General features: G+C 42.6%; 4 protein-coding genes across 8 annotated transcripts; 2 read left to right on the top strand and 2 right to left on the bottom strand.

Moving 5' to 3' along the window:
• The first annotated feature begins 15,499 nt into the window (after positions 1 to 15,499).
• WDR86 (WD repeat domain 86) lies at positions 15,500 to 37,459 on the top strand. The gene is made up of 7 exons (XM_064638653.1): positions 15,500 to 15,629; positions 15,999 to 16,299; positions 19,037 to 19,178; positions 20,687 to 21,116; positions 29,879 to 30,014; positions 34,017 to 34,120; positions 35,979 to 37,459. The coding sequence occupies exons 2-7, from the start codon at positions 16,137 to 16,139 to the stop codon at positions 36,195 to 36,197; spliced, it is 1,194 nt and encodes a 397-aa protein (XP_064494723.1). The 5' UTR covers positions 15,500 to 15,629; positions 15,999 to 16,136; the 3' UTR covers positions 36,198 to 37,459.
• A 2,128-nt stretch (positions 37,460 to 39,587) lies between these two features.
• Positions 39,588 to 52,735, bottom strand: NUB1 (negative regulator of ubiquitin like proteins 1). The gene is made up of 15 exons (XM_064638640.1): positions 52,581 to 52,735; positions 50,905 to 51,022; positions 50,659 to 50,820; positions 49,217 to 49,275; positions 48,580 to 48,650; positions 47,967 to 48,149; positions 46,334 to 46,422; positions 44,843 to 44,949; positions 43,809 to 43,995; positions 43,351 to 43,458; positions 43,035 to 43,187; positions 42,020 to 42,166; positions 41,626 to 41,721; positions 40,697 to 40,889; positions 39,588 to 40,275 (listed from the first exon to the last, which is right to left on the bottom strand). Exons 2-15 carry the CDS (start codon positions 51,019 to 51,021, stop codon positions 40,112 to 40,114), a joined length of 1,836 nt encoding a protein of 611 aa, XP_064494710.1. The 5' UTR covers position 51,022; positions 52,581 to 52,735; the 3' UTR covers positions 39,588 to 40,111.
• A 3,424-nt stretch (positions 52,736 to 56,159) lies between these two features.
• LOC135404122 (uncharacterized) lies at positions 56,160 to 63,309 on the bottom strand. Its single transcript, XM_064638702.1, is given in 4 exon segments — positions 56,160 to 56,470; positions 56,472 to 56,980; positions 61,618 to 62,007; positions 63,135 to 63,309. Coding segments are annotated over 4 exon segments (1,164 nt in total). The 5' UTR covers positions 63,295 to 63,309; the 3' UTR covers positions 56,160 to 56,365.
• A 6,874-nt stretch (positions 63,310 to 70,183) lies between these two features.
• XYLB (xylulokinase) lies at positions 70,184 to 163,701 on the top strand. Of its 5 annotated transcripts, XM_064638674.1 has the most exons (20): positions 74,319 to 74,488; positions 77,129 to 77,211; positions 78,088 to 78,157; positions 79,533 to 79,613; positions 80,922 to 81,008; positions 82,242 to 82,370; positions 83,465 to 83,530; positions 87,276 to 87,348; positions 92,525 to 92,643; positions 93,804 to 93,885; positions 94,900 to 94,940; positions 95,352 to 95,467; positions 97,530 to 97,645; positions 99,838 to 99,911; positions 105,597 to 105,693; positions 149,551 to 149,609; positions 153,302 to 153,389; positions 155,638 to 155,732; positions 156,200 to 156,277; positions 163,417 to 163,701. In XM_064638674.1, exons 1-19 carry the CDS (start codon positions 74,444 to 74,446, stop codon positions 156,257 to 156,259), a joined length of 1,581 nt encoding a protein of 526 aa, XP_064494744.1. In that variant the 5' UTR covers positions 74,319 to 74,443; the 3' UTR covers positions 156,260 to 156,277; positions 163,417 to 163,701. The 5 variants fall into 5 exon arrangements, with proteins under 5 accessions (XP_064494759.1, XP_064494764.1, XP_064494744.1 ...); XM_064638689.1 differs by lacking the exons at positions 74,319 to 74,488; positions 156,200 to 156,277 and adding an exon at positions 70,184 to 70,464; XM_064638694.1 differs by lacking the exons at positions 74,319 to 74,488; positions 156,200 to 156,277 and adding an exon at positions 71,949 to 72,029.
• Positions 163,702 to 288,358: the final 124,657 nt, after the last annotated feature.

Below are 288,358 nucleotides of genomic sequence, written 5' to 3' on the forward strand. Positions count from 1 at the left end.
TTATTCCTTTCACTCCGTTACTCTATTAGTTGTTAAGGCTTGGCTGTCTGATGGATCCTGACAGGCACGGGCATGGTGCCGGCAGAGCTGCAAAGCTCTGTGTTAATCCAGTGGGAAGGCTGCTGATCTAACCCCAGCCCCAGCCCTTGGAGGGATGTGAGTGAGGCTGACAGGTCCCCAGCACGCTGGAGGAGCATGAGGCGCCTGTGCCTTCAGGGCTGCTCTGCTCCGTGGGTGTGCAGTGGGAATCTGCCCTTTGCTGAGCGATGGGGAGGAGCAGGGTCTGTGCTCTGTGCCAGGGCAGGTGGCTGGTTGGTCCCATACTGCATCCCAGTAGGATCTGACTGCCATTTGATCAACTCACAATCATCCACCTTGTCGTTCATCTTTCCAGTTAGAGGTTCTTGGCTCCCTGTTGCTCTCTACCAGTAGCAGGACTGGGGCAACTGGTAAGAACAGGGCCTGTGTGAGAAAGATGTGCTTTTCCCGTGATGAAGTGGTACCATTGCTAGAGCTCCATTGATTGAGATTTGTCCCAGATGCACATATGCTGTATATGTATTATGGAGGGTCTGAAAATACAAACAAATTTCTATCTTGTGAATGTAACAACAGTTTGGGTGATGTTTGCCTTAGCAGTGATACAGGCAATCATGTCCTCTTGTAGACAGGCTGTGGTCTGGATGTTATCCTCTACGCAAACCATTGCAGAAGCACTATAGTCACACCAGCTCAGCTCTGGACTTCAATGGCCTTGGCCTGGGTGGCTTGTGGTGACGTGGTCCACTGGAGCTGTAAGAATATTTAATATCTTTAATGGGTTGCAAGGTATTTCTGTGTCAGAGAAGGCAGGGAAATGATTCATTCATTGAGTGGGATGCACAAATGCACAACTTGTGCATCAACTCTCGCGTATTTCATTTTCTTTTAATTAAATGCAGCTTACGAAAGATTTTAGGAGTCCTTCCAGGATTAGCGTTGCTCTTGCCTCATGAAGGCTCTAATCGGCTCCTGAGCTCAATGCACTCTATTAAAAGTTAATATTCAGTCATATGCAGTGCTCTTTGTTGTGACCCTCTGGCCATTAATCTGTTAAAAAACCCCAAATGTGGTCCCACAGAAGGACAGGCACTGAATTGTGACGAGATTTAGAGGGGGCTTTTCATTCATTTGAAGCATGTTCAATGTCACGGTTCAGCACAAAGGATAAAGGAACAAAGGCTTTAAAATATACAGTAACTGGAGTCCCATGTGCTCCAAGTATTTGGAGGACAAAAGAAAAGAAAATAGAGAACAGCCATGAGCCCACATTCCCCTGGGAACAGCAGTATAAGCCCAGAAACCCCCACACCTGGGTTTCTCGACACTTGGTGCATCCAGCCTGAGGAGTGACTGTCCCACTACTGCTGGGATCAGATACCACAGATATCCTGCTCTTTGGTTTCCAGTGTTCAGTGACTCAACTTCCCTCCATGCAGACCAGCATTGGAGGGACCCACTGACATCCCTTCCTGTCCTTGATGGGATGCGTGGGACTGTGCACGTACACACAGACGTACAGGCTGGCTCCAACATCCAGCTACTGGGTGCAAGCCCACTTCATCTGCACACTTCAAACTAATTGTTTGTTTATATGTTCTGTTAGATTACTATTTGCCATTTAAATTGTGGAAGTGCTTAGGACCCCAGTCCTGGAGTGAGCTGTGCTGTGTACTGGGAGTTAAAGCACAAAAAAGGCAGTCTGGTTAATCTGTGCTGTTGTGTCTAAGCCTGTTTGTAACCAGCGAGTGTTTAGCCTCCTATAGCACATTTTACACATGTCTGTAATATGCCTACAGAGTAAATACTCGTCATTTATTAACATCTGATATCCCATTTATGAACACACTCTCAATGCAAAGAGCTGGTCTCATGTGAAGGCTATTTAAAAAAATCCTCTGTATGCTGAAGTCTAATCTTACCAAAAATTGGCAGCGAGGAATTGAATTCCGTCTATTTTTTTCCTGATTTGAAACCTAAGTAGGGTGGCCATGGGCCTAATCCAAACACTGATGCTGCAGGAACACGCATTGCGTTGGCAGTGGGGGGACGTGGCTCTCGTTCTCTTCCTTTTCCCTCCCCCTCCTTGCTAAATCTGCACTTGTTTAAAGGACAGAATGTACAGATCCCATATGTTTGCTAGTGGTTAGGGTGTTTCTCTTTAAAAAAAAAAAAAAAAAGAAGATTATTGACATTGCTCTAGTATGAAATGGTATGATTTATGAGTTTATAGCGTATGAAATATAAATGACAAAAGTGCCAGCTCGATGTGAAGTGGATGTGAGATTGTGCAGCAGAGATTTGAGCTTCACATCACTAAACTGTGTATGGCTGAATGAGTTCAGCTACGTGCACCAAGGAGGCAAGAAATGGATTAAGTAAATTGGAAACTATTCCACAAAATGCCAAAGATAAAACTAAGATTCAACATGAACAAAAGGGACAAGTTATTAATTACCAGAGAGAGAACTAAATGAAATCAGATCCATCTGGAAAACCAGGAAAACCCTAATAATCAGCATTACTGTGCTTGGCCAGGCTGCTGCAGTGTAATATTCAGAATAACTTTGAATTACATCTGGCCCCAAAGCAAATAGCTCCTGCCAGAATGCCTGCATACACGAATGTCCTTTCTTTGTAGCTGGATAATGCGCAAATTTGATGGAATATCTCTTTCAAATGAATCCTTGGAAGATTTTTGAGCAACTGCAGTGCTTTTGCATGGCTATATTACCTGGTACATGTACATATAGTGAAGGTAAGGAGGAAACTGCCTACTGATCCTCTGCTGGCATGTGTGATATTGTCACAGCTCAGATGTATCTCTATTAACTGCTTTCACAGGCGAAAGGGCTGCACAGCCACCTCCCTTCCCTGGGGAATTCAAGAGGTGTTATCCTGCTATTGAGGCTGCCCCACGCTCACACCTTCCTGTGATTTCTTCTCTCCTCCTCCAGAGACACCTCTCTGGACCTGGTGAAAATGAATCCACTCCTCAGTGTCTGCTAGAGCTGTTTTATTACTTCCTTAAGTAGAAAGTCTGGCTCAACAGTGACCTCTTTGACTGACTGCAGAAAGGAAATGAAGAACCTGAAAAGGTCTCTCTGAACTCTGGCACCAGAAGGAGAGCCCTGGTCACTCTTAAAGTATAAGCAATGACAGGGTAAAAGTGTTGAGAGGACACATCTCAGTGAATGAGCACTGGAACAGGTTGCCCAGAGAGGTCGTGGAGCCTCCTTCCCTGGAGATATTTAGAAGCTGTTTAGACACAGTCCTGAGTAATGTTCTCAAGGGGACCCTGCTTGAGCTGGGAGGTTGGACCAGACGACTTCCAGTGATTCCTTCCAACCTTACCCATTCTGTGCTTCTGTGATATTCTGGGAGCGTTGACAGATAACCTGGCTCCCATGCTTTGCCTAGCTCACTTGTCACTTTCTTTTCCCTGTTGTATTGAAGTCAAAGGAAAATTGGGTGAAAACAGGTTTGACCTTGAATTTTTTATTATCCATGGGCTCAAACTCTTGTCCAGGAGTAAATCTGATATAGCTAACAAGTCCCCAGTCAGATAATATCTGCATAATGTAGTCAGCATCATCAACATTGCAAATGGTGATTTGTTTTGGTTTGTCATTTTAAATAATCTGGTTTATTGGCGAGGTGAAATTCAGTTAAATGAACTTGCAGTGGTTGGGACTCATAGCTAAGTGTCCTCTTGTTCCAAGAGTCACCTTTCAGTAGCAGAGGAGGTGCAATAACATCCCACACAGCATGAGCTGTTCCCATATTTACTGGTGATGGAAAGCAAACACACATTGGAAAAGAGTGGAAAAGGACAGAAATAAAATGTATATTAATTTTCCATGGAGCAACAGAAGCACTGAAGAAAGAGCAAGTGGCTGCACCATGTTTTTCATGGACTGCTGACCATCTTTACGTGGTTCAGGATAAGACAGTTTGTAATCAAGTCAAGCTGTCCTGCTTCAAGCATATAAACATATGGAGGAATGTACCAGTGTATTCAGTCAAATTGTGCGTGAAGTAAACATGAAATCATATTGAAATTGTTAACGCAAATTCCTTCTTTGAGTATGATGATCTCTAGTGGATTATGGTAAATCCACATGTCCTCTAGGCATTCACACCTGCACTCACACAGTCCAAAAAGCACTGAATGCTCCCTCTCAGTCAGAACATTTTCATGTGCTCCTGCAAGGATACTCCAACGTCTGGGACAGTGAAGGATCAGTCCCTGCTATTTCATGGGAAAAAATCAATTTTAAAAAATATTTGTTTGGTTCATTGCAGCAGTTCTGGTACGTCACCACTCAGTTTGTTTAGCCTGATGTAAACTAAGACAGACCTTTTCTCATGTGAGTATTTCGTGGTGGTTACCAGCATTGCTCATCATCTGCAATGGGGTAAGAGAGCAGGGCAGCTCCTTCCCTGCAAGACACCACACCAGGCAAGGCAACCTGCTCATGGTCAGCACAGGTTTATTCATGTTTTGGAAGAGGTGCTTTCAAGGTTTGACGTTGCTGCCCCATGATGATGGTGAATGATCCTGACTCACGGACAGGTAAGACTCTGTGGTTTCAGCTGACCTTCCCCATTTTTTGTGCTGTTGGAGGAGAAACAGTAAAGAGTGTCCATAGGATGGATGTCTTGCATACTTTACTGGAGGTGGCCAACACTGAAATCAGTCTCTTTCCTGTACAGGAACTAGTGCTATAAAAGCCATAACGTACCAGCACATAACTGAGCCTGCTCCGACACCACAACGTGCCTAATACTATAAGCTCTCTTTAGTTCTGCAGGGTAGGCTGTACATAAATCCTGCTCTTAAATCAAGTTTTCAAGAAGACAAAGCACAGTGTGGGCCAGTCCACACGCAGAGCCGACCTGCTAAACTCTGCGAGTGCAACAGCTGCTCCAGTAATGTGAGTGGGAATCAAAACTGCTGAGATTTGCAAAACTTTATGTGGTTGTCTTTGGTTTTCTTGGCTGGTAATGGAAGAAGAAAACAATAGCATTTGAGTCATCTGAAACAATAATAATAGTAATAATAATAGTAATAATACAAATACAATTTCAAAGGTTTTATTTTGTATGTGTCCTGCTATTATTGACTTGCCCTCTGAAATGATTTTTCTGAAAATGATAGAGCTTCTTTTTTCACTGGGGGTTGGGGCCAGATTCATTTGCCATTTGCCTTCTAAGAAGAGAGAAAAAAGCGCAGGCGAACACCATTTTGACTTCTGGAATTTATCATTTCTGTACAGGTCCAACTGCAGAGCTGACACTCAGCATTTCAAATATTTCAGACTTCTCTTCTTTAAACTTATAAATAAATTATATGCAATAGCCAGGTCCCTTGATAATTAAGGACTGCACATCTCATCAGAACCAGGGACTTCCATGACACTGGAAAAACTTCTGATTATACAGAATGATTCTTCTTTTCAGCTGCATTCAGACAATACAGGTTTGGATACACAAAAAAAAAAATAATTCTGGTAGGAATCCAAAACCTCTGTAACACCCCCTAGGCCTGGGATTTGTCTAATAGTTTGCTATTAAAGAGTTCTTTGGCTGGAAAGAAGTACCAGACAGAGTTTCCCTTGTTCTAGTTCTTTGTTTATTTTTTTTTCTTTTGCTTTTAATTTGGTATTTGACTCCTCAGCATTAACTTACTGTCAAGATGATGGAAGCTCCAGGGGAGGACACAGGTTACCAGCTTTTTAAAGCTTGAACTGATTTATTTCAGAAGGTTCTCCTTCCCCAACACCTCCCCAGCAAGACAGAAGAACAATAGTATGAATAATAGTAAAAACAATAATAATAATAATAAAAAACATTCAAATCAGTGTGTTTTCCATTTGTGTCCAAATCACCTCTTGAAAAACGCAGCGGAACATTTCAGCTCGTATGGAAAAGACCCAAAACTGTGTCAAGAGACATCAGTCTCAGTCCTTTGCTGCTCTTGACTTCTGCTGGGTGCAGCAGTGACAGGGACACTCTCATTTCCCAGATGCACAGGGTGATTACCCAGAGTTGGAGGTAGTTGGTGCAATTAGTGTGAATTAGGGCAGGCCCAGAGCTGTGCCTTGGCTACTGCGGCCCATCCCACAGGGACACCCGCTGGATCAGGAGCCTGGTGCAGAGCTGGCTCATCAAGCAAGCCAGATAGTTCAATCAAGTTTATTTAGCCTGACTGCACCAATTTAGCACAGCTGAATAGCTGGCCCACAGCATGTGCGTGTTCCTAGATGGTTAAAAGTCACTCTTCACATTTCCATTCCTGTTAAGGAGCTCCAAGCCTGCATGTTTCAGTAGTGCCTCTGCAAAGTAGCTGTTCTTTTTATCATTTTAGTGCTTTAGTTGTGCAATTCAGGCTTGGGGGGGGGGGGGTAGTGGTGATGGGTGGGAAGCCCCAAAGCAGCCGACTAAGGTAAATAGCATTTCTTCTGTCCTAATTCTTTTCTCCTGTCACTTCTGTGCCATTGTAACTCCCTGAGAATTAAACATTAGATATTCGCTGACACCCTTGTAGACTGCTGATTAGAGGAAACTGTTATATCAGATTTAAGGCTGGAAGTGAATCAAGGCCATTGGTTTGATCAGCTTCTCCTTTCCTTCAGCAACACAGAAATCAGGAGAATGAGCATCTTCCTCATAATAAATGGTAATGGAGACCAAAGCCTAATTCAGAGAGGAGAGAGGAAAAGTATATTCCCTAACTTAATAACCTTAGCTAATGCAATTTCTTTATCAAAGTCATTTGTAGTAAAACAAGGCTCTGAATCTTTTCCTCACTGTATGGCTCAGCCTAATGGGAATCTCAAGGGTTAACAGCACAACTGCTAGTCTCCTTTGTATATATCTGTATGACCATAAGTAATGCATATTTTGAGCAATTGCATCCAAAATGAACAGCTCTGTGAGAGGAGATGGATCACTTACAGAGCAGAACAGGAAGAGCCTTCAGCTGTCTTCCAAAAGCATGGGGTGGTTATTTTCTAGGTCCTAGTGCCGTTCCCAGAGTATCCCGAGGCTCAAACACTTAATCAGCATGATTATCATCACACAAATGCTGCCAGAGAGTTCGATTTGCACAGTTACTTCTTCACTAAATGAATAACCTTTCCAAAACCCCGTGATGCTGGAGCCTCTGTCATAATTCTTCTGCATTTTGGATGGCTTTCCTGCCTGCTTGGGGTTTGGCGCTTGTGTAAAGAGGTGTAATAAGAAAAGTTACTCACAGGAGAGTGTAAGATAAAGCAGGCAGCTCGGCCTGATTTAGTGAAGGCCTCATTCTCCTGGGGCTGAAGCCTGGCCATGGTGTGAGCAGATGCAGCAGCTCCTATTGCTGTTTCAGGGGGGAACTGATGTGCTTAGAACAGGGGAAGGATTTTATTCCAGGTGACCAGATGTTTTGTCGAAGTGGTGTAAGCTGCAGGGAACGGTGCTGGGTCTGGATATTTTCTTTGTCCTTGGATCTCAGTGGGTGCATCGCCGCTGCCTTGTCACAGCTTCCCCTGTTGGCATGATCAAGGCCAAACTCTGTGTGAGTCCGCCCTGCCTTGGCCCCAGAAGGTCCCTGCTGGTGTGACAACAGTCCAGGCTGAGATTTATGGGGGTTTCTCAGAAGAGACCTCCCAGAGCAGCTCTTTGGGCACAGCGAACAACAAACAACCCATGAGTGACTTGGCTGAGCCTCCTGGTCTTGGTTTTGTAGCACAGGCTCTCTTTGCCCCTCTTTGGAGTTGGGAGGGGGAAGCTCAGCTCCCCTACACCTCCAGAACCAGAGTCAAACCCCAGGTCACTCTGGTGCTTTTTGCTCACCCTTTCTAGAGCTCCACCTCTGCAGTAAGGGCTCCACAACCCACATGTAAGTGTCTGTGCCTTTTCTCTGTACCTCAGCTTTCAAATTATGCTTGAATGCCACCAGAATATAGCACCGAGCCTCCTAAGGAGCCCAGGGTCCTCTCTCTCCCTTTACAGCCTTGGTTCTTGGCTTCTCCTCTGAATCACAAAACGTCCCTTTCCCTGCAGCCAACTCACTGCTCTTTCTCCTTTTTCTTCCCCATTTCTCTCCCTCTTTCTCTTAAATAGTTGGCAGGAGGCCCTTTCTTTCATAACTTCCAGTCATTTTTGCCAGGTGACCCTGTGAGTAATCTCCCCCAACAAATAAGCAAAGGCCTGGTTAAACGACCACTTCTGGCAGGAAGAATATTCCTGTTTTGAACCCCCTTATTATTCTCTCCAGTGGGTCCCTCAGGCAAACAACCCGAAATCTGGATCACCACATACCCACACCAGACACAGCTCTGTGGCACACGGTTCTTATTTCCCACCCCAGTGAATGGCTCTGGGAAGGAGTTAACCTCTTGAGGCCAGGAAAAAGGCAGCAGAAGACTTAATAGCTTCAGTGATTCACACACAACATTCCATGAAGTGGCACAGCAATTGCCTTTATACCCCAGAGTCACGCACACCAACTATTTTTTTTTCTTTTGGTCAAGTTTCACCCAACAGGCATTTTAAATGTCACGGTTTATATCCTAGATGAATTTCACTTGTGAGTGTTGTTGCTAAGACAGACCATATTGTGGCATCAATGTTTAATCAGGCTGTTCCCTCAAACTCAACAGGGAGTTCTGCCTGAGAGCTGCTGGTGGTATAAATCAAGAAGTTTTACTGTTAGCAATTTTTATTACTCATTTTATGCCTCTCCATGAAAAGGAAAAAAAGATAAAAGGAAGGGAGAGAGCTTAACGAAAAAATTAAATAAATATTACAACCTTTCTGATTAAATATGTCTACTCTACATCAGTGAAAGTGCATCAGCCCTGCTTGGAATTCAGTTTGTTTTTCCTCCCAGCTCTTAGATGCTTGAATTTGGTATTTGTGACACTTGCCCAGTAAGGATCTGGATGCTTGACCCTGAAGTCTGCTGAGTGGACCATGTGTGGGTTGGGATATCAGCAGGCTGCTCCTTACCATCTTTTTTCTGACCAGTCATGCCAGTATCCACTCAATTTTCCAGGACAAAGAAAACTCTCTGAATCTCCCAGCCCCACCTAACCCTTTGTTCTGGATGTGGTTCAAGTCTGCACAGAGTGTATCGGTGCATTGTTTTCGTGGGCAGCTGGAAAACCTCAGGAATGAATGGAAACAGACGGTTACAGACCAGCTAAATTGCAATCTCTCCTCTCAACAGAAAAGGATTTGAGTCAGGGTGCCTTCCCAAAACAAGAGTGGGATGAACACTGCTGGGAACTCGTGGGGGAAGTAAAAAGAAGAACAGAATCCAGGACAGACTTATTCAGCAGACAAACTGTGGGGTATCCTCATCCTGTCACCTTACCTGTAGTGCTGGTATCAGTGCACAGCATCAGGCTTCCTCACACTTCTTTTCTGTCCCTCCCCCACAGAACATCAGTCACCACCTGTCCTTTGCACTTTGATTGTGCCATTGACTTCAGCAGCATTTTGCCAGGCACTGGCACTGTGGGCCCAGTGATTCTGCTCCTGTCCCAGTTCTGTTCAGCCCAAAAGCAACACGACGGACAGACCACGCCCAGCGGTGAGCCCAAACACACACAAACAGAGGTGTAGGTTGTTACAGTTTCCCCGAGCAAATTTGTGTTAGATCAGGTAGAAGTAAAATCCAGTCCTGGATGAGAGTATTTGAGAAGGCAGAGCCACATATCTAGTGAGGTGCATGAGAAATGCACCTTATGAATAACATGAAGTGCCAAAAAGAAGAAAAGAATAGGTGCATCATGGGAATATTTTCTCCATGAATCCAACTTGAGATACTACATTTGAGCAGCTCAAGCTTCAGAGGTGCTTGTAACCCTCGTGGTGGGCTGAATGTTCACCCTGGTGTCCGCTTCACCAAGGATTGCTGCAGTATTTGCTGGAGAAAATGATGAAGAACAGCTCTGGCAGAGGCACAGAGGAGGGCAAAAGCTTTGATGTCCCTTGGGATGGCACTATTTACTTCCACCACCACCTACACCTGCCTTTTTCAGACTCCTGAAAATGGTGGTAGCTGTGTCAGGAGCAGGGACAGTGTGGCCCTGAAAGCCTAGTACAAGGCTCAGTCAAGAGATTATTCTGTTTTGGTCAGTGGGTACCAGTTGCTCCCCAGCTCTCTTAGCAGCAGTGAGGTGTAAGAGACCGTGAATGCTTCACCCTTACCCAAGGTAATACAGTGATTTGGCTCTGCTAACAACGAGGCAGAAAAACAACTGAGAAATCTTCCAGAGGCCAGATGTGAATGCAATTGTTAAAATACTGCCTGGGTCACTGGCTGCAACTTCAGCATTTTTAGAAATTTGTTTTTGTACCAGTGTCAAAGGCACTGGGGCTCTCTGCTTGCATCAGTACAAATCTGGATTAATGCAGTTAAAGCCAGCGGAGTTGTGTCCGTGAAAAGCAGTTAAAACAGGCTCAGAATCAGACCCAGAAAGTTACCCTTGTGTCACTTAGTAAGACATATTTCTTTTGGCTTCCATTTAGATTTGGTCCTTAAGGAGCCTGTCATAAGAGATATATGGTCTGGGCAAGAGGCCAACTTACCGTCTGGAAGAAACAGCAGGGCTCCCATCGAAACAGGGAACAGGGTAAAATGAGCTTTTGACTATTATTTTGTAATTTTGTAAATATTTGTGATTTTGAATTACGCAGTAAAGTTCCCACTATGCCATGACATGATGGAACTGCCTTGTCATCTGCAGACTAGGGGGGAGGAAACCTATTTACAGTGATCTTTGGAACAGCTGCAGTGAGATCTTACACTTCCTGGCATGTCAAAGCTTAAAAATTTCTAGGAAATTGCATCTGCTTTCTTAGCCAGAGAGATAAGATGCCTTCCTAGCAGTGCTTTTAAGCCATCATTTCATCAGAGCAAAAAGTTTAACGCAATCCTCTCCCCTCCTACTCCAAGTTCTCAGCTAAATTCCCATTGCTACCAGGGACTGACATTGGGGTTAGCTACTAAGACCCCATTTATATCACCCAGCAACATTACCGTCACCCATCCATTCATTAGGTCATTGGAAACCAGCTGATTTTCCAGATCCCAGGCTTTCAGACTCCTGATATTGACTGGGAGCAGTCCATCCACCTGGGTGAAGCAGCAGTGGACAGCAGAGATGTGGATGGGTTTTGCAGATGGGTATTCTTGTTACAGCAGTGTAGGAAACTCAGGAAACCAAATATTTTCAGAAATAGCTGTTTTGGAAATACTGCTTCAGAACTGATTAAAACCAAAAAGAATGTTACGTATAATTACAGGAAAATCTAGTGTGAGTGACAGTTTCTGACCATCTTTCATCCTTAAGGGGAATTTGCTAATTGTTTGTGCCCAAACTAGACTCCCGATCACTCCAGGGCTTTTTAAGCTGCAAAGGATTCACATGGAAATGAGGGAAGGAAGAACTCTGTTGCCTGTAAAAGAGACCAGTTGCAGAGGGGTCAGAAACAGCTGCAATGCTGAGTTCAGTCGTGCAGCTTGGGTCTGCAGCCTGAAAGGATAGCTTCAGATGGTGTGCAGTGCTGTCCAGAGCTTTTGGATGACCCTGGGACAATGCATAAAACTCCAAGGTAGGTGGATGGGGAGGGTCTACACACCTCCCAAAACAGATTTTGTTTTTTTCTAGTACCATTGCCAATACTACAGTTGTCTGTGTACCTGCACATGTGCTTGTCCAGTTCTGCTTCCAGTGGTGGATCAAACAAACCCTTGCTTTCAAACACTTCTGCTCCTCCATTTTCACTTCAAAGTAAGGCTGCATGCGGTTGAGTTTTGATAATTAAACCCATGTGAACTTAATTTGCCTTCAACAATGCCAACTCTCAATGCAAGTGAAGCCACTTAGATGCTGACCATTTTTTGAATTAAATCAAACCAGCAGAAGATACATTTAAATCTATTTAAGGTTAAATTTTATTTATGTGGTACCAGCGTGACTGGATTGATTTTAAAATCAAATTTAAGCTTACCAGGAAAATTTTCTTAGGTTTGCTCAGTGAAGGACCTTGGCTCTGGAGACACCACTGTAACATGCTTTTGAGTCTAACAGTTCTCACTGGCTATAATGATGTGGTTAAATCAAAAAACCCCAGCCAAGGCTGGATGTCCACGCCACTATTGATCTTCCAGGCCCTTTACAGTAATTTAAAGAGAGTTAGTTGGCTTTTACAATTTTCTGAGGTGAAGAAGGAGGTAATACTTAATTATCAGCAATTTTGACAGTGATTGAGCTTGACAGCCCGAAGCAGAGCTATAGGATGAAAGTGAACAGACGCTGGCAGCTGGAAAGGCCCTTCTGTAGGGAATGCGGAGGGGCTGGGATGGTGGAAGGGGTTAATTCTCTAAGAAAGATCATTTGCATTGCTGCACACTTTATTCTTTTGTTTTTGGTCCAGCTCTCTGGCTCTCTGCTTCTTTGACAGAACAAAGAGCCTTTGTTGTCCATCAAAGACCATTGCAATCCATCCAGATACCCAAGGGCCCAGGAGGGGGAGGTGAACATGGAGGAGCTGCCTGGGTTCCTTCCTCCACAAACAACATCAGTAAAATTATTGGAAGCATTTGCATCATTACTGAAATATTTTCAAGGAAAGTGTTCTTCAGCATTTGTATCAGTGCAGATGGTGACGTAAAGGCTTAGTATTTTCTCAGGCCTGGGAGCCTATGCTGTGTGTCTGAAGGTCTTGCAGGTGAGTCGAAAAACAGATAATTTGGGATGAAGTTGCTCATAGGGGCTTTTGCACCTGACCACTATTGTCTTGTGGGGAGGACTTAAAGAATCTCCCTGCACTATGTTGTCTCTGGATCAGCGATATGAGAGCAGGTTGAACCTCTGCTGGAATGAAGGTATGTTTTAAAGATAAGGTCTCAATTTGTTCTACTTAATTGAAGAGAATTAGGAGCCTCCTGATGCTGGACTCCTGGCATAGTCCATGGTGAAGGACAGAGGCACCTCTCTCCCCTTCCAAAGGACAATGTAGCTCATCTAAACCCTACATCCTTCGTTTACTTCTGCTGCCTGCCAAAAGAGTTTAAACTTGACTCCAAACTTAGCAATAGCCACTGTGTACTGTGAATCCAGCCCTAGATATCTAGAAGCTTTCTTAAGGTTTTATAATTATCTAGATGTTACAGGAGCAGCTCATCCATCTGTGTATGTACATATCTGTAGTTATCTACACAGCTAATAGAAAATTGTTGTAGAATGACAATTGAAATGTATATCAGCAATGCTGAGTTTCATACTTGCACATCCTTGGGTGTCTGGATGAAGGAGGATTCATTACAGGATTTGGGCCCTGAGGAGCAAAATCAAATAGCAGATAATTTTCTTTTACTTTCCTCATTGTCCCACAAGTAAAAAAAAAAACCCACAAGAATACAAATGTAATAAAGAAAACTTATCTAAAATTCAGGCAGATAAAACTGACGGAAAAAAGGAATTAAAAAAACCCTCAAGAAAATGAATAAATATTCATGAAAATATTCAAAAGCTTAGATGTTTTCATTAGTCACCACAGGAGGGAAATATTAAATAGAAATAATAATAAAAAACCTTGAAAAGGCTTTAAGAAGGGGGTGTGTGGGGGGAGGACCAGCACACCCTCTGCTCCCACAGCTGATGCATGACTGAGCTGTGGCCAAGGGTTTCCCCTCTAGCTCTGCCTCCCCTTGAGATTTAAACTGTGCGTGTTTAAAATGTGCAGACCTGCCTCGAAACTAACAAAATATCCCTTCCATCTGATTTTTTCCTTGCATTCACATCATAGCAGCACAGGAAAATAAAAAGGAGTGCTAATCTATCCTACAGTTTCCCGAGCAAGGACTCTGGGCAGGGGTTTTGTGAGTGGATTTGACAGATGTACGAGCAGATGGTGAGGGACACTCCCTGAGAGCAGCCGATTCCCAGGCCTCCATGTCCAAAAAAAAAAAATCTTTTCACGGATAATGTGATTTTCAGAGGGAAGAAACACAGTAATCAGATCTCACACTAAAACTTTTCGGCCATTTCTCGAATGCACGAGGGCTGTGTGGAAGTGCCTGCCTTCAGAAAAGAGCTGGCTGGGGATGATAAGCCACGGGGCTCGACCTGACCCTTGCAAAACCCGAATCTGCAGCTCCGTCTTGCAAGCTCCTCCACCGGGCAGCTGAGTCGGGATCACCTCGTGTTTGCACTGGGTGTGACATATTAGTCCTGTTTGGCCTCTGCCAGAACGTGCTGTGCAAAATAACACATCCCGTGCAGCGCCCGCTTAACGCGTGTGTTTCTGCACGGCCCACGCGCTGAGGGGCATCGTGCCAGAGCAGGGCTGGTGTCTTGTTAAATCGCTGCCAGTGCCTGGTGGACCCCGATTATGGAGCCAGTGGGCTCCTTTGGAGGCTGGTGACTTGACACAAAAAGGTGCTTTTCTGATCCAAGGGGATATGAGCCAGGAGAACGGGGTTTTGTGATTTATCCTACGACTGCTGGCATGTTTTTAGCAGCAAATGAGCTGCAGCTCCCTCATTTCTTAGGGGAGGAAACCACATCAGACCCTGCTGCTGCCTTTCTGGGAGATCTTGTCCCCTCCACATTAGTTTGCCCGGTGGATTTATCCTTCGTTCCTTTAGTTACACGGTGGACAGGACCCTTCAGCCCATGTTTCGGATCAGTCCCAAGGCAGCAGAGTCCCACTTTGGAGCAGCTGTCGGAACCCTCGTACAGGCAGTTTGAGGCAGCACAAAGGCCCCCCAGCAGCCCTGCCCCTGGGATGGATGGGTGAGGGGCCGCATTAACAAGAAACAGCCGCGAAAGCTTCGAGGTAGGGGCAGAGCGAGAGAGGGGGCTAGGGGCTCCCGTGGAGAAACGGGGCGGGAGCTCGTCCAGGGAGGGGGGAGAGAGGAGAAACAAAAGGCGATGGTTTCCCTCACCATAGCCCCCAGCACAAGACTCGGTCTCTCCCTGGGAGTCACCGGCCATGGAGGAAAACGCGACGCCTCCGGTGCCCCCCGAGGCAGCGGGGCCGGAGCCCGGGGGAGCGAACGTGCGGCAGGAAGCGATGCCTCCCTCGGGACGAGCCCGGGGGCTCCGCCGGGGATGGGGAGGTGCTGCGGGACCCCTCCGGCCGTGGAGTGGTTGTCAGGGGGACTCCAGCCGGGACAGACCCTCCCGCCCCTCCGCTCCCCCGTGACCGAACCGCGGCAGGAGCGGTGATGCCGCTTCCCCCGGGAAGGGGGGTCGGTGCGGGGGGAGGCCGTCCCGGAGGGCAGCGCTGCGGGGCACCTCCGGATGAGGGGAACGCGGCAGCACCGAGGAGGCAGCGCGGGCGGGGGGGAGTCGGCTGGAACATGGAGCGGGAGGTAATGGAGGCAGGGCCGGGGCGGGGGGTGAGGGCCCGCCCCGGGGTGGGCTGAGGGGGCACGGCGGGAGCCCTGCCCGCCTCCCCGCGGGGCGGAGGCGGCGGCGGAGGGGGGACCCCGCGCTCGGCCCGGCGGCGGCTCCGGCGCCCCGGCCAGAGGAGGTTCCCCCTCCCCGTAGGGCGAGCGCGGGATCGCCGCGTCCGGGGCGGTGAGTGCCGGGGCGGGGGTGCCGGGGCGGGGGTGCCGGGGGGCCGTGCGGGAGGGATGGCGGCAGCCCTGGGGCGCTGGGGGGGCCGCCTGAGCGTGCCCCAAGTCAGCCCTGAGGTCGCTGGAGGAGCAGCAGCCTCAGCGAGGGCACCAGGTAGCGGTACTGCCCGGGATCGATCCCCCCCGAGGGGCTGGACGTGCCTCGGTGCCCATGCAGAGGGTACCCCGGCCCGTCTGCCGCCTCAGGGCTTCGGATCCTGCGGGGAAACAGGCTCTCAGTGGCTTCAACACACCCCGAGGAAGCGATGCATCCACGGGGGATGAGATGATTTAACTTACCCTCCCATTCCCCCTTTGTGTCCTTGTGTAGGAGTCCGGACTACCCTGCTGATGTTTGGGAGCTGAGGTGATGGCAGAAGTCGGTCGGTGGGACGCGGCTGGAGGTCCCGGGGCTGCGGAGCGCCCGTGATCCGACCCCGCGGGCTCGGCCAGCGCCGGGAGCGCCGGGATGGGGAACAGCGGCTCGGCCGTGAAGGTCTGCACGGATCACCAAGGGGGCATCAACTGGCTGAGCCTGAGCCCCGACGGGCAGCGGCTGCTCACGGGCAGCGAGGACGGCACCGCTCGGCTCTGGAGCACCGCCGACAGCCAGTGCCACGGACACTTCCAAGGTACGGGAGCTTCTCTTCTTAACCCTGGGATCTGAGCCCAAAGCGTGTCACAGGCCACACAGCACGTCCCGGTCGCTTTCAGTCCTTGCAGCCTGCCGGGCAGCCAAAATCATGCTTGTTTTGTTTTGTGGGTTTTTTTGGGGGTATTTGTTACAGTAACGTTTAAGCAGAAGCTGTTTCAACCCCAAGCAGGTTACCGGCGCTACTGAAGGCACGGATCCTTTTATCTCAGGGTGTGGAATGTAGCAGTCATTTAAGTTTTGTCTCTTTCTGGGAGCTCTCTGTTTTACACCCTGAAGAAATATGGACTTTTTGTTGTTCACTTTCTCTTTTTTTTTCTTTTTTTTTTTTTGTCCTTTTAATCATCTCATTTTCCAGACAGTCTTTATTTAGAACCTCTTGATCCAGAAGTCTGGAAAGAAACCTTACTAAATAGATTATTCCTCCCCTCCCCCCAGTTGACACACAGAAATGTTAATTGCTGGGTTTCTTTTTAATTGACATTTTTTTGCATCTTAAACAAAATTTATTACCCTTAGACTAGCATATCAACAATTAAAAAGAAAAGAAAAACTCTGTGGAAAGTACAGTCATGCAGGAGTCAGATGTGCACTGAAGATGTTTGTTTTCTCACTCATGTTCTTTTAGTACAGAAAAAAATAAAGCTGTTAAGTTTGGAATTTCTGATTGTTTTTGCTGTGATTTTCTTGTTGTTTGTTTGCTTGGTTCCTTGTTTTTCACTATGGAGTATTGTCTTTTTCCCCACATCCTGCCATGGTTCTAACTTCTGGAAAACTCGCTGCATTTGATTTAGGTTTAGAAATCCTTTTTAACCACTAATTAGCTTTTAACTAGAAAGAGAAATGTATTGGATAATGTTCATTATTATGGAATCTGGCCTATGTGCTGCCAGTGTTTGGGGTAAACTCTAAAGAAGGTTGGCTGCGTGGTTTGTGAACTGTCATTTGAATCAGATAATTGTATGTATTTTATATTTGTGCACAGACACAGTTGATGTGTAAATTTGCATTTTACAAGCTATAATTACTGATAAACCTGTGTCTATCACACAATTTCAAGCTGCACCACAGCACAACCAACAGACATGTGTGGTGGCTGCTCTTGGCCAGACCAGCACCAGACCTTGTCTGCCACAGGGGGTTTTGGCATCCTCTGTGTGGGTCGAGTATTACTGAGTTAAAATCTGACTGGCAGACTTTAGTGCAGTAACCAAGATGCTTTTTTGATCTCAGAGCAGGATTACATGATGCTGTGAGAAAAAAAATCCAGTGGTTGAAACCTGTCCCATTTAGGCTGCTTTGCAAAAAGTTTCACAACTATGAGTATAGTTTTGCTTATAGCCCTGGTGATCTGTTTAATTTTTGGCATCTGATGAATTTGCTGTAGCGGAAACCAGCCACATGTTTCTAACGTGGATTCTGGTCTGCTTTTGAACTGCAACAAGGCTTTTCAACTACAGCAGTTGTAGTGAAATCTGCCTTTCACAGTCAGTGAAACTGTTTTACTGGGCAGTCTGCTTTCCCTTTTTTTTTTTACCATCTCTTTATTTTACAACATGGTTCTGTTGTTCTAATACCTTTGTCCATCTGTCTCTCTTTAAGCACATTTGTCCTTCTTAGATTGTTTTTTCTTTTTTTCCTCAAAGAATAGTATTTAAATCACAGTAGGGCCCATCAGCTTCAACCATAACTATCACTTTTTTGATAGTGACTTAGGAGGAAGCAGTTTTGGTCCTAAAAGCTTACAGTCTAAATGTTAGAACAGAAGAATGCAAAGTAATGCCAGCAGAGTGATTAGATAGGTGACAGTAATTTCACACAAGAGATCTTGAGCAAAGCTGGGACTTGAATCCTAAGGTGATTTTCAAATGCAGTGCATTTAATGTTACAATAGAAAAATTACACATCTTGCTAAGCAACAACAAAAGCTTGAGGTTGTAATATTGATTCCTCTTTGCTGGCATTACCCTGTTTGTCAGCATGACATCTTTAGAGCAGTGCTTATGTCTATTTTTATTGTAACTGCAGAATCCCAGTGTACTCAGAATATTTTATAAACAACTGTGCTCTTATTCTGTCTTTCTGTGTCATCTCCTTAAAGGTATACTGATACTTTGAAAAGTTTGAGGTTTATTCATGTTGTTAGTCATGATGGAGAAAGTATTGGCTAACTATTTAGCAGACATATTTTTTTGCTTGCATTTCATTCTGCCTGGACAATGAAATTAAACTTGCTGGTAAGTCTCATGTTGCTTCCTTTTTTCAGAGTTTCATGCTTTAATTTTTGGCTGTTTGTATCCTGAAAATCAATGGGCTGGGTTTTTTACCCCTTATTTCACAAGAAGAAAGCAAAAACATTTCTTTATTAAAAAAATAAGCCAATTTTTTATTGGTTTTAAACTTCAGTAGTCTGAGTTTTATTATTGATATTAATTTAGCTCATAACGTTTCTATAATGCTGCTTGATTTACCTGATTGGTGGAACTGTACTGTTTTACTCTTTCACTTAATCCTGATTTCAGTGCATTTTTCTGCTGTTGCTTGAAATTGTTTTGTTTTATAGAAATCCTCAAGTGTGAAGAACACGGTGCTGCATCCAAAACCGGAGTTTCATTCCTTTGTTTGTTTTACTTTTCTTTTAGTCGCGGTGAAGGGCTCTACTAGTCAGCCCTGCTCGCGTGCAGAGTGATCAGATCTATTTCCTTTGTTATTCACAGGACACGAAAGTTACATCACCTTTTGCCACTTGGAAAACGAGGCTGCCTTCACGTGCAGTGCAGATCACACCATTCGGAAGTGGGATGTGCTGACGGGGCAGTGCCTGGCCATTTACCGAGGCCACACGTCAATTGTGAACAGGTCGGTTCCCTGGAGCTCTCCCCCTGCGTCCCTGTAATCTGTTTTCACACCTATATTGTCATTTTGCTGCAGTTCTCCATTTACTTCACTAATAAAACGGGTTGTGTGAACCTTTGAGTTCGTGCTACGTGTGTTCTGTGCTGCAGTGATTAGTTTTCCTAACAGCAGTGCTGACACAGACATACACAGCAGATAGGAGAGAAATGAAAGGCAAACAGCAGGGGGATTGGATCCAGGGCTAGGAATGAAATTCCAGAAGAAATTATCCAATTGATAACAGATGCTTCTGATAAATAGATTTTAAAAACATTGTGTCAAGTCTTTGTGTTGGCAAGAGGGATAAAGTCAGGGCTTTTTCTTTTATTACTGTTTGTGCAAATTAAGTTTAATATGAAACTATTAAATTAATTGTGGGTGGCTGATCGGCCTGTCTATTTAAAGTGCCTCTTAATAGTTGGACTGGATTTAATTAATGGCAAATAGAGCAGTAAAAGATTGGTATTTTTTTAACATTTCTTTTCTGGTGGGTGAGTGGGTTTTTTTGTTCCTTGCTAAACTCAAAACACATATGATGTGTAGCAAGATTCTGTAAATAGTTAGGAAGGCTGGCTCTGTGTTTTGGCACTGGCCTGATTTTTGCTCGAATCAGCAAATGGGAAATGTGTTCCCTATTCATATGACTTTGTTGCCTGTTTGAAAGGTTCCAGAGGACCAAACTCAGCTGACAAAGAAGGCAGGTTATGGATGTTCCCTGTCTCTGGTTTGGAAATATGAACTCTAGAGATTTTTCTGTTATTTTATGTTTGTGCTGCTACAACTCAGTGTTTTGGAGGCCCAGCAAATTGAATTCCTGAGCTGTAATCTCTGATTTGCTCTTCAATTATGTAATAAATGGGATACTCTTTCTTTACCTTTTTTGAGATCCTGAGCTAAGTGAAATTAGGGGTATATTATTTTTTCTTGTGGTCTCTTTATTTGACGATGGAAAGGTGGTTATCTTTGCACATGGTCAGTTGCAATTCAGGTTCCTGGAATGTTTTTGCGGTGTTTTGGGTTTTTTTCTGTTTTTACTTCCAAGCTATTGTCATAGGTTAGTTTATAAATAATTTTTTTATAAAGGAAGACTAAAGAGTAATTGCCAAGAATGAGTTATTTAAAAAAAAAATAACCAAACCAAACAACACATCAAACTTGTAGCTAGTATGTGTAACTTATGAAAGTTCATAATCCCTGCTGGAAGGAATTTTACCAAAACACAAATGCCCAAAGTTATAATGCTATAGTGTAAAAACATAAGTAGCAATATATGTACCTGAATAAGGGGTCTCAGTTTTAAAATGAGAAACAGGGAAGTGTTCAGTTTCTAAAACCACTGAATTGGGGTTATGTATGTGGTGTTCATGCTACTCTTTCATGCTTCAGGGTGCTTGGCATTGAAATTGTGACAAAAGATGGTTATATAAAAAGAATGATGCTGTTCATGCACAAAACCTTTTATTTTTTTGCAGGATCCTGGTTGCCAAAGACTATCTCTTCAGCGGCTCCTACGACAGGACGGCCCGCTGCTGGAGCGTGGACAAGGAGAAACAAATCCAGGAATTCCGGGGCCATCGGAACTGTGTCCTGACTCTAGCTCACTATTCCTCCAGGGATGTTCTCGAGGAAGAGGAGGAGGAAGAGGAGGAGGAGAGGGTGAGCAGAGACCTGCTGGTGACAGGGAGCACCGACTGCACTGTGAAGGTCTGGTGGGTGTCCAGCGGGCGCTGCTACCAGACCCTGCTGGGACACACCGGGGCCGTCCTGTGCCTTATACTTGATGCACCAAACAGGGAGCTGTTCTCTGGCAGCACGGATTACACCATTCGGACCTGGAATATTGTCACTGGTGAGCAGCTCAAAGTGTTCAAAGAGCACCAAGGATCAGTAATCTGCCTGGAGGTAAGAGCTCTCTGCAAGAGCCTTTGGAAAGGGTTGTCCATATCTTAACTCATGTGAGTCTCCGTTGTCTTTTCATTCATAAAGAAGCTCTTCCAAGACAGGTTATAAATGGTAAGGTTAAATATTCATGTAATAGCAAAATAATAGTGCTCTCTGATCTTGAGACAAATCCTCTTTCCTAAAAGACTTTCTGATCTCTTGGCTCCTAGTGGCTGTCCTGGTCTAACTTCTAGCTCAGTATCTGTTTAAATCCTCCTAGGTCTTGGAACTCATGAGTAGGTTTTCTGGGTGCAGTGTTCATCTGAGTAGGATTGTGTAGGCAGGATCACCACACTGAAGAAAATTACCTGACCAAGTAAACAGTCATGGGGTCCGATAACTTAAAAAGAGGAGGGGGAAAAAAATTCAGAGTAAACCTGAAAACTTAAAAAAACCCAAACAATCGAAAACCCAACACCAAGTTGTGGGCAAAAGATAATAGGAAGCATAAAGGTGAAAGAAATCCTACATTAAAAGCCACACAGACATAATGTGAGAAAAGAAAGGGAGAAAGAGATGGTCAAGACAAGAAAATGGGCAAGGAAAATGGAAAAGTAGAGCATGGGGAAGACAAATCAGGAAATGATGAAGGAAAGAGGGGAAAAAATGCAATGTGACCTGAAAAACCATACTCTGTTTTCCCGTTTGCAGTATTTTTCAGGTGAATGCTGCCAGATTTGTTAATGATGCAGGGAAGAGGAGGAGGTTAGGCAGATGAAGCAAAATGGGAACTATCGCACAAGCACTTACCCTGTGCACTCATTATCCACCAGAAAATGCTCATAGTGTATTTAAAGAGAGTATAGGATGGTCTGTAACTTAGTTTCAGGTCAGCGTGAATGTTCATAAATGTGTGTGTCTGACTGAAGTTAATGACAGCAGTTTTTCTTGCTGCTCTCCTTGTTTGTGTTTGTTGTCCTTAAGTGTTTTTCCTTTACAGAGGCTACAGGATGTATTTTTTATAGCTGTTTAATAAATGTTGCCTTTGTTCCTAGAGAAGGTAGTCACAGCTGACACTAGCAGAGTAAAAACCTGAGAGTACCAAAGGAATACTGGTTTTCTTCAGCTTTAGAAAGGGAAAAAAACCCCACAGAAGATCATGTTGCCCTGGAGTAATGTTTGTCTCGCTTGGGTAAATTCTTGGTGTTAAAGCTTGTTTTTATGATATTGTGGTAATGTATCTGAAGGATGCTGAAGTAAATCCGTGGCTGTTCTTAGTGTCATGCTATGTTTTGTTGTTTAATTGTAGCCCTTCTCCAAGGCACAGATTGGCAACAACAGAGCTTGCTTTAATTTAATTGGGTTCTTGCTAAAATTGTTACACAAAACTGGCTTGACCCTCTCCCAGAAGCCTGGGAAATTCAATTACGCTCTTTGAGTGCTCAGGAATGAGCAATGCTTCTCTGCTTGTGAGCACGGAATTAAACAATGGTTTTAAACAAACAGAACTTCTTGCAGGGGAGAAGAAAAGCAAAACCAATATATCTATTTGGAAAACCTGAACAATTCAGAGTACACAAGACTGCTGCTGCCAAGACCGTGTTGGCAACAATCCTGGCCAAATCCTCTTCTAGCTGTGAGTAACTGGTAGCCCCTCACTTCTCTCATCACCAGCTGGTGTTTGAGGCTGGGAGAGTCCAGCTGAGGTACATATAGGCCCCCACAGAGAGCATTTAGTGTCTAGGCCTCTCAAACTTATCCCAGCTTAAACAGTCACTGCACTGCTGTTGAATAGCTTTAGGCTGTTGATCTTTCCTAATTCCTCCCTCTGCCTAACTGGGTTCAACACTGTCCCTTCTGTTCCACTTGGCAGCCTCTCAGCACAGCCCACATGGTATTTTCATTCTTTTAGGAAGGGGTCAATCACCAGAATCCATACAAAGATGTTACAACAGAAAGGAAACTTCCTGGAAAGAGGTGTTTATTTTTTAATTATTTTTGATTTCTTCTCAAAAAGCTCTTGGAGCCTTTTTTGCCATGGGCATCTTAGTGGCAGTGTTGTAATCTGTGGCAGTGAGTTGGGATGGTATTTTTCAAACTCCAAGTCAGGAAGGACTTGGAGGTAGTTGTGAGTTGCTCACAGTAGCCAGCAGACAGTTTTAATTGTTGACAGCAATTAATTTTCTTCAGGGCAGAAGTGAGCTACTAATTACAGCAGATTTTCACTCCCCTGTCCTGGAGGAGCTGAACTGGTACCAGGAATTAAAGGCATTTACCTGTTCTCTGGGTGGTATAATGCTTGTGTGGCGAAAATAAAGGAAAAGGAAAAATAAAGACTTATTTTCATTTTATTTATTCAAATAAAGATCCCTAAGGGAGAATGACCTTTCAAAAAGTTTGAGAAATGCTCAGTATGATCTTTCATCCTGGACACAGATCAGGAAAAATTTGGATACTGAGACCGTATTTTCCCCAACTTTAGAAAGCTGTTATTAATGGGAATGCCCTGGGATGTTCTGAACTGCTGCAAATTAGGTCCAGCCTGTTCCAGTCCTCTCCCATTACTTTCCAGTAAATACCAATAGTGTTGCTGTAGCTGTGAATGGAAACTCCTGGAGCTTCTTGAAGGAGTTTTCTGGGTGGATAGCCATAAAGCACACCCATGTTATCCACCTTGTTTCCTGCAGAGCTGGATTGTGGAAAGCAGAGGGCTGATGCCACAGGCATGTTTGGATTTTGAACGTTCCCCAGTTTCTCTGAGATTCTTTAGGTGTTGTTACTGGCTAGTGTAAGTTAGGGGAGCCTGGGAACAACTCTAATCTAGCATGGCAGAAAAGAAAAGCATTGGTGAGCTTTAGGTTTTCCCTTTTCCCCTGTCCTTGATGGTTCTGGACAGGGGAGTGAAGAGAGTGAGTTGTTCATATTCCCCAAGGCTGGTCCTGCTGTCCCAGCTGGGGTCAGTCTGTTGAAGGTGAGTTACCAACCAAACTGACTGTGGGTGTTCTGCTGCCAAAGGAGCTCTGCTGCAGGTACCAGCTTGTTCTAACGCCGCTTTTGTCTTCCATCCACTATTTAAATTGGACAGAGAGTGGAAAGTCTCCTGGCAAAACCTATCTGCAGTGGGAACTGTGTCCATGGTAGGTGCTTTGGCAGCACTGATTACTTGATTTTCACAGTCAGGCAAGGTAACTCACGGTGGAGCAGCCAGAACTCTTCACTCTCTTCCTCCTGCAGTGTGTTGATCACTTGGCAGATGAAGTAGAGCAGCTGTTCTGAGTGCTCCCTCTTCATGTAAGAGCCAATAATGAAATTTTATAGGAAGTGATGGGGAAAAAGCAAGGGTGGGCTGAGTGTAATCACAGCTCATGCTCGTCCTTCCACTTAAAAATTTCAGACCTGGCTAAAGACCAGTATTTGCAATTAATAATCAAACACCCATTTTCATTAATGTGACTCCCTGCAAAAGGCTGAATAACCCTGATTTAAATATTTACTTGTGTATGTTTTCCTAAATGCCTCGGAAGTAGCTTTGCAAACTGTTTACAAGGATTGCTTTGTCCTTCGCTGATTGTTCTGCCTCTGAGTATTTATCAAAATTTTGCTGCCAAAAGCTGGCAGAGAGAAATGTTCCAGCTTGGAATTTAGCTTGGATCCTACAGCAAACATTCTTACAGGGAAACTTCTTTTTGAAGAACATGAACATGAGTGGGCAAGGACTTGTTTCTGGTTTTCCCGCAAAAGATCCTTTGTTTGGACCATTCCCTTCAGTTGCCTTTTAAAGCTGACTAGAAGAAAAGAATGCTTTGAACAAAGCCACTGCCTGGACTCTGTTTATGTTGTGATCACGGGGACAGAAATGTTTTCTTGCCACATCAGTTAAATTAAGTGCACACATTTTTTGTAATCTGTGGTTGCATTTGTTGCATCAGAGGATGAAGATGTGAGTTAGAGGAATGTGAATGTGTACAACACCTGTAGAAACTAAACATGTTTCTAGGGCCCTTGCTTTGCACTGCAGTAAAAAAGGCTGAAAAATGTTCTCTAACAGCCAGACCAGAGAACTCGTTCTAGATGGATTCTCAGGAAAAAAAAAAAAAACAATTTCTTGCCCACAGGGAGTTTGTTTACTCGTTAAAATGAATGTGGTTTGAATGGGATCTTGAAAGTCTTACATAGTTGTAACTGGAGATTGGTCCAAGTTGGTGATTTTTAGCTTAGAAGTGGCTGTGAATAGGAGACCCAGCTGGCAGACTGTAGGAACACTGACCTCCATGAGGAGAACAGGCTGGTGGTGGGACACGTGGTTGCTGATGTGAACTTATCCTGAAGTTCCTGGGGTCAAGTCTGAGTGTAGTGACCTTCAGAAAGAGGATGTGCCCAAATCTCCCTGGGGAGCCAATTGCCTCTCCTTGGCTGAGGATTAAATTGTTTCTTACAGCAAAGGTTAATTGAGATGGCGAAGTCCATTCCTATAAGGTTGAAATACCTGTTAAACAGCTCTTTGCAGATATTTTTGGCATTCTTACCGGTAAAAATTGTCTTAAGCTGCTGCATATATTCAGTTCATCTGAGCTTGTGGAGCAGTAGGGTTGTGATTGCCTTGGGAGACCAACCCTGGATATGATAATCTTTTTTTTTAATTAAAATTCTGTTGTGTTTGGGGGATACAACCATTTCTTCTTAATGAAATCTGTAACTACTTCAGCATTTACAGCTAGAGTTTTGCTACTGCTATTACTTTACCACTCACAAGCAGTCTGACTGAACATCTCCAATACTTTGGTCTGAGGATTAAGACAAATTTGCTCCATTCATGTGTCTCAGTGTTTCATCAGATTCAAAGCAAAATGTCTCAGAGTGATGAGAAAAATTAGCAGTCCAGAATTACAAATATCAATGCAGTGATTTTTTTTTTCTGCTTTAGAACTGGGCATCTGACTGTCACCAGGATTTAAAATTTTTGGAAGCTACTTGGGTTTGAAATGTCCGCTCAGCCCATTAGTATCTGAGCTGCAAATCTGTTCTGTGCTGTCCACTCTGCCCCAGGTGCCCTTGCCTGGCCATGCTTTTCCATGTCAGGAGCTTTGTCGGGCAGTTAGTCAAAGTGAACAAAGGGCTCAAAAGCCAGCCAGAGAAAATACAGCTTTGGAAACATCACTGCTTCTCCAGGCAGTCGCAGGTTGGAATACTGTAACCATTTCTACTGATCACATTTAAACCACAGAGTGTGCTTGTAATTATTGCCAGCTTGTAAGTATTGCCAGTTTGTAAGTATTTTGGCTAAGGAAACAGTAAGTGACGATTATTAATTTGATTAAATACAGATATCTGAAGTGTTGTAGCTTAGGCTGGAGTTGTAAGCTAGGCACACCTTTAGTCAAGTGAAGGAGGAGTGATCTCGCCTAAATTGATTTGGATACAGCTGAGGAGGTTGTCCTTGTTGAGGGAAGAAATAGTGAGTTTTAAGGTGTGGTCTGTTTCAGATGTGCTTCAGGGTGACATGAATTGTGCCCCAGACTGCAGTGACTGTAAAGGTCTATCTTAGCTACACAGATCTGCACCAATTTAGATGAGATTATGCCTTTCACATCACTTTAGGCAGATCTGATTTGCAGCTTCAGCCTGAGCTGATAGCTCTTGATGGCTTTCTCCACTAATAGCCATTTCGTGCTCTGTTTTATAAAAATACCCTGGAAATGAGAGGCTGTGTGACAGTCAGAGCCTGTGCTGGGTTTTGCTGTTGGCTGTGCTGCAGGCTCAGTCTGTGGCATGTGGTAGATTGTTTAACCTGTTAATGTTTCTCTTTCCATGCAAGGCTGAGAATCTCTTGCTGTTGTGCTCACCTGCTTGAACTGATGAGGGGGAGGAAGGTGCATAGATCTGTATAATGGGGCAGCCTGGGCAGCGCAGAGGCTTTGAATGAAGATGGTTGGTGTGCTGGCCATCTCACCAGATCCCTGGCTGGGCATCAGAAAGCCAACCATGTCTTGGGTTGCATCAACAGCAGTGTGGGCAGCAGGTCGAGGAGGGGATTCTCCCCCTCTGCTCTGCTCTCGTGAGAGCCCACCTGGAGTGCTGCATCCAGCTCTGGGGTCTCCAACATAGGAAGGATGTGGACCTGTTGGAGGGGTTCCAGAGGAGGCCATGAAGATGCTCAGAGGGCTGGAGCATTTCTGCTATGAAGACAAGCAGAGAGAATTGGGGTTGTTCAGCCTGGAGAAGGGGGGGGCTTTGGGGAGACCTTATAGCACCTTCCAGTGCCTAAAGGGGCTTCAAGAGAGCTGGAGAGGGGCTTCTTACAAGGGCATGGAGTGGTGGGACAAGGGGCAGCGGCTTTAAACTAAAAGAAAATAGGTTTAGTTTAGATATTAGGAAGAAATTCTTTCCAGTGAGAGTGGTGAGGCACTAGCATAGGTTGTCCACTTCCATCCCTGGAAATGTTCAAGGCCAGGTTGGATGGCTCTCTGAGCAACCGGCTCTAGTGGAAGGTGTTCCTGCCTATGGAAGGAGGATTGGAACTAGGTGATCTTTTAGGTCCCTTCCAACCCAAACCATTCTATGATTGTAAGGCTCTTACAATTCTGGTGCTATAAATTATCTAAGTAAGCCCACATCATTTGATACATTTTATATCTAGCAAATTAGCAAATCTAGGCAAGTTGCAGCTCTTTTGTTTCACTTTGGCATTCATACACCCACTGAAATGTAGAAACAAAGCAGCATAACCTAATGTACTGTTAATGCAGAGTGGCATTTACCTGCAGGAAGTTATAATTTAGTAATTTAGTGTTTTCCCTTGTTCAGTGGGTGGGTTGATGCTTGCTAGTAAGATGTTAAAAAAAAAAAAAAAGTGCAAAGACTTGGTCAAGAACCACACAGCAGGATCTCAACACAAAGAATCCTCTTCCATTTAGCAGGTTCAGCATGAAAATCTCTTCATGCCCATTCGGGCCGAGCTTAGAATTTAAAAATCAGGTTACCTTCCTCAGGCTGAGTGGCTCTTGGTTTTTCTTAGTGCTGCTGGCCATTTGTTCTCTTTCCTCACTGAGATACAACATTAATGCTGTTGTTAAAACAGCTTGAAAGTAATTGGAAGTGACATTTCAAAGTACTGCTGGCCTTTAACAGTGGGTTGTGTTTCACAAGCTCCTGGCATTTAGCTATGAATTCTGTTCCGTGGGTCAGGTTCTGCTGGTAGGAAGTGTGGCATTCCCTGCTCGGGCTGGACTGGTGGGAGCTGTGACCAGCTCTTGCTCTGCCTGCATATGTTTCTTGTGCAGGTTAGCCCAGTCCCATCACTGTAGTGCTTTGTATCTTAAAATACCTTTTGTTTCATGTAACACAGCACAGAGTTGTTCTGTACAAAGCTCACTTTGATGCCTTTTGGGAACAGGGTCATTCCTTTTTGGATTGGGAGTGGAGATGGAAGAGCATGAAAAACATTCCAGCCTTACAGATACAGAGCATGCAAAAAGTGGGGACTGAAGGTTTATAATTTTCTGAGGTGGCAGAATAACCGGACCCTTAGAAGTGCCCTAAGATCAAGACCTAGGACAAGTGGGTTTGTCATTTGTTGTGCACTTGGTTTCCTGGAGATACCTGAGAAGTGTCAGGGGTTAGTGCACTGCTGGTCATTTGAACCTTCTGATCTGTGTGTCTGGGGGACAAACCAGGTATCATTACTCCTTATGCAAATTCCATCTCTTGGAGGGGGAGTGGGTGAGGGTTCTCCCTGCAGTCTCTCCATCTCTTTGATACAGAGGTTGCTGCAAGTCCATGTAACTTGGAGGAGTGTGCAGTCAGAGCTCTACATAACAATGGCTGTGAAAACCCTTAGTTTGATTTCATTAGGCAGACAGAGGATGCCAGATTTTTCTCTGCAACTGTGGAGTTTTTCCTTGGTGAGCTTCCAGGCTTTATACAGTTTGTTTACTGTGTACTGGTTGGTTTTATAGTCTTGCACAGGTTAGTTATTTTCTCTCTGTCTCAGTTTCCCAACCACAGTCCTTCCTTTTGTCATTCTCTGTCATGGAATAAAACCCACCCTCTCCACCAGTGAGTTCTCACAGGATACAGGATGACTGGTGGAATGAGGCACCAATCTTCTTTGGGATTTACAGTCAGAATTACTTTAAATACACAGCAGAAGAAATCTGATTGAAGATGTTTAAAAGTCTGTGTAAAGGGTGGTTAATTATTTCATCATTCAATAACACAGTCTAAAAAGACTTGTGTAAATGAACATACAGAACAGCTTCAAGGAAGAGTTAGCGTTTCCAAATGCTAACCTTGTGCAGTATGATCCTACTAAATATAAACCCTGGTTTATGGTGTGTAGGATTTTAATTTTAATGTACCATTTTTCTGTTACTCAGAATTGTTCTGAAATTTCTGTTGTAATTAAAACTTACAATCTGATAAGAGTTCCTGTCAAATATGCTTTGCAGAAGCTACACTGCTGGGTTTTTTTTGAGGCTGTAATAATGTAGCTAATTATGGAAGCGAGGTTAGCATTGTTAAGCTCACTGGAATCCTGCCTGCTTGAGCCAGCAGATGGGCTAAGTTTTTATGTTCTGAAAGCTGTGAGCTGTTTTTAAGGCCCAGAAGTGAATGGGAGATGCAGTTGTGAAGAACACAAGGTTGGTTTGCTCACCACCCCTCTGTTTCAAGGTGCAGCCGTTGCTGTCGAGTTGGAAGCTGACTTTGGATGAGTCACTTCAGTGCAGTTCTCTCGAGAACCTGCCTGAGGGACCATTGCTGATGTCTTCTTCTCTTCCCTTCAGCTGGTGAACCGGCACTTGTATTCGGGGAGCGCGGACAGGACAGTGAAGTGCTGGTTAGTTGACACTGGGGAGCGAATCCAAACGTACAAGGCTCACAAACACAGCGTTAGCACTTTGAAATACCACGCTGGGATCTGTAAGTTGCCTTCCCTCTGTTCAGCAACCCCCTGTCTCCTTTTCGGTGTTTCTCTCTGATCAAAGGTTGTTAATGGAGAGTAATTCTGAAGCCTTGTGAAATTGTCACTTTTTTTTTCAACTCCAGCATGTTTATGTTCAGTATCGAACTTTGCTGCACCGCTCCATGTGGGAAGCTTAGATCTTCCCTCCATTTTTCCACCTCTCTCTTCTCGAAAGTGAAGAGGCAGTTTCTTAAAGAGAAGTAGCTTAAATCCTGAGCTGTCTGGGGGTTGTTTGTGTAGCCATGGTTTAACCTCACAGGTCTGTCACCTGCTTCTTCTGTGTGCTCAGGGACAGCAAGTGCTGCCGCTGGATACACAGCCCTGTGCCTGCCTCTGCTGCCTTGTAGGTACTGTGCAAGGGACTGTCCTAAACCAGAATCTCAGATGCTCACTGGTTCTTTCTAACAGTTGGGCTTCCTGTTCAGACTCTGACTATCTCCTTTTCCACAAGTTCTTTTCCTCTTACCTGTCATGGTTTGTGTATTTGTTCCCCAAACCACCTTTCTGCAGTAGCCAAGCAGTGCTTGCCTTACTAATGTTCTCAGCTCCACTGCTTTCAGTCCTCCTGTTAATAGTGGTTTCTGTACATGAGTGCCTATTGCTGACTTTACAGTTTATTCTGACCATCAGATTTCCCTCTTTAATTCCTCTGTGCTGACTTTCCTTCTGCATGTCACCTCTCCATTTCTGGTTTTGGGTTGCACGACAGCACCTCTGTTCTTATCAGTGAAGCTCTCTCTGTGTCATCCTGGTCTTACCATGCCACTGTTGTTAGACCTGAGGTGCCTTCATTTGCTTCCCAAAACCAAGAACTTATCTCCTTTAGGGGTGGCCATGGCTGTCTTAAGCTAATCTAGACCTTCAAACCACTTTGCTGGTTTTGGTTTCTGTACTTCAGCTATGAAGTGAACATACAACACTGAATGAGTGGTTGCTATCTGGGCCTCGATCTGTCTTTTGGCAGAATGTCAGTGTGATGGTGATAACTGGCTGACAGATGCAAGATGGTGCATGTTAGCAGAGACTTGTACCTGCACTTGTCTAGCACCACACTTGCCATGGCTGGCTGACTACATTTATAACCCAGTAACTGAACTGATTTCTAAATTGTGTTTGGAAACTTAACAAGTAACCAAGCCCAGAGGTAGAATTTTATTTCTGTCAGGAAACCTTTTTTTGGTCTTCCTTTCAACCTGAGACCCACAGCACTACTTTTCTCCATTAAAATAGTTAATTGTGATTTATGGTTATTTCTGCTCCCCTCACCTACACTGCAGAACTACCCCATCCTCCCCTACCTGCAGATTGTAATTTCTGCTGGTTTCATCTTATGCTGTTGGCTAAAATGCGAAGGGGAAAGGGTCTAAGCCTAAGCTGCACCCTGAAGTTATTACTGGTCCAAGAACCAGGCAGGAAGCAAAGGAAATGAACCAGAAATTGTAAAATTGTAATCCAGGATGAACACTGGCAGACAAAATATTAATGATTTTGTGAGAGTGTGTGTGTGTGTGTGTGTATTTACCCCCTTTTAATTATAAAGACACAAACCAAAACATTGAATTAATCAAGACTAGCCAAAGGTGGGATAACTGTGCTGAGCTGATGTTGGCCTGACCCAGTGAGGAGTATCCACATCTCTGGGTGGGAGATGGAGACACTGTCTCCTTCATTAATAAGACCTCCAGAGCTGCATTTTTTCAGTTTTGATCCTACTTTTCACACAACCAGTATAGACTTGACCACACCCTAAAGAATAAAGAAAGTTTAGGCTCAAACAAAAGTTTCGTTACCTGATGCCACCCCCATCAGCTCTGCAGCTTTCTCTCTTCCCCCTCATCCTGCCACCCTGCCCCTGCCACACACCACATTATTTTTTTCATAACACTCTTTTTTTCCCCCCTTAAAATACAGGCAATATTGCTGCATTTAGTCAGACCTGCGAAGAACATCCTGGCAGTGTGATAGAAGTGTTCACAGAGTTATTTAAGATCTCATTTTAAATCAAATGCAAAAATACTAAAAGTGTCAAACAGGGAGAATTGAATTGTTCCACTTGAAGGGTAGAAAAAATGCCCTGGAAAAATATTAGGAACTTGTTTGAATGCATTAGATGCATTTTAATTCTTGAAAGAGGAAGTTTCCCCTAAAAAATTAATTTATATACTATGCTTGCTTGCATTATTGTGTGTTTCCAAGAAGGCTTTATAGTGTACAGGGAGCCCAGACAGATCTGAGAACTAAGATTTAAATCCTCAGAATGTGTTTCCAGTGGCTTTCCTCAGCCTACTTGTATAATTAATAGCATGGTGAACATTGCAGCTGGTTTTCAATCTAATTTACTTAATGATATGTTGATTATTTCTCCCTTACAGTGTGTGCACAGGCCTTTAAAATTTAATGGGGTTTATATCTTTTCATGTTGCAAAAACTCCAAGGGGACGTTTAAAAACTGTTCTCCCTCCCAATTGTCTATGAATTTCAAGTAAAAAACTAAAATTAATTGTTAATTTTTTTGTTGTTGTTTATTTCACAGGTGGCATATATAAATATATCTTTAAATGCTAAATCTGGGGTAGATCAACAGGTCTTCTTTTGAAAGTCAGAAGTGCAAAGAGACTTCCTAAATCTAGAGTGACAGTTCAAAAGGCATAAAGGGTGCCTGTCAAAAGCAAAAAATCCTGATAGCAACAGCTGAGGTAAACTGACAGCTGCATAGTGAAAACAGCTCTTAATTGGTTCCTACTCTCTGCATGTGTGTGACAGAACTAAGGGATTTCCTTTCACTGGAAAAAAAATGTACCTGTACCCTGCTTTACTTCGTTGTTACTCGTTTGCAGAATGGGACACTCTGCAACTTGGGATTGTGTTGGCAGTTGAATTCATAGCGGCCCATATAAAATGACATCGGTTTTCCACATCCAGATGTTTCTTGGAGGTGTACCCGGGAGCTTCCTGCTGTTTCATTCGAAGTGGGACAGCTGATGGCAGTTTGTAGCCTGTCCTCCAGTCTCGCTGGAGTCCTGAATTTACTGCCGTGATAGTTTTTTCGCCTCTCTTTGTAGATTCGGTCCTGACATCCCCCAAAAGATAAGGAATCTTGGTCTTCAGGCACTCTGGTTTTGTGAAAATCTTTCCATGCTAGTGGCCTTTGCAAAGACATGAAAGGCAGGGAGCAGTGAATATATTGCTTTTTGCTGCTCTGAAATATTTATATCTAGATAAACTTGAGGGGTTTGGGTTAACTGAGGGAAAGTGAGTGTTTGTAAAGGGACTTTGTGACCTTTAAAGCACAGAAATGGGCTCCTTTTTGGGCATATTGTTAAATACAAAATTTAAATATTCAGCACTGCCTTACAGTTGCTGAATGCAGCAATTCTGGGGATCTGATGTGAAGATCCTGAAGTGTTGAGAAGTCATTCTTTGTACATCTAGTTAAGATCCTCTAAGGAAACCTGATGAACAGACAAAATTCATGGTCATGCCTAATTTATTTACCCGTGCCCTGCCCCTCTTGGAGCAGCAGAGGTGATGGAGATACTGTACTACTGAATGTAAACTCGTAAATAACTGTGGTAAAACAAATGGAAGGCTTAGTGGAAATCCTTAAAGCCAAAGTTGAAATAAATTGCCTGCTTAGGATTACTGAGGCATGTTTAGGCAGGGAAATAAACATGGCAGAGAGGAGCAGAAATAGATACATGAAGCGTGTGTGGAGTGAAATGCTGGAGTGTGTAGGAACTTCAGGCTTAAGACAGTTCAGTGTTTTGAGAAATACAACTGAAAACAAACACAAAATGAAAATAATCTGAACTGCTTTATCTGAGGAGAGAATCAACCCCCAAAAATGGAATGTCGTGCTTCTTTGTGAGCATGTTTCAGGTGCATTTTTGAACTTGCATGAACTGACCTGGCGTTGCTGCTCACGTCTGGCCGTGCTGGGCTGTGTGGTTGTGTTGCAGTGTTCACAGGAAGTGGCGATGCCTGTGCAAGAGCTTTCAATTCCAGGAGTGGAGTCCTGCAGAAGATATTCCGAGGACACAAGTTCATCATCAACTGTATCCAGGTCAGGAAGGGGTTTCTTTGTGTGATTTCTCCCTTCTCGTTGCCTCCTCGTTTGCTTTGTGGGAACTGGTGTGTGGCTGGCTGTTCTGTGTGTCTTGGACTGGATGTTGTTCCAGGATAAGACTTGAATATTCCGTATGTAATTTTAGAAAAGCTTGTTAATAATAAGGATAAGTGAAACCATGGAACGAGTCCCCAGGGACAGCCCTGTATCTGTGATTGGGGTTTTTTCAGGTCAGGTTAAACAAGGAGCCACAAAAAATGAGACAGATGTAACTGATGCTGTATGGGGCATGGAATGGACTTCAGCCTCCTGAGACCCTTTCCATTACAAAACACTAATGATAAGTGTTTGCAGTGGTCTAGGAGGAAAAGAAGTTTCTGCCTTATCCAGGCAGGATAATATATACCATCATCCCCAAAACCATCCTGGGACATGGCATCCCTAAAAAGTCTGAGGCAGCTCTGTGGTGATATCTGACCCACACCCTGCTAGACAAATGGAGGAGTCTCTGCCACTGGCTCAAAAATTTTCTAAAAGCTCATTAGGTGCCTGAAAACTTGCTTTCATGTTGTCTAGGCATTTAAAAGGGGAGGAATTAGTTATCCTTGGTGGCCACACAAAGATCACAGAATCACAGAATGTTTTGGGTTGAAAGGGACCTTAAAGATCATCTCGTTCCAAGAGGGAACACCTAGGGATGCCTTCCACTAGACCAGGTTGCTCCAAGCCCCCATCCAACCTGGTCTTGAACACTTCCAGGGATGGGGTGTCCACTCGAAGAATCTGCATCTCTCTGCATCAGCATCTCAGTGAAAGCTGCCTGCAGGTTGAGGATTTTGATTAACAATGTGAGACATCATCAGTATTTCTGGGAGGCTGACAGTCCAAAGTAAAAAGAGAGGAGACAAAATTCCTTTTGGTGCTGATCTCAAGCACACAAAGTTGTAACTACGGTTGTCTTTTTATGTTCTTCTGAATTAGCAAGTGGCTGGTTGGTCTTAAATTGCAAACTCCTGGGTACTGAGCAACTGGTTGTGTAGCAGATGGTCACCTGGGGGTGCATTTGGGTGGTAACAGATAGAATCCCTCTGGGCGGCCCTAAGTATTGACAAAGCTTGGCTTTGTATTTTATTTTGTAACTTAATTTCCAACTGTACAAGGCAAAAAATCCTGATAAGAGAGAGGAGTGAGAAGCGGTAGCCTCAATATGATCTTAAGTGTATTAATGAGGGGTGAGGAGGCTGTGGTTGGGTGGTGCTTCATGTAAGCCAGAGTGCTGGTAGGGTGCTCACTGTCATGACCCACCTCTGGTGACTGAGAGCACCTGTGGTGGACAGACTGATGGTTCATTAATGAAATTAAACCACAGGAGGGAGTGAAGGTCAAATTACTGCAAGTTTGGAAGAACAACAGAGTTTGAAGGAGGACTTGTAACTGTAACTTACTGCAAAGGAAGAAGGGAAGCGAAAAGGAAAGCATTCCTGATCACCCCACTGCCCACTGATGCTGATTTTGGTGCCTCCTTAAGCTCAACATCAAAACCAGGACAGAAATCCCCAGCTACATCCCACTCTGACATCGAGTTTAGCTCCCCATTGCTTTTCTAGTGGGGCTGGGTCATAAATAACTCTTGCTGTTTATATTTTATGGCTCTGTGAAGTAGCTGAGAAATGAGCCCTGACTTGGTAATGTCTCAGCCCACTTCAGCAGCTTTGTGATAATTTATACTGGCTCTTGCCAGGAGCTCAGGCCTTAAGTGTTGGGATCAAGCTGTGTTTGCTCTGATTTCTCATGGTTTGATGGTGCTGATTCTGAGCTGTACAGTTTGGTATTAAGTGTGACCCTGTTGTTCCAGATCCACAATGAGTTGCTCTACACAGCTTCCCATGACGGCACACTAAGGATTTGGGACATCCGGGGAATCTGCAAGAGAAATAAGCGGCGTTTGAAGAAGGAGAGGTCTGTCCAGGGCAGGAGCTCGCAGAAGGGGAGCCTGTCTCGCCTCTTCAACAACAAAGTGGGCTGTATGGTACAGCAGGAGAACGGGGAACACGAGGCTGTTGAACTAATGTGACTGCCCAGAACGGCCTTTCTGTCAGTGACCAAAGCTGAACCTTTTGTTTTCTGCACCACTGTGTCCATGTAAACCAGAACTTGGAAAGAGACGGGAAATGGCTTTGCTTGAACCTCAGTGTCATGAGCCAGGGTTCTCTGTGACTGCCAGATGGACTCCAGTCAGATCCTGTCACTGCAGATGACTCAGCTGAGCAGGTGTGGGGCCAGGAGGGACAGCAGTGTGGCTCAGGTGTGGTACCTCTGTGTGTGCAATTAGGAACTTCCCTTGTTTCAGTTCCCTCGGGCACAGAAGTGCTGCACATCTCTGCCTGCCCAGTGTCTAATGAGAGATGTTTTCCCCTGTTCCTGTTGCCCACTCACATGGCCCCTGTTCAGCCCAGTGTGGCAGTGGAAGGTGCCCTGCAAGTACAGCTACAAATTCCACCTTCACAGCTGACCTTTGTGTCAGTCGTTGGCTGACTGGACACCTCTCTGGGAAGCTGAAAGTAGTAGGACAGCAATTAATTTAATTGCCTTTTTTTTTACAAAACATAAGCCAGAGACCAAGCTAAACCTCAGCCCTTTTGTACCAAGGTCAGCTGTTTGCCAAGACACAGCAGTTCCCCTCCTCCCAACAATCCAGTGGGGTCTTTTTTTTACCTTTTAAAATCTCACACTTCAGCAGAGGAAGCACCAATGACTTCACATGTGTCTTCTGTGAACTGCCAGGGTTGTGAGCTTCCAGCCACCCATGTACCTTGGGCACAGTTCCTGATGAGCTCCTCTGAAGGGCCTCCTCTTGGCATAGCAGGAGTTGGAAGGTGGTGACTATACCACCTCTGTGGGTAGCCTGGCCCTCTGCTTGGCTGGCTTTACAGGGGGGAAGGTTTTCCTTACATCCACTAGGAATGCCAAATTGTAATTTTCATGGAAGAGGAGAGCAAACCAGGATTTATTGGGTGTTCTGTATGTATTGTCTTTCCTCCTCTCGAGGCTGTGTCTTGCTGGGTTGTGAGTAGCATTGGATAAGCTGTCAAACTCAAGAGAAGGTCTCCCAGTCTTTTTTCAGGTTCATCCCTCTCTGATAACCACTGAGCCATGAATTAACAAGGGTTCTTATATTTTTCTATTTGCAGATATAGCTCTTTGTAGAACCAGTCCAAAAATACCTAACCACATGTTTTTATTTTTATGGCTTTATTTATTCTGTACTACAGCAAGATAAAAATGCTGTATTCTTTTTTTAGAATGGATTAATAAACATGTGGCATCTACAGACAAGCGATTGTCTAGTTTTTATTTTTGTCTCATTTAGAGGGGGGTTGGCTGGCTGCAGATGCTCAGCAGTTAAGGATGGATGGAATATGGAATATGGGGAAAAAAAACCCCAAATATACTTTTGGAAACATTTCTTGCCTTCCCCTCACTGCTGGGGCTGGAATCAGGTGTGTGTGGAGCTGTCCTGCCTCCTTCCAGTCACCAGAGTGCCAGAGCTCAGATCCCCTATCAGGGGAAGGAGTGACCAGCCATAAAACAAAGCAGACACTTAAGGGAAAGCAGGTATGACAGGGGCACGTGCTGTGACTCAGCTCTTGCCCTGGTGGCACCAAAGCCCCCCCCTCTGACATGGTCACACTATGTCAGTGGGTCGGGCTGGTCACCTACCTGCTCACCTCTCCTGCTGAGCAGCTTTGGTGGTTCTTCAGTGGCAGGTTCCTGCATCTAGTAGGAATCAGCATTTAAATTATGTGAAATGCCTACCAAGAGACTAATATGGGAGGTCACCTGCATCGTGCAGACCTAATTCCACTGTAAAGCTCTCAGTCTGGTGGTTGTGGCTCAGTACTGGCCCTGTGAGAGATGTTTATGAGCTGGTGGCTGCTGGGTGATGTTTGCCATGCAGCTGACTTCGTATTTTGTTTCTGAGGGCAACACTAAGTAGGTGGCCTTTATGAGATGGACAGAGTTCCCCAGATCCCCTGGGCTGTAGTACTTTCCCTTTAAAACTTCACACACAGTACGTTAGACTTGAGAGCCTATCTGGGCATACAGCAGCTGCACAGGCAATCAGCACAGATCTCACAGAGTGGAATTAATGAGTCATTACCACTTCTGCCTGTTGCTAAACATATCACAGTGCCTCCAAATGCACGGTCAAATGAACTTATAACTTTCAGCCAGTGCCTCCTGCCCTGCTGATCACTTACAACTGCATATGCAGTTACCGGGGGGCAGCAGCGCTGGCAGAGTTACATCATTGATGAATGCCTTCTCTGACAAGCACTGCATGTTATGATGCTAATTTTAAATTCCCCAAGGACAAACCTTCCCTTCTGAAGTTGTCCCTGCCAGTTTGCTGTGCAAGCCACTTCAGAGAGGAGAAGTACTGCCCCTTCAGCCCAATATGGTGCATGCCCAGGGGCTGCAGGCAGTAGGTTCAGGAAGGAAAGAGCCAATTTGTGTGTTTTCACCTGCTTCTTGTTAAAACTACATCCATGACCTTGTATGTTTTCAGTTTTAAATTATTTTCTACGTTCTGGTTTTGCTCTGCATTTTGTCCAGTGGTTCCTCAGGGCTGGCTGGCAGAGAAGCAGGATAGAATGGGTGCTGGGGCTGGTTTCCCCTCAGAAGCTTGTATTGCTGGCTTTAGAAATGCTTCAGCCTTCTTGGAGGAGATAGAAAACTACTCAGTTTTTATAACACCTGCCTTGATAAAGAAGCATGAAATACAAATAATTCCTTAACAGTGCAATCACTGCCTGCCTTTTGCCGAGCTTGGCTGAGGGAGTCAGAAAATAAAACAATCCACTACTGCAGCCTGTTCTGGTCCCTCCGCTGGCATTGAGTGGTTATTCCACAGGCCAAAGCTCTGCTCCCTCCAAGTATCCCAACAGTTCAAGCTCCCATCTCCCCACCAATAAGTGCCGGGTAAGGATACACTGTCACCAGACTGAAGGTTCACCACAGCAGGTTCCTTGTTCCCACCGGCTCCAGACGGGGCCTGGGCTCCCTCTACCGAGAGCGTCGAGTCATGGAAAGCAAATAAACCACATCCAAAAAAAGCTGCCAGGCAGAGGAACTCCTGTTCCCGGCACAGAGGAGCGTTCACAGGGCAGAAAACGGGATGTGGTAAAACCACAGAAACCCCCAAACACTTCTTCAGAATGCTGAAGCTGGAGACAACTACCGAGACAGCGCCTGGACCACGTTCTGTTCAGCAGCTGATTACAGAAAGTCTTGTAATCCCCAGGAAATCCATCAGCCACACACCTGCAGAGGCTAAGAGGAGCTGCTTGGGGACACTGGTTATTTAGTTATAAAAGGAAATACCAGTACATCACTACACCAGCCCCAGGACAGGGCCCTGCTGTTTTAACACTGGTTTTAACAAAGCACAGAGGTCTCTCACTGAAAGCAGAAACAGCACTGAGTTACCTTTATTGCCTGTGTAACACCTGCAGGAAGGGACAAGAGGAACACGGTAAAAAACCCATGCACAACAGATACATAAATGTCTCTTAGAAATCTTTCAGAAGAAAAGGAAAGCAGCTGGAAAGCTGATACCTCTACAGCATCATGAGCTAAGGTTTCTGATTTACAAAGTCATGTTTTTCTTTTAAAGCTGGTATTTTAAAATGGTATAGAAATGCTTCTTTGCTAAGTGAATTAACTTGTTTCACAATAAAAATATAGTTTAGTTCTATTAAATTTCCTTCTGAAAATAAATGTTTCTATTTTTCTGCTATGACAATAAATTACAATGTATCACAAATGTAGGCTTTAAGCAGAGTTACAAATAAGCAGGAATTAATATTCCATCTATAGTTTAACTGAATTCAAGGCCCTTAATAAGAGATAAGCTGAAGGTGCATTTATAATCCAAACTCAATTTGACAAGGTAAATACACATAACTGAAGTAGATTTAATGGGATTTAGTGCTGTGGTACTTGTATATAGGATAAGTATTCATGAATGATCTGTTCTTCTTCCTCCAGTGTTAAATCCAGATAATCCTCTTCATGTTCAGGAATATCCTCTAGAATTTCATTGACCACATCAATCTCCATGTCTTCATCTGTTGGTGAACTAGAAGAACCTTTCAATAAAAAGCAGCAGCAAATTCACCTCTGAAAGAAGTTGGTACTTTCCCTCTTCCACGAGCATGGCTGCTCTGCCAGTCTGCTCCTGCACAACTACCTCTCGCAACTACTCTGCAAAGGATAGGGCAGGATGGCCAATTTTTCCTACAATTTCCTGTTATTTAAAGGTGTAGGAAAGCCTTTAGTTATACAACAGGGATCACTACAGCTCTGACAAATAATTTGAGAAAAAAAATATACGTGCAAGTATCGATTATCAAAGGCTGCCTTGCCTGTAACAGTGTTTCCAAGAAAAGCAGCCTGGGGCATTACTCGAGCCCCTCTATCACTATTTAAGCAGAAATCACTTAATTATTCCATACGAAAGCCAGAAGAAGAGCCTTCCCCTTCCCCACCTACTGCATGCAACATTCTTACCTGCAGACTCTGTAAGCAAGTCCTTTGATGAAGCTGATTCCTCAGATGGGCTGGACCCTTCTGAGGACAGCAGCAGTGAAGCAGGAAGAACTCCCCCATAATGAGCAAGGGTTTGGGAAGCCAGGTGGATGTTGCCTTTAAAGACCTTTAAAGCCTGTTCTGCCGACTCACGGCTGAAGCCCATATACATCAGCTGCAGGAGGGGGGAAAAACCAAAATAAAGAAAATCTGGAGAAATCCAAGCTCATCTGGCATCAGGGTCTGACAGGAATATGACTCTGCATCCCACAGTCATTCCTTTCACACACAGAGGAAAGCGCTGCATGCCAGGAATTCCAGGACACTGACTCTGGCTTAGTGAACAGTTAACAACAGGGCAGTGACCTATTAAAGGCATGGGGATGTTGAGCAGGATCAAAAAGCCTCTTGTCTAGTATCAGACCAATTTTTTTTCTGTTTTCAAAAGGAAACTTCAAAGCACTCCAGTGTGTCAGGAGGTTGCACGTGCTATTTACTTTCTCTAGGCAATACAGTTTTCTTGCCTACCTGACATTAATTACTCAGCCACACTAACAACTGCCGAGCCTGTCATGAGAAAGACATTCCAACTCTTTCCCTTGAGCACTACAGACTTGAATAAATTTCTCATTTGCTGTCTTTTTTGGGATAGAGCATTGCAGTGCACATACTTCTCTGCACCTGTGCATGGCAGGTTGGTGCAATGGGCAGGAAGTATACACAAATTACATTGTAGCTTGAGAATGACTTCACTGTGAGGAGTGAGCCAGAGAGTGGAACTGTGACAGCCTGAGTGACATGGGTCAAGGAATATTTGTAGAGCTTTGCTTAAGGAAGATCTGCCTTATGTTTGAAGGCATAATTCAGAAACAGGACAACCAACTCCCAAGAAAGCAAGTGGTCTAACTTACTTGCTCAATACTTTCTGGAGAAACCTGGAACTGCTCTGTGGCCACAGAATCATCGTCATCACAGTCCAACAGTAACTCTGGATTGTCAAGAAGAAACTACAATAAAACAGAGAGGGACCAGAATAGAGCAGCAGAGACACAACAGTCCTTGACATGGATGTGTATGTAGCCCCAGAGTTGATAGAAGCAAACCTCAGCCAACTTAAGTGATATCTGATTCATGGGGTCAGGAAGTGCAAGTTAAGTCGCTGCAATTCGATACCCAGAAAAGGTAGCTATGAACTAACAAATATAGTCTACAGAAAATAAGAATCTACTAAACATTAACACCCCCCCTCCCCAAGAAAAAACAAGGTTTTTTGTACGGCACTACTACTCCTGAAAAATCACTTACCTTAAAGGCTTGGTCCAGGTTTCCCTGTGTATTTTGAAGAGCTATTTGAGCAGCTCGCTCTGAATAGCCCATACTTTTCAAGGTATTTAAGTCTTCCAGTCGCTGCCGCCTTTTAGCTCTCTCCTCCCTCCTTATCTGTGCCTTTTCCTGCAAGAACAGACATTGCAAAGCTCACTGCACATGGGAAAGCTTTAGCACACTGTGCACGTAGGGTTTCTCGGATCTTTTACTTCAAATTTGAATCTCTTGAGGAAAAGGCCTTTTTTTTTTTTTTTTTTTTGTAAATACAGACTGTGCTGCCAGACACCCGTTACTAAATAAAGCTGCATTTCCATGAGGTAGCACTGTCTCCATACTTCCGCTCTGCAGATCGGATCTGGTGCCATCACAGCTATTCTGGGCCCTGTGTGGTAAGTGACAAACCCGTTTGGCAGATGGGCCCACAGACAAGACTTGCCAAGGACATACAGTCAGAACTGGGCAGGGAGCCAAGGAGTTCTGTTCAGCCTTCCCTTTGGCTTTTCTGTCCATGTTTCACTGTCTGAAGTCTAGAAGCACCCCCTCAAGCTTACCAAGCATCACTTCAGATCTGGACAGCACTGTCTTCACTTTAGCACAAAAAAATCCCTCTCCCCTCCTGTATCTTCCAAGTGCAAAGCCACAGTACGGGGTAGCCAAGCCCGGGAGTGACAGCTTGATCCTGGTTTTATTCCCATATGGAGCACTGCTGAGCAGCAAATGCTGGTGCAAAGTCTTTGCAAGTGCCTCTGTGGTACAACCACAGGTCTTTGGTGCTTTCATCCCATCTGTTTTGGGACAGAGCTTCCCTTGCTAATGCATTAAGTTTTGATTTCAAACTTGTGGCAACATGTCAAACTGTCAGTTACACCAACAGTGCCAAAGCAGGATAATCCAAGTCCTTAATTTAGCACCACTCTGCACCAGTCACACAACACACAACCTCCCGGACAGCCCAACCAAGGCGATCTGTGATTTAATACTTCCCTGCCCATACCTCTCTCCTGTTGGTGATAAGGTTGGCAGCATGCTCCACATTCCCGTGGCACGCTCGCAGGGCAAGGCGAGCTTCCTGCTCAGAGAATCCCAGGAGGGACAGGCGATCGACTTTATCAGGATCTATGGACAGCTCTTCATATAAAGAAGATGCCTGGATACAGCAAGAACACAATGACAGTACGTACACCATCACTGAGCTAAAAACAAAAAAAGCCTCCCCATTTCTCTGAGTAAGCAAAGAACAGATGCAAGACGAAGCCCAGTCACAGGGGCTGGAGTGAATAACTCCAAAGTTTTCCCTAATGGTGTCTTACCTTCTGGATGTACTCTGCAGCCTCCTTCTCCCTGCCACTGTGATAGTGCCCGATCCCTTGAAGGAGGTAAAGCCGCAGAAATAAAACCTTCTCACGACCATAGCTTCCCTAAGGAATTGTTTAAAGAAGGAGGGGGAAGCATGTGGTAGAACATGACTTCTTCATCAACAGAACACTTTACACACTTAAAGAAGACACAAGTCAGTGCTATGAGACACTTGGTGTGCAGATGAAGTACCACACCTAAAACACTGATGATGTCTGTGCCTATAAATACGTTTGCCACAACCTTTTTGTCAGGTCCAATGTTTTCCCTGTGTGACAATCACACAACTAGATGACAGGCTAATGACACACAAGAAAACTCTACACTTCTAAACTCAGTCTTGTAGTATTTGAACAGTAACCGAACACACGCAGGAAAAAAATCCACCAAAATTAAATCAAACCCAGCATACTTTGATGTCAATAAGCCTTTCGTGGTTCTCCCCATAGCACCTCTGGAAGCATCTGTGTGCTGTGGACAGCTTTTTCTCTGCATCATCCAGGCAGTCCAGCTGCTCCAGGCGGAAGTAGCACCACACTATATCCAGCTGCAGCACTGCATAATTATCAACAGTGTTCAGCAGTTCTGTGCTGCACTCACTGGAAAATAAAACAATTACTCTGTTGTTTTCTTTTTTCTGGGAGGGGGTTGTTTTTTTCCCCCCCACGCACTTTTTAACACTCATAAAACAACGTGCTAGAAGTGTGCACACTCACATGTTTGAGAAACCACACTCTTCATAGTTGGGAGTTATATTTTGAGTTATGGCATCATAACTGATGTCAGGGGAACTTGACTAAGCACTGATCTGCCATCCCATTCACTAACATGCAGTGTCAGCATGTAAGCTGACATCTCTAAAAGCAGAACAGAATTAAACCCTGTGCATTCTTTGGGAGGACAGAAAAACTGTCTTAGTGCACACAAACATGCTGAGTTCTGTGCCAGCCTCCTTGCACATACACACAGATGAGAAACAGACAGGGACAGTATTACTTTTGGGATCTCAAAAGAGCAATTTAGGGCTCTGACTGCTGACAGGAAACTAATTTACTTGCAGAAACCCTGGTATGGTTACTGACCTGAGCTATCTGCTTCACCTTTTACAAGAAATGATTACTTCACAGGAGCAATTGCAAACGAGTATCTGTAACTGTCTCTCAAGCTAATGCAATTTATAACCCAGTACATGAATATTGACAGTTTCTGTTTATGTTGTTATGAAAGATTAACTTGCCCAGTGGCAGTATCTGTTTCAGCTGTTCTACATGAAGCCACCTGTCACTACAAGTCAGAGCCTTTATCTGTTGTCTCCCATCTGCAGAGGGGGTGTGAAGCAACCCCAGAGAAAATTGGCCCTGATTTATATGCACAGGTAGAGCTAGTGCTGTTCCTGTATTTGACTGACAGTAAAGCAGAGACACAAGGACTCAGGAATGTTCTTACCAGAAGTGTTTATCAGCATCCAGCAAATATGGCAGTGCTATTTCATATTCTTTCTTCTTCATTAATGCTCTGCCCTTCTCATGATAACCCATTGCCAGCACAAGTGCCTAGAAAAAAAAACAACATTGAGACTTTTTGTGCCACCTCCCCAACTCAAAGAACTAAAAGAAAATATCAGAGCCCTTGTTCCTCCTAGAAAAAACACCACTGTATCAGTTCTGTAAGACCAGTACTATTTCACACTGCTTCATACTTTTCTCCCATCTGTTAATGCCAGACATTGTCTAATTAAAAGCAATGAACGTTACCGACACATGAAATGCTGCATCAAGCTGATTTTAAGAATGCAACCCTAGAGAGATTTTCAATGGTGAGTAATACAAAGCTCAGCATTTTTCCGGGTGCTACACTTTTTAACAGCACCAAATTTGTTTCACTTCCGCTATCACAACTATCTTTGTAAAACCTAAAAAAAATTCACCTCCTGAAAAACCTCACAACTGAAAAATCAAATTTTGAATGTGTCAGGAGAACACTCCCGTTCCTGAGGTTTGACAAATGGAAATGTAAATAATAATTCTGGACAGGAACAACCCGCAATATTTCCTCTCATCCTTGATCAACGCTGATGAAATCTCATGCACTTGAGCATTTGATGCTTTAACTCTTGAGGTGAATTACTACTTTCAGCACTTCATCAGAACAGCATGCACTGGGAGACAGCCGAAACTCCAATCATCCAGGTGATGCAGAAAACAGCCTCAGAAAAGGCTAAAGCAGCAGATGGAACACATTAGGCCTGCTCATTTCTGCACATTTTTATTACTCGGTGTAATTCCAAGTATTTGTAGAGATCTTATTTATCTTCAGAAAATCTAGCACTAATCTTGAAAGACAGCACCTATCACTATTCTCCTGCTTCAGCAGCCAACATTAGGTATGTCAGTCCTTCTGTAACTCAGTGCATGCACCCAACCAAAGATATTTTCAATTGAGAACGGGGAACTTCCCTGAATGGTGAACAAATTTAAGTTTGAAAGGGGACACAGTGCAAAAGATCTCAAAACTATTTTAAAATAGCCTACTTTAGAGAGACTCATCAATTTTCCAACTGGAACTAAGGCCTAACAAACAAGTTATTTTCATGCCATTCTAGGGCACCCCAAAATTAAAGTAGGTGCTAAGATATAAAACAATTAAAGCCCATCTTAAACCACAAAAGTAAGATATGGACCACACAGGGGTCAGTGCAAGACTAGACCTGCAATGAGACCTCAGAAATCAGAGGTTGCCTCCAGATGACTGAAGTACTACCAATTACAGAGTTCTACTTGAATTTTATTCCAAGTTATTTGTATTAACCAGACATCTAGTGGGCCCAGGGTTACATCCCTGTAAGTCTGTCTGTGTTTCAAGCCCATATTTTAAATGCTTCACCAACCAAGCTTTAAAGAGCCATCTTAGTGACTTTATAAGATACTTCCAACCTACTTTCTTAGCTTGAGGAGGAATCTTGATTGACCTTCCAGTTTGATTAGCTATATCTAGGTATGGAGCAGAGTCTGGATCCAAGTACTCCTCTGAAAGAGACAAAAAAGCAGTTTATATTTTAAGTACCACCTTCAACAGAGCAATGCTGCTGCCATATTATTATGCCAGTACATACATCACTAAACAGAACAGCAAACAAAGCCAAAAAATATCAGAACTACATATAAAAGCTTGCATGCGTGTTTTTCTGGACATAGCAACAAACAGCGACCCTGATCAGATAAACATGAAGAACTTCTAGAAAGGTCACTAAGGAAAAGGCCTTGTGCATCCAGAAATTTAGACACAGCATCAAAAGTTACATGAATTGTGAAGGATTTTTTCAAGAAAGACAAAACACCCACATTTTATACAACATAGCACTTGAAAAGATTTATCAACTAATGCATAGACTATTAAAAAAAAAAATACAACTGAGCACAGTTGATAGAGATGAAAAAAAATATAGCTCAGTATTTTCCTTCCCCACATCCTTAGTGCTTATAACCAAATTATCAGTCTTGTTTTCACTTCCATCTGATTTTCAACGAAAAGATAACTGTTTACAATAAAAGTAAGGATGAGCTTGTTGAGATTAAAAGCTTCTGCCCCGGAATTTTTCTCAGGTGAAACAAAAGGGTTGTTAAAGTCCCTCCTACACTTCACACAGAACATTCAGCCTGTGAGCCTGTTACAGACTCCACTCCCTTCTCAGGCATTGGCTGTACCTGACAGTCATTGGCAAAAAGCTGAAAGAGGCCCTATAGACTATTCAAAGCTTAGGGTCTAAACCACCCCTTAAATCCATAAAAGGAATCACTTCTTTCATTTGTTTAAAATCTGGTATTACAGTAAAAAACTGTCTGTCACTGACTGTTAAAAGCAGCTTTGCTCAGGTGTTTGTGCATTTGGCTGAGCATTGCTTGCTCAGCTCCACAGTTCCTTGTTTGTGGATTTTTGAAACAATATAAAACAGAGAAGTGATTTAAACCCACTGTGTAGCCACGCAACTCACAAACACAACCTCATTCTGAGAAAGTACTGCTGTTAAATTAACTGTGTCCCTTTAACTGAACCCACAGTTGCCAGCAATCAACCTCCAGGGCAATGAGAACAGAACAGCCACGCTGCAGATGACAGTGACAAAGGAGCTGCTCTGCACAATGAAAGCAGGGCTACACACAGCCATAGCCGAGGTAAACCACCAAAAAATAAAAGTTTTTAATTACTTCTAATACACTATTACACTGTGCTTATGTCTACAATAAATTTAAAGCCTGTTCTACAAGTCATCAGTCCCTTAACTGTCAAATGCCAGTTAAATAACTGATTCATGCCATATCCATTCCAAAGTGACAAAAGTTTTGTAGCATTCTAGTTGTGATAAGAAGGATTAGACTAGAAAAGGAAGTTTTAGTCAACTTAAAATCCAGTTTTCAAGTGGGCAGAAACCTAGAAATCTACAGACTGAAGTCCAGCCACAGTACAAGCACTCTCCCATGCTGAAAGGCCACTGAAAGATAATTTTTGATGCACAAGAATTAATAAACACCCATCTCCCCCTGACCCCACAGACCCCAACAAGCCCACTTACCTCTCTGTGCTAGAATTTCCAAACCCTTCTTAGTTCTTTGCATCTTGTCATTTATTTCTTTTTCTTTCTTGCACTGAAGTTCTTCCTCCTGAACTTTTCTTTTGGTTTCCTCATCACTCTGTTCCAGTTGAAGTACCATCACTTTTGCATTGTGTGTTACACCCTGGTCTTCAAGGGTTTTGCCTGAAAATAGAGCGTGATCTTCTAAAGAAAAAAATTTTTCAGATGCTTGGGCCATCAATGAAAAGAAAGCTGTTGTCATCACCTCTCACAACACATCTGACAGGCTGAACATGTGCAAAGCACTACAGAAAGTTTTTGAAAGTGCTGTTATACAATATGCTTTTAAAAAAAAATAGGATTTCTCTTAAGGGTGCATTTTCAGTATTTCAACATTTTCAACATTTACTACAGGATTCCTATAATTGATCTAATTGTATCTAAGAATTTTGTTCATAATAATTCACTACATTTCCTGTAGAGCAGGACCTGACAAATTTAACTGCTCTTCCTTGGGAATTTCTGAAATTAACAGAGTTGCAAGAAACTTTTCTCCTGAGAATCAGTAAACTAGAAAATGATCATAAAAGCATCCTCAGCTAGAGATACATACCCAAGTCAAGCTGCTTCTTATTTATGATTATTTTGACAGCATTTTCTTGTAATGCATATTCCTGTGCTATCCTGTGGAATAAATAATTTCATCCATGAATATAAATTTATAAGGCTACACAATATTACTGTTACAATAGCAATAAAACTTAAAAACTAGTATGTTCATAAGTTGCTTAAAACTTTTGCCATAAAAGGCAGCTGCTAGAAGTAAAATATCAACATGAAAAAGCTTTATGTACCACACAGGGAAAATCTGAGATAAAGAGAGGGGGAAAAGCAAAACAGACAAAAAAGAATCTGATTTCTTTTTAGGTTTAAAAACACAACAGAAAGAGAAGCTAATGTTCACTGTTCAGAAGACCTGCCTAGTTGCAGATGTGGAACAGTGATCACTGGTGCCTTCTCAGGTACTTGGTGGGGATTTACACAGCTGCAACTTTCCCATTTTCCATCTGTTAAACCACAGCTGCTTACAGGAAGAACTGCCTTACAGGGATACTGGACATCCTGTTCAGACATACATGCTAAGAAAAAGCCTAAATCAAACAACAAGTCCTTTGTTTGCATTTTTTTATTTAATATTTGATGACAGGGCACTACCCCATTAGAGAAGAGCCAAGGGTGATTACACTTACTGTGATCTGAGCTCCTTGCCTGTGATGAACAGGCTGGTTTCCAGTGGGATTTTTCTGCTCTGTAGGAATTGAATTGGGTGAGGGAAAAAGAGAGAAGGGAAAAAAGCATGGTATCAAAATACTTCGGACATTTTCTTAATTAATTGTTTTACAAGTAAAATTTCTTTTTCACATAATAACCATGTTAAGAGGATTTTGCCTGGATATACACACATTACTTTCCAGGCAGAGAGTCCTATATTTGCTATGTAGTGCTAAAAATAAGCATTATAAAAGGAAAATATTTAGATAAATTAGAATTAGATAAATCTAAATTCAGAACAGAACAATTTTAACTAATTTAATTATGTACTTCCAATCTTAACTCTGCTTTTAATTATACCACTCACCTGTGACTGGCTAAGTTATGATTAATTCCTACTAGTGTCTCTGGTCCCAGATTAGATAAACTGGAATTTTACATTAATTAATTCCCCTATATGCCCAGCAGCATGATAAAGTAAAATTATGAAATTATTTGATTGTTTTAACTGCATGGCAATCATTTAAAACCCTCTACCCTTTAAGTCCAGGTAATTACTTTGCACTACAGGGGTATTTTACGTGTGAAACTAGAGGTTGAAACCTGACTTTAAAAAAGCAAAACTTAATTCAGTTCTGTCTTAGTGAAGCTTTTAGGAGCCTGCCATGGAAGGTTGAGCATTGGAAAGGGCTGCCCAGGGAGATGGTGGAGTCACCATCCCTGGAAGTGTTTAAGGAGTGACTGGATGTGGCACTGAGTGCCATGGTCTGGTTGACAAGGTGGTGATCAAAGGTTGGACTTGATCATCTGGGAGGTCTTTTCCAACCTAACTGATTCTGTGATTCTACAGGTGTGTGATCCTATGAAGGGAACAGATGAGTGTGATCACAACAGAAAATTCTGCTTCCCATTTCCAAGTTCAAACACTAGATATGCCCATTTTAAAGTATGGCCTAAGATGACACCATTTAAACAAAAGCTGCCATTTAAACAAAAGCTGTGGTAATACAGTGATATTAATATGCTGATTCAACTTTAGGTATTCTACAGCTGAAAAAAATGCATCTGTTCCTTGCTGCTAATATGAAGAGTGATGTCAGAAGGAATCAAACTGAAATAGACACTTAAATCTAATTTATTTTTCTTAATTGAAAGACAACTTGTCATTAAATCTTAAAGGGAAGGCAATTACTGATCTCCCAATATTATAGTTCCTTACCATGATATTCCCACATACCTGGGAAACTAAAAATATATCTATATAATTCCCCTCTCCCTGTTTTTTATACCTAACACAGATCTTTCATACAAAACACCTGAAAAAGTCAAAGAATTGAAAATATCTGCATCAGACACATATCTAGAACCCAAAAGGACAAAGCAAAGCTACTTATCCTGACTTTTCTGCAACATTACTTACTTTTCTACGAGGCAGATAGATATCAAGTCTTGCAATCCCAGTCACTTTAAAATTCTCATTTCCAGTTCCACGCTCAATTGCTTTACACCGTATTTCTTCAAGCATATTCTCTGTGTCATTCTCATTGATATTCAGCTTGGCTGAATATTTTTGTACAAGCTCCTAAGAAAACAGCAAGAAAAAAGCTGGGAAAATGCACCAGCAGTATGACATAGAAGATGTATGACAACAACTCAGAATATTTACCTTCATCTCTTTACCAGCTTCTTTTTTGTCATTTGTATATGGTGGCTTCCATAGCTGAATTTTGTCCTCTCTTAGGCAGCTTGTCAGTTTTGCTATCAAATATTTCTTTTGTGCCATCCTTTTAAAATGAAAACACAATTGGAAGGGAAAAGAAAGAAAAATGAACAATCCTTTCATACAGTTTTCTCGTAGCAAGATATTCTACTTTTCATGAAGTCTAAGTGACATTTTGGAATTCTGCAATAGAAGATGAGCACTAAAGGCATTTCATGCATTTTGGTGGGGAGGGGAACCTGAGGGGCACAAGCAACAAAGAGCAGAGGCCGAGATGAGAGATGAAGTGTGCTGTAAACCTGCACTGGGCACTAAAGCACTCATCAGTGGGGAGAAGATGATGGTGAGCTGAACAGAGCAGCTCCCTGGCTCACAGGTGAGAGTTCAGCCTGAATTCATCACTACAAGTTATTCTCATTCAGCTCAGGGAAAGCAGCAACTTCTGAGTCAATCAGCATGTCCCTGGGGAAAAAAAAAACACCTCAAGAAACAGGGAAGGTACACAGAGGGCAAAGAAAGGTGGGTGCAGTGACCTCAACAGATGGGAAAAAAAAATCTAGGTGCACGTTAAAGCAGGGGAGACTTTTGCTTCTTGGACACTGGGAATCATATGGAAAATGTCCTTTTAAAAGCATTTAAAATGTGCATATATGCAGTAAGCTCAGCATGAAATTTGATTCCTCAGTTTCACTTTTCTTTCAGAGGGGTTTCCATCTCTCTTTCTCGTTTATTAGCACACAGCTCTCAGGAGAAAACGGGACAGAAAAGCAGAATCAAACATTTCTACCAGTTTCCTCAGTTTTAAAGACTGCTCCAGGCTCAGGAAAAGACCATTTTATAGCTATAATTCTACAGCTATATAATTAACAAAAAAAATTAAACTTATTCCTGCAAAACCTCTGCTACGAAAATTAAAATTCTGCTTTCGCAAACACAAACCCTATCATTTTATACGCAATATTTCTAATATTTATCATAAATTCCTACCACATCATCACTACATTGCACAAGAATCCTGCACAAAAACTCTTGTGACTCACTTTTCCACCAGCCAACAAACACCACAAGCACTCCTGGCACAATTTCACTTTCAGTATGAGTTTAAAGGGGACTTTCTCAAAACCCGCTTGAGTAAGCAATCAGGGGAATTTCTGAATGCAAGACTGAGCTTTTGAAAGTAAAATGTCATCCTCCAAAGCCAGTTTGCCTTAGAGGTGACATGAAACAAGTACAGAAATACGACGGGTGACAAAAGATGCAGAAACAAGGTTCGAGAGCCAAATTGTTGACGGAAGGAACAGGAGACTGTCAAAACAGCTGAGTAATAAAGCAGAACGCGTTAATTTTCCCAAAGAAAAGGAGGAAAGCCGCCTGGCACAGCTCTGACACATTCCTCCGCGGCTAAAGGCGGGGAAGGACTGAAGCAGCGCAACGAGCAAACCCGCCAGGGCGGATCCCCCAGCCCCGCCGGCCCGGGGTGCTGGAGCATCCTCATCCCTGCCCTGGAGCACATCCCAACCCTCCCCTCCCTGCCAGGGCAGCGCCGCCACCGCCAAGTCACCGCTGTCAGCGCTGTCACCGCGGCGGCCCCAGCCCCGCCGCCCCGGCCCCCGGGCACCCACCTGCTGCCCCTGGTGGGGGGAGCTCGGGCGCTCCGGCAGCTGCTCCCGGGGCTCCTTCCCAGGAGGACGGCGGGGGCCGCTGTCCCTGAGGGGAAGGGACCGGGAACGGTTCCTACGGCGGCCCGGAAGGCCCGGGGAAAACGGGCACCATCACGTGGGTGAAGCCGCGCCCCGCCCACCATGGCGGAGCTCTGCCCTCAGCCCGGGCCGGCCGAGGGTGCGGGGTGCGGAGCACGCCGGGATTTTCACTAAGTCGGCATGTTCTTTGATGTTCGGTGCTTGTACGCTTTCGAGCCTAATTAAAAGGAAAGCAATCACAGAATCGCAGAGTCGGTTGGGTTGGAAAAGAGCTCGGAGATCGGCGAGTCCGACCTCTGGCCGACCACCACCGTGTCAACCAGGCCGTGCCGCTCGGTGCCACTTCCAGTCTGTCCTTAAACACCTCCGGGGATGGCGACCTCACCGCCTCCCCGGGCAGGGTGGTGACTCCACCACCTCCCTGGGCAGCCTGTTCCAATGTCTAATTACCCTTTTTGTGAAGAAATTCTTCCTAATGTCCAACCTAAACCCTCCCTGGCGCAGCTTAAGGCCGTTCTCTCGTCCTGTCACTGAGGAGACTCACCTCACCAATTATATAAGTACCTAAAGGGGAGTGCCAAGACAATGGAGCCAAACTCTTCTTAGTGGTGCCAAGCAAGAGGGAAAGAGGCAACGGGCAGAAAGTGAGGCACAAGAAGTCCCACCTAAACATGGGGAAGAACTTCTTCACTGTGTGAGTGGTTGCACACTGGAACAGATTGACCAGAGAGAGTGTGGAGTCTCCCTCACTGGAGATATTCCAGAGCTGCCTGCATTCAATCCTGTGCCATGTGCTCTGGGACCAGATGACCTACCCTTCCTACCTGACCATGATTTTGTGATTCTGTGAGACATAATCTGTGAAACAGGTAGCAGTTTACAAGCTCTAAGTGATGTCCTATTGTTAGAAAGATAAATTACTTGAAAGTAGAATCGCCTTGTTAAGGTTTAGGTCTCGACATGTTTCAGTAATCTCAGACCAAGAGGGATGGTGGACCTGGGGGAGCTTAACAAAGCTTGGGAAGAAGGACATACTACTGATAGTGGGCACAAAGAATGCCAAATTTATGAGCCACAAGGACCTTTGGCAGAATTCCCAAGGAAAGGAGGAAGCTGATAAAGCCACCTTGGCAACTGTGCTGAATCAGCTCCAGCTGGGTAAAAGGTAATGGCAGGGGCACATCACTCAAGAAACCACCAACTCAAGAAACCCACCGAGTCAAAAGAAGAGAAAGACTGAGCATTTGGACTAATTACCATAAAAAGCAAGAGAATCATTAAACAATAGAAGATAGAATACTAATTAATAAGAGAACTATCTAACTTGTAGCCAACAAACATTAATGTCTTTGTTTGCTAAAATGCATTAATGGTAAAAAGTTTTGATACTTGGTGTGCTTGATTTGTGGAATATCAGTGAGCACCCAGGCTTGCACAATCTGAAATAAATAATGAATGTCTCTCTTGAAGGTGTAATTATTGGCTTGTTGCACACCAGGTGATGAATCCAATTTTGTGGACAACAGTGGGAGCTGCTGGCCCCGGGGTGTCTGATGGCTCGTCCCTGGGATGTGTTGAGGGGTCTCCAAGGCTGCCCTGAGGCACTGTCCCTTCCAGGGGAGTTGGGGTTGGGCAGGTGCTGAGTGCTCTGCAGCCACCCCTCAGCTGCCACCTCTCTGTGTGTGGGGCAGAGGGGGTTGAGAGGGAGCACTTCCCCAAAAGGCCAAGGTTCTGTGAAGTGTGCCAGGAAGGATCAATGTGAGTTTGTTTTGGTTTGTTTTGGTTTGTTTTGTTTTTTGTTTTGGTTTTTTGTTTTGTTTTTGTTATTGTTTTGTTTTTTTTCCTCTGTATTCTTTGAAATCAGCAGTACTGAGGTGAGATTTAGTGTGGGAGCTTTTATTTCCCCTTCGCTGAGGATTGGCATGATCTTGCCTGCTTATGGAGCTGTCAAAAGTTGACCTGGGTTCAGAGAGAGGGCTGGAAGAACACATGGGGTGCGTGGAAAACCTGGTGCTAAACACCACCTCATGCTGAGGCCGTGCTCTTGTGTCACTTCTAGTCCCCATAATGTCCTGGAGTGGGAGCAGGGTATGACTACAAGCATTTGGCTGTACAATGTGGGCTGCTCAATGTTGTGTTTGCATCGGAGGCCCTCAAAGGCCTGGGGCTTGTTCCTGGAATGTTTTTGGCGCCTGTTATGATTAACTCATGTAGGCTAATTCTTTCATGTGACCAGCTGTCCCAGCAGCAAAGGGATTTTATTCTAACTGCCCCAATGTGTGACTGAAATCATTGCACAGCAGTGTTATTCATTCTATAATGGATGGACCTGCAGGAGTCCTAACATTTTCCTTGGGAAGTCATACAGACTATGTGAGGGTCCCATTTCCAGCTTTGGAAATGGGAACCTTGCAGGGATTACAGGGTTGTGAAGAAGACGCTGAACTAGAACTTCAGAGTTCCAGGCTCCCCCGTGTGCGTAAATCAGTCAATTTTGCCTACTCATAAACTCAGAGTAAACTTGCTTTTATGGCAGTCTTGAGTTCAGTGCTTGAAACTCAGCTAAAGCTATGGTAATAGTGATGGAAGTTCCTGTCCCATTTCATTTTCACCACAGCTGCTTTAGGAAAAAGCCCATAATTTTCTCATTAGGCAATTGTGCGTGTGTAATATTCCAGTCTCTTGAAATGTGAGTATAGCAACTTTTCTCATAACTAAAACTACTCCATGTATAAATGAAGATTTACTGAAATTACTCTTCCATAATGTCCTTGGAAATTAAATTGAAAGACTTATCCAAAGGCAAAATGCCTTTTCTAAATAAGTTCCAGTCAGTACAAAGCACAGTAATATGCTAGAGAAGCCTGAAGAAAGGAAAGGACAAAGTGGTTTTATGGAAGGGTTTACAAAGGAGTTAGTTACTTAGTCCACGCATAAAACTGCATGGAGTTTAAAACCAAGGTTTTCAAGGTCCGTGTTTAATTAAGATAACTAATTCAATCAAAGGACAATGAAGTTATTGAAGTATTTCCTTCCAGGCAATTTCTTGTTTCATGTGGACTAATTGTTATCTAGTATTTTTTCCCTGTTATACCCATACCTATTATGCATATCTGTGTTTTATCTTTTTTGTTGTTGTTTCTAATAATTCTTTAAATACTGAACTACTGTGAAGGAAAAAAAATAGTAGCTATTATGTCTCATACCTCCCATTTTGAAATGGGGAGACATTTCGCTTATCCAGTTTCTCTGAAGCCTATGTTTGAGAAAGAGAGTTGTCTGAACACTTGCTGCCAGAAGTGGGTGATATGTAGCTCCTGTTTTTGTCATTGAAAAGTACCTGCAAGAGAGGGTCTTCTTCCTCTAAAAGATTTTGCAGGAGGGGAGACCTCATTAGTTTCCTAGTGAAATACTGGGTATAGATGGGAACCAACAATATGTTATTATAAAATTTATATGTAAGAAAAAAAATTTCGCTTAGTAAGTCCCATTGGAACAATAGAAGTGAGCAGAGGTTTTATTAGTTAATTTTAAAAATACATCAGAAAGCATCTTGAATGTCTTGAAAGTGAATGACGAAATCATATGTTAAAAATTATAAAGATATTAAAGATTATATAGTAAGAATTTCCCTTGGCTAATAAAAGTAGTAGACTTGCAGCAGGTTGATCTATGTAACTAGAAAGACTACTTTGCTATTTTAAGTTTTAGTCAAGTTTTTGACTGAGTTTTAGGTATGACTGAGTGTCTTCACGGTGAGACATATAATCCAAGCTTCCTTGCTGCTTCAGAAATTCTGGGCCCTTTCTTATTAGGGAAAGGGTAAAAGTTCAGTTTGTTGCAGGCTGGCATGCATTTTGTAGAAGAAACATGCTGATGTGTCCAAACTGCTGAAGTGGCTGGTTTCAGAGGAGGCTTTTGGCAGGAGCTTGAAATGTTGCAGCCGTTCTCCTCACTGAAACTGCTCAACAGGCTTGAACTTCCCAGTTGACTGAGTGCAGATAATTCACTTTCTCCTCCTAATTCCTTGGGTTGGGATGTACCGCTTCCCTTTGAAATCAGTCTCTGGTTGTCAAAACTCCACGGTCTGTTCCTGCGGTGCGAAAGGTCCCAGGAGACTCCTCGTCCTGGGGTTTGTCCCAGGCGGTGAGTTCCCAGGTGGATGTGCCATAGCAGGTCGCCTTCTAACTTGCCACCGTTGGTTGTCTCCATTGTGACCTTTCTGACAGGAGCGTCTCCTGTGCATGACTTTGATCTTCTAACTTTTTTATTAATTAGGACGGCGTTCACCATCGATTCTGGGAGAACAGATTCCTGTTCACCTATGAGAGAAATAAATTTGTGTACGTTACCATGGTGGAAAAAAAGCACCAAGGGTATGATTTCTGTGGCAGAGACTCATCTGAAGAGCTTTAACACATGAGTTTATCTGTGCTCTTTCTGTCTGTGGCTGAGAGTAGTGCAAATTCTTTTGAGGCTAGGTTAAAGAGTACAACTATTTCATGCTTGGTTTTACAGTCCTGAGGACACAAAAGGTATTCTAGCTTTAGTCAAATGAAAATTTAAATTTATCAAGTCAATATTGATCTAACCAGTACTCTAAGACTCATTAACAGCACAGATTGAGAATTGACTTTCAGTAATTAATTGTTTGCAAGCAAAACTTCTTGAAGGTGAGTAGAGACTTGCTCAGTGTGGTAGATGCTGTAATTTGAGAAGCAAAAAGTTTGTTTGATACTGTTTCAAGTTTGTATTCACAACTTAATAACATTGTGCCCATTTGTAGATGAAATAAGTTGTGAATGTCTTCTTTTTCATAATAAGGAATCATTAACATATAGGCTTGCATTTTAATATTTTACTGCAATTTTACTATTACAGTCAGTATAAAGGGGGTGAATAGCTTATCACACTAGTGTTGCCTGAATGATTGCTTAGAGAAATCTTGGTCCATGTAGAGTAGAGAGTAGCTGTAACAGTGGGAGAGAATTTGGTCTCCTTTTTATTCTTGTATCCCTGTAGCTTAATTTTTAAAGTGGTATGAAAGAAATGTATAAGATATTAGGAATAGAATTGCTAATGCTACTTTAATTACATGTAGCAGTCATCAAATTACTGGACAGAACTGGTTTTTTGTGTCTTGAAAATGAATAGAAGCTGAACCATTGCACTAAAGATAATCAGTTGATGCTGCAACTACTAATGAAATATACCTTAGTTGGGATAAATATAGTTTAAAGTAGGAGCTGTGCAGAATGCTGGCCTTATTTACAGGGCTGAGTTATAGGTGCTGTGTCTGTTGCAGTATCAGTTATGAAGCATAGTAAAGGGAAAAAAGTAGACATAGAAGAGTGCTGATTATATTCTGAAAGCATGTCTCTGAACAGCTGTTTTAAAAGTCTTGTAACTCTGAATTTGAAATGAAGTTAGTTTGAATAGGATGCTGCCTTTACAAAAACCCAACAGCACAACCTCTCCTTTACAGCGGCCTTTCGTGCCATCTTTACAAAGAGGTATTTGAAGATGTCAGACCCAGCTGATTTACTGGCAGTAAATGAACCTGTACAACAGTGCTTTGGCTAAGGAGAGGCTTTCACTGCTGCCTTTGGTTATTGCTGAAGCAACAACCCCAGCATAACATCACAGAACTTTTTATGCTCTGTGGGTTGGCCACGTAGGATTGATCTGATAAGAGCTGCTTTGCAGCATGGCTGGGAGGGAGAACTGTGTGAGCCCACACCTTCTGCTCTCCTGCTGTGTTACTGGGAGAATGGAGACTAAAGCACTGGCAGAGCTTTGAGATGCAGGTGTGTTTGTGCATCTGTCTGTACAGTAAAGTGTGCTAACAGACTTTTTTAGGGTGACACCACTCAGAGAGATAAGAACACACAGTTCTGCATCACGAGACAGTGAGAATCAAAGTTATGACTGGACTTTATCCAAGAAATAATGCTGACTTCGAGTGGCTACACAAAGGTCCACTTGCAAAACAGAGCCCTGTGTGTTCTGCAGAACAGCACAGTAGAGCACCAAGCTATGAAAACCAGTAATTGTTCTCCGTGTGTGAGAGAAAAAAGCAAGAGAGAAGGGAACCGAGAGACTGAGGTGAAACACCTTATCATGTTCTTGTGAATGTTAACTGTGCTCTTGGCTGAATTGGCATTGATAGGCAATATCATGTATTACCTAGAACCTTATGAACTGGTCATCAGAAGAATTATGATCTGGCTTGAGCTGATCAAAGAGTTCAAAGTAATGAGTCTAGTCAAATTTCAATAGTCTGCACTGGTTTTGAGTTCGAGTTTGATTTGATTCCTTGCTTGGCTACAGGTGCAGCACACAAAATTGAGCACTGACCTTGGATAGAAATGCAAGAGTCCTGAGCCACTGTGTATTTAATTGACACACATTCAGCTCTCTCCAAACTTCTTAAAAAGCTGCAATTAGACAGACCTTTCTGTCTTTTTTTTTTTTTTTTAATTAAATTGTGTATTATAGCCTTGTTGCAGAGTTGTTTACCCTCTGGACTTTTTCATATGCTCCCATCATCAATAGATACTTTTAAGGTTCCGGAGTGGCAGAAGTTAATCTTATTTTGAATTAGCTTGGGAAATACTTGGAAGAGATTTCTGCAGTCAGTGCCCCAGTGTTTATTCTGTTGTGACTGCATGTGCTGAATGCTCCCATTTAATTCCTAAAGTAAATACTGTTTTTCAGCTTCTTAGCCAATAAATAATGAATACACTGCTGTATTATCTCCTAGCTGGTGACTTTCAAATCTTATCGTGCTCTTTGTTCTCAAATAATCAGGAATGGGCAGAAACGTGAACGTGGCTGTGTGTACTGGGGAGGAAACAAAGTCATTTTCAGGTGACTTCTTGGTTACTGACACGTGCATCAAAAAACTGGGGAAGTTAGAGGGTCTTAAGTTCTGTTTAAAGGTCTATGATTTCTGGCAAACAGATACTGACATACAGAGCTAAAACTCCTCAAGGAAACTTGGAGTTACCATTCCAACTGTCGTGCAATAAACCTGCAGTGCTCAAAATCCCTGTGGTATCATAAAAAGAAAACTGACCCGTGAGGCTGGAAAGGTGCAGGGCACCTTAGTTGGAACAAAGACCTTTGGCGAGGATTTTTAAGACCACGAGTTACTGAAGGTGCTTGTTCCATGAGGGTTTTTTTGTCAGGCCTCTGAGGTTTGTGTGTATGTGTGGGGTTGTGGTGGTGCTATTGTTGTCGTGTCTTTCCCAGCCTAGCCACGATCTTACCCTCTAGGTAGGGAAACAATTTATTGTCAGTACAAAACACTGATACACACATGGACTGCCTTTTGGTACTAGCTGGAATTTTAGGATAGTGTAGGGCATTAGGCTCTCCTGATATGGCAGTGTTCATCTCTGCTTGACATATTCTTGAAAACTGATGCATGTAACAGGTTCCAAGTGCTTCCAAACCATAGGAACTGAGCATAACAACCCCCTCCCCCCAAACTTCAACTGCTTCTAACAGTGACATAAATTCTTTCCACACAGGGTGTTTAAAGATAGAAGTTCAGTGCTGTGGGTTATGTGGTTTTGTGAATGTTTTGGGGTTTGTGTTTAAAAATACTTGTATGTGGATTTTCAACACTATTAAATTTTAAACTTCCCAGAAACTGTGCAGTCCTACTTTTTTACATCTTTTAATCTTCAAATGGCCTTGAAAAAAATCTGCTCTGATTACATTCATTATATTTGAAGCTTCATTTGAATTAATCTGAATAAAGCTTCTGCTTCCTTTCTTTAACTAACTTATATTTTTGCTACAGCTGATTAGTTGGGCTGTTTTGTCTTCAAGTTAACTGCGTTTTCATATCTGATAAAATAAGCTTGTATATATTTTTTTCTTCCTCACAGAGATTTTAATTCTTTTAACATGAGAATTTCAAAACATACGGATGAAAGAATATTTAAGAAGTGAATTTGTTGTATAGTTCATAATTATGTGTTTTTTCAATTGTTTTGATCGCAAAGTCTGACACAGCCAAATTCTAGAACTGCTGAAAAATCTAGAAGAAAATGTAAAGAATGAAATAACCTAAGTTTTGTACTTGTTAAGATAAATACTAATGTGAGAGGTGAATGAAGCATGTTTTTCATATTGCAATTAAATTCAGAACATAACTTCATTAATTGGCTTAGTATTCTGAATATCAATTTAACTTTGAAACCTAATGAAAATATATCAATGTAGTATTGTAAGCAGTAGTCTAACTAAACGTTAAAACATTTGAAAGTTTCTTACATAAAATCTGTCTAACATAGCAGGTAGATGAGTGATACATGTTGTTACTTGTTTTTCTATTTGTGCACTGTCCAAGTAATATGCACTGAAGATACTTTCAAAACAGGACCTTTTGTTCAAAGCTTGTATTTTAGTTACCCACTGTAACCTTTAGTATAACTTTTTTTTAACAAAAACCCAACTTGTGCTCGTTACTTGGTATTTGCTGTTGCTTCCTGCAGTCTTTCTTTACACAGATAGAGAAGGGAAAAGGAGACAGATGACACAGAATTGCAGGTTCTGATGGAAACATTGAAGAGAGCAGAAATGTTACAGAATACATTGCACAAATACACTGAGTACAGACATGAAGTACGTGGCTTCTGTAAGAGATACCATCTATGTTTAGAATTTTACTTTACTGATATAAAACCTGTAACACCTTACCTCAGATATGTTCATCTGTTTCAAATACAAGTTAATGTTTCACTGACATGAAGATAATAGATATAAATTGACATAAACATAAAAAAACCTTGAGAGAAATGAATAAAACCCCAAAATGACAGAAAAAGACTTCACTTTTACCTCTCTTGAAGCTGAACATCAAAAGAACAAAGCCAGAAGTTATTAAATCTTTAAAGAAGTAGTCTTTACATTACATATGCATTTTTTCCTATCAGTAAAAGCATACCTGTTTTATATACAATAATGTCTGGCTGCAGTTTTTGCTTCTGTTTTATATGGTCATACTGCTCCTCAAGTTTGCCTACATCCATCTCGGTGAGCTGCTTGCCACGGTCTGAAACCTGTGGCTCTGAGGTGTGAGTCACTGAAAAAATACCAGTCATGTATTTGTAAACCTTCACCATCTGTTCCAACAAGGAAGAAAAAGTTGTGCAGAAGCAGGACACTTCCTTCATTGCGTTGGCAAGAAAGCAAATCAAGTTTGAAGCATCTGAAATCTTCCTAAGTGAACGAGTGACTTTCTTCCAAGCAGGGAGACTTGTGTCAGAAGTTGCCTGGTCTGCGCTGAAGTCGTGGCTGTCAGTCAGCTTGTTTTCATGCGGCGTGTCTGGAGCTCCTGCACACAGAGTTCATGATCAGGACTGGATAGATGGATTTAATGTTTACCTAAGGTTGTAAGCATGTGAACCTTTGCCAAGAAAAACAGTGAAATACGAAACCTCCTTGAACACAGTCAAGTGCAGAAAGGGCTGGGTAATACTGGTTTATGTAGCAATCATCTCTTAAAGAGATGATATTGAGGATGCATCCCCAGGATAGCAGTTCCACCTGGGAAATATTTTTCCATGTTTCTTTCCATGTGTTTTGTGTCTTTTTCCCTCCACTGTCCCTTCCTTAACTTTCACCCAGTTTCATTCTTGCTGACACTTCTTGGGGCAATGGGGTGGGAGGAGACAATTTGTTATGCCTTAATACTTTTGTGCTTATTGCTTTCTTTTAAAGAATGTGTTAAAAGTGTTCAGGCCTCAGTGCAGAGTCAGAATAGTATGTGCCAATGACACTTGGAATTGGGAGGCTGGAGACAGGAACACCTTACTCTGACTCATTCAGGATTTCCGCTGTTCTATAAGATGAAATAAATTACAGAAATAATAATTTTGTTACTGAGAGCTGAGCAAACCCTTCCAATACATGGTAAGCCACATTTTAAGACTTACTGTACATGTAACAGTATTATCTAAAGTGAGGCAAAAATTTAAAAAGTACATGGCTTTTGTTTATATTGGATAAAGTGTGAAACTATGCCTGGACTAGGTACTGGAAGTTTTTGTCCCTGAAATAGGTTCATCAAGGGCCTATGTGAAAAAATGATGCAGTTAAACTGTAGTTTTAACACAATTGTTATCTGCTCAGTTTCATGCACTGACACACTTTTGGTCAGAGTTTAAAGGGACTTTCTCAGAACTAATTTGAGCAAACAGTCAGGGGTATGTCCCACGAGCCACTTTGAATGCAAGACCGAGCTTTTGTAACTAAAATGCCCGTTTGCCTTATATGTGACATAAAACAAGCAGAGAAATAAGTCTCAAAAGCTGATGTGTTGATGGAAGTGACGGTATTGTCAGAACAGTTGGCTAATAAGGCAGGACACGTTAATTTTTCCTAAAGAAAAGTAGGAATGCCACCTGGCACAGCTCTGACACACCAGGGGCAGCAGCCTCCAGGTGAACCTTGGGCACTCACGCAGCTGATCCCGGAGCTCCTTCCCGGGAGGAAGGCGAGGTCCGCTGTCCCTGAGAGAAGGATCCGGGAACAGCCGGGCGGTGGCTGTGGCATCACAGCAGCGGCGGGTTCCGATGGAATGTGGCGGGCGGGGGGGACACGGGAGCCAGGCGGGGCTCATCACAATAGACAATGTGATGTGTGCTCAGAGGAAGCGAAATAACATTGTATTCCATGGTATTTTTTCTTTTTTTTTTTTTTTTTTTTTTTTTTTTTGTTTGTTTGGTTTTTTTTTTGGTTTTTTGGGTTTATTTTTGTTGTTGTTGTTTTTGTTTTTGTTTTTGTTTTTTTTTGTGGATAGCTCTATGCAAGCACCTGGAGGATATGTAGTATCCTCCGTCAAGCACAACAAAATTCAGTGGAACTGTAGGAAAGATTAATGGTTTGAAGTTGCCTTGGGTGCAAAGAAAATGGTAATTTCTCTTAGAAATGGATAACATTCCTATCACTTTGACAGTAGGCTTTTATTTATCCATTGGTTATTTATTTATACATTGGTCTGTTTCCAAGATATCTTGTGAGGGCATGGTTCATTTTTCTGTCTGAGAAGGGTTTTTGTTTAGGTGGATATAAACCACAGGTGTGAGACTGGAAATAACCACTCACCTGTGAGAACCTGCACAGGTTTGTGGTGCAGTTGTGGCACAAGAGCAGATCATAGAATCATGGAATGTTAAGGGTTTGGAAGGATCATCTAGTGCCAACCCCTCCTGCCATGGGCAGGGACACTTCCCATGAGACCAGGTTGCTCAAGGCCTTATCCAACCTGGCCTTGAACACTGCCAGGTTTGGGGCATCCACAGCCTCCCTGGGCATCCTGTTCCAGTGCCTAACCACTCTCACAGTAAAGAATTTCTTCCTAATATCCAGCCTAGACTTCCCCTCTTTCAATTTGTACCCATTACTCTTTGTCCTGTCACTACAGTTCCTGGCAAAGAGTCCCTCTCTGGCTTCCCTGTAGGCCCCCTTCAGATACTGGAAGGTTGCTATGAGGTCTCTATGCAATGTTCTCTTCTCTGAGCAAAATGTTAAACCCTCTAGAAAAAACCAGTTGTACTACTACAGTTATATCTGTGTAGTTGAAATGATTATGTCCCCTTTGTGCACACACTGTTGTAACAGCAGAAAGATGTGTAACACTGCTGGTAAGGATGGTGTGTTGTTAGATGGTATCAGGGAGCTGAGTAATTAATTCAGACTTTTGTTTTTTTAATGAAATACTGAGGATAGATGGGAACCAACAATACGTTATTATAAAATTTATATATAAGTAGGATATAGCATGCACTAAGACCAATTACAACAACAACAGAAATGAGCAGAGGTTTTATTCATTGATTTAAAAAATTATAAAGATATTAAAGACTATATAGTAATGATCTTCCTTGTGTAATAAGAGTAGTAGACCCACAGCAGGTTGATCTGTGTAACTAGAAAGACTACTTTGCTATTTTGTTTTAGTTAGGTTTTTGGCTAAGTTTTAGATATGACTGAATGTCTTCATGGTGAGACATAATCCAAACATTCTTGCTGCTTCAGAAATTCTGGGCCCTTTCTTACTAGAGAAAAAGTAAAAGTTCAGTTTGCTGCAGTCTGGCATGCTTTTTGTAGAAGAAATAAATATGCTGATGTGTCCAAACTGCTGAAATGGCTGATTTCAGAGGAGGCTTTTGGCAGGAGCTTGAAATGTTGCAGCCGTTCTCCTCACTGAACCTATTCAACACACTTGAGCTTCCCAGGTGACTGAGCATAGATAGTTCACTTGTTCCTTCTTATTCCTCAGGTTGCATCATAAATGATTGATGGAATCAGGGGGTGACAACACACTGTGCATAGAGTTCTGGTGAGGCTCAGCAGGCTCTCAATGTGTAAATCTGCAGTAACTGACTTTTTAATAATTACTCTTGCCTTCCCACTATGCTTGTGTCGTGCAAATTGTGTTGCCTACCTCAACTGCAGCCTTTTCCTGCCTCAACCAGGGAAAAAACAGTAAACAAAATACTTTGTCAGACACTGTAGATACTTTTCAAGTTGCCTTCTCTCTACTGTAGAAAAAGCATGTTTGAGTTTTGCTGATGTATCATGGCTTTAGTAGATCTACTTTGATACTCTGCCTGCAGTTGAGACAAACATCTGGTGCTCTGTAGCAAGCAGTACCTCAGGAATTGCCTTGTTTGTCCAGAGTTCTGAGTTGCTGTCACATGGAGTCTGCCTTTGGACCTTCAGGCAGCCGATTTATACATTGGGACAGGAGATTTAATTAACTTCATTACAGTTTGAGCTGGCATTCAATACAAACATTATTAATGGTCTTAAAAGTTACCCAACCTTTTTAAAATTCCAGTCACACTTTTTGACTCTCTGACCTCCTGTGAAAGTGACTTGTGCAACCTGACTATGTGTGGCAGAAGGAATTACCAGCATAGCACCCTTGACCCTGAAATGTAGGCTCTGTTCTTCGAATATGTGCACTTCACTTCTCATTGGAAGAGCATTTAATGTATAATGAGTTTGTATTTGATCGGAAATTATTGTTAATTATTTGTACTGTACAATTCCCTCGGGATCATGGAAAAGCCATCACACGTAGTTACACAAATGGTTTATACAAGGCAGCCCCTTCCCAAGCAGTTGCATGGGTAGGCAACAAAACCAGAAATGGGCTAAAGGAACCAAATGCCCAGTGAAATGGAGGGAATGAATCCAGGTGGTACAGCAGAGCTGGAACGGGGAACAGAATTAGTTTTTATTTTGCTGAGCCAATCCTGTATACATGGCAGTTTGCTTCCTTTTCACCGAAAGCTTGTGAACAAAGCATCTTCACAGAATCATTAGGGTTGGCAAATACCTTTAAGATCACTAAGTCCAACTGTCAACCCAGCACTACCATGTTCACCATTAAATCACATCCTCAAGTGCCATATCCACACATTTTTTTAACACTTCCAGGGATCACTTCCCTGTGAAGTCTGTTCCAATGCTTTACAACCATTTAAGTGAAAATTTTTTTTCCTAATATTTAATCTAAACCTGCCCTGGTGCAACTCAAGGCCATTTCCTCTCATCATGTCACTGGGAGAAGAGACCGTGACCTCTTTTCAGGGAGTTGTAGAGAGCAATAAGGTCCCTCCTGAACCTCCTTTTCTCCAGGCTAAACATCCCCAGCTGCTGCAGCTGCTCCTCATTAGACTTGTGCTCCAGACCCTTCCCCAGCTCTGTTTTCCTTCTCTGGACACACTCCAGAACCTCAATGTCTTTCTTGTAGTGAGGGACCCAAAACTGAACACAGGACTTGAGGTGCAGTTGACTGAGTCTCTGCAGGTGTGTATATGGGTTTGTCAGCATGTGTGTTCGTGTGTGTACACTTTTTATCAAGGCATGAGTGCGTATGTATATGTACACACACACACACACGTATACTTGTGTGTGTTTTGTGAATAATTTGCAACCACAATATAATTAATGAAATGAATTGCGGGTCTAATGTATGTGACATTGCAAAGAGCATGAGGTTAATCGTGGTTTTGATGTATAGTGAGCTGATGTAGCTAAGCCTTGTTATGCCACTGACATAAACTTGAAAATGCATTGTCCATGGCTTATGTTCTTATACCATAGTGGGACAACTTCCTTTGTGCCCCTAGCCCTTTTAGGTGTTGCTAATAAATAAAAATAAATTTGTATTGTCGTATCTGCACACCAAATTATGATTTCTCTTTAAATCAGTCTTTAAACCGAGTTACTTGGATCTACAGACCCCTGTACACTTTTACAGTGCACAGCAGGTGGCACTATTGGAGTGGCGTGAATGTGTATTTGCCTGAGCCTGAAATGTTAGAGGCTTCCATTTGGGTTGTAGATTCCTGAGGAATATAAGCAGACAAGCCATGTCCTAGCACTGGCACACGTATCTCCTAACAGCACTACAGGTTCTGAAAATTTATTGCTGTGATTGGGTTTGTGTCAAAACTTGCCTTTCCTTAATTGAACAAACTCCTGATCAAAACATCATCTGAATGGTTTTTGTTTGATTATCCACTGGAGTCTGAAGTGCCCTATTTCCCTTAAGTCTGTTCTTCCATCACAATGGAACCAATTCTTCATTTCCTTGAGGCAAAATAAATTTGAGAATATTTCATAGTCCAAAAGCAGTGGCTTTTAGAACTTGAAGTAGATGTTTACTGCTCTTGACCTTGGCTGCAAAATCTCATTTAAAAAGATGCAACTAATTTTATCTTATACTAATTAATTTGTGAGTAGTAAATTAGTTTTTTATTAAAAAGTGTTTGGAGGACCTTATAGGAATAATTGTTGATTTAAAGATAATTAAAAATGCTCATAATGGTTAACTGACTGAATGCATTTCCTGTAACACTGGGTTTTACTGCACACCTGAGACCAAAGGTATATTATTCATGATATTCATGTGCTGAGTTTAGACATGTCCAACACTGTTCATGGAGGTTAAAAAGATACAATACAAATATCTGTAGATTTTAACTGGCACTGAGAAGATAAAAGTTACTGTGATAATCCCCTTTTTCTAGCTTTCTGTTAGTGCTTTTTAAATTTTTATTTAAATGCAGTCTTGCAGTGTTAGAAAGTGACTATTTTATTCTTAGAAAATGTAACAACAAAAAGAAAGGTAGGAACAAGATGGCTGCTATTGTTTCGGCTCCAGACATTATTAGTAAAATCAACAATAATTGTTTACTTTTTAAATGAGATTTTTGATAAGAGCACGTGTGTTTCTATTGTTTGAAAGCACAACCTTAAGGCATGCCCCAGTTACAGAGTGCTGTGAGTAGAGCACAGGACTTTCTGATGGTGCAAGATCATTTTTTGGTGCTCTCTGCATGCCCACACTAATGGGATGAAGAAGTCTATGACAGAAGTTTTCTGGATGATCTCAAGGTGTTTCCTCTCATCTGATCTTTCATGGGCTTTCAGACATAAAGAGTTCAAGTGTGTCAAAAGGAAGGAGGGTGGCCCAGCTCTCCTTCAAGCCCCTCTGAAGGTTTTTTGAGCGTGGGTCATATGTAGTCCATCTTCACGTTTCTTTGATAAGGCTTCTACTTTCCCTTTTTATTTCTCGTGTCTTTAGGCAAATATAACTAGGTAGTGTGTGTGTATGTAGGTATATATCAAATATCTCTGATCCTGCACTCTGCCTGGGTGTCTCTAAAGGCTTAAATCAAACACACCAAAAAATCAGCCTCCAAAATTTAGCGTCAGGAGTTGTTCATTTTGGAGTTCTGCTGTTCTTGCCCACCAAGAACTTCTGAGATTCTCTATTGGAAGTGACAATGTGCAGAGGCAAGTCTAAGAAGAAACTGAAGGTATTTATCAGTTAGAGATTTTAAACAAATGAATTCTAACATCTTCCCTTACAGTTTCCCTGACTTCTTTCTTAGTTCCCAGATTTCTTAAATTGGTGTGACAAACAAGATGGTTAGATTTACTGCATTTTGATGTCATAAAACTGTCCATGAAGAGAGGGTGAGCGGGAACTGAATGGCCTTCAGTAAATCTCTTCAGAGGATTCTGGAAATACATGAGGGTTCTTGGACCCAACAGATGCCTTAAATTCCAGTTACTGATAAATGAACTTCATATTTCTGGTACTGCTACCTACACATCTTTCCTATGCCAACTATCTCCAACTGTTTCCTATCCATAGAGTTATGAAGGCTACAGCTCTGGGAGGTGACAGCAGCCTGTGGTTATTCCTTCTCCCAATAGATGTGATAAGTATATAGGAACTCCGTGACAATTTCAAGCAGGGTCTAAACCAAACTGGATAGGCTATTTAGCTTCTCTGCCTTGATTTTTCCATCTGAAAACGACAGGATTTTGATTCTTTCTTGATTCCAAAAAGATTTTTAATCCTTACAGGATGCTGCTGAAAAGTGCGAAGTTTTTCCCTTATTTGTTTCCACTTCAGGCATTGTTTGAATAGGAATGAGTTTATCTTTGATTGCTTTTAATCTGTAAAATGTACTTATCTGTAAGCAGAGTTTGATAAGAATCAAGTACAGCATGAAAGAACTGGTTAATCTGTTGTTAATGAAAAGTTTTATCTGGATGACAACATCTTGCTCCTGAGATATTTGCTTTTGAGCATTGGGACACAAACCTCTTCAGTATTCATCTTCAAGAAAATCTGCTGGGTGTATAAGGTAACTTTAATAAGGCTTGCAAATGGCTGTAGTTAAGATAGTCCTCCAAAGATGGTGGTTAAGTACTAGTACTATTGTGAAAATGAATATGGACTTGGAATCTGTGCAGAGAAGGAAAGTCTCCTAAAAATAATTTGTTATTCAGAAACATCCTTCACTTCACTTCCATGCAGAAATCTCATGAGGAATTTGTACTGCACTTCATAATCACTGGTAGCTTAATTGAGTCAAGGAAATTACATCTGTAAAACTAAAGTATGTAAAACCAGATACAATTCCACAGTGCCTGATTCAGTACCCACTGAAGTCAACACATGTTCTACTGAATTCAATAGAAGTGAAATTGGAGGATTTTATGTACATGATTAAATAAAAGCTGCAAATTGACCAGTACCTATGAAACTGATGGTATAATTGAGATTGTGTAGTTGAGCCTTCATTTAAATTCTTTTCTTGTACCCATTGTTCCGTGTGCTGGTAAATGCTTTTATATGGAATCCTGCACCAATTCTTCACTCTCTGTAAAGGGCCATAATTTGCTAATGCAGTACCACACATGGGACTTTGAATATGCACAAGTCAAAAAATTAAATCAGCCAACAAGTTTGTGGAATAATCACTGTACTTAAATAATCTACATTTTCAGTCTCCGAGTAACAACTGTGCTCTGGGTTCCTCTTGTGGAACTCATGCCCAGGGATTTTGCTGGATCTTTGTACGTGATTTCATCGAATCACAAAACGGGGGAGGTTGGAAGGGACCCCAGTGGGTCACCTGGTCCAACCTCCCTGCTCAAGCAGGGTTGTCCTAGAGCATGTTGCACAGAATTGTGTCCAGATGGTTCTGAAATATCTCCAGTGAGGGAGACTCCACAACCACTCAGGGCAATCTGTTCCAGTGCTCGGTCACCCACACGGTAAAGTTCTTCCTCATGTTCAGGCGTTCCCAGCACAGTCAGTGAAATTACCGTGGATAACAGCACCTCGATCCACTGCTTTGAAACATCAAGTACTTATTCTTGCTGAGGGAATAACAAGACTCTCCACAGTGTTTGGAGGTATGGACAATCACAATGGTTACCCCAAGATCATGTGCAAAAGTAACTTCAGCAGGTAAGTGCATGTTTAGGAAAGGAAAACATTTTTGGTGTTATAATGCCATCTCAATAAAAAGATCAGAAATGTCATCTTTTAATTTATGGTACTGTGGTACTTTTTATTCTCTTGGTTAAACATTGCTGGAGATTTTGTGATAAGAGCACTTGCAATGCTAAGTAGAAAGGGAATGACCTTTAGAGCATTGCTGTTGTTCAGGTATCGTTCCAGCTGGCAGGTCTAGTGCTCAGGCTGGGATTTTTTTCTGTTTTTAAGGTGATATGTTAATATGTTGTTGTTGTTACTTGGAGCTTAACATTGTAAACATATCCCACCTCATTAGCAGCAGTGCATGTGACGCTAAGGCTACTTGGCAAAAAGGTTGGCATGTATCTGCCCCAGCTTACTGTGTTTGATGTTTGTGAGGCTAATTAAAGAGCTACAAGATTTCTTATTAGGAAAAAGGATAATTGTGCCAGCAGACCTAATGATGCTTGGTCTAACATGGGCTGCTGTGGCTTATTGCACGTTCATAACTGATGTCTGTATGTGCAACAACTCTTACTTGTTCCATTGCTTCTGCTGTGCTAACCTATGCTGCTGTACAAGTGTAAAGTACTTGTTGGGGGCTTAGAAATACTTGGCTGCCCTGCTACTTAAAACAGCTAGTTAGGTGCCCAAAGTATACTGCTGGAAGCAGAAAGACTGGTAGCTTTGTAGTTGCCCATGGACTTCTGTTACTTCTTGTGAAGGTGTGAGTACTTCCACATCCCATTAAATTATGTAGCCAGTATAAATCAGGATAGCTGGACTGCTGTCAATATAGTCATCCTAATTTATATCAAAGGTCTGGGCTAGCTGCTCTCTAGCTTATTGGCATGTCTCAGATGATGTGATGATAATGAAGCCTGGAAGCTGGGCTATCACTGTTTCTCAAGGAGTTCCCCTGTGCAAAGCAGAAGAATGCAGTGAAACCTAAGTTCATATCAGGGTGCAGCTGAGATCAGAGACAGGTTTTGATACTGGAAGTGAGAATAAAAAATGAAAAAATCTCAGTACGTAGGAATGTGGAATACAGTTAATTTATATTTTGCAAAGAATTGAAATAAATGTGCAATTGCAGTTAACTTGACAGTGGGGGAAGAAAAAAAAAGCACTAATTGGCATACTAGTTATAATTTATCTAGATAGCCAAGGGCCTGGGAGAGCATGGAAGTATTGCTTCTCCATCAGGTCAGAAACTAGTTAATAGGAAAAGGGGAATAAACTCACTTTTCCCTTTACTCTGCTCTGTGTGTCTTGAGTGATTAATCTGTGCTTTGCCTCAAGCTGTTAATCTGCAGTGGTGACATTTCAATTATAAACGGCATTTTGTCCGTCCCCTCTGGAAATTGTGGATTTGTCAGTGCTAAAACATTAGTAGTACATGAATGCAACTTCACTGATAAATGCAGAGCTAAACCTTGTTTGCTTTCAAGAAACTTGAATGCAGAAAGAACAGCAGCAATGCACATTTTCCATACACCAATAATAAATCTGAGAGAACGCTGCCTTGATGGGAGGATGGGCAACAGAGTGACTGGGTAAGGTGTTGATTCTCCAAACATCCTTATTTTCTTTTGAAAAACATGAAAAGTGAAAGCAGCAACAATGACATTCCCAATTTGTCCTCTGGTGAATTTTCCTACCAAATTGTCTTGTCGCCCTTGTTCCTAATTAAAGGAGATCTAATAACACGAGAGTGGTTATTCCCCAACTTTTCTCTGCTGTTTAAGTTAAATGATTTCTTGTTAATTGGGACTATTCTTCTGATCTGATTGCTGAAGAATATAACTGATTCTTACATCCTCATAAGATTGCTTTATTTATAAAGTCTTGTTTCTTTTCTACTAGCCAATATCTCCTTAAAAAAAAATTGCAATCCACTAATCTCTTTTTCTGAAGTAATTTATCATTCTTACAGCTTTCTTCAGAACTGACTTCAGTTTCTCTTCATTTTTGCAAGTAGTTACCTTCTGAAAATTGCAGCATTTCAAGCCTCAGCCTCTGAACCTGTTAATTGTTTATAGGGAGTATGCAGCCAGTGAAAGGACCGAGCAAGCCTTTCCTCCCTGGCTCACCAGTTACATTGTGCGTTAATAAAACCCCCAGCCTCTGTGTGTTATTTGATCCTTTGTTTTCTGGTATAAGTTACACTAAGGAAACCGTTCTTGGTAACATTTTGAAAACATTATTTCCTTCACAGCCTCTGGTTAAGTGAGACCTTTGTTCGGAACAGGTTCATCCAGCATGAGCTCCTTCCCCTTAGGAGAAGGGAAATTCCACCACTACCTGGTGGCCATTAATATTTTAAAGGTTTTTCTTTGCGATAATAACAAGAAATCTTAAAAGTATAAACCTATGGGAGTTAGGGCTTTGAGAAATCAGTGGGACTATTTAAAATGTTCAGTATATGAGAAAATTTTTTATTACAACTTTAAAGGCATTTCAAATTAAGTATTTGTACTGTTAAAACAGTTTATGATCCTGGGCATGCAAAACCTATTTGACTTCATTAAAGCTCTGCTGAGATACTGCCTTGATTGCAGAATGGAAGTGAATTTTACATGACCCTTCTTTTGATTAAGCAATTCCACTTTGCTCGTCACATACTATGAAAGGTAACACAAAAACCTAAAACCTCCCCAACCCTCCCAGCTGAAAAAAGGCAAACTAGAAAACAAAGCTTCAGCCAAAGAAACAATTTGGTGTTTTTTAATGGAATACTGTGTAAGTGTGTTTGCGCTGATCAGAGTGTGATACCACAACACGGCTGGTACACAGTGATGGGATATTAAAATTTCATTAATTCCTTTGGACTGTGGTTTGAGGTTGTTGTGGTTCTGGTTCCTGGGTGGTCTCTGCACTGGCCCAGGTGCTGCCACTGGGGATCCCCACGTTATGGGCACTGGTTACTGGTGCTCAGCAGCCCCGTGCATAGCCCTGGCACAGGGTAACCCACCATCACATCATCCCACCATCATATTACCCCACCATCACATCATCCCACCATCACATCATCCTGATACTGAGCCCCTCAAGATTGAATAAGGGTTTGAGTCAAACTTTGCAATTTCTTTTTCTTTTTAGTTGTTAATCAGTAGCTGTAGCTGGACAGTTATGATTAAGCAGTTGCACTGTGAATTTCGTATGCTTGGTTAATCTGTTGTTTTAAGGAAAAGGGAAGACAATCCAAAGGTGAACAAGAGGCACTAAGAGTGAAGTCAGCAGGACTGAGCAGAAACTGAGGGATAGGTAATTCAGGCAGTGGGTGATCACGACCACTGACTAATTGACCACCCACTCAAAGCACACCCCAGACTGAAACGCAGGGAAGAACTGTGCTTGTGGACTAATTAGTATGAGAAGCGAGAGAGACAACAAGCAAATACGGGGTCGAGTACTAATTAATAGAAAACTTATGTAAATTGTAACCAATGAAAGCTGATGCCTCGGTTTGTTAAAATGTATTAATAGTGTAAAGTTTTGATGACTGGTGAGCCAGACTTTTGTGTGTTACCGCCTAGAGCCCTACTTTGTGCAAATTAGAGTAAAATACAGAAATACTTCGCCTCAGTGTGTGAATTGGTGCTGTGAACCGAGGAACAAGCCTGCGTTTGGGACAACGATCCCCCCATCGCATCACCTCCCCATCTCATCACCCCCCATCTCATTACCCCCCCATTTCATCACCCCACCATCGCCTCACCCCACATCACCTCAACCTCACCATCGCCTCACCCCCAGCCCGAGCTGTTCCCAGCCCCTCCGTGCGGGGTTGGGAGCGGGCTGGTCCCGCTCCCAGCGCTCCCAGCACTCATTAACCGCGGTGCTGCCGCTCCGCGGGGCCGGGCTGGCGGCTCCTGCCCGGGGAGGCCGGGCCAGCAGAGCCACCCCCTTCCCGCTCCCTGCCCCGGATCCCGGGTGAGGGCCGTGCTGGGCCGTGCCGGGCCATACCATGGCCTCTCCCTGCTACCTGGGCTGGGATTTCAGCACGCAGCAGGTACCGCGCCGCCTCCCCCGCCCTGCTCTCCCCTCCCTCGGCCGGCCCCCTGCATGCAGGGCGGCGGGGCTGGGGCCGCCCCGGCTTCCCCGGGCCCTGCCCCGAGCGGGACTGGGCCGGCCGGGAGGGTCCGACCGCGGCGGGAGCGGGGGCTGCCCCTGGGGGATGCGGGGGATGCGGGGGATGCAGGGGATGCGGTCCGGGCGGCACCGCCGCCACCGCGGCCGCTGCGCTGCCCCCAGCACAGAGCGGGGACAGGCCTTCCTCTTCTCTGCTCCTTCCTCCTCGGGCGGCTTCCGTCCCATCTCAGAGCCTTCCGTTCTCCTTTTCCTCCTCCCAGCGGCGGGTTTGCTTTGCAGGGCTGCTCACGGTCCCCGGGCCCGGCCGGGGCTGCAGGGAGCGGAGCGCTGGTCCATACCCAGGGCTCAGACAGGATGCAGGAAGGGGAGCGGTGTTCCATACCCAGGGCTCACCCAGGATGCAGGGAGCGGAGCGGTGTTCCATACCCAGGGCTCAGACAGGATGCAGGGAGCGGAGCGCTGGTCCATACCCAGGGCTCACCCAGGATGCAGGGAGCGGAGCGATGTTCCATACCCAGGGCTCACCCAGGATGCAGGGAGCGGAGCGATGTTCCATGCCCAGGGTTCACCCAGGATGCAGGGAGCGGTGCGATGCTCCGTGCTCGGGGCTCGCACACGCTCCGTCTTGCCACAGCTGATGCCAGATAATCCACAGTCACACAGTCCTTATGGTTGGATTGCCCAGAGAGGTTGTGGAATCTCCCTCACTGGAGATATTCCAGAACAATCCAGACGCAATCCTATGCCACGTCCTCTAGGACGACCCTGCCTGAGCAGGGAGGTTGGACCAGATGATCCACCGTGGTCCCTTCCAACCTGACTGATTTTGTCATTCTGTGGAAGGGACTTCTGGAGATCAGCCCAGTCCAACTGCCCTTCCAAGGCAGAGTTACCTGGAACAGGTGACACAGGAATGTGTCCAGGTGGGTTTGGAATGTCTCCAGAGAGGGAGAATCCATGACCTCCCTGGGCAGCCTGTTCCAGTGCTCTGCCATCCCCAATGTAAAGAAGTTCTTCCTCGGGCTGAAGTGGAATTTCTTGTGGTTTGTTTTATGGCCATAATAATTCCCAGTGCCTCGTGCTGTAAGATGTTTATGTGCCATGGGCACTGCATGTCCCTGGTTGTTCTCATGTCCTCTTTACCTACATAAGTGCATCCTTTGTCCCTTTCTGTTTGCCCCATATCGTGTCTGAAACTGTGGGTTGCATGTCCTAATGTGTCCTGCTTCCCCATCCTGCTAGGGATGTGTTAAATATCCTGAAAAGGAGTGCTGGGACACTTCTCTACACTCAGACCACATGGACACCCCTCTACCTGCTCTTATAGGAGCTGTGATTTGCACCCAAATCCAGCTTTTCAGTGTCCTCATGGGAATCAAGACTAGTAGGATTGTGAACATGGATGCTCAGATTTCTGCTTGAAATTCTGATTTGTCAACACATTTGGGTATTGCCACACTTGAATAGAAACGGCTGAAGTTGTGCAGAGGCCTGAATATGTTAAAAACAGGTGTTTGAGCATAAATCACTATTATGGTGCTGAAGTTTGGGAGCTTGAAGACACATCCAGGTTAGGTTGATCAAGTGCTTTCAAGGGGATGTGCTGCAAGCAGAGAGCCAATTAGGCTGCAGTGGGTCAGAGACATTTTTTGAGCTAGTGCACTGTGCCAGTGCATAGGTAATGGCCCTACTTTAGTATGGCAAAAACAGGGATGGCCTTGTGATTTGAATACAACTCCTTAAGATGAACTTAGTTTTTGCAGGTTTTTTTTGGTTTTTCTTTATTTTTTTTTTAATCTGTTCCTTTAACAGCACTTTGCACTCTCTCCCTTGTTGAAATAGGCGTGGAACATGAGCTACTTTCTCACTTTTCTTCTCGATTGTTACTATTTTCCTTCTGAACTAGGTGAACTTAAGTGAATACAGAGAAGGGAAGGTTGTGGTACTCTCCTAATTTGTGCTGGCAAGAAGGCTCAGCTTTATGGAGTTACCCTTTTGGATGTTGCTTTCTGTGTGTTGCATAAATTCAGAATACACTTGTGTAGAGCCCTCTGAGCTTTGCCAGACTGGGAGAGTTTCATTTACTCACCATCTGGGGAGCAGGGAAGGTCCTCAAGGTACCCTAAGGGTCTGTTAAGTTCCTTGGTAAAATGAGGCCAAAAAAAGGAGGGGGGAAAAAAAAGGCATATGGCATCTTTAATCTCAGATACTGTATTCTTTGGAGAAATTGCAAAACTGGTTACTATGATGCAAGCTACAAACCTGGTAATTTGTTTGCTGTTTCTTAGCAAATGCCTGCAGCTCGATCTTGTTCATTAGAGGAGAAAAAAAATGAGGAGACAGAATACACACAAATAAAAATACATGTTGCTGAATAGGTGGCATATTATTCACATAACTTGTTTAATGTAAAATTGTACCCATACTTTCAGCAAGGTGTATGGATTGGGGTGATCTTTTTTTTCCATTTTGTCTGTGGGAATTGAATTATTACAAATGAGTTATCGGTGCTATTTAATTATTGCTAGGTTTTGTTAACTTCCTGTTTTATATCTTCTAGCTGAAAGTCATTGCTATTGATGAACAGCTGAGAGTCATTTACGAGGATAATGTTCATTTTGATAAGGACCTTCCGGAATTTAAGTAAGGCTTTTTGTACTTCACCTGGATAATGTAATTTAAAACTTTGGAGATTGGGGTGAGGGGACTGTTTGATCTCATTGGCATGTATAGAGGCATGGAAAAAGGTCATGCCATGTTCATGTTTCATACTTGGCAAGGGTAGTATATGCTCTTGCCTTCCTTGTATGTAAATATGGCAAGAGCTTCCGAAAGGAAATAAATTAAGAAAATACACCCCAAAGTATTACATATAAATAAACCATTTTTTTTTTCTTTTTTTTGGGAACTTCAGACTCATGGACGACTTGATTTTTTTGGGACATGAAAGTAAGCACTGCCTTTGTGTCAGGGCAGAGTGCTCTCCTAACAACAAGAAAATTACATGAGGAGAATATCTGAAAGACATTTGGAGACAAATTCAGTTGTTCCAAATCCCACAATAAGATGTAGGATGACAGTATTTGTTTACTTCAGCAATAGACTAGAATTGACAAGTCATCCTTCAGTCACAAGTTTCAATAAAGTACATTTATTTACTTGGTGGTTTAACAGCAAAAGTTAAACTTCCTTTTTGAGGTTCAATTCTCAAATGGTGACAGTCAGAAATAACCATGAATTACAAAGAGGCAATGAGTAGTATCAGCACTGGACTCTATATCAGACCTTACTTCAGGATCAGGGCCTTTCCTTGAAAATTATTTACTTTGCAATTGGGTCAAACATGTCACCTCCTAGGAGCTGGCTTTTACTTTTTCATGTTTCAAACACCGATCCTTTCTCATAACATAAAAAAATATAAATTGCAAATTCTCTTTGGTCATTAATAATCTTGAAGAACTTTGCTTGTCAGGGAATAAAATACAGAATTTACCAAGAGAAAATCCTGTTTTTCTGTAGGACTCAAGGTGGAGTCTATATTCACAGTGACAGACTGACAGTCACTTCTCCTGTGCTCATGTGGGTCAAGGTATGAAAAAGCTTTATATAGTTCACCTTCTTTGCTGTTACAGAAATGGAAATTTATTCTGAGCAGAAGTAAAATTCATCACTCAAATAAACATAGTTCTTTTCCTTATATTCTGTTTCTTTTAAGTGTTATTCTCTTGTCTTTGGTATGCAAATAGTAATGCTATCAGCAAAAAGTGGAAGTTGCTAACAGTTTGATGGTTTTTTTTGTTTGTTTCTTCACTCTCTACTGTTACAGCACTCTGTGTATGAGAAATGCCTTCCTGCCTGTCCCTCATTTTCCCTCTTTTTTCTTTGTACAGTAAAGGGGCAGCTGTTACTTTGCCTGGCTTAAATCTATGTTTTCGTAGCATCCAGGTTACCTAAACTGTTTTTTTTAGAATAAACTCTGCTAACCAATTGATGTCGCAACTGGTAGGTGGTGAAAGTGCACTTTGTTCAGTGCTTGATTCCCAGTCACTTTGACTGATGTTTATTTTTGAAGTACAGCATTCTTTTCTACTTTAAAACAGGGCCTTCCTTGCTTCTGTGCAGATTCTGCAACACTTGCTCTCACATGGTACTATGTAAATCTGTCTTACTAAAGGCATTTCAATAGCTAAAATATTTGAAAGGTCACAGAACTACTGTGATCCACAGTATTTGACAAAGGTTTGGTAAATTTGCTTGTAGCTGGTCTTTCGAGGCACAATGAAGAGGAGCAGTTGAAGTTATAAAATTAAAAGTATGATGATACAGGTATATGATGTTTCTTTGGAAGTCTTGCAGTGCCCTGTTTGTCCAGACAGTCTGGGAAATGGTGATCTAAGTGAAACTATGTAACTATAAATTAATTTTTGATTTTAAACTTCAGAAAAATGAGGTTCTTCAGGCAGGAATGAAATTCACTTGATTTGGCCTTATATTAAAGAATCTGTGAGTTAGCTGATACTGGAGGCAGTGGTATTGAGGTTACTCATGTCTTGTAGGATGGAGTGCAGGATGCACCCTGTTAAGATTTCAGAGGTTTCCAAAAGTAAGAACAGAAAAAGATAATCCTGCTTCGTGTCTGGCACTCTTGAAAGTGCTTTTTAATGAATTGGAATTCTTTAACTCTTGCCTCTTATTTAGGTTTCAAAGAATGGATCTTTGTGATTCAGCTTCTTTAAAGATCTTATTTTTCCTCTGTGTGACTCAATTTTTCCGTTATGGACTCTTGCTTAATAAATAAATTTATGCAACTTCTTGAGAAGTCTATAGTCATTAGCTAATTTTTCATTATCTACCAATGAACTCTTATCAGTGATGACATGAATTTATTGTTTAATTCCAGATTGTGAGTATGCATAATTTGATAGCTCGTTACAATCATTCTTGATTCTATTTTTTTGTTTTAGGCTCTGGATATGATCTTGGAAAGGATGAAATCTTCAGGCTTTAACTTTTCTCAAGTCAGAGCTTTGTCTGGTGCTGGCCAGGTTAGTTTATAAATTAAAAATCAGTCTTACTGTATTTCTTCAGTAGAGTATAAGATACAGTGATAAATTTAGTTTAAATAATTGTATTGCAGAAGACCATAATGGCATGAAATAAGATAAAAGCTTCTATGTAAGTGTTCATAGACACATTTCTCAGGGCAGCTTGACACCTGAAGCACACAAAGCAATCATTACAAGATAGTGGGAGTGGAGGATGAAGTTTACAGTGCAGTTGTTTAGATCAGTGTAGTGCATAAGTACTTGGTTTCCTGTTGTTTTAATTCTTTGTGCATACAGATTCTGAAATGACAGGGATCATTTTGAACTTCAGCAGATCCAGGTGCTTGTGGAAAATGGGGTAGAAAAAACAGTGAGGAACACAGTTTGCTGAAAGCGTATTAACATCCTATCGAGTACAGTTTTTCATTGTCTAGGAAGGAGATCTTACTGGGAACAACAAAACCCAAATGATATGAGTCTTTGATGCAGAAATGGCAAAGATGCTGCCATGATTTAGCCTGTAGTGCATAATGCCTTTTCTTGGGATTTATAAAACCCACCCTGACATTTAGTCAGTGAGCCAGTCTCCTGGTTCTCTGGTGAAACAGCATTTCACAGATGATATCCAGGGTGAGAACAGCACCAAAGTGATAGTTAATTCTGACATGTGAGGTACAGGCTATTCATCTTGGTTTATCTGGCACTAATTAATCAAAACTATTGCTTTGATCTCCACGTTTCATAGATGGCAGCTAAAAGTCTGAGCAAAGTGTCTGAAAATCATAGCTGGTATGAAGGTCTCTGTTGTGAATTCTTCAGTGGAACAGAAGTGAGGGACTGACAAGTAACCTCAGCTTACTCAAGTGAAAAAAGGAAGTGTATTTCCAGATTGCCTGTATTCCCTTTGTTTTAGCCAGCCTCCAACAAGGTGGGCAGGCCTGTCACTGGTGAATCAGGGAGCTGTGCTGAAGTAGCACAGAACTAAGTCTTGACTGTGGAGTCCTGGCTACAACCTGGAGCCTTCAAAGAAGTATCTAATGCCATTAGCAGTATAGTAACAGTTCCCACTAGAGTTTTCAGTAGTTCAAAATAATTTTCTGGTTTAGTACGTGGTTTACTCAATCTTAGAGTTTCTTAATGACACACTTGATTTGAAAAGGTGCATTTTTTGGTCCTAGTTTGAAGAGAGTTCTCTTGTCCCTTAAAGTTCAAAATTCAGATCAGGATATGAACTTTGCAACTTGGGAGAGCATCTCCAGCTTCTGTTTGGGAGGGCATCTCCAACATCTGTTTTTGTATTTCCTACAGCAACATGGGAGTGTGTACTGGAAAAAAGGCAGCATCCAAATTTTAAAGAATGCATCATCTGAATTGCCTTTACATCAGTCACTAAAGGTAATGTGCCCAAAATCTCTGAAGGGAAAGCTACACTGTCCTTTTTCTGATGCTTGCACATTGCTTTTCTCCTTGCAAACCTTTCCTCTTATTTGGCTGAGTCTCATGCCCCTGCAGCATAAATGAAATGTAGTAGTTATTCCTTCAGCTCCAGGGCTTTTGACATTTTATTTTCTTCTGTATGACAATACATTCTTCTTTAAATGCTTACAGGTGCCAGTGGGTGTCCCAGAATGTTTCTGCATCAGAGTAACAGCCTGTTTGTTCTTTTAGGAAACGTAATCTTTTTATAAACAACCTGTGAATACTTAACTTTTTGTTTATATATATATATATATACACATATACATATACATATATGTATATGTTTGTATTGACCAAAAATTTTTATGAAAAAGACTATTGTACCTGAGTTTACTTTCAGTGCTTGTGATTTCATTAGTTTATATATATAAATAATATATAATTATTATATATATATAATATATATGTATTTTATATATACATACATATATATATATAAAATAAATAGCCCAGTTTACACTTACTCTGAAAGGATGAAGTGTAATGCTCTGTGGACACAAACTCCTAACAAGTACATTGTTGAACCTCAACATTTTGTATGTGTGTGATCTGTAAACTTTTATTAAAAAAGAATAATAGGGAGGAGTCAAATTTCTTCTAAAAGACCCTTACCTTCCTTGCTTCATGGTCAGAAAGGTCATTTGTATGTTGAAAGGGAGATTTTGTGTAACCAGTGTATTAAATGATTAGTTCTGGAACTATCTCATCCATTTCTCATGGAAATGGGATTAAAATGCTCTCTGGTGATGTACTAAGTCTCAGTTGTATTTCCAAATGATTTTGCCAACCATTAAAGAGAAATTTGTTAGTGGAGCTGTGGAAAGACAATCTAATTGTTTGGAGAGGAGTCCAAAAAGGGGCTGGGGTTTTGGCTGCTGGGGGAATGTACTGAGACATCGTGCTGCAGGGTCTGTGAAGTAACAGCACAAAAAGCCTGTTGCTTCCCTCTGATGCAAAGTTTGGGTTGAACTTTTCACCACTGACTAACGTGCTGCCCAATATCTGCTTTTTGTAATTATTGAGAGGAAACCAGAAGTGTCTCAGAGAACTGAGCAGTGAGCTGATAACGTATGGCTGCTCTATTTTTATTACTCTAGCGGGGATTTCTCAGAGATCAGACTTACTAATAAAGGGCATTGTTCTTTACAGGGGTGTTTTTCTGTCAGTAACAGTCCCATATGGATGGATTCCAGCACAGCTTCCCAGTGCAATGCCCTGGAGGAAGCCGTGGGGGGAGCCCAGCACCTGGCGAGGATCACCGGCTCCCGGGCCTATGAGGTGAGGAATGGGTGGGGAGAAAGTCCCCAGCAGAACCTTGTGATGGGAACAATTCTGCCATCACAGGGCAGCAGGTAACCATCAACCATTAACTGTGAAAGAGGGAGTTTTTGCAGTAATCTCACAAAGGAAGATGTGGAAATTTTACAGTGAAATTAACCAAACACTGGAAATTTTGCTGCAGGAGGCAGTTGGAGTGAGCATTTGCCTGGTGGTTCCCAAATGCGCTGGTTGGTGGCCATGCTTGCAGTCTCAGGGCCTGGTTGTCCCCTCGGAGCATCTTGTGCAGCCACATTTCCATTGGGATGGCAATCCAGTTTGTGTTACAGGTTTATTTGGGGTAAATCCATCCACCTGTTTGTGGATCACTGCTCTAGGTTACTTCTGCAATTTAAAGACTGGCCTTTTAATGTTCCCTGGAGGCATCTCAGCACCTGGCTACTCATACTGTTGGTTCAACAGAATAAGGCTTTAAGCTCCCAAATGGATGATTCTGTTTTTGAATTGTCATGCAAGGTTTATGGCTGGTGTTGAAATTAGACTTCACATACCACTAGCAATTTATTTTTAACTTGTTAAATGTTAGGTTTCAATGTTACAAGTTTTTTTATTATTTGATATAATATTTGGATGAAAAAAAATATATTCTTACACCTATTTTTAGCCTATGCTGGAGTTGTTGCTTTGAGTATGAAACCTCCTACTTTGCTCCCAATTCACCTGCCTCACAGGCAGGTACATAGATCATATAGCTTAAAGCTTTTCAGGGATTTGAAGGCAGCATTTGAACTGTGCTTGTTCCTGTGCACAGAATAAGTCTGATTCATTCCATTGAACTGTCATTTCTGAAATGTAAACTGGGGGTAGTAATGCTTTTTCTCTTGCCTTTTTTTTCAAAAGGTGAACAAAATTCTCATAATGAGACTATGTGTTATACCCTGTTTAGTGCAGATTGCCTGCTGTGCACTGACTTTCATCATGCATCAGGCAAATTAAATATCCAAAGTGCAATGTACTGAACTCATTACACAGAGTTAATGATTATTGACTCCATTTAGGGTTTGTGTTTCTAAGCGTTTGCATTTCTTTCTCAGCGTTTTACAGGAAACCAGATAGCAAAGATTTACAGCCAGAATCCTGAGGTCTACAAGCAAACTGAGGTTGGCTTAACTTCAATACCTTTATTGGCAAACACAGTTGAAAAGCTTTTAAAATTAATTTTGTGGGGATGTTTTTACAGACCTTTTTACTAAAGAGTATTTTGATTCTTGTGTTTGAATGTAAGCCTGAAATTGAAAATTTTATTATTTTATTTATTTTTTTTTGTTTTGTTAAATTATTAGTAGCTGGGCAGATTAAAACCAGACATCAGTTCTGTTTTGAATGTTATATTTGTCAAGCTGGTGAACACAGCTTTAAACTGAAGTTGCTGGGGGAGGGGAACTTCAATCCATCCCTGTTCTACCAGTTTGATGCCAGTGCTGAAAATAGATACCCAGAGCCTGGAGAGGGATGGCAGGAGAGCACTTGAAGGGCATCATCAGCCAGTAAGTCTCCTTCACTGGGGGCCCAGCTTTAGTGCCTGTGCAAACACATGGGATTTAAACAAGAGGAGTTAGAGATGTGCACACACCTGCAGAGTTATGATCCTATTGGCATCATGGAGACACGGCAGGATGGCTCCTGTGATTGGAGTGTTGGAATGGAAGGATATAAGCTCTTGTAAGCTGGTTAATATTCAAGAATCACCTCCTCCAAGCTCCCAAGGGATACATCCCAACAAAGAGTAAGTCAGGCAAAAACACTAGAAAACCTGTGTGGATGAACAAGGAGCTCCTGGACAAACTCAAACACAGAAAGTAAGCCTATAGAGGGTGAAGGCAAGGGTAGGTGACCTGGAAGGATTGCAGAGAGATTGTCTGAGCAGTCAGGGATCAGGTTAGGAAAGCTAAAGCCCTGAAAAAATTAAATCTGGCCAGGGACATCAAGGGCAACAAGAAAAACTTCTATTGGTATGTTCATGATGAAAGGAAGAGTTGGAAAAATGTTGGCCCTCTCTGAAGGGAAGTGGGAGACCTGGTTACCCAGGCTATGAAGAAGGCCTGGTACTCAATGACTTTTTTGCCTTGGTCTTCACTGGCAAGAGCTCCAGGCACACCACCTGAATCACAGAAGGCAAAGGCAGGGCCTGGGACAATGAAGAACCACCCAGGGTAGGAGATGATCAGATTCAAGACCATCTAAGGAACCTGAAGGTGCACAAGTCCATGAGACTTGATGAGATATGCCCATGGGTCCTGAGGGAACTGGCGGATGAAATGGCTAAGCCACTATCCATCATATTTGGGAAGTTGTGGTAGTCTGGTGAAGTTCCCACTGACTGGAAAAGGGGAAACATAGCCCCTATTTTTACAAAGAGAAATAAGGAAGAGCCAGGAAGGCCGGTCAGCCTCACCTCTGTGCCTGACAAGGAGCAGATCCTCCTGCAAACTATGCTGAGGCACACGGAAAATGAGGTGGTTGGTGACAGCCAACATGGCTTTACCAAGGGCAAATCATGCCTGACAAATTTGGTGCCTTCTGTGGTGGGATTACAGCACTGGTGGATGAGAGAAGAGCAACTGATGTCACCTGTCTGAATTTGTGCAAAATACTTGACACAACATCCTTGTCTCTAAACTGGAGAGACATGGATTTGATGAATGGACCACTTGGTGGGTAAGGAATTAGCTGGATGGCTGCACTCAAAGAGCTGGGGTCAAGGGATTGATGTCCAAGTGGAGACCAGTGATGCGTGTGTTTCCTTGGGAGTTGGTATTGACACTGGTGCTGTTCAGTGTCTGTATCACAACACGGACAGTGGGATTGAGGCACCCTCAGCAAGTTTGCAGTCAACACACTGGTGGGAAGGAATGCCATCCAGAGGGACCTGGACAGACTGGAGAGGTGGGCCTGTGCAAACCTCATGAAGTCCAAAAAGGCCAAGTGCCTTCCATTTTCCACTGAGGAGTTACTTTGATTCTATTAGTACAAATTAATTGTATCATTTTGTTGGTTTCCTTCTAATTTTTAATTTTCAGAAATCAACTTGCAGTTCCATTACTGTTTCAGTTTGACGTCTCTGTATCTAGCTGGGACTGAAATGCCATGGCTTGTAGCAAGTAAAAACTCCATGGAAAAATGATGTAAATGAGAGAAAGACTCCTGTCCTATGATTAGAATATGCCAAACATCGAGATCCGTGAAGCCAGGCCACTCCTGATTTTGTATTACTGCAGTTTTTGATAGCATTAATCATATTTTTTTTGTGTTTTTTAAGATCTCACCCCTGCATGAAACAGTTAATTTCATGAGAAAGTGAGTTGCAAAGTTGATCTATATTTTGTGTGAGAATGCTTAATTTTTAATTTTTTTTTCTTCTTCTTACCCATTCTCATTGTATAAGCTTTATATTAGTGAGGTATGAGATGAAACAGAACATTAATACAGTCTGAGCATAAGCTTCAGACTAAATTTAGAGAAACATACATTAATGGGGGGAAATGGGTCTGTGGAACCAAGAACTAGTCAGGCCAGTTTCAGTCTTTGAAGGCTGGTTGCATTGATAGCACCTTTTAGCAATAAAGCTTATGCAAGATGTTGTGTTCAAGTCCAAAATATCTCCCTGCCAGCATTGCTCTCGGGGACCCTCAAGAAGAAGCATTTGAGCTGTTAGCAGCTTGGCAATCTCAATGGCATGTGGAAGGTGGATGTTTTTCCTCCTGTAGGTCAGCTTGCTAAACTGGCTGATTCACAGTTTAACTTCATCCTTTTCCCTTCCATTTCAGGCAGCTAGTGCCCGCTGGGGCACCACAGAAGGTAGGCCTTTTTTATCTAAGCAAAATGTGATATATTCTTGGGGAGAGAAGCATGAAGAGCATCATTAAATTTCCTGGCCATTATAACCACCTCTCAGAGCTCTGGCTGTGGACTGTCCCTGAATGCTGTGTGAAGCAGTGGGTTTGTGATCATTAATAAAACACCTGTCACTGCTGACTCACTGGACCAGTGGAGACTGGATTCTGTTCAGTTATTGGGTGACAATCATATTTCTTCTGAACTAGTCACAGCACAGAATAAGGAATTTGTCAGCTTCTGTGCCAGCTTCTTGGGAACAGACAATGCTGGATCATGTAGAAAACTTGATGGCAGCTGATTAACTTGAGAGTTCACATGGCAGATGTGAAGTGGAAGCAAGTTCATGTTGGATCATTGTGTTGTGTCATATGGCTGGGGCATTTTTTGGCCAGTATTAGAAGCCCTACAGCTGGATTTAATGCAGTTGGAACATACCCTGAGGCAGAGCTGCATGTAGCAGTTCAGTTTAAAGCCTATTGTTACATCTCCTGGGAGTAATTCTTGGGAGGTCTGGGGTCTCAGCTGGGAGGAAGGCAAGGAGTCACATAAAGGTGCTGGCAGAACTTTGCCAGGGCTTCTAAAAAGCTTACAGACCTGCGCTTGGAGTGGACCAGAGCATGGTTTCTGGGCATTTCCCCTGTCATCAGCACACAGGTGGTTTTGTGATTTAGTTTTTCTTTTTCCTTAGAAAGTGTTTTCCCTTGAAATGAGATTCTGTAATACACCAATGTTGTGAATTAATTAACGATAACACAGAGTATGCTAATATACTAGGTGTGTTTTGCATGTTCAGAATGCAAAGCTATTAACAGCTCTTATAGTGCAGTTACTTCTGGATTGATATCTGCTGTATTACTGAGACAGTCAGAAGTGAATAATCCTTCTAGGTGTATTTTTGTGTGCTTTCTGTGCCTAGCATTAAACATCTATTAACATTTTCTGCTTTCAATTACTTAATTATTTACTTTCTTTGAAGTGAATACTGATGGGACTCACTTTTTCTTGCAGAGAATCTCTTTGGTTAGTAGTTTTGCAGCCTCCCTTTTCCTGGGAACTTATGCACCCATTGATTACAGTGATGGTAAGTATGTGGGCTTTCCTCGTAGTAACAATTTAACTAGGAAATTTTCCTCTCCATCCCCACCTTACATAAAAGGGGGACAAGGTTTCTGCTGTTTGTTTTCAGCCTTTAAGCATCAATGACAAGTATATTAGATTTTAAGCTAAGTTACTCCTTTCAGTTTGTTGCTTCTTTTGGCAATGCTGTCAGCTGTGCTCACCTATCCCCATCATACTGTGATTACCACTTCTATAAAATGGATCCACAGAAAAGATTCTTAAATGCAACCGTAGCTTTATTTACTGTTTTTTGATGTATAAAGGGATGTTGAAATATCTTTTAAAGACATCAAAAAGTTGTGGGTTTTTTAAGCTAGATTTCAGAGTTCTGATATTAGTTCTTGCTTTTGCTGGTTTAGCTCAGAGTTGCACAGGATGTGGACATGAAGTTTATTGTGATTATTTTTTCCTTGCCTAACTGGAGTGTGGCTCTTCAACAGAAGGATATTTTCAAAATGAACTAGAAAAAAAAAGCATAAATGAAGCAAAAAAGTACTAAACCCAGTTAAAAAAAAAAAATCTTCCATATCTCTCTATTCATCATAACAAAGACAAAAAAGTGACAAGGCTACTGTCTCTCTTTTCTATTGTGTGATATCTCAGTTACCCAGCTTTTAAACGGCAATTTTAAATGGCAATTACAAAGGAAACCACTTTCCTGGGAGCTGTGGTGTTATTTCTAAATAGCATTTTTGATTCCTTCTCTGAAACTAGAAGAAGATATATTTCAGAGCTGAAAGGTTAGATAACAAGGCTCTCTAAGGAATTTTTGCATTATAGAGATGTAGTTGACACCCATGTGTTAAGACCAACTCATTTTTTCTCCTTTGTTGTTCCATCAAAGCTCATAGGAAAAGACAGGACACCTCAATTTTAGCTAATGGACAACTTTCTCAATATCAGATCTTCCAGTTATACTTGAGACCTTAAAAATTGCAAAGCAATCCATGCTTATTTTGCAGCACTTGTGAGATTATTACATCTGTCTTCTGGTTCTGCTCCGTTGCCAGGTATTTTCACAGGTGAATTTTATTTTTTTTGGTGTATTATTGGCAACAATAACTCCTAAGAGATTTGCACTTTGCTCCTCAGCAGGCCCAAATACCGAGCACTTCAGCTGCTCAACCACCCACAGAATACCTCCATGTCCTGTATTTCAAGAAGATGTGGTGAGATCTTCAAGGTGCTTTTTCTCGTGAAGAAATATTTGCTTTTAATTTTTCAGTGAGAGCGAAGTGTTAATTTTGATTCAAATGTTTAAAATTATACGCATTAAAAATATCTTGGGTCTGAGGTGACTTTTTTAAAATAATGTTACTTTTCCATTTGGAAGCAAGTGGAGGAAAATTGTACTTCTTCAATTTCGGAACATGAAAATTTGAACCAAGAATATTTTAAACTACAGACACTTAAAATTTGCTTAATTGGAAAATTTTCTTAGAAAACTTATCACGTTTTTCAAAGAGCTCTGGGGCAACCTGCTCTGTTACACCTCTGGATATTTACAGAACTTGAATAAATGTTATCTCCTGTTTAGAGCATGTAAGATTATTAATTGTGTGAAAAAAGACAAGAGAACTGAGCAGTTACAGTTCTCTTTACAAGACAAAAGATTTTCTGGCATTGTAATTTTGCCTCATTCATTCCTTTTTTCTATTGACATAATGAGAGAGAATTCTAATTCCAGTAATAAAATAGAAGTATAGTGTGTGCAGTAGTTATTTGGATGCAGCTGAAAACCTTGTTTTCTTGTCATCTAGAATTTCTTGCCATTCACTTGATCTTTTAAGTTGCACCTGTGTATTGTAGTTTAAAATGCATCTCTCAAAATAATGTTCAGATAATAGACCTATTCTTCATTTCTGTAGGTTTAACTTCGGGTCATATCATCTTTAAAAGACCTTGTCAAATTGTTTAGCTCTGCACAATAACTTATCCCTGTAAATTTGCAGGTTATTGTAGGAAATGTGCTATTCAGTTTCAGGATTTTTTCCTTTTCTTCTTAAAGGTCCAATCTCTTAAGGTTCAAATCACTCCTTGTGAATGGCTGAGCACTCTGGGTGATTTATTTAAAAAAAATGAAATTACCTTCTAGTGGAATGAAGAATTATTTTCATTTATATTGTGCAGATGTTAAAACTAAGATACATTTGGGAACACTTGGGGCATTGTTTCTTTTAGAAGACACCTTAAAGAACAGCAATTCAGCTCTTGACCTAGAGAAGCTTTATCTTTTGAAATGCTTTTCTAAGAGCCTTAGGCAAATCATAGCTTAGCATACTTCTATCAAAAAATGATGTGTTGGACCGAGGCCTTTTCAAAAGGAGTGTGGTGGCCTGAATTTACTCCTAATGTAGCATGTGAGGTGTCAGCAGTTACACTGCTCATGGTTTTAGCTCACTGAGAAAGCAATCCAGAGGGGTGTAATACAGAGGCACTTACCTGCTTATAAACATGTGCAAATATTGATCTTTACTTTGTTGATTAATGAAACCAGTCAGCCTGCATCCTTCCATCCTTGTAATGAAAGTGTTTGTATTCTCCCCCATCTCCCCAAGTGTTCAAGCACTCACACTTTTGTATATGTAATAAATATTAGCAAGTCCCGATTGTGCTCCTGGTCATTTTATGCTAAAAGTATGCATTGAAATACAGAATCCTATTCATCCACATATTGACCTTTTCCTCAGTCCTTACTAGACCATGGTCTTGGCTTTTGACCTTCACTGCTGATGAGGTATCCATTTGGAGTGACGAGTGGAAGGGCTGCCTTTGATTTTTGTTTTCTTCCCTTAGTTCTCAGATTATTACTAATTTTATATGTTAAACTTTGTGGTGTAGATTGTGACTAGGGGTCCTAAATTTAGGAGCTCAGTGTGCATCACTCCTCATATAATCAAAGGGGTATTCAACTCTGGTTTTTACTTTCCACTGACTAGAGATTCTCATGCCCTCAGTTGGATAGGATGAATCCAGGCCAACAGATTAACAGTTCTTCTAAAATAGTTGTTTCACATCTTTTAAATGAGTTTCTGAGGTTGGGGGAAATTAGCTCATCTCTCTTTTCTCAGGGCCCATTAAAGTCTTTGTGCCACTATATCTACCAGTCAATAAACTGAAGTGGTTTTTTCGGTATAATATAAACCTTCAGTTATAAAGGTTAGTGATTTTCCTGTTTTATGCAGGAAAGATTGGAGGCTGCCCTTATGTCTTGCAAAATTGCATTGGAGGATACTGGTTAAATGTTTCTCAAGGCTTGCAGGGTGTGGAGCAGGAAGATTTTTTTCAAAAAAAATCCAGAGAAAACAACAAGTAACCTTTCCCTAGTAAAATTCCTATTTATTTAAAGATTTTGTTCCTTACTAATTATTGTAATTGAGTGAAGGGGTTCCTGACCTTTTAAATTAGGGATTTTTCCGGGAAAAGTTATAGATTTATGTATTTCCTCGTAGAAAGCCTTCTTGTGCCTGAGAACATTGAACATGCAGCTGCTTACACCCTCTGCCTCTGAGAAGTGCAGACGGTGACTCTGGTCTGAGTTTAACTTGGCAAGACTCAGTTTACCCTTGGAAGAAGGGGATGGCTGGGTTTAAATCTAGCTCTTTACAGTGATCCTCCTCAGAGAACTGAGAGAAGCTTGGATTATTCCTGTGTCTCAGCTGGAGAGCTCAACACTTTCTGTTTACAACACTGTGTGGAGCAATAGGTCCAGACCTGGCTGGTAGAGTTTAGGATTGGACTGCACAAATGTGTAATCCCTTTATAAATGTTACTAAACTCATTATTAAGCCTATGTAAAAAAGGCTGCTGGGAGTTGATAGGGTGGGCTCATTTGTGGCTGTGTGACCAGCAGTAGTGTATGTGTGGAGTGTGTTGCAGGCATGTGCCCTTCTGCAGAATATAAGCACTGCTGGAACCTTGTGATGTGCTGGCTGAGATGTGGGCTGCATCCTTTTTTTCCTCTACCAGCATAACAAGCATAGTTTTGTCCCACAGGCACTGCATATGGCATCAACTTCACCATCTTTGTGATTTTAAAGATGTACTGAATGGAAAGAAATTTCAGGTTTTCCATTGTGCTCAACCAAGAATGTGTCTGTGTTTCTGAGATAAATAAGTTATGGGCTAAATGGTCTTTAAAATGAAAATGCTGTTAATCTGGAATAAGACTACCATGTCCCTGAGCAGCACTAACCAGAAACACATACAGATTTTCAAGTCTAATGAAATGTGCAATTAAACGCATCCTAGAAACCTAAGCAAGGGCTGTGGAGTGCTCAGGATGTTATGTAGATATGGCCACTAACTAACTTCAATTAACTTTTAAACCAGCAATAAAACAGTGAGGAAAAAGCAGTGAGAAACCAAACCAAAACTGCACAGCCCTTCCTTAGATCTAGTGATAGTTCTGCTGAGGAAATAGGTGACCAAACCAGTTATTTAGGTTGTAAGGTTGCCCTCTTGCAGGTGTTGCAGTTTTCAGCTGGGCCGTTCAGCATTTCTGAAAATCATGACTTTGGTATTCAAAACTGGACTTTCCAAACTAGTCTCAAAATTAGAGGCTACGCTTGAAAATTTGTCCTCATGCATATTTTTGACTTCTAAGCTTTTTTTTTTTTTGTCATCTCTGAAGAGGGAAACATCAATATGGAGGAAGCTTAGTTAGCCTGGATTTAGATGCTTACAGGCTTCTCTGCTCAAAGGTAGGAGTAGTGTAAAGCCATCCCAACCAGGGAGGGACTTCTTCACTGTTAGGTCTCAGGTGAGCACAACATGCCTTCAAGTCACAGTGCTGCATCATCTTTAGTTAATTGCAGTGAAGTCTTTATCTAAGGTGGATGATTTGAGGAGCAGTTGACGAGGAGACATAATTATTATTCTTTTTTTTTTTTACTCTTAATTTGGGAATAACTGAATTGTCTAGTGCATTGTGCATCAGGGAAGCATTTTCTGCTGCTTTTCCAGGTGAAAGCTCTCCTGAGGCTGAATTATCAGTATCCTTTATGCTTAGAAGAGCTGAAACCATTCTCTTTGAATGTAAAATATAAATCTGTAAATTTTCTGCTGGTGGAGTTTTCTGATACAGTGCTGTCTTTTTGTTTAATCCTGTACACTTCCTGTTTTGGTCTGTCTTGTAGGTTCTGGTATGAACTTGCTGCAGATTTGGGAAAAGGTGTGGTCAAAGTCCTGCCTTGATGCTTGTGCACCTGGATTAGAGGAGAGACTAGGATGCCCTGTACCATCCCATTCAGTCCTGGTATGTGCCTGTCTAGAGGACTTAGAAGCAACACCTGAGAGCTGTGCTAAAAGCATTTCTTGGAGTGTATTTGTGTGTGCACACAGACACAATGCATGCACAGCTATCCTCAGAGCAAAGCTTCTTGATTTAATATTTCCAGGTGTGTTGTGAATGTGTCTGCCAGAGCATACATGGAAATCATTAGCTGGCATCCACCACAGCTTTGATGTCTTTGGATTCTTGCATGCCCTGGGCTATGATGAGAGAATTTTTGGTTTATGCTGCAATTATTGGAATCTTTGGGGTTCCCTCCCATGCCCACAAGCACCTGGTCACTGCAGAACTGTGCATGGGTGTTTATTACTGCAGAAACAGAACCCCATATTTGCATTTCTTTACAGAGACCTTGTTTTAAACAGTTTGTAGAGTTAATGAGGTAATCTTTGTGAATAATTTGGGGTATTTAAAGCTCCTCAGTTTGTGTAGCATAATGGTGAAATCAAATCAAGCCTCACATCTCCTAGACTAAATGAGTTTAGTCTTACTACCCAGCACATGTAAAACAGCATAGATACCCATCACCTGATCCCTCTGCATTCAGTGCTGATCTGTAAAGGAGAGGAAGATATAAGAAATCGTTACAGATGTCCTTGTACATATAGTTTTCTTCTCCTAATTTTTCTCTATGGCTTTTATGGCTATCAAATATGGCTTAAAAGAACACAGTTCTTGACCTCTAAAATAATAGGGGTCATATTCCAGCATTTTATGTTGTGATGTGATGTTGTGTTTCCTCTTATGTTTGCATTGAATTTCTAATTTCTATGTATTAATATTCATGTATATGTGCAAAACAGATAGGTGTGTTTATGTTACTTGATGTGAATAACTGGAGAAAACCCCAAGCTAAAATGCTGCTATTTACTAGCCTGTTTCAATATCTAATCTGGGAGTATTTCTGTATGGTTCTCAACAGCAACAAAAAAAGTGAGATAAATTTTTTAAAAATATTCATTTATACCTGAAATGCACAAAATCCTTATTGTAGCTGCTCATTTGTGTTTTTTTTTTTTTTTTTTTTCCAGTTCTATGTTGTAACACATTATGTCATACATTCCAAGATTACATTCCAATTTTTTTGAGCTTTTTCTGCTCTCTTTCTTTCTTTCTTTCCTTAGGGGACCATTTCTCCATATTATAGTCAGCGTTATGGGTTTAGCCCAGACTGTAAAATAGTAGCATTTACAGGAGACAATCCAGGTGAGATGATTAACTGTGTAAAATTCAGTGAATATGGTTATGTATGTACTAAAATTCTAAATCAATGTCACTGATTCTTAGATGCTCCCTATACAATGAAAGAATATTGTGTTTATCAGCATTAATTCTTCTTTCCAACACCCTTCCATCACTGTTTTTTCTGAGATGGAGACGTCTTGGATGAGCTGTGTATGACAAATTAAGTCTCTTTTACCAAGTAATCAGGGATGAATTCATTTACCTCTTGATAGCTTCAGTTTTTGTTTGCCTGCCCCTAAGAAACTATCCTTACTATGAACTGCCAACATTTTAGCTTAGAAAATATGAATTAAATCCATTGTATCTTTTCCAACTAAAAGGTGGAGATGGATCTCATTGTCTTTCTCTGAGAGTTAAAGCTGTCCTTTTGTCAGACTGATAGATCTCAGTACAAGGGAAGGTGATAATTTAGGGTCAGTTTTTTTAATCCTGGAGATTGTTTCAGTGTAGAGCAAATTTTTCTGTTTCTCAAGACTGTGAAAATAAGATACCCATATTACAGCAACATATGCAGGTCTGAATCATGATGGAGGCTTCATCATGATATATTTTACATTCATATTCTGGGAGTTGGGTAAACTGCATTTTCCAAAAGTCCAGTTTTTTCTTCTAGAGATTCAAATCCAGCTTAGTCCAATAAATATGTGAGTAGTCTGATGGAAGTGGGAGTGTTTCTTCTTTAAAGTGTGTTGTTAATCAAGGGTCCACTCTATTTTAAACCTGAATACATAAACCATTAGATAATGATGCAGTTCTGTAGTCTGTTGTCTTGAGCATTTTGATTTTGTTAAAAGTCCCTCTCTCACCCAAATGCTTTGCCCATCTTTTATGATGTATAGGCCAAGGCTATCGGGAGCATATTTGCCATTTATATTGAACTTTGGGATGGTGAATCCAATGTATTACAACCTCTCATATCATGGGATTAATTGAGTCAAAGAACTACCTTTTTATCTGGTTTTTTTTTGCTTTCAGCATCATTGGCAGGCATGAGACTTCATGAAGGAGATATTGCAGTAAGTGAAAACATACTCCTGAAAGCTGCCCATATCCTCTAATACTTGAAATACATAAAAATGTAAATAGTTGTAGGTTATCAGTTAAATATACCTGCTAGTGTTGATTTTCTGTTTATTGGATTTGCACTTGTTTTATTTCTGTCAATCTGTAAGCTGCCTGAAAGATTTTAAGTAAACTCTTGTGACTGTTTTTAACTAATGCTCCATTAAAACCTAAGTCTCCATCTAGTAGGTATTTCACTGGCATGACAGCCTAAGTCAGAGCTAGCTTCGTCACGAATCCAATTGACTTAATGTGTAATTTAAAAACAATTAGTGGTAATAACAAATGGTTTTAATTTAATTTCTGTATTGCTTTCCATGCACATTGTGATAACGCTTCAATTACTTTTTTTTTTTCCCCTCCAGATTAGCCTTGGCACAAGTGACACACTGTTTCTGTGGATCCAAGAGCCAACTCCTGCCTTAGAAGGCCATATCCTCTGCAATCCTGTTGATTCTCAAACATATATGGCACTTTTATGGTAATACCGTTTATTTTTTTGTACATCTGGGATCAATAGCACATATTTCCTTCTCTGTGTTAGTGTTTTTTATTTCTTTTGCAAAATGATAATGAATAGAACATTCAGCATTCTCTACGGTGTATTGCAATCTACCGCTGAAACATTTCCATCAACGTTATAGCATCCCTATTGTTTAATTTGAGTAACTGAAACTGCAGAGTTGTGGAGGATGAATTCTCATGGCAATAAAAAGCTGAAATTATTTTTGCGTATACGTAGAGCCAGTTCACCCTGAATCTCAGGTACTACATTTAATGTGCAGGAATAACAAATCTTCCGAAATAGAATGTGAAATGTGTGAATCCTGACCAGGCTGTGTAACTTCTGTGCTCTTCTAGTGGTCCAGGTGGGACATAAATGGAGCAGGTGAAGGTTCCCCTTCCAGAGAGGAGTATGATCATTGCTGTTCAGGGATGTGTTAGGCTGTGCATGAGGAAAATAGTGAGATCTCAAGAAACCCAGCTGAGAGAATGATCCTCGTGGCAGCTCTTGGCTGCTGTGATCTGGGAGTTGTTTGGCCCCTCTCCAGTCAAGTAGGTGGAAAGGTGGCCTGAAGGTATGTTTGCCCTCACTGAGTCACTGTATTCCGGACTAAAACTTCCAAACCAGGTCATAGTGTTTAGGCAAATATTTTCCAGTAATACGCAGGTAAATTTTGTGTCTAAATCCCCTGGACTGTAGATGCTTGTAGCTCAAAACTTCAACAAAGATCAAGTCTGCCTTTGAACTGTTACTGTTGAGTCTTACCTGTGCAGTAGTAGATGAGAGTGGGAACAGTGTCCATGAAATTGAGTTCAAAAGCATGATGTTGATTGCAAGTTACTCACTTTCATAGTGTGATTTCCTAGCAGGTTTTTTTTGTTTTGTTTTGTCTTGGATTTTTGTTTGTTTGTCTGTTTTTTAATTTACATTTGAGTTTCTCTTTTACCCAATATGTTCCCTACTTTTCCTGTGTAGAAGAGCTATATAAACAACATGCTTGTAACAGGAAAGGAGATATTGAAGCATTTTTCTGAATAATTGTTACACTGCTGTTCTTTACTGCAGCTTAACATGTGGTTTGGTGTAGTTGGCAGTGCTGAGTTAATGGCTTCTGTTCCTCCTGTCTACTAATTTCTGACCTGACAGTTTCCTTTTTGCACCAATGCCCCTTTATTTCTAGAATATTTGAGTTAATGGGGGAACCTCAGTAAAAGAAGAGTGCCTGAGCTACCAGGCAGAGTATTTATATAGAAAACTCAAGTAACTTCAGCTGGTGCTACTGAGCAAGTTCAAAAATTTCCTTGCTCTCATTTTGGATATTTCTGTGCCTCTCCTACTGAGTTTGTCTGATAACTCTGTGTTGGAGAGTATTCAAACTGCTTTCCCCTGGGTATGAGTCCAATGCTGCAGTGTTTTGCAGGAGTACGATATTCACAAGGAAAGTGACTGTACAAAGGGTGCAAAGACCATAAACACTGAAGAGATGCATATTTTACCACATGTTTTGTTTACTGGCTCTGGACCACAGGCTGCAGATGCAGCTGTTGTGCCCTTCCTTTGCCAGATCCTGGCACAGAGCTAGACCTCATAAGTCTTGTTGGATCCAAGCTGGTTCCATACTGGTACCATGTTCCTGAAACAATAAATGCAATGTAGAGACACTCTTTCTGCTCCTTGCAGAGCCATCTCAGAGTGACCTTTTGAGCATGGTGTCAGAGTACTTCTCCGAGGAGATGTCTCAGCTGTTCAGAGCTAGGCTGGGTTTAGCATGACCTGCCAGACTGGATCTAAGCTCATTCAGTGGAGATGTGTATACCAGCATCTCTGCACTGTGTTCCTCAACGTCTCATAATATTTGTTTTCTCTCTTATCTCATTTTCTCCCTCTCTTTCCATAATGAAGTGATTGCATCTTTTAACTTGGCCACCTTTATTCAGGTGATAATCTGAACACCAATATCGAGTAAAGGAACAAAATGCTTTAAAAATCTGGAGCCAAATGTTTTGGAAAATACATATGGTATGTTTGTGTGTTTCAGTTTTAAGAATGGTTCTCTGATGAGAGAGAGGATCAGAGATGACTGTGCTTCAGGCTCCTGGGATGAATTCTCCAAAGCCTTATCATCAACTGTTGCTGGAAACAATGGAAACTTGGGTAGGAGCCTTATCAGGGCTGGGAGTTTGAGGGTTTGCTTAGACACCTACTTGAGTGGTGTTGTACCTATTTTTTACTTATGATAAAGGCCAAGAATTAAGCTGACTAGAGCAAGGGAAATTTGTAATGTGTACTTAGAAATGCCGTATTGACAGCCTAAATGTCATAATAGTGTTTTCCTTCAATATTTACTAAATAAGAAAATTGTATTTATGGAATTTTTTTGGTCATTGAAAGGGTGTTAGTAACATCTTAGCTGTAGAATGTTTAAAACTAGTAATTTCTGAATGAGGCTTTCTTAAAAGTTAGTTTCTTTTTTTCTGAAGACTCAAACCAAGAATTAAGTAGCTCCATGTTATTTCTTTCTCAGTCATAACTCTAGAATTTTGTTTGTGCATATTGACAAAGCAGTGATGTCAAGGGATACCCAGATTTCCTGCATTTTCCCCAGTGTATGTCACAGAGTCATTTTATCCCTGTTTTTCCCCTTGTTTTGGTAAGGGAATGAAATGAAACAAAATTATGATAATGGAAATATTTTTAAAATACTAATAAACCCATGGATTTGAAGTTATACATTATTTTCTTTCCTACAGTTTAACATTTTACAAGTCTATTATATAGCTCTGGAATAAGCTATTGAAAGGTGAGCATATGTGTAATCAAGATTAAAATTAACCATTGCAGAGCAGGATTTGAAATCAATGCCATCATCCTAGGTGTGAATTAATATGAGTAAAATTAATGTAAAAATTGTAGGTAGTGAAGTTTTTAAATGTAGATGTTTAAGCTATAGAAGACTTTCACTCCTTAGAAGAGTGAATTTATGGTACAACCTCTTGACGCTGTGTGATTAGATTTTTCATTTTTAGAAGCTCTGTTATGTTGTCTGTCAAATCCAATCTCTGTGGGGTTTTAAAATGACCAGGAATCTCTTTTCACTAGAAGACAAATCAATTCAGGTGTTTTAGAAAATGGGAAGAAATTATTCTAAAATCCCAAAGTCAGCCAATTTAGACAGTATTAAAAAAAATTGCAAGTTGATGAAAATATTGTTGCTGATATCAAGGATACCAGGACAGGGCCTTAAAGTTTTAAAATATATGTGTTATAGTATTTTCACTTGGATCCTCTCTAAATCCTCTATAGAATGGATGTTTCATGGAAGTCATCCCCAATAACCTGTATGATAGAATAACCCCTGAGTATATATGCAAAAGTTCAGCAATCTCCATAATTTGAGTGCCTGGGGGAATCAGAGCTAAGGTGTAACTGGTTATGCACTCACCCTTTTATCCCTTGTTCCCCATGCTCCCTGCTTGGTGAGGAGATGCTTCTGCAGAGGTTTGGGGGTCAGAAAGGAAACTTTGGGATATACATCCCTTGACAGGGCCTGCAGATCTTTAACACACAGTGTTGCTTACTGGCAAGTTTTCAGAATGTTTAGACAAAAAGGTTATGTGTGCTAAGGCACAGAATTATTTTTGGTGGTTTTTTTTGCCTCATAATCAGAGAGCTCGTAGGGCAGCACAGTCTTGTTCCAAGGTTTGCATCTTAGAAACTCTCTTTAGTTTCTTAGCTATTCTCTTCAGTTTTTCTGTCCTCATTTTTTTTTGTGTCCTCTCTTGAACATCTTTTCTTATCAACCCTTCTTGCCATTAACACAAAAGAAATCTCTCTCACAGTTTTTTCTACAAAACATTGCTGCATTTTTTCAGATCTCATCAAAACTATTCAGAGACCAGCTCTGCTTCATGACTTAAAGTATCTGATGTTCTCTAATAAGCTCATGAAATCTAATCCAGTGTATGAAGTGTTCTAACATTCCTGTACTCTTCTTATTAACTTGTCATTTTTTCTGTGTGTTTTTTTCCCTTCTTTCACCCTTGCATGTGACCTACTCAGACTATTTCTAGTATGTGTGATGTGTTATCTGTGTTACTTGCATGTGTGCATGTTCTGGTGGATGTGTCCTCTTTTGTGGGCTTGGTGTTTATTACACTTTTGGGATGCCTAGAGACAGACATGTTGAAGACCCATGTTTTGTAAACTGAAAGAATCACAGATTCTGTGGTGATTCAAATGTCCAAATCCATGATAAACACTTACTTTCACTTTAGCTGTGTGCAGAAATAATATTCCAGCTTTGGGCTGGGAGCAAACACGACACTCTTTCATGTTCCTTGGTGCAGGTTTCTACTTTGACGTGATGGAAATTACTCCTGAAGCAGTTGGGATTCACAGATTCAACAGAGACAACCAAAAGGTAGTAATAATCTATTTAATGTCTCAAACCTTGAAGGAGTGATGTCAAGGCTACAAATCTTCACCATTATCTTTCCTCCCCCCTTCTGTCTGAGATACTTGTTGCCAGTTATTGATGCAAGTCCCTGGGATGATTTTTATAAGGAAGTATTTGGTCTGTAGCTTAAGAGTATCTACAGTGCAATGTCTGAACTAGAACTTAAATGGTATTCTTTTTATGAAATATTTTCTTTACTGGAAAACATGGATTTACTGAAACCAACACTGTCTTTGAAACAGGATTAACTTTAAGCTTACTGAGAGCTTAGTACACGTACATGACTTGGTCCTTGTCTTCTAAATTTCATGAAGCACAGATAAGAATGTGTTGAAACTTTGGGCTATAATATTTTCTCTTTTATCTTGCTCTAAATGTGTATGTAAACTAAAGACATCATTTTGCTGTCCTGCGTGTCTTGGAGTAACCTACAAGCTACACAGTGGTATGCAAGTAAACACAGGCTCAAATCCAAGTGGAATAAAAAAGAAATTCAGTTATGGAAAATTCTTGGGTGTTTGTTTTGTTTTGTTTTGTTTTGTGTTTTTTTTTTTTTTCTTTTGTGGAATGGGTGTTGTTTAATGTCTGGCTTTCTGGGTGATATGCAACTCAAGAGATGTCTTTGATCAGTTATTACTCCCAGTTGATTAGACCTCACGTAGGTGAACAGAGATTGATACAATCTTGTGTTTGCAGTGTAACATTAGTCTCATAAGTGTTTGCCATTAAATGAATGCTTAATCACTTCTAGCTGTTATACAGATGTAGGCACTTACTGTAGTGCATGGAAAACCTCAACTTCTTGTTTGCTGCCCAGGCTTGGCTCCTCCTCGGAACCGATTAAGGTGAGTGGGAGGGGTCAGGCTCATTAGCAGGTGATAGGGAGGCATAATAAGAGCCTCCAAGAGAGCGTGAGCGACCTTCGCTCACGCACCCCACACAGGAGTGGGCAAACAGGGGCGTGGCACATCAGTGAGGGCGTGGCACGGAAGTTTGCACGGCAGTTCCCATAGGCAGGGCAAACAGGTAGGGCAGAAGCCTAAGGTATTTCTGTGGCTTTTTTCTCACAGCTCAAGGCAGTCATGCCTCCCAAAAAAATGAAAGCTGTTGCTCCTATTACCAGTAGAGGGGTGTCAATACAGACAGAACCCTCTAAAAAGGATGCAGCCACTCAGGCCTCTGGCTGCATAGACTGTTTGAGCCTACAACTGCTACCAGAGGACAGCGTGAGAAACACCTGCTTACGATGTGAGCAGGTGGATGATTTGCTATGTCTGGTGGCAGAGCTAAAGGAAGAGGTGGAAAGACTAAGGAGTATAAGGGAGAGTGAAAGGGAAATTGACTGGTGGAGTCACACCCTTTCGATTCCTAAAGAAGCCCAGCAGGAAGTGGTGAAGCCCAGCCCCCCCTGCCATCAGGCAGACAGAATGGACAATATGGATGGAGAGGAATGGAAACAGGTGCCTGCTCGTAGAGGCAAAACCACCCCCTCTCGACCCCTTTCACCTGCCAGGGTGCCCTTAAAAAACAGGTATATGGCCCTGGTTTCAGAAAGTCTGATGGAGGACAGTCAGGAGGAAGATCTGTCTACAAGGTCTTCTGGTTACACCCGGTCTACTGGATCTGTTACAACTACAGGTAAAAGGAAAAAGAGAAGGGTTATTGTAGTTGGTGACTCCATTTTGAGGGGAACTGAGGGCCCTATATGTCGGCCAGACCCATCCCACAGGGAAGTTTGCTGTCTTCCTGGGGCCAGGGTGAGGGATATTACAAAAACACTTCCTAAGCTTATTCAACCCTCAGACTATTACCCGCTGTTGGTTGTCCAGGTTGGAAGTGAAGACATCAATAATAGGAGTACCAGGGTAATTAAAAAAGATTTTAAGGCTCTGACCCGATCACTTCATGGGACAGGAGCACAGGTAGTAATTGGCTCAGTTCCTGTGCTAGCTGGGATGAATGAAGAGATAAATGAGGAGAGGTTTAGGAAAGCACAGCTTACCAATAGGTGGCTTAGAGGATGGTGCTATCGTCAAAATTTTGGGTTTTTTGATCATGGGGCAAACTCCATGTTGCCTAGTCTCGTCAAACCAGATGGGCTTCATCTATCTGGGAAGGGCAAAAGAACTGTAGCCCGTAAGTTGGCAGGGTTAGTTAGGAGGGCTTTAAACTAGGTCTGAAGGGGGAAGGGGCAGCAACTGGGCTCTCCAGAAAAAAGCCTAAGGGTGTAGAGCCTGAGTTGAGAATAAAATCAATGGCCCAGCTGAAGTGCATGTACACCAATGCACGCAGTATGGGAAACAAACAAGAGGAGCTGGAAGCCATAGTGCAGCAGCAAAACTATGACATAGTTGCTGTCACAGAAACGTGGTGGGATGACGCACACGACTGGAGTGCTGCTATGGGGGGCTACAAGCTCTTCAGAAAGGACAGGCAGGGAAGGAGAGGTGGAGGGGTGGCTTTATATGTTAGAGAGTCTCTTGACTCTGTTGAAGTTGAGGTCAGCAGTGACAAGGTTGAGTGCCTGTGGACCAGAATCAGGGGGAAGGCCAACAAGGCTGACATCCTTGTGGGTGTCTGTTACAGACCGCCCAACCAGGATGATGAAGGAGATGAATTATTCTACAAGCAGCTGGCAGATGTCTCAAAATCTCCAGCCCTTGTGCTTGTGGGTGACTTTAACCTGCCGGATATCTGCTGGGAGCTTCATACTGCAGAGAAGAGGCAGTCAAGGAGGTTCCTGGAGTGTATAGAGGATAATTTCCTTCATCAACTGGTAAATGAGCCTACCAGGGGTAAGGCCCCACTAGACCTACTGTTTACGAACAGAGAGGGGCTGGTGGATGATGTAGTGGTTGGAGGCCGCCTGGGGCATAGTGACCACGAACTAATTGAATTTTCAATCCTCAGGGATGTAAGGAGAGCCATCATTAAAACCTCTACTCTGGACTTCCAGAGGGCAGATTTTGGCCTATTCAAAAAACTAATTCAAGGCATACCCTGGGAAACAACCCTTAAAGGCAAGGGGGTCCAGGAGGGATGGACATGCTTCAAGCAGGCAATTTTGAGCGCACAGGAACAGGCTATACCAGTGTGCCGAAAGGCCAGCCGGAGGGGAAGACGGCCGGCTTGGTTAAATAGGGAGGTTCTAAAAGAAATCAGGGATAAAAAGAAAGTTTACAGACTGTGGAAAAAAGGGCTGGTTACTTATGAAGAATTTACGAAGAGAGCTAGGTCATGCAGGAAAAAAATTAGGGAAAGAAAAGTGGAATTTGAAGTTAATTTGGCTAATTCAGTTAGGGATAACAAAAAGTCCTTTTATAAATACATTAATAGCAAAAGGAGAGGCAAGGAAAACCTCAGTTCTCTGTTGGACTTTGAGGGAAATATAGTTAACAAAGATGAGGAGAAGGCTGAGGTACTTAACACCTACTTTGCCTCAGTTTTTAGCAGTAAGACAGGTGGCCCTCAGGACAACTGGCCTCTAGAGCAGATAGACAGAGACAGAGACCTGAATAGCCCTCCTGTATTCCAGGAGGATGTAGTTAGCGACTTACTGAGCCAGCTGAATCCCAACAAGTCTATGGGACCAGACGGGATCCATCCCAGGGTGATGAGAGAGCTGGCAGAAGAGCTTGCCAAACCGCTCTCCATCATCTTCCAACAGTCCTGGCTCTCTGGGAAGGTCCCAAATGATTGGAGGTTGGCGAATGTCACCCCAATCCACAAAAAAGGCTGCAAGCAGGACCCTGGCAACTATAGGCCTGTCAGCCTGACCTCGGTGCCTGGCAGGGTTATGGAACAGATCATCCTGAGTGCAATCACACAGCACCTTCAGGATGGACAAGGGATTAGACCCAGCCAGCATGGGTTTAGGAGGGGCAGGTCCTGTCTGACCAACCTGATCTCTTTTTACGATCAGGTGACCCACCTAGTGGATGAGGGGAAGGCTGTGGATGTGGTCTATCTAGACTTCAGCAAGGCCTTTGACACTGTCTCCCATAATATACTCCTGGAAAAGCTGGTAGCCCATGGCTTGGACAAGTATACCCTCTCCTGGATTAGGAGCTGGCTGGAGGGTCGGGCCCAGAGAGTGCTGGTGAATGGAGCTGCATCCAGCTGGCGGCCGGTCACCAGTGGTGTTCCCCAGGGATCAGTGTTGGGCCCAGTCCTGTTTAACATCTTTATAGATGATTTAGATGAGGGGATTGAGTGTATCATCAGCAAATTTGCTGATGACGCTAAATTGGGAGGGAGTGTCGACCTGCTGGAAGGCAGGAGGGCTCTGCAGAGGGATCTGGATAGACTTGAGAGATGGGCTGATTCCAATGGGATGAAGTTCAATAAAGCCAAGTGCCGGGTCCTGCACTTTGGCCACAACAACCCCATGCAGTGCTACAGGCTGGGCACAGAGTGGCTGAAGAGCAGCCAGGCAGAAAGGGACCTGGGGGTACTAATTGACAGGAAGCTCAACATGAGCCAACAGTGTGCCCAGGTGGCCAAGAAGGCCAATGGGATCTTGTCCTGTATCAAAAATAGCGTGGCCAGCAGGAGCAGGGAAGTGATCCTACCCCTGTACTCTGCGTTGGTGAGGCCACACCTTGAGTATTGTGTTCAGTTCTGGGCCCCTCAGTTCAGAAAGGATATTGAGGTGCTGGAGCGGGTCCAGAGAAGAGCAACAAGGCTGGTGAAGGGACTGGAGCATAAGTCCTATGGGGAGAGGCTGAGGGAGCTGGGGTTGTTTAGCCTGGAGAAGAGGAGGCTCAGAGGTGACCTCATCACCGTCTATAACTACCTGAAGGGAAGTTCTAGCCAGGTGGGGGTTGGTCTCTTCTCTCAGGCACTCAGCAATAGGACAAGGGGGCACGGGCTTAAGCTCCGCCAGGGGAAATTTAAGTTGGATATCAGGAGAAAATTCTTTACAGAGAGAGTGATCAGGCATTGGAATGGGCTGCCCAGAGAGGTGGTGGATTCACCATCCCTGGAGATTTTTAAACGCAGATTGGACGTGGCACTGAGTGCCATGATCTAGTAAATGGACTGGATTTGGACCAAGGGTTGGACTCGATGATCTCGGAGGTCTTTTCCAACCCAATCGATTCTATGATTCTAAATATTCCTTGCATTTGTTTGTAGTTCAATATTTTCCTGCTTCTGTTGCCTTTCTCATATTCTGGTTTACAAAAGGACAGGAAAAATGTTATATATAGAAACTAACTAAATTAATGAAAAGATTACATGGTTTCACTTCAGTGCAGGCAGAAATATGTTTAAACTTCTGTGACATTGCTTAATGCATCCGAATTTTATCTACTTGCTTTAATTTTATATTTTTGAGATATTGATTCTTAAGGAGCCCTTGGTGCTGGGAAATGCACAGAGAAGGGTTTACAACTTGCCATAGAACCTCTTCCTGTTGTGCATCGATTTCAAATTTAATGGATTTACCAACAGCACCAAGGATGTGGGTTGGGTTCTCTGTTGTGAGTCTTTAGGTCCATCTTGTGTGTATGGGTGAAGAACTGGGGCCTAGATGGAAGAAGACCTCTGGGTGAAGACAAGGATAATCAACTTTAAATCTGTCTTATGTTTTTAACCACTCTCCAGCTTGGCAAGGTGTTAACTTGATGCATTCCCTCTTTGATACAGGTTTCGGGCTTTCCAAAGGAAGTGGAAATACGAGCGTTGATTGAAGGGCAGTTCATGGCCAAGAGGATTCACGCTGAAAAGCTGGGGTATAAAGTCTGTAAGTATGATGAGCAGCTGCAGAACTAATGACACTGGAGACAAAACACAAAGGTGGGAGCCCCCTACAGTAATGTCAGTGTTGTGACTCTTGTCCTGCCTGATGGATACAGAAACTGGTATGGATCCTCAATTAGTCTCTTGGAAAAATTATTGATGGTATGTTGGGTGCAAGGTTTTGCAGATGTTAACTTTGGCAGAACTGGTGGTTTAACTTTGAGATGACTTCTTTTTCAAGTATTCTTGCTGTCTCATTGTTTCTAAGCTGCATTGGGAATTTTTAAATAAGAGTTTGGGCTTTGGTAGCTTGTTAAGGGAAAGGAAGACCAGCCTTCTGTCTAAAGCACAAGACTGTAGCTCAGAAAATCTGAAATCCGTGTTCAGTTCCTGGATCTTCCATAAACTGGTCACTTACCTCATTACCTCAGTTTTCTGTTAATAAAGCAGAAGCCCTTTCCTTGTCTTGTGATTTAGAAAAGAATAGACCCTGCTTCCTAGAATTTATTATATGAATAGGTTTTAGCACATTGGAACAACAAAATCAGCCGGTGTTTTACCTATAGAAGTGGGACCAGATCATTACTAGGTGTACAGTTCTGCAAAAAGAATACAGTCAAGTCTGTAAGATGTTTTATTGGTGTTTCCTGTCAGTCTGTCAGCCAGTGGCATCTTAAAATTACTGAGTTAATTCATCTGGAGGGTTTTTAATCAATGTTTCATTTTTAAAAATCATATTATTTTTATTTACATCCTGACCTCCTCCTTCACAAGCCATTGCTTGACTCCTACCTCCAGGCTTTTATCAATAATCATGAAGGATAGAATTTTTTATTGTTTATTTTTAAGAGAGAACTCCAGGAGCTGGAAGTTGAGAAAATATAGAGATACTGGAACAAATCACAAGGCTTGACAACACCACCTCATAAATTTACGCTGTAAAGGTTTTCCTGTTATATATTTTCTTATATACTTGAAACTGTATTTATTTGGGGAGGTTATTTATGGAGACAGGCAGAGTTTCAAATAGATTGTGTTTAAAATGCCTGTTTATCCTTCATTCTTAGATTCTGCTGCGCCAAAATCTTGGCTTATATAGCTTAGAAAGCTCATGGCTGAAGAGGACACCTCTGCACTCTGTAAATGTCAGGGGTTGGACAAGCACTAGAGTGTAAGAAGAGCTATTTAAGATATCAGACAACTCTGACACGGAAACAAATGGGGAGAAATTATCTGTAAATACGTTTAGGCTGAGAAGGACAGCCAAAAGTCTAACTAGTTTTAGGATGTGGCTTAATAAGCTTTAAGAACTCTTCATTAATACCTCTTTAAAATGCTGTAGATGCCTACAGTAAAAAGGAGATAAGTGTGATTGGATTATGTTCCTGTAGATTTGTTGGAATAGTTTATACTTTTGTTTTGCTGCATCCCTAGGGTTTTTTAGCTATTTGGTAACTTAACAGATGAGTTGCTTTAAAAAAGAACTGCTGTACATAGTGTAGGCTGTGTGCATCTCCCACTTCTCCTTAGTGGTATTATTTAAATGTCATACTCTGTTATTTGTGTAGTGATGGCAGGCTCACATCTGCATTTGTTGTGTGACAGCTCTGAAAACAGGGTGTGTTCAGAATGTGTTTCAGGGTATGGATGAGCATTGTGGGAATTACTCCGGCATTGCCAGACTTTCTCTTGTTTAATAGCTGCTGTTTTTCAGGCTGTTTTTTTTTCCCTTTTAATGTGATTTAAAAGCTTATTTACTTTTTGGATGAAATACACAGTCAGGACCCTTGTGTTTGTTCAATTCCTTTTAGGCCTTTTCTACATGGGGAATTTACTTTGATATTTCCCGGAATCAAGCTGATTTACATTCAGAAATATAATCACAGAAGTGTAAATCTTGGATTATTTTTTTTTTGTTACTCTTGTTTAGACCAGTAAGAGAACACAATAATAACTTCTCACAAGATCTGGAAAGTTATATGATGACACCTATTAAAGTGATCTGTAGCAGACATGTGCGTGACATGGTCAGTCACAACAAATGCCTTGCTGTGGTGCCTTGAGATTTGTGTGGTGCATATGAGTCAGAAACCTGGCTAAGAATTTCCCCAGCTCTGGCACCAAGATGATGGAAAAATGATTTTGGCAGCTGTGAACCTGCCTCTCTGTTCTTGGGCCAAATGCAGTTTGGATGACTGTAATCAGAAAAGCAACAGCGTACGTGAGAGAGAATTTTTGTAAAAATAAATAAATAAAAATCTGACGTGTAGAGTTCTTGGTTATGCACCGTGAGCAGGACAAACATTAGATAATCCCTTAGAATTTGCTTTCAGTTAATGAATGTATTATCTTGCCAGGAGCAGTGTTTTGAATCCTCAGTCTCACTAGTGCTGTAGGAAGAAGAGCAATGATGCTGAAAGAGCCTTTCATAGGTGAGGTTTTGGTCCCAGTTGGATGGGTCCGGTACATTATAGATCTTATGTAAATTACAAATAATAGTTTAAAATACCCCTTGAAACAGCTCTTCAGGTGCTGTTTGTGCTGCCTGCAGGCCTGAACTCAGGTTTCAGTGTGGCCCTGGTGCCAGTAGAGGGCAGGGGATTCTGTCTGATGAATTTTGTCTTTGAGGCTGGGATGTGTGTGTCAGCCTTGTTTTGAAAATGGCACAGAGTCACCAGATGATCCTTAGTAGAAAGGTTAAACCTTACATTAATTGTGATTTAAGGCTTTTAAAAGTGTGTGTCACTCTGTTCTAATTGCTCTAATCTTTCTCAATCAGATTCCAGGGGAAATCATTCAGTAACACCCTGTATCCTGTTTTGCTTATGTGCTTAAGAGGCGGACCGAGTGTTGAATCTAGAAACAAACAAGTGAAGTTTGGTCTGTCCCTGTTGTTTACATCCTCCCATTCAGAGATTCATGCAGATAAGGTGAAGTTTTGCTGTTCTGCCTTTATTTTCCTGAATTTTGGTGGTATCACAAACACCTTCTGTTTTGTCACTTCCTTTTACTCTTGCAGCCATCCCCCTTTGAAAGCTGAACTGTCAACAGGAGTTTAGAGGCTGGACATACAGCCATGCTTGCTGCATGGTTTGGGGACTCTCTGAAGTCAAAACCATGGTAACTTTGTAGAGAAATGACAGTGTCTGCAGCTCAGTGACACAGGTGATCACAGCAGCCATAAAGCTGTCAGTGGTATAGACTGATCTGGCAGTATATACTTTAATAATCTTGACAATCACTTCAGAGTTGCTTCTATTCCTGACCAAGCAATCCTAAAGTTCACCCTAAAATTGACTGACTAGAGAATGTTGCAGTGGTCCTTGCTTGGACCTTGTGAATCTGTCCTGGTGAAGACTAAAAACCTGATTATTTCTGGGAGCAAAATCTATTCCCCTGCCTACTAACAGGTGAAGTAACTACTGTCATGATGTATGCTATGTATGTGGAAGGAAAAGAGCACACATGTAGGGGTTCTGGTGTTGATCACACATGTAATGTATAGATATTTAAATTATATGCTGGCATACAGTGTAGAAACCTTCATGTCATTGGTAATCTGAGCCCTAAATCCATACATACTGAGTCAGGTGTGTGTTAGAATTGTGTTAAATAAGCCTTTGTGGGGCTGCAACAGCAAATAATAAATTCTGCCTTGTAGGAAGATGGATTATCTGGGATGGAGCCTCTGCTGAAGCTGTAAACTTTGGACAGGGCTTTCTGCCTTCATGTAGTTGTGCCTGTCAGTGATTTCATAGTACTCCAGTTGCCCAATGTGTTGTTCTGTCACATTTATACCTTTAGGAATCTTATTCTGCCACGTAACTGTCATCAGCACGGGCAGGTGGATAGAAGGTGCTGCATTTTACAAGTCGGGCTTTGCCCATAAAACCCTGTGTCTGTGATTATTGTGTAATTTATAGTTTCTTATGTACATAAATCCATCACTAGCAAATAACGTTGGTGCCCTGAATTCTACTGACCGTACTTGGGGCTTAAGTACTGGCTGGGGTGACACAGACATGCCTTGGCTTTGCGCTGGTGTAAGAATGAGCCAATTTTTTTCAGTGAGGTGCATTCTTGAACAAAACAGCAATCCTGCAGTGCTTGGAAAAAAAAAGGGGAATACCAGTGCGTGCTGGGTCTGATTTCTCAGTGATTAGAGGGGGGACTTCTGTTTCTGAAGAATTCAGTCTAAGATTACATGAGGGCAAACTCCAAAGTGAAAAATGTCCCTTTTCTTCAGGTGGTGTTTTCTTCCGATGCTCTTTTCAGCAGCCTGAAGTTAGCAGTAATGTGTGGCTGGGAAGGCAGTGTGATGGTGTGAGGAGAGTTCAGAAAATAGAATCATGGAATTACTGAGGTTGGAAAAGACCTCCAAGATCACCAAGTCCAAAATTTGACCTAATACCCCCATGCCCACTAAACGTGTCACGAAGTGCCACGTCTACTTGTTTTTTGAACACTTCCAGGAATGGTGACTCCACGGCTTCCCTGAGTGGCCTGTTCCAGAATATTAATTAGTACAACATGGAGCAGTTGTGTTTCATCCTTCATGTTGTCACGTGGAGGCACAGAAACCTGAAGGCAAGATGTGAGACTGTCACTTCACAGCAAAGTGTGGGCACATCAGAGGATGAAGTGTCTCTCCAGTTTGGCAAGTCTGGATGCCACTGGTCCTCAGGATGATCCAGGGATGCTTTTGTGTCAGGCTATGAGACAGGCTTTTTTGTTGGTGGTTGTCTTTGACTGACTGGATTTTATGATTGTAGTCTCCAAAACTCTTAGGAATTATTGGGAACATGGGAATACTTGTTCTGTCAGTCGCTTTTGCCTTCCCTGCTAAGCATGTTTCTTCTCCAGTTGTTTTGGCTGAAATGAGGAACATTGGGAGTGAGGCCATTTTGTAGCTGCATACAGATTAAATTGATGTTTATGCCCTGCGGGATTTAAATTTCTTAGAGAAATCAATACTAAAATGTTGTGTTGGCTTCGTGCTTGTCTCTTGCTGTTTGCTGCCAAGAGTGCTGATGGTGTTTCAGCAGCATGAGGGCGACGGCTTTGTTAGGGGCCTTTTGCTTCAGCAAGTGAGTGAAAACAGTTTAAAAATGATTAGAGGACAGTGCCCCTGATGGGAGGTTGAAGTTTTTTGTTTGAAACAATAGTGAATAGTGGTAACAGTCGGATTGGAATGTGAATAGATGTGAGGCAGAGTGTACTGTTTGGTGTGCAGTGCAAACAGACCATAGATATGCCTTGCCATCAGATCTTAAATCTATATTTTTGAGGGAGGAGTGTTGGCTCGAGAAGTACTTTGAAATTCATCAGAAGCAGGATCTTCCTCCCAGATAAGCCAGTCATTCTGCTGCAGAGGATATTTGTATTTTCTGATGAAACTTCTGGCTGATAAGAGTGCCAGTGTGAGACGGGCAATACCTTGCCAAGAACTTGACTGTGTGCCCTCTTATTTTCCACAGAGCATCAGACTTTTATCACGTAGCTGAGCCTTCTAGGCACGATCAAGCAAGGCTTGGTTTTAAGCCAGTGATCTGGAGTAAAAGGTTGGTTAACTCATTACCAATTCCCTGACCAAGTATTTTACAAAAAAGGGCTTTTTTATTATTACTTGGCTCAGGAGGATAAAGTATTAGTTTAACTAATTTTTTAAAGGATTAGATAAAATGCCTCTGAAGGAAATGACCTCATGTGCTATAAGGAAGCTGCTTACGTGCTCTAGAATTTTTCATGCAGTGGCTATTGTCTTGCTTTTATTTTGTTTTATTGTTGTCATACATATACAGGAAACACAATGAAGACAGAAAATCTGAAGAGTTAATAAAAAGATTGGAAAGGGTACTATCTGTCTTTCTTTTCTGACACAATGATAAAATGTTGTCATTGCTTGAACAATTGCTTTTAATGTTTGGTCAGCAAAAGACCAAGTATGTAAATGGTTCAATTCCTGTGCCCTGATGTTAGGAGAGATTGTTTATGACTGTGTCAGTGGATATACTGTTGAAGCAGAATTCAGAAACATAGTCAAGCTGTCAATTTGCAGGTTTTGTTAGAGCTTTGTGGATCTCTGGAAGCTGGGGACTTGGAGATCAGTTGGGCTATCTACTAAATCTCCTTTTATTGCTTGTTTTTTGAGACTGATCTACAGTTTTAAATCCAATTAGATTAGCAAGGGAATGACATGACTGCAGTCTATAAGTACCTTCTTGGGGAAAGGAAACTTGATAGTATAGGACTCCTGAGCCTTACAGACAGAAACATTATGGTTCAATAACTGGAAGCTGAAGGCAGGCAAGCCTCAAATGACAAGCAAGGTGCAGATTTTTAACAGAAACTGAAATCAAACAGTGCAGCAATTGACAGTGGTGTAGTGAATTCTTTAGCACTGGCTGTTTTAAGAACGAGATTTATTTTTTTTTTCCCCTGAAACCAGGTGCTCTGGTCTAAAGAGATCTATTTATGTAATAGAAAGGTGAGTTCAAAAGATGAGAGTGGTCCATTCTGTCTTGGACACATGGGAATCCTTAAGAAATGCCATTGCTAGGAAGTTCATCTGATTCACAGCTACATACACATTGCTGTGTATTAATCATTTATCCCCATAGCAGCTGTTGTATCACTGTAGGTGATGACCTGTTTTCACTATGATTCTGCTTGTAAAATACTACATTTACCTTAGTTGACACTTAGTGAAATGCTGCATATTTAGTACTTTATATCTTTCTTTCTGTGTCTTTCTGTATTTTCATTTTAGTTGTTCAAATTTGACAAGCCTGTTAGTGAACTCTAATGAGCTCTCCCAAGATTCCCTAGTCCCTCCAGCTGTCTTTCCTTTTCTCTGGTTTAAGGTAATACAGCTTCTTGTACGCATCTCAGGTTATGCATCACTTCTGAGCACTGTCTCAATGCTTTCACTTGCATCAATCCACACTTGAGGATGTGAATGTTAACAGGGGTTCTACTTGAGAGGTCATTCTTTCCCTACCTACTCTACTTCCTGCAAATACAGTGATTTTTAGCTGTGATTCTCTGTGGCATGAAATTAGGCAAGGCAATTTTGCCTTACTTTAAAAAAGATTATTGCTTAAACTTAAAAACAATTTTAAATATCTAAAGCTTTGCTTCCATCCAGGCTTTGACTTCCAGAGGACATCTACTCAGTGCTTACTCAAATTATCTCAAGAAAAAAATTACCAACCACCTCCCACATTTCTTGTTTAAGTAAAACCCAAGTAAAAGTTCACACAACTGTGGACAAGGGTGATTTTCAAGAACACACACGAAGGATATTCTTTAAACTATAATGTTATTTAACCAGTTCATGGTGTCTAATTTATGCACTAGCAAAGGTGTGCACGGTGCATGTAAAATGACAGGTCTCAGCCCCAAGGCTTTCACAATGTCAGTTTAGTCCAAGTGTAAAGGGTGGGGAAGGATGGGAGTTCATGAAAAATAAGCTTCAAGTGCAGTGTGTGCTTCTCAAGTTCTCTCTCTGAGGTGAGTAAGAACAGAAATGTGTTTGCTTTGTGCTTGTAGGCTGGAGTTTGGGATCAGCGTCAGGACTGACCCAAAGAAGAAAAATCGGATGTGTGGAAGAGTGAGATTAGAGCATCTGTAGAATTAAGTCCCTTAATGATATAGTAGGTGACATGAAATTCCCGATCCCAGCTTCTGGACACTGATATAATTTTTCTCTTTGATGTTCAAAAGGCTGGACTTGACAGAGTCTTGCAGTGACCTTCAGCTTGTCAGTGCTGTAACTTTCCTAGCTGGAAAATATAGAGAATGGATGAAAGAACACAAAGAAAGTTTGCTTGAATCTGAAGTTGTCTTTTTCTGACTGCAGTTAGAGTGATTGTACAGCATCAGACAAAGTAAAACTAAACTCAGGAGTACCTGCTGAGCATTGTACATCAATTACTATTCAAGTAGAAAGTGAGTTTAAAAATGGCCACTTCTCTACCACTTCTGTTGGTTTTAAAGTATTTGTATTCCTTTTGACAATATCTGAAGCTTAATACAAAATGTCAAGAAATCCCTGAAAGCTGGCAATTTGAAATTAAAAATAGAAGTATGTATATACATACAAGCAAAGGGTGGGCTCGTGATGGTTTTATTTTTCATAGTGTCTCAAAGTGAATTAGCTCTTTAGAGGATACCTTTACTGCAGATAACTGCACTTGTCAATCTTTGTCTGAAATGTTCCTAAAGTGTGGCTTAGCTCTTAATGTTTCACCTCTGGTTGTGCCTATCTCGGTGGAGTCTTCTGAAATGCATATTTATGATACATTTTCAGAAGTTCTGGTGGATGAAAGTTCAATTAGCTCCCATTTGTAGAAATCAACTGCATCTTTATCAAATATAAATCTGTGGGCTTTTCTATTTCCACTTTTGCAGTAACACCAAGTGAAAGGAAAGACTGCATAGGAATTTGAGTGAGCTGCCAGACTCTTTTATGAAGAGTTGGGCCTGTTCAGCCTTGAGAAGAGAAAAATGAGAGGAGACCTCGTCAATGTGTGCAAGTGTCTGAAGGGAGGGTGTCAGAGGATGGAACCAGGTTCTTCTGCGACAGGCTGAAGATGATGTACAGGAAGTTCCACCTGAATTTGCTTACTGTGAGGGTGACTGAGCACTGGAACAGGTTGTCCAGAGAGGCTGTGGAGTCTCCCTTACTGGAGATATTCAAAATCCATCCGGATACAATCCTGAGTAACGTGCTTGACAGAAGGGTTGGACTGGATGACCTCCAGTGGTTCCTTCCAACTTTATGTGTTCTGTGATTCTGTGAATGCTCTGTCGGAAAAAATCCCACCAGAAGGTGTTCAGTGTGCACAGACACAAAATTTTGGATTCTTTCTTTGTAGAAATCAGCAATACTACCAAAGGTAACGATACTAAACAATGTGTATTCATTATAGAAGTAGGATCAAATATCAGTATTATTTTGGACAACAAACGAAGTGACTTGTAAATATGTTCAATTTTGCTAGCCTAAAGTTGGTAGCCAAAGTTTCAGTGTGCTTGCCTATCTAGCCAATGTACTCCATCATTTAGCAGCTTTCTTCAGAGTGTTCTTATGTCTTGTTTTCAACAGGCTGATATCACTTTAATTACATTTCAAATATGGGCTTTGTTGGTAGAGGGCTTTGTATCCTAGAGGTATCCATGTGCTGAAGGGAAGGCTCCTGGGGGTTCTATTCCAGCACATCATTGGCTGCCCTCTCTGTTTCCAGGACTGGATCACTCAGTTCCTTCCTTCTCCATTGCTGGTATCTGTTACCAAACAGGGTAGATGTCAGTATTTATCTGCACAGAGACATTTCCATGTGTACACCTCAAGAAAGCCAGAGGGTGCTCAGCATTGTTACAGGTCAGCAAAATATTTCAGTTCTCTTGATGGCCAACTTAAAACACGCAAAACAGCAGAAAATAATGTCATATATTAGCCTGTGTAGCAGCAGCCCTGTGGGTAGAATTGGCATGAAAGTGGTCACTGGTCGGAGAGCTGGAGGGATTTTGAAGGATATTTTCAAAAGCATTAACTCTCTTCACTCAAGGTGCTCTTGATCTTTTTTTCTGTGTTTATGCTGGTCAAAAATGAACTTTTTGTTATTTTGAAGTGGTTCTAATTATGATGGTAATACAAATGTACAAGTGAAGAGCTGCTTGAGTAATCTCTTCAAATTAAGTGCACTTCTAGTTAAATGACTTAAGTTTACCTGCAAATGAACAGTTTTGCTGCAGAGAAAGTGATACAAAGCTCATATTGGGTACTTAATTTTGTAAACATAAAGGCCTGGTGCTCACTGAAATGGAGGTGAACATCTAAAGCCATTGTTTTTAAGTATGACACGTTAGAATAAGAAATTGTTGGCATATCTATTTGAAAAGGTGGAATTGTGTTCATAAGTAAATTGCAAGTAATCAGGACTTAGTGACTCCTAGTTCATTTTTGTGCTTTAAATTCCTTTTTTATTCATTACTCAAGGGTATTAAATTCTATAAAATACAGTAGCTGCTCTGAGCTGCAGTTCAGGTCAGTGCCAATTTTGGGTGTTATGTAGGCTGTTACTTGAGAGAGCAATCACTGCAAGGGCATTCCTGTTGATTTCAGTGTTACCATTTGCATGAATAATTGTGAGAACCAGGAGAGTGCAGGATTATTACCCTGATTTCCAGTCCCTGTTATATGCTTGAAAATGAGCTTGACAGCTCCTGAGAGGCCTGGTCATTTCACCTTTCTTCGCTTCAACCAAGGGACTAAACTTTTTTGGAGTGAGCAGTTCCAGTTGAGAGTGGCCTCAGTTTGACTTCTTGCTTCTACCTCCTCCCGACATCCTCACTGTCTGACATGATGGCACGTCCAGATTCCCCAAATCAGCTGGACAATCCATGAGACTACAAAACCAAAAGTGTCTTGAGGGCTGAGGTAGGATGTGCTGTATTGTGCTTGCAAAACAAGGAAATTTTATGTATAAAAGTGGCTAGTTATACACACACTATATAAATGTGTGTGTATGTATATAATAATGCCTATAGTAATGCCTATATCATGCAAATAACTTTTCTGTAGAGGATGGAGGCAAAACTAGAGATTTACAGAAACCTTTTTGTTATTATAAGTGACATTTTTCTGAAAGGAATATTTTCTCTGAGTGGTCACTCATGCAAGTGACTGGTACACGTGGAGAGGCAGAAAATATCTTGTGGCTTGGATAACTCAGCTGTGTCTGATGCTTAGGAGTAATGCCACAAGTGTATGGAAAAAATGATTTAATGGATGGTGTATACCTAAGAGCTCCACATAAAAGGCTCAAAGAACAATTATCTAAGTTGAATGCAGTGTTTTAAAAACAGCTTCATCCATTTTCCTGCCATTTTTTGTGCTTTTCCTCTAAATAACTCTAATGTATATTAATTAATTGCTTGAAATAATACCAATAAATCTAACAAGGTTTGTCTAAAGCTTGATTGCACAGAGGAAACTTCATGTTTGTTCCAGTGCTGAGAGAAAAAAAATCATTTACTGAAAATATAAAGAAAGCTAATATTAATTTAGATGGAACTTAATGAAATCTTGAATGGCTTTTAAAAATTATTTTCTTTAGATTTTAATTTGAATTAAATCATTACTATTGTTAAATTAGTTAAACACTAAATTAAGAAATGCAAATGAAGTGAGCCCAAAATCCAATGTGGTTATTGTTTTTATTGATATATGTAGGCTAGTGGTGCAGAGCAAATTCCAATTATATCTGATCTGTTATTTGCAGAACAAGTTCCTGACTCTTCATTAAGTGTAATACATTAGATTAAATGCTTTGTTCGATAAGAGCTTGGAAAATACCAGTATTACAATAAAATGCTTGCTGCTCTCGCCTCTCTGTTTGGGCTGTTAGCACTGTGTATAATGTGAGCTTCAAGGCTTTCTAGTTTAAAGTTTTAAAATCCTGCCCAGCTGGGATCATCAGAGAAAGATAAATGTAGGCAGTGTAGTCACAGGAGGCCCAGGAGCGAGGGAGAGTTGCTGAAGGCAACTCCATTACATACATGAGTTCACCTGAATAAATATTCAGAGGCTTCTGTTTTGCTAACTTTAAACACTAGTAGCTAGCGAGGAAAATGCTCGTTTCACGTGATATATCTCCCTATATGATTAAAACATACAAAATAAATAAAGCGTGTCTTCGCATATCAGAACTAGAATTATCCGAGTTGTTCTTTGTCATTTGGTTTATATTTTTTTTTTACAAAATAGAGACTGAAATCAGTAGAAATCTAGGGAGGAAAGAGCAAAATGTGTGTGCCCTTTTTGGGCTTGTCTGCTTTGTGCACAGCCAAGGTGCTCACCTGTGTAGAAGCCCCTTTTTCAATTTTAAGCGATTGTTTTCCCTGGAAGCTGTTCTGGAAGGTGAAATGGAGCAAACCAGGTGCCAATCCTTCCTATGGCTACCCTGTGACAGTCCCATGTGGAGAGAGGACACTGTAACTGAGGGTGCACCTTGCTGTGTGATGGGCATGTGTGGTGGTACCAACATTCTCGAGCTGTGGCAGGTTTGTTCCAGTGCCTCTGCATCCATCCTGGTGCTGCATGGCTCTGGATAAAGTGGTGGGTGTTTTTCAGAGCTCCTGTTCGAGCTGCTAGAGGAGTTGTATTATTACACACCATGGAAGAACTTGCCTGTGCTGTTGATCCCCCATGCAGAAGTGTTCCTAGGTTGCCAATACAATAATAAAAAACACTTTCAGCTCAGTGTGCTCCTCAATTCAATTTATTCTAGTGGTGTCAAGGCACGTGTCCAGCACAAGTGGATGAGCTGCCTCTGCTCTGGCTTCTCTGCATTATTTACAGCACAATGTAGAGAAAAAACATGAGACCTCATCACTGTTTTACAGCTTTCTGGAAAGCACTGTTGGACTTAGGAATCCATGCAAGTGGGATGCTGACAGAGCAGTGGTGACAGCTGATGTTTGCAGCAGTTGCTCTGGTTTCACTGTACATGGATACCTTTTTTCTCCCAGTGTATGAAGTAAGCAGTGCTAGTATCTTCATAATCATCCATGTGAGCAAAACTGATTCAGCTTCAGTTAACCTATTCCTGGCAGGATAACTGTTGGAGTTGATGTGATGGAGGCTTGTGAAGTGGTTACTGTTCTATTTTAGCCTAATATGATGGGCATAACTAGTGTATCCAAAGTGCTGGTTGGCACTGGGAGATGGGATCTCATGGTGGAATTGGGTTGTTTGCAATGTCTTTGTCTACAGGGAAAGCATGTGGCAGAGTGAGGACAAGACATTGACACTGAGCATGTCTGTCAGCCTTCTTCCCTGTTCCCAGAGAAATTTTTGCCCATTCTACTCCAAATATTCTACTCCAAAACCAGTCCTTTTCCCATGCTCTCTCTCTGTCCTCTTGTTTCAGTTTCTTGGAATTCTGAATCATCCTGCCATCCACAGTAATTCAAAATGGTTCTGTGAAGGCATTGAAACACACCATAATGTTTTATTACTGGAATGAATTAAAAAAACCCCTGTTTTCTGCATCATGACGAACACCCTAAGATATTTGCCATGTTGCTTTGTTTCATGCATTTGACTGCTCAGTAACTGCTACCATGCAATTAGCAAAATGCTTCCCTTTCTTGATGTTTTCCTCCCATGCTTGACTCAGGGCTCAAATGCTTCAACTGTGGCTCCAAAATGACCTCCTGAAACACTTTGATCTGTCAGTGCAGTCTATTCACGCTACTCCATTCCCATGGTCATCCCTAATCCATGCCTAAAAATGACACTGTTTTAGCTGAAAAACCTCCTGGATTTTACACTGGGTTTGTTGCTGAGGGTGATGGCAGCTACCAAGTGCCTCCTTGCAGTGGTGGTGTGTAGCTGGGGAGTTTCTGGTTTGCAGACAGAGATTTTTACCTTGCAGGAGATGTCTTGTGGTTTTGATACTTTCACCGCTTGGGCTTCTCTTCTTGAAGATTTTTGAAACTGGTCTTACATAGATGTTTTCAGGTGCTCCTTCCAAACTTAACGGGTCTTTTTGCCACACTGTCATCAGAGGATAACTAGACTTCCAGAATGATCCTCTGGCCTTCTTAGGACCGTGTTGCAATGGCATCGTCTTGTACTTGAGCTAAACTGAATGATGTGGCACTGCAGCAATCTACAAAGAATGAGGATCTCTGCATCCAGGCAGAGCCAACAGTGGTTATTTTCAATGCACAATGTTAAATAGGAACCAGTTATGGAGAAGTCGTGGAAGCACTGGCATGGAGGAAAGGTGGCTGGTATTGACCTTTAGGGTTTGACCATGCTGCACAAGAGGAGCTTGTGTTGCTTCCTCCTGCAAAACAGGCTGGTTTCAGGTGGCTGGAGGGGTTTGCAGGCTCTGACCCAGCCCAGGCAATCAAGCCAGAATCAATGGAAGCACTGGGTTATGAATAGTGCAGGTGCTATGAATAGTGAAGACAAGTAGTGCTGGATTAGAATATAAATCTTAATCAGGATTAAGCCACAGCAAATATGTACCTATGGAGCAGAGCGTGCCGTATGAATAGGAAAGCAGCTACATAAACAAATTCTGTAATTTCAGAGAAAGCTCTGCTTCCAGTCTAGAAGTGGTCGTGCCCTTTTACACTCCAAGGAGAACTCTCATTGCACTGAGGGTGAGGCTTTTCTTTGAAATCAAATTTGTTCATTGGCCCACGATTGAGAAAAACTCGCTGCAGCATTTGTGCAGGATTCACTCACCCCATCTGAAATTCTATCAGGGCTGAAATGAAATGTGAGCAAGAGGAAGAACCATGTAACAGTACAGGCTCATTTGTTTTCACATGAATACATTAGAGCAAAATCTCACTTTCATGAATCAGCATTTCCTTTGTCAATAACTTTCAATATTAAACAGTAAGGTGACACCAGGATTACATTGGAGGAAAAGTAAATTAAACTGCAGCAAAAGATTCTGGAGGATAAATTGACACCTCAGGTCTTGATTCATGGTTCAGCTATGGAACAGGATGGGAGTAACTGTTTCCTCCCCACCGTGTTTAAAATTGTTTTGTAACTGAAAGATAAAAAGAATATTTCCAGCTTCTTAGTGGATACCAGCTAATCCAAATCTTACACTGTACTGAGAAATGATTTTCTTATTCCCTTCCATGTTTTCTGAAAATTGTAACACTCATTCAGTTTGCCAAGATATGGAGCATATAGTAGTGCACGTCCCTTGTTGCCTTGAAAGAAAACAGCTGATGCTTTAATATCCTTGTGCTGAAATGTCATATTCTTAGCTGAATTGCACTGTTTCTTCCTCTTCCTTCTTACCAAATCCATTTTGTTCTTCACACATTAACCTGTTCCTGACCCAGTGCTGCTCATGCATGAAATGCCCAAGTGCTTCTGGGTTGCAAGTGTAGCAGTTGTCTGATATGTTAGTCTTGACAATGATGCAAAGGAAATGCCCAAGTGTATGAATGTTATTAATAATTTTGGTAAACAATCCCTGCAAAGTTATTTTGGAATGTGTATTTTAGTGAAAAGGATGTTTTTAGGCCTTCTGAAACTGTTTTTTAAATTAGGTGTCCTGCTATTCTGATCTAAGTGGCAGAAATTATTTTACCTTGAGACACTTGATTGACAGCCATAAGTATTCATGGATTTCCATAAAGACAAATACATGCACTTCATTGACTTGTCGATGTAGTGGCATCTCCTCCCTCACAGTTATTTGTGTGTCCTGTATTCTTTCACTTGCCATTGCCATTTCAGGCAGCCAACCCTGAAATGTTTTTAAAATTTGCAGAAAATATAGAAGGCAAACAAAACCAAGAGGGAACACACTTTCTGCAGGATCGACAGTGGAAATTCAGGTGCTTCCTTAGTGGCAGAACAGGTTCTGTACAACCAGCAACAGTGAAAGCTTCCCTACCCTTCAATCCCAGCTGTGCCTTAAGAAGGCACCTTTAGAAGAAAATGTACATATTTTTATATAAATGGACTTTGTCTCTAGTCTGGCCATTTTTTTTTTTTTGGTCTAGATTTAAATACAGACATTGTCATCTCATTGACTTGTTGATACCGATGATGCTATTTGTGTTCAAGCATGCTCTGAAGCAGTTTCCTAAGTTCCTAACTTTAATTTTTCACCTCCTACTGAAAGCCAGCAAGAAAACTGAGTCATGTCATTTGCGACCTAGTGTGTGCTTAGCAATTCCTGGCAGAAATCCCTTAAACAGGGACACGTGGCTTGGGCCAAGGCTCTGAGAATGGCAAAGTATTAGCAGTGAGACCCCCAGTGTTTAGTCACTGTGAATATATTGAGAGAGGTCTTAAGGTATAATGAGAAAAGGCCGAAGAGGTGAGCTGTGCAACACACTCCTCCATCCCTCCAATGTACACCTAATCCTGTCTTACACATTCAACTCTATCTCCAGGCTTATCCTCTGCTATGATGATGGGAAGCTCATGCTTGTGACTTGAATAAATCATGTAAGCTGCATGTTAAACAGAGGAATGGTCTGTTGGGAGCCTCATCAAATTCAACAAGGAAAAATGTCAAGTCTTGCACCTGGGGCACATAAACTCCCTGCATTGATAGGAATCTGGGGGGAAGCTCTGCTGAAAAGGATGTGGGAGGTCTGAAAATGAGCCAACGGTGTGTCCTTGCAGCAAGGAAGGCTGACTATGTGCAGGCTGTACCAACAGGAGCACAGCCAGGCATTTGAGGGAGGAGAATTATTGTCCTTTATTCAGCAGCCCATTAGATTACACCTGGAGTAATGCACCTTGTTTGTGTTCTCTTAATTTATTGACAAACTGGACCAAGTGCAATGGAGAGCCGCCAAGATGTTTGGGGGCTGGAGGACCTGCCCTAAGCAGAGAGGCTGTAGGAGCTGGGCTTGTTCAGCCTGAAGAAGAGGAGGCTTCAGGAGGGCCTAGTGGCAGCCTTTTGAGGTGGTCTTTGCTGAGGTGCACAGCAGAAAAAGGTGAGGCAATGTCCATAAATCGATAGATGAGAGTTTCTAATTGGATATACAAAAAAAAAATAAAATTCACAGAGAGAAGTATAAATTTGAAGTATTTTATTAGTGAGCTCTGGGTAACTGAAGGTATTGAAACCTTGTCTCAGAAATGTAATGCGACAAGGCTAATTTTGTGTTGTCCTCCTCCTGAATAAAGTTGGTATATTGACCTAGTTCTGTCACTCTGCATCCACAAGCCAATTGGATCCCTCAGCTGCCACCCCATCTCATTTTGCCTCCTTTGGACAGATAGAGCTAATTACAGTAGGTACTCTATCCAAATTTTCATGGATTAATTTACATCGTGATGAACAGAGTCAGTGATGGAGATGCAACCAAGGAAGTGAGGGATGCTCTGACCTTGTCACTCAGATGGATGTGGAGACATACTGCTCTTTTCCCAGATGGCTCTTGAGTTTTACAGAAAGTCAGTGACAAGTTTAATTACTTCTGACAAATAGAGAATGCTTTCTCTTTTATCTGCATTGTGTTATGCCCTTCATGACAGTGGAAGAAGGCAAAGCGGTGTCTTGACCAGCCACCTTTTGAGTTGGGTATTATGGACCGAAGTTTCAGGGTTGAAGTACAGGCTTTGGACTCCCATTAGCTCTTGGTGCTGTCAGGATTAGAAATGCCTGATGCAATAAGGTGCTTAGGTACCTCTGAGGTCGATGAAACTTAAATGCCTGCCTAAATAATGTTCTGCAAATAGATATTTTCTCAGCAATCAAGATGCAGTTTACACGCTGTATGGCATTTGATAACTTGTTAAACAGAGAAGATTAATTTGAAGTTGCATTAGCATGTGGGAAAAAAGGTCAAGATTGTTGCAATCTCCAGAATTATGATAAATATAATTAAGGTTGTAAGACTTTTGTCTTCTCATAACTTTTAAAACAGACATGTTGAGAGGGGGAATGGCTGTACTTGGAAATCTGAGGCTGGTAGAACCAAATGTTTCTTTGCAAGTTTTGAGGGTGCCTTATTTGTTGGTTTGATAGTGAGTTTTCTAAACACTCAGTGCAAAATACTTTCATGTATTTTGTGATACAGAAAGGAAAAATGTGCAAAGTTTGTCTTCCCTGCTGAAAATTCTTTTGGACCACCTCTGATTTGCCCTGATTTGAAGGCTTTCATTCAAAAGTGGCAGAGAATTAAGGGGGGGGGGGGGGGGGGGGCGTCCTTCAAGAGTGCTTGAGGCTGAAATAGTTTTATTGCTATTTGTGGAGGTAAGAATGGTTATCCTGAGTCAGGCCAAAGGCCCAGCTAGGCCAGAATCTTCATCTGACAATGGCCAGTCTGTCATACACAAGCAAGGGTTGATCAGATTTTACATCCTGCCACCATCCAAAGCTTCCACCAGTCTGCAGTTTAGCAAGTCCCCAAGCCTCAGGTTTTTTCCCAAGTGATTTCTCTAATCACTTTTTAAAAGCATGTAGTTTTTTGGAGTACTTCAGCTGAGCTGTGCGTTGTTGGAGAGGTCCCTATTTTTTTGTTTGTGTGGAGCATGTCACATGATAATTTCATTTGCACCTCGATAGGTTTTGTACTGTGAGAAACAGAGAATAGTCACTCTGTATTTATCATCTCTTTGACTGCCTGTGCTCTGCTGGCCTCCCCCTGGCATCTCCTTAGACATTTCTTTTCTTGGCTGAGGAACTGTAATCAAGACTTACTCATGTCTCGTTGGAAACTGTCCCACACCTTTGATCAGCTTCATTGTGTTTCTCTATATTGTTTCCATTTCTGTTGTGTTTAACCTTCTGAGATCTAGGAGTGGCATTGCACTGAGTATTCAGAGACTCACCTTTTGTTTAAAAAGTGGCATAATACTGCTTCTGGTTTTATTCCTTTTATAAAAAAAATTTATGTCCTTGCCTTTTCAATTTTTGAGTGTTGATCTGGTGTTTTCATGAAATTATTAAAATTTACCACACTTTACTCAAAGGTAATACTTCAGAGCCTGTTGAGTATGCAAATTTAGGCTTGTTCTTTCAATGTACATTACTTTGTATCAATCAACATTGAATTTCATATGACATTTTTTTTCTTATCCCATCTCTATCATGAGAAAGTTCTGTAACTCTTCATGGTTGTATTTGTTGTCTGATTCTCTGCCTTTTCCCAGATTACTTGTGATACCCTTTCTTTAGCAGCTGTGAAAACCGACCACTTACTCCTGCTGTTTCTGTCATGTCTTTTTTAAAAATGATCATTAATTCACAAGACCACTTCTATTCTTGTCCCATGGCACCCTTCTTTCTACAAGAAAATTTGGTGAAGGACCTCATCAAAATACCTGTTGGAAATCAGTGTTTATGCTTGTGTAAAGCATGTATACTTTCCATGTGTAGCATTATAACAATTTGGCACTCCACTTATACACAACTTTTGCATGGATAATGTGATTTGTTCTAAAACATCCCTTGTTCACACCTCAGTCTGGGACAAGCCTTCCAACACATCCCAAACTAAGACTTTCTCCATACATTGTCCTTGAACAGTCTTAGTTAAGTGTATTCTAGACTTTTGACTGCTGTCTTTAATTTTTTTAATGTGCTTTTTCCTTTTTATGTTATTCCACTTCACTGAAATTATGTATTTCTGCTGTGGATTGATTGTTTATTTTGATTGATTGGCCCTTCACAGATGGATTTGTCTTAATAAAAGTGTAGAATAGTTTTTATATTGGAAGAGACTTCCAAAGGTTTTCTAGTCCAAACCCCTGTAATGGGCAGGGACATCTTCCACTAGATCAGGTTGCTCAGAGCCCTATCCAACCTGACCTTGAATGTTTCCAGGGATGGGGCATAAAACAACTTCTCTGGGTAACGTGTTCCAGTGCCTCACCACCCTCATTGTAAAACATTTCTTCCTTGAATCTAGTCTGAATCTTCCTTTTAATTCAAAACCATTACCCCTTGTCCTATTGCAACAGGAGGCCCTGCTAAAAAGTTTGTCCCCATCTTTCTTACAAGCCCCCTTCAAGTACTGAGAGGTGTCAATAAGGTCTCCCTGGAGCCTTCTCCAGGCTGAACAACCTCAATTCAATAGTTCATGGTCACTTACACAGTGGTTCTTTGGCAGAAACTTTCTGAATACATAGGTTTTCTGCTTAAGATAAGTTAAGAGTTGCTGCTTTTTTTTTCTAGGGTTCTTGAGAAGTGGTAGCAAAAAGCATATTGTGAGTGTGATGTTTACCCTAACTCACACAGGGATAACTGCAGTATGCCATTGTTACTGTACTGCCTGTCCAGGCAGCCTGTGTGTCATCTCTTTGTGCTTCAGTCATTGTCATCATCCTGGGCAAGTGCTCTGTTGTATGGTCCTGATATTGATGTGGTATTCAGACCATATGGATTATGTTACAGGTTGGTACAATTAACTGGTTTGTCTGCTCTGATTCAGGTTTTCATTAGTGTGTAGCAACACTCACCACTGTGGTTTTCCTAATCTTTGCAATATAATTTGCTCTTTTATTTTACAGCATGTAATGATTGCCTGCCTTTCACCAGTATGTTGCTTCTGTCAATATCCTCAGTGAAAACTAGGTATTTTAAGCCTTTTTGTCTTATTTTTTAGATGTCTTGTGTCAATATAGCAGCACTTCCACACTTGGCTCAGTATCTCATTTCTGTACTATGATTAAAATGGAATTATTTCGTTTTTGTTAAGATATGTTAATGTTTGCCCCATCTTTTATTTATAGATACAAAGTTTTAATGATTTCAGCCCTAGAAAATGTGCCATGTCCATTTTTGCCAGCCTTACTGTACTTCTTATTTTAAAGATTCTCTTGTAACATTATTAATTGTAAATGCTGATAGTTTGGTACCAGCTTGATTTTGACGAAATACATCTTTTCTGTATAAGCAGCCTTTCTTTCAAGAGCTTCTATAGTTCCTACTGAATCAAAAGTTCCTAGTAAAAGCTCACATTTGAGAGAGGAGAGTTAGACCAGTGTAAAATATAGCTGAAATATTTAATAGACTTTATTAATGGAAAGAGATTTGGTAGAGCAGGTGAATGTGTTTGATATACAGTAATCTGTGGATACTGAAAATGCAGAGTGGTAGTTGCCAAAGCAATAGGCATCCAGGTGTTGTCCATGACTTTGGAAGGACTAAGCTATAAAAGAACATTTTGTTCTACTGGTGACTTTGCACGAGACATTCAGAATCCTCAGCAGAGGGAAGAATCAGGCTCATAAAGGCAGATGTGGAGTGTATGGGTAGGATTTGGTTGTAGGAATTTGAAAGTTGAAGACAGTAAGCTAAGCAGCTTAACATCTTCAGAATAAGAGGGAGTGAAGCTTGTAAGTGCGTCAAGCTGTTTGCTTAGATCTAGACTAAGGAGCTTAAGTAGCTTATAACACCACAAGCTTTGGAGCTCTAGAGGAAGGGACTTACAAGCTGTGCAACAGCTACACTTCAAAGGCCTTACAAGAGCAGCTGATGAAGCCTGCAGGGCTTCTGGGGAGCACGTCAAGTAAATCTGTCCGTCTGTCTGTTTGTCTGCAGCATCCCAGTGCTTCCTTTCCTTTCCTTTCCTCCTTGCAAAGTTACGAGCCACTCTCCTCCCTGGAGTTACCACAGTGTTAAACACCAGGCACTTTAAAATCAGGAGGTTCTCAAAATTAATTTAGTCATGCCCTTTTCCTTACTTAAAAAACATACTATTATGCATGCTAGGATGTACCATTTTTTTTTCTGATGAAATATTGTATGAAGAACTTGAAAATGATGAAGAGTCCCCTGCCTTTTTAGTAGGAGATAAAAAATTATCTGAATTGTATTATCTCAAGCTGTAAATTAGCTATCTTAGAGGTCTTCAGCTTTAAAAGTGTTTGTCTCTTGTTGAAGTCTTTAGCACTAGCTTGCAAAGCTGCACTGAGTGGCTATGGTCCCACCCAATTCCCATTGATATCAGTTGGCTTAGATGGAGTCAAAGGCTCCTGCAAAGCTCCTGAATGGCTACATTCACAAACTTTTGCTCTACAAAATAACCACCATGTCCTCAAGAGCGTCATTACTTAGTAGTAAAAAAATTACCTTCATAATGGTTCTTTCTTGAGTAATTTTGTCATCTTGAGCTTGTTCTGTCCTGATTTCATTAAGTCTGCTGAAGACGCACTTTAAATTACAGGCATATGACCACATTTCTGTTTTGCTCTGACTCTTTGCTCTCTAGGTATTTAGTTTCTATATATTTCAAAGTAGATTCTTACAGGCAGTTTATTATTTTTGACTGTACTGATACTGAAAAATATAATGATGAAAAATGGATCTCTGTACATTAATATCTCACACTGGCTGATTTTGCAAAGTAGTCTTCCAGGATATTTTACGCTGTTTGCAGCTACATATAGTAAGTCATACTAAGAGTAATTCAAATCACAGTATGGAAAAGGATGGAAATGACCTCTGGAGCTCATGTAGTCAGAGCAGGGCCAGTTGGAGGAGACAGCCCAGGACTGTGTCCAGCTGGGTTTTGAATCACAAAATCATGGAATGGTTTGGGTTGGAAGGGACCTTAAAGATCATCTCGTTCCAACCCCCTGCCATGAGCAGGGACACCTTTCACTAGACCAGGTTGCTCAAAGCCTCATCCAACCCGGCCTTGAGCACTTCCAGTGTTGGGGCATCCACAACCTGCCTGGGCAACTTGTTCCAGTGTCTCATCACTTTCACCTTGAACCATTTCTTCCTCATAGCTAATCTAAACCTGCCCTCCTTCTCAAAGGATGGAGGTTTCACAGCTTCTTTGGAAAACCTGCAGCACTGTTTGATCACCTGTACAGTTAAAAAAAAAAAAGTTTCTGTTTAAAAGGATTTTTTTTTCTATTTCAATTTGTGCCCCTTGCCTCTTGTTCTATCACTGGACAGCACAGAGAAGAATTTGGCTTTATTGTCTTGCTCCCCCTCACCGAGTATTTATGCACATTGATAAGATTCCCAGTGGGTCGTCTTTTCTCCAGGCTGAGCACTCTCTCAGCCTTTCCTTGTATTCCAGGTGTTCAAGTCCCTTAATCATCTGCATGGCCCTTCACTGGACTCACTACAGTGTCTCCATTTCTCTTGTACTCTCTTGCCCAGGCTGGATCCAGCACTATGGATGTGTATTCCATGGGCTGGGCAGCGCTCCCTCAACCTGCTAGTGTTCTTTTTAAATCCACCCAGGATGCTGTTGGCTGCCTTTGCTGCAAGGACACATGTCTGGATCTTGTTTACCTTGCTGTGCCTCAGGATCCTCAAATCTTTTTCTGCTAAGCTGCTTTCCAGCTGATGGCCTCGAGCCAGTTGCCCCTCAGCCTGTGCTGGTCCATGGGGTGTTTCCTCCCCAGCTGCAGGACTTTTCCCTTCCATTTATTGAACTTGCTGAGATTCCATTTGGTCCACTCATCCAGCCTGTTGAGGTCCTGCTGATGGCAGCACAACCCTCTTGTGTACCAGTACTCTTCTCAGTTTTGTGTCATCTGCAAATTCGCTGAGGGTATACTTTGTTCCATCATCCAGATCATTAATATTGAACAGTATCAGACCAGTATTGACCCTTGGGATAAACCACTAGTGAGTTGCCTCCAGCTGGACTTTGTACCACTGTTCACAACCGTTAAGTCCAGCAGTTCAGCCATTTTTCAGTCCACCCCACTGTCCACATATCTAGTCTGTACTTAATCAGCTTGTCAGTGAAGATATTGTGAGAGACAGTGTAAAAAGGCTTGCTAAAATTGAGATAAACAACACACCCTACTTTCTCCTCATCCATCAAACCAGTCATCTCAGCTTAGAAGGCTGTGCTAACTAATGCCAGTCACCTTTCTATCCTTCATAGGTTTGGAAATGATTTCCGGATTTTGGTCCCTCTTCCCAAGGATCAGGGTGAGCCTGACTGACCTGTAATTCCTGGTGTCCTCCTCTTTGTCATTGTTGAAGATAGAAGTGACATTTGCTTTCTTCCAGACCTAAGGAGCCATGAATTGCCACTACCTTTGAAAGAAAATCAAGAATGGTCTCACTATTGTATCAGCCAACTGCCTCAGCATTCAAGGGGGCATTCCATGAGGTTCCATGGAATTCTGTACATTCAGTTTATATAAATGTTCCCTAACCTGGTCTGTTCCATTGAGGGTAAGTTTTCCCTGCTGTGAACTTCCCTCCCGGCCTCAGGGACCCGCCATTCCTGAAAGCAAATCACACTGAGGCAAAGTTGGCACTGAGAATTTTGGTCCTTTATCACCCAGCCCTGTTAGTTTGCAGTCTGTGCTACAGACCTGGGTCTGTGTGTGTGTAAGTGTGTTTACGTGTAGGCTCAATTCCAAATAAACAAGCCCGAGTTTTTTTGCTGATTTCCCAGACAAGCTTTTCCTGTCCGTGGCTCAGGATGTCAGCCAGCTGCCTCAGTGAGCCAGCGATTCAATTGCAGGGGAAGTTCAACTTGGGTGAAAACAAAGACAGCAGTACACGTTTTTCTTTGGGTTTTTAATTACTTCCGTCTCTGTATCTGAAGTATTTTTCTTAAAAATTCTTCACTTTGCAGGTGTAGCCTCACGGACTTTCTCTCATCATAACTTTTCTTATCATTTGTAGCCATTAAAGAATTCAAAATACTTTTTGGCAGGGGAGTTAAACCAGGTGCCCTTGAGCAACTCCCATTGGGATAACTGCATTCTTTTTACTTAAAGTCCCCTTTTTGTCAGGTGTTATCTTAGGGTTCATTTCGTGTCAGGAGTTGTTGTGCTGTGCTGTGCTGTCTGCCAGAGAGGGATGTATTTCACTGTGGACTTTTCTAGGGCTGAAACTTTTGTATGCAAAGTAATTTTTTTTTATTTTTTTTTTTTTTTAATACTAGAAGGACAATCCAATAAACCATTTTCTTTCTTATTGGAAATTGAAACAATATTGGGTTTTTGGATGGAAAGAAGTGTACAAGCTGGACTTTGATGTCTAATTGATTGTAAAGCAAAGCTGTGGCTGTAGTTTACAGTGAAAAGGTGATGAGATTTCAGTGCTGCTTTGACCCTCAGGAGGCTTGGCCCGCTGTCCTAATTCATCTAAATGAGTATCTTCTCTGTATCTTCTTCTCACATCTGAAATCAGGATGGTGATAATTCTTATCTGTTAAGGGTGTTAATTCTGAGCGTGAGTTGACTATTTTTAGACTGGGATTATAAACTCACTCAGTTGTTAAATGGGAAATGAGACTCAGGCACAGAGATTTCTTTTTTTGTGGTTAATTCTCAGATTAAAGGTCTGCTAAGGACCCTGAGCATCAACACGTACAGGGGTCTATACCTGTGTAACTGAAGTTTTCAGGTTCACAGGGGTTTGTTTGCACCTTGGATGAGATGTTTGTATACAACCAGAGGAGAATAAACCAGGTTGACACTCATCTCTGGAGAGCAGCAGTTGTTGCTTCTGCTGAAAACTTTGCAGCATATGGTTTGGATTTCTGTGTTATAGGAAAATGGAAGATGTTTGGTAGGTCTCCCATCATTTCTTCTGGGAATTTGTGGAAGGAAATAGTAGCTGATAGGCCATGTAGCCTTTGCATGGTGAGCATGATGTCTCTGATATGTCAGATCTCTGACACATGTAGTGCACAGGAGACCAGGGCACATATGGTACATCTTGATGCATTTTGTATTCTTCTCTTTTCAGCCAGTCAAAATTTGAGGCTTAAGAAAGAAAACATGAAAGCAGAAATCTGAACATATGGCAACCCTAATTAAGGGGTGATGTTGTTTTTTTTCCACCTTCAAACTCATTGCAATCATACTGACCTTAGTACTCTTTCCTTTCCTATGGTGCATTCAGCTATTTGCATGAAAAGTTTGCTTTCCTGAGCAGGGAGACTGAGGGAGCATCTGCAATCAAACACTTACATTTTTGTTTCATGAGAAATTGTGGGCTTTCAAAATTTCTTCTCAAATTCACAATTAAAGTCATGTTTTAGGGGGCTTTTGTGAGGAAACATGAAGGATGCATCTCCTTTTGGAAACTGTGATTGCTTTTTTTGACTGATAACAGAAATGAGTCTTGAACCTAAATTTAACATAAATCAAGCCAGTGTCTTTGCTATTGGGTTTTGAACCAGTCTGTCTTCTGCTTGGGGCTATTCTGCTTCTTATGAAATATTCACCAATCCAGAGAGACAGTGTGACTTTGTATAACTTGATGGTGAAGGAAAATTTACGGGATAAAGCAGACCCCAATTCAGGGTCTGTCCCTTCTCTAAATAAGGATCTGAGTCCATAGGCAGCAAGGTGCTGGTGTTTATCTACTTCTTCCTGATCTTTCTTCCACTGCACATTTTCTAAAGTAGCCTTGAAAACCCCTTCAATTAGCTATTGTGGTCCAACAAAACATATCTTGCAGAAAAATTCTTGACCAGCTCTTTCAGGATTACTTAGTAGGTTATGAATTACAGAACAAAGGTGCTAATATGTTCTAGATAATAGTTCATAGGGTTTTCCATTTTACTTAGTAAGTCTTTGCTAAAGTCAGCAAAGACTCTCTTTCAATCTATCTTTGGCTTCTTTGCTGCTGCTATGTTCCTACCTTGCATATGACAATATAAAAAGAGAGTCTAGCACAGTCTTTCTCATGACCAGAGCTTTGTTTTTCCCCTTTTGTGTGATTTTCCATAATTTAGATAGCTTGACAGTGTGCCTTAGTGGATTTTTAATTTTGCAGAACTTGAGTCGATTTGCTTTTGAAAAATTAACCAGTCCGTGCCCTTGAAAAGTCATTGCATCTGTTATTACCTCCACATGTGATAAGTTTAAGAAAATGATTAGCAAAGGTGTCACTCATTTCTGCATGCTGTATATCAGATCGGACTGGCTGTGAAGTAGTGAACCATATTAAAGCTGTGAAATCAGCCCTGCTCTACAGGGACTACAACCAGCTGCACCAATTTTACTACTTTTTTTCCCTTGCAGATTCAGGAATGATTGGAATGGAGTTTGACAGTTTATTTACAGATTTGCTGTGACTGACAGGATGCCAGAGGGGAAATGTTTGTACTCCCTGAAGATAGTTTTTGGTAACTAAGGCTAAATATCTGACAGGACTTCTGTTACAAAACAGAGTGTGATCAACAGTTGTGTTACTGCAGAATTCAGTGCAGCTTTTCATTTAAAGGACAGCTAAAAATACAGAACTAAAGCCAGCATTTGCTTTGATGTGAAGTGTCCCTACAGAGGAGTGTGGCACTGGTTAATTCAAGCCTTCCAGTCCAATTCTGATCCCACACCCCTGTAAGAAGTTAGGGAAAAGAGGATGAAAACCACTCACATTCCACCTTCTTTCCTCTTGATCACTGATTTTCAAACTTAAAATTTCTAGGTCCCCTAAATTTTTCAATATGGGACTGGACCTCTTGCATAGTAAGTTCAAGTCTCCTTGACAACCAATGTGCTTCTCTTACCTTATGGGCTGCCAAGAATTCATGGACCACGCATTGAAAACTTATGTCCATGTGTGGGATGTTAAGGTTTCTTGCAGTTTAACCTTGAAATGAATAAAACAAAATTAATCTTGTTTTTCTGTTACATTGATCCCTTGGCTTTGAAACTAGGGCAAATGGGCTTTTTCTTTTTCTTTTTCATGATCATGTAATTCTTTTTTCTGATTTTCAGTGTAAATCTGTAGTAACCTGACTAAAGTATCCTTATGCTGTATAAAAGTCCTATACAATGGTACTTTGAAAACAGAAACCTTTTAAAAGAAGATGCATGAGCTATATACTGTATTATATACAATATATGGGTAGTAATATTATACTCTATATTCCCAGAAATAGTATTAAACTTGTAGTCAGGAAAGTATTTTTTGTTCATTAATAGCTCTTTGTTCATCTAAGAGGCACAGAAGCTTTTGCACATTGAGAAGGTTAATTATGCTCAGAGTAAAGGTATTTGAATAAATTGTGTGTTTTATGGTTGGCAGAGGTTTAAGGTGGGCAGATTTGTCTAGCACAGAGAAAAAAAAGTATTTTTATTAGATTGTTAGGTGTTAAGAAGTGCTGCCAAATGTAATCTGAGTATTCATGAGCAAGAGACACTGATCTATTGCAGGGGACAGAAAACAGTCATCTGAATGCCTGTGTTCTTACTTGCATTTAAGCCAATCCTACTGGTTATGTCAAGTGTCACAGATTTTAGTAGGGTTGTTTTTTGATTGATTTTGTTGTTGTTGTTTTTGCTGGATTGGTAACCTACTGTAGACTGTATTCTTTGCTCTCTGTTTTTGTTGTAGTAAGACTATGCAACAAAAAAGGGATGTAGAACAAAATTAGCAAAGAATAAACGAGGCAAAAGGAATCTTTCTCAGTCAGCATCTCCTGGTGAATTAAGTCCCTTTTCACTGATAAGTGAGGTATGACTTGCAGAAAGATCTGAATACCACAGCTCTAAGGAAAACTTCCCTGGTTATCATCAGGCTGAGCCTCCCTGCCCAGTACTGGGGTTCTTCCAACATAGGGTTTACCTTGAATACAACAGGTTCGACAGGTGAATTCTTATTTGCCTTTTTTAATTGTTGATAATAAGAGACATACTTCTGGGAACAGAGACTGGCATCCAGCTCAGCCTTTTCCCAAGTGAATTCTCCTTTCACTAGAGTACATAGCCATGGTTATTCTGGATCTGTGGCTCTGGCAGTCCTGGCTGCATGATGGCAGACTGGTGGTTTTTTGCGTCTGCGCTGTTGTTATCCATGCAGTCAAGCAGCTCCTTAGGGAATGGGAATGATGGTTGACCTATTCCTATGTCTTGCTATCCTGACTGTTAAAAAGCTTTTCTTGCAACAAATCTAACTTTAGTGTGTCACAGCTTAATACTGTCAGGCTTCCTTCAGTCTGTCCCAGCTAGGGAGAAGAGAGATTATTCCCTTTCTCCTTGGAGATCCTTTTCTATGATATTTCTACTAGGCTTATTATTAAGACTGTGTAGAAGCTCTACTCTTAAGTGTGAAGGAAGATTGCCCAAGGTAATGACAAAAATCATTGATGGTGTAAGGCATAAATACAATCCAACAACCCTGAATCCTGCTTTTCAGCTGTAGTTCTAGTTTAATGCCTTTTAACACAGAGAAGACAAAAGTAGGTGGAATGTTATATTCTTAAAATTCAGACAATCTTAAATGTGGATCATAAAATCCTTAACTTCAAGGCTCTCCCTGTTGCTGCAAGAAGTTAAATGTCCACTGAGCTGCCATGTTCCTGGCTGATGGCATCATTCCTGCCTTATTCCTGGCTGGTGGCATCATTCCTGCTGTGATTAGTACATCAGACCACAGTCACTATGGCTCATAACTGTGTACAGGTTGTGACTCTGTGAGCTCAAAGAGACCCTGATGCTTTTTAAGGCTTAAGAAAAGAGACCAGAATAGTTAAAGAACAGTCAGTGACCAGTGTGCCTAATGTTATAGTTGAAGTTCTTCAGTAGCTGGATTATGTTATTAAAAAAGGATTAGATGATATAGCAGGAATGGAGTGCTTTGAGATCAGCAACAGAGCTGTGAACTGGAATCATGAGTATTACTGAGACTGTCATCCAGTGCCTAAAGACAAAAGCATAATTACCATGAGAAGGTCATTTTTCTAAGCAAAGGACAGTTGTAAACTGCCTTTACCAGGAAAAAAATCAGTATTTGTTGAATTGCATCATTGAATTATTCATCAAGATCAGACACTTTCTTGTTCAATTTACTTTGTCATTTTCTTCTAGCTTATTCTCAGCAGTTCAGATGAAAATATAACACAGTAGCACCTGCTTACAAGAGATATTCAATTCACTGGGTATCTTGATTGGAAAGATATTTCCTTTGGTCCAAGCCAAAATCAAATGCTCTTTGTTTTAATGGGATATTCATGTTTTATGGACAAATAACTAGAATTGGTGTTATGATACCTTTCTGCTAACCTGTTCTTATTATTTTAGTGATTTATTTCAGGCCCTTAATTTAGAATAAACAAGATTTACTTCTGGATCAAATCCTGCATCTTTTCTTCTGATCTGTACAGCCTCTGTTGAAACAAGTGTTTTCCCAGCAGTAAGATTTGATTGTCTAGAAAGGTGTAAACATTCCTTTTTCTGAAATTGCTTCATGTATATAGGTGAAAATAACACTCTCTTAGGAAATTCTAGGCATGGTTAGATTGTTTCAAGACCCTAGTCAGAGTACTGAAATGAGTAAATAATAATTTCTCCGTCACTTCACAAGCTTTTCTTCTTATACACAAGTATATAGAGAAATTCAGGAACACAACATGATCAGAATCTGCCCCCATATGTTCCTCTCACCGTGATCCCTTTTTTTCTCTTTTGTTGCTTTCCCCCATAATTTACTTCGTTTGCATATTTTAGTGTTTCATACCATGGTGCCTGAGTCAATTTTCTTTTGAATAATTAAACAGGTACGTGCCCTTGGAAAGTCATTGCACCCTTTATTGCCACTTAATGTGTTAACTGTGAGGAATTGGGAAAAGATGTTGTGCATTTTTGTTGAGTGCTATTTTATGCGAGGATTGGATGTGATGCAGCAAATGGGACTCAGAGAATATGCTGGATTTTGATGAACCACATCTTGGGTACCCAGGGGAGGAACCCAGAGGGGAAAACCTTGTCCTTGTGCCATTTGAAAGGAAGATGTGAGCAGCCTCTTACTCTAAAATAAAAATAATTATGATAATAAAGATAATGAAAAAGTTAAATGGATTGATAGAATCAGTAGCTATTCAGGGATGTCTCATATTTAGCTGGGGCTGGGTTTTAGGTAGTGGAAGGTTTTGGTGTCTACAGAAAAAAATGTAAAGCAAAGAATTGGTCCTGAGTCCTCTGTGCTGTGGATTTGGGAGAAGGGGAAGAGAGAGTGAACGGACAGGAGGAGTTTTTCAGCTTTTTAATAAAGGTAGCTGAGACTTCTCTGGAGGGATGACAGAGTCATACAGGGATTGGAGCGGATAACACACTCCGAGCTGCTCTGGGGATGGTTGGGTTAACAGGGAAGTTTCTGCAAGCAGTGGAGAGCTCCAGGTTCTCATTAAAATCCCAAGCCAGGTGAGCTTGAGCATAGCTGTGCTACAGATGCAGCTGGAGCAGTGATATTACAGGGATTTGTTAAAATTGTGCTGGCTTGGATAACTGAGACACTATTTCCATTGTAGGAACAATGAGCTTGCGCCAGGGTAGGCCAATGACAAAATGTTCTTTGCTAAATTGCATTTTATTTTACTATTGTCTGGTAGTCATGCTTTACCCCCTTCTTTAGCTAGTGAATACTCTTAATTGTAAACATATTTCAGTGTATTTGGTCACTCTAAATGACATTAAAATGTTGGTTTGCCTTCATTGCTCATTCAAGCCTTACTCTTTGCAATTAGGATGCTACTAGAAATTTATATTGATTTCTATGTGTTTTTTTCTTTTTCCTTAGGATAGGACATATCTCTGCTTAAATGTTACAAAATAAACCAAGGCATCTTGCGTTCTTTAATGCCAACAAATAGGTTATTGGAACTGTGTTACTTGTTACTTGGAGTGCAATGAGAGCCAGGGAGAGTTCCCAGCTGATCCCTGTGGCCAAGGCAGCTGCTGGACTCCAGCCCCATGGCACGGAGGTGAAATCTCCCCTCCAACTGTCAAAGGCAAAGAATTCCTTTAAAACATAAAACTTCTGCTCAGTCAAGCTTGAGGAAAAAGTGCAAGACTGCAGCTTATGCTTTTGATGTGTGAGTTGATTAATAAATGTAGAAATAAAAGGAAAAGGTTATGGCAGGGTGGTTTTGGGTTCAGTACAATCGATAGTGATTTATCCAGAGAAAAGGGATTCCACCCATTGATACGGTTATTTTCTTTTGGCCTTTGGAAGAGCTTTCTGTAGAATTGCTCAGCTGTGGTTAAGGTTTCCCTGTGTCACCATGTCTGACTTAGCCAAATGCTAAAATGAAACATGTCCATTTTTAAGGTTCATCAGTGGGAGAAGGCATGGGGAGTATGACAGCAGTTTATAAAAGCAGCCTCTGGAATTATAGAGATTGACATCTCAGGGAAGGCTACAGGCACAAAGCATACCTAAGTAATGATCATTGGTTAAAAGGCATCAGTGCCTTGGAGATAAAGAACTGTTATAGATTGTAAGGGAGATTATCAAAATCCCTCAAACCAGACAGTGTTAATGATGCAGATCATGAAATGTGTGGTGACTGAGATTTAAATGTGTGTTTTGATATGGATTGTATGATCACTCATCAAAAGCTTCAGACCTGTTGTTTTTTTAAGAGTGTTTTCTTTACTATCTGAATCAAATATGTCAGCTCTGCAATCTGTGACAGGTTAATTGAAATGCAGTGAGAGTGCAAAATCTGAATCAAGCATGAGGTTGGCAAACTTTGTTCATCCTTTTATTTATGCAGAACTCTAAAAGCAACTGCTTAACTTGAGAACTGTTGATGAAATTAGTGTGGTTTTCCATCTTTCCTTAGATAGGAAGGATTTGGGCCATAAAGGAACAATTTAAAAGATGTCTTATTTGGCTGGATTGAGTGAAGGAATATCAGGACATTGAGGAATGTATTATTGTAGTAGTGTTGTAGTTACTTTTCAGTGTCCAGTGATGGACTTCATCAGACTTGAGTGGAATTCTGCAAGTGGCATGCCAAAAATACACCAAGGTGATTTTTGTTGTCCCCCTTTTCCTCAAAAATGGTTATTTAATTATATGTGATTGAATTTGGTGGCATTTAGTGCACATTAAAGGGAGGCATTTATGATGCTAACTAAAGCAAAGGGTATTTCAAGTTCATTCTTTGTGAGCTGTTCTTGCTGTCCTGCCAAATCCATGTGCACCCCTGGCTGTTAGAAACCTGTGCCACACCATGCCACAGCTTCTAATTGGGCTCCTGCCTTAAGATCAAGTGATATCTTCAGCAACTGTCAGCAGGAGAAAAACAAACCCACCAAACATGAATTTGTAAAAAGTTTTTGAATTATGGTGTGAGGGGCTGAAAACGGTCTTTCCACCTCCCTTGGACCTTTGGTTCCCATTGAAGTGGTCTCTTTGTGTCTTTAACTTTTATTGTATGGGAACATGATGGCAAAAAAGGGTGGTTCATGTACTAGGATGATCTACCAGGTCCATGTATGCACAACACAGCTACAGGGGATTGTGTCAAGAGCAGGCACTAAAAAAAAAAACCCCTTTGCCATCAGAAAATCTCCTCACTTTTCAGTGACATGAAGCCATTAGGGTGCTTGGGAGCATATGTTTGCACTAAGGGGTTGTGTTGTTTGGTACCCAACAGTGTACCCTTCCTGGGTCTAGTATTTCATTCAAAAGCAATTTGCCTGAATAAAATAAAATATGCATGATGGGTGAACACAGATGAGCTCTGTTAATGTATTCTAATTAACTTGCTAAAAATATTTTAAAATCTTAATAAGCTTAAAGAGAATTTCTGATGATCAGATGCAATGTTAATGAGCTTGGTATAAAAACATAAGAAGGTAAAGCAGATAGCTGATTGGCAGTTGCAGTGCTGTCTGTATACCTAACATTTTTCTTGAGCAAAAGAAAGATCTTTGGCTTAAATTTTATCTTTTGTCTTGGTAGCTAATTTCTCATGATCTATTTCTAGAAAGCTTAATGAACAAAACATAAAAAAAATAAATAATTTACCTGTTTGATCTGGGGAGTAGTGGGAATTTTATTGCTTAATTATGGCTTAGAAAAACATGCTAAGGACATTTATAATAAAGTATCTGTGTTCTTTGTGTGTGGGAGAATGACTCTTTTCCTTTTATATATGCCATAAATCTCAGATTGTAGTCCTTTTTCTCTCCAGGCTATTAGGTTTCTGCAGACTGTATTTCATTCCTTAGCACCTATAGTTGCTTGGCAACAACATCCGATTTACATGAACCCAGCCCCGTGAATGAGTAGTTACCTGGAACCTTTCTGTGCAGAAACCCTGAGAAACGTAGCAGTTCTCCCATTTTCTATGACAATTATTAGGAAATATTAATTGCTTCTCTCTATTCATCTTCCTGTAGCCTTTGTTTTTCAGTTAAAGGGGAACAAACTGTATTCTCTGTTTAGTTCTAGCCTGCCAGAGGTCACAAAATTAATTTATAAATAATCCACTTAGAAAGCAGGAGGTTTATTAATAACAGAAGACTCCAGCAGTTGCTCAGAGACCCAACTGGTACAAGTGGTCCCCAGTGTTGTGTTCTTTAGATACAGAAAGAATGAGGTTCAGCGGAATGAAATAACTCACCACAGTCACACAGAGAATGTCAGTGAGCGTGTTTTTTCTCTGCTAGTTGGTCTGCTATAGTTTTTAGGGAGAAAAAGGAGCAAATGTTTCCTACTCAATGTATTTTCTTCACTTCTTGACATTTGGAATTTACTGAACAAACAAAATAAGCAGATTTTCTGCTACCTCAGCCTAGTGTTTTTTTGAGCAGGTACACCCTCCTACCAATTCATTTTATTCTTGTGAAATGCTTTACAACCTGTAGATTATTTCTAGTGAGAGGAGTAGGAGGTATGAGAAAGAAAAATAAAGAAGAGATGTTCTTCACCATCACTGAACACAAAACAGTCTTACTGGACCAAGAGATGAAGAGCTACAGTCAGTACTTGTGGACGTCAAAATAGTTGTAATAATTCTTTTGAAAAATCTTATAAAGAAAACACCTGAACTGCCTTGTTTTGTAAGTTCTTTTCTGTTTTTCATCTGGCTTATCCTTTGCAAAAATAAAATATTTCTTGGGCCTTGACTTTTTTCTGTTGCATTTCCAGAGGCCTTTATTGGTGTTAATGACAAGATGCAGAGGCTGGTGCTGAGAGGAGCAGAGCAGACCTGAGATGTGGCAGAGATCTGCTTTGCAAAGGTAGATCCCAAACTGATTTTTCCCAAAGTTTGTGGCAGTTTGGGTTTTTCTAGAATCAAAATACCTGATAGCATGTTTTTTCCTCATCACTCAAGTGGCATTCAAGGTCAGGTCATTGCACCCTGTGCCTTTTAATTATATCCTGTGGCTTTAGGTAATGCTGAACTTGCAGCTCATTATTATTATATTTTCTCCTGTGGACATGTCTTGCTTCTGATGCTCATACTCTGCAGATTAACTAATGCAGAATCGAATGCATTTGTGATCTAAGTAATGAAGAGGCCTTTGTTCTATTCTTGGTTGTTCTACTGATTTTGTGCGACCTTGGGTGGCTCATTTATCTCCTTGCTTGCTTTTCTCATTTTAACCTTCAATGGATGGTGTCATATGTTGATTTGCCAGTGTAATTTTCTATTTCTCTTAGAAGATTTGCAAGGCTGAATATGGCTATACGAGGACAAAGAGTTTTTAAAAAATGAAGCGATGGTTTTTGTGTTCCTAAATAGCTCAGTATCAAGCATTGTTTACTGATGTGTGATCTGTAAAGCCTCATGTGGTACTTATACACATCAGAGTTGTGATAGGCGTGGGAGGGTGTATATTTTGCCGAAATTCAAGCATGAATTTCTCCTGTCAGAATATTTTGAGGACATACTGAGCTGTGCTGCAATTCTAACAACTGAGCACATCGAAAAAAAAAATTTGTCATTTTAAGTCAGTGGAAAATGCCTAAAGTAGCATTGAAGAACTTGTTTTAAAACTGATTTTTGGGAATATCTTGCATGCTGCTGTCTCTGGGTGAATGTCTCACCTCCACTTTGGGAACTGAGCCACAGGAACTGTAAGTTTGCATTTCCAGGGTTCTCAGAGGTGCTGGAATGAAACTCAGTACAGAGCTCTCCAAAGCCCTGGGGCTCCCTGCAGCTGGGACCACAGGACACCTGACCTCCTACCACAGGACTCCACAGAGTGTGAATCTGTTGGACCTACAGACATTCAAAGCCAGAACATCCCCCCAGGAGGAAGTTCTCCCAGGCAGTTTTCCAGTGCAAGGTTCTCCGTGATTTATCAGGAGTTTTTATAAACTGGCACTTTCCTTCTAAATATTTGGATAGGCAAAGTGACAACATGCAGTGTCAGACACTTCTGGGACAGACATTTTTAATGCTTTTACCAACTCTGCTCTGTTTTGATAGTGTTTTCAGTGGTGAAGACATTTCTGCCAAGGCACTTGTAGTAGACCAGCAGCACTAAGCATCAGTGGTTTGTGGTCTTGAAATGACGCCTTTTAATGAGTGGCAGAACTTAATATCCTTAGCTTATCAAAAAGAAATACAAGATGTAATTTAATTGTGGTCTGTAAAGTGTCAACATGTGAAGGGGAAACCCAATTTTAATGCTAATGTTTTAACTGGAAGGCTAAAACCAGAAAGATCAAGTGACTAGAAAATTAAAGAATGAAAAATATAACTTACTGGAAAAGTGCAACTATTTAAAGGTGTTTAATTTAAATTTAAAGGTATTAAACATGAAACCAGCCAGTTGGCACAATAAATTCTCAGCTGAGGTTCTGTGTCTTTTTAAGGTTACTGTAGTTCAGTGAATACAGATCTGGGCTGGACAGTGGGATCACTGTGTGAAAGTTGTGTGATCTTGCTTAAGCAGGTGGTCCACTCTGAGCTGTTACTTTTTTGGAGCTGTCTGTAGGATGGTTATTAAAAAAAACTGGATGTGATGGCCAGATTTCAAATGCCCAGTTTGGATGTTCTCTTAACTTTTTGTATTCAAAACAGTTTTTGAGAATCAGTTAATTTGTCACATTGATTCCAGTGTTTGCGGAATGACAGGAATTCTGAAGTGGAAGGTGAAGGTAGAGGTGTTGCCAAGAGTCTATGAATAATTGTGGAAGCATGGGATAAGTCAAAGCAGGTTGTGCTTTGTTATATTAAGCTTTTAGCTGGAGCCTTGGATACTTTATGGATGTTTGGACAACTGCTGAATAGTTTTTGTGGTGATTAGTATTTTCGCTCAACCCACAGTTCTTACAATATCCAAACTTTGGGTAACAAAAGAGGAAAACTTTGAGTGGCTAAAAAAAAAGAAATAAAATTAAAATTGATATAAGCCAATTCCATTGGTATGTGAACCCATTTCACTTTACTAATAATTGAAATATATTACTTATTTTTTTTCTTTAAGGAATTAATTCAGAACCAAGGGATTACACAAATTAGAGACAGCAAGGGTTTATTAAATTACTTCAGTAAGAATGTCTTCGGGAGAGGACTTTTACCCATATACATTTTCAGTGTTGACTAAACATTTTAAGGGTTCAGAGAATCGTAGAAAATCTTGGTTTGGAAGGCACCTTAAAATCACCTAGTTCCAACCCCCCTGCCATATCTTCCATCTCTTTCCTTAAAAGCTTTGGAGAAATACTTTCCCAAAATATTCAGCCTTTATCTACAAAAAATTTTGATCTGAGTCTGCTTTTTTTTCCCCCCCCTTGCTTTAAACTCTAGTGCTAAGCTGCAGATTTTTTTTTTATTTATTTTTTTTTTTTATACATTACCTTTGGAATCTGTCCCAGGCTTCATCATAATATTCTGTCAAATAGAGATCTGTGTCTAAAAAAAAAATAAATTAAAAAATCAGTGTGAATTGATAAGCAATGGCAGCTCTGCAGTATTTCTACAAGGACTGCAAGTATTTCAGAGGTCTTGTTGCAAGTGTGTCAATGTATATGTTATAACAGTGTTATGACTATTGATCTGCTTGTTCTCAAAGAAGTCTTTACCACTCATGTACCAAAGTTTTCCTTGCAGTATAATTCTGCTGAAGTCAATGAAGCTGAATTATCAGAAGGGTTGTATCTTGAGTAGATTTTGTTTCCTCTCTTTTGGGGTGATCCGCGGTAACTTAAGCTGCTGTTAAGGGAGAATTTATATACATGTTTTTCTATGTTTATTTCTTTCTGAAACTCATCAAGAAGGGAAAGGCTTTGACTCTACCTTTTAAATTAATCTCTGAAGTGAGGTAGGCTGAGAGGATTTTCAGTTAGGTGACTTGGTGTCTTTAAGCTTCAGGTTGTGAAAAGTTCTGTCTTTATCGAAACAAGACATCAGGAAAGCCAAATTTGGCATCCTCGTGAAGAACAGTTTCTATCAGAAATATCTGGAGAACATAAGGTGACCTATGACTATCAGTGGCCGATGAGTCTTGGCTATGGAGACCATTCCCACTGTTTCACTTAGTTATGTGCACATCTACTACTTTAAGTGGCATTATTCTTGCCTTGCAGCAGCGTGAGCAGGAAGAATCATGCCTGGTCTGCCCAGCATCATTGTAGAGACTTTATCTATGTAAGTAGCATAAATGTCGAGAATATTAGGCATATTTGTCATTGCTGCTGAGAAAATCAAGTCTTTTTTCCCCCCTCTGTTGAATTACAGCAGGTTTTATAGTAGCTCTAGTGCAGCAGCCTTAGAGGCTGATGATCCGTTCTATCAGTAAAAGTTGTTTTTCTTCCCCAGGCACTGCATTTAAAAAATAAGAATAAATTCTGTGTCTGGAAAATTTGTGACATACATTTGAGCAACCCTCAGTGAAATTAAAGCATGTTACAAAATATGAAAGCTTTGCTAACAGGTAAGAAAACAGCCAACATCTATGGCAGATCTGGCTTGCTTTTCTCTGTAATAAATTAGCATATGCTTCAAAGTGAAAGCGAGAAATGCTTCTAAAAAGTAGTTTTTTAATAGCTTTTATGATTTACCTTATTGTTTTTAGAATTGTAAAGGTGGCTGAATTTGTGTGAATATTTAGCTTCAAGCTTGTAATTTATTTACTTGGGCAATTGTATTGGTCTAAATTAAAAAAAAAAAGGAAAAGGAAAAAAGGGTGTTTTCCAGTTTATATTACTTTTACTTCAATCAGGTAGATATTGTCTAGTATGCTGAAGGCTGGCGTGTAGCAGTGTTTTTTTTTCTCTGTTATGAAATACTTGCAGATGTGAGAAGTGATGCAGCAAAATGAGGTAGAGAACAAGTGCCTTTGGACCCAATCCTAGAACTCATGGGGACGTAAAAGGCTCTCAGGCCTTGTACATTTTCATTTTTAAGAGGATATAGACAAGAGAAACCTCTTACCATAGTGGGAGTTAAATTTCAGTATCTTTATATGAATAAAGAAAATTAGCATGAATTTTGGGAGAGTAAATAAGCAAGGAGGATGATTTTGGAACATTTGTTTGACAAATGGGACAAAATAACCATATATTTTCGTTTTGATTTTTTCTTGAATGAAAAGCCAGCAAATACTTTTTTTTTTGAAATTATAGTGTTTGGAGTTAATCAGAGGAATAAAGGAGGGGCTGATACTTTTCTTGTTGCTTGCAAATTGTAAATTGCAGTTATTCGCAATCATGCTTATAACTGGCGTGGGTTCATGTGCATAATCAGCTGCTTTTTGAATGCATGTTCTATTGTTCTGTTTTATTTATGGATTCAGTTGTGATGAGAAAGACATTATGAAGTTGTTAGGATGAAGCCTTGGAAATGTCTTTCAGGAGTTTTGAAAGTCAGTGAGTGCCCGGAGTTTGGGGTACAAACCAGGGCTGTGGGTAGTACTGGATATTTACATGAAAAAGTTGAGGAGTTTTCAGCCTCAAAATGGAAGGTCAAATGCTGCCTTTGGACTTTGCAGTCCATGAACCACCAAAATTCTGTACTGACACAGGCACACTTTTACTGTCCAGTTGAAATATAGCCAGATCCAAACGCCCTGAGGTCGGGAATCATCCCATCAATTTCAGCATCCGGACCTGTTATTGGTCTGCTTTGACCCACTCCTGGTGGAACAGGAAGCTGAATTTCTACCTCCAGTCTCCTTGCACAAATGATGTGTCAGCAGACTTTTGGTGCTAATTATCAGCACTAACTTTCTTATTGGTGCCAGTTTGCTTATATAATTATTTTTCTTAGCATTTACATTTATCATCATAGATCCACAGAATATGCTGAGCTGGAAGAGACCCACCAGGATCGAGTCCAACTCCTGTCCCTGCACAGGACCATCTCCAAGAGTCACACCATGTGCCTGATAGTATCATCCAAATGCTTCTTGAACTCTGTCAGCCTCGGTGCTGTGATCACTGCCCTGGGGAGCCTGTTCAGTGCCCAATCACCATCCTGATGAAGAACCTTCTTCTAATATCCAACCTACACCTCCCCTGAGACAACTTCAGGCCATTCCCTGGGGTCCTGTCCCTGGTCACCACAGAGAAGAGATCAGTGCCTGCCCCTCCTCTGCCCCTCTAGAGGAAGTTGTAACTGCAATGAGGTCTCCCCTCAGTCTCCTCTTCTCCAGCTGAACACACCAAGTGCCCTCAGCTGCTCCTCACACGGCTTCCCCTCAAGGTCCTTCACCATCTTCATGGCGATTCTTTGGATGCTTTCTAATAGCTTTATATCCTCCCAGTTTTGTAGCACCCAAAACTGCACACAGGACTCGAGGTGAGGCCACACCAGCACAGTTATGTGCCAAGACCACAAGAGGGGATGTTGGACTGCTCAGAGAAGTCTTATCCTGTGTTACAGGTTCCAGCGTCTCACTTGATGAATCCACTTGAGCAAGGCTTTTTGAGCCTTCAGTTTATAAAATCTTAGGTTTTTCCTCCACTTCTGGTCTTTATCTTCTTAAATAGCTTCCTTTTCGGGGAAGGCATCAGTTTTATGTTTGTAAATATACAGTGATGCAGGACTTCAGTCTTTTTGGGACCCCTGACAAAACTGAACACACATAAGAGTAATTTTCCTCTTTTCTCAGTGACAGATTTTTTTTATTTTCCCTATGTGCCTTTCAATGAAAGCAATATTTTTGCTGAAAGCAAGAGCCAGGAGATGAACTTAAACAACACTCAGTTCTTGCTGGATCTCTACAAAGGCAGAATCGGTATTTTTTGTGTGCATAATAACATACACAGAGTGTGCTGACTTTTCAGCCTTGTGTGGGAAAGTGCTTTATGCTCAGTCTTCCCACTTAAGAGAATTTCTTTACCTGGGTCTTCCCCTTTCCTCCTATCCAGTGGGAATCATTATTTTAAGTCAATTTTGTTAGTTCAGTCACCAATGTTTCCCAGCAGAGAATAGAAGATATGCATATGGCAGGACAACACTGGGCCATGTGCAGCTGCAAACGTTTTCTAGATAGGGTTAAAATTCAGTACCAGCTCTCTAAAAAATAATTAGTTTTTCAATAGGAAGGAAATAAACTGGTTGGTTAGGTACTATGCAGGGAGCTTTTAATTAAAAGATGTTTAAATATGATTTAACTGTCAAAGAATTGAATTCATGAATTATATTTGGTACAGTTGTTGTTGGGTTTTTTTAATAACACTGTAGAGTTCTCTCTGTGCAGAGCTGTAGGGGATGGATGGTAGCTCCTGACAGATTCAAACACAACTGGCTGAGAACACCGCTGGTGATGGATGAACGATGTCTCTGTTAATGCCCCTGTATACATAAATGATGGGCTTGCTTTATTTATTTATAAGATGTATCCAATTACACATCTTAGAGCAAATGTCCACCGTTCAGTAAAGCACACAATATTGGCATTAAAAAGACAATCCCTGAAATCAGTGATCAGTGCATTTTCCTCACTCTCCAGAGAGAGACTGAAATAAGGGGTAAACCTAAAATTCAGCAAATTCAAGTAAGAGCTTTTGGAACCTAATCCTTGTCTGTAAGAAGTGACTGAAACTCAACCAGGGCTGCTGTTGTTTCTTCTCTGGCCACACGCAGAGCACCAGGTTCATCTAGGATCACTGTTCCATGTGGCCTGGATGGATCAGTCCCATCTGTAGAGCGGGTCAGAGTCTGTTATCAGACAGTGATGGCTCAGGTTCACTGGGCTGTTACCTCCTGGGATGTGTTTCAGCGAAGCGAGCCATCCTAATTATTTGAAGTGGAGGAGAATGAATGGTTTTACCCTTCATGTAGCTTCAGCATAGTGGATTTGGGTGTTTTTACTTTGTATCTGTGTGTGCTTGTACTCATAATTGGATCCAATTTAAAACTTGAGGCGTCCGACCAACATTAGAAACTTCGCAGTGTAAATTAGGTTACTTTCTTTTATCAAGTATGTTATCTATATTCGGAAATAATTCTTAGTATTCTGCTACAAAAGAACTAGTCTGGATTAAGGTGAATGTGCAGATAATTAGCATGTTAAACATTTTTAGACTCAAGATGTGGTTTGTCCTCTTGGAAGACATCTAACTCAACTAATAGCAGGGTAAATGCACATTTGTGTGTGGTTTGTATTGAATAGCTAATGCACCGTAAATTCACACTTACTTTTCTTATGGTTAACTTATCTATATAGAAATAGCTTGAATTACAGCTATGGCATAAGTTGATAATGTAGCCAAAACCTGAATGTTCTGACCTAGCAGGGAATAAGTCTCCCATGCATTCCTCGATTCCAAATGCAAACGTGTCACCTGTTACAGGGATATTGGAAGGCACAAATCAGCTGTACCTGCCTTATCAAATACTGTGCCAGTAAAGCACCCAGCAGTACATACTGACAGAGCTCCAAAATGTTTGGAAAATTGCGCGGCAGAAGCCCTGAGACAGGGATCTGGAATGCAGATGGAAGTGCAAGAAGCAGCTGAGCTACGAGATGTTTGCTGTTCTCACAGGGGTGGTTGCTGTTTGGCTTTGCCACTTTTATGTTGTCCACTGTTCTCTCTTGATGGTGGGAGCCCAGCAGTGGACTAGGCCCCTTTCTAGAGGCACCGGAGAGCAAATGTGCCTTATTCTTTCTTTTTAGCTGCTGGAAGTGTAGCCAATATGTTTGTTTCTCATCCTGTCTTGCTGGCTGTCACTGAAATGTGGTGTTTTCATGTTGGATATGGTAGTTCTGCAAGAATTTATATTCGCAACAAGGTTTAGCAAGACAGAATTGTGACTACCAGGCAAATCATTTAGAGTTTGGTTTGGTTTCTAGGAACAGAGGCTTACTAGTTATTTTTCACTGGTTTCTGTGCTATTATGTTGTTGTGATAATCTTGGCAGGAATCTGTCACTCTGTGTTGGTATAATTGAAACTTGTTTCCCCTGAGGAATCACTCTGCTGTTTGTTTTATTTGTTTACTGACATTGACAGAGATCCTAATGGCTTTTAAAACCCAATTTGTGCATCACTGAATATCCTCCAAAGAGGAAAATAAAATTAAATTTATCAGTAAAATAGGGTCCCCCATGCAATGCTTTGTCTGGGTCTTAGGCTCCACCTGAGCACCCAGATGTGGGTCTGGAAATGGTGTGGTGAGCTGCATCTTCTGATTATTTCTAATTTTGTCTTCAGGGCTTTTGTCATTAAGATACTTGAAAGGATAAATGACAATAAGTTATTTAGGGCATCAGTGTAAGTTGCCCAGCTTTGCCTTGTGAGAAATAAATTATCTTTAACTTTTATTAAAAAGGAAGTTAAGATAACAGAACAATAACCACAGTGAAATTTCCCTTTTGGGAGGGTATACATGATGGTATCACTTATTATTGTAATAAATCAGGGTAATTAAGTGTTTAGATTTTTTTTAAATGTATGATATCAAAGTATTTATGCATTTATTTTGTTTTAAGCCTTTGAATAATTTCAGTGAGATCGTTTGGACTACTCATGTTCATTATGCCTTGCTGAATTGTGATTGTGGATAGATGTGTGGCATGTTGCATGCTGTTTTGCAGAGGAGCATGCACACAAATAAGTGATGAGGAACAGGAACATTCAGGAATGTAGAAGAAAAGGTGGGTTTCTTTAAAGACTAAGGAACGCAGAATAATTTTTTTTTAACACCCTTAAAGCTCTGGTTTCACACTGGAGGAAGATTTAGATATTTTTCTATTTTATTGAAGTGACTTAGACCACCTTTAATGACCTTTTGACACACTTCCTTGTCATTGAAGCGCATAGGGATTGCCCAGGTTTCAGTGAACTCTGACTGTGAACGTCATGAGGAGATAAGTTTGGAAAATACTGCTGATTTTAAAGGTTATCTGTCAGTTTGTATATACACTGCTATGAGCCAAACGAATCTGACCTCAAACAGAGCTGTAATGTAATAACACTCTGCCTTTCTTACTGTGTAACTCCTCTGCAAATCTCCCCGACTCTGATAGCGCCATAATAATAACAGATCTGCAATATTTATGTTGCCTCTTCTAAGGAAGTGCTCTAATGTGCCTTGGACAGGTGGGTAATTAGTGTTATCTCCTTTTTTGCAGAGGGTAAATTAAAGGTATAGAGAGAGAACCCTGGCTCCCACCTCTGTGTTCTCATTGCTTGGTTCAGTAGTACAAATCTCGACCATTTGCACTTTCAATCTGACTTGTATTTTTTATTGCATTGCAGTGCCTAAAACTAGGATTTTGGCTACTGGTGGCGCATCCCACAATAAAACAATCTTGCAGGTAAGTAGAAAATTAAATTCTTTGAAGTGAACTTGCAGTTACATCGTTTTTATTTTGCTCTACTGAATCCAAATCACTGCAGCTGCGTAGGAAGGTGTGGATAAGGGACTGTGAATCTGCTGCAGGTCTTCGGGGCTTTTCTTCAGGTTTAGTATAGAAACCTTTAGCCCACTGTTAATTTTATACTGAACTTAAAGGTTTTTTCATGCTTGACTAGTTTTTTGAATGTGTATCTGAAGCACTGGTGTTTTCCAGATCTCATCACTTACATCAAATCAATCACCAAAGAAATCAAGAAGAAACTCCATATATAATACATGAGATTTTTATAGTTTTTGTCATTCAGGTCAAAGTTAGACCATGGACTGCTTTAAGATGAAGGGGGATTATGCTGGTGTTGAAGACTCAAAAACCCAACCCCAAAGAAACAACTCCCCCATACAAAACCCAAATCCCTGCCCTTCTGTTACTTATTAGCATCATGTCATGTACTGGGAGGAGGCTACACTTCTGTACAGTGTATCCTCTTTCTTCTCACTTTTCTGCTGCTGTTGCCACACATCCAGCTTGGATGAGATCCTTCATCCACCTTCTTAAGAACTGAGCACAATGTGCTCTCTGTTTCTGCCCCCTCCTGAGATTTGGCAAAGCCTTGCTCACAAATGGTGAGAGGTGTCTCACCTGGATTTTGCTAGCACAGAGCCAGACATCTAGATTGGGATTCACCTTGCCCAAATCCAGTCATCTGTGATGTGATGTCTGTTTACGATCTGTCAGCCCTGTAATAGTTGGAGGAGATCCCATCAGTTACAGTGCAAAGGGAACTGGATGGTGTTTTAACTTAACAAGTGTAAATGTGTCTCTCTGGGTGAGCCAAAGAGCTCTCTGGGGTAGATTGTTTTCTGGAGATGCCAATCCCTTTCCATCATCTCCAGAGAGTAGAGGCCAGCCTTAACTGCACTCCATGCTCTTCGACAATTCCAATCACAGGAAAGGAAGGTTCTTTGCTCTACAGAACTTGAGCTGGAATAAATGGAGCAAAAGAGCTGTTTCTCCTAAGGCATCTAAACCAGATGTTTGTATAAACGTTGGTTGTACAGCTGATTGGGGAACAGCAACTTTGGCATGTTTTGCCTGCGGATGTCACTTTGCTTCATCTGCTTTGGTTATTTTGCCTAGTAACTTGACATTGGAAAATTAACTGATAGGTTAATTGCTTAAAACATTGGTCCTTACAGGGGTAATTCTGCTATGAATACATCAGGAAAGAGATTGGATTCATAGATGAGTTTGTTTTTAAAGCCTTATTTCTGTGTTAGGTGCCAGGAGGATCTCCTTGCTGTGGAATGAAGGCAGAGAATTGAATGCTCTTATAAGATGTAATTTGGCAGCATACAGAGCTGAAAAATCATGGGGATGGGAGAGTGGTGGCTGGGGTGCTTGCTTTTCACGTATAACAATTCAGCTGGTTTTGAAACTCATTAGAAGTGTCTTAAAATAATATGATCAATACAGTGTCATTCACTTAATTCAATCACTGTTTAATTGGATCTTTCTTTTTAATTTAATCAAAACCTCAGAAACCATATCAGTTGCATGAAGAATAACAGCTTCCACCCTTATCATGGTCAATTTTGGATAATTTGTTCCAGGGCTACAAAAGACTATCATTTAATTAATCAACGTTCAGTAACTCCTATATTTTACACTGCAAAGGAGGCAACATAGGAAAATCTGTTAAAAAAATTTAGTAGGGCAGCATTCTCCATAGTTCTGGGAAGCTTTTTATAACGTATGTGGTGCTTGATTAATGACCACATGAAACACAGTGAAATATTTTAAACAGTAAAACCTCTAACTGTTTCTTTTAAAATTATTCATGAGAAATACCACAGTTTCAAATGACTTACCAAACATATGAACTTTGAGTAATTTTAATTTTATGATCACATGGAACAAAAATTAGTTGTTATTTGTAGCATTACAGCACTTATTAGCATTCAGTGCAGGACAGAGCTGCATTGTATGAGTCTCTGCAGAGATGCAAAAAAAGAAAATCCTTATTGTCCAAAGGATTGCACAATTCAAGCTTAAGACAAGACATACCTATTAGAGATGAGATGAAGAAACAGATGGGGAATGTGTTGAAACAACATCGTAGTATTGGCTGGCAGGACAGGGAGCGGAACTAGTGCTCTGTGACCTTATAATTTCCAGAGGGCTTTTTAATAGATACCATGATTAATTTTTCATTTTTCCTCTAGCATTGAAGCTCATGTTTTGCTCAGTGCTTGCTTGCTTGCAAGTGAAGATAGGCAATACTGACTTGGCTATCTTACCAGAAGAGAACATTTTAAGTGCATAAACTCAGGCTTTCCTCAGATTCTAGTTAGCAATCAGCTACTTTTGTTTAAAATTATGAAAATCAGTGATTTTCAAAGGTTTTGATTTGCAGATTCTCCACAAACCTTCAGAAAAAAGAAGAAAAATCCTTTAGAAATGTCATATACGATGTTTTTCCGTAGCTGATGTGGATTGAATTTCTTAGTCATCTTTTATGAAGCCCTGGGGCCTGTCAATCAGCAGGGTTGTAAATTCCAGGATCAGGGTTGTCTTGCACTAATCCAAGTGGTTTGGATTCCTGGACATTCTGGCCTTATTTTCAACTTGATTGCATGGCTGTAAGTTGGGTGAGATGCTTTTCCCTTTGGCAAAAGTAATAAAGCCAGCATAAGTTATATCAGAATTGTTGCCTGTGTTTTGTGCTGCTCAGCCTGAGAGGCACCTGCAGCCCGAGAAGTGATGAGACCAAAATGGAAAGCATTTGTTGACAATGTTTTCGGAAAGGAGTTATTGAACCTTTCATGTCCCTCTCCAAACACGTCTTAATTTTTCCCCTTCTGTATTGTTTTCCTAAACCTACACCGTAGGTTCTCTGTGGATGTGAGATGCTTGGTGTTGATTTCAGTGCAGAATGATGTGTGGTCGAATAACTTTATTATCTGTTGGATACCATAACAAATTCTTTGCCTGTAAAATTTTATTTGTGTTGCTCAAGCCAAGTTAAGAAGTGTCTCAATATATCTTCATAGCTAAGGTTGCCTTAAATACAGGAAAACTCCTGGTAAATGCAGAGACTGTGCAACCAGCTCCTGTATCATTCTTCCTGCTAATCCTAATATGATGGGAATGGTGGAGATGAAGAAGACAAGCTTAGTAGGCCTTCATATTCCTGGAGCTTTATTTGTGTCCAGGTTTAGAACTGAGGAGCCATGACTAGTTCTTCTCTCCTTCCTGCTGGCTTGAATCAACCATGAATGCAATGGAAAAAACCAATCTCCAATTGTGGGTTCCTTAGCAGGTCTCCTTGCCCTGATGTAAACCTTTGGCGTGGGCTGATTGTGCAGGCTTTTGAGGGAGATGATGCATGCACCCAGGCCCCTCTGCTCTTGTAATCAAGAGATCTGGAGAGAAATGAGACTTTATGTCCTGGCTGCAGTTACCTCTCCAGCTCAGAATTGCCAATACCCTGTTGTGTGACAAGTTCGGGGCTCGTTGTTGTCTGTGGTGCTTCTTTCCATGGGTTCCTGTGTGCTTGGCTGGGAGGGGATGAAAGTTGCTTGTTTTCCCAAGCAGTGACAGGGGTTTGCTTGTCCCTTGTCTTCTATGGACAATGCTTTGATACTTCTCAGGTGCTGTCGGATGTGTTCAACGCGCCGGTGTACACCATTGATACCGCCAACTCCGCTTGCTTGGGAAGTGCTTACAGAGCAATTCATGGTAAGGCTGCAAGGGGATACTTGTGAGCAGCCAGGGAATTTAATTTCAGTTGGTTAATGCTTGGGATTAACGTTACTGAAAATGAGGGGAGAGTATATCTGTGTGCTTCTGACTGGGAGGTCACTCCGGTCAAAGAGGGGTTTTTGCCCTTAATACACTTGGATTAGGCCCAAGAATAATGTTTACATTATAATTACAAGTCTTGTGGCTGCTTCTCAACCAAGGGATAGGGTGTGGAAAGTGTTGATACTGTCCAGGGAAAGTTTAGGGTCTTAATGTGTTGAGTTGCACATCCATGGAAGAATACAACCAACTGAAGGTGCTGGTGTAACCTGCTGCCCCAGTTTGTGGCCTGGACTGTAAACTGGGTTGCTGAAATGCTCAATCCAAACAAAAGGTAGATCCTAGGATGGAAGATCAGTGAGGGCAGGGACAACAGAACCTGTAATACTGCTGACCAAGTAGATGTTATTAAACCTATGTTTATCTTCCAGCTTTTAAACGTCAGGTTGAAGGATATGGAAGGTGTCCTGGGCTCCATGCACTTTCTTTTGTAGGAGAATAAATCTTGGGATACTCTTAGGTTGACCATTTTGCTTGCTGTACTGCATCACTCACTGTAATGCAACAGTCCAAACCCCAGATTTACAGTGTTAATTAACTTATATCTATTAATGCATGCAGTTTTGTGTTAAGGGTGAGCCATCAGCTATTTAAGACTTGAATCCCAGGCATGAAATTTTATTCACGTATTGTAAAACAGTTTCTAATATCTTACAGTTAAACAATTCGAGGAATGTGTATAAAATTCTGAAGTCCTTATTTAGGTCGACTTTCATTAGCCTCAGTTTTTCTAACTAGAAGCTTTAGGATTTGGTCCTTAAAAACACGGGTAGTTTCTCTACAAGTTCATGTACGATCATGGGATTGCAACAAGTCTGGAAAAGATAACATCAACCATCAGAAGAAATCAACCAAGTTTTAATTTTAGTAGCAAATTCTGCTGTCACATTATAGCATCTGAAGACTACACGCTCTCTTGCATTTGAAAACAGCACAGAAAATTGCACAGCCAAAACTTCAGTTGGTGTGTTTAATGCACACAGCATGCCCTCCTTTTTATTTCCAGAAAAAACACAAGGGTTCTGTCAGGTAGAGTACCCGTTTCAGGACAGTGGAAACAGCACTGTTCAATTATCAGTACGTTTGAAGCCACAATGGGACCATTTTTGCACCTTGGGGGTCCAGTTTCCAAACTGTTTTTCCCTGTACTCAACTTTACCCTACTGCCTCAGAAGCCACCAGAATCTTCCCAGCACCTAATGCTGCAGGCAAATTCCTTGTCTGTGGGTGTATGTGGAATAAGGAGCCATCATTAAAGTTTGTTCAGATATTTTGTATGTATGGGAGCTGTGTATTCCCTCTGCCAGTCTGGCATGTGAAATGTGGAGGCTTGGCTGACAGAGCGTTTGAGTGAAGATTTGGGATGCCATGCTGAATGAGGGACTCAGGTCCTCTGCCAGCCAAGCCCCAGGGGTTTGCTGTGTGTGTTTCTAAATGGCATTTTTGATTGATGCTTTCAGCTGACTCATTCTTGGCAAGGCAAAGAAATTGAGGAAAAGTGAAAACTTGCTAATATAAATGAAATACTGAAGGCAAGGGCTCTTTAATAATATTGCAATGTACATCTGTAAGTGGGGTGTTTCACAGTTAGCCTGGGGTTCTTAGCAGGTGTACAAGAAGCTCCTGAAATGCTCTGATTCACTTGCAATGCAGAATGCTGCAGTAGCAGAACTCCCCTATTATTCTGCTTCCTTATATAAAAATATATTTAATAATTTGTAGCATATTTTCTTGAAAGCATTTTAACTTCTCTTCCTTTTTATGTTTAGTCACATTTTGTCCTTGAATCCTTTGCTTCCACATATTTTCACTGCTGTTTACTGTATTGTTTTAGCCATAAATATTTACTGATATTGTTGAGCAGCATTTCTGCTGCTTACCTATTCCCCAGGGTACAAATTAAGTGATTGGCAAAAACTCAATCACAGAGTCCCCCCTTCCTAGGCTAGTGCACAGGAATGTAAGATCTTCTGCCATTTATCCTTCAATCCTGAATGCTGACCTGACCAGGGAAGATCGATATAATGTATTAATTTGCCAGGGAGTCAAGGCACATCCCTCATCGTGGTTTTTTTTTGTTGGTTTTTTTATTTTGCATTGATCAGGATTGTGATTCTCATTGCAGGACTTGTAGCTGAGAGGAATGTGTCCTTGGCTGATGTCGTGAAATCAGCACCAGAGCCCAGGTTGGCTGTTACACCCACAGCTGGGGCTGAAGAGGTGAGCAAGTTGGAGAATACCATTTTTCTTTTCATTTCCTGCCTGCTTCAAAATGTAGTGGTTTACTAATTCTTCTAGTAAAATAGATCATTTAAAAAAAAAATTGGTTACACAATTCCTATTCCTTGTTGTAAAGACAGATTTGATTTTGGGAGATCTTTAGTGTTGTAATGGTGCAATAATCTGGTCCCCTCCATCCAGGTCTGTGAGAGTGAGTTTCCCTAATAGGGTGTGATTAAAGAGCAAAATCTGTTCCTTAAGGGACAGAAAAAGTTATAAAGTAGGTTGAATTTGGATACAGGTCAGTCGGGTAGTAACTGATAATGTTGACAAAACAGTCTTGTTTGCAGCAAGCAGCATGGAAAAAGGGGTGGTGATGGTGCTTTCTGGCCTCTTGGGAAACATCTCAAAGATCCTTCCTGTCTGATCACAAACAGTGGGCAGTAATTGTATATATTCACTTGTAGCTCCCACTTGGAAAACGTGCCAGCTGGGAGGATTCAGTAGGCACAGTGCCCATCCTGTGAATTTCAGCACATCTAATGGTGAGGCTTGTGTTTTAAGGCCCAGCAGATAAAGCAAAAGAGATAATCATTGTTCTTGTCTATGTGATTCCAGCCCTTGTAAAACCAAGGAAGGAATCATTGTCTTAGCCTGTCCAGTGCAACCCTGCACCTCTCACCATCAGGTGCCAAAGGCTTTAGTTTACAACAGCTTTTGAAATACAGTGTGCAATAATAAATAAATAATACAAATAGAGCAAGATTTCTAGAGAACACAAGTTTAAATAACAAAGGTGAATCTAACTGTCTTCAGCTGTGCAAAAACTTCGTTTGCATCAACACAGCCCTGCACACTCTACCATTTATGAGATTTGGATGTGTCCTAACTACAGGCAACAAGGTTTTAAAGCTTTTATTTAAACGGGGAAATTAATGATCTGCCAAAACTACTGACTCCCAGCTACATGTGTAGTGGAGCACCAGATATCATCATGAGTAATAATAGAAATGATCATGCTGCATTGTGCCTGCCAGCATATTATTTAATTATTAACTGAGATGGAGGAGCTCGGTAATCGAATAGAAGTCCCCTTCAGAAATATTAAGACATTGAATAATTTAAACTTGATTGATCTGATCTCATTTACTCAACCTTCCCCCCTCATTTTAAAAGATAAAATAATTAACAGCGATGGCCTGCGCTGTGCGTGTTGCAGCTGAAGCTCTCTGCAGGGAACACACTTCAGGAGCAGATTCCTGGTGTTTGATTCAACATCACGTTGCTGACCTGTTCCCCCCAAAATGCTGTGTGATGAAAAGCTGCCAGGCTGGCTTGGGAAGAGGTGGGGAGTGCTCAGAGACCAGCTTTTGACCCCCTGGTGCTGCTTCAGCTATAAAACTCAAGGGCAGGGAATACAGCTGTCACTCACAGGGGCCCTGCAAACACCTTGCACCCCTGCAGGGACCAAGCAAACCTGACTGGAAAGATCACTGGGGAATTCACCTACCTGTTTCTGTTTTACTGTCTGCATAAAATGGCCTGGAAGCTAAAAGAGTTAATTATCTCCCTCTCTATACTTTTCTTCTCCTTTTCCACATGGTTAGACCTGGCTCTCACAGCACATTTTATTATTGGTTTTAAATGATGTACAGCAGTGAATTATTGCCCCAGTATATAGGAGTGAATGATAGGGAAGGTAGTGGCCAAACAGCATGTGAAGGAATAACCATTCCTGCTCCTTAGCTTAGTTCTCCAGCTTCATTCCATTAAAAACAGCTTCTTGCAATTACATATTCCACACCATTTCTTTTTCCTTCCTGTCTTATAATTTTGCAGTTGATGGTGGATTCCCTGGCTAGTTTCACGGCTGTGAAACTGCAGAAAGCCAGAGGGCCTGTCGGTAATACAGTGTGTTAGCATGAACAGTGCAGTAAAAATTCATAATGCAATGAGTCAGTCTGATTCTGTTTTTTTTACAGAGCTGCATCTCCCTGTCCATCCAATTTCATTCTGTTGAGGTTAGAGCCTTTCACTTAACTGATGGTTCTTTTTATAAACTTCAAAGTCAACCTGAGGATAAGTTCTGTCTTGCTGAGGAGCTCTTCTGAAAGAGTCTGGCTCACCAATGTGAAATTCCCCCGACCACTTCTATACATTTTTTGGATGGCTACAGCTAGATCTTGGCAGGGTGGAGAAAAAACAGGTCATAACACAGCAATCTGCTCTGGCTTCATCCTTTCTTCCTGGTATAGGTTGGAGACAACATGTGTTAGATCATCGGAGAGAGGAAAACCTCCCATAGATGGAGGTCAAATGCGACAGTCTGATGTAGCTTCTTCTTCATTGCCAAGGCTTATTCACACAGCAGGGGTTTCCAGGAACCAAAAATGCAAAAAAGTGTTTCTTTGATTGCTGAGGGATCATTTGTGATAATGAATGTGATTTTAAAAAGTAAGGGCAGGGCACACAAAGCAGCTCTTCTGGTTCAATTAAACTGATGGGCAGGTAAAATAGAATAAAGTCACAAGATGGAGAACAGAGAGCTTGTGATGGGAGATGAATTAGTAGTTAGTGGAAACTGAAGTCTCAAAAGTTCCAACTTGTCTGGCAAAAGTGTGACTTTGTCCTGTAGCAGACCATCGTGCCTTGAAGAGACCATTTCAAAGAGGATAAATCCCTCTCTGTGGCTATGACCCCACGTCTCTTAGCTGAACCTTATTTCCCAGTATTTTTGGGTTAAACTTGATCTTGTTTCTAATTCTGTCAATACCCAAATGGGTCATAAGGTGTTCTGGGAATAATCACTGTGGTGATAGTCCTTGGTCACTTACTCAACCAGGGCAACTCAAGTCATCTGTGGATTAACCCCATGAATCCTTCTTCCCTGTTTTCAGAATTGCAAAAATTAGAGTAATCTCACCTCTTTGGAGCCTCCTCTCTCCCCTAATGAGAAAGATTAATCAGAACCACTAAGCATGACAAAAATAACCAGGAGATTCTAGAGCAATAAAGATATGACAACAGACAGAAAGGATCTATTATTCCAACGTTAGAATTCAGATCTATTTTAGTAATCTATTAAAACAGAGATGGTTGGCTAGTTGGTTAATTAAGCAAAAAAAAAAAACAACATGAGAGGGAACATGATTATCTGGGAGCTGGTCACTTGTGTTTATACAAACTGTGTGCCTTGACGTAGTGTCAGATGGGCTGTGATATTGTCCTGTGGGGTTTTGTAAGGGAGAAGGCACAGTGCAGTTCACTGCCTCTGGATGTGTGATTTTTGATTGCATTATTGACTCTGCTGAGATGTATTAATCCTGCAAAAATTCGAGAAGGGAAAATGTAAACCTAACAGGTTTGCTTGACTTCAGTGAATTGCCTTGTAAGTAGGTGGATTTATAGAAGTGACCCCATTACCCAGGAAGGTTATAATGACCTATTTATTGATTTAAAATAATCATGTTTTCTTGAGTTAGATTTTTGGGGTAGGGGTGGGAGTGGGTTTTCTAGATTTTCTTCAGGTTGGCAATTTAGTTCAAAGTAGGTAATAATAATACAGCCTCAAAAATATAATAGGTATTGATGGGAGTTTGATTAAGGTGATTTATGTAGCCAATAATATTTTTTTACCTATTAAACTGATTAAGATAGGCTTGAAGAATGGATATCTGAAGTAAACAAAGTAGCTGTTTGAAGTGTGGTTCCTTGGAGAAGTCTTCAGAGTATTTCAGAACACTGTTGAATTCTTTCTGCTTGATGAATATTCTTTCTGTGTTAAGAAAGGTGAACAATTGCTATGATTTGAAAAATAAAACGACTGATTTTTTAAGCAAATCTCTTTGAGTAATTTGAGTTTGGTTAAAAAAAAAGCAGTAAATGTTTGTGAGAGACTGATTAATTTTAATCTATTCAGGGTAGATTAAATGTACCTGGGTAGATTAAAATTAGATAATCATCAGCATCATCTTTGTAATTTGTAAATTTTGATTTTCCCAATGATTGGCTAACGGAGCATTGCAGGATATAGGAGGATCTATGTGAATTGTCGCTTGTATTAATAGTTTGTAGCTGGTTTTGCTCTTAGAGGGTGTCAGGGACAATGTAAACAGTAAAAGCCCTGTTGAGTACATAGGTTGGTTCTGAGATATAGTATGAGAATGACATATTTTGTTTGGACTACAGAAAAAGGTAATGTAGCATGAATGCATTTTTCAGAGAGGGCAGGTTAAGTTATTCTCTGTTATAATGCATTATTTATCATTAGCATTTTCTTTACTTATTTGTGGGACTGTCAGAGGGTGACCAAATTGTCCCAGGAGAGAAGTTTAGGGTTTGTAAACAAGGCAGTAAGAGTACTGCTGATGTTGTGGGGTAGGCTATGGAGATAAGCCAGAGAAAGGGCTGTAATATAGCAAGGACAATTAAATTATGGACAATAATAAGGTTCATGTTGTGATACATGTAATTACTTTTGTTAAATATCATGGTTTGATGGATTAGGTTTGAGGCTATGACAGAGAGGGAACTTATGTTCTTGCGTTTTTATGCATCACTGAGAGTCTTTTACTCCCTTAGGACCTCAATTATAAAAATAGATCTATATAATTGCCTCAGGAAAAAGACTCCTGGAATTGCACAGGAGGAGTTGCCCAAGGTTCTGTGGAGTCACTTCAGTTGTGACAGATGTGGAAAAGCATCTTTCACAGGTACAACTGTGTGCACACTCAGGACGTGTTCTCGGCTGGTGCCTTTTGGCTCTTCCTCTCTGTGCTTTCATGGGAGCTGCACTGCTTTGGCCACAAACTTCAGCTGGTGTGAAAAGCTTGTAGTACTGCTCCCCTTATCATCCGTGATGGACTGGTGGTATTACAGGCAAATTCCCTGAAGAGGAGGAATTTAAGACGTTTCTTATCCCTCTGAGCTTTTTACCCCAATGAACAGGAATAGAGTACAAGAAATATTCTTGAGTTTTTGTTTGCATTTTTTTTCTGATGGCCCATAATGCAGCATTCATTTACTGTAATGGCTGAGAAGCTTATTGCAAATGCTTGAATTGTCTCAATTAGCAAGCTAAGTGCTTAAGTCCAGTAAACAGGAAAAGAAACTGTATCACTAAATGTGGTTGTTCATTTATTTTGACACATTTTAATCTAGAGTGATATATTAACCATAATACTTCCCAGCCTTCTGCTAAATGCGCTGTGTGTATTTTGTAAAAATTACTGATGGATAAATAATATGGAGCCTGCTTTCTCAGTGCTTGAGCTCACTTACCAATGCAGCTCTGTTGTGCTGAATCTTTGCTGAGAAATGTGTAGGGTTTATCAAATTTACAGAATAGCAAAGTAAGAAATAGCCAGTCTTCATTATAGATGCTTCAGTGAACAGAGAAACTGGTTTTGTTTGACATACTGATACTCCCACTATAGCCATAGTTGCCTGCTCAATGTTTTGTTTACTCTGATGTGCATATTTAGCAGGAATGGGAGCAATAATATTCTTTGGGAACCTGAAAAGAATAAATATACATACTTCTCTGAGCCCTCAAGGCCCTCATATAGTTAGTTAAAAATACCATGCTGAGTAATGTGACATTTCATGGTGCATTTTATTTTCTTACCCCATAAATCTGCATAAATCTCCATGGATCTCAGTATCACTGTCCTGTGGAGAAGAGGAGTTGGAGGCACACACATGTTAAATGCCTGGCCCAGGGTCACCAAACGAGTCTGTTGCAGAGGCAGGAGTTTCTCTGTTTTAATCAGTGAAAGACACTCTGTGACAGCCACTGTGAGGTGGGTTTAAAAACCATTCTGGTGATGCCTTGGCTAGCGGACAGTGTCTCTTTCCACTTGTTGTAGGTGCTTCTTTTCTTCTTCCCCTTCATATACTTAATCTGTTGTAGAAATGTAATTCAACGTCTATAACATCAGGTTTGTAAAAGGGATTAATTGATCTTCTTCTGCAGAATGTGTCCATGAAGTCGCACTCACTGGCCATCGTGGAAGGTGGAAGTGGGAATAAAGAGATAAATTCAGGTTTCACTGGTCAGGCTGAAACTATCACTCAGGAAGAGGCAAACACAGAAACTGATATTTTGCCATCAGTTGGAAGACAAAACAAAAAGACACTATTTTTTTTATTTGCTGCGTGAGAAAACTGTGTGACGGGTTTTTTTTTTAATCTGGTAAAGCGTGACTGTTACAGACACTGAGGCTACTGCAGGACTGTACATAGAACTGCACAAGAACAATCCTGTCTCTTACTACGTCCTCATAGTTTATGCCTGAAACGTTTTTCCTCCTGAATTTTTCATGCATGTACATACACAGTTGTTGGCTGTCCTGAAAAGGATGAAATGCATTTAAATGCTAGATCTCTCTTACTGATGAAAGCAGTAATTCAGTTTACTGGGTATGATTCATTGTGGCTCTATAACCCCTCTGAACCTGGAGCCAGGAGTGAGGCTGCCCTGATTATGAGTAACATCAGTGCAGAGGGCTTGTAGACCAGACTGGCGGCCCCTAGGATTCACTGTGGCAGGGATAGGACCTTATGGCATCCTGCTAAGGACTGATTGAGCCTGTACCAGACTCTACACTGGCTCCTGGCAGTCTCTTTGTGCTTCAGCCAGCAAATGAGTGAAGCTGTTCTGATATGACTTGTCAAACTACTGATTTTATTAGATGTACAATTAAAACCAGAGAGAGGAGAGAAGGAAAAAGGTGCATCTCCAAGATCTAGATGAAGTACAGGTTTTGCTTGGAGGTAGCAGAAGGGATTTATTCAAGGTTTCTGCTGTGTCACGGGTCTCTCCTATATCCAAAAGCATAGGGCGTGTTTGAGTTTGGAGTTTTGAATACATTTAAGTCTTGATTCTTCTTTTTATGGTTGTAACAATTCTGGATCTAAAAATTCCTGGAGAATTCTATCTAGGGAAATGCAAAAAAAGATCCTCAGATACTTGGTGTATAGAATCTGGGTCTCCATTTGTCCCCCTGGGCGTGCAATCAGGGAGCGAGGAACCTGGCCCAGGAGCAGAGTGTGGATGGGAAAAGCTGTGGCTGTGAAAGATGTGAAGGAGAGAAGCAGCTCAAACAGGTACAGGAGTATGATAGGGGTGGGAGAGGGAGTGTGAAGCGCAGAGTGTATTTTAGAAGGCCCTGGTCAGCATATTGGCCGAGGAGGACCTGTCTGATGGTGGAATTTGGCTGTGCTGGAGGGCAGCAGTGTGTGATTAGTGAGGCAGAGGAGGAGGGGACAGAGGCAGTGATCCATCTTGGGGCAGTGGAGGGAGGCAAGGACAGGAGTTCTGCCTGGGTGATCAGGACAGCTATTACTGAGGGGGGGGGCATGTCACACTGGGAGAGGTGACTTTAGCTGAGCTGCTTCTGCTGGAAGTGACTTCTGCTTATAGCAAGAACACAGCCACAATAAGAACAACCTGTGTGTGTCTTAAAATTAAGCTGTAAAGGTGATGGTAAAAAGGACTGTGACATTTAAAGAAGGAAAACTCTGCAGCATTTTCTTCAGCAGACTGGGGGAAAAACAGTCCAAACCTTCAGGTACCTGCAAAGATGCTGCGTTTTTCAGGTCTGAAGATTTTTTTTAACTGCAGTGAGATTTAAAAATCTAATTTTTCAACCAAGACATATTTTTTTTTTTTTTACCTTTTTAGCTCTATCGTCCTCTTCTGAAAAGATATGCTGAGCTTGAACAGAAGGTTATCTACAACTCAACCTCTTCTTGTCTTGCGAAATAGAAGCAAACAAAATTTATGTCGGCTGAGTGGACTCCCAAGGAGAAGATCAGGAAAGATTTGCTCAGAATTTACTGGAGTTGTTTAAATCATTTCATTCGTCTTTGTAGACAAATAATTTCTAAATGTCTGTGTTTGAGTGTGTTGGTGGGGGAAAAAAATTACATTGTGATTGAAAACCTGATTAAAAAAGCATCATGTTGCTCTGTGTGTTTGTGGTTTCAATTTTTCTTAGGTGCTTTTCAATACCTAAGAGCTGGATGACAAAGCCAAGTCAAGTCCCTTGTATAAATGAGTCACTCTACTCATCTCTGTCAGCTTTGATTCCATGTGTTTGGCATGCCAGCCTCTGCATACCTGTCTAGCACAGTATCTTAATTCTGCAACTTCTCCTGCTTAAATCTTTTGAGATGAACTTTCTGTTCATCTCTAACTTGTCTTTTTTTAATATGTGGAGAAGGCTGATTAAAATCTTTAAAGACTCCCTGGGATCCTCTGAGAAGGGAAATTCTTGTTACAGGGCACTATGGAGTATCTGCTGTGATTTGGTTGATATGGTTGGGTTTTATAGATTGTGGAAAGCACAGTGTTTTACTTGAAATCAGTTCTGTAAATAAAGAAAACAAGGGAACAAACATGGGAATTTTCACACGTCTCCTTTCTGCTTCAAAAAGCAGTCAGATCATCTGCACATCAGCTTGGGGTTATTCTGTTTTCCTTTCCTCTTCCAGGTGTCATGGCTGTGGAATTCTGTTTGTTGTGCTCTGCTCCCAACAGGGCAACAAGGTCACTTTTTTCCTTACACTGCCAGTAACCAATTTCTTTCTTGGAGTTCTCAAGCAGAAAAGGTGACTCTCTTGCTCTGTTGCTATGCTTTCACTTCAAATGTGTTAGTCTAGATTAAGGAGCCTCTGCCTGAGAAAATCTTAAGAGAAAATACAAGCCAGGAGATCTTTCTGCAAAGATGGGTGGAAGTTGCAGAATTTGAATGAACATCCTAAATCACCCTGTGCAAGTGGGAATACTTTACTGCACAATTCTGTGGTGCTGATATCTTTCCCTTAGGATAAAATTTCTTCTGGGAATAAAGCAGATTGTTTAATGAAAGTGACTGAAGCCCTTCTTCACTTCTTGCAGAAGTTGTAATGAGCCTAGGGAATAAGCCAGGAATTGTAGGGAGTAGAGGATCTCTTTACTGAGTGGGAGCTGGATTATGTCCCTGCTGGAGCTGGGTGATTGATTAATATTCCTCACATTACAGCAGCACATGGAGCACTCTCCCCGTCCCTGCCTCGTCTCTGCAGTGAGAGTGGGAACCCCGTGCCATAACTCACCTCTGGAGTGGTTGGGGAATGGACACGTTCCTCCTTTGCTCTCCCTTTTATATTCAAGTGCTTGGTTTGTGAGTACGAACAGTACCTTTTTTTTGTTCACAACTGAGTAATGACAACTTCTCTCAATATTAGCATGATTACTCAGGAAGGTCAAGAATTACATTTCCGAGTTTCTAAAGCAGACTTCTTTTAAGCAATTGCTTTAAAAGGTGGCTTTAGAAATACACATCTATCTTTTTTATGTGCTTATTATTCTGGATCCCAAGGTACAGTACTAAAACATATAACACTTCTCTCAGGCCTCCACTGTCAGCAGTTGCTTTGTCATTAAGCAAGGCTGTAGAGAGATGCAGAAGGATTAATTAATGCAAGTTAAACAGTGCCTGCTAGTTGAAGCAGCATTACCACCATCATTAGTCTTTAGTTCTGCCTGGTTACTGGTTTGACATCAAGGTTAACCACACAGGGAAGGGATTCAGAGAGGTCTTTTAGCTTTGCGCAGTTTTGGTGACAGTTTCTTGAGTAGCTCGTTTGGTTTATCAGAGTGAGAAGACTGATGTCTCTTGTAGCTTTGTGGCTTTATTTGCCTGTGAAAATGGAGGCTCAGGGTCAGTTTCTTGCTCAGCTGAGGAAGATTAAGGCTTACATTTCCCAGCTCATAGCACATGGTAGAACATTTCTATATAATATCTTGGCTCCTGACAAGGTATTATATGGTGCTAATAGGATATTGTCTGGATGTTTTAACTACTTTATGGGCCTGAGCTCTTCTCTGAGGAGGGAGAAGGAGACACTTCCTTCTCTGCTGGGCTGACTGAGGCTCTCTGATGTGCCCCACATTAGCATTAAAGCAGTTTCCACAGGGTGGCTGATGTACCACGTGCTTGCTGCAGGAGGCCCTGAGAAAAGACTCGAATGCAGGGCTCTGAAGGGCCAGGAGTGAGGCACCACTGAATTATAGTATTGCTGTGGTGATGGGTTTATTAGGGCTGGCCTCTGAGGAGTGGTGTCTGGAGTACAAGAATTTATAGACGAGCTCTTTTTTTTCCAGCTCACCAAAGCTGCATATGTTCACTGACTAGTGTCAGATAGAATAAGACTCAGTAAATCTCCCACTTGAAAGGTCCTTTGAAGAAATGTTGGTATAAGACTTCTACCACTCTTTTTTTTTGTCTTTCTAGGAATGCACGTTAACCTGCCAAGGAATCACAGGCTTCTTGCTGTCATGTGCACATCCCTGTAAAAAAGTCCATCATGATGGAAGGATCTGGTGCCCTTTGGTTTCCAAAACCACATGGAGTTTTTGGCAGCTTTGTTTACTTTGTGTGTTTCTAGTTGTCTGGAGCAGAGGCAGTGTTAGGGTATCAGCTGGACTCGATCCTGGAGTTATTTTCCAGCCTTAGTGATTCTATTATTCTATGACCTAATTAACATCTTAACTAACAGAAATCTAAAGGCAAGGCAATGTCTTCTACCTCTAAATATTTGATAGATGTTGATTCCCTCCCTCCTCTATATGGGACCTTACTGTTCTTCAAGGTGAGCAACATGGCATCCCCATCTTGTCTAGATGACAGGTTAGCTTCTGCGTTTAAGGACCTGATGAACTATTCCCAATCTGGATTAATTTGATGGAAAATTGATATCATCTCCTGTAAAAAAAACCCCTTGACTGCCACAAAGAGATTGTTCATCGCTGTCTAGCCTGTAGTTCCTGTCCTTCACAAGCAAGGCTACTCTAGGTTGGAGGTGGGTTGTGGAGTTACATGGAAAAATCCGAGCAGCTTCCTTAACTCGATGGCCCTGTGCTCTCACCAGTCAATCAGAGCTGCACTGGATTCACCCACAAGCTCCTGCTCTACCATGGCCCAAAGACAAACAGTTTCCTTTGCAGCCTGAAGTCTTTAAAACCCTTTGTGATGCAGCTGGAAACAAACAGGGAAAGATGTTTGCTTTTTCTTAAGGGATCAGTCTGAGAGAGCTGGAGCTCTGATTGAATAAGTAATGTACTGAAAAAAAATCTATGCTGTGTCGGTGCTTTAATAAGTAATTGAGCTGAATAGCACTGTACACGATCCCAGTGGGACCTTTTTGTTTTTCAGCTCGTTTTTCCTTTGGAGTTGAGCTACCACCACAGATCACAGAGCAGTGCAGCGAATGATGTGTATCTAAAGCCACAAAAAGCCAAAGCAGGACTTTGAACAAATCATTTGTTTTATCCTTATTTCTATTACCTTGGTCCCCAGACTGCTACGTGCAGGTTAGGGGCTGAGGGAAGAAAAGAGCAACAATTTAGAGAACTAAACTGTCTGCTGTTGGTGCTTGTCATGAATACGGGGCCAAATTATAAACTCTTCCCAAGCAGAAAAGTGCTAATTTGGATTTTATTTTTTCTCAGCTTCTGATTTTTCATGTAAACTCTTGGATTTTGATTTTGGTGAGATCTCAACACTCATGTTAAACTGGGTTGAAACTGGCAAAGAAATGGCTAAGGGCAATAGGCAAGTGGATGAACGTTCACTCTTCTGATACCAGGGGATAACTTCAGTGAAGAGGTTTCGTTAACACCTTCTCTTGAAGGTGACTTTAGTCCTGATTTCATGTGGCTTGAAATTTAATACTCTTGTGCAAATAGAGTACAAAATCATGCCTGCACCAAAGGATCTCACCTCCTTATTACTTTAGACTCATTTTGTGCAGATCAAAAGCACTATGTGATGTGCAACGCAAAAGGGTTGAATTTTTTGGGTAACCCCTGCTTACCTTCCATGCTTTGATTACAACCTAGGTCAAGCCTCTGACTAGCCAGTTCAAGTGGCTGAGCTTTTAGTCATCACAGCTTACATTGCCAGAATATAAGATTTTTAGATTATTTTTTTCCCCTTAGGGCCATTTTTTCTTCTCTTGCAGCAGATAACAATCTTTTCTTGTAGATGGTTTGCCTTGTTAGCAGTTTCCACTTCTGAGGGATGCTGAGATGACATCTCTGATGTGATTCCTTGCTAAGTGAACTTGTGTCGTGCTGAAATCCAGCCCCAAGAGTCGTTTTGGTTTACTTGTTCTTCTGCTTCTTTGTTCCTTCTTAAAGTTGGCCTTGACAAACAGAACAATGTTTCTGTGGTGATCCCAGACTTCTGGGAATGTCTCAACCATTGTGGGAACTCAGTGACTTCTTTCAGTGTTCCTTAAGCACATACCCTGAGGAGAAGGGTGAAGGAGCAGCTATCACTACCTATGGATGCTGCTGTGATCCCTGATTTCTGTCTTTCACCAAGTTGCCTCATCCATTTGTGCATCAGCCTGCCCATTAGACATGCTGTTTAATCACCAGCCTAACGACTTTAGGGATATGATTAATTGTGTACAATGTTTTTTCTCTAACATCTTTAGATGACAGGTATTTGTGATATGTTCTTAAGATGCTTTTATTTGGAGTATTTTCCCTGAGTACCCTGTAATGCATCCATTTGGTTGTCATTCCTCTTTTAGCATCTCATCAACCAAACAGAAGTCTGGTCACTCAGGTGTAGGATTCATCTGACCAGTGTAGACATCTCTGTCTGCTGTCATATGGGCTCCTTTTACAATCAAAGGAGAGGACCACAAGGGAGAGGAGTTTCTGGCTGTTGTTCATCTTACCTTGTGGCAGATGTCTACAACAGATCAGGTGATTTGTCTCCTGAGTGAAACTTTCCTCCCTGCTGAGTAGGAAGGCAGTGGTGTGGAGAAGAGGACAGAAAAATACTGCTTTTCTTCTTGTACCAAAACTCCTGAAGACTTGATTGAAAGCTGGTCTCAACTTTGGAGACTAGGTTTGCCCCCAGTTACCACTGTACAGCTGGAAAGCTTTCTTGTTCCAGACCTGCTCTGTTTTTACTGTCAAATCCATGAGACTGACCTCCCCACCTCCTGTCGGACAGTCCTCTCCATACACCTGCATGGAGATATCCAGCAGATACACGTTGAGACCTTTGTTACTTATATTCTTGCTTTTTGTCCTTTAGTTGCATGCCCTTGCTTAAGTTTATCCCTTCAGTCTGGACTCTCTCAGGCATTTGTGTTATGCCTGCAAGCTCAGAACGCTGGTTCAGTGAAAGGCAGCTCCCCTAAGACTTAGACAAGCATTGCACAGGAAAACAAAGGTCTGTTCAACTTGCTGTTTGAAGACAATATTTGCTCTCTGATTGACATGTATGCACTAGCCTCCTGAAACCTCAACTCTACTCCAGATCTGATAAATACTGGTGTTTTTGGAAGATGAAATTCTCCTTAAAAAATAGTCTAAGCCATGCTGTGTAACAGAAGGGCTTAGAGAACAGAGCAGAAATGGAGCTGCTTCTTAGCTGAGGACTTTTATCTTAAAATAAAACATCTTGCAGAAAGCAAGTAAGAAGCAAAGGAGTCTCACACAACTTTGATATCACAGATTATGCCACTTGGGAGCATCTCTTCACACAGCTGTCATAGCTTGTTAGGTTAGGATGGGACATTCCCTGTCACTCCTGGTATTCTTTCTTGCCTAGATTCCTGTCCTACTTGAGGATAGTTGCACAGAGCAGAAACACCCTTCTGATCAAGAAAGGTGTTGTTGAAAGACAACAATATGTTTTCCTGATTTCCAGTGCTCAACCTTATTATTCAGGTCCCTGCCACTGTTGTCCCTTAGAAGGAACACCTCCTCAAGTGGAGGGAGGAGAAGACACAGAGTACAGCTAATCCAGTATGTGATTTAGTCAGAGACTTCAACTGAATGAATAAGCAAATAAATTGCATTTCAAGCCCTCCCTTGCTGTGAAAGTGTTTTGTTTTCCTCAGAGTGACTCTTGGCTCAGAAGATACAGTTGTTGTTTTTTTTTGTTTTTAGAAGGTGTCACTGCCCAAGGCAGCGGGATTGGAACTAAATGATCTTAATGTCCCTTCCTACTCACACCACTGTATGACTCTACATTTGCAGCATGGCAGACTCTCCCAAAAACCTTTCAGCACAGACTTATTTTGCTGTTTTTCCAGTGAATACAGATTTTTTTGGTTTTGTGTGCCTTGTGTGTGGTTTTGGCATGACTTATAAATGGACTGGTTAAACAAGTGGTGCTACAACTGCCCCTGCCTGTTGGTTTTCAAGCCTCCTTGTTCATGGGTTTCTGTAGTGACAGAGATGAGCCTCTGTGGGGCAAAGGTTTCCTGTAAAGTCAAGAGTAAATGTCAAGAGGCTCTTTCCCTTCTATCTTGGCCCAGGAGCATTGCTGTAACTCAGAGTCACTGGACAGGGAGTGTTGGATTGTCTGTAGTATGAGTAGTTTGAGGGGAGGGATGCTGATGTTCAGCCAGATTGTCTGTGTGAAAAATCACTGAGGTGAGACTGGACAGGTAATTTGTGTGAAGTTCTGCATTTTGTAATTTATGCTCTAAATCTTTAAATGACAAAGTAAATTAACTTGCTTAGATGAGAGAGAATCGTGTGTTTAGAGCAGGGAGGGAGAAGGCATCTGGACTCAAGCATTGCTTGGTGAGGGGACCCAGGCACTCAAAGCTCCCTTTCTTCTGGCTTGGTGCATCTTGACTTTTTCCTCTACAGCAGCTCAGGATTATGGGAGACATGGAAACTGCTCTCTCCCTGAGCTTTCTGCAGCCTACCAAAGCTGGCCTGCAAACTGGGACCTGGGATCAAACCAGTCAGAGGGAGTACCCAGAGCTCCCTGCTCCTGGTGATGGGCTGTCATCCTGAGGCTGTTGTCCAAAAAGTTTGGTGCTTTGCATCCGCCACTTTTAGTTGTACTTGGGAGCTGAGCTGTGGTGCCTTTTGGACCTGTCTCAGACTGGGAGCTCAACTTTCAGCAAGAGTAAAGGAGCTGAAAGGTAAAAGACATACTAGTTTTTTTACATGATGACTGAAAACTGTGAGTATGACCTGACCATGGAGAAAGTGAATGTTATCCTTGAGCTCACCTGTCTGCCTTTCCAGCTGAGGTGGGAGCATTGCCTCATGCAGGATTCTGGTAAGACCCAGCCTGGGAGAAAATTTGCAAATCTGCTCTCTTGTGCTGAAGAAAGAAGAATTAAAACTGGAACAGGTGAGGAAGGGGGCTCATACCTTGACTAGGGGAAGGGAAGGGCTCTCCCAGGAGAGGAGACTGAAAGCTTAGGTTGCTTTGCCAGGGAAGTAGGAGCTGTGAGGTGATACCATAATTCAGTAAAAATCCTTCAGGTTCGGGGTGAAGAACAGGGGAAAAGCTATTCAAGCCAAAGAACAGTATTGGCACACGAGCAAGTGACACATACTGATTGGGAATAAATTTGCACTGGAAATTAGGAGTAAGGTGGGGACGAGGTGCTGAAGGACCTCTTGTACTCTGTGAGTGGTGCCAGGAATACATAGCCCCATACCTGCAGCATGACATTTTGTGGGGCTATAACATGGTGTTAGAAATCCTGTGTGAAAACTGGGTTGGACTAGTAGTGACCTTTGGAAAAACTTTTGTTTGCTGTGTGGAAGAGCAGGGTTTCACACTTGGCCTCTTTTGAATTTCCTTCTTGACTGTGTTTGATTTGTGGGAAGGAACTGGTATGGAAGGGACAAATAATGGAAAGCTTCCAACTCTACTTTTTAAACTTGGGACATGTAATAGCCCAGTTTGCTATCAATGTGCTGGGCTGGTCCTCTACAAACAAGAGGAATTTACCCCACAGCAATCTTTCTTCACTAGAACCCTGCAAAAGGAAGTGAGCTTTAATTAGCATTTTAAAGTGGACAGCCTTGAAGTTAATGATATTCAATAAAGAAAAATTGTTTTAACCTTATTTGCACTTTTCAATTTACTTATTAGAGGCCATCTGTTATATTTTAAGCAAGAGCACTGGGAGCTAAACTCTCAGATTGTCAAATGAGGTTTTAACAGGCTAAGCAGAAGGGAAGGAACAGGCTGCCTTAAATGAGCAGTTAGGCTGTTTTTCTTCAATTTCTCACTTTTGTGTCAAAAAGCAAATGGTCACCCTTTCAAGAAACAGTCAAGTTGCAACAATGACATCTGTTTTTACAGGTGCTGATGAGTCCTGGCCAATGTCACTTGTCCTCAGATCTCAGATATGCTCTAACATGGATGAAATTCAAAAAACCAGAAGTGAGATGAAACTGTTGAGGGTGTGAAGGGCAGGAATAAGGATTTCTATAAGTAAATCACCAGAAAAAGGAAAACAGGAACATATTGATTTGCTGCTGAATGTGGTGGCCAACCTAGTGACAGAGGGCGTGGGGAAAGCTGAGGTGCTCTTTGCCTTTGTCGTTACTGGCAAGGTCTGCCAGTATCTGTCAAACCTCTTTATCTCTGTACCAGGTGGCAAGATTTAGGGGAGGTAGGTGCTACGTGTAGTAGGGGAGGATCAATTTAGGGACTGGTGAAGCGGGATGAGCGTACATGGGTGCACGGGAGCAGATGGATGTGCTCGGGGGTGCTGAGGAAGCTGGCTGGTACTGTTGCAACACTACTCTCTATGGTCTCTGAAAGGTGGGGGTGATCGTGGAAGGTCCCCAGTGACTGGGAAGAGGCTGATGTCAAATTCATCCTCAAGCAGAGCAAGGAGCACCCAGGAAAACTGCAGGCTGGTCAGCTTCACCTTTGTCTCCAGGAAGGTTACAGAGAAAATCTCCCCAGGGACCATTTCCAGGCACGTGAAGGGCAAGAATTCAGTGCTGAATGCAGGGACCAGATCTCCATTGACTGTCACGGGTATTTGACTACTAAGATTAGCTTTCTTAAGGTTGAGCATATACCTACCATACCTCTGAGAAGCTGTGTGTTTTTCCCATGCCCCTGGGCAAACTGGGAGCCTTTGGCAGCGCAAGAGGCAAACCTTGGTCTCTGAGGTCTCGTGACAATAATTTAAAATCTGGGCCACCATACTTCCTCCTGAAAGGCTGGGAAAGGAAAGTGTCTATTCCTAATACATTGAGAAACCTATTGAATCCACTATAGCTGCTGCTGTGCACCTGGATTCGGGGCAACACATTCACGTATGGATGTTTAAATCCAGAGGGATTGCTATAATAGATATACTGCTGTTTACCTGAGCAGAGGCTCTGAATCCTGGTCGCTGGGGAATTTGGCTGTGGTGGCTGTAATGTTGCCACGCCCAGAGTGAGTTCGGAATAATCCCTTTAATCCCTTTCTCAAACAAATGCAAAGTGTGATCAATGCCGTGGAGCAGCAATGTAAATTGCCACAGCCTGAATCCCTCCGAACTGGAAATTTGAAGACAGATTCCCACAATTGTTTTAAAGTTCAGCTCTTAGGCTGAGGTTCACTTCTCTGTGTAAGATGCTGTGACTACCCCAGATTTGTTAGGGACTAACCCACCAGCTGCTGTTGGTGCCAGGCTTGTTCTGCAGCCAGCTGTGCTTCTGTCCTGCGTGGTGAGTTACAGTGACAGAAGGAAGGAGAAATGAACCAAACAAAAGAAACAGGGCAGAAACGTAAACTAGATCACGTTGATTCACAACATCACTTGATCATTAGGAAGAAAACCCCCACTAAACCAAATGAACTATGAAGTATCTGTAGCAGTGAAATTCAGCTGCCAACAACGTTATTGTAAAAAATAGCCATGGGTACTGTTAGTTTGCTGAAAGTGCTGAAGCTGAATGAGTGTGCAATAAAATAGCTTTTATAAAACCTTGGTTTTGTGTCATTCCAAGCCAAAAATGCTATTTTGTGTTCAGATCTTTAGAGAAAAAAAAATATTATCCCACAAGTTGTGGTGACTTTTGTTTTAAGACTGATTTAAATTTATAACTGAGCTGGCTAAAATGCTTTTCATCAAAGCACAAAAGTTTCATGCTGTAATTAATGGCAAGTGATATCTAATGCAATAAAACACCATCATTTGAGTGTTCTTACAAGACTATTTATGACTGGATATTGAAATTGATAATGATTCTGCCATTTATCCTCATAATTTATTATTCCAAGGAGAGGCAAGTGGTGTTAAGGGTTCACGATCCGTTTTATGGAAAGAGTGCTGAATTCAGCTTTCTATGGGTGTAAATGACAATGTTTGGCTCTCTGTGGAAAATGAGTATGTGACAGTGAGTGCAGACCCTACTGAGGGGTTGAGATGGGGGGGATGTTCATGCTCTTTCTTAGAGAGCAGAAGCTCCTGGCTGTGTGATCCAGTTGCAGGTAGCCTTACTGGGACCAGTGTCATGACTTAGTCATCATCTCAGCAGGATCCCTTGAAAGACCAGGGCGGGATTTTTCTGGCAACCTTCTATCTGGTTTCTGAGCTAGATAATCTCATGAAGTATCCTTTGGGCAGCCAAAGCTGAATTCACTATGAGGAACCTCATCCAAAGCCCATGGAAGATAATGGAAAGAATTACTGACTCTGCCAAGACTTATGCCAGGCCAAAACAAAAGCTTGACTCTGGAGGAGCTCTTGGTCTTGTGAAGTGCCAGCCAGACTGTGTCCCTCTGAGCTCAGCCTTTTCATATAGTACCAGGCCAATTAACTGAACGCTCAGGCTCTCATCCTCACCTTATTCAGGCTCATGGAAACATGGAGGAATTTCTTTTAAGTCAGTGTTGATGCAACTGATGGCAACACCGAGTGAAGTTAGACTTTGGGGATTTTTTGGACTGATATCTGAAAAACAGAGATTATACTTCATTCTGCTGGACTCCTGGACCTGAGACTACAGATTTCTGGTTTTCCCCAGACTGTTGTTAATTTGCTGTGGAATAAGGTCCTGTAGGTAAAGATTTGCGTTTCCATCAATAGTCCTAGCAGCAATCTAATGAGTTTCTTGCTGCTTTGCAAATAACTTGCAGTGAACCTGATGGCACAGAATCAGAGAGAAGGATGTGACCCAATGTCTTTGCTTTTCAAGAGCTACAGTCACCTTCCCTTTCCTTCCCTTCCGCCTCCCCTCGTTTATTCTAATCAACATGTCAAAAGGGAAGTCACTCCTTTATTGGAGGTTATCCATGTCAAGGGAAGTTATGTTTCCATCACTACCTGGGGGCCCATCAGCAGATGAAGATGGAGAGTAGTGACTCAGAATGACTTTGAAGCAACACCCAGCAGCAACTGAAGACAAGAACATAACCTCAGCTGACGTTTAAAATAACCCTATACACAAACAAAACCGTTCTGCTAAATTATGTATCTTTTTACTCTTGGCTGTTCTTAAAGGAGAGGGATTGGGTGAGTGTTTTACATGTGTGCCTCTTCTTTCCCCTGCGCTGGGAGCTGAGTGACAGATGCACACTGATGGAGCATAGTGCATTGATTTTTGCGGCTGTAGTACTTTATGCTGAAAAGAAATACAGCTTTTAAAAGGATGGAGGGCCCCTATTCAGAGAAAAAAAAGTGAGGCATATGGGTGAGTTTTGCTGAATGTGCCTTAGTTATCTGCATTGAGTTAAGCAGAGGCCTAAATGCTTTGTTGACCAGCACTGATGGGAATGCGTTTAACAGTAAGTCTGAGTTGAACTAAGTAACAGCTAAAGGAAAAGCAAGAAACATAAGGTGATAGGGATCCTGAGAAAAATCTGTCTCTGTTTTACTAATCATTGGAAACCAAAAAATAACGTGTTAAATTTGAAGCTTTCTTCCTAATGGCACAAACACAGATCCATGTCATGGCTTGTGCACTCTTTTTCCAGCTGAGATGGAGGGACAGTGAGTTGCTGGTTGGTAGCAGACTCGGTAAGAGTCAGCAGTAAACCTGGGAAGGCTAGAGGGCAAAATCCATCCTGGGGTGCATCAAATACAGCATGACTAGCTGGTCAGAAGTGATTGTCCCACTGTAGTCAGTGCTGGTGTGGCCTCACCTGGAGCAGTTCTGGGTGTGCAATTCTGGGCCTCACAATTTAAGAAGGGTGTGAAGATCCTTGAATGTGTCTGGAGGAGGGCAACAAAGCAAAGGAAGGAATGTCCTCTGAGGAGCAGCTGAGGTCTTTTGGCTTGTCTTGTTTGGAGAAAAGGAGGTGGAGGAGTGACCTCATTGCTCTTTACAGTTTCCTGAGGTGGGGAAGTGGAGAGGGAGGTGCTGAGCTTCTCTCCAATGATAGGACACATGGGAATGGTTTTAAGCTGTGATGGGACGGTTAGGTGGAATAGCAGGAAGCATTTCTTTACCAAGAGAGTGGTCAAACTCTGGAACAGGCTTCCTAGAGGGATGGTCAATGTGCCAAGACTGTCAGTGTTTAAGAGGCATTTGGACAGTGCCCTTAGTAACAGGCTTTAACTTGGTGAGCACAGATTCAATCGTAGTTGGAGTGGATAATAGTTGTAGGTCCTTTCCAACTGAAATTATCTATCTCCTCTAAGTGCATAACTAGAAAATACAACCCAATTTTATACACTGAGTTATCTGTTTGATACTTTCTCTAGGTGCTCACTGTGGCAGGCAGGATACAGAACAATCAAGACCTGTTTTTAAAGTGATGCCCTCTAAAGCACTGCTTCACAGTTCTGTGTCAAGGCTGTATCTTTCCGTGGTTTTCCAAAAAGATTCCAGCACCACATGTGTCAAGGGAGCTGTGGTTTTCAAGTGGAAAAGCTAGTGTAAGGCAGTTGCTTTAATGTTTATCCTCCTGCCCTGCCTCCAAAAAAATTGCTGCTTCTGATGGGGGCTGGTGATCTGGTCATAACTCTGATGTTTTGAATGTGGCTTGAGACACCTCTGATACCTTTAGCTCACTGAATTCAGTGTATTCATTTTTGGTGAGTCTGTGGTTAGATAAGAATTGATTTTAAGAAGGAATCTTATATCTTTATGGGGAAAAAAAAATCACAATTTTCAGAATGTGTTGATCAATTGAGAGCAATCTGTCTCATGGATGGTCTCAGCCTGATTGTCTGTGAACACGTGTCCACATCATAAAATGACCATGCAATTTTGCATGACAGGCAAGAGGCATGTTAAAGGTCATTAAGGGAATACATGGACTGATCTGCCTGTGAAAGCTTGCACAGATCCTGACTCAGCCTGTGTTTTTGTGTTTCTTCCTCTCTTACGCTAACTAACAATAAAAATATAAACTGTAGCAAAATTTCTTTTGTTTCAGGGCCCAGGCAAATGTTCCAGGTTCTGTGTTTATTTATAGGAGATGAACTTGCTTGTGAGATGAGTTTTGTCAAATTGGGTCCAGCTTTAAGCAAAGCTGAGCCAGATCTGTGGCTTGCATCACCAGCAGCTGGTTTTCAGGGGAAATATCTGGCTGATTCAGAGTAGCACAGGATGTGGAGGAGGGTTGGGGGAATGCAAGAGGTGATACAGGAGACACATGGCTCTGGGTTTCCCCCTACCCAAGTAGGGACCTTGGGTATCGGACTAACAGGACAAGGAAGAGCATGAGCTTGTAGCAAGGTGGGGATTGGTCTCTTGACCCAAATTACAAGTGAGAGGACCAGAGGAAATGGCCTCAAGTTGTGCCAGGGGAGGTTTAGACTGGATATTAGGAAAAATTTCTTCATTAGAAGGGTTGTTAAGAGTTGGAACAGGCTGCCCAGCACAGTGCTGGAGTCACCATTTCTGAAGGTATTTAAAAAATGTGTAGATGTGACACTGAGGGACATGGTTTAGTGGGCCTGTCAGTGCTGGGTTGACTACTGGACTCAATGACCTTAGAGATATTTTCCAACCTAAATGACTCTATGAGGGATGAGGATGAAGAACGGTTTTGAGGCAACAAGCTGGCCTTAACCCAAACACAATACTATGCAGTTTTAGAAACCTCCAACATGTAAATATGCCATCAGTGATGTGTCAAGCAGGGGTGACCTTTGTTGGCATGGAGGTTGGTTAAATGCCAGCTCTATAGGGCTGACAGGGACACTCACATTAATGTGTAGTACCACTCACAATATCTATCATGGCCTTTTGGGACTTGGCCCTGTCTCTGATAGCTGGAAGTCGCTGCTGGGACAGCTGTCCCACCTACACCATCCCAGGTGATGAAGGTCAGGCCACTGAAACATTGCCAAGTGGCCTGATCTCAAAACTCTTTTTTTTGCAAAGCCCTGGGAGAGGAGGAGATTTTTTTTTAGTAGCGTTTGTGGAGGTGGTCCCATTCCCTGTGAGGGGATGGTGCTCTCTTGCTTGGGGATATTTTATCTCCTCCTGCCTGTGCTCTGCGTTGGTTCCTTGGGTTCAGTGATAATGTGAACCGTAATCCTGAGAAATATATGGGTGCCTGTTTACCATTTGTGGAGCAGTGCTGCTCTGATGACACAGCACACATTACCCAAAAGTTCGCCGGAGGATGGTGAAGGTGATTAGGAACGGAAGGAAGTTGTTTTTCTTCCAGTGCCTTGAGAGTCAAATCGTAAACGACGAAATGTGCTTGGGTGACTGCAGCTGTGCCCACACTGCTGGGTATGGGCTGGACAGGGGGACCCTAGCCTGTCCCTGGCTTTTTCTTTTTTTTTTTTTGTAATTTAGACCCCCTCAATAGAAATGTCCCACCCCAGATGTCATGTAGTCAGCTGAATTTGCTCTCTCCCAGCTTAAAGCTGCCGAACAGCAACATGTCTGATTCCCCAGTGTCTGATCATGGCCACTTCTGCTTTCATGCCCAACCCTGCACATGTGGTGCTGCAAGTGGTGGTGGCCCCGATGTCCTGGCACTGGCACTTCTTCACTCTCAGCCACGCCAGGTCCCCAAAGTGCTGAAAGTCTCTTTTAAAGCCTCTCTGGGCTGTGCCTCTCCCACGGATCGGGCTCACACACGGAATGTCTTGGGACGCTCAGGCTCATCGGGAGACGCTGCTGCTCGTGTTAATGAGTTTCGTGCCTTGCTACAGTGGACGGTAATTAAAGGGGGTTGATGAGACTGAGCCCGCGGGCACGGATGGTCGGTGTGGGGGTGAAGACAGACGCTGCTGAGGTACAGCCACAGGTGCGGAGGGACGAGCTTTTCTCAGAGCATCACGCTAGAGGGTGCCAGATGGCTTTCCTCCACCCTGCCGCCTTCCCCCGCTCACGTTTGGATAGAATTGGCTCTGTATATCCTGAAGGTTCCTTCCACCCCTTTAAATGCTCACGGCATGCACACAGACTTGTTGCTAACCGGGTGCAAAGGACTGGCCATCCCAAAAATCGTGCCATGGACGTGTGGCGTCCCCTTCTGCACAGACTGACTGGCTTGGTCCCAAAGCAGGAGCTGCACCTTGAAATTCAAAAGCGGCCAAACAGCAAATTGGTCTGATTATGGGGTGTGCATTGGCCCGACAGCAGGAAGCATCCCTGGTCTTGAATAAGGAGCCCAGAGGCTGCCCTCAGCCCCCCCAGCAGAAAGGCTGGGGGTTATCCCCCCTGTGTCATGGCAGGTTCATGTTCTTCCCTGTGTATACCCTCCAGTCAACACATTCCACAACTCTCACAGGATGCTGCTCTCATTGCTGTGGCCCTTTTCCCTGCACCCCAGACTGTAAACCAGAATCTCTTCCAGTCTCCGTGCTCTGGAGATGTCCTTCCTGAGGGCAGGAGGTTGAACTCACCCCTCTGGATTTCCTTCTTACTTCTTTCAGGTGCATTTCAGGTTGAGGTCTGTCTGAGTTCTGCTCCTCTCCTCTAGAGCACTTGCACCCCTTTTGGGCTTGGTCCTACCAGGTATTTTAAGAGTAAGTTATCCACCCTTCACCAAAGGCATCAATTTTGGAACATTGGCCAGACCTGGATCTGGGGCAAACCTCTGCAGGTTTGGGAGTGAAGCATCGCTAACTGCTTTGCATCTTGTCTTTCAATCACTTGTGTCTTTTCTCTACAGCTTTTCTACAACCTAGGGCTATCAGCTGGATTTTCTGTGCTTGAAGCATCCACAGTACGAATTAACCAAGATCCATGGATCTGCCCATGGACACTGTTGTGCAGTCCCAGTCCTGCAAGGACATTTTCACCCAAGTGGAGGTCTAGGCTGAGCTTTCTGAAGTGATTATAACTCATTAGAACAACAGCTTTTCCTTCCAAACTGGTTGATAGTTGTGTCCAGTGTACTCATTTCCATATTAACTGGAAGCCCCTTGGAATCATCCCTCCTTCCCAGAAAGGAGGGGCTGGCACTGCTGAGCCCTGTAGGCTTGAAATTGTCTCCTAATTTGAGACATGTAGAGTTGATAAAAGAAGGGGGAGTATACGTGACCGATGGGAGAAAATAATTATTAAATTCCAATCCCCCAAAACTGCAATCCCACCCATGCATAAACACACTCTTCCTCACATTCCAAGCAGAGTTCCCCCCCCCCCCAGATGCCTACAAGGACTCCCACTCCATAAAATGTATAGTCATAGTAGAGACTGGATATTGCAGGGGTGGGTGGCAAATTATTGGGTAGGTAAAGCTGCATAAGGGTAAATTAGGAACAACCTAATTCCTGAATAGCAGCAGGATAAATGTTTCTTCAGTGAGGGAATACCTCCAGCTCCACTCCTGGCCATTGTGCACAGGTCCAGGGATGGTTTTCCTTCTTCCTCCTGTTGCTGTCACCCTGGGAGCCAGACCTATGTATCATGTCTTTCTCGCCCCACGTGGGTAAATTAGAGCAGAAATGATGTGAGATGTAATCAAAGCTGTCAATTAGAATTATGTTCAGTTATACATAATAAGCCTAATTAGAGCCCAGTGTAGATCTGCTAGAACTCAATGAATTTGCACCGTGGATGGATTTGGCCCAGTGTTTTCATGCCATTTGCATGTGTCTGTAAATGGCTAATGTGTGACAACCCAGTGGCATCATAGGACAATCCAGGAAGGGGAGATATGTCCTCTAATCCACCCTGTCTGCTTGCTCCTTCATCCAGCATTTTGCATTCATACTTGTGTGCTTTTATTTTAGAGTCTGGATATTATCAGGAATGGACAGCTTATCTGAAGATTTGATCATTTGATTTTCCCAGAGGCTTTAGTAGTGCTCTGTTTTATCATCCTCTGAGCTTCAGAAGGGTGAGAAAGAAGTAGGACTTTTCCCCAGGTGCACAAAAAACCCCTGCCACATATTCATTACGTCTTACAACAAGCCCAGCTCTGAGGTGTTTGGGAAGCAGTCGTGGGTCCTGCTCCTCACTGCTGTAAAGTATTGTGGCAACTTGTCCTCTCTGGAGGTGAATCTTTCAGACCAGCGCTCAGCATAAACAGCACCTTTCTTCCCAGGTTGTCCTGGTGGTGTTAGTGAAGGTGTTTGATGAGTAACTTGTGGCTTGATCAGCAGCAAGAGGATGTGAATTGTCCTGTGCCTGGTTTTCTCCATCAGGCTCAGCTTTTCCCTGAACAGATCTAGGTGGCAGTATCCCACTGGAGTGAGGGCAAAGCACCTGGGAAGAGACTTGGGACCGGTGGCTGCCAGAGGCCCATAGAAATTCTCTCTCGTTTTCCAAAGAGTTGCCTGGGTCTGGCTGCTGGATGCCACAACCATGCTTTACTTTCTGATTTCGCATAATTTCTTTAATTTTTCTTATGATTATGCCAGAATAAAATTCAGGGTGTCCTCCTCTTCCTCCCTCCTGAAGTGAGATCTCACGGTTTGACAAAACCAGTGCCACTTCTCTTTTGCATCCCTGTCCTTCTCTCTAGTCCTACCAAATTTTGCAAGCTTTAAATGGTCATGCTTAAAATGCAAAGAAGGGCAAAAGGGGAGTGTAGCCTTATTTCAGCATCACTGCACTCCAGCCTCTCCATTGTCAATGAGCAGGGATGTTTCTTAGGCTATGGTGGCAGAGCAAGTAGATGTCCAGGACTCTGCAGACTACAAACTGTTGTATGGCCAAGGATTTGAAATAACTTATTCTTATTGTGATTCTTGTTTATAACACCAGATTCATTGTTTGTAATTTTGTTCAGTGGCATCCAATCAATAGCAGACAATAAAATATTATTTCGAGTGGTGTAGACGTTCCACGAGAATGTGATTGATTGCTTTAATTTCTGCCTTCCTCAGTGTTTTTACTAAGCCCTGTCTTCATTTCTTTCATTCTGCCTAGTTCTCTTCAGCATCAGTTGTTAAATAAAGTGACATATTTATTATATCAGCTTTATTTGACAGATTGCAGGGCGACATATTTCAGATTAATTTTTTCATTTATAGATGTATGTATATGTGTGTGTGAAATTATACATATACATATACACACACTGTATAAAATCAGTGTGTGTATGAACACATTGAAGGCCAAAATTTCCAAGCACAACTGGAGATCTGAGGTGCTGGTTTTAGCTGCCTAAATTGACACCCTTTAACTAGACTAAAATCAATTGCCAGCAAGTATATGATCATGCAATTTAAGTGGCAAGGTTAGTGTGTGTTATGTGAAGTTCTCACTGGTCAGATGAAGATTATTATCTCTTCAGATGGCTGCAGTGACAGACCACACGAGCACTCCTGGTTTTCCATGTCTGACAGGATAACTTAACAGACCACCACTGAGAACAGTTATATTAAAACAAGACCTGTAATGTGCCTTTAACATGTGTTTTACAGAGATATTTCAGAAATGTCTGGAAAAGTTCCTTTTTGTCAAAAATCCAGGGAATTTTTTGGAAATATTTCTGGCAACCTTCAAGCCCTCGTGGAGCACCTTTTTTCCCGTAAGTCTGGTGTGTGCAGGGCAGGGAGGTTAAAATCTTTGGGTGGTGTACATTGACTTAGTCCATTTTATTCCTTGTAAGGACATGGGCCATGAGCTTTAGTGGACCTCCTAAATTACAGCCTAAACGAGTTCTTTCTCCCCATAAATATTACATGACTTAAGTCAGGTGCCCTGTGACCTTACAGCCAGTCCCAGAAACCCCGTGTTGTGGGGAACATGTCATCTGCTTCCAGCTTTACTTGGTCAAGATATTGGGCTGTAAATCCTAGTCTTGGTGGAGTGGAAGACTGAGCATTGCTTCATAACGTGCCCAGTGTGCTTTGAGTAAGGAATTTCATAGCTGGAGAACAGCCGGATGCTGTTAAACATCCGTTCTTGATCCTTCAACGACTCTTTCTTTTTTTTGTGCTGATCTGAGTTTTGCATTTAAAATGGCAATTGTCTGAACTTGTTTAGCAATTTAGGATGTTCTCCTAGCTGGGAAGCATTAAAGACTACACAGGCTCTGAACCACATATTGAAAATGGAGTACATTTGTGTTTATTTCCTAATCCTTTGAAAATGTTGTTGGAGTAGGGTTTAAGCCCAGCCATCTCCCTTTTCATGAACAGAGCTTGTTGTCTCTGAGCTTAAAAAAACCCCACAACCACCAAACAACCAACAAATAAATCCTATTACCCCGGAATATGATTAGTGTTCTGGTTTGAGTTATAAATCCCCTTCATTTAAAATGCACTGTTGCTACAAGTTAGGATTTGAAAGTACAATCATGCAAATGCCATTTGCAATGTTTTCACTCTAGTAACCTTGGCAATACTGCAAACACCTCTCCTGTTTGATACACACAGTTTGGGAATCTCAATTGTAAAGCAGAGAGGGGGATGCTGCCAATTCGTGCCACTCCCAGGAGGGAAAGAGGTCATTTCTGGGGCAAAATTTGGCTGCTGCAGGAGCCATGCCTTTTTAGTCCACGCCATTCTGGACACTGGTGCTTTGTTTTATGTTGTTTTATGCTGGTTATATCCAGCTTTACAATATTTAAGCCCCCTGTATAAATCAAAATCACGGAGCATAAATATTTATCAGCACAAGAAATACGCTGCACAGGAGACAAGCTCAGGAACAGAACAAGCCAAGTATTGCTCATAAAGTCAAAACCAGTGGGTTACTTTTTCATACCAACCAGAATTAATGTGTAAAGCAGTCACAGACCTAAGCACCTTAATTCCCTCTTGGTTTGATATTAAACATCCCAGACCTTCATGGATATTCACACTGTGACCACCTGTTCCTCAGGGCTGGTGGAGCAGAGCAGTGGGGCTTCCCTTCTGAATTACAGACCCCCTTCTGAAGGCTCACAGCCCCAAACAGCTGCTTGACCTGCCCATGGGGGCTGACGGTTGCTTTTTGGTGGACCTGATCTGGGTCAGACCTGATCCCTGTTGTGTTGTTTTGCTGCCTGCCTCGTGGAGAGTGGAGGGTGCTTCGTAAAGGCGCCTTGTCACGAATGTGGGAGAGCCAGAATTTCTGCTTACAGGTGAAAAATAAAGCCCCTGTAAGATGTGGCAAGAACCTTGTCTCTGTCAGCCGTTCCCCTCTGACTGACAAGCTGGTCTGACATTTCCCCACCCCGGAGGCTCCTTACTTATGCTGATTTTTTGAAAGCAGCCTCTCTGGAAATTCCTGCACCCACCTTTTTCAGGCCATGGCTTGCTGCTCCTGGATGCCAGCCCTGCTCATAGAATTATTAAGGTTGGAAAAGGCCTATAAGGTCTTCAAGTCCAATTCTCAACTGTCTTTGAGCCTGGGACACCAAGACCTGCTGTACATTGGAGGATGGGAAAGATGTCAGTGCACCAATGCCTGTTGCTTTCCCGTTGGGTCCCCAAATGTTGGAGGCCACTTGCAGCTCTGCCTCTGCTGTGGGAGGTGCCTTCACGATCCATGCAGGGATCAACCTTCTAAGATGTTGCTCTTGAGATCTCTGAAAACCTTCCTTTGAGATGTTCTGTCAGTTTTGATCATAGAAAGCAACCAGAAAAGAAAAAAAAAAAACACAAACCTGCTGAAAACATATGAAGACTTTTAAGAAAAAAACCAGTGTTATGTGCATGTGTCTGCAAGAAAAAAAATTGCTGACTAGAAGTACCAGATCTAACCTTACAGGTCTGATGGCTGCTTGAACTTCAGCTGATTTCCAGTATTGAATTTATTAACAAAAGCACGTTAGCTAAAATTTAGTCTTTTCTAATGCAGTTCACATGATAAGCTCATTAGGTCTAGAAAACTCAGAACTGTAGAAGAAGTTGCATATGCTGAATGTAACTGCAGAGATGGAGCAGAACTATGGATACAGTAGCTTGGCTGAGCTCAGGCAGTGGCTGCATGGCTGGTTGCTCTGGTCTCCAGGTGCTTCCCACCTCCACATGACAGGAACAGGAGGGAATGCCTGGGCTGAGCCTGTTGGGATTCTAGAGATGAGAGTGGAGAGTGTCTTGAGGGCAGAAAACAGAACTTGGGGGGGGTTCTGATTTGCAAGACAAAGGGCTCTTGTAATTCCTGTAGAAGTGGATGCCATCCAGTGCTTCCTTGCCTTTCTGCAGCTCATGCTTTGTTCAGAAAGGCTTTACTTTGGAACAAAACACCTTTCCTGTGTCGTTTGGACATGGGTAGAGAGCATGAGCATGAAAGCACCCGGCTGGGCAGGGCCTGGGCAGGGGCTGTCTGGGGGCCCTTCCTGCCTCGGTGAGGGCTCTTTGTGTGACTGTATTGTTTTGCATTGCCTTTTCAGACAGCGTTTTGCAGTCCTTAGCATTGTTCGTTCGGGTTCCATAGCAGAGTCAGATGTTAATTGGTTTGTTGCACTAAAATGTTTTGTGGGACAATTTAGCTTTAGCTGTACCCTCCCCCTCTTCCACTCCTTGGTTTTCTTCAGAAAGGGAAAGCACCTGCATGATGCTGTTTGTCAGGGTGGGGGAGGTCTCCTGATCACGCTTACTGTCCTTTTCTGCTCAAGGAGGGAATGCACTTGGGTAATAATATCATGCTCAGGTGGGATAGGTGTTTCTACCAGCTGTGATCTGCAGATGATCCTGTTTGTGTCTGTTGGCTTTGAGGGGGGATTCATCTCGCCCCACACATATAGCCAACTCTGATGCCCACCCCATGGGAAAGGTGTTGTGCTCTGGAAACTGGTCCACTGAGGGACCATGTTTTCCACCAGTCTCCAGACACTGTGTCAGCCTCATAGTCCTCCCATCCTCACCTGTGGCACAGCAAGGCTCAAAGCTCTGTTGGCCGCAGCCCCTCCAGATTGAAGGGGCAGTTTGGGAAATAATGAGTGTTTCTAATGCAAGACTGTTATTTGGAAAACAACCATTCATCATTTTGGAGAATCACGTTTGGAGCAAGGAAGGAATAAGGAACTGAACCAGGCTTATTGTTGCCAGGCTGCTTAATGTCTGTTCTCCAGCAGCTTCCCCAGGATTACAGTCCTCCTGATAAGATCTCAGCTGTGCTTGGAGACTTGTTCTGGGATGCTGAGATGTTTCAGGACCTGTGGTCATGTTATTGGTGGCTAACTGGCTTCTGGTTAAAAAGCCACCTGGAAGTCAACAACACTGTTTTACGAACATGTTGAAATCCTCCCTGAAAACTTGTCAGGTCAGTGTTATTCAAGAGAAAAGGCTTTGGAGCAGGATGTCTGGAAGCAGACATCTTCCAGGTGCTGTAGCCACAGGGGTGAAGCGTGCAGCCAACTGAGGAGAGGGAAGAGGCAGAGAAAAGAGAACAAACTTTCACTCTTCAGAAACTTTCATACTCTGCATGTAACCAGACCTCTTCTTATCCCAGTGAGCACACATGTGGGGAAAGCAAACATCTGCATCACCAGGGAGAAACCATCATGTCCATAGCTACCATGAATAAGTGAGTTCAAACAAGACTGGCTTAAACCAGAGGTAAATAAAGATAGTGCAGGCACCTCTGGTGACCTCACAACCATCTGAGGATCCCCACCACAGGTGCCAAAAGACACTCCTGGAAACAAAGACACCATTTAGATGTTCTCCTGTACAAGTAAATTCTGTGCAATTCAATGGCTATAGGAACATGAGTGTTCTCTAAGCATCAGATACAAATCTATGATTTTTTCCTGCATCCTGTAGAATTTAATACAAATGAAGATCACTTCTATGAGTGTCTTTAACAATTTATTTTCTGGTCAGGATCTGAAACAGAAAACATACAATTAGCATTACAACATGTAGAGCACTCTCCTAAGGATTTTTTGCCTCTGAGATCCATAAAAAAAACATGTTCTCCATCAGGTAAGGCTATCCTTTTGTCAGAATTTCCATTCTCCCCTAATCCCTCCTGTTGTCAGAGGTCTTCAGTCAGCTGCAAAGAAAATGCCTCCACTTGGTGGCTCAGGATCCAAAATTCACCCTCTAAACAAAATTACCCAGACATGATTTAGTGTTTTGGAGGGCCACTGCAGTGTTGAAACGACAATGTGCAAATGCATCTTGTCTAGTGCTTGTATTGTGGACAAATCCCAAATCATGAACTTCTGCAAGAAAAACGGCTGGAGGGAAAATTTCCCTGCATGCTGGCAATGCAACAGGCATGCTAATTAGCTGGGCTGCTTTCTGCTCTGGATCTCGAAGGACCGGGGTCTGTTTGGGGATTTCTTAATTCTTTCCCTCATTTCCCCCTTGTTTAGTTGTTTTGCTTTGTTCTTTTCACCTTCACCTGGTTGCTCTTGTGGGAACAGCTATTAAGGACTCTGAGGAGGCCTGTCAGTGAGTAATTGCTAGCACCCACTAATTAGTTGAACTAATCAGAGGTGGTTAATTGTGATGGGATAATAAATACAGTAGCCCACCAGCGTGGTTTGCAGAATGGAGGTGAAGCTTCTCAGGTGACTGCTGGCACTTATGAGTGAAGGAGAAAAAAAAAAAAAGGCAAGGATCTGGATAAGGGCTGTGGGTGCTCATTCAAGAAATCAGGTGGCTCTTGGTATCCTGCTGTCTAGGCACCTCCAGTCTCTGGGCTGAGGTTAAGCTGCATGATTTCCAGGTTTCACTACCCCACCATGGCTCGTTGTTATTTACACCAGCTCTAGTGGTCCAGTGCAGAGGGTTGTGATGCACATTGGGTGAGGAAACTCTGTTACTGCCTTTTCTTGCCCTTTGTTTATAGAGGTGACTTATAGCTCTTTGAAATTACTGTCCTGGATTGTGATGAGGGTCTCTACAGCTTGAGTCCTGCTCTAATTGGAGGACTCTAAAAACTGAGTACTTTCAGTGCTGGTTTTCTGCCCTCTGGCTTGTTCTGGTAAAGGGCATGTTTTGTGATCCTTGCCTTGTGAGAAGTTAGCTTTTGGCCCATTGCACCACTGATACTGATCTATTGGATCCTACACCAGGCAGTGATTGACTTTTCATACCTAAGAAGCAAGTGCAGGCACTGCACAGAGCATGGCTGGAGTGGGCAGAACCCTTCTACAGAAAATGTAAAAGTGTTGTGTTGTTTCCTTTTTCCTCACTTAAATTACAGACAGTACTCATGTCTCCCTGCTAGTCCATGCTTTTGTTTCTGAAGAAGCACGTTCTGGTCTTCTCTTGCACTGTTGCCCTAATTGTGTTCTCCCTGGTTATGTGCCTCAATTAGAAGTGATCATTAAAATTTGCTCTCCTCATATTGCTGACCAAAATTCTAGACTATGGCCTGGATGGGCCACTTGTGTCAGCTTTTATCGTCTGTTGGTGAGAAGCCTGGTTTGCTTTTCCCTTTTTTAAACAGTGACTGCAAATGAGGTGCTGGATCTAAGACAATGATGGGGAAAAAACTGCCTTTTTTTACCACTCCCTCTCCTGAGGATGGACCTCATTTGTTTGAATGGGGGCTCCTGTTGTCCTATGTAAAACTTGTGTAGAAACTTCTGTCAGGATTGTTGAAAGAGGAAGCTGAAACTGTTGGAAGGGCAGAATTTCCAGCCAGAGAGAAATATCCTCATCTGAAGTACCTGAAGATGGGCTGAGTTTGGTGGTCACCCCAGAAGGGAGAAATCAAATCTCATGTCAATACCATGGCTTGAAACCCACTGTGCTGCATCCTGCACATATTGCCCTGCTCACAGTTTCTTGGTTACTGCAGGTGGGATGTTTTTCTCCTCTTGGACCCTTTCCACTTCATATAGGTAGCTCAATAATCTTTGAGCAGGAGGAAGGTAGGAAAGAAGTTTCCTTCCTTTTGTTCCCCCTTCCCTCTCCCCTTTGCATATCACAAGACTGTAAGGTTGCTTTGCAAAACTAGATTTAAAAATGCCCTGTAATGATCACCATTTCCTACCCAAACCTAGCCCCCCTGGGAGGTCTCAGTGCTGCTGCAGGGGAGGTGAGGGATGTGAGTACATCTGTGAATCCCAATTCCTGTTTCCCACAAAGAAACATTTCACTTATTCTGACAGGTTTTTTTTTTTCTTTTTTGGTCATGGTATTAATTTTTCATTTTTAAAGACCACTGACACACTGCCTCCATCATTAACTTGCCACTCCTCTCCTGTGATGTGTTGGAGACCCTCTGGGGCAGCTTATCTTCAAAGAAACTCAGTTTTTCCTGTTTTACCTGCTGACTTTCATCACACCTTTTTCACCTTGGAAAAAAAACAACCTCAAAGCCTAAACAACCCCATACACAGGAGCCCCGACTGACTGAATTTTACCAAGGGGATAAGACACAAACTGTACCTTACACTACCAAGCCAACAAAGCCCAAATCAATTCCAATTTTACTTCCTTTTAAACACCTAGATAGCCTATATAGCTTACAGAAAATCTAGTTTGCCTTGTCTACACATCTCTTTGTTTGCCTTTCACTGGATGTATCCTCTTGTCTGTCTGTCCTTGGCAAGAAAGAAGCTGCCACTTCTTGAGCATTAGAGAAAAGCTTTTCACACTGTAGACTTATAAATAATAATAGAAATCTATAACTGTTCATACAGTAAATGCAAGTTAAGCACCGTCGTATCTGGAAGAAGTATTCATATTTTATGAGGCACTCTGCACAGCCAGCTAGGCACACACAATGGAGAGGTGTCCTGAGCAGGTGATCAAATAGCAATCTAGATCATAAAATGCATTTTTTCACCAGGAGTGGGGACCTGTTTGTTCACCCAGCATCATTTCTGCTTTCTGACATCAAGCATGGCCCAAAGTTCAGAGGGTGAGTGCACGAGTGCAGGGTCAACTTACCTTCTTCTCACTAAATCTTAACATAAGCAGTTTTGCCACAAATGCAACATTAGAAACAATCAAAAGATGTCAAAGAGGTGTTGTATTAATGACCTGTTTCGTATTCAAGTTCAGTTCCAGAGTTCCCTTCTCATCCCCTGATTTGCATAGCATTTTATTCATGCTCATTAGCCATCAGGAGACTCTAACTCAGCAAAAGTGGATATTCATCAATTTCCCTTTGATAATGAATTGATACAACACCAAAAACCATTGTACCTGCTGCAGTACCTGGAAAGAGTGTTTCGTGTAGCCCAGTCACTTCATATCTGACAAGGATGCCTTGGGGGAATTCTTGTGTTTGATTTCAGTGGAATAAATGAGCCCTGCAGAGAGGCAGTAAAAATATATGAGACTGTGAGAACATGCTAATGAATCCAGGCCTGCCTAACTGTGAAGGCTTCCAAAACCTCCCCAAAATGCTGCCTGAAGTCCAGGAGCCTCTTACAGTCAGCAGTTGAAGCCTTCAAAGCTGCAGGAGTGCTACCAAGAGGGAAAGAGAGACGGGAGGAGTCAGCATGACCAATGATCAGAAACCTGGTCCTAAGTCTGGCTGATGGACCAGCTTGCATCCATCCTGCTACTGACTTAGAACATGTCAAACTGCATTATCACATAAGAGCAGCCACCACTTAACACATGAATGGAAAGCAAATGACAGCCCAACATGCATGTGTGGAGAACAGAGAATTTTTGATGACCAAAGGCTGTTGAGTAGCCTGGGTTTTATTTCTTGTCCTTTTTAGCATTGCTGGAAAACCTTATGCTTGGGACACACTGAGTTTGTTTTCAGTGCTAAAGGGAGTTGACTTGATATTAATTCATAATGGTTAGGGCACAGAGGAACCCAGCAAAATAGTGTGGCACATTGTTAAGCAAGGGATATTCAAATGTGAAGATTAATTTAGAATTACCTGCTTCTACAGACATGGAGAAACTTTATATTCTGGTGTTTATTCTTGAATGTGTCATGCTAAGCACAGCAAATCTTGTTTACCTTCAACTGTCAGCCCTAGGACAGGGTGGATTTGTCTCTGCATGGGAGAAGAAGGTATTGGGGAAGGCCTTTCTCACCCCCTCTGCTCTGTACCTGGAGGGACTCTGTGTCTTACAACTCTGAGTTGTGATTTGAAGTAATTCGAGGACAAAGCCAAGGCTCAGCTAATAATGTAAGACAATTCTGGGAGTGGGGGTAGGGGGTAGCCTGCTGTTCTTTGTATTGATCAGGAATTAATGTCTAACCTTTAAAAATGCAGTGGAGAAGCTCAGTGTGACTGTGAAACCCTACTATGTGCTGTGATCAGTTACCTCCGGGGACCCGCAAGGCTCAGCCTGCTGATTACGGATGCATCTGGAAAAACCTGAATTTTCAATTTTTCACATGAATCTTGTAAAGTGAAACGGACTCCTGCTGGGATTTATGAAAACTGGTTTACTCTCCGCTGCACTCAATACATCTACTCCTTAGCTAAGTTGGGAGAGTGCTCTGACCAGAGAGGCACTGCAAGAATTATTCCACCCTCAGCAAGTTAATTGCTGCATCGTCAAGTAGCATGGTTATCCATCCCGTCCCTTCTGCTTTCTCTCTCTTTTCCCCCCCTCTTCCTCTCCAAAAGCTGACGTGCGATGTCTTTTATTTTTTTCTCCTCCTTACCATCTGTTTCATGTTTGTAACTTGCAGAGGGTGGGTGTGTGGTAGTGGAGCTTGTGATCAAGTTTGCTGGTGGAGGCATTTCTTTCACTCTGTTAATTAGATTTGTGTTTTCGTTACTCCCAGTTCTAAGGGCCATGCAAATAAGACTAAATTATGCATTAATGATATGCCCCAGTGTTTAAAATGCTCTTACTGTTGGGGGACACTGGCTCCATCCTGTATTCCTCCCTTTCATGGAATTCAATTATATTTAAACTATTAACATGGAAAGTCTAAAAATTCTATTAAAATGTCAGTTTAATAAATCTTCCTAGGTTTAATCTTTCATTTCTGGACTGGGGGAAGGGGAGGATAAATTATGACAGTTTTAAGTTTTCCCAGAGCAGCCCCTGCGTGTTAAATTGTCTGTAACTCTCAAAGTGTTTCTGAACTTATCTCTATTGGTAAAACAATTTGAGGCAATAGGAGGGTGCCCGGGGTATTTACTGGAATCAGGCACTTCATATCCAGATCTAAAACATGCCGGGATTGGGGGAATTTGGACCAAGTTGTTTGTTTCAAACCATTCTAGAGAAACAAGGGAAATGGTGTGCCTTCATGCCTGGTCTCCACTCCCCACTCCAGGCTCTTATAGATGGGTTTATCTGGCTTTAGACATGTGTAGTGGTTTGGAGTTGGACTCAGCTCTATTTTAAACTCATTAGATTGCTGTTGTTTTTCATTTCTCTCTTCTTCCTTGTGCCGTTTCGGGAGTATCAAGGGACCTGCTGTCGTTCTGGTTGGTACCCCATTGTGCTGAGTACCATATAAACATCTCCTGTAAGTGATGCTCTTTTCTCCCCCTCTCCTTTTGTGCTGTAATTCAGCCCTTATTGAACGGCAAAATCATGTCTCCTCTGCTTGCTTCAGCTAACTCCTGATTTGAAGCTGCTCCAGTGTCAATGCACAGGGAGTTTTTACTATTTCCTCTCAGCATTCCTATGCTTCAAATCAGGACTCACATATGACCATATAAAGAGATTGCAATGTTTTAGCCCAAATAAAGAAAATCCAGCTCTTGGTCCTGCATCCTTATGGCTGTAACACAGAGGATGCAGGTGAGGTGATTGTTTTGAGACCTGGAACATGAACAGAGCATCCAGGAGTGCTTTGTGACAGGGCTGCTCCTACCAGGAGAAGCTTCAATAGTTAAATATCCCTTTGTGGGGTGTTTTGGGGGCACCATCTGGGAGGCCGAAGGAGATCCAGGTGGTGATTTGATCCAGGCGAGTCTGCTGGCATCAGAACTCCTCCTGGACCTGGTGTGGAGAGAATGATGAGGACGGTATTGTGGGTGATGTTTTTTCATGGAGCAATTGGTAGTCCTGCTCTGCTTCCCTCATAAAAATATGGTTTGCTAGTCTATAGATGATGATGGTTGCAGAGAGCTAGAAGTGTCAGGTCTGACCTTGCTTGAAGGGGCTCAGCTGGGCTTCCTCTGGAGCTGCCTATGAACAGCGATGGATCATGATTTGTGCTGGCTCTGCAGGCTTTGCTCATGTGTTAGGGTGCAGATCCAGGACTGGGAGAAAATCCAGCTAGTGTGGGCTCTTCAGAGGATGGACACCGAGGAGAAAAATCCAGCTGTCCCACCGTGGTGTGGATTGATGCCAGAGTCAATGTACATGAGGATCTATATTGAAATGGAAGAGATTTTCATTAGTTTCTTGGCTTTGCTGGGTATCACTGTGTGCTCCCAGTGAAATGCCTGCACAGCAGGAGAATGTGGTTGGCGTGGGCATGTGGCTTATGGCATCTCTGCCATAAGCAATGAAGTATCTCTGACAGAAGAAAGTTCCATGTGGGAAATGCTGCTGTGGCTGTTGGTGACACGGCACTGAAAGAGGGACAAGTCCCCCCAAACAGCCCAGCTGACCAGTGACCCCATGATGAGGGGAGGCCAGCATCTTGCAGGGTGCCTGGCACTGCTTATCCAACATGGAAATGAGTACAGTCTGACTCAGCTCACCAAAAAAGTTAAACTCCTCTTCTTGCCTCCCTCTTGCACTCACATTTTCAAATTCTCCCAAATATTTAAGGTCAGTAGAGTTGAATTGCCCTGTTCCAGCCCTGGAAATGGAGAAAGTCAGTGACCAGCAAGAAGGGTCAAAATGTTCTCTCTCAGTAGATTCTGGGGAGAAAGAGGTGATAAATGGTACAGATTGTATGCCTTGGTCAGCTGGGCTGTGGTGCATAGCTAATGCCAGGCTGCAGGGAGAGTGTGCGAGGTGCTGTGCTTTGTTTGGGTGAATAAACCATGCATGTTCATGGAATATTAATTAATAATAAATGAACATGCATGAATTATTCATGCTCATAAAAGCAAATTTTCCCTGAAGGCATAACACAAGATAGGTCTTAAGAAGGTTTGTTTTTGTTGCTTTTTTTTAAAAAAAAAAAAACTGAGGGACGGATTTGTATGGGGCATAACTGATTGGTGGTAATTTGAATCCAAACGCAGTGTGACTGCCACAGCAGAGCCAGTGTACCTCAGCATACTGAACAGGCACTCCTGCTTCCACTAATGCTATTTTAGTCATTCATTTGTCTTCCAAGATGCATATAGGGACCTACTTGCTCTGAATCCCATTTGACTCCAGCAGGCCAAAAACGGTCCCCTGGGTTAACACCATTGCTGTTGGAACAGGGATAGATTTGTCCCCACACGTTTGTTCTGCTGACAGATTTGTTCCACCAGCATGTAGTGCAGATGTCTCATACATGATGCAGGATTCAGGTAAGATTTGAAGCGTTGAGCTGACGCAGGAAATGCTGCCTCTCTATTTAAACTCCAGGTTATGCTAAACAGGCCAGCAGAACCTTTTGTTGCACCACTGTCTGTCCTTCTGGACAGCACAATAAGTCCCCATTAAGAAGGATTTAAATAAAATAGTGCCTTTGTTTGTTGGTGATGTGCCACCATGCCATCAGAGGCTGAAAATTGTCCATAACTTAGGAGGTATCTTGAGTCAGCTTTGGGCTCGACTTTACCAAGGTAAAAATTGATGTCTGCAAATGCTGCATCTAGGGCAAGTGTCACTGCGGGACTGTCATGTTGTTCACTGTGTGCTGTAAATGCTGACTTTGCAGAGGCCAGGGGCTTAATGTGTTGTAGCCATGCAAAGAAACGTGTAAACATGTGCAATATCTTTCTAAGTGCCCTGCTCTACTGGCGGTCTACAAAGTGAAATGCAAAGGTTTCCTCACCATTTGAGGTCATTAAAGATTCTCAGGCTCATCCACAGTTAGATGCTGAAACATATTCCCTGCCTATCAGCAGTTCTGCACAAGTTTAATGTCAAGATATTCCTGGTCTCTCCTGAATAGATGTGGGAAAACTGGGTAAGCTGAATGTTGCTGCACTTGGCCAGAAGCTGCCTATTGATGGTGGGCACTCTGTAGCTCTCCCTGGGTCCTAAAACCTCTCCAAAATACCATCACATTGCTCTTAGGAAAGGAGCTGCCTGGGTGGTACAGATGTGTGACATCATGGCTGAAGTCTCTATTCTCCCTCCCTGGGCTCCTTGCACACTCCCAGCCTTCTCTTGTTTTGTACTTCTTGTCGAAAATTGCAGCTGGCTCCTAAGGTGCACTGCCCCTGCTCCACAAAGACACCACTGGCCAAAGTGTCGTCTCTGGGCAACGTGGCCATAGTGTGTCACCAATGGTGACGAGCTGGGGAAAGGACTGCCCACATCTTTGGAAAGTGGGTTAGGAACTGTGAAAGCGGAGGATGCTTTGGGCATTTGCTGAGTGGTTCTGCAGAGATCTTGTGGGCTGGCTGGTTGGTGGATGCACGGGAAAGGATGTAGAGTGGCACATCATAAACATGGTGCTCGCCAGTCTCCCAGCCCTCATTTCAAGGGAAAACATCAGGGAATGTTAGAAATAGAGGTGAGATCCCCAGACACAACTCAGGTCCACTATGAATCTGGCCTCAAACCATCAAAATAATCTTAAACTCCTTTTTATTTCCTTTCCTATTTTTTCCCCCAGAAGTGTGCATTGACTTCCTCAGCTAATAAAGAGCAGGGCCATAAACTCTGCTGCCTTTCCCTAGCAAGGCCATTCCCTATGGTAAGCTGCTTCCTCCTGTCTTCATCTCCCCGTTATTACATTTTTAGTTTCTGCTTTCCCAGCAATCCTTCACTGTTGAGCTGCTGTGGTTTGATCTCTTTTTTCTGATTCCACAACAAACATGTTTTAAAGCCTTTGCTGCTGGTCTGCAGTTAGTTTTTCCAGGAAAAGTGCTTCATGTATTACAACTTAAAACATGGGTGCATTTTTCAGGATTTAATGTATTGGGAACTAAGCCTTTGGTCTCCTCTTTCATATGGTCATGGAGGAAGACAAATGGGAGTGATTTGAGTAATTTATATGTTAAGAAGTAATAATCTTTGCAATGATTTTATCCATCCAAATGCTTTTAACTTTGATCTTTCTGTTTTCTAGCAACACCTTGTATTTTTTTCAGACCTCTTCACCCTTCAGAGATAACCATCCCTGATGACTCCTTTGAGCACTTCCCTCTGCTAAAGAGAAGCAATGTCTGATTGCCACTGCAACATTCACGTATATCCACAATTAGCTGCGATAGTTTTTGGTGTTTGGGGGTAGAGCAGCAAAGGGAAAAAGCTCTCTAGACCTTGAAAGCTGCTTTGTCCTTGCACAATGGTAATCTGAAGCCCTAGGTCTTGCTGTGTTTAGAAGTCAGTAGATTTACTAATTAACGTTCCTCGCTCAATTAAAAAGCCCTTGATCTGAGCCTGTCAATAGAGTTTCGGTATCTATAGAAATCTTTGCCTTGTGTTGAAAGATTTAGCAATTTCCTTCTTTCCCTTCAGACTAAATCTCAGTAGGGATGAGACACTGTTTGGCAAAACTGGCTTGGTGGCTCTGCTGGGCTGTGCCGAGGCAGCGGGACCCCCGTCGGGAGCCTCTCCTCGGCTGCAGCTGGGAAATGGGCTTAATTGTAATAATTTACTGGGCTGGGTAATTATTGGATTAAGGGTCAGTGTTGTAGCACTGAGGGGCGACATTGACAGAAGATAGGGTCCTGTCAGAAGAGTATGGCAGGGCTGGTGCAAAGGCACCAATGGCATCGGTGATACCTCTTTTTGAAAGGTCCCACAGCTTAGGGAACAAGGCAGCTACAGGCTGAGGTTTACTTTATTCTATTTAGGGTATATCCAAGGAGGACAAGAAGAGGAATATTTTTATTTCACCTTGTAACAGGGTAGAGACAGTCAGTGCTATGTTGTCTCTTTTTCACCTCTTGCTATAAATACCTGCTCACGAGAAGGATCTTCTCAACCCACTTGGTTTGCATTTTAATTATTTTCTCTGTCTGGCACTTTTCATTTGTTGAGTCGTCTATTATTGTTGATGTTTTGTAATGGCAGATAGAAGTTGAGCATCACTGTGAACTGGACATCCCAGTTTATGTGGGAAAATGCATATTAAAGTTTTTTCCGTAAGAGAAAACACTGAAATAAAAAACTGGACGAAGAAAGATTTTTCCAAAGACCACTGGCACAGAATGATGCACTGATGTCTTGAACTGACTTAAGTCCAGCACTTTACAGTGCTAGGGCCTATTTCAGTAACTTTTTTAAGAGGTTTTAGCACATGTACCCTCCAGTTTAAACCTTTGTTCTCTTGCAGGATTCACTACCTTACTGGAGTCATGAGCCTTAATAAAATCTCTAACCATGCTCCTTCTCTGAGAAACACTTTCATCATCAGTTGCCTCATTAGACCAACTCCCCTTCTCCTCTGGAGGACGCAAACCCCTCATTAGTCTTGTGTGTGTGGCATGCCTGCGTTTTGGGTGTGTTGGGTGGTGGCAATGATATGTGGGTAATTCGTAGGTGTCATGAAGAAGCCAGTTCCTGAAGTGTCTCCTTGCTTGGCAGTGTCATGGTAGAGCTCAAGGGCTAATGTGCTGTGCACTTGCAACTGCCCCAGGTTGGGATGGGCAGGAACTGGAGATGAAGGGCCAGAAAGGACCAGGGAATGAGCCTCTATGACTTGAAGGGAAGGCAAAACTCATGATCTGTGATCTCTCAACTCTCACATTGGAAGTGAAGGGACAGGTGAGGTGCAGGCAGCACAAGTCTCTGCAACATGCTCCCCCTTCTGCTTTCCTCTTCAGCAGTCGAGCTCTAAAGCCATAGAAGTCATCAGCCCTGGGAGGCTGCGTGGCTTCACATCCAAAAACATATCTCAGATAAGATTCCCTTTTGCTTGCCATGTGGTTGTCTGCTTTCCCTAAACCCTCAAGTCTCGGTCGGAAAGGATGGGACGCGTCTCATCAAGTTGGCATCTGCAGTGTGGATGCTGACTTCAGCAACAGTCACCCGGGGCTCCCAAAGGGTCTGTGGAGATTGAGCCAAGGCAGCTGAAGGAGTCCAGGGCATGATTCATCTCTTCTTAAACTAGATGTCTAAAATAGGTCTGGAAAGTTGTGCTCGGAAAGTGCCGATTTCTCTCGGCTGGCTGTGAAAGGAGCTGACGGTGATTAGCTCAACATCCCTGTTGAGGATATCTGTGTCTAGTCAGATGAATCCTACCCAGATGGCTTTTGGCTGTGTTTGTACACAGAGCTCAGCACAGGGGGGCTGTATCCTCAGTCACCATAGATGTTACCATAACATAAATAATACCACTAGCACGACTGAGGACACGTACTGTACATCCCTTGTTGTTCCAGCTCCACAAACATACATCTTACCATCCTCTGTGGTTCGATATGTATTTGTTAATATAATAAGAATGGGGGGTGGACGTGGGTGGGTGGGTGAGTGAGTGTACAGTGTCCTGTATGAATAGGTTGAGGTAGACTGATATCATCAGACAGCTCTTCTGCATCCTGATTGATTGAGGTGCTCTGTTTCCACATTAACTCGCAATAAAGTGCTCTCTGATGCCGATACGCATTCATCATGTGCAATTGTGGAGACTGTTTATAACTTAATTTACTCCAAGGTAATGATGATTATATCTAAATATTTATGGAGAGGTCACTGCAACTAAATTTCTCAGTAATTTTGTTTTGCTTTTCTTTTCTTTCTCTTTTCTTCAGCCAGCCAAATTATCTCAATGCTCCCTACAGACCTTCTGCTAATTCCTTTGTTTGCAGTGACAGTTAGTGGAGAAAGAGGGCTGATTAACTGCAGGCTGCCTCTGTGCTGAGCGAGCCAGCAGTCTAACCAGAGGTGCACGGCGTGTCTCTGCCTTTTATTTTAACTTTGACCTGCAGGAATGTCATGGGCCAGAGATGTCTATTAAAATATATCTAAATTATGTATGTGTTTGTGTGAGTTAGCAACACAAGCTTCCCACTAACGCTGTTAAAATTGATACTCTCTGCAGATGTGAAGGCGGGTGGCATCAGTGCAGCACTGGTTGTTCATCTGGTGATGATCTGTTCAGGGCAGACTGGTGATGATGATTTTTAGGGTGGGCTCAGTCTGGAAATCAAATTATTTATGGCACCTTGGGATACTTGTTAATTTTGCGGTGTGGGTACATTTCCCCATTTTTTCTGCTTGCTCTTTCTCTGTGCTCTTTTTCTTATGTGACACACTCTGCTCGTGTGGGGGGATCCCATCTCTTCTAACAGGATTTAGCCTGGTGGAGCTGTGGTCTGTAGACAATTCCCAGCCTGTCTGCTAATATTTAGGGCTGACTGGAGCTGGAATTTTTCATCCAGGAATTTTTTGAGGCAGTGTGGAAAATGGACCATTTTGTTATCTCTGAGGGAACAGGAATTTCACGATAGTGATATGAAACAGCTGAGAGGATGTTTCATTTTGATGTCTTATGAAAAACATCTGTGGAGCCCTGCGCTTCTTGGCTCTCCCTGCTCCATATGCAGAGCTCCAATACATCACATTGTTCTCTTCCTCCTTCTTCTCCATCAGCCATGTTTGTGCACTCGTGTGACCCTGAGTACTGTGCTTTGTGCAGGACTTGTTGCCTTTCGCATGCATTAGGCAAGCACTGAACCTGGAACGTGTCCCTTGGGGGACGTGGGCAATGGGATGCCTGGATCCTGGATGAGTGATGAATTTGGGAGAGAGATGGATGCTCATATCCTCAACCCCATGAAGGTGGCATTGGCTAAGAAGGGTGTGTAGGATCTGATTGTAACTGGATGCCTCTTGCTCTCTTGGACATCAGCACCAGCACAGGATGATTCATTTCTTCTCAAAAGGTGCAACCAACCACCAGCCAATGTCAGCTGTTGTCAGCTTTGGGGGTTGGCAGTGGTTGTGAGAGGTGGCAGCTTTGGACCTAAATGGTATGTAGAAAGATTCCTGATGCCTGCAGCCTTCCCTTGAGCTTGGCCTCCACCAGTACTCTTATGCATTCTAAGACAGTGGTCCATGTTGTCTTTAGAACTTATCCTCATCCTGATTTAAATACTACTTTACTTCTGTTCCTGACACTAACTCTTCACATATTTTCTGCTTTTCCACCTCCTAGCTTTGTTTTCCATGGAGGAGCAGCAGAAGCCCTGTAGCCATGCCTTCCTGTGCAAAATCATTGCCTTTTGTCCTCACCTTGTCCTATGGCATAGAAGAGGGATGTCCAAACTCTGTGAGTGGTGGTAAGTGATTGCTCCCTGTATCTGTAAGTGATTTGGTGGTGAGGATGTATTTTCAGACGTTCCTCTGAACATTTGAATATCCAGCTGTGGCTCTCAGTTGCCTGTGTCCAGCTGGAAAATGGACCCATCTTGCAGTTCAGTCTTTATGGCATGGACAAAAGCAATTGTGTATATCCACTGTCAGCCTGAATCAAATGCTGGAAGAGAGAAAAGATATTGAAGTATATTGAACCACAGAGGAAAAAAAAATATAAGTGCAATCTGCTCCATTAAAAATTTCATAGGCCGTTACTTTTACAGTGCAATTAGCTTAGTGATTCTGGTGCTATTGGGAGCCAGCACAGTGGATAATCAGAGGCAGAAATGCCTGTGCAGGTACATTTGCAGAAAACCTTTAGGTTTTTCAGCTGCTCTTCACATGTTCCGAGCGCGCTCATAAGTCAACAACTGTTGATCCCTTCCCTTCAGCTTCACTTTTCTGCTTTTGCTTGTGTTTCCTTCCACAACTCCAACAAGCCCCAGCCCCTGTGCCTTGATGTCTTTGTTGCCTGTGCAGCTGCTGTGGGACAGCGGCACAATGGGACCTGTCAGCAGCGGGGAGTGGGGCGGTGGCGGGCGAGGGGCTGCTGGAGGCAGGCAGAGGGGGGCTTTTGTGGGGAGGGAGTGTTTGCTACCTTTGATGCCAATCATTTTGGAAGAGTTAGTGCTGACACGGAAAGCAGCAAGGGGGCTTTTCATGTGAATTCTGACGAAAAGAAAGGGATCCCGGGAGCCACATAAGCACGTTTCCATGGCTGAGTGCTTCATACGAAGTTTGCGTTTTCCTTTCAGTGCAAACTGATGGCCATTTTTCTACTGTTATACAGGGGGAAAACTGCCCATTTCTTTGATTAAGGGCCTGATTCTGGTTTTGCATGCACCAGACATGCAGGAGGAGGTATCAGGGGATAGGCTCTGCCTATCACCAACATTGCAGTTGGGCTTCTCTCGGGCAAAAAAACATTTTGGGTTTATTTTTTGCATTTCATCATGAAGACTCTAAGCCATGAGACTTACAACAAAGCCATAAGAAGATCTGACCCCCTGGTGCTTGACACTTGAGCATCCTGGTTTTATGCTTATGTCTAAGGGCTCAGATCTGCCAGACCTTGGAAATTTGGAGTGGACAAGAGGATAACCTCACTTAGGAAAAGCTGCAGACAAATAGGAAAGCAGACCCCGATTTCTCACATATGCTGTGTCTGTGCTTGCAGCTGAGTGGATACTCTTGGCTCATGTAGTCATGCAACATGGGAGGTGAGCTCTGAGAGTGAACACACATGCACGGTGCATTTATATGCATGTCAATGACCAGCCAATTCACTGATTAACTTGACAGCAAGCCCTGTGAAAGTCTCTGGGAGCTTTCTACCCCCCCCCACCCCCAAAGCCTGGAGTTCAGTGTCATACAACTGCACAAGGATCACTAATGAGAAAAAAAAGTTCTTATTCCTTCTGGCTGAAAAAGATAAATTTCCCTAAAAGCCCAGACCCTGACATTTCAGAGAACTTGAGTTGAAGACAAAGAATGTGCATTGTTTCTAAACAGATGCAAAAATAATGATAATAAAAAAAATCTTCTGCTTTTCAAGCCAATCTCACAATTTCCAAACCTGGCTCATGGTTTTTCTCATGCTTCATGGTGACAATGCCAAGCTGTTGTCAGACTGCTAAAAAAGCTAATTCACTTTCATCCAAATACCAAAAAAATAAGCAAAATCAGATCAGTCTCCAAAGTTTGGATAGAGGCTATGTCTCTTGTGATGCTGTGTCTTAGAAGAAGAAATAGAGGCAGGAGGCTGAGCTCCAAGAGGTTCTCCACTGTCTCTCTTCTGTGGCCACGTACAGAGCTTCGTTATCTTCCCTCTCTCCTAAAGCATCTCCTCACAACACACTGCTTACAAAAAATGATTCATAATTCAAGATAATTCATTTCTCAGTGTGAAACCACATTGCAAAATACAGACTGCCATGATGTTACTGGCTCTGCACAACAGTCCTACCCTGAGGTTTTGCCTTTCATTGTTGGAGTTACTGTTTCTTGGACATTCCTCCACTGTTTCAAAACTGCAGTTCCTCTCCTTTCCTCCAGGAAAGGAGAATTCCAGCATACAGATCTGCTTCCATCTCTCCTGTGTGAAGGATCCCATAGCTAAGTTTTGGACTCACTTTTGGAAATGTGGACTCCCCAGCAAGCAAAAGGCATGTTTTCTGTCTTGGCTATTTCACCATCTCAGCTCACAAATCCTTGGCTGCTTGGGTGCTCTTTGTTGTGTGGGATCAGACAACTGGCCAGGGCTCCCAGAAACAGCCTGGATAGAGCCCAGTGTGAAAGTAGGACCCCAAATCCCATGCTGGAAGGGAATCAGTAACCCTGATAACTTGTCAGCACTCAAAGGGCTGTGGAGGGAAGAAGGAAAATTAAGGACATCTTCTCCCCAAGTCAATTGTTTACTGCACTGCAGTCAGGATATGACTGGCTGTTACCTTGTCACCTATGGAGTAATACTGGAAAATTCATGTACATGCACCTGGTAGGTGGGACCAGGCTAAACTCCATCAGACCCCTGCAGCTTGAGGTCCTGACTTGCACAAAATACTCAATGTGGTGGTGTATTCCCCTACATACAGGCACTGTCGTGCTCCCTGCATGCCATTTGCAGAGGATTCTGGTAACAAGAGGCTTAGGATAAATCAGGTTTTTTGTTGTTGTTGTTACTGCTGTGGGCAACCTGGTACTGCTGAACTGTGGCCAGGGTCTCCAGTCCAGCACATGCATATTCTGCTGCCTTCTCCAGCTCTGCTGGAAATCAGCTCACTAGCCTGTTGGGCCAGATGTTTAGCAACCATTTTTCCTAGTAGGAAATTAGTCCCTATCAGGTAGCAGGTGGCATTTTCTCTCCTTCCTGTACAGTCAAAGGCTTTGGGGAGCGAATATCCTCATCCTCTCTCACCTGCAGCTATTTCCAAGGGGCAGCAGTATGAAACCAGCACCAGCAAAGCCTATTACTTGGAAGAAGAGAGAGGAAATGAAGGTAAGCAAAATAAGTGTCTCTAATGGACCCAGACCGACAGCAGAACATCCATGTAATTGTAATTTACAGAGACTTTGACTATTATAAATACAGTCTCAAACAATGAGGGGTATCTATTTTCTGCTGAAGGCACCGGAGCATCTCTCTTTAATGTCAGAAAAAGCTGTGCACACCTGGAGAGAGGGATATAAGGGCAAACGTGCCAGACAGGTGATGTAGCTTTGCTCACCCAACTGCTGTTGGAGAGGTGGATGGGGAGGGGGGGGGGGTGTTTTCAAAAGGGTTTTAGTTGTTGCTCCAGCAAGCAGTGGTGTGCACATGTGAGATCTCGAGGTGTGAGCCCCCGCTGATGTGCACCTGGCATCTGCTTTACCTGTGCCAAGCACAGCCCCTGCCAGGGCTGGCTCAACGAGCAGCAGAGGTGTTGCTGAGCAGGGACTAAAGCCACCGCCTCCCACAGGTTTAGGGGGTGGTGTGAAGGAGAAGAAAACACGCTTTGAAGACTCCCCAGGGAGCAGACTTAGTAGCTGAGGTCTCTAGGGGATGCTAGATCCTGGATACCTATTTATCCATAGGAGTCTGTGTGCATGGGAGCTTACAGTTTTCCCTGGAGATTAGCAACTTTTGCTGGTTCCCCAGCATACAATATTGGCTTGACAACTGTAGCTAACTCCTGGTTCCACTTGCTTTTCCTATTAGCTGGGGGTTTTGTGTGTGAAGAGGGGTGGATTGAGTTTATGCCTGCAGACTTGAGGGAGGACAAAGGCAAGCCAGGAATGGTCCCAGTTGCCACTCAGAGCTTGGGGGCATTGGGGAAAACTCTGCATGAATAACCCCCAGCTGGAGAGTGCTGTGGTGATGTCTGTTTGTACATGTAACACAGGCCATATGTATATTTATGTATAGGGTTGCTGTGTTTGCATGGTGGGAGCATGGACACAGGTAGTGTTTCCATCTGTCTATGGGCACCCAGCAGGTTATTGTGTTCACTCACTTATCAGTTCTGTCTTTTGATGGTTAAATACTTCCCAGGTTGGGTCAGATTGTGCAGAAGTGAGCCCTTTCTTGGAGGGTTTTGGGATAGACCAAAGGGTTTAGAAACTCTGGTAGCAGAGGCTGTGATGAATGGAGAGCCAAGCTCAGAGCCAGGCCCCTGTCATACCCAAAGGTCAGGACTCTCATGGTATTAGGCTCTGCTCCAGCTTTTTGCCAGATGTCTCCTGCCTTCCCTATAGGGTCAGTGACTCCATGTGATCTTTGGCTCTGCTGTGAAATGTCCCTGTGGGTCAGAGGGTGACCCCTGAGGCTGCTGGCAGTGTATATTCCTGGAGGGACTGGGGAGCCCTGGTGTGTCCAGTGATGCTGCAAACCATGGAGACACCTTAGCCCTCACCTGAACTGCAAAGGGTCTTATCTGTGGGAGGATACAGAGCCAGATTTTAAAAAGGCATCTCTGTTCTCACTGTGACCCCAAGGCTTGTACTGACTCTGGTCACAGCTTTTCTGAAATATCTTCTGGGACCCTGAGACCACATGTGAGTTCCCAGGGGCCACTGTCTGCAAACAATTTGCAGGATTTTGCTAGGGCATTGACAGAAGCACAGTGGAGATGACAATGTGTGGGAGCAGCCCTGGCCCCATGGTGTCTGACTGTAATGTTCTTGTGTTGGGCTCTTCTGGAGGAAGAGTGAGGAATGTGCCTGTTGGTTACTTGGGCCAGATGTGACTGAGGGCTGTCTTGAGGCAGGGAATCAGCAGAGACCCACAGTATGACACCAAGACCAGGAGAAGTGGGGTCTGAAACCCTCTGTCATGGGGCAGAGACAGCAGGACCCAAGAAAAGCTAAAACCTTCTGCTTGGTAGAAAATTCAAAATAAGAAAAAACCCCCCCAGCCAAATTGTCACCTCGTGCCAGCAGCATCCTGATGACAGCTGAGGCTCAGCCCCTGTCCTTGCAAGCTGCTGCGGAGGGGGAGCGGTGTTGGGCGGCAGAGCTGCTCTTCTCTCTCCTTCTTCCCCATCCTTCCCAGCCCCCTTCTTTACGGGGTTAATTTTATTTTTTCCTCCAGGGGTTTAGGAACAGCCAGCTGAAATGCGCAGGCCAGCTGCCTGCCGGTGGCAGCAGGAAAACAGGCAGACAAAGCAGATGGACGCAGCAGGGGTGAGGGAAGGAGCACTGTCTTCAGCGGGCCATGGGCACCACGAAAGAGTAAACAGCTCTCCAAAGGGAGCCGGGAGCTAACTCCAAACCCCATCCTCTCCCAAGTACTCAATCACAGCACATTAACAAGAACGCCTGGACTGCTGGGGGAGAATAAACAATAAGAGGCCATGCTGGCAGGAGAGTGGGAAAAGCAAAGCCCCCTCCAGCTAATATTTATTGTAAAAGGGTGTAAAAAGTGGCTTGTAGCTCAGCGTGTTGTCAGCGAGCTGCTGCTCATCTCCTTTCAGGACAACCGCCCTTTCCCTGTCCCTATCCCTGCATATGCAGGGGATTTGTTTGGAGGAAGGAACAAAGGAAATCCAGAAGCTGGAGGTGAATCCACTGCCCCCTTCTCCCGGACCGGCTGTGGCTCAGTGGATGCACCCTCGCTTCCCAAATCCTGACCAGGGACTGGTGTTTGGCGGCTCGACTCTCCTCAGACACCGGAGCAGCTCGGCTGTGCTGCCACCCAAGTGAACTGCTCCTATGCGGGAAGGGGGAATTGTGTTTGGAGGCCCAGGGCTATTGTTTAGGAGCAGGAGGGGGTGATTCTCCTCCTGCTTGTGCCAGCATGACTTCCTTGATTTTGCTGCAGCGGCTCCTGATTTATGCCTGAGAGCTGGATCCCGCTCGCCGGGCGTTGCTCTTTCATCTGCAACATTGCAGTGAAGTTTGTTTACAAAGGTTTTGGCACGGCCACAGATTCCTTCTCCCCTTCCCCCTCTTCCTCCTAATCAGCTGCAGTTTTCTCTCTCCTTTGGCTCCCACTGAAAAACTGATTGACCTTTCTGAGCTGTGTCTGACACATGAACCATGCAAAATCCTTTCTACTCCCCCAGCCCTGTGCTTGTTTTCTTGGGAACCCAGCCGCCTGCAGCAGCCCAAATGGGTGGCCTCAGGCAAATGAGTTTGCTGCCTTTTGGGAGCTGCTTTGCTTTTAGTATTGGGCATCCTCGACCTGTGGTGAATGGGTGTTTTGTGGCTGAGGCTCCCCAGTGCTCTTCGCAAACAATGATGCCATCGCTAAAAGTGTGTCTGTGACATGCTCCCGGTCCCAGGTTGCCTTTAAAATAGACTCATTTAAACAAAACTAAATTTCAAGGCAGAATATGAAAACTTCTGGCCCAGTGGCTCCCTCCATCCCAACAGGGTGTATCCATATGGAAAGGGCACAGAGGCAATTTAATCCTTCTTGGGACCAAACTCTTGCATGAGAAGCGAGTCTGTCATGCGACAGCTTTATGTTTTAGCCAGGTGTGGGAGTTGCCCATGATTGGCCTGTTGGGCTGCTAAAGATCTAATGAGAGCCATGAATTTGCCATAAATATGCTTAAATTGTTTTTTCTTTCTGTACTGAGGGTAAAGAAGCACAGGGGGAAGAGATGAGTGGTCTGGTGGTCTGGCAAAATTATCTTTGCAGCTGTTCCCATATCAGACCAGTGACACTGGGGCCTAAACACTCTTTTACCCCTTCTTTAGCACACGTTGGACCTCATCCATTTACCACATTTCGATGGTTCAGCTTTCTGTTGTGTTACTTGTCTGTACTGCAAAAGTGAGGTTCAGAAGCAGCTTTCTGCTGGCATCAGGTAGAAATGGTGTTGTTTTTGAGGCAGGCCAGCCTCTGCTAGAGGCCTTTTGCTGTCTGCCTTGTGTTTTAAAAGCTAGAGTTTGAGGCAGGTGAAAATATAAGCAAGATGTTTCCTTGCTCTTGTCCAAGGCAGTGTTTTCTTTTGCTAACTAGATTGTGTTACACACCTTGGTGAAATCTGAGTGTTACTCACCTCGTCCATCATGAATCAGTGAAAATATAAACAGTAAATTGTAGCACATGCAAGAACAGAGCACTGAGAAAAATGCCAAGGCAACCAGGGATGTGTCAAAGAGTGAAGGCTGCTCTGGCTCTGGCAGCGAGACAAGAAGTTTCTATTTCCACAAAAAAACAACAAACTGCCCCAAAAATATGCATGGTAATCACACAGGCTGAGCGTCCTCAGACTCAAAATGTACAGCACAAGGGTCCCATGGACCTGTCTGGCATGTATCTGGTCAGGCAGCTCTCCTTGGCTGTGACATACCCCAAGTGACCCATACTCAGGTCATGGATGCCAGCAGAAGGCTTTCACTGGATTTGAGGAGAGCACTGATGTAACTTAACAACAGGATCTCCTTCCATTTTGCAGGAAAAGATGTGTCTTCAAATCAAGTAAAAAGTAAAAGTATTTTCGTCATTTATCCCTCCTACGATCAAATTCCTCTGGTGCTGATGGTGGGCTCCTGTTTTCCCTGGGCAATACATCAATTTGATTTTCTCCCTCAAAGGATTAGTCACTGAAAGACACCACCACCCAATTTCCCCTAGCTTTTTGGCTGCTTCTGGGTGCTAGGGGAATACCTGTGAAAGGAGCTCTGCTTTGCTTCAGTTCTTCTTTGCACGCTCATTTTATTTCTCAAGCTTCCTTCATCTCCCATAATTCTTTTTTTCCCCAAAACATCCTCTTCTCCACCAAGAGTTGGTGCTGCCCAGGCTTTGTCTGTGGCAGCTGGGCATTCTCCAATGTGTGTCCTGAGCAGCTGTCTGTCCCTGCCTCTCCTCTGCCATGCTGATTCCTATGTCAGAACAAAATTATTGATAGCAGCAACAGAGCCCAAGTGGGTAGACCCTGCTGGAGGGCAATTGCAGATCTAGACACTGGATTTAAATATAGAAAAATATGACATCTACATCAGAGCCCTGACATGGTGTATAGGACCAGTCAGCTTTTCTCAGATGGTAATAAATATTTAGCCCCCCCATCTTCCGCAGGCAGGGCAACAATTGGACAAGGTGGGCTCCAAAAGCACCCTGGTGTACTGGTTTTCACATGGTACCACTCCATCTCAGCCTGGGGTTTAACCCCTGTGATTCTGCTTTCTCTTTTCCCTCATGGCCAAATAAAAACTCCTGTATTTTAGGATGTTGCATGGGTTTATCAGGCAGAATCATGTGGGATGTGCTGCTCCTTCCCTGCAGGTGGGCAGAAGAGCACCGAATTAATTTTGAGGACTCCTCAAGCTTGCTTTTCTTTTCATCATGCCAGTGTCTCACCACTTAGACAAGTTGGCTGGAAATTTCAAGTGGAGCAATGATCTCAGCCTCTTGCAGCTCTGCTAGTGGTTTGCAGTCCCCTCATAAAGCCATGCTCTCAAGGAACTGATTCACCCTACCCCAAGGACTGAAGAGTGACTTCTGTGTTGCTGACCCTGGGACCTGGGGACTCTGATGCAGATCCCAACAGAGGGCAAGAACTCCTGGGGCTTGTGGAAATGGATTGTGAGCTGGACTGCTCTCCCCACTGGGATGGTGCACAGTGCTGCCATGGTGGCTTTGGCTGGGTTGCCCCAGGATGGCACAGTTGGAACAATGGGCATTGGAGGGCATTGGTGGCAGATTTATCTGTGGCCTTAGTGATTTAGGAACACCTGTCCCTGTCTCCATGGCTCTTAATTTCATGAGATTGGATGTTTTAGGGATTTAGGGCATGTTTGTACCCTCCAAGGGGTCTGCCAGGAGGAACCCAAGATAGCCAGCCCTTGCTTTTGGGAATGAGTCTGCTCACTTCCCTGGGATACGGCCAGCACTGGATGCCACAGTGGCCTGAACTCTGGAAGACAACTCTGGGCTGGAAAACAGGGGCTGAGGAGCACACTGTGCCCATGGCTGCCCAGGAGTGATCTGTCAAACAGATCATGAAAACAGGCATGACGTTCTAGGAACACAAGCTTTCTAATCAGCATCTAGGGATGTTGTGAAGTTTCCTTATTTAAAGACCAAGAGTGCTTTGGGGTCCTTGGAAGAGAGACTCTGTCTGTAGCAAGCTCTGCACCCCAATGTTTTTCCCAGAAGCTGTTTGCCAGCAAATTAACTGGATTTGAAATTCAGATGAGTCTTTGGATGAAAAAATATTCTTCCCCACATTGCCCTGGCCTCTGAGGTGGTTAGTTTATTTTTTAAAGACATTACTGTTCCCCTTGGGAATGGTGTCTTCCTCTGTTTTATGCTCTAAGGAGGTAGCTCTTTTCATGTTTATCTTTGATTCAAGCATTGTAAGGAGCAATCCCTTGCATTTATGCGCTTCATTGTATTCTGGCCATGAGAGATTCTCCCCCACTGTTTGTAGCTCTCTTTTCAGTGCAGCTAGTAAAATATTTGAACAGAAAATAAAAAAAGAAAAGAGTGGATAAAAAAAAAGGCACTAAACAGCCTTCAGCATGTAGAGGATAAAACGAGATGTAAGCAGAGGGCTGACTGTGGTTAATGCACAGGGCTGGGAGGCCTCAGGTGGACCACAGCCTCTCGTAGCTGCTCTTCCCCTGACTTCCTCTGTGACTTTGTCTAATTTATTTGACCTCTTTCTGCTACAGCTCTGGGATCTTTAACATCCTCCACCTGGGTTTTCTGTCTGAAAAACCCATGCAAAATCAGAGCCACAAGCAGAACTTCAAGGTCTTGGGCGGGGAGAGATGGTGCTGTTTGTTAGTCCAGCTCATGACAGGTGAAGTATTGGTGGAAGAGCTCAGACAGCATTTTGACGGGGTGGTGGATCATGTGAGAGGCTGTGCACAAGCATGCAGCCTGCAAGGTCAAACAAATTAGGAATTTGCCCCACTTCAGGTTTTTTCCTCCCCTCCTGTCCAAGTGAAGACTTGGGAAGCAGTGAGCCTACAGGTAGCAAGTTATTTTGAAGCATGAGCTGGTGCCTATGTCAGTATTCCCATTTGCTGAGATCTCTTCCCCTGCTGACTGTCTGGGGCAAAGGTAGGTTTCAAGACATCTCTCTGCCAAGTCTAATGTTGCAGGGAAGCTGTTTTGCACAAGGCGACTGCAAACCAATGGCTCATCAAGTGAAAAATAAATTAATCTCAACAGGTTATAGCAGGCAAATGTGTGTCAAAGGGTCTTAAGGCTGATTTCATCCTTTGGAAACATTCCGTGAATTCAAAAGTGAGCCAAACTGGCATGAAGGGGCATCATAGGGTTAAGTGTCTGGAAAAATAGAAACTCATGGTGATGGCGATCGTGGGGTGGTCTGAGTGGAGACCTCCAGCAGGATCTGGTACAGTCCAGATAATTCTAGGTAATTGAATTCCAGGTAATTAAAAAAAAAAAAAGTCCCCACATTTCAGAGGGTTTTCTTAAACTTCTGTGGCATAATGGCACGTTTGGGGATGGAGCACAAAGTGAATATTTACATAAATAAGTGAATGTCCCTCTGTGGGAGAGGGGCAGGGTGAGCCTGTGAATTAATGATCAGCTTTTAATTTGTCCTTTCATTGGGATCAATGAAAATGTCAGAATGATTGAGGTTTATGTTCTCATGGGAAAGATGTGAGCCCAAGAGAAAGAGATCAGGCCTTTTTTTTAATATATTTTTTTCCATGAAGAAGATGTTTCCCTTCACCTTCAATAGTGGAAATATGACAAGAGAAAGCAAAAGGGCAGCCTGAAATTTATCCCTCTGTGGGAACTGGTCTGAAGGTGGTGATCCCTGAGATTCAAGTTCTTTATCCTGCACTGCTGTGTTTCTGTGGGTGAATTTCTCAGGAAGCCTGGACAATGCTCAGGTCCCTTCAGAGTCTTGAAACTCACCATCCTTGGGATGGCAGCTTCTCTTGGCACAGGATTCAGCCTTGCTAGTGTTGTCAGATGCCATTTTGCCAGCTGAAGACATGTGCTGTTTGCTCTCTCCAGTGCTAGGAGGTTCAGGGCTGGATGTGTTTCAGGACACCAGGAGGACAGTGAGATACTCATGTTTCTGAAGATCCTGGTTTGAAAAGGCTGGATGCTGATTATGGGTGTGAAAAGCTGACATTAATGTATTGGAGGCAAAACCAGCCTCCATGGCCAGATTTGAATCCTGATTACCAGGAGTATTGAGGTTTGATCCCCACAGCCACATCTAGTTCTGCAGGACAAGATTAACCTTGCCTCTGCACAGGTTGTCACATTCCCCACTGTAGGACCAGAAGGATTAATGAGGTTTTCTCTGTAATGAAGCTTCTTGAGGACTTTCTTCAAGAGCAAGCAGTCTAGTCAACTTCATACTTACAGCCATACATTCACAGCTAAAATGGGCACCTATATCCTTGTTTCAGCAAAAAAAAAAAAGGTATTTCTGAGTCTTGGCAATGCCAAAGGAAATGCAAAAGGAAGGTCCCTTTTTGCCTGCTCACTTGGTGCTCGTATCATTTCTGATCAGTAAGTCAAGTATTCAAGTGTGTGGTCAAGGGTTTAGCTGCCTACAGGAGAGACCCAGAGTGGAAACAGTGGCCTGAGATTGTAGACTCCTTTGTTCAATCCCTGTCTTGATGGAGGCTCTCCAGCAGCCCCATGACAGGGACAACATGTCTGCAAACTGCCAGGCGTGCTTTGGCCTAATTAAATATTCATTGTGACAAAATGCCACAAACACAAGGGAGTTTTCAGCGATTGCTTCACCCCAGATAAGAAACCTACTTTGGCTTGATCTGTCGGGGCTCCCACGATGCATTTCCTTCCTCTCTCCACACTCTCTGCTCACCTTGGTCAGCCTCTTGTTCCCTGTAATGAACAGAGCAAGGTCGAGAAGGGCTCTTGTATCTCATGGCTGCGTTGTCTCAGTGTGTCAATACCCCCAAGTGCTTCTTTTTTTTGTCTCGTGGGGGCCTGTTTATTAAATTCCACACTCTGCTCCGTGGACTCTGGCACTGAGTTGAGGTCTCCTCCAGGTGGACCAGCTGCCAGACTGGACCTATAGCCTCCCTCTTCCTTCTGCGCATTGGCTCAGGCTGGGTTTTTGTTGCAGAAAATTTGTCATTCCCAACACTCCCAGACATGAGCAATGCAACCGTGCTGCTGCCAGCAAGCACAGCCCTCAGTGGGAGCTTTTATGATAATATCACCTTGGCTATTGCCACTTATCCAGCCCCAGGGTGCCACCTCAGGAACTGACCTCACCACTGCCTGACTTGGAGCTCACAACACGTGAGGCACGGGGCACACACGTGTGCAGCACCAGTTATTGTAAGGCCTGAGCAGCCTGATGAGCTCATCTTGTGTGAAACCTCTCAACAGCCTGTCCCTGTATGTCTGAACCAACGTCCTGTGTCAGGGACCACGAGCTTCCCTGGTGGTCTCAGCAGACACAGGTTTTAGCCAAAATAAGGGTCACTCTTACAGGTACCGGGAAATAAAATTGGAAGGACTGAGGGCCAGGCTCCTGGCTTCAAGCTACATTCCTTTTCTCTTTTGAGATGAATATGCCTTTCTTGTGGATGGCAGCAAACTGGATGTCTCATCTATCCTCCAGTCCAGTTTAATGGCCACCCCACATCCTGACCAGTTCTTTCTGATCCAGGGCAAATGCAAGAAACCCCTGCTGTTAAGGAACAACTTAATCAGAGAGAAACTTTTCTACAAACTCCTCGTTTTGCTTTCTTCTCATTCCCCCATCCCTCCAAGCAAGGGGTTTTATATCCCTGGTGACCTGCTAGGGCTTTTTTAGCTCCTTGCTTTCATTACCATTGCGGAAGAGTTTGGATTAGAAGGGACTGTTAAAGGTCATCTATTCCAACTCCCCTGCAATAAGCAGGGACATCTTCACCTAGATAATTGTTATTATTGAAATGTCCAGCCCTGCCTTGAATATGTGGCTTTTAGAGATGTACTAGTGCAGTGAAATGCATGGGAAAATTATGCAGTATGTCAAATTCAGGGCAGAAATCGTTCAGTGAGCTGATTTTTAGTGACTTTATTTCTTTAGTTTCCCAGCTGATTATTTAGCCATCTTCACCAGAAAGTTGTCTCAGTGAAATGAGAACTCACCCACATTCTGGATACACTCATGGTTTGGGGATTTTTTTAGGTTTGAAAATGTCGGGTTGTCTCTGGTAGAAGATGTGTATGTGTGTTTTATTTTGTGTGTGTGACATCCCTGCATATGTTTTGGATTGGTTCAGGAGCTGAAATAGCAAAACAAGTTTTTCTTTATTCAAAAATGGAAATGAAATGATCAAACAGCTGAGACAAGAGCTACATGTAATGCTTTATGTTTTACTGATTATTTAGTAGATATCAATGGCAGTAATTATTATTAATATGACTATTTCTGCTGTTACTTTCCCCATCACTCCTGAGTCTTTGTATGTTTGTGAAACATTTGGATAGCTCACTGCTGTTTGTTTTCCACCCATTGAGGATGTTTTAAATTCTGCTGCAATCTGCCTGGAGGCTGTGGTAAGCCAAAGACAGTGGTTTGTGCAGTGCACTGGCAGAGCAGGAATCCAGATCTGTGCACAGAAGTGTTGCTGGGTGTGCTGCTTGTTCTTATCCTACCTCTGTGGAAGTGTGCATTTGACTGGTGATTAGCTACCAGGGAACATCCTTATGTCCTGTAGGTGAATATCTGGTCACAGGGGTGCTCTAATTTTTGGGCTAGGGATGCTAGGACTCAGGAACACAGCATAGCATGATTGGCAGGCTCTAGCAGAGGGAAACTGAGACCTAAGGGATGGTAGTTTGCAGGAGAGGGCAACTTCAGAGGAATTCCTGCAGGAAAGAAGGCGTGGGTAAGTAAAGGAAGGGACCTGCATAAATCCGTGTCCTTTTGCAATTTCACCCATTAGAAGCTATGGAAATGCAGGGTGGAAATCATTTTAGGCAACTGGTTTTCTTGCAGCTACACAGCTGAGTTATGAAAGGGGAAAAAGTGCCAAATCAAAAGTTTTCAGGCTCTATATTTTTGGATGGGTCTTTGCTGAGCTTTTTAGTGGATTTTTTTCCCCCTGAATTTGGCACAGTTAGCATGACAGAAGCTAAGATGATACATATGTTTTATAACAGTAGCACACATTGTGAGTTTAAAATCAGTTTATCAATGTCTCTTCTCCTTTCTCTCTTTTCTTGTTCTATGTATTTTCTGTTGCTCTTCATGAAAAAGTTCTGCAGCCTCAGCTGAGGAACTGGATGTCATTTTGTTGAGGGAAGGTCAATGACATTTTGTTTGGAAGAGACTGACATTCTTGCAGTTTGGATGGCTGGGGGAAAATGGCAGTCAGACAGGTGTTTTTTTTCTGCACATCATTTCTCAAATTCTGGCTGTGATCAGAAGAGTATCCATTTAGAAGAAAATTAACTTTCAGAGAGGAATTACCATGGGTAAGTCTAATTAGGTGGAGCAGAATGCCTATCATGGGACATGGCATATGTAGATGTAATGGAGACTCTGAAAAATGTTAACTTCAGCTTCCCCAGAGGTGCTGACCACTGCAGATGTGTTGACTGGATGTACCATGGGGCAGAAAATCTACATACATTGAAATCTTCAAACATCCCACAGCTAAAGATTCAGGATATCCTCTGTTTCTGCATTAGATATATCAGGATAAGGTCTAACACTGCAGATGTGGGAAGGTTGTCCCACATGTAGGTCTTGCTTTAGCTTCTTAAAAGTGAACATTTTCTCAGCATCTCTCCATGAGGCATAAACCTGGGAGTGCACCACTCTGTGTTGGCATGTTGGCAAGCTTGGGGGTGGGATTAAAAAGGATACAGCTCTGGTTTAGGTTGTTGGTTGATGCTTGGTTGGTATTGTTCTACTGACTTCCATGAAGCTAAGCTGAATTACATCTGCTGAAACCAAATCCATCTAATTTTTTCCCCTTGCTTCTTATGTTCAGGCTTGATGTATTATGTCTGGAAGCAAACAGTTAGAATAAGATGCATTTGTTAGATTGTGTCTTTTCATTATCCAGACAGAAGGAAGAGGCAGTTGACAAAGTTTCAGCAGACGGTGCATAGTTGTTGTTTATGTTAAACAAAACGAGAATGTGCAGCATTCGGGGGTATAAACAGCATGACAGCAATAAGCATAAAACATAAGATTGGAAGCAGATTTCACTTTCAGGCCTTGGGGAGCAGATGGATCTGAGATCATTGTGCATTTGTGTACAACTCTGAGACCTATAGAAACTCATTTATTCCCCGTGTCTATGTGTTTTACAGGAGTCAAATGCAGCACGGCTACAAATGGATGCAGCTCCATCGAACATAATGGGCTGGACCCAAGCACCTATATCTGTCTGTTAAACTGCTTCAGGAATGCTAAAAGGATAGAGAGCTGCTTTAGTCTTGCAATCAGAGATTGCCTTGTCATCTTAATGTTCAGGTGGCATAAAGATGAGGCAGCCCCTATTTGCATCTCCTCTGTGCACAGGCTGGAGGGAGCTGAATGCGAGAGGAGTCACAGCTGGCGGGGGTTAGACTTGCTGAACTCGCACAGAAGCTGGTTTCCTCCCCATGCCTTATCTGCATGATACATCGATGTAGAAGATGGCTTAAAAGTTTCCCCTTGATTGTTGTTTTCTTAACTCTCAACCCCCAAAACTCCCATCCCAGATCTTGCAGCAGGGTAAGCACAGCTGGAAGAGGAAATGTGATTCAAACAAGGGAGTTGCATCTGGTTGCATCTCTGTGGTTCAGGACTGATGCTGTAAGATAGAGGAGAAAACAAGCCCACCCCCTGTGCAATGGTGGAGACGAAGTCTTAATTTCTCAGTTTCAGTGGGCCAACTGGACCAGTTCAAAAGCCTCACTGATTTGGTACTTATGGAGGCAGGACCACACAGGGCCTATTATTTATGGCCCTGATTCCCTGGCAGATCCATGTAATTGAAGTGAAGGACATAATGAGGGATTTCAGGCCCAAGCAGAGACTATCCAAGCAGGTGGGAAAGTGACAGGCCAGCATCCAGCCTTCAGAGCACAGACCAAAGCAAAGCTGTTTTAAATAGTAAAAATGGCCCTAATCCCCCGTCAGGACAGAGAGATGCAGATTGGTAAAGGGAAGAAAGGGAAAAAAATAGTAACCACATCAAGAGTGTGCATGTGAGAGTCCCTTTCAGGATGCATTAATGGGATGCACTGAATAGGAAGAAGAGACCCTGGAGTGTGTTTAAAACTGATTCCTGTTGTAATATGAACCACTGTAAATGAAGTGCTGCACAAAAGAAATAATAAAAATATATCACTGTAGTCAGTATCACTGTCTGTGTCAGTGTTTAACCACGTCAGGGCTCATCATTAACTAAGAGGCAGAATAACACAAGTAAACGAGATGGCAGCTGGGAGGAAGAACATAAGGACAACGACAGGACCCCAGTGACGTTTCTCCTGCCGCTGCTCCAAGAAATGGGAACCCAGGAGGGAGAGAAATCCCACCCGCCGTGCACAGCTCTGCAGACACCTCCAACAACAGCGTGGGTATGTGCTCACCTCCTCTGTCACCAGCTCTCCCGCAACAATTCGCCTGGAACAGCCACTTGCCTCCAAGTGAGGAGTTTTAATAAATGATCATCACGCGCAGGCCGTGCATGTGTGTGAGAGAGGATGGGGACGGGTATTTTTAAACGCGAAAACTCCCACCAGCCGCAGTCTGAACACGGACTGTACGATCCTCAAGGGAAGGAGAAAAATCTGCTGGTTTCCTCTAGAGTCGGACCATTTGCTGCAGATCGGGTTGTTGATCTGAGAAGAGTTACGGAAAATGCAGTCCACGGTGGTTAGTAATTTCAGGGCGGTGTTAATTTTAGGGTGGCCTGTTAGAGGCCCGGTCCCAGGAGAGGTGTTTTGCACTTTCTGGAGATCAGAACATTTCTAGATGCTTCAGGCTGGATTGCCCTGACTCCAGCAGTTGAAAACGTAAATCTATATGAGCGGGTTTCCAACACCAGTTGTAAATAATATGTGCAATCCTTAGGAGAAGAGTGAAATTCTGCCTCCACCAGGTGTTAATAGTACATGTACTGCTGACTTCAGCAGGGTGAGGACTTTCCTGGACTGCCTGACTCTGTCCCCTTGGCTGTGGTCTCCAGCTAGGACCTGAAGCCATGCCACATCCAGAGCAGCATACCCAGTCTCTTAATGTTACATCTCAGGCCAGTCAAATTTATCCACCCATTGTATCCTAAGTGTCTCACTTTTCAGTGTTTAGTACCTTGCCTGATGTAAGCTTTAGTCATGCTGAAGAAAGCAGCTTTATTGAATTTGGCTGTAAGTTAGCATTGACTGGACAGACTGTATCAATTCAGAATGGGTTATTACCATCCCTTTTGCCGGTTATCTGGAGCTCGAATATCCTAAATAACATGACCTGATGATGTCAGTGTCTCAGGGTCAATAACTGGTCATCAGTATGAGATCTGCTGTCTCTTCCTTCTTTTTTAGCATGGGAGGATATGTGCATGATTGTGCAACCTTTACGTTGAAGGCCATTGCACAGAAGTCAGTGAGGATGCACTACAGCAAACACAAGCTGGACCACTGGTCCCCAGGGCTGGGCTTTGGTTGCCTGACAGCCTCCACCACGAGGCTGCTGCCTTTGGCTCTGCAGCGCTACTTCAAGAGCAGCTCGAGCTGCATTTGGATTCTTCATGTTTGATTCTTTCAGGCAGTTAGTTGGTGGCTGGTAATTTCAGAATGGGAAAGCAGGAGGTGAGATGAGGAAATACGTACTATAGTCTCTTGAACCTCTCCAGTGAGCTCGGTAGGATGGAGGATGATGAGAGCAGGAGGAAAGTTATGGGAAAGAAAGGGGAGAACAGACAGAAGTACAGACTTTATGAAAACATGCCATATAGGTTTAACCTAAACACCCTGGCCTCTCATGACCTCTGGGGAATTATTATGACAGCTAGAGGATGGCTGTGTATGACAAAGGATTTTAAAAATGAGCTATGGAGAAAGCCTTCCCTGTGCCCTCAGACTGACCCGCCATCCCCAGCCCTCATGGCTGGTGTACCCTACATTTCTGCACGTCCCACGGGAATACCTGCATTCCTTCAGCAGCAGACAGAGTCCTGGGCTGGCAAGGCAGGTTTTAAGTCAGCTTCTCAAAGTGACATGGCTGTCATCTCTGTGTGTGTGTGTGTGTATGTGTTAGAGCAGCACTTCATCCCAACACTGGAGGACTGCTCAGAGATCCCAGGTGGCCAATGTTTCCAGCTCTAAACTTTTCCAAATCCAGCCAAATAGAAAGAAAGAGACAAAAAATGGTTCTGCATCATTTCTGCTGAGGAGGCCCTTCATGACAAGCACAAATACAGAAGTTGCTTTGACTCCTGGACAGAAAAACTCCGGAATCTAAAGGATGTTTGAGGACAGATTTTCAGAGGTTGGAACGTACATACTGACCGTAAAATTACTTCATTGTGCCTGGCTGTGCATGTTAAATCCATATTTGCCTGTGCAAACAGGGTGCTTATGTATGCAGTTAGATGTTTTGCAGACACAGGGGCGAAGGCGAGTTCAAACCCTGGATTTCTCCATCTTTATGACTGTACTTAGCAGTGCTCTCCCCTGGCCAGGAACGCTTCCCTGGGACCTATGTTTGTGAGGAAGAGCTCATGCCACATCTCCTGATGGAAAAGCTTTAAGCTCATAGCTTACTTTCAGATAGACCATTTTAATTGGGATGGTTCCCAAAGCAATGAATAATAAGCCTTGTGTTTTAAATTACCCCAGAGGAAAGGCACATGGTGGGAAGGTGCCTTCTGTGTGATTTCTCACTCCCTAGTTGATGCTGCAACTTCAGCTCCCAATGTCAGCAGGTAAAAGCTCAGGGTGGCTCTTTAGAAAACGGTCAAAGTTACCTTCACTTCTGCCTAGGGGCAAAGCTCAGGGCTGGTGTCTTCATTGTGAGACAATGCTTAGACTCATGGGCTCTTTCAACTCAGTACTCCTGACTCTTCCAGTTTAAGTCCATACCACTAGTGGGAGGTGGCTTAAGTTCAACACCTCCATGGTTCTTAGGGTGAGCTGAGCTTGGTTTTCCTTTGCCCAGCCTGCATGGATGGGGTTTTGGGTTCACACCCTTCCCCTGGCAGAGCCTCCTATAGCAGAGCTTAGTTACATGACTGCACTGACACCAGACCAGTGCAGGGACAACCTGCATTGAGGGTGAGTTCAGAAGTGGTGGAGCTGGACCAGCATGGGGAGAACAGAGTTATATCAGTCATGATACAACATTCAGAATGTTGTCTCTGTCTGTTCACATGAAAACTGACTGGGCTTTCTGTGTATGGGGAATTAGTGCCACAAAAGCTTCTGGTCAGACCGTGGTGTCTAGAGGCAGAGAGGAATCGTGCTCCTCTTAGGGAGATAATAAAGGCCTAAATATCCACAGGCTTTGAAAATAACTCAGAGTAAATCGTGGTCCTAATCCTGCCTCTCCCGTGACACTCCTACCTCCCTCAAGATCTTTGTCTCCTGCTTGGCTGTCCGATGCAGCTCAGCGAGGAAACTCGTGGTAGTTAATAATAGCGGCTCAGGGATAGAGATTACAAGCAGGGCAACGTAAGTAAGACATTTATTTTCAACAAATGGGATAAGGTGTCTGCTCTGCCATGTTTGCATTTGGCATTCATGGAAATTTAAGGCTTGATATTTGGTGTCAGGCGCGCCCATAACAATGTGGATTCATCACGGCCCTAATTATAGCTCATGGGCAGCTCACATGGGGTAGCATGGCTTATTTATAGGTAATATTTATAAACAGACCCTCAATCTTCCCAGGAAAAAGGTCTCTTAAAGCGAGACACATTATGCTGATTACTCTGAGAGCCATCACAGGGAGCACTACTGTCCAAATCCTGTTCCCCTCCCAGTCAGACCATGCAGCATCACTCTCCTGCAGCAGGAGAGGACCAGTCAGTCTCCCCATCCCACCCCAAACCTGTCATGCAGCTCCCACAAAATGATTTGCTGCACTTTCTGGTTTCTTCCAGGGGAAAGGGGATGTCTGTGTGAAAATAGTGATTTCCCAATGCCACTGATTGCATGTGACAAGCATGCAGTTGTATCTCAATAGGCCTCTGCAGCGTTCAGCCACAATCATGTGCCTTAATCACCTGACTGTATAAATGGGTTTCCCTTGACAAGATTCGATCCCTTCGGGCCCCTTGACTAATTACCTGCTATTGTGAGAGGCCCTCCTTGTTGGGAAAAACAACTCTTGTCCCCCAGCAATAGCAAAATAGAGAAATAAACACAAAAGTCTGGAGATCAGAGTGGGCTCATTTACTCTCCATATTTAGTGTCACAAAAAAGGGACATTAATTATGTTCTTCTTTCATGACAAAAGTAGCTTTTGCAAAGACTTTTGCTTATTTGTTCTCTTTTTTAAACAAGGGTACCTGTACTTTTGTCTTCCTAATCACTCTGTAGCACACAGCAGCCTTGCAAGGAGGAACTGGCAAGAAACCATGTCACCCAGCTTAGTAGGCGTGGGTTCCTCAGTGTTCTGCAAAACAGAGAGCAGAGCTCCCTGTCCCTTGTAGAACCGCTGGATCAGAGCTGCAACTTGCTATGAACATAGAGGAGCTGCCTGGCAGCTTTCCTGCACGTACACGGAGGTAAGAGCTGGCCAGAGAGTGCAGGGCAGGTAGGAGTCAGGCCAAAGAAATGATGCAATACCTGAGCCCTGAAGGGAAAGGCTTTGTGTCTGCTCCTAACTCTGAGTGCTCGTAGGCATCACTTTCTGTTTACATGGGTGTCAGTGATGTACAAAATGCATTTGAGAAGGTAACTCAAGTTGCCCAAGCAGAGACTTGGCATCTCTTCAGAAGAAGCCATCAAGTCTGTGGTGCACATTGAGACCTCTAGTTTATTCTGCCAGGTTTGCCCCATTCATTTCTGGGTACATGGATATGGAAATGGTAGGTGACAGAACACATGGCTCCTTGATCCTGCCGAGTGGTGGAGAAGGTGTTGAGATGCCAGAGCGTTGATGTCCTGCATCTGGGTGCTGGTTGATTTACAGTCCCTGCCAGAGTGAAGTTACCTACAAACTTCAACAGGCCAGGTTCAACTTCTTATTTTTTATTTTAAATTTTTTCTTTTTTTTTTTTTTTTTTCTGAATATGCAGAAAACAGTCCCAAATCATTCTAAATTAACCTCTCTTCTGACATGCTGTCTCACACTTCTTGGTGTCAAATTCTTTTTTAGGCAGTGCTAGAAATCAGAAAGACGAAAAGATGGGAGACGTCTGACCTGTGTCTTTTCTTGGAGCATCACATGGTCGTGGATCACAAGCTGGTATAAGCCAGTTCATGTGGTGTCAGTCACTGTACCAACCTGGAACTGCCCTGAGATGAGCAGAAAGTCTTCTTCTGCCTTTCTTGGAGAGAAGAGGCCTCTTTGTTATTTTCTAGTAGGGATAGTCTATTTATAACAGATAATCCCCTGAGAAAATGATCAGGAACAGCCTAAGGTCATTTTCTATTCTGACAATTTTTTGCTGCTTTATGCTCCACCTGGGGTAATGAAGCTGCTGTAGGCTTAGGAAGCAAAGCTGAAATCCAGATGAAATTGGCCCTTAGGAACATGCACTGATGTAGTGGTCCAAGGTTTCTGTCCTGGCTCACTTTGTGCAGCAAAAACCCAGGAGAAAGTTGCCTCTTCCGGTGTTCCCCTTGAAGGCACACAGTGGATCTGTGCTTTGAAAATGCAGTTTCTCCTCTACTTCTATTATGATTTGATCGTAATGGGAATCTTCCAAAGAAATTACCACTGAAGAAACACCCACCTCTCAAAAGTAAGTTCTTTCCAGAAACAAATATACTTCAGTGAGATATAAAGGGTGAGTTTTTCAAGGTAAGGATGATAGAAAAAAGAAAGGGATGTGTGGATACTGACTCCTGCCAGCTAAGAAATAGTACATGTAAAACATTTGGCTTAGAAGTGCAAGGGTTACATTCAAGACCCTATACAGAGTTGTGAGGTGTCACAAGCTCAGTATCCTAACCTCTGGCTTTTTCAGGAGTTTGATGAAGCAGAGCAAGTCAGTCAGCATTTCTTTGGTCTGTCTGACTTTTAAACAACCCCCTGCCTCATCATTCAGTGCAGGCAGTTGGTTCCCAAGTTAAATGTTTATATTTTCACCAGCCTGAGCATGGGGTCATCACTGTGTCTGCTTATCAGTGAGTTGCACTTGGAAAGGCCACCCTTCTGCAGCTCTGCTTCTAAGCAATCTTGTGTAGCCCTACTCTGGAAGAGAGATTTATCCTCCACGGATACCGCTGGAGATACTCTTCGCAACTGGCCTTGACTGGTGTCCATAAAGCAATGCACACCTGGTCCAAACTGTGGGTCAGGGTTGCCTTCCCTCGCTCCTGATCTGCAGGTTCATTTCTGAGCACCACAGTGATCCGTGTGTCTGCAGGGTGAGAGGTTCTGCACCAGCAGACAGGGCATGAGCCTCATTATTCCCCACAGTGGAGACCTTCCCTGCCCTTGGCTCCTCACACCCCTACAGCTGGGAAGCAGTACCAATATCTCTCTCTTGGAGCCTTCTGGACGGACTTCAAGGTTTCTTTCTGTGCGTGTTTAATTTCTTGCTGCCCAAGTTAATTTCCTCACTTGTAATTTTTTTTTCTACTGACTTTAGTGAAGTTTTCCCAAGACTCCTAATCTTGATGACCTTTCAAAGAAGAAATACAAGTCAGCTTCTTTCCCCAGGCATTTTTTCCTAATTTCTTACAGCTCTGTTGACAACACATTCCCACCTCCCTCTAATTTCCTCTGCATATGATGACGCCTCTCACAGCCCTAGAGAGACTAATCAATATCAGGAGGAAAACCAGCCTTTTTGGCTGCTTGTAGGGGAAGCAGTTTGTCTTGTTTAAGGAAACTCCGGAGAGGGTCTGTAAGACAAAAACCAGAGTGAATTACGAGCTCTCATGAGCTAAAAATTCACGTCTACTGGTTTTCCTTATGCTGATGCTTTCAAAGTCTGTGTGAGCTACTAAAATCCCCATTGGGGTTGTCTCTCACCCAACTGCTGAGATTCCTGTGGAGGACCATCACAGGACTTTTTTTTTTTTTTGCACTATGATATAATTATGATTTTTGAAGTCAGACAAAGTAGAAGGCATTTGGAGATGACCAGCTGAGAGAAGAGCTGAAGTTCAGGTCTCCAGGCATATCTTCCTCTTGAAATCAGCCTTAAAGAACCAGCCTAAATGACTTGCCAAGGGTTACCCTGGATATCTGTGGCAGTGAAAATTGAACTCTGGTCTCCCTAGTTCCAAGTTAGTACCTTAAACATCATCATCATCATCAGGTTTATCATCAGTCTTTTCTGTAGGAATTGGAGAGAGGAGAGATAGAGATTTCCAAGAAAAAAGCCCCTCTCTTCTTCAAATCTCTTTAAAGGCTGTAGAGCTACATCTTTTTTTTTTTTTTTTTTTTTTTTTTTTTTTTTTTTTTTTTTTTTTGTGTGCAATGGGACCAATATTAGCAGGGAGAAAATAATATTAACCTTCAGCTCAGCTTGGTCTGCAATCAGAACAGCCTTTCCCCAGTCCTCCCCTTTCTTTTTCCCCTTCCATATTGAGGACATTTAAAGAACAACAGAGACTCAAAGGCTGGTCACAGGGTCTGGATTTCTGGCACAGCTTGAGCTACTGCAGAGGAGGAACATCTCTGTATTCAGATGACTTGCTGACTCCGTCATAGCCCTGATAAAGCATCATTTAGGCCAGTTATTTCTAATGACATATCCCAGTGCAGTGGAGATTCCTGTGTACACTAATTTGCTTTGAGGATTGCATCATCCCGACGGAAGTGTAGCCAGAGAGATTTAAAACAAAAGCGGTCTGTCTCCAGGCTGAGCCGTGGTACTTGGCAGCAACACTACTCTCCACTGAGCCCAACGTGCTGTTTTAGCATACTGCTGCCCTCTCTGTAATGTCACACTGGATGGATGGCATTTCTGGTCTCCTGATCCTTAAAAGATACTGGATGAGCTATTCAAGCCACCAGTGTCCTTGAATGAGGTTATTAGTCCACATGGGGCCTTGTACTGTTATCAGGATTTCAGGGGAGATATCCAGGAAGCAAAATTTTGAAATAGAATCTCCTATTATGGAAGCAAAAGCCATTGAAAAATACTGATAAATTCGTTACTGGGCTGATATATTTATCCCTGTTACTGTTCCCATAGCATATTTAATAGGGTCTTAAATTAATAGGTGAATTGAGAGGGTTAGATGTCCAAAATGGGAAAAGAATTTCCTTGCCCACCTCAAGGATTCACACAGTGAAAACAATGCCAAGGCACTAATTTTCAACCCCAAAAACTGACATATATCCCTCACTGCCTGGAGGGACAGCTCTGGGTATTGGCTTTACGATGGGAAGAGCTAGTGAAATGCAGAAGATACATTCTGGATGTCTGTGGAAAAGCAGAAAACTGGACAGTCAGCCCTAGTAATGCTCACAAAAAAATGTGAATAAACAACACTGGTGAATTCCTACCCTTTGTTGAAGGTCCTGAGAGAGTTGTGCTGAAGGTTTGGAGTGCAGGTGCTTCATCTTCTTCTTCTTCCTCTATAACGCCCTGAAATGCCAAGGGAGGAGCAGTTAACTTTTTCTCCATCCATTTATAACAGCATCTTGATGGATGCTTGGCTCTTAGGTGCAGGGTGAACACATCAACTCTACTGTAGGAAATGTGAGCTGTGGCTGCACATGTGTAGCATCCAGAGAGTTGATTTTCCTTTTCTGCTGGTGTGAGTGACAAGTAGAAGGAAAAGAAACACCTTGAGCTAAATGACAACAAGATATTTTTCTTCTGAAAAAGATCACAATTTGTGATCTTGTTGTGTGAAAGATCACAACTTGTGATCTTAGTTGCATGAAATCACAACTAATGGAACAATTGCCTGTCGTACTTCAAGGAGCATCTGGACAGCACTCTTAGTTACATGGTTTAGTTTTAGATAGTCCTGTGAGGAGCAGGGAGCTAGACTTGATGATTCTTATGGATTCCTTTTAGCTTGAGATTGTCTATGATTCTATGATTGTCTTAAAAAAAATCATAGAAGAACTCAAACATTGGTCAAAGAAAAAAAAAAGAGAAAAAAAGTATCTTAGTTTTATCATTTCCCTTATTGACAAATCCACCATAAAAATCAGAAAGATTTACGGTGAAACTTAATAGAACATAGATAAAGAAAGAAGAAACACTACTTGATAAATTTTACCCTGTTTTAGGACTGATACATGGAAAGTTCTCATTATGTATACTCCTGATATTGGTGGTCCTGTGATGGGGACGTGAAAGGCTAAAATGTTCCTAGGATTTGTTAGCACAATCTTCTTTGTTTGGTTCTCTCCTTTGGAAGAAGGGGAACTCCTAGAAACTTGGCCAGAAAACAGGTGACAAGCTGTCCTGTAATGGACAACCTCCCTTGGGTTTCCTGGTACATCCATGCTTGCTGTCCTAGCATGGGTAAACTTGTCAAAAAGTGATTCTTAAGCAAACTCCACTGAAATGTAAGGCTGTTGCAATTATATTATGTCTTCCCTCCCACCCCACGAAGTGATTAATTAAGTGGAATAAAAGTTATGCCTGGTATTTAAATGTTGTGCCTGCATTATCTTCATAGTTCATTATCCATTCCTATGGAGATCAAAAAGCCTGACTCTGACTTCAAGGAATATCTCCACTGAAAAATGTAGTCTTTTAGTCGTGCAGATCTGCTAAGTACCTGCCACCAGAGGTTCATCTGCCCACTCCCTCAGCTGGGGGCAGCTTCTCCCTCTGCAGCTCAGCATCGCATGGGAGCTGCCTGATGGATTTATGCTCGGGTTCAAAGGGGATACAGTGGGATAACTGGTCAATTAAAAGAAGGACTCATTTAGTCTGCTTTAGATATGCTTTCTATGGCAAAGTTTAGAGGTGCTTAAGTTTAACGTTGGCAATTGTGACTGCCTTTTATATTCACTGAAAAAATCACTCCAGGATCCTTTTACATTTTCTCGGTGGAGAAAAATGACCCTTTCTAGAGGACGGTTCTTCTGACCTCTCTTAGATGCTTATTTTAGGATGAGATCACTTCCCGTCTTGACGTTGGCTGTAAATGAGGCCAAGGGTGAATATATCTCAGTTAGACATTTGGATACTTAAATTAGGGTAGATGGGCTGCACCCTGCTGTGTTTCTTCATATTAATTGGGCCACAGGACTCCCCTGCCCCATCTGGAGGGTGAGTGGTCTCTTGGCCTTCTCAGCAGGTTTGGTTCCTGAGCTCAGGCTCTGGACACATTCTTGTTCATAGAATCATCGAATCACAGAATGGTTTGGGTTGGAAGGGACCTTAAAGATCATCTTATTCCAATCCCCTTGCTATGGGCAGGAACACCTTCCACTAGACCAGGTTGCTCAAAGCCCCATCCAACCTGGCCTTGTTCCCGACACGTGAGCCGTAGGACATCCAAAACTGAGGATGAGTTTGCAAGGTGGATGGCAGGCAGAGGAGAGACCCTCCCTTTTCTATTTATTTTGAGATGGAGTACATTTCATATAACCTTATTGGAGAGCAATCAAATGGAATTCGTGGGGGTTCCTTTACAGAGTAAGCCTTCAGAGCAGCTCCCACACCCCACAAGAGTCTGGCTGAGCTGGGAATACAGTCTGGGAGGCTTCAGTCTCTCTTCTGCTCTGTAGTACACACTTCAAGCAAAAGGGAACGTGCTCTTCACCTGCAAGAGTGAGAGAAGCCAAGGGGAAGGCAGGAGCTCAGTGTGTTAACAGGCTGCATGCCTTTGTTACTGAGGGAAAAGAAAACCTCTTTGCACCTACTATTCCTTTCTGTGCCTGTTTATGTGTTTCCACAATACAAGTAGTGTTCAGAGTTCACTTCATCTGACTTTTGTTTTTTAAATCTCTGTTGTACTATTAGCTGGAGCATATTAACCCCTAGGTGCTTAGGTTTTTAAATGTACAAGAGATGCCACAGGGAGGAAGAGGGAAAAAAAAAATATCTAATCCTGCTTAAAAAAGGGCCAGAAGGTGAAATAGCAGATTAATCACTCTTAACACAATTTGCTGTCACCTTCACCACAAGGTCCCTTTGCTCTCATACCCAAAATTAAGAGACAAACTCAACTAAGATGCTGCAATTCAAAAAACTTGCATGCACACACAACTAAATCGGTGCCAAACCATTCCCTGTGGTACAATTGTTGGAAGCACAAACCATTTTTAAACTGATACCAGAAATGAACTTTTATTTTCTGTCATATTTACTGTAAATTAGAAATTACTCAGTAAAATGCGATCTGTTAGGCAAAATGCATCCTGTCACTTTCAATTAACCAGCTAAAAGGTTGTTAATGAATAAATATTGACTTTTAGAGGAAATGCTTCTTAACCAGCTGCAGATCCATGTGCATGATATTTGACAAATGATCAATATGGAGCTGGTACACTCCTGCTAACCTAGAGGTAACTGTTCAAAATGCCTTGGCACAGCATTAAATGACAAGTTGCACAGTGGCACGGATGTAGGGGCAGAGTAAAGAGATGCTGAGATATTACAGCACTGCCTTACGTGGATGACTCCAAATCTAGAGCCACTTCTAAAACTAAGCACTCAAGAGTGTAAACTTGGAGACAGAAATCAGCCTTTTAAGCACCCCTGCAACTTTAATCTGTTTTTTAAAACCTTGAACACTAAAAAGAGCAGAAACAGCTCAGCCCCTATACAAGTTAGTCCTTTTTATTATATACCAAAAATGTGCATGTAGGTGCTGTCCAGAGTGACTCTTTAGGCTTTTAACAGTTTGTCTGACAACTGTGTCTGGAAAAATATCCAAGGATGACACTTCAGGTCTTTGCTGTCACATGTGTACAGTGACACACACTTGGCTCTTTGCTAATCCAGAAAAATCCTTGAGCCAAATGCCTTTGTGGGACATTGAGTCTTAAAATCCATCAGAATTAATTGGGTTAAAACAACTGTGAGTATGGGAGAGCCAGGCAGAAAGGAAGATCCCATGGTAAAGGAGCATGGCTGGGGTTCTAATCCTGTCTCCAGGCTGCAGTTTCTGGGCTGGTCGTATAGTTGTTCTAGTTCTCATCTGTATGTGAAAAAGACATAGTGGGACTGTTTAGCTGAGGGCTGTGAGTGGAAGGGTTCCTGGTAAGTCATAATCCCCTGAATCCCAAGTATGGGATTAATTAATTTTCCAGTGTCTTCAGTCACTTCATTAGTAATGGCTGATATTCCATGCCACGAGAAGTTGTCCACAGCAGGAACTACAAAACATGGCTTGGAATCACATGGCTTTTCTGTAGGGATTAAAGCCATCCCTGTGACCCGTTTGGACACATGGTCTGGGGAGAGATGGGGATGGGGAAAGGCTTCCATGCTATGGGAGGTTATTGAAGCTACTTGTAATGACCAGGGCTGTCAAGGAAACACTGTTACAGTCTTTGTTTTTTCTTCTATGTCATTTATGCATGAAAATAAAGGTTTATTGATTACGTGCTTCAGCACTTCCAGGTGTTCCTACGCTAAAAAACTACTTTTCAACCCATCTTTTCTAAAAGTAGAGAGTGTAAAACATGACAGCTGCCACTGGGCATTGTCTGGGAGTTTAAAGAGTTAAGTGTTTTTCTCATGTTGGTATTTCAAGTGTTTTTCTTGCTTGAATGGAAACAATTGTATCTGGCTCCCTGGGCTGAAGATGATCAAGATTATGAAGTTCATAGATGCTTTGCTGCTTTGGCATCTAAATGGAAATGAGTCCATCAGCTGGGACTCCTCAGGAGACCATCAGCAAGATTACTGTTTGAACTCAGCCAGTTGCCACAGAGGTTAAAAAAGGCCTTGTGGAGGTGTGTGAGTCCTGTCTCGGATGGGCAGGACTGTCTATTCTAAACATCCTGCTGATCCTGCTGATTTGGTGGGTTTGATTCGTTTTGCTGTGTAAGGGCTCAAAATTTATTTCAGTTGCCCTTGTGGTACTTGTGACCCTGCAGGAACAGAGGGCTATACCATCTATATTTGCTCCTTTCTTTCTGCCTGTCCTAGTTACCTGGTTTAGTTTTTCCTTTGATCAGAACACCATGGCCTGATGTGTACAGGCTGATTCAATAATTGGACCACCTTTGGGATCTAACTGGCATCCAAGGGCATGTTAGTGAGGTGCTGTGCCCAATCTAACAAACCCCATTTCTCAGCAGGATTATTTCACACACTTGTGATGGTCCAGCTCTGGCTTCTGGCCCTGAGGTGGCTCATTCAGTGCCCACCAGAGGATTTTTGATATATGTCCTTGTTCATATTGAAGGCAGGACATTAGAGACCTTTTTCCTGAGAAGGACATTGGGATATAACTCTATGATTTTGATAGGCTGGGAACTCAGAGCGTAGGTGAGTGTTTTGAGGCTCTTTGTAAAAATTATAATAGAGTTTTGTCGTTCACTGAAAGGAGTGCACTCATATGGATCAGATTTTTGTGCAAAGTCAAGTGAAAGGGACCCTGCCTTCAATGTGTGTCACTATGTTTTTCTCCAGCTCTGTACACAGCAAGAACTTGTGTGCAGTGATGCTCTCTCTCTAATTACTTTAATTTCTGTGTCTCAGGTGCAGCTGGATTCGTCTCACGTTCTCATTTGGGTGCTAAGTAATGCAGCACAAATTATGAGAATTTGGACATTTGGTGTACCAACAACAGTAAAAGCTAACAGCATTTCAGAGGGACCAATAAAGTTGAGATAAGAACTGCTGGGCTTTTCTCTTCTTCATTGGCAGTTAAATGGGATTTCTATTATCTCACTGTTTGCTTTGATGTTATATGGAACCTGTCAAAGCCCCATAGTCTTGCTGCATACTGCTCCACTAGAAAGAGAAGACTCTGTAAATTAGAGACCCTTTTGCTACTGAAAGGTGTGTAAAACTATTCCATCTAATTAATGGTCCCCCTTATCATAAGTGATAGTGGAAATGCAGAAGATTAGCAAGGTCAGATGAGTTTGGGATATCAGGCCAAATCTGTAAATCTTCTGAGCTTGCTGTATTCTCACCATTATCCCAAGACCTGCCGCAACCTACATCCTCCTCTGGAGTGCTCTACCTCAAGTTCATCTTCTCCTCCAAAGTCCCCCATTTTGGGAGCTTGCTGGCCAAAGCTACCCAAACTGCAATAATCCAAAGTATGCTATAGAGGATGTGATTTATGGGATGGTAAGTCTTGTGAATCTCTGCAGGACATGCTGCTCATCCTGTGCCAAAATCCTCATCACGCTGCTGTTGTTATCAACTAAAGGTCATAACATTACTACTTAATATTTATGTTGCAGAATAAGTCAGGAACAATTGGGCCACGTTGTGTTATATACAGTACAAATAAGTGAAATCACAAGAGTCCCAGGGAGTTTATAAGATGTGGAGAGTGTGTAAGGTATGACAAAGGTTGATGGCCTGGGAGAACCTCCATGTCAAACTGTGACATTTTCCCATCTCTGGGCTCTCTCCTCAGCTCCCTACACCAGCAGAGCAAGCTTAAGGAATTTTTGAGTAACTTTTAAGGGAATAAAAGTTACTGTATGAGAATTTGTGTGGGAAATGAGGAGACAGCTCTGGTTCTGGACCAAAACAGAAGGATCCTATAAGATAAGATATATTAAAGACCATTTAAAGAAAATACCAAAGGATTGAAGGGCAAAGTATCCTGTGATTACTCCTAAATGTTGTCTGCCTTTATCTAGCCTACTCCTGTCTTGAGTATTGCTCTCCTACCTTTGCAATTTCACCCGAGCCAAGATCCCTTACGTCGTTGCATGAAGATAACCAGTGTCCCACAAACTCTGGTGATCTCCAAATCTACATGCAGCTGGGCTTGTCAGCACTTCGTGGCTCCTCACAGCTGGGAAGGAGGCAGCAACTTGCACCCTGGACCCAGCTCTGGGAGTTGAAGGGAAAAGTGGGAGATATGTTTTGAGTTGGATCTTACTGGAACCAGGCGGAGGTGTGTGGAACCAGGTTGAGGTCTGTGCAATGCTGCTTAGTCTTGCTTAATTAACACCATTTGGGGGAATGGGGGAAGGACATGTCTGATATCGGACTGGAATAAAAGGTAATTTTTGAGCTGGTAAACGTGTGGAAGGAGAAAGAGGCTGAGATTCACATTCACAGTCCCCAGTGGAGAACACATTGCAGGACTGAGGATTAGAGGCAATCCATTCCTTGTGCTCACAGCAGGAAAGGATAGTAGACTTGTCATCCTCTCAGGAGTTTCTTTTCCTACATGCTCTTAAATAAGATAGTGATTAAATTTCTTCCCTGGGAGCTTGCCTTTCTGGGACAAATGAAACAAGGAAAGGAAACATGTAAACAAATATTAAACAGACAGAGCAGCCTCCCACATTTCCTCAGGCTTTGGGCTGTTGCTTGGCTTGCCTTCTGAGGGAGGTATATGTGCCTGTGTTTCTGTGCTTGCTCCTCTTTGTGTTAACCTCTCTGCAGCCTCCCTCCATCCTTATCTCTGCACCCATCACTGCTTCTCCTTGTGTCTGAGCCCTAAAATGAATTAAAAATTTTGAAGTTGGAGTGGGACTTTTGCTGTTAAGAATTCCTCTCCAAATGGATTTGGAGATGATGTTTGATTATGCAGAACAGATTTGGAGTACATGCAGGGGTTGGGCAGTGAGTGTCCTGCAAAGGACACAATCAAGGGAGCTGCTGAGAGGTGTTTTGTAACCCAAAGCCAGCCTAGAGGTGCAGGCAAAACTGTGCCTATTAAGCATTACAGATGCATCTTAACTGCATTGAGCTGCACCTCCCAAGTATGTTCTCTTGCATTATATCAAGAGCTGACATAACATGAGGTAATTGGATTTGATATGACATAATCCACCCATAACACAACATGTGATAGATTAAAGGACTTACCCTGAGGCAAGAAGAAACCAGTGGGTACTGTACGACACCTGAAAAAAAAGGAGATTTTAAATCATCTTCTCCTGCCTTGCTGGGGTGGCAAGTTGTTCAGTCTATGCACATCCTTAATTGAAAACTCAAAATGATTAATTGTTTTTTAAAATACCACAGCACGTTTTAGTGCGTTTGAAACAAATTAAAGTTTCCATAAATTCATATCAGCCATTCACATGAAAAAAAGAAAAAAAACCCTCAAGTTCAGACGAACATCTACAATCTATGAGATATAACCAGTTTGCTTCAAGGTCTTCTGATCTAAAGTACCTTCTGGTCATTCTTGGTACGTGCCCGTGTTTAACCTCCGTTTTGCTGCTGAGGGAAGCACTGATGGGCTGACACCCAGTTAGATCTGATTTTGAGCAGAGCTTCTTGTGGTGCTTCCTGCTGGTCAGAGTTAGCTGTAGAGGAGATGTTACTTGCAAATGTCACAGCTAAACTCCACGTTTGATCATCTTTTCCTTGGAGACATCCCAAGCTGTGCTGTCCCCTGAGTGGAAAGGGAAAGCCATGAACAAATGATTGTTCGTGTCTTAGGGAAGTGTTTTGGTACCTTCATTTCTGAATTAAGACATCCTGTGAGAAAAGCTTGAGGGAATGGAGGAAGACTTGCTTTAGATAAATTAAAAGGGATCTGATCCTAAAGGGACCTGTCCCCCATCTGATTTGATTCAGGTTACTGTCATTCAGCTGTTTTACAGCTTTCCCTTTCAACATTACTTTCTGGAATGCTGTCACCTCTTCATTCACTACGAATGTTTCAGAAAGATTTAAAAAATGTAGTAGTATGAAAACCTGACAAATACAGGGATGGGAAGAAGAGGGTATCACTTTCAAAGTACATGTCCTAATTCCTCTTGGCTTTGATGTATAGTTCATGTCTTAAAGAATTTAACATAGACTGTCTTGTTCATGTGGCACTCACACTTTCATGACCACAATCCTTATTTTTTGAGGTGCAGCATATGAGGGTTCATATTATATCACTTGGCTGCCAAAGAGACGAAATGCTTCTTTTTACCTCATTTCAATCCCAACCCTACCCCCAGAATTTTTGTCCCACAGAAAGTCAAACAAAAACTGCGGATTATAAGAGAACAGTGCTTACCACTGTCCAAGAATCTGGTTCACTTAGGGGAGAGTAGGACTCTTCTGCCATCACTAGTACCTGCACCCTCACAGTTCAATAGACAGCCCTGTCCTCTTTGCTGGCCCTGCAGTGACCAGGATGGCTTCTTCTGAACTTCCTGATTTCTTCCTTTGTAAGCGAAAGCAGCTTGACTACAAAATGAGGCATGTGACTTATTATGATGATCTGCAAAGGAGAGGTGATTTTATGTTCCTGTCCAAGACTCTGCTGCCATTTGTTGGTGTTTCCAAGTGCTCCTGCCATGTGTTGCCATCCCGGTGGATGCCCTAGTGAGCAAAGGCAAACTGTGTTTCAGTGCTGGCCTTGAATGTCCTTCGATGGGTTGATAGAGATGCTGAATGTTGTTCTAAGCTGTTTCTTTTGTGATGCCTTTGGTATAAATCTCTGCCCCCTTTCTTAAAAGCCAGCTCAGCCACATGAACGAGACTTTATTTTATGAGGCTCATTATTTTTATATTGATGTTCATTTTCTGAAAATAGCGTGAAAGCTAAATGCATACAGCCCCCTAGATGTTTTAACAAAATCATATTTCAGTTGCAGTATTGATTGTCTATCTATAAAGCAATATATGGCCAGGAGTTAATGTTAACAGTGCACTATGTTAACTGAAGTAATGTAGTGAAAAACAAAAATGAGAGTTGGGCTGGCTTTACTTTTTGCTGCAGTGTGACACCTCCAGCTGAGCTTTATTGCTTTTCCTGAGTGTTAGGTAATCACAGAGATGACCTATAGCTGTTTCCCTTAATGGATGATAAGCAAAATCAGCCAGAGTTCATGGTTGCTAGTATGAGGGTGGCACATAAACAATCCTCCTTTCATTGTGTTTACACTCATTTTTTTCCTGTCCTTTGAGCAAGAAGGGTTCGGGTGCAGGTTCAATGTTAAAGTGATGCCTACCCTTGGTGACTGCTGTAGACTCTTTCGATCTTGAAACCATTCTTGCTGTGCTGAAAATGGGTGGAATTTTTATAGGAACTATATTTGTTCAATCATTTTCTCCAAGGAAACGAGGCTTTAAGGCTAAACTCAGACAATTGTTTAGGCTGCAAAGCCATTCTTTTATTGTTACTGCAAATATGCAAAATGAGTTGGAGGACCCTGATCAGTATTATCACCATATATACTAGGGTGAATCAGCTCCTGTTTTTGGAATTCAGCACCATCCCAGCAGATCCATGATCAGATGGACTTTCTAGATGTGTTACTTTTTTATTTTCCTGGAAACAGATGAGAACTTTGTTTCCCTCTATTTACAGAATATATGGGATAAGTAGAGGAATGTAGTGATCTGACCAAAGTCACGTTGTTCCACAAAAATGGGAGCAAACCTAAAAACTCAGTGCTGTAAAAAGGCTATGAGGTACACCAACCAATGATCTAGTCTGTTCCTCAATCTCTATGTCCCTTCAATTCCAACAAAAACTTTTGTATCTTATTTTTTAAACCCTTCAGTGATGATCATTTCAAACACTACAATGGTGTCGCTTTTCCATGGTCTCTTTTCTGGTCTCCTCTGTTATTGTTCTACACAAATCATGTTTTCTGGCTTTCTGGGTTTTGTTTTGGTTTTTTATTTCCTTTTTTTTTTTTTAACATTGTATTTCCTCTTCTCTCTCTCCCAGTAATCCAACATCTCCTCACGTACGGTGGCCGAAACATGAAAAAGTTCTCCAGTAAAGCCTTTACCAGCAGCAAACAGAGCAGAAGGCTTTCTTCACACATCTCAAACATGATGGTGCTCTTTACATGTCTCAACATGGTGTTTGCTGTTTTCAGCATAACCCTGTTGATTCACATCTATCTGTCAATCCACTCTTACCCTCCAGTCCTTCTCTGCAGAGCTCCCACCCAGTCTGTTGTTCCTGCCTTGTAGTCATGCAGTTGTTGCTCCTCTCTGACCTCGATATTTGTTAAGGACAAAAGCTCATTTGCATCCCATTTTTTCAGACCCCTTCTATCGTTTTCCAGGCTGATTTTGAACTCTAGCCCTGTGTTTTCTGCTGTGCTGGTAGCCCCTCCCTCTGTGGTGTGTGTGAATATGTAAACATAAGGGATATGCTGTTAAGGAAAATATTGCATAGTGTGACATCCTGGTCAGAACCCTGAAGAATTTTTCTTGATATACACCTCCTTCTTGCAAGTGAGCTGCTGATTACTACTACACTAATTCATAATTTTTCCCAGAAAGTTTTGCATACTCCAATAGCAGTTTCAACGAGAGCATATTTCTGTAACTTTTCATAAAAAGATATAAGCTGCTGAAGTCGAGATATGATCTCTACTGCTCTTCTTCCATTCACTCTGCCAAAGTGCATTGGATTGGTTTAGAAATTATTTGATCTAAAAACCAAAATAATCCGAACATGAGTGTTGCTTATTGTTCCTGGGTGTCTCTTAGATATTTAGAAACTGCTTTGTCCCTTGTGCTTTATTTTTATAGAAATTGAAGTTAAATTGTTTTTCTACCCTCTCTCTCCCTTCTTTCTACAATGATTGTTCTCCAGTTCCCTGTAATCACTGCCATCCTTCAGGAGACCCAGATAAGCACTGCCAAAGGCTCTGAGGTCTTCTACCCCGCTTCTGAAATGTTGTGGTTTCTTGGCCATTTTGTCTCAGTCCTTCAGCACTGAGCTGCTGGATGCTCTTCTCCTGCTGTACAAATCCTCAGGAGATGCATAGAGCAGATATTCAGAGTCTGTATCCTAAACAGAGCTGAGTGCTCTCCACTAATGGCTGGAGCACTTCTCAGAAGCCAGGAGACTTTGATCCATCATGTCTCTGGAGAGTTACCTCACAGTCATGACAAGGGTCAGAGAAAAGTAGTTGACCTTCTCTATTCCAGCTGCTGAAAGGCTTCCACTCTTCCCATTTAATTAGGAGATACCCCAAGCCAAGGAGAAAGTGTTTGACTGTCATCCAGTGGCCTTTTCCAGGAGGAGAAGCTTCAGCTTCCATTCCCTTCTGCTCCAGGAACTGTTTTTGTCATTTAATGTGATATTTTATGCATTTTTTGATATGTAAAGTGGATAATTAAACCACATTAAATCTCTTCATAGACCCTCATTCAAGTTTAACGTAGCATCAATTTGACTGAGCTTAATTTACTTTGTAAACTGAATTAGCAACACTTTAATTCTGAATGAGGGTATATATAAAGGAGCCTAATGTGGATTAAATAATCCAAATTAATTTAAAACGTGAACATAAAATGAATTAATTTTCCTGAATGTCCCAGTATAGGTTCAATACATCAATCATCCTCTGCTGTGATGGCTCATCCCAGGCAGGTGAGGATTCATCCCCAGTGGTTCTCTCCCTCTTTGCTACATGGGCCTCTTGTTTCTCCATGCAGGTGATGACCAGATCCTGTTGGAGCACTGACAGTGAGCTGGATTGGCAGCAAGGGAGCAGGGGCGGGTTGTCAACAGAAAAGTGGGCAGAGCACGCAGGCAGAGCTCAACCAATGGCTAAATGAAGAAGGGAGAAAGGAACAGCCTCTCCTGGCCATAAAGAGAAAAAAAGAAAAAAGCTCTTTCTCTGCTTTCAGCTTTGTTCTCCTTTGCTTTAACCACCACTCCTCATTTACATTGAAAAGCAGGGCTGGGCTCATGATTCCTGGATGTAAAGTATTCCTATAGGACACCATCCATTACAGTGCTGTGTAAGCACTAATAATCCCATTGAGTGCTCTTTCACTTGTGCCTTGATGCTAATGCCTTGTACACCAGCTTTCTCATGCATCCCCCTTCATCAGGAGCTCTGGGGAGAAAGCTAAAATCAACCACAGATTACTCAGACTTGCCAAGTGTGCTCTGCAGACCAGAGAGTACATTCTCAGCTCAGTGCACGTGCAAGACTCCCGCTCACGTTAATGGGAGTTATGTGCTTACATCCACAGGAGGCTATCCCCCAGTGCCTGACATCTCGTTTCATCATTTATGATACTGGAATGACCTGCAAATTGTAGGAAACGTTGTGATTGCAGCGAATGCCAATACATGGGAGTGGTGCCATGGTTACATGTAGGCTGGAGATCCCCTCTCCTTCACACGACAACATTGCCTGGCCCAGGGCATCTCTGTTCTCTTGCTGCTAATAGGACAGCTTCTAGATAGTTTTACAATGTTTTCCCCATGGAATTGAAATAAGACAAAATTTAACCTCCCAAACGCTTTGAGAGCCTTATAGAATAGATTTATACCAACCCTACCTGAAAGGGAAGTTGCCCTATGGCAACAATCAGCAGTCATATATGTCAGGGAAGAAGAGCAATTGCTGCAAAGGGGATTAATTTGGAGAATGGGATAAAACTGAGGGGGTGGGGGAGTTTACTTTGAATATTAGGTCAGGCTTTATAGTGCCACATTTTTCAGCCCGTGGAACAGTCTCTAATCTTGTCACTTTGGGAATTCAAATGTGTACAAAGCCTCTGAAGGGACTTTACCTGCCTCAGCAGTAGTGGGGTAGGATATGAAAAGGATGGGACCCTCCTTATGGTGCATCATGGTGAGCCTTCTGGCATTTCTGTGTTCCCTTCTCCTTGGTGAAGGGGACATGGGCTGTGGATAACAGACCTGCCCCACAGAGCAGGTATGAGTATATCTATGCTATAAACAAAAAAACCCAAACCAAACCAAAAAAACCCCAAAAACCTCAAACAAACAAAAAAACGAAGCAGTGACCAATGTCTTTCTTTCCTTCAGGAATGCTGAGGTCTTGTAGCTTCATTGACTCTGGAAGGGGAGTTGATAGAAACAAAACAATGCTCATGACCACAGTGTGAAAAATGAGGTGCAACTGGGGAGAAGACTTCTGTCTGCAACCCCTGAGGGACAGTGTAAGAGGAGGACTTGGTGGATCTGCTCTCAAGTTCCTCCTACATCATAACTGCACAGTTGGGACTTATTTGGGCCCCAGAGTGCCTACACATGGTTTTCATTTTGTCTTCAGTCTGGAGCTTCCTACCTGTCCCATTGACCGGGGAGACACACAGAGGATGGGGACTTGCATGTTGTCCTACAGAGAGTGTGTCCCACAGAGCATGTGGCAGAGCAAACCTCGGCCCAGCCTCAGTCAGGTGTAGATATACCTGATATGTCTCCTAACAGGCACGTGCTTGTGTTCAGTGATAACTGTGCAATGGTTCATTTTTTAAGGCAGAACCCACTTTGTGTCTTTTCAACATCCTCACTAGAGCTCTAGATGGAGGTCTAGATGATCTGCTGTTCTAACAGTGGACAAAATTAGTGAAAATAGGGTGGTTCCTTGTAATTCTCTTGCACTAATCTCTAAACATTTTTTAATCTAATTTTTTTTGTGTTGTCTTGAGTTCATTTTTCTCCCTGACATGCTCAGTTGGGTCACTAGGCTCATGGGTGTGACTCTTTAAGACTGAAAAGTCACATAAATTTTGGGGCTGCATTGTCAGGGTGCTTTACACCAGTATGTATTTTCCTGGCATAGACCCTCCGAGTTGCCTTTGGCTGGGATTTGTTAGTCCTCTAGGGATATTTGGTGGCAAGAATGTGCATCTTCTCTATTCAAAGCCTTAATGACTGCAGGGGTAATAATCAAGCCTGATCTGCTACCCAAAGATCCTCTCTTTACTTGCAGAAAGTCTCTAGAGTAGGAAAACATCATCCTACACTATTTGTACCCTATAGATCTCCCCTCTTCTCCAAGCCATGGTGACATGTCTGCAAGGAGTGACAGCTGCTCAACATTACACCTTCAGCCAGGAGAAAGTTTGCCCCAGCCACGATGGTGCTGTGCCTTCAAAGTGACAGAGCTTTTATTTACAGTTAATGGCATTTTTGACCTTCCTCATCTCCTTACTGCTCTCTTAAGTCTGCTTTAATCTCATTACATAAGAAAGTAAGAGCCTTAGAGGGAGAATCTGTACCCAGGCAGGCCAGCTCAGAGGAAGCTCTAAGCACTGTAGGGTGAAACCCCCCAGTATCTGGTTACTGGCTACATGGGAATCAACGGGAGTGAAGATGTGACCTGGCAGCCAAGTGACAAAAAGACTTAGAATGAGGCTGATTCTTCCCTCTGTTTTGCTTTTGGTTTAACCAGACTTTTTCCAATTCATCTGGGTGAGGAAAACTAATAGAACGATCAGATGCCTACTCCTGGGCTTTTTCCTGGATGAGGTTTGAGAAGCAGATCCACCCTTGTCCTGATGAAACACCAGAGAGGAGGTGCCCTCCTGGTTTCTTTTGCTATAGGGGGCTGCTGAAAGCTGGTTTGGTCCTGGTAAAATTTGCAGCAAGTCTAACATTTGCTTTCTGTTCACAGGAGGAATGACAGCTTTGCTTGACCAGGCTCCTTCCCATTCCCAACCTGTCCTGTAACAGGAGATCATCCATCCCCGTGTAATTAGCAGGGAAGCACTGGGAATGCAGGAAAGTCTGTACTGTGAACAAACTGTTTATAGACCTGAGTGCTCTGAAAAGAGTTTAGGATTATGTCCTTGCACCTCTCACTGGGTTGGTGGGAGTTTCTCTGTGGTTGTAAGCAGCTGGAGGCAGAAGCCCCAGTACCTGCATTTGAGCTCTTCTTTCAGAGGTAGAAAAGAATCCATAGTCTCAGAGCACTGGGCATATTCCAGACGGGTGCAGTAAATATTACTCTCCTGCGTAATTCCCCAGCCATGAGTTTTTTCTCTATCCCTGAAGGCTTTCCTGGGGTACTGCCACCTCTGGTCTTAAATTTGGCCTCTCAGCAACACTCCGTAAAAGCAGAAGCATTTAATCTCCCTTCCTGCGTCCAGGCTGATGCTTCACTTTTTATTGTCTACATATATCTGTAATTATTAACTTACAACAACATTTCATTGGCCAATAAATGTTAGTTATGGTATATTTGGTCGCTTTATGAAATGTAATTAGTGCTAGGAATAGCATGAGATACTCAGGAGCTTCTGCACTGGTAGATGAACCTTTTATCAGCTGTGGGCATTTAATTCACTTTAACAGAAAAGCTGTAAACAAATAACAATATTGCATCCTTGGACTGGCCTAGTTTCATCTTGTTTGCCTGCCTGGCTGCTGTGTTTCTACGGTTTCCTTATATGATTTTTAGCTCCCGCAGGCTTGTAGTAAATTGATCATTGTTAGTTCCGAGATTCAAATTTCCCTTTATACCATCCACAGACGATTTATTACCACTTATCATATTTCACTGGAACTTAGGAACCTCCGCCAGCTTTAGAGGACCTTTCTCAAGACTTTAAGAAGTGCGGAACAGATAAAATTGGAAAAATACTATTACCGAAGCTTTGAAGGGATGCAGTTTGGCAATTAAAATAAAATATATACCATTTGGATTGAACCAAATTGTCTTTTCATTCAGGTTTTGTGGCCAAAATAAATAACCCCAAATCATAGAATCATAGAATTTTTTAGAGTGGAAAAAACCTCTGAGGTCACTGAGTCCAGCCACTAACCCAGCAGTGCCATGTTCACTGTTAAACCATGTCCCCAAATGCCACATCTAGATGTTTTTTGACCTCTTCCAGAGAGTGATTCCACCACCTCCCTGGGAATCCTGTTCCAATGCTTGACAAGCCTTTTGGTGAACAAAGTTTTCCTAATATGCTCAATCTAAATCTCCCCTGGTGCAACTTGAGGCCATTTCCTCACGTCCTATTGCTTGTTACTAGGGAAAAGAGAACAATCCCCACCTGGCAACAACCTCCTTTCAGGTAGTTGTAGAGGATGAGAAGGTCCTTCCTGAGCCTCCTTTTTTCCAGAGTAAACACCCCCAGCCCCATAAGACTTGTGCTCCAGACCCTTCACCAGATTCACTGGTCTTCTCTGGACATGCTTCAGCACCTCACTGTCTTTCTTCTTGATAAAGCTTTGCTGATCAATCACACACAGATATCTCAGCTAGACCTTCTATGTAGCAGTGTAAGAGTCTTTCCTCTGCCCTTCACTCTCAGGGACTTACAGCATTGTCAGCTAAAATCCACAGGCACATGCTAATCTAGTGAAAAAGGGAAAAATAAAATGCCTTTAATCTGACTTTATTTATCTGGGAACTAACATAGACATGGTGCCCTTAGGAAGCCGTTTGGAGCTGCCAGCACCTGGTACAGGGTTATGGGCATATCACAGGACCAGTCTTGGTGCAGGCTGACAGAGCTGGCAGGAGTGGGAATTCACTTGTCATCCACTGGATTATACCTGATTTATGGTTTCGCTCACTGACTTCAGAAATCTCACAGTGGCAAGCTGCATTGTCTTAACTTTGCATTTGTAGATTATCCACACTGCAGAGTTATAAATCCTTCTGAGCACAGCGTGCTTCCAAGGTCTAATTATATTGTCAGGGATAGGTTCTGGAGCGGGAGTGTATGTGCAACAATGCTCTGCTGGCCCCAAGTTCAGGAGGCATTCATAGAGGCATTTTATCAGTCAATTTCATGAGACATTAATTAATGGGATACTTCAATTAGATCATTTCTGTCACTTGGAAGGAATTATTCTTCATGGTCAAGATTACATCATCTTAATTAGTCCCTCTCCAAGTAATTTGCTTCTTTTCAAGCCCTGAAGAAGGGTACATTCATTATAGATAATTAATATTCAAGTTAATTGACTGTACCCTACAATTCACGGAGCCCCTTTGAAACAGATTTTCTAGTTAGGCATCGGGAAGGGCTGTTAAAGTTGCACTGCACAGTATTCTGTAAGGCTTCTCAATCATCCAGGGGACCAAATTCTAATTATCAGCCCCAGGCCTGCCTTAGCCACTCCAGTTAATACAGACAATAGAGTGCCCATTCTGAGCAACTCCTGTATAGATACAAAAGTTGAGACCAGAAGGTTAGGCTAAAATCTCTTGTATTTATGTATACACTATGCAGGGAATCTATTTTTTTGTTGTTGTTGTTAACACACACATTCTTCACAGAAAAATTGCTTTGATTTGACTGTTTCAGTTTTAAAAGGGAATTTTTATAACAAACCAATCAGAAATAACACATACTTGAAGCTCAGATGCTCTGTTTGTTTACTCTCTCCGAAGAAAGGTTATGCAATATTAATGTTGTGTCTTTTAATGTTGCAAATAATCTACAGAAACCACCGTATCCCCCTCAGAGTAGTAAATTTAATGGAAATATTCTGTATGATATACAGAATATAAAAGCATTGTGGAATAAATTTTCTTCCCTAGTATTTCTGCTAAAGTTTTTACATTTGACTTAAGTCAAGATTTGGTTTTAGTTTGTTCTGTTTCAGACTAAAGTGATGACTTTAAATTTGAAAATTGCTGCCTGCCTAAAATCTCAGAATCTGGAAACCTTGAATGCAGATCAGTGTTTCCAAAAGCAGCCACTAAAAAAAAAAGAAAAAAAAAGGAAGTTGATAACACTTACAGGCAAGCAAAGTTACAAGCATCTACAAGTCTGGAACGAGCAGCTACAACTCCCATTGAAGCCAGGGAATTGTGCTGTCTGTGCTTGCACGAGGGCTAAATCTGCCTAATTGCAAGTGCAATATTGCTGCTCTTCATTTTTATGCAGATTGCTGAGCCCATCTGATCCAAGCAGAGCTTCCAAGGAAAAGACATGCAGTCATACGTGTGCAAATCTTTGTTTTCAAAAACAAAACTTCCCCTTTGCCTTGAACTTCAAATAACAGAGCCAGGCAAATAATGCGGATAACGTCACAGATTGTGTGCTCAGATTTCGGTGTTTTATAGCTCTTTCTGCCTTCATGCCACTTATTAGTTTCCTCTGAATAGTCTTTCAAACAAATTAAATGGCAGGAATGTTAGTGGAAGCAGTGAGACATAAACAAACACTGAATATTCAGAGCGACTATTTTTATTCCCAGCAGAAACCTAATTTTAAGATCAGACTTTATCCAACTGCAGGGAAGAAATATTAGTATGAGTACCCCAGTGTTTGTGTGCTGTAGTATTACAGGAGTGCTGCCAAGAGCTGTTGAGTGAGTACACACAGAGTGAGGCTTGGGGAAAATCCCTCTATGAGAGGGTTTTTGGCCAGTATGGTCAATCCACTGCCTGAACTGCATGGACTGCATGGAAAATAAGAGTCTGCTGTCACACTGTATCCACCAGGGTCTATTGGAATAGGTTTGAAGCTGGGATGAACACACTCTAGGAGATTGATGTTTTAATTTAGTAGTGTTTATGAGGAGCTACTCTGCTTGCATTGCCCTTTCTGCAGACCTCCCAGCCTCCTCTAGCCACACTGTGAACCTCACTGCAGGGGTGGCTTTGCTGGCTCTTTGGGGCTCTGGACTAAACAAACTGGGCAGGTGCTGATTTTCCTCTGGTGACCAGTGATAGGACACGAGGGAATGGCATGGAGCTGCATCAGAGGAGGTTTAGGCTGGATATTAGGAAAAGGTTCTTCACTCAGAGGGTGGTTGGGCACTGGAACAGGCTCCCCAGGGCAGTGGTCACAGCACCAAGCCTGACAGAGCTCAAGAGGAGTTTGGGCAAGGCTCTAAGGCACATGGTGGGATTCTTGGGACTGTCCTCCTGTCCAAGGTCAAGATTTTGACTTCAATGATCCTTGTGGGTCCCTTCCAACTCAGGATATTCTATTCTATGATTCTATGATTCTATGAAATCTCCCTGCTGAGAGGTTTCCTATTCTGAATATGCGACAAAAGAAATCCAGAGCAGAAGTCCCAGGTATTCTCCATTTGGCCAGGTGGCAAGGAGAAGTGGGAAAAGAAGGAAGAGAAGTACATGAACTTCAGCAGGGAAATTCTTTGTTGAGAGTTATTCACCCAGGGCTGTTAAAAGTGTAGCTTAAATTAACATCCTGTCACTTGCTTAGTGCCTCTGCCTAATTCTGTTATCTCTGATTGATTGTCCAAGAGTAATTCTTGGGAGCTTGCCCAATTTGTTTTTATTGCTAGTTAGGCCAATGAAAAATAATTGTCTAAAACTTCTTGTTATCTGTCCCCCCTCCCTCTCCATCCACATCCCTTTTCTCTAGACACCTTCTAGCCCTTTCCATGCATCATTGCTGCATTTGACTTGCTGATAGTTTTTTTCACTCTTCATACCCCACAGGAAACACCAGAACCCTTTTGCTCTTGGTTTTAGAATCCATTAGAGTTGAAATTTTGTTGCCCAAATCAAATCTGTGTTCTTCTGTCACCTGCTTGTCTCTGCTGGCACAGAGACAGAGCAAAGGACTGAGCTTCTCCAATCATCATTTTAAAGAGTTCCTTTACTAACTTTTGGATAAAGCAGTGCTAAAAATGCATTTCTGATTGTGTTATGAACTCACCTCCCAGGCTGCCTGATGCCATGGCTGTGGACACCTTTGCTCTTTCAGCTCTGCTCTCTGCATAGTAACAATTACAGGGTTGGTTTAGGAGGATCACTGCAATATTTTTTCACCTCTGGAGCAGTCAATTTTAGGCTCTCAAATTGCTCTGCAAACAAAGGTGCAAAATCTACCAGAGAAGGTCAGGAGTATTAACCCTATCTTGACACCAGCTAATTTAATGTGCAGAGAGACAGAAAGTCCACACTGTGGAGGTGCTGGACAAGTGCACTTTGAATTGAAGTGTGGAGGAACTGTGGGTGTTTGACATCTGTGGAAACTAGAAATCCCACCGGGGATTTGTTTAAAGGTAAATAGAAGAACAAATGGGGAGTCTTGACTCCCAGTGCTCTCCTCTGATCACTGAATCACACCAAAGGGTAACTTCTTTAATCATCCTGTGTCTGTAAAATATCAGCCTGAAGCCTGTAAAAAGTATTTTTTGTTTCTTTGTTTCTTATCCAGTGAAAAATACTTACTCTAAAAATACTGTGTCTGTGCAGTTCTGACGCTAAAACTGGGCCCTTCTGAACAGCATCTGACCCAGGCACATTTAGGTCACTCACTGTTCCTGCATGAACAGCAGAAAGTGCTGATGGAGATTTTTGCAACATTACACCATTGTACTTGGTAGCCCAGAAGTTTTCCTTGCACTAAATTTTCAAATATGTTTGTTTCTGTCCCCAGACTTTTATTGACATCTTCAGGCCCTGACTGACTCCAAATTAGGAAGGAAATGCCCTGAGACAGAAAGCACTCATCAGCACAACCTGCATACTAAATAATTACAGTGAAAAAACATGTCCATTGGCAGAGGTGAGCAAAATCATGGAAAAAAGATGATGGAGTCCACTGGAGCAAAAAATCCATTTCAGCAGCGATCTCTGAGAACTGGGGGAGCTGTCTTCGGTGAGAAAATAACAAATTGCACATTTAAAACTACATTTTTCCCTGCAGAAAAGTCCATGGACTGTGGAGAACCGTGTAGATGCTGTCTTTGGACAGCCTGGATCCAGAGTCCCACAGTCCTGCTTAGACAAACTGGAAATTTGAGAGCTGTTTGGGATGGATACAGGTTCCTGACATGATGCTTTGCCAGGCACAGGGCAACAGAAATCAGATTTTTGCTGAAGGGACTGATAGCCTCTGACAACATAAGGTAAGGTAATCAGAGATTATGCTGTAACCTTGCCATCAGTCAACTTAAAAGTACTTCTACATGTCTTAATGGTATAGTATGGTACGCTCAGCATAGCAGCATGGAGGTTTTTTCCCAGCTAAGCATTTCTTTTTTTAATAATCTACAGTTTTTCATGAGAAAAAGTCTTTTAATTAGGTTTGTCTTATGTACTTGGACATTTGCCCATGGTTGTAGCATCTGCTGTTTGCTTTGTAGGTAGGGACCTGCTGGCGCTCACAGAATGAAGTTTTTTTCCTGGTCTCCAATGAGGCTTGGAGAAGTGTGGTCGTGGCCCAAATCTGCAGTCAGAGCAACGTGAGTCATTTCCATATGGTGCTTTGAGTCTGACAGGCTGCAAACAAAGGGAAAAAGGGAAGAGCTCCCTGAGCGCAGCCATGGGGGCCTTTCCAATGAGCACTGAAAATACGCATCATCTACATTCTGGGGAAATTCTTTTCAAGCTTTTTTCCTCCCCTTCTTTTCTCTTTTTGCTTCTTCTCTCTTTCATCCTCTCCTTTTCATTTTCAATTTCAGCTACTTGATCTTCAGATATTTTTGAAATGGCTGGGAAAAAGGGAGACAAAAATGAAGCCACCATAAGGGAAATTGAAATGCAGGGAAAAACCACAGCAGTTTATTCCAGACCTAGTTTAATGAAAAATAATTAGAAAATTTCAAAACACTCTGCAAACTGCAATCCCATTTTGTTTATTCATGATGGATGAAAACCTTGAAGCTTTACTTTCCTATGATAAAAGCAAGCAATATTTACTTTTTTTAATCACTTTTTTCCCGCATTTAATAACTTGAAGGGCTTTTGCATCTGAAGTAGACCCAGTATTCAGAGCTCTGTATACTTTCTAGTTCTTCTTGTCCTGCTCCCTCAGCCTGGTTGACATTTACCTTCATGACCTCCATCCTCCTTGGGTGGGCTCAGAACACTGGCTGAAGCTACTGGTGAAGTGGTTTTGGATCATGGAAGGAGATGATGACTTGTGCTTGTGCTCTGTTCTCCATCACAAGGAATAGCATGTGGAACAGGCCAGGCTGGGTCTTTTCAGTTTGGGAAGCAGATGACAGTGAGGGAAAAAATTAGAAGGCACCAAAATCATGAACGGAAAGTAGGAAGCAAAGAGTGAACAATTATTCACATTTTCTCAAATGCAAGACCCACCTTGATGAAACGGAATAACTAGATGACATCTCTGAAACAAATAAAAGCCAGCATTTCTCACCTAAAGCAACCTGTAGAACTTGTTGCCACTGGGTGCTGCAGAGACAAAATGTTTGTGTGCTTAAAATAGAATGAACAGTAATGAAAGATATCATTGCTGATGGCTACTAGACATGATGGTTCACACCCAGCTTCCAGCTCAGGAGGCCCTGAGCTGCCAGCTGACAGAAAGTGGAGGGATAAAGCAAGTTACAGTTTGTTTTGTGTAACCTCCCTCCTCCTTTGACCTTTTAAGTGGTAGAATGGACCTTTCATGTTTTGGAGTTTGGTGGGGTTTTTGTACCAACAGGCCATTCCCCAGACCAGTTGCACTTAGAACCTTGTAATTAAAATTTGAGGCTGAATTAGCTGAATCAGTAAGCAAATTTAAACTGTTGAGCAAAGACAAAGACTTCCTTCACAGTTATCCACCACATGAGTGCACCAAGTGCTGTAGCAGGAAAAGTCATTTTATTCTTGACTTCTCTAAGCTCTTGGATAAAATTGTTTCTTCTCTGATTAATTTCTCTTGTCACGTATGTTGGGTCTGGACTGTTTGGAGTAAAATCTCTTGAAAATCCTAGATGTCTTCAACTTTTAGTACTGATGCCTTAAGCCCCTAATGGTTTTTATTTTTCTAATACTTGTAAGCCTTGTAAGTTTTATAAGTAGATTTTAAAAGCAGCATCCTGGTGTCAGAAGTGGGATGATGCTCAGAACTGGAGCATCAGTATGATGATGCTCCTATGATGAGACTAGTATGACAGCTTTAACCTTCTTAAGGTCTCTAGGTTCTTTTTTAATACAAGTAAATAATTATAATTTCTATAAACTAGAGCAGCTTCAGTTAGGTCTTCATAAATGTCTTCTGGTAAAACAAGGCCTGTAATAAAACTAATCTTTGATCTTACACTTACTGAGTCACAAGAAAAGTTCTCTCTTTGAAGCTTATTTCCCTGCTTTCTCCTTTGAATAAAGTGAAAAATATCTGAAAGATGTAAAAGGGTTGCTTCCTGTGGGGTTTTGTTGTTTTGCAAGTGGTGGAGTACTTTTAAAGACATCTGACTTGGGAACCAAGCTGTGGTGTGGTCAACGTGCTGGAGGGAAGGGATGCCATCCTGCAGAACCTGGACAGGCTGGAGAGTTGGACCCATGTCAGCCTCCTGAATTTCAACAAGATCAGGTGCAAGGTCCTGTGCCTGGGTCACAGCATTCCCAAGCACAGGTTCAGGCTGAGTGGAGAATGGGTTGAGAGCAGCCCTGGGGAGAAGGGCTTAGGGGTGTTGGCTGATGAGAAGCTCAAGAAAGACGAAGAGGGACTTTTTATCAGGGCCAGTTGTGATAGAACAAGGAATAATGGTTGTAAACTGAGAGTGAATGCTGCAAAGAAATTATTCACTATGGGGATTTTGAGGCCTTGGCACAAGTTGCCCAGAGAAGCTGTGGCTGCCCTATCACAAGAAGTGTTCAAGGTCAGATTGGATGGGACTTTGAGCAATCTGGTCTAGTAGAAGATGTCCCTGACCATGGCACTTCAGGTTGGAATTAGATGATTTTAAGGTCCCTTCCAACCCCAAGTCCTCTATGATTCTGTGAACCCCAGGAGTGCATTGATTGAACAGAACTAATTGTACCAACATCCATGTCAAAGTACAGGTGGTTTTTTTGCTACTGGAGACCACAGGCAGAAGAGGGAGCGTAAACTTTCCATGTGCAGAAGACTAATAATGGCATTTGATCATACAAGTTATTCATTGTCTATTATGAACTTTATTTCCTAAGTATAAATAATCTCCAAGTGCTATTGTGATTGTCTGCCTTCACATATGGTTATTATTCAGCAGCAACAAGTTATGTTTGGTTGTACATTGCCATGTGGAAGCCATTTGAATGATCAGGATGTGATATTTTGGGGGTTTGTGGGGCAGGAATGGGGGGATGACCTTCTGTAAATGTGAACAATGAGGGACTAACCCAGATTTTTCATCTGACAAGCATGTAACTCACACAATATGAAGTTTTAAAAAAAAATGCCTGGAAGACAGTTTGGATTCAAATAATGTTTTCTAGAAGGAGCTGCCTGCTGGCAGTGTGTCTTACTCCACTGTGTGTTGACAAGCCCCAAAGCAGACCTAAGAGGCCCTCTGAAGCTGACTGAAGTCAGTGTCAACAAAGCTGGGATTTCTTCCAACCAAAAGCTGTGCAACCAGTGTGAAATGTTTGTCAGGCTGTAGAGAGGAACAACTACAGGAGCTACCAAAATATTTAACTGAGACTTTCAGAGAGACATTGGGTTTCTACTAAAAGATACTGTAGTGGCATTCAACACTGAGTAATGTTTTATCCAGAAACTTCCTTGAGTTTCCACTTTAGAAAGACATCGTTGGGAGTTATCCTGACAGTTGCTCCCTCTGTCTCTCACAGACAGTTGCTACCACACTCCCATACTGCAGACACCACATTTTTCCTAACTCCCCCAGAACTCATGCTAGAGCTCTTTGTGTCAGCTAATTGCCAATAAATGGATTCTTCTCTAACTCCCCCACTATCCTAATGTTTAGGATGATTCCCAAAATGAGACTACTGTGCAAAAGTGAGTAACTACGACTCTGCTACACTGTGTGGAGCACAGCAGCTCTGGTGAACACAGAGACTGCAGCACTGGTGTGGCACATCCGTGAGGTAAGGATTTGGCTAATGGGTTTGGAACAGTAGGAATGACACTTCACCTGAAAAGCCAGGAGGAACTCAACACAATCAAATTGGTGAGGACACTAGAGGTAGCTCTCCTGCCCTTAAGAAACTGTCTGTGTTCTGTTGGGCTCGCAGTTGCTCACAGTCTCAGCTTTATTTCTCATCCCAAGGATAGGACTCCATAAGGCACTGCTTGGGAACCAGTTTCTTGCTCTGTAAAGTTGTATCAAGTACAAAGATCAGTGTTTACAGAGCCATAGTGCTGTCTACTCTCTTATATGGTTCCAAATCATGGGTCATCTACCACCACCACCTGCGACTCCTAGAACGCTTCTGTTGCCGCTGTATTTGGATGCTGAAAAATTCTCCAGAGCAGTTAATTAGGGGTGAGATAAGAAAGGCTTTATTCTGCCAAGGCAAGAAGTTACAGGATGCGCGCGCCGGCCGTGCCTGAGAGGTTACATTTTATAATACCATCCATCCAATCCCAGATGTGTCCACCCTATGGCCTTTACTCTGGTCCGCCCCGGGTCCACCTCCTTGAAATGAGTCTGGGGTGTATTTTGGGACCCCTCATTCATCCCATCTTCACCATCATCAGAGCACAAAGGGTACATAGTTACCTAATTCTTGACCGTATTCTGTGGTTTAGGCCTTAATATGCTGTTCTGCCAACAATCCAGGCCTTACCTTGACAAAAGACTAAACATTTCTATTGGATTTGGGGCTATGAGTGATATAGGGAGCATAGAATGGGGTAAGAGGGTTAAGGAATGTATAAACAAGGGTGATAGAGAAAGGGAAAGGAATAAGGGACAAAAAGGGGGGGGGAGGAGGTTGCTGCTTTTAAAATCTACTTCCACTACTTATAAAACTTACAAGTCTTACAAATATTAGAAAAATAAAAAAACATTAGGGGCTTAAGGCATCACTTCCATCACCGCTGTCTCTGTACAATCCTAAACATCCACTGGTCAGATTATGTGACCAATACACCTGTTCTAGAACAAGCAGCAGTCACAAGTATTGAGGCCATGTTGCTGAGAACACAGCTGCGATGGGCAGGGCATGTCTCCAGGATGAAGGACCACCACCTCCCTAAGATCTTGCTTTATGGTGAACTTGCCACTGGCTGCTGCAAGAGAGGAGCCCCGAAGAGAAGATACAAGGACTCCCTGAAACAACATCTCAGCCTTGGCCATATTGATCACCATAACTGGTCTACTCTGTCCTGCAATCGGGAGGCCTGGAGACACACCATCTATAACGCTGCTGTCTCCTTTGAGAACGCACGCAGGATCACTCTCGAGGAGAAAAGACAACGCAGAAAGAATCGTGTCTTGGAGAATATACCACCTAAGGAGTCTTTCTGCTGTGCCTTTTGCAGTCGGATATCTCTATCTCGTATTGACCTTATTAACCACCAGCGTGCTTGTAACAAATGTGGATAGAGCCTTTCCCAAATCTTCGTTCACGAAGCCTAGCTATGATGATGATGATGATGAAAGTTGTATCAAATAACCACTGAGGCCATCACAAGGAATCTTTGCAATGGCCTCAGTGGGTGTTTAATTGAAAATAGGAGAAGATATCAACTTTAAAGAGATAACAATCCCTAGAACAAGGGGCTTATATTAAGACATTTCTGCTTGCTTTGCTATTCATGGATGATTAAAGTGCATGCTTCCTCAGCATCTGGGATAGTGATCCTCTGTGGCTTTGATGATGATTATCTGCAAAGCTTAACCATGAAACCAGGATAGTTGATGAACTCATGGTACCAAAGATCAGTAGGATACAAGGCTAGAAGTGACAATTAGATCATTATGTTCTGTTCTCATGAACATACACAAGGTAGAAAAATTATCCAGTGATGCCTGCACTGAGCTCAAGGTCTTATGCTTGATTAGACCATCTGAACCAATTCAAAATCCCTATCACCCCTGTTTGCAGACTGGTTTAACCAGAAGTCCCATCTTGCTTGAGAATTACAGGAGTGAAATAGCAACTGATGAGTCTATAAATAGACCAACGCACCATCAAATATTATTTTGTGATCACATTGATTGAAACCTTTGCCTCTTGGCACAGGAAGAAGAGGAAAGGCAGTATTTACATTGACTGGGGGAAGCATAAATGCTGGATTCTCACAGGCTAATTTATAGGATCCTGTGGAGTGCTGAGGAGTGGAATGACCATGTTGACCTGGCAGGGTTGAAGCCAGTTCTTTTCAATACACTACAATGAAAATATTTTTGAAGGATTGTCCTTGTTATTGTTTGGTGCTAAATGAAAGAAAAAGGAAAAAGGACAGAGTAAAATCAAGAATAGAAAAAAAGATCAGAGAAAAACTTTGGCATGGAGCTCACCATTTTTATGGGGACGAGGGTAGGGGGGAAATAATCCCTTTCCTCAAAGATTTTGGGGAGGAAAAAAAGCCCTGCTGTGCTTGCTAAAATTCCCTTCCAGCTCCCATTGTCAGTGTTAATTGGTGATAGCCCCCATCACACAGAAGCACTGTGGAGGTAAAATGAAAGGAAATGTGTAAGGGTGTGTGTGTGAGTAAGAGGCGGCTGTATCATGTGAATGAGGAGCACAACAATGGCCCAGAATAAGCTAATATATATAAATGAAAATATCAGCTTGATCCTTCGCGGGACTTTTTGATGCTTTGAAAGTTCATGTTAATTCCAGCTGCGTGGGTCCCTTTATTAATTAAACGGTCAAGGCAAGCTCCATGTGCAGTACCAGCTCCGCTAGCAAACGATGAAAGCACCATGTTGACATCCTTATTCTAAGCTCCACAGTCACCTTCAGGGCCCATATTCAGGGTGAATTACTTTGGCTTCAGTGAACTTAAAGAATCCTTGGCTTCTCTCAATAGAATTTAAATCCCTCAGTGTTTTTCACCTTAGAAATGAGGGTGTCTCTTGCTGACACCCTTCTTGATGTTCCTGATAGTAAAAGAACTTTAGAGCCAAGTGGTAGATCTAATTATTTCAAAGGGTTCCCAGCTGCACCACTTCTTAGCTTTCCCTTTCATCCTCTATTTAATTAGAAAAGGGCTCTGTTTTATTTATTTTTTACGTGGTATGTGGTAGAACTTTATTTTAGATTCCTGATAGCTCATGGTTTTTCTGTTTGCTGGGGACTGCAGCACATGTTCCTCTTGTGCTTGAGTAGAGTTTGGGACCAGGTGTTGACACATCTTCTGTGGACACTTGCACAAGCCTGGGTGGCTTTGGTGACATAAGAGGATTTGCTTCGTGGCTGACCTGAGAATCTGCATGGAACAGCTACCTGTGCTCTCTGTGCACAGGTAGGACCTAAATACAAAAGCTGATGGTCCTACATTTACTCTCTCAGTCCAAAGACTATCTCTGATGAATATGCAGCCTTTGGTCTTTATAACTCTAGTGTGTTGTGTCTCTGGTTGGTTCTACAGAAACACACTGAATGCTGACCCCAGAGGTTTGCTGAGGAGGAGGGATAGCTGTATGGTGAAGGAAAAGAGATGTTCCAGGGCCCTGTGCCTCTCTTTCATGTAGAAAACAGTGTAAAAATTGTCCTCCCTCACACTTGTCGTCCTTTCTCTGCCTGGACAGGTCTGGTGACTTTTCCTCATCATCTTTTCTGCAGTCCTGAAGTTCTGCAGGAGCCAATTCTCTCTGCAGGTGAAGTGGTGTAATGCTGAGGTGTTGGTCTCTTTTGGGAACACCAAAAGATTTAGCTGCCCTCACCAGAGGAACAGGAAAAGTCAATGTCTAAGCTAATCTAAACTTGTAACCTTCTTTGTCCAAGAAAGGACTTCCTAACAGACCTTCTTGTGCTTCTTGACCCTCATCTAGATTTTGTACTCTCCTGAAAGCCTCTTGAAACAACACCAAATTAAACCCTAAATTAAGACAGTGAAAATAAGGGCAATGGCAATGACATAAACCCTCATGTGTGAGGAGGAAACACAGTTCCAGCTCTGGTGGGAGCTTCCCTGGGGACAGACTCTAATGGATTTGGGTCCTTCTGCCCTGGAAGTGCTCGGGCTGGCAGATTCAGTGCTGACCTGCTGCAGCAGCTCCACATCAGCAGTGTCCAAGATTGGGTGCTGTGTGTTGGGCTTTTCATAGAATCATAGAATCCTTAAGGTTGGAAAAGACCTCTAAGACCATCTAGTGCAATTATTGACCCAGCTGTCAGGTCCAGCACTAAACCATATTGGTAAGCACCACACCTACATGTTTTTTCAAATACCTTCAGGGAAGGTGATTCCACCACTTCCCTGGGCAGCTTATTCCAATGCTTAACCACTCTTTCAGTGAAAAAACTTTCCCTAATATCCAATATAAACCTCCCCTGGTACAAATTGAAGCTATTTTCCTCTTGTCCTGACTTGTTACCTGGGAGAAACAACACCTTTTCCTAGACATTGACAGTTTTTGATCCTTAAGTGTCAGAAAATAAAATCTGAGCTGATTTAGAGTTGGATATCTTTATTCTTTGATGACTAGACATTGCATAGGCTTTCCCTGGTTTAGTTCACTGTTATTTTACTCTGTCTTACTATGTCTCATCATCTGAGGCTTGAGTCAGTAATATAACAACTGCTGCAGCAGTCGAGTCAATTCCTCCTCCTGGATTTTTTTCCTTTATCTCCTTATATTAATAGCAATGGGAGAGATGAAGGCACTGGATTAACAGTTGGGCCCAGTGGCTGTCCAAAGTGGTAATGGCTTTTTCCCAAGCCAGCACATGCCGCTTGCTACAGGGTTTAGTGTGCCAGGTGTCCAGAGGGTAGAGCCAGCTCTTAAGCTCCTTGTCAACCCTGGGTGGCGTCATTAGTGCATCATATGTTTCAGAAAGAGATACCCTGGTGAGAGCCACTCATTGCAGAGCAGAAGCCGAAATGCTGATGCCTTGTCCTTCTGTCGACGGGAAAATGCTGCAGCGAATGGTTGAGTAGGTTTTGATGCGTGGGAACATCTCACCCATGCTGTGCACACTGGTTGTCTGGAGCACCAGTCCCAATTCTCCCCCCACAGCAGAGCACAGGACAGAACTACCCTCAGGAAAAGGACTTTGCTTTAATTTTCGGGGTGAGGTTTGTGTTGCTTGTCTGTTCTTTCTCCCTTTTTTGCATGTGCTTGTGCACACACACACACACACACACACATGCATGCTGCTCTTCCTTGGGCGCATTTCTACATCACAAACTGGTCATTTACCTTCTCCTACAACACTGGGAAAAGCTTTACAGCACCTCAATCTGCTTTAGGGCATGGACAAAAATTGCAACACTCATGTCTTGACTGTTTGATACCTTCCTTTGACCCTCCTGCATGGCTGGAGCACATGGAGAGCTCAGCAAATGCAAAATGTTGTCCTGGGGTGCCCACAACCTCCAATGATCCAGCGTAGTCCCAGTCTTGGTGACATGGGGTTGGTCCATGACAATGTGGTTGCCCCCCATGATGTCTCCTGCCTCATTCTGCAGCAATGACAGACTCAAGGCAGCTCAATGGGAAAAGTAATTGGCAGTAATTAGGGCTCCTGTGAGCTGTTGTGCTCCTCACTGGCAGCCACGTGGCCTTCGCAAATGCCTAAGACTGTTCCTGAGTTTTGTAAATGTCAAAAAGATGTTTAATACATAAAACTGCAGTGAACCTTACTGTGGAAGAGGTCTTTAGGATACTAATGGGGGGTCTGTGTTGGCCAAACATTGTGAGGAGCCAGGAAAAAAAACCCAACAAAACACGGGAGACTATTTTTTGCATATAGATTTTAGGGAGGATCTGTGGTTATTTTCCCTGTGAAGGTATCTGTTTCTCCAGGGATCACCTTCATGTGGGCTTGTGACAACACTGACATGTTTGCAATGGAAAAATCTTTAATACAGTCACCTGCATGCATATTGGAGGTTTGCCAGCGTAGACACATAAAATGGTTTGGGTTGGAAGTGACCCTAAATATCATCTAGTTCCAGCAATGTAGCTGTGTGAGCGGAAGAACTCAGTGTAGTCCCATCTAAATGGTTGTTGCTCCACCCTTTCCCACCTCTGTGCCTCAGTTTCCCCATATCTAAAATGATGGGACCCCGCAAGAACAAAAACCCCAAAAAAAAGTCAAATGGGAGTTGAGTGTTAACAGAGACAAGGCCCCTGGACCAGCTCTGGAGCCTCTGGAAGCTCTTTCTTTCACAGGCTTTTTCCTTTTTGTGTGAAGAAAGAGGGCTTTGTGCATTCTGGAAAACAACCAGCTGAGGAACACAAGGGCTTGGAAGAGACCATGAGTGTGTGTGTTTCTGTGGGTGTGGCACAGTCCTGCCTGGGCCTGGATGGTGCACATGCAGAGGGTGTTCGTGCAGAGGAAAGATGAGCAGCTCAGGGGGATGCAGAGCTGCATTCTCCTCCTCCACCCAGTGTGCTTGGTGGGGGGGAAGCATCACAACGTGCGCAGTAACCGCACGTTTTGTTGTTCTCAGGGTAAACAGCTGAAATGAGATTTAGTTACAAATGCGCTCTGGTGTTCCTTAGGAGGAAGAACCATGTGGAAGGAAATACTTTTAATGAGGAACATACAAAATTAGATGACTCCAAAATGTGTGTATGTTATCTAATAGCTTTATAATGAAATGTGGTATCATCAGGGCTCCTTCCACTGTTTGCAGAATTAAAGCAAGTATTACCATGTTTTGTGGTTTTAGTATTATTTGTGCTGCTCTTGGAGCACAAGGCCTCATCCTGGCTCAGGCCCCTTTGTGACACTGCACAAACACCAACCTTAGTGGCTGTGGGTGGGTGGAACCAGGTGGGTGAATGATGACAGAACCCCTGGTTAATTCCCATTTTGGCTCTGTTACTCTTTAGGGTTCCAGCCCCTCTGTTGCCACAGGGTGAGGAGGGGAGGCAGGGTGTGTTCCCTGCATTGACACAATCTTCCTGTGTATGCAGCACATGTTCACTTTCCCCATTACAGCTTATTCCACCTCCCTGAAGGGACAGAGTACAGTTTTCCACTTTGTCACAAATAATAATTATCTTGGCAATAGCCTGTGATGGGAGCTCGCCCCGAGGAGGCTGCTCTGGCTGCAGGAGGCCCAGCAATATGCTCCAAATGATGCTCTGTGCTATTTGAGCTGTGCACTTCTTGCACCAAGGGAACCAGCATATAGGAAGGGGGAAGAACCTTGTACATTTAACCATCAGGAAATCTTCGGGTATGTCTGCTTGGAGTGGTACAGGTGCTTGTAGGCTTCCCTTTGCTTTTTGTCTGCAATCTGCACCTGCCCAAGTGGAGCAGACTTCCAGTTTAAGCATTTTTCTGCCCTCAGGGAACACAGCAGCTTCTTGATATGTATTAACCGCACACTCTGGCACTGCTGGTTTGTGTTCTGTCCCAATGAGTCCCTTACCATTAGAACAATCATTCATCATTCACCATGTACAATAAACCAGGAGACTGTATTTTATTTGGTTCCAGCCCCAGGCATCTCAAGCAGGTATGAATCTTTTAAGCGTAAGTTCATCTTTAACTTGTCCCAAACGTGCTGTGAATTACTTAGGTGGTTTGCTGTCTGTCTGTAAAACAATCCTGAGATTGTAAATGATGTTGTGGCCCTAGCAGCTTTCTAATGCTTGCAGAAGGAAGTTTGTTTTGACTGCAGGTCGGACAGAACTACCTTTCAGACAAGGTTTCCAGAGGACTTAGAAAAATGATAATACTTATGGTTCGTGTCATCCCAACAAGACATGACTCTTGCGAATCCAACACACCCAACTTCTGGAGTGTGACCATTTATGGTAGAAAATGCTCAGAGAGAAGGTTAAGGAAATAGGAAAATTGCAATTTACTGGTTTGGTAGTGTTTAATCACCACAAGAGGTCAGGGCTTCTGTTTTCACATCTCATGTGAGAGAAAAGTCCTGTTAGAGTGCTGCATCTTTAAAGATCCAGTTTCCTGAGCGTCTTGAGTTGATATCTTGATAAGCAATACAAGCCCTTAATGGGCTCATGCTGACTATGAGGACTTGTGAAGCAGATCAAGGGATCCCATTAATGCTCTTTTTTCAAGTTTTGGCACACCAGCCCATCTTTCATCACTGGCAGGCCAGGCTTTGTCCCTTTCCCTCTTCTAATCTGGTTTAAAGCTCTATCAACAAGCCCTGCTAGCTCCTGTGCTAGAACTATTTTTCCCCTCTGAAATAGGGGCATCCCATCAGGTGTCAGTAGACCCTGGGGATGGTCCTGTACAGGGCTAAAGTTCAACTCGATGATCCTTGTGGTTCCCTTCCAACTCAGCATATTCTGTGATTTTGCTGTATATCAGGAATAATATGCATGGCCATGGCTGTACTAGGAACTTTGCCATGAGTGTGTGTTCATGTTATGCCACGATAGTAATTTGCTACCAGCCTCCTGCTTCCAGAGCACTGTAACACCTATTGGGTTTCTGGTTTTGCTTTATTTTTGCTTTAAAGTGTATGTCAAGCCCCAGGGATGTGATTGTTTTGTAAAGATGAAACTCACTGCCTGCTCTCCTGAGACAGAATCAGAAGTGTGAATTTTAAAGGACCTGGTGAAGTCCTAAGTGGCTAAAGTGGATAAAATAGCAGCACTGGGTAGTTTAGCATGCTATGCTAACAGCAAACAGGCCTCCTAAATACTTATGATAATGTCTAACAAGAATAGAAGATGTTAGACAAAACAGCAACTACGCATTTTAAGGGAAAGCCTTGATGTTTCCTTAGCTCATTGGACATTTATCAAAGCATAACCTGTAGGTTAGCCTACAAAGCACCAGAAAACAAAGGCTCTGTGTTCAGATCTTTCAAGGGGGGAGGTTAAACAAAGGACATTGAAATATGCTATGTCAGAAGATCTTTGTTTCTAGGCATCAGTGGAATAGAGGATTTGGAGTAGCCTTCTCACTTCCTTCATTGTCCTTGCCCATGGGTGTTGTTTTTTTTAAACATAATAAAACAGATGAAGAAGTGGAAACAATTGATATCTGTTGATACAGTTGTTTTAGTAGCCATATGTGCATCACCTGGAAAATGAAATATTCATATTCCAGAAAGTAAACTTGACCCACTCCACTCAGATTTCCAGAGTATTCTGCTGCCATAGATGTAGGATTTTCAAGATAACCTCAGGAGTGATAGATTAAAAAAAAAAAGAGTAAAATTTAATCTATGACCAAGTTGTCATATGGGACATATGTTATATATATTAGGGGGATTCATGCTGTTATTTCTTAGAATGGGTAAACCGGTCATACCTCCAGTGGTGCATCATTGCATCACTGAAATTAGGAGCTCTTTCTTTGGATGTCATAAAACAGAACCATTGCCAAGGACTAGTCTGTTGTAAAAGGATTATCATATTCTTAAAAATCTTTGTTTCACAGAAGAACTATGATCTCGGGTTGACTCTTACTTGTTCCTCTTCTCTGAGTCCTTTCCTATGAAAATCAGTGGCTAGCCTCCTCTTAACTTGGTAGTCTGAGCCAACATACCTTCCCAAATTCCTTCCAAAGCTCCCTTGTCTGCACTATCAAGGGGAAGTGTCTTTCCTGTCTTTGTACTCCTGACTCTGGAGCACACACACCACATTTCACAGCAGCCTGACACAGAAATCTATCCTGTGGGTAGAGCCTGCTTCATGTAAAGGTTAAGAGACTCATGTAGATGCCAGGTAATAGGTCTAATCTGGCATCAGCCCATTCCTCCAGTTGATGCCAATGCCAGATGCTCTACAGGATAATTTGTTGGCACGCAGTCATATCTAAACAGTCTCCGAATATTTCACCAGAACGAGCAGCTCAAATAAGAAGAAATGCTTTGAAAGCAGGAAAACCACAGCGAAACCACAGCGAACGAAGAAGGTCACCTTTATATTCAAGTGAGATACCTGGTCTTAAAGAAACTTATTCAGGTTGCTTCTGTATGGGTAGAGGTGTTCCTGAAGAGGGAATTACGTTGCAGGGATGCTGGCAATGCCCAGCTCATACATGCTGAACTAGTCTCACAGGCATCGGTCGGGTATCTTGGACTGATTGCTTTTCTCCAAAGCATCTGCTGTGGGAGACCAAATGTTAGACTAGATATTTCTCTGGGATTCTTGAATGCCTGCTTTGTGTCTATTCAAAACCATACAGTTCATCTCCCATTGCTTTTCAGGGCAAGAATGTACTATTCCCTGATGTCAGTAAAATCTGCCTATTGATGCTACAGGTTTAAAAACCAGGGAAGTTAAAAATTGGCCTTTTTCAAATAGGTAAGGTTGCTTTCTGTGTTGCCTGCAGGCTTCACATTTTAAGAAGCAAGTTTCCCTCTCTAATGGCTAATTCTTATGAGGTGATCACACAACCTGGTGATGATGGCTATTGTAATACCTGTAATGTAAAATTGAATGGGTCATTCTGCGTATTTCAGTGATAGACATAAAATATCACAGAAGTTGGGCAACTGCGGCAGGAAATTAAGTTTTTTACCTTTTTTCACCTTTTGCTGAAGTGAATATAATCAATGTACAACAGAGAATAAAAGGGTTTAGCATGTACATTAGGATCATGGGGACAGCTCTGCTGTATGAAGTTAAGATGCTTAACTTTTAATGTGATTGCTTGAAAAAGCCTCTCCAGGGGTGTTTTCCATTCCTTGGAAACATGGCCAGGATAAATGTTCCATAAATAAAGGAGGGGACACTTAGTGGAACTTGAAGTGATCAGAAGAGACGTGAGAGATGGCCCTGGGTTTCAGGTACTGCATTTCAACTCCAAATAGCTGGCTTCACTTGCAAGCTCCCACAGGCTTCCTGTGACTGAGAGCAGTTACCTGGGGCTGTGCTTCCCATTTATAAACCAAAGGAACAAAGCAGCTTTAATGCACTTTTACAAGACCTTGTTTACTACAATCTCAGCAGCAAAAAGACCATTTTTTTTTTTTCTCTTACTATCAGAGGAAATCTGCTTGAAGAGTGACCTGGATACAGCAACCGTATTTTATCTAATTTTTCTCAATGCATTCTGAGTTAACATGCAGGGTTTTTAGCGTTTTACTAATTTATTTTAAACTTATAATTTGAATATTGACTAAATGAGGCCATTTTTATCTCCAGTGGTCCTTCATAGGCACCAGGGGAAACCAACAGCCAAAACCATACCACAGCTCAAAACCAGTGAATTTCTGTAACACCTGGTCAGAGCAATGGGTCAGGGATGAACCTCATCTACATACTAATATAAAGCACATTAATGCAAGATTCAGCATGTGGAAAGGCTTTTCCTTAAAGTCTGCAATTCTCAGACAGGAAGGAGAGCTTTACCTTTAAAAAAGCAACCTTTGGGTTTTGATGAGTAGGTTCAACTCCCGTGGGCTTTGTTTGGGGTGAGGGGGACTTTGGCGGCTTGGGGCAGGGGAATACAGCCCTGGTAGGATGTTGACTGGAAACAAGGAACACAATGTTCTGAGGGCATCTGACCTTGAATAAACCCTAAATAAATTGGGATAGTGGCATCCTCATGGGGAGTGCAACCCAGGCTAGGGGATTTGTATTAGGGATATATTTACATCCTGTCAGCAGAGTGGGGAGCAGGGCAGCCTTTTGACCCTGGACCAGGAGTGTACTCAGCAACAGCTCAAATCAGTGCTGTTTTCTTTACTTTCCATTACCTGTGACTTCAGCAGCCATTACAGGCAACATAAACTCTCCTGATGTAGTGCAGTTCCAGAGGAGCAGAGCTGTGAAAGAAGGCACTTGATGAAGAGGGCAAATAATATTCATTGTAGCTTTGGATTTTACTCCAGGATTGCTCCTAAATATCCATTAATGGTAGGACTTTACCAGATGTGCTCTCGAAGAGCATCTTCCAGGGCCCTTTAATTGAGAAGGAATCCCCTTCCAGCACTTCGTGCCTTGCACCGTGATGCCAATGAAAGCAAGGTAAGCAAGGACCATAAGAGGGTTCACTTCCAAAGTGCACGCCTGCTCCAGAGTAAAATGCTGATGTCGATGTGCCCCCAGGCACCTTCATGGAGGATGCAGGGATCCTTAAACCTAGACTTCTGGGTCCTTCCCTTAGAGTGTAATTCAAATGCCTAAATACAGCTACAATGCAGGACTCTGGGGAGATGCGGGGTAGGAGCAGGGGGCCAGGCTGCAGCACCCAAAATTACATTAGGTGCCTGCACTGAAGCAGCTGAACCCTCTCTTCTCTGGCCAGTGTCCCAGTGTAGCTCCAGGTCATCCAGAGAGGGCCAGATTGCATTTCTGCTTGTGCTATCACATCCCATGGGAGCTGGATCAGGCTGCTGAAGCCAGGTGGCTTGGGAGACAGCTGTGAGGAGAGACCCAGAGGTTTGGAGGGGGCTTCTAACAGTGTGCCGTGATGGTATTTAGTTCAAATGGGATGATTCTTTGTACATCTGAGGCAGTGACTTGCAAAAAGTTTATTGCAATGGAAATCCTGTTACAGTGAACATTTATCCAAGTCCCTTGGGGGTTTGCTATAAAGAGAAGTTAGATTGCAGTTTTCTTTTTCCTGTCATCTATTTAGACTACGCACAATTTGTGGAGCATGTATCAGCTTTTCCTGTGTGTTCAGTGCTGTGAGGCTCAGGTCTCTGCTGAGCCCTTGCTACGATTGTGATTAAAGGAGTTTGGGGCAAAGGGTGGTTTGTGGTGTTAAGTCAGAGGCCACAAATAACACAAACAAGATGCGAAGTGAGGTCTGGTTTGAATTCTTGGATAATGCTTCCTTGTGGCTAATTTAGAAGGACTTAGAGTTTCTGTGGTCAGATCTGCCACTGTGATCTGGTAACAAATCTGTCCTTTCAGAGGCAGAAAAAAATAAAATCACAGCATCACGTCCTCTTTCACAACCCGGATCCTGGGGTGTTTGTTTAGAAAAACCTCCCGTTGACTCTCATAGTATGAAAGCCCAACATCCACAGGAATGTAACCCAGAAATGTGACCCAATAAATGTGGCATCTTCAGCCATCAATCTGTTTCACATCCTGTTGTTCCCTCAACTGTTAATCCAGATGTTATTTACATTGGTACAGTAACATTAAACGCTTGTACAAGCAGTATTAATAGCATCAATAACAATACTAAACATAAATAGGGGCAGCACTGATAGCAATACTTCCAAAGCAGCTTGTAATTGTAACAACCTGTCATTCCTTTGCTAACTCGTGCTGACTCAAGATTAAATTGCTCTATGTGTGGAAAGCAACATGCAAAAGAGCCCATCTGTGCCAAGGCTGTTTTCCTCCCTTTGTATTTTTGTTTGTTTGCTTACAACGACTAGCTGAGAAAATGTCACCAAGCTTTTACCCTCTTTATTGTGACCATGTTTTCGACTGGCACCATTCACAGGCTGTTAGTCCTCGGAAATGGTGTATAGAAATGGAGTAACCATGAGTCCTCCTTGCTGAGCAGAATCTGGCTGCTGGTGAAACTGCACTGACTTTGAGGGGTTAACTCCTGATTTATAGTGGTGCAATCTGACCTCCCTGCTCAATTATTTAATAATAATAAAAAAAAAGTGTAAATGTTGTCAAAATATCCTCTGGTTATGTTTCCTGCTGTTTTGGTTTTGAGCTGTTTCTAGCAACTTCAGAATATCCAAAGCAGCCAAATTTCCCTAAAATGGCTCTTGTCTAGAACAAACATGACCCATTTCTAGTTCTGGGTGTTAATGGAGTCTCTCAGGAAAAGAACTGACTTTCAATGTGCAACACACCAAAAGTGTCTGTGCGTTTTATGAATTCCTCAGCTTTGTAAAAGGATTGTCTCCTAAGACAAGAAAGGTAGGCTTTAAGCTCCAAAAATTATAATTTTTTTCCCCCTTCAGTACAGTATGACATTGTTTCTCATTCTTAATTAAATGGGTATGCTTACATGTGTTAAAAACATGCAGAAAGCAGGGGTTTTCTACATTCCTTCTAGAATTTTCTTCGTGTCTCCCTTTGATATGAAGCAAGCAAAGAATAATTCCTATAAGATGGGAATTTGATATGCCTATTTCTGGTATATGGCTTATCACAGATCAGGGAATATATCTGCATGCCTTCATTGTACTATGGAGGAAGCCTTAGGTCATTAAATTGTTGAATATTTTCTGCTCTGAGATGCAACAAGGATAATAGAAGGATTGAAGTGTAACTTATGTTGAGGAAGATCTGAGAAAACTTCCTCAGTTTAATGCAGATGCAACCAAGGTGTTTTATGGGATTCTTTTAAAATCGCTGTTATTTAAATTTATTGGCTTGGACTCTACCCTAAGTGAATAGCTCTGCTAGACTGTATTCCTTGCCCCATGTAGCTCATAATCTGTTCTCCCATGGTTTTCAAAGGAACCTGAGTGCCTTGGGACTCATATCCACAGCAGCAGTTTCTGGGTAGTTTTATTTTACACTTGCAGTCATGAGATGATGAATGAAGCAACAGGAAGCTCACTGTATGAGTTGTGAGATCTGGTCATCTGTCCTACTCCCCACAAAATGGAGACAACACTGTTTAGCTGCAGAAAAGGGACATTGTGAAAAAAGGATCATTGACAGCTGGTCCCTGACAAACCCTGTAACTGCAATTTCAGATGTCAACATGCTTGAGTATCTGTCTTGTCTGGGGAAAGTGGATTTGTGCTAAGATGTAAACCAAAGCAGCAGAGGGAAGGACAGGCAGCATGTGGAGGGGTCATCATCACCCATGGACTGGCAGGGTAGATACTTGGGGCAGCAGTTTTTTTAGCCACCACAGTAAAATTCAATAGGTAATGTCACCCTATTGTCTTTCACTAAAAAACATGAAGTGCCTAAACCTACCTACAGAAAATAGCTAAATAAGGAAAAAGTTGTATTTGTATGTCTCCTTTTCTGACAGCATCACCTTGAAAACCACCATGGAAGTCACTGCTAGCTGTCTCTCGAGTTTTCCATTTGATTGTGTCATATAAGTTATAAACAGAATTGTAAAATAAACAGTAAAAAACCTAGCCCAGGATACTGTCGTTAAAGAATTTAACTGTTGCATTTTCATAGGCCCTGGTGATGCTGAGTTTAAATTGGTGGCTGGATCACTGACAGTTTGCCCAGGGACTTGCTGCCTGATCCTATTGTTGTTCCCTATCCCCTTCTTAGCATATTTTCGAGCAGCTGGTGGAGAAACATCTCCATATGTGCCAGAAAAAATGAACAATTTTGCAAGTGGATGTTGCTTTGAGGTGTTGGAGCCTAAAGTGTTCATCTGGCCTGGGTTATGAAAGAGGTCAAGTGAAAGGATCATTGTAATGATCTCCTGGCCATTAAAAAGGAAATGTTAGTATGTGGATTTTGGGCATCTAGGGAGATTTTACACAATGCTTGCTCATAATAAGAACTGTAATAAAACTTCACTTTGAACTTTAAGAACCTTAAAAACCCACAAAATAGAAAGTCAAAAACTTAAACGTAGTCTTGGCATGAGTTGTTGCACCTTTGTACCTCACAATTCTATCTTGCTGTAAATGAAGCTCTGGAATTCTTTTTCTAAGAAAATGACAACTAGGATTAGGAGGGCTCTTCAGAATATGGATCAGGAGTTTCAAAAGGCAGGGGGAAACCTCCTTTGTATCATGAACTGCATTTTAACTGTGCTTGAAAAGTGCAGCTCAGGTACATAGCCAAAGATTAATATGTTTACTGAAATCTTGTCTGACCTACAGAAGTCTCTGACAATGCTAGATTAGGCAACAACTTTTTGATAACAAGATTTTTCAGGAAAATTACAGTATTTCTGATGGGTCCTAAAATAACAGCAGCGTAATCTGCTGCAATGTATTCAGCCCACTCTCTCCTGATCACGAAGGGATTGTGTGAGAAAAGTATGGAAATAGAAAATGTTGGTAATGTTGATTTTTTTTCTCTCAAAAAGTGTCTCCAGCTGTGAAAAATATTGTATTTCACTTGTCATTTTCAGAGGGTTCCGTTTCCCTCCTGACAGTTGTGGCCAATTCCCCCTCAGATAGTGGTGGTGCCAGACTCTCTTTTCCCATCCATGAATTCAGCCCATCCAAATTGCTTTCTGTTTGGTGTGGGATGAAAGCATGAGCCCAAGCTCACACATCACCTGAGATGTGGCTGCCTTACCTTACATCTGATCCCTGCATCCCCGCGGGGTGGAGTTTTAGGGTCATTTAGATATCCTAACATGCAATTTGGCACCAAAGTATTTCTGAAAATATTTCTGAACTATTTGCGGTATAACTGTCGTTGAAAACTGAGTCCAGCTACTTAAGCCCTTCTTCTAAATTAAGATGTAGGTGGCTGTAACCTCTGAGATACCCAAAATGTCATCCATGGGACTGCACCTGACACGTTTTAATCCTTCCCCACTGAACACCACTTAAACATTAATGACAAAGTCCCCATCTGCCCTGTTTAATGCAAAATGCTTTTCCTCATCCATTGCAGGATGGGAGGTAAGTAAGATTTTGGTTTTGGAAAACTTCAAGTAAGAGCGGGCCTGTTTTTTGGCCTTGTTTGGAGCTGGGCACAGAGGTGCAGCAAACTGACCTGCTGTCTGATGCTCCTGGTGGGAATTTTGCTTCCATGTGATGTGGGATGTGTGGACAATATCCTGGGACCGATGCTCCCAAGTCACTCGGGCACTTTCCAATGAGCATGATACCCTGTGACAATGTGCAATGTCCTGGAAAGGGCACGGAGCTAATTCTTAACACTTTTTTTATTGCTGACATTGCTTTTTGATGTTAAGCAGCTCTGTGCCTCTTGCTAGACAGAAGGTCTGTCCTGTGCATCCTATCCTGGATTAACAATGAGACATCCTCTGGTCATCTTTGCTCAGCTCTCGTTCTGACCTTTGCCATCTCTCTGGACATCCTCCCTGCTCACCAGTCCTTCTTGTGCTCCTTCCTCCTGCTGCCTCTTTTTGGTCATGCTGGGAGATGCTTTGGGGGCAGAGATTACCTTGCCTTTGCTGGTTCTGTACTGCCTGCAGAAGCAACAGAGTCCTTTGGTCTCCAATCCATTCAAAACACTGCTTTCTGTGTTACTTCATCCACCTGCATGGCTGTGGGGCTGAGTTAACTCATTTTTGCAGCCTGTTTTCTTGATCCTCAAATGAGAAACTCCTCCAACACAACAAGCCCTGTGAGTTCATACATAGCCTGCACGAGAGCACCACTGGAATTTCAAATGCTCTGATTAGGCTGGAGAATCAAACTTCCATGAATCAGTTGGTAGGACTTGGGTGTTGCTCTGCCATTGGTATCTTCTGAAAAATGCCCTTCTCTGGAAGCAGCATCTCCATAGCACTACACAAGTATTCCAGTGGCTAGAGCTCATTTCATCCCTAATGTAAACAGCACAAACCCTGAGCTGGAATTTGAATGCTCACACTGCACAGGAGTAAACAAATTTTCTTTGTTACTGCTCGGTAACAAAATGTCACTTTCCCTGACCCCATGAGAAGAGGGTTTCTCTGCGCATCCTCCTGGGAAATTCCTCCTGGCTGGCAGTCAGGAGAACGGTGGCATCTTGAGCAGTGCTGCAAGATGCTGCAATTACTGTACTTGTGTTTCATTGCATTTCAAGCCTGTTAGTGTCAGCCAGTGCACATTAAACATGACAGTGCTCTGTGGACTCCTCTATGATACCATATATTCCTGAAAAAACCCAGATTCCAGGAACACAGCTAGTGGGGAGTTTTTTGCTTCTTCCACCCCTCTCATTTTGCTGGTGGGACTAGTGGAGATTCAGGAATGTGTCTGGAGCCACTTAAAAATGTACCAAAAACCTGAGTGTAGATATGCAGAACATTAAACAAAACCCAGGAACATTTCACAGGAAGGAATTGTGTGTGCTGCAGTTTTTTGATTAGATTAAAGAACTAGAAAGAAGCAGCGCGATTCAAAGTGGTCACACAATAATAATAATAAATAATAAATAAAAGCTGCTCTGAAATCTTTTAATTGGAAATAAAAATCAGCTTTTGCTAAGCAACCTGGAGAGAGGGTACAAAAGGAGGGGAGGGAGCATGGATTTGGAGCCCCTTTGAATGATCTATTATGCTGAAAGTGCTTTTATCTTTTGTTTGGTGCAGTTGTTGAATGCAAAGTTGGCTTCATCTGTGTGACATGTGTGGCAGACGCCTCTCTTTGGTCTGTGCATCCTACAGGGTGCAAAAGACCAGCTGGCTCAGCACATTCCTCCCAGCATTATTTGCTGCTTATCTTAATATTGTGTGTTGGGATCCGCTGACATCCTTGGGAAAGATGAACTTGCACAAGAAGAGGGAGACTGGGAAGGATGGCACAGGGGGAAGGGAGATGAGGTGCAAGGAAACAGCTTGGGATATTTCCCAGCATCCCAAGGAGCACCTTTCATGTCTCAAATCCTAGCACAGGTTGTGGAGATGCTTTTCCTGCTTGTCCCCTGCCCTCAGTCCAGCAATAGTTTGTCCCATTCATGGACAAACCTGAAGACACGCGTATGCTGAGTGCTTTGGTTAGGAAAATTTTCCAAAAAACACCTCCCACAGCCTCTCCCCAGGCTCCTTAGAAGAAGCAGAGCCTTTTCTCCTCTTGCAGGTTTCCAAAAAGCTCTCAGTTGATTAGAACTTGGTGCTAATAATACCAAGGTCACGGGTGCAGTCCCCATATGGACCATTCACTTCAGAGTTGGACTTAATTATCCTTGTGAGTCCCTTCCAACTCAGAATATTTTGTGAAAACTGTGAAAAACCTCCTTCTTATTCATATCCATCATTGCTTGGTCACTTTGGACCCCCTGTGTCACAGGGAGCTGCACAAGCAGCAGGTAGCAGGAGAGTTATTTACCATATGATGGTAACCAACCTCCTGAGAAATGTCTGGCCATGTGGTTAATGCCAGCTTGGACTGTGGGTCTTTTCCCTCCCTTTTTTGGCTCCATCAGAAGAAGGGGAAGCTTCTGACAGCTTCTTACAGGAGCCACCTCTGTAGCCTTCCCCACTACCAAAACCTTGCCAAGCAAACCCAATACAGGAAAGGTAAATGTGAAGGTTGTTGTAGTCAAGCTTATTAAAAAAAAAAAGCAACAACAACAACTTATTTGGATTAAACTGCCCTGGAAAACCCTGAAAGTGATTCTGCTCTAGGAGGGGTCTGCCATGGGACATTCACAGACAGCACATGGGGCAGTTTTCATTTCCGATCTGTGCCCGTAACAACCTTTATGGCTGAAAGAAAAGTCGACAACTTGCAATAAAGGTGCTATAGCCAGAAAAAAGAAATTCTAATTTATGGTGATTTAAACACACTGTACCTGCACTGCCATTTGAAAACCATGATTGTAAAAGAACTATAACATGAAAAACGTGGGGAGGAATTTATTAAAGGCCAGGCCACTTTAGCGAAGCCAAGATCTGAGCTGCCTGAAATGTAATGCGGTGCTTATAAACTAAAGGCATAAGTTATTAACTAAACCTAAATGATTTCAGATTTGTGTTCAATGGACTTGGTAATTATACCAAGGAATTTAAGCTGACCTCATCAAGCCTGCTTTCTCTTTTAAAATGTATTTCTGTGTCAATTAAAATGCCTGAGTATAAAAAGCAAAGTTTTTATAGGCCCAGCCATACAAATTCATTATCGTGCTATTATATACTTGGCAGTCTACAAATATGCCAGTGATTAACTTAGTGTGCATTAGCTGCCAGTGTTGCAGCGGTTCAGATAAGTGTGGCTATTGTCTACACTCAGCTGACTGAAATTGCCATGGATATAGACCTTGGATCTCCTGGAGAAAGTAAGCCCTTTCCAGCTGATAGTGGTTGTTTACTGGATGAAGCTTGTATTGGATATAGAAGCATCACAGTAAGAAGGTAACTGCTCCTGGAAAATGTCTGCTGGAGAGACAGGTTTTCTGCAGGGTGTCAGACAGGGATGGCAAATTCCCAAACTCGGATCAGTTCTTGCTTCTGACCATGCATGGCTGGAGAGCTTTAGTCAACAGCTTCCCTACTCCATGTGTTTCCATCATTATATTATTCCCATTTTGTTCCATTTATTTGTCTGCTTTACATTGTAAATTTTATGGGGCAGGGACTGTTTTATGAGTGGCTGTTATTGTATTATTGTAAAATATTACTGGCTAAACTGAATTTTCTCTAACACTTGTTTCTGCTTCTCTGTCTTGCCACTGTGATGGCAGTGGTGGTGGGGAGATGAAACAGATCACCACTGGACACCAAGACCCGAGGAAAAATGCCCCCTCCTTTTCCATTCCATTATTGAACTGATGAATCAGTCCAGGAAAGGCTAAACTTTTTGCCCTGGGGACACCCGGGAGGACAGAAGCAGAGCAGGGTACACCCCCAGCATTGCATTGAGTGCCATGGCTGTGGATGGGCCCTTCAATATTGTTTAGTTATAAAATGCAATAATATCTAACCCTGTTGGTAAATATTTCAAAATGCCTAATATAAAATTCAATAAAGTGATAATGTTAATAGGGGAGGGAACTATTTCCTCAGGGTAACAGGCTCTTTGTGTCAGATAAATGCTGGAGCAAAGCTTTGAGCTCTAATGGTAAAAGACATCAGGGCAGACCCAGGGGAGAACTGTCTGATGCTGTGATTGGGGATTTTTTTTACTTGTGCATTATGTGTTGTCATCTGGGAGTTGTTTTCTGGAGATGCTGAGTAGCCACATTCCCTATGGGAGATGGTGGTGCTCAGCACTTCCAAAAATCAGGTCTCCAAAGTTGAATCCTGCTGACCTTGGCTGTATCTGAAGGTGAGTGACAGCTGCTCAGTGAAGCCATGTTTTGGAGTGAATCTCTGAAGGAGACAATATAGGGCTTTTCCTCTGCTGTTTGTCACCCCTGTGAAGAGCTCTGTGCTTCCAGGTTCCAGCTGGAGCAAGTCCCAGGAGTGCAGTGGGAGAGGAAAGCCTTGACCTCAGTGGCTCAGGAGGCCACTTCCATAATTTTTTCCTGTAGTAAAGGACTCCCAAAATGTGGACACAGTAACCTGGGGAAACGTGAGACTGGGGTTCCCAAGCTTGGTGTTCTCTTTTCCTCCATTGGTGGAAGCTCTTGGCTCCACACACCCCCCTGAGATGAATGGATCTCCCATGTGTGCGTGCATGGGATGCCCAGGCCTAAAAACAGAGTGAGAAACATTGGAAGTCAGCTTTAATTTTTGGACAGAAGGGGAGGGGAATAATCCCTCTTTGTGCTGCTCCTTACCTTTGCCTCTCATCCTGCATATGCTGCAGTTGGGAAGCCAGTCCCAGAGAAGCCATTTAAGCTTCACATCCATGTCCAGGCTTCACATCCACGTCTGAGCTTCAAGACATCTTGTAGATGAAGTGATCAGGTCCCTCTTTAGTCAAAACTGAGGACAGCTACAATGACAAGACCTCCAGCTTAGACACTGGCTTTAGGCTACCTGTCCGCAGGAGGTGCATAAGCATACAGGAGAGAAACCCACACTGCTTGCTGACATTAGAAATTCAATTTCTCCTAAGATGAATTTCACCCTGGACTAGCAATATGCATCAGCTCTCAAAGACCACCAAACATGAGCTACTAACATGGTGGTCTCCAGGTGTCTGACCTGAAACTGAGACCTGAAACTGATAACCCCTCCAGGCACAGAAAAATAGTTCAGGACTAAGAGGCATCAGTGAAATCATGTTTATGTATATGAAATGATCAGTTCTGTCTTAGACTGTAAACAAAATCAGGCAATGTAAAATGAGCCATGTTCTTTTATTGTTATTGTTGCTTGATGAATTTATCTGCATATGAAATCTGGCTATGATTAGACTAGACTGGCTTGAAAGGAGCCTAGAGATTTCCATACCAAGTTGTCCACCATTTTACTAGATCTTTCTTTATATTTCAGGTAATGATGGAGCCAGAAGATACTGGTTTTACTACTTAGGGATGCTGCAGTGTACAGCCATATGAGGCTCACACCTGTAGGCCATGGTGAATTTTATAGTCTCCTGGTTTTAGCCAGGCTGCAAACAGACTCTTTCTGGAAAGGCTTAGTGCTTAATGGTAAACCGCAGACAAGAGAGAGCTGTGAGGAAAATATGTGCATTATTATTGCTTTACAGCTAAAGAAATAACAAACAGAGGAGTTGTTTGTGGCAAAGACAAAGACTAAACGCAAAATTCCAATTTTGCTTCAAAGCACAAGATGACTATGAACATCTCTGGGAAGGAGACCAGTCACACTTGGGAGGTAAAACCTTTGGGATCACAGATATCTTTCTGGGTTCTCGCAGACGACATCTTGTAGTTTAGTTGTGGCAAATTCCAGGGCATGAGTGGAGGGCAGTGTGTTACAGGTTCTAATGTGTATGTTACTCCTGAGCAAATAAAACCCAATCATCGAAATTTTTGGAATGAAGGAGGACAATTACACATGCAGGAGAATACTTAACACAGCTAGACATGTCACAAAATGAGACTCACACTGAAGAATTATTATATAATGATTATTGCTTCATTTAAGCAAGCCCATTTATACTTGTACATAGCACAAGCCCTCAGTATAATCCATTCAGGCACAATAGTGGCACAGAAACAAATAATTTTTAAGAAGTAACTTTTTGCAAATGGAATAACACAAAGTCTTCTCTGGGTCCAGTGAGATCCTTGTCTCTCAGTAGGGGGATTTGGCAGTGTCCACCAAAAAAATCATGTAGGAATTGTCCTGTGGGTTTGGATTATTTAGGTACCCAGAGGACACTGAACATGGCACTTCAGCTGTGACTGCCTGTGCCAGAGGCCTGGTTCCCAGAGGTGGGTGCAATGGCTCTTCATAAACCATGTGTTGCCCTGTGTCCATTGGGGCAAAACCAGACCCTCTTTTGAAACATACATACTTACAGATGTCCATATAAGGTAGGTGTGACAGTGTCCCTACCACAGTGCCCTCAGAATGAAGTCACAACCCTTCAAGGAACTCATGGCACCATCTTCACTCCCCTCTGTGCCCAAGTAACTCTTTGCTGGATGTAGCAGAGGGAAAAGATGGGGACATGAGCTCCAGGTCACTGTCTTGAAACATCTGCACATCTTCTGGGAGGAGTGATGGGATTCCATCTGGATTACAATCCAAAAGGTGACAACCTGTTCATGTACTTTAATCCTGCATAGGTGTGTGGATGTGAACTTGGACCTTCCTTTGTCTGTATTTTGAAATGCTAGAATTTGATTTTACAGCTAAAATAAACAAAAATAGTCTTGTTCTTATCACTGTTGCTCTTAGCAGACGTGAATGTGCAGTGATGCTTACCTGAGTCTGAAGACAGCCTACAGACAGCTCCAGGGAAATAAAGTCAGTCCTCAGTGGTAGTGCTGCAACACTGTGACACTCATTTTGATCTTGATATTAAGGACTGTGTAACTTATCAAATTGTCTACAAAAAGAGAGTGCAGCTGACCCCATATTTGGAAGAGGAGCGATCAAGATCCCCTCCAGTCCTACTTTCTATGATTTTTCTATGAAGATGTGCACACCATGATAGCATAGTCAACAGCAAGATGGAAAACCTGGGAGGGTATCATCATATGTTTTTTCCTCTGGGAAATCATGGACTTTTTTTTGTTGTCACTAGAGCCATTCGTTGTCCTTGCTTAATCTCTCCCCTCTCTATCTGAGGAGCTCAGCAAGATGGCAGAAGCTCTCATGCTGTTTGTATTTGATGTAACAGCCTGGGACATGTGGATGGTTTTTTCCCCCAAACTAGAAACATGCTGAGAAAGTAGATGCCTGCTAACTCCCTTCCTGCTGAGCCAATGGAGTGAGAGCAAGGGAATGTTTGCTAATCTAATGGGCTTCTGGCATAGACCCAGCCCCAGATCCAGCCGTGTGAGACTGGATCTGTCTCCGCTGCTACTTTGGTTTCGAAAAGGGCTGGGTAAGAGGGGTACACTCCCTTTCATGCATTTCATCCTCTTGGCAGGGAAGAGACATGGAGGGAGTAAGTTATAGAAAGGGGGATGATTGTGCAGCATGCTGGAAGGAGAGGGAGAAACACAGTTGGCTGTTGATGATAAAACCGGTCAGAATATCTCCCCGTACCTAAATCAGTGGCACTTATAAGGACTTGAATGAAAGTACTGCAGTGCCATGACAGGTGAGCATTTGTTTTACTAGCCCAAGCTCAGGCTACGCTGTGAATGATCTGGGCCAGAGACCCACTCTGACAGCCTTGTTTGTCATTAGAGAAGGCTGTGACAACATCCATTAATCTTTCTTAAATTCTTCTCTTACCCATGTTTTGTTTTTTTTTTTTTTAAGAAGGGGTTTGTAGAATGAGCAATTTTGTCTCTATTTCCAATGATCAGTCTCTGTGAAGTCAAGACCTTACTTATTTATATAGGGTTAATATTTGTGAGACTCATGGGTGAAGTGGCTGATAACTTTCTGTCCAGTGCTGCCATCCATCTCATCTAGGTCTTTCAGAAGAGGCCAGGGGCTGAAGTGAGTAGTGCTTTTATTTTCTTTAGTAATAATTTCAGTGGCTCATCAAAAAGATCAAAATTTCTCCCTCATTAAAATAAAATCACACACCTGCTTATGTGAAAGCTTCCTGTACCACTCACTGCCACCAAGAAATGCTTTTTCTTTCTCCTTTCCACTAAAGAGAGATGTACATCAAATAGTTAATCCATCCAGATTGCCTCTACTCACTGGGCACCAAATTTCATAGAGATACATGACTGCCATGCTGTAACAGTGGCATGTTTGTTAATTATCAGTAAATAATTATTAGTTAATTATCAGTATTAGCTAATTATTAGTAAGGAATAATGTAAGCTGTGTTTGCTGCTAGAATGACATTGTAGCTACTGAGCCCTATGGCAGCTTTTGGCACCCAATATTCGTGTAACATCATTCATGGAGGTCCAACAGCTGGCCACAGCAAGCTCAGAGTTCTCCCAATAGAGCAAAGTTTGCTTTGTAGAGAGAACATCCCCACAAGTGTGTCGTTGAATGGGTCCCACAGGACTCTGAGATGGCTTGGTTTGAAATAAAAAAAATAAATATATCATGATGGCCAAGAATATTTCAAATTAAAATTCTAAATATAACCAGCATGGAGTTTGATTTTGTGATGTATTGCCTTAAATATTCATTATCAACACCAGCCTTCTTCTTAATGAAAACTGTTAAATATTTGGCTCCCTGTATCCAGTCAAAGCCATTCTGGAATACAATGCATTTACAATGAGTGGAAGAAGTTTTGGAGGGCTACCAGAGAGAAGGAGCCATTGAGGGATCTTTTCCTGCTAAATATTAGGTCTATTGTTGTTGAAGGCAGTTGACTTTGAATGGGTTTTGTGTAAAAACATTTTGAGGAGGATCTAGAAGCCCATGGGACAGACTGGGGGGAGACTCAGCTTCTCTGAGGCAAGGGAAGCAATTTACCATTCCTTCCTTCAGATATGGTGAGGAACAGATTGCCCATAGAACCTGGGGGAGATGCCTGGAAGTGCATCTGGATGAGGGGATTGAGTGTACCATCAGCATATTTGCAGATGACACCAAGCTGGGAGGGGGAGTGTCAGTCTGCTGGAAGACAAGAGGCCTCTGCAGAGGGACCTGGACAGGCTGGATAGATGTGCTGAATCCAATGGCATGGGGCTCAACAAGGCCGAGTGCCAGGTCCTGCACTTTGGCCACAACAACCCCTGCAGCACCACAGGCTGGGCACAGAGTGGCTGGAGAGCAGCCAGGCAGAAAGGGACCTGGAAGTTTGGATTGACAAGAAGTTGAACATGAGCCAGCAGTGTGCCCAGGTGGCCAAGAAGGCCAATGGCATCCTGGCCTGTGTCAGAAACAGTGTGGCCAACAGGTCCAGGGAAGTGATTCTTCCCCTGTACTCAGCACTGGTGAGGCCTCACCTCGAGTGCTGTGTCCAGTTCTGGGCCCCTCAGTTCAGGAAGGACATTGAGGGGCTGGAGCAGGTCCAGAGAAGAGCAACAAGGCTGGGGAAGGGACTGGAGCACAAGTCCTATGCAGAGAGGCTGAGGGAGCTGGAGTTGTTCAGCCTGGAGAAGAGGAGGCTCAGGGGAGACCTCCTCACTCTCTACAACTCTCTGAGAGGAGGTTGTAGCCAGGTGGGTGTTGGGCTCTTCTCCAGGCAACCAGCAACAGGACAAGAGGACAGTCTTAATCTGTGCTGGGTGAGGTTTAGGTTGGACATCAGGAAGAAGTTCCTTACAGAGATGGTGATTAGGCATTGGAATGGGCTGCTCAGGGAGGTGGTGGAGTCACCATCCCTGGAGGTGTTTAAGAAGAGATTGGATGTGGCACTTGGTGCCATGGTCTAGTTGACAAGGTGGTGTTGGGTCAAAGGTTGGACTCAGTGATCTCAGAGGCCTTTTCCAACCTAGTTGATTCTGTGATTCAGTGATTCTGCGATTCAGTGATTCTGCATGCATATGAGTGACCCCGTAAAAAAATGCCTCAAACTATTCAATAACAGATACACCAGAATTGCTTTTGGATGTTGCCTTTGACATATCAAAGCCAACAGCTTATTAAATTAAATAAAAATTAAAGGGAGAGAAGAACTTAATTCCAAGAAGTGTGCAATGGGGTTGACAGTGCTGAGATTCATGATGCTTAGACTCCAGCATTTTTCTTCCCTATAACCTGAATGCTTTTTGGGGAGCCCCACAACCCCCAGGGTTGCCTTTCCATCAGTGGCCAAGATGGCAGGTGCTGTTTGATTATTACTCATTCCTTTTTTTATTACCTTTGACATGTAAAAATATTGTTTAGTGATTTACTCCACTTTGTATTTAAATGTAGTGATTTGAATGTCTTTTTATATTAGACTGAAGTTTTATTTTGAAGATGAAAAGTGCCACATATAAAGTACAGTGCAATAACTCATGGATCCTGTAATTCACAGTCTGCATAGCCTGTACTTGAGAAGCACCAGGTTGGACAATCTTCATATGTGTACCTGCTCCTACAACTGCATTTCTACAGGGAATGAACTGGAAGTATAAAGACTATGTAGTTCATCTCAGCTGATACCAGCAGAGCCTTTATTTTGCCTCCCGAAGAATGAAGAAACCCAGCATCATCCCAGGAAAACCATATCTACCCATTTTTAGGAGAAGGTCACAGACTAGGCAGGCTGAAAAGGCCATTCAGCAAAAATAAACAGGGGGAAATATGACCATCTGTGCTCATCTCAGATGAGCAAATGGTATTTGGCATAGTCATAGTCACAGCTGAGTACCATTACCTTCTGTCCCCTCCAGAGAGGGAGTGTGAACTTCACCATTTAAGCACCAGGAGGTTTTGCAGTTGAACTGGCACCGTGAGCTGTGAAACCCTGTCGTGTGAATGACAGCCTTCACTGCCCAACTCTCCCTGTCTGTTTTTGACTTTTCAAATCCTTGTGTTTTTATAAAGCACATGACATTAGCCATCTCTGCTGTAACTCCATCACCTGCTGTGGCTCACAGTTACCCTGAGTTGTCCCCAGAGGGCTGGCAGTGAGGCTCACAGTCACCCCAGAGAGCCATGAAGCTTGGCATTATGAGGTACCTTACTCAGATACTCATGATGAAGTTTGTGGCCAAACTCCAGACACCCATCTCACAGCTCTTAACAATGCTTGTTAACTAAGTACTAAGAAATGCTTGTTTCCTCCCCTCTTTGTGGTTAGTTGGGAATGTGTCATCGTGAGGAAATACTCCAGAAACAGGGGGAAAACTCCATGAAAGAAAGCAGAGTGGTGAACCAAGGGAGCTCTGGTGAAAGACAGCAGTTTTTCCTGTGGAGTGATGCTGTGAGGTTATCTTCTGTCTAACTCCTGTTAAGCCCGAATTGTCCTGCAGTCTTGGCTTGCAAGACCAAATATACTGTGCATTTAACAGGTGGACTCTGAGCACCTTCAGGCATGAGGCAAGGGTGTTTTTGGTGACCCATAGGCCCAAGCTCTCCTGGTGACAATGCTTGGTTCAGCTCTCATGTAGCACCTGAATATAAAGTTTGTGATGGGAAGAGCCGGTACAGGACTGAAACACCAAGTTCAGCACAGCCATCTTGTGAGCTTATTTACACTTTATTTTAGATTCCCAGCTCCTGCAATGGTATGGTTAAATCCACCTATCTGCTGACTACAAGAGGAAGAAGATACTCACCTGGGCAGAAGAATATGGGCAAACAACCCATATCTGGCATAAAGTCTTCCTGGACTAGGTGATTTCCTTGAATACGTTTAGAAACATTTGAATATGGGCTTGGTTGGGGGTTTTTTTGTGGTTTTTCTTGAGGTGGTGGTATTTTAGTTAGTTACATATGGTGGAGGACTAGACACCCTAGAACTTGGTTTATGGAGTAGTAGAGCCATGACCCATCTACACTGGCACAAAGGACAGGACATTTTTATAATTGTGAAACTCCATCTGCACTGAGGCATATGCCAGTGAAATGTAACTACTTGTAAGTGAAAGGATCACATGGATTTGCATAATATATACCAGGATATAACACACAGGAACATGAAAAGTAGTAGTTGGCTTATCTAGTACCTACCTGTCACCCGAGACACCGCAGCCATCCTTGTGTATTTTTGTTGCCTATTTGTATTAGGAGACCTGCAGTTTAGCTTAACCCTTCGTCACTGAGACATCCACTCCTGTGCTTAACTCACAGCAAGGAGCAATTACTTACCTTGCCAGTTTAAGATGCTGTGACTCAACTGACTGATTGTGTCCTGGTGTTTTAGACCAAGTCCGCCATGGCGGCAAACATTAACTTAATTTAGGCACTCACCAAATGCTTGTTTCTGGCTGGGGTCCAGCTCTCAACAAATATTTCAATCCTGAAAGATGTATTCATGGAGGATTGCTAACCTGCAGCCCTATTTGTTAGGACTCTTTCTACGGCAGATGCTTCTGTTGTGGAAAAGTTTTTCTGCTCCCGGGAGCGATCTGTGGAAGCACCAACCCCCAAAATACCCACCCTCTCTCTGTCCTACAAAATTCGTGGCTCTGATCAGCACTGCAAGCTGCCTAAGATCACCCAGGCTTCAGATAACTCTTAGCAGCAAGACCTTTCCGTGGATTTGGACTTTGCATGGATTTGCAGAGATTTGGAGTAAAGCTGCATATATGCCTCAGTCAGCTGCCATGTGTAGCTATGACTCAACATTGCACCATGCCCTGGCTGTTAAGTTGTCCTCTGGTGAACCAAGAAAACAAGAGAATTTTGTGATTTAGGCCCCCTCAGCTGAAGCTGCCTGCTTACTGCTCACTGTTTTCCTGAAAGTCACTGAGAACTTATGCCTTGTATGGGGGCTTGAAGTGACAAGTGACTAGGTGAACCCCCTCATCAAAGAATTACATTTTAGTTGGAATATGTTAAATTACACCTTGAGCAAGAAGCCAGAACAGACTCAAGATCCTCTGCAAGGAGTGTTATTCTACGGTCACTGTCACCCCCGCAGAGAGTGGGGGTTCCTACATAGACTTCGAAGGTGGGTTTGTTTAGGATCATGTTCTACCAATCCCAAATGGACTTTTGCTGGGGACACAAATGGACCTAGGCACAGGGGAGCTCTGCATAACCCGAGGTTCTGCCTATATGAAGAGCCTTGTAACATGGTTGGGCAGGACCCAACCTTTACAGGGCACACCAGGGCTTGTGTGCAGAGTCCAGAGTGGCATGGACATGTGGACAGAGATGTCACTGGAAGGAAAGGCTTTCCAAATACACAAGAAATGGGATTTTTGGGCATAATTGGGGATTAAAAGTCAGGCTCCTGATCCAAAATTAATCAAGGCAGGTGTATAAGGGAGGTAGGACCAAATATATCCACTGGACAACAATGCCAGACTCTCAAGTAGGTAGTTTTCCACAAGAAAACCACGATTCTTAAATCTAAACCTGTTTCGACTCATGTCCCAGACATGAATGTCGTGTCTCATGTGAAGGAGAGAAAGATTTGCCTGTCTTGAGCAGAGAGACTTCCACTGCTGCCTTTGGGAGAGTCTGTGCCAGAAAATATTTAAGGGGAGTATTCAAAGCAGCAGCAGTTCTCCTAGTGTTTAATTTCTCTAGTGAGAAAAGCACAGGGTGGGCTGCAGATGATCTAAGCATGTCAGTTGTCAGATGAAAGCATTTCCAAATGGCTTTCTGGTTATATTTATGTCTTCTGGCTGAAAATGCATTTGATATTTTTTTCAGATGAGGACTTTTTTTTTTTTTTCTTGCCTGTCTTAGAAAGGGAATTTACTGATTAAAAGTCACTGCATTGACAGCATTAGAAATTGAAGTTCCTTTTTTATCTACAGAACAGGTACAGCATGTACAGTCACCACAAACCCAGGCTGCTGATATGTCTTGGCTCTGTCCTGGGCTTAACAACCTGGAAGGAAGAGGGAATAAGCTGTTCTTCATGGCCCTTTTAGGTTGTGCTGTTGTTCAGATGGAGAACCCTGGCTTTAAGCCTGGGGTGGGAGGTTTTGTTAATAGGATTGTCTGTTCAGCAGGAACGTGGCTGGAAACCTCTCTCAGTGGATTTGCTAGGAAGGTAACTGGATAGCTGTCAGGTACTGACGAGAGTTGATCTTCTCAGTTGGTTTTGAACAGCTCAATAATCAGCAAAAGTTTTTTCCCACTTTTGAGAAAGTCCCTTTAAGAGGAAAGTGGTCTCTGTTTGACTGCAAAGGAGATCCCATTACATACTCACAATGAGGATATCACTTTACATACAGGTCTCATTCTTTAACAAGCCTCTGAAAGAGGTCTTTGTCTCGTGATTTAGTAAGGTCCACTTTTTTTGAAAGGTCTGTGCCAAGAGCTGAACATGTATAAACTGATTTGGGCAAAATAATTCCTCAAAAAGGTAACTGGCTGTGCCATGAAAAACGGTGGTTTCCTCACAGTTTGCTGTATAGATGTTGCCTCTGTTTGCAAACTTAGACAGACAATATTGCAGAAAGAGACCTTTAGTAAGCAGCCTCAATTTTTCTTCCTGTAGTGAGGCCGAAATACCTAGACAACAGTTTTCTTCTGGTAGACTATTGGGATGTTAGATGTCAGTGTAAGAATAGAACACTTGTTTCTGCATAAGGAAACAAAAATATAAGTATGAAATTAATGGTCACTAACCCTTCAACAGGTATCTGTGTACATGCAAGGAAAGATGGGAGATGTATTTCTAGCCTATTTTCTTCGGGAAATGAAACTTATTTGACGGGAACTAAGACTTACATAATTTCTTTGTGTAAATATCCCCTTGCTACCTTCTAAGCCTCCTGGCCTATTCCAATCGAATTTGACCCAGGTCTCAAGATATTTCATTCCTAAAAGTTTCAATAAAATAGACAGTACAGAAGACAAACTCTCTTAATGCCTTCTACAGAGAAAGGTTGCAGTGTTAACATGGCTCTCCATAGACACTAAAGAATGTCTCCAGATATGTCAAATTTGTGGGAAAGTTGGTTTCACTTGTGGAGTTATTTGATGAATTATATGGAGAGGTGTCACTGCAGGGTCTGCTCTGTATGTCCATCTGTCCCTGGGAAAGGAGCCTTTAATTTTCATGGAAGCTTAGTGGCCACAATATCTCCTACTATTACCAGGATCTGATGAGGATATATGTGATCATTGCTTAAAGTTCTTTGATGTCCTTGATGTTTTGTACCAAGGAAACTTTGTACTTCAACAGAAAATACAAAATAAGAGAAAAAGAAATGTTCCAAACTTGAAAATGCTAAACCCCCACAAAATACCAAGAGGAAACAAATCTATAGTTTGACTTGCTGGAGAACAAGATGCAAATTTTTGAAGTTTTTTCTCTCAAACATTGAAGGGTTTTTTTCAAAATGTTTCTTTCAGAGCTTTCCTTTCTTCTTCATCTTCTCTTTTTTAACGAGCTCCAGTGCAAAGAACATAAAGCAAGTCCTTCAAATGAGTAAATTCATCATTAAACTTGGATAGTATACTTTATAGAAACCCTTTTTCTCTTGAGCTGGCAGATTAGGTCCATATGACAGGTAGAGGTTTTGGTTGGGTAACCTTTACCTAGCATGCTATTTTCACTCTACACGTGAAAAAATAAGTTGTATTCAAACAACTAAAGTGGTACCTATATATATTGATATTGACAAATATTGGCATATATAATGTCAATGAATATATTGCCATTCAAATGGTGAGTGAATCCTCTCTTGACTATAAGAGACACTCCCCAGAGAAAGTTCAAGGCCCAGCCCCAACAGAGGCCACAGTATGACTTTTTGGTGGGTCTGTGTCACTTGATGCAATGTAATAATTCTCTGAGATGGCAGCAATTATAAACAACTACCTTCAGTAGGTCCAGAAAGTTTATTTGACAGCATTACTTCTTTTCAAAACATCTTCCATGGAAGGGACAAGCCCCATGATACAGGGTCCCTATATCATAGTTCACTACAGAAGGAAACTTTTGGCAAGTCAGAGAGTCTGTCATGTTCTGTGTGACTAAAGGCAATGCAGCACAGTCTGGGGCCTGTTTCCATTTAAAAAACAAAAAAATTCCCTAATGATTGTTTGCTCACAACACGTGTTTCAGTGGGAGTGTTGAAGGAAGACTCTGCAGAAGGATCTGACAGGCTGGATCTTTGGGACCAAGGCCAATTGTTTGAGTTTCAACAAGGCCAGGTGCTGAGTCCTGCCCTTGGGTCACAACAATCCCAGGCAGTGCTACAGGCTGGGGGAAGAGTGGCTGAAAAACTGCCTGTTGGGAAAGGACCTGGGGGTGCTGATTGAGAGCAGCTGAACATGAGCCCAGGTGTGCCCAGATGGGCAAGAAGGCCAATGGCATCCTGGCCCATATGAGAAATAGTGTGGCCAGCAGGACCAGGGCAGTGATTTTCCCCCTGTACTCAGCAGCGGTGAGGCACCTCAAGCACTGTGCTCAGTTTTGGGCCCATCACTACAAGAAGGACACTGAGGTGCTGGAGCATGTCCTGAGAAAGGCAGCAGAGCTGGGGGAAGGTGTGGATCACAAGTCTGATAAGGAGCAGCTGAGGAGCTGGAGGTGTTCAGCCTGGACAAAAGGAGGCTCAGGGGGGACCTTCTTGGTCTTTACAAGTACGTGAAAGGAGGTTGTAGCCAGGTGGGGATCAGTCTCTACTCCAAAGTAAAAAGTGATAGGACAAGTGGAAACCATCTTGAACTGCACCGGGGGGGGGTTAGATTGGATAGAAGGAAAAAATTTCTCCACCAAAAGGGTTGTGAATCATTGGGACAGGTTGCCCAGGGATTCACCATCCTTGGAGGTATTTAAAAGATGTGTAGATGTGGCATTTGGGGACATGGTTTAGTGGTGGGCTTGTCAGCGTGGAGTAAATGGCTGGACTTGATGAGCTTAGAGATCTTTTCCAACCTAAATGATTCTATGATTGTAGGATTCTATGATTAGTAATGGGGAGGTGTGGAGAAAGTGAAAAGAAAGAGACTAGCTAAACAGTTTTGGCTACACAAAATGCATGTGGTCAGTAAATCAGTCAATAAACCTGTCTGTTGGAAATGCCCGGGCTTACACTGATCAAAACGTTCCAGCAGGCAGGGCCCCTGAGACCTTACAGCTCAGCAGAGAATTGCAAACTGTTAATCTGAAAAATATGAAGAAGAAAAGCACAAAATAAAACAACCCTGTCCCCCCCACATCCCTGAAGACAAGTGTCTGTGGTTCTAAACACACTTTGTCTATGTCACCCCAGCTGCTAAATGCTTTCTATTGATTTCTCTCTTTACAATCTTTTCCCTCCTGTTTTTGTTTTTCTTTTCCCATTCCTCTTTACATTCAGTTCCCTTGTTCTGTAGGTAAAATACCCAGCTTTAAACAAAGGCCAGAGAGTGACAATTTGGAAGATCAAAGCCCTTTCTGTTGTGTCAGCCAGCAATACCTTGGGAAGCAGATGCATTTATTTTGTCCCATATATGCTTCCATTGCTTCCATCCATTCCCTTGTGTATGGGAAGGAGCAAAGAGAGGGGCATTTCCACTTCACCAGTCCCACCATCACCCTGCATGTCCTAGAGACCCCCAGAAGGCTGAACAACCAGACCTTTCATGCCACTGCATACCTTTTTACTGGCTTCACTGAGACTGAAATTTAGTAAGTATGCCATAAAACGGGGCTCTTTTGAGACCAACTTGAATGGTTAAATAACAGGGAGCTTTAGAAGCTTTCATGCAAAACAACCTCATTTGAAAGACTCTGTAGCATCATATAACTGTTTTGTCTTTTCCCTTGACTGCTTCCCCGGGGAAGGAGCCTGCAGAGATTTTCCAGCTGTGTGGGAATGCCCTGGGAGCACTGGTCGAGTGGCATGTGAAGCAACACTCTGCAGTACGGGTTGGAGACTTCACAGGGGATATCTCAAAGGAGGAATTCCATCTCCAGAGGCTTTAGTGTTTGTGGGGAGTTTTGTGGCTGCTGTTGTTTTCTCCTTTGTTTTCTGCAGCTCAGTATATTGTGTTGATACAGCAGAGCCGCATGGGAGTTGTTAAAAAAATTAGGTGTTCCCCCTCTTCCCACTCTTTAGGATTTAGAGGGAATAGAATTCCTCTAAGGTGGATGAAAAACATCATGTGGAGAGGTACGGGCCACCTGGCTTGAGGTATATGGGCAAGCTGCTCTCTCCCCTCTCCCTAATTTTTCACCATCCATCAGAGTTGATATCCATTCAAGTGTCTTGGCCTCAAATTTGGTTAGTGAGCGGGGAAACTATGCCTTTGTTCTGACGCTGGCAAAGCTCAGCGAGCTTGATTACCTAAAATAAAACCATCTGCACCCACTCTAATCAATGGCACATGCACAGAGCAAAAGTTCTAAGCTCGTGGCTCATGTAAAATGTTCATTACATCAGACTGTGGTGCTGCAGGAAAGAATTTATGGGTGAGACCAAGTGGTTCAGTATTACCCAAAGCTGTCGGTGGGACACGTGTACCCTGAGACATTTTTTCCCTCCTGTGGCTGGTCCATGGCTGAAGGAAGGGCTGTGAGTGCCAGGGTCATTCCTGTGGCACTGCAGGTCCTGAATTCAGGACTCTTTACAAGATGGTGTTCTCAGGGAGGCTTGGAAAACACAAAGGACTCATGAAGTTTGCTCGCATTACTTGTGGTGTGAATGAGATTATGCTAAATATGTTGCTGGATTTGTAGGAAATGGGTTAATCTATTTCTTCATGCATTAAATCCCCCTGCAAACTGAGAGCCTGTGTTCAGCTCCTTGTCTCAGGGGTAAGATGCAGCCTTTTGATACCACAAACCATGTGGGTCTAATTGGTGACTGTGTTCTGGATCATAGAGTAACTTTTTGGGCATGTTTTCAAGAGCTGGAGCAGACATCCAAAGTGGTTTACCAGTACAGGAATCAGCAATGCAGTGCCTACACTTGTCTTTTAAATACGTGTGTGCCACCCTGGACCAGAGCACATAAGACATTCTTTAGAGAAGCTCAATGCAGGTCCTTGTCTTGTGTTTAACTCCAAGACGGTTTTCTTAAAATCTCATGGCAGATCAAGGCCAGGAGTAGGTTCCCAGGCTACTCCTATAATTCTCTTTTCCTACAGCCTTGTGCAATGCAGCTAATGATCCGCCTGCCAAGACCAAATCTCTCCTCAGGCATCGAGAAAATACATTGCTTCACCACTGGAGCTCACTTGCCCTAAAATTGTTCATTGCCATCTTTTCCCATTTGCACTCTTCATGTCAAACAGTTGTGCCAAAATTGACAGGCATGGCAAAGCTGGGACTCTGTGTCCATTGTCTTGGCTGATGATAGCCACAGCATCTCTTCCTCTTAAAAGTATAAAATTCTGGTCCCCCATGGTCTCTTTGGAGCAACATGCAGACTGATACTCGTTAAAATTTTTTTTTTACTTTTTCCTCGTGTCTGAACAAACATTGAGCCTGGGAGACCCTCTCAGAGTTTGTGATCTTCCTCCTACAAAACCCCCATCTTTGTTCAGCAGTATGTGAAGTGGTGGTAGACATACTTGCTTTGTATTCTGAGGCAGTGCTTAAAACTAGACTTTTCCTTCAAAATCTGATACACAGGTCAAAGGGGTGACTGATCGCGTGGTTTCATCTACACGCGCCTGACAGCTCCCGTCCTCTTCTGCATATTCATCACTGCCTCTTTTCACTGCAAAATGATGTATTTGAAAGTCTGGTCCACATCTAACCACTTTGGGGACTGATTTATGATAGCAAAGATATTTTTTTTTTCAAATTGTATTAATCCTTACATATCAAATGAGGCCCTGGGCTACAGCACGTCGGTTTGGGACTTGCATGCTTCTGGTTTTTGCAGGGTTATTATGGTAGTTTTCAGTAAAGATTGATTTGATCAGACAAAATCTCCCAGCCTAGAATCAAATCCTAATTTAGCAAACCAAATCCACTCAGCAAAGCGTGTAAGCTTGTGGTTTATGGCAAGACAGTGCTTAAGTTGCCATAGGGTCAAGAAGGTATGAAGGATTTTCTTGGGGAGCTCTGCTGAACTGGGTAGGGAGGGTGGGAAAGGGAATCTCTGCTACCTCTCATACCACAGTCAGGTCACTCAGTGAAAGCTGTGGTGGAAGCTGTGGTGACCAAAACCAGTCTGACTTCTTGTCTCTGCTTGTAGGGGCCAGTGCAGTATTGGTGATGAAATTTTGACAAAACTGTCCCACCAGCTTTAATGCACACAGTGGATCTGAGCACTTTGCAAGTGATTGCATTATCCCTGCAGAAGATACTTTTCCAGGGCTGAGATCTTCTCTAGAGCAAATAGGGTAAGTAGGTGGAAAAACCCATTCCAGCCTCAGACACAGGAATAAGTCACCTAATTTGCATCCATAGGAGAACTCTTAACCCACGGTACAAGGTAATCTAGTAGTTTAACCTCCACTGAGGAGGGGCTCAATTAATCCAGTTTTCCTCAGTCTGAGGTCATTCACAGGGGCAGCTATCATGGATCAGCTGTTAGGCTGAAATTTGTCACCCTGCAGCACCTTTGCTCGTGTTTCCAAGCCCTCAGATTTGCTACAGGTGTATAGGCAGCTCTGATATTTACTTTTCTGCGGCACTCTTCGCCAAGGGGGGATTCTGAATTTGACAACAGCACTCAGCAAGGGTGTGAATCTCCAAGTTTTACGCTCATATGTGCAGTTTGAAATTCATCCCGCTGTGGGGTAGTTACATAAGGCTTTCCAGGGAGGGAACAGGAGCGTTACCTTGACGTTCCTGCGGCGAACCCACACAGCATGAGCTGCAAACTGTGACTGCTCGCCGTGTTCCACTCACAAACGGTCTGAAGACTGATTATGATTCACTGAAAAAACCTCCAAATAATTTCAGATGAAGAGTCCAATCAAGAATCTATTTGCAGACAATTCGCAAACACAAAAAGAAGTGAGATCCATTGGATAAATTATACGCTATGAATTATTCATCTGGCTCCGGTTAATGAGGTAAATGGTACTATCAGTTGCCTCGACCCGTGGGGGAAGGGTGACGGGATCGGGCACTGCAAAAGGGGTTCGAAGGACAGTAGACGGTCTCGGGGTGCAATGCCCGTTTATTAAGGGATTCAGGGACTTATATAGGGTAGGACTAGGGAAGGATCCAGAACTGGGGAGGAGCTTGGGATTGACAACTTCAGGGGAAGAGGTGATTGGATGTTCGGGTAAGGAGGGGAGGAACTTGGGCGTAACCAGGGAAAGAGCCAATGGAAGCTACCTCTGCACTGCAGCAAACTCTGGCCAATAGCAGGCAGAGGAGCGGGAAAACAGGGGAAAAAGGCGGGAAAACTCTGAGGGAAGGGAGAAGACAATATGGAGGGTGAAAAATTTAAAACAACAACTGGGGTACAAATGGGGTACAAACAACCATGTATCAATACAACAACAACTGGGGAATAACAGGGGATAACTGTCCAGTCCGTAATAAATGTCATATCCGGTGTAAAGCAAAGTCCAGTGTGTTTGATGTCTTATTTGGTGCAAAAGTTGTCATTCGGGGCTGTAGATTTCTCTCCATCTTTGAAATTCCTCCCACTCAGTTCTTCGTTCCCCAACATCTCCCCCTTCTTTGTTTGTTTGAGAAGCGGCAACGATGTTGGCGGTCACAGACGATATCAGCGTTCTCCTCAGAAACACAATTAAACAAGGTAAAATAACACATAACGAGGTTAAACCGAAAAGAGCTATAAGACATAAAATAATAAACTTCCGGGTCCAACTAGGTAAATTTGGTAGCTGTAGCCAATCAAAGAGGTCATCGAGTCCTCCGCCTTTGTCTTGCCGAATTTCTCGGACCAGGCCCTTCAATCGGTCAATACTTTGGTGGATTGATTCGGCATGGTCCGAGAAATTCATGCAACACATGCCTTCAAACTCCTGGCACCCGTGACCGTGTGCCAGGAGGAGGAAATCGATGGCGGCTCGATTCTGTAAACTTACCTCTTTTAATTTCTGGGTGTCCGCTAGCAGGCCCTCTATTGCTTGGGTGGTCGCATTCGCCTCCTTGGTGAGCCAACAGCCAAGGTGCGTTAGCAAAGAGAGGGCATGCGCTGTCCCTATCCCAGGGATAGGGAAGGACGCCCAGAAATTCTTCACCCTGGACCATATGTGAATGTTAGAATCACAATCCTCTGGGAAGGGCAGAGGAGTGGGCCAATACTGTGGTTTTCC

Source organism: Pseudopipra pipra, chromosome 1 (assembly GCF_036250125.1).
Source record: "Pseudopipra pipra isolate bDixPip1 chromosome 1, bDixPip1.hap1, whole genome shotgun sequence".
Lineage (NCBI taxonomy): Eukaryota > Metazoa > Chordata > Aves > Passeriformes > Pipridae > Pseudopipra > Pseudopipra pipra.

Bases quoted from the DNA above. Each gene is read 5' to 3' on its own strand.
- NUB1 (XM_064638640.1), bottom strand. From the start codon at position 51,021: ATGGCACAAAAGAAATATTTGATAGCAAAACTGACAAGCTGCCTAAGA. The intron at 48,150-48,579 runs GTATGTATCTCT...CTCTATTTTCAG, and splicing joins TAAGAAGCAGCTTGACTTGG to GCAAAACCCTTGAAGACCAG. The intron at 44,950-46,333 runs GTAGGTTGGAAG...TTTTTTTTCTAG, and splicing joins TTCCTCCTCAAGCTAAGAAA to GCACTTGTGCTGGCAATGGG.
- XYLB (XM_064638664.1), top strand. From the start codon at position 74,444: ATGGCCTCTCCCTGCTACCTGGGCTGGGATTTCAGCACGCAGCAG. The intron at 77,212-78,087 runs GTAAGGCTTTTT...GTTTTTCTGTAG, and splicing joins AAGGACCTTCCGGAATTTAA to GACTCAAGGTGGAGTCTATA. The intron at 149,610-153,301 runs GTAAGTAGAAAA...GATACTTCTCAG, and splicing joins ACAATAAAACAATCTTGCAG to GTGCTGTCGGATGTGTTCAA.
- WDR86 (XM_064638653.1), top strand. From the start codon at position 16,137: ATGGGGAACAGCGGCTCGGCCGTGAAGGTCTGCACGGATCACCAAGGG. The intron at 19,179-20,686 runs GTCGGTTCCCTG...ATTTTTTTGCAG, and splicing joins CACACGTCAATTGTGAACAG to GATCCTGGTTGCCAAAGACT. The intron at 21,117-29,878 runs GTAAGAGCTCTC...TCTTCCCTTCAG, and splicing joins GATCAGTAATCTGCCTGGAG to CTGGTGAACCGGCACTTGTA.